At 40.9% G+C, this 288,358-nt stretch overlaps 15 protein-coding genes across 23 annotated transcripts; 8 read left to right on the top strand and 7 right to left on the bottom strand.

Moving 5' to 3' along the window:
- The first annotated feature begins 7,247 nt into the window (after nt 1-7,247).
- LOC139445827 (serine protease HTRA1-like) lies at nt 7,248-9,419 on the top strand. Its single transcript, XM_071227055.1, has 3 exons — nt 7,248-7,491; nt 8,657-8,819; nt 9,332-9,419. The coding sequence occupies exons 1-3, from the start codon at nt 7,289-7,291 to the stop codon at nt 9,341-9,343; spliced, it is 378 nt and encodes a 125-aa protein (XP_071083156.1). The 5' UTR covers nt 7,248-7,288; the 3' UTR covers nt 9,344-9,419.
- A 17,661-nt stretch (nt 9,420-27,080) lies between these two features.
- LOC139445097 (uncharacterized) lies at nt 27,081-37,403 on the bottom strand. Its single transcript, XM_071226186.1, has 5 exons — nt 37,254-37,403; nt 33,156-33,282; nt 30,662-30,810; nt 29,649-29,778; nt 27,081-28,122 (listed from the first exon to the last, which is right to left on the bottom strand). Exons 1-5 carry the CDS (start codon nt 37,297-37,299, stop codon nt 27,891-27,893), a joined length of 684 nt encoding a protein of 227 aa, XP_071082287.1. The 5' UTR covers nt 37,300-37,403; the 3' UTR covers nt 27,081-27,890.
- A 1,434-nt stretch (nt 37,404-38,837) lies between these two features.
- On the bottom strand, nt 38,838-48,106 carry LOC139445129 (uncharacterized). The gene is made up of 5 exons (XM_071226227.1): nt 47,948-48,106; nt 44,346-44,472; nt 42,047-42,195; nt 41,030-41,162; nt 38,838-39,964 (listed from the first exon to the last, which is right to left on the bottom strand). The coding sequence occupies exons 1-5, from the start codon at nt 47,991-47,993 to the stop codon at nt 39,733-39,735; spliced, it is 687 nt and encodes a 228-aa protein (XP_071082328.1). The 5' UTR covers nt 47,994-48,106; the 3' UTR covers nt 38,838-39,732.
- A 1,413-nt stretch (nt 48,107-49,519) lies between these two features.
- On the bottom strand, nt 49,520-58,788 carry LOC139445049 (uncharacterized). Its single transcript, XM_071226115.1, has 5 exons — nt 58,630-58,788; nt 55,029-55,155; nt 52,734-52,882; nt 51,717-51,849; nt 49,520-50,646 (listed from the first exon to the last, which is right to left on the bottom strand). The coding sequence occupies exons 1-5, from the start codon at nt 58,673-58,675 to the stop codon at nt 50,415-50,417; spliced, it is 687 nt and encodes a 228-aa protein (XP_071082216.1). The 5' UTR covers nt 58,676-58,788; the 3' UTR covers nt 49,520-50,414.
- A 1,406-nt stretch (nt 58,789-60,194) lies between these two features.
- On the bottom strand, nt 60,195-69,887 carry LOC139445016 (uncharacterized). Its single transcript, XM_071226074.1, has 5 exons — nt 69,727-69,887; nt 65,656-65,782; nt 63,339-63,487; nt 62,387-62,519; nt 60,195-61,320 (listed from the first exon to the last, which is right to left on the bottom strand). Exons 1-5 carry the CDS (start codon nt 69,770-69,772, stop codon nt 61,089-61,091), a joined length of 687 nt encoding a protein of 228 aa, XP_071082175.1. The 5' UTR covers nt 69,773-69,887; the 3' UTR covers nt 60,195-61,088.
- An 8,488-nt stretch (nt 69,888-78,375) lies between these two features.
- Nucleotides 78,376-96,836, bottom strand: LOC139445568 (toll-like receptor 3). Its single transcript, XM_071226726.1, has 2 exons — nt 96,817-96,836; nt 78,376-81,257 (listed from the first exon to the last, which is right to left on the bottom strand). The coding sequence occupies exon 2, from the start codon at nt 81,247-81,249 to the stop codon at nt 79,093-79,095; it is 2,157 nt and encodes a 718-aa protein (XP_071082827.1). The 5' UTR covers nt 81,250-81,257; nt 96,817-96,836; the 3' UTR covers nt 78,376-79,092.
- A 3,197-nt stretch (nt 96,837-100,033) lies between these two features.
- Nucleotides 100,034-174,700, bottom strand: LOC139446839 (DCC-interacting protein 13-alpha-like). 4 transcript variants are annotated; one of them, XR_011651935.1, is made up of 24 exons: nt 174,549-174,700; nt 170,494-170,592; nt 168,907-168,966; nt 167,812-167,883; nt 166,444-166,531; nt 164,815-164,856; nt 163,896-164,008; nt 142,058-142,236; nt 140,802-140,966; nt 137,897-137,981; nt 137,411-137,434; nt 132,513-132,622; nt 131,129-131,171; nt 130,176-130,247; nt 129,591-129,664; nt 128,368-128,505; nt 124,081-124,202; nt 122,616-122,724; nt 122,200-122,286; nt 121,138-121,228; nt 119,775-119,825; nt 118,891-118,950; nt 106,903-109,549; nt 100,034-106,842 (listed from the first exon to the last, which is right to left on the bottom strand). XR_011651935.1 is itself a non-coding variant. In XM_071228182.1 (24 exons), exons 1-23 carry the CDS (start codon nt 174,600-174,602, stop codon nt 117,480-117,482), a joined length of 1,953 nt encoding a protein of 650 aa, XP_071084283.1. In that variant the 5' UTR covers nt 174,603-174,700; the 3' UTR covers nt 109,473-109,549; nt 117,454-117,479. The 4 variants fall into 4 exon arrangements, 3 of the variants coding, with proteins under 3 accessions (XP_071084281.1, XP_071084282.1, XP_071084283.1); XM_071228182.1 differs by lacking the exon at nt 100,034-106,842 and adding an exon at nt 117,454-117,494 and having other exon boundaries at nt 109,473-109,549; XM_071228180.1 differs by having other exon boundaries at nt 100,034-109,549.
- LOC139445781 (angiopoietin-related protein 2-like) lies at nt 145,752-151,023 on the top strand. Its single transcript, XM_071226996.1, has 4 exons — nt 145,752-145,986; nt 147,589-147,671; nt 149,289-149,454; nt 150,582-151,023. Exons 1-4 carry the CDS (start codon nt 145,845-145,847, stop codon nt 150,959-150,961), a joined length of 771 nt encoding a protein of 256 aa, XP_071083097.1. The 5' UTR covers nt 145,752-145,844; the 3' UTR covers nt 150,962-151,023.
- On the top strand, nt 153,039-161,475 carry LOC139445306 (angiopoietin-related protein 1-like). The gene is made up of 4 exons (XM_071226430.1): nt 153,039-153,294; nt 157,663-157,748; nt 158,551-158,716; nt 160,891-161,475. The coding sequence occupies exons 1-4, from the start codon at nt 153,159-153,161 to the stop codon at nt 161,265-161,267; spliced, it is 765 nt and encodes a 254-aa protein (XP_071082531.1). The 5' UTR covers nt 153,039-153,158; the 3' UTR covers nt 161,268-161,475.
- A 7,872-nt stretch (nt 174,701-182,572) lies between the features above and the next one.
- Nucleotides 182,573-190,806, top strand: LOC139445168 (26S proteasome non-ATPase regulatory subunit 6-like). Its single transcript, XM_071226288.1, has 8 exons — nt 182,573-182,729; nt 183,276-183,481; nt 184,148-184,293; nt 185,499-185,718; nt 187,966-188,074; nt 188,902-189,070; nt 189,790-189,895; nt 190,596-190,806. Exons 1-8 carry the CDS (start codon nt 182,585-182,587, stop codon nt 190,662-190,664), a joined length of 1,170 nt encoding a protein of 389 aa, XP_071082389.1. The 5' UTR covers nt 182,573-182,584; the 3' UTR covers nt 190,665-190,806.
- A 3,312-nt stretch (nt 190,807-194,118) lies between these two features.
- Nucleotides 194,119-211,678, bottom strand: LOC139445535 (E3 ubiquitin-protein ligase mib1-like). 2 transcript variants are annotated; one of them, XM_071226676.1, is made up of 12 exons: nt 211,458-211,678; nt 208,486-208,575; nt 207,448-207,669; nt 206,346-206,474; nt 204,421-204,510; nt 203,595-203,702; nt 202,267-202,386; nt 201,807-201,896; nt 198,949-199,014; nt 197,779-197,892; nt 196,666-196,764; nt 194,119-195,462 (listed from the first exon to the last, which is right to left on the bottom strand). In XM_071226676.1, the coding sequence occupies exons 1-12, from the start codon at nt 211,509-211,511 to the stop codon at nt 195,325-195,327; spliced, it is 1,320 nt and encodes a 439-aa protein (XP_071082777.1). In that variant the 5' UTR covers nt 211,512-211,678; the 3' UTR covers nt 194,119-195,324. The 2 variants fall into 2 exon arrangements, with proteins under 2 accessions (XP_071082777.1, XP_071082778.1); XM_071226677.1 differs by lacking the exons at nt 194,119-195,462; nt 196,666-196,764; nt 197,779-197,892; nt 198,949-199,014 and adding an exon at nt 200,649-200,918.
- Nucleotides 211,679-218,492: 6,814 nt separating this feature from the next.
- LOC139445123 (uncharacterized) lies at nt 218,493-224,021 on the top strand. The gene is made up of 5 exons (XM_071226223.1): nt 218,493-218,591; nt 218,968-219,036; nt 220,217-220,349; nt 221,080-221,225; nt 221,860-224,021. Exons 1-5 carry the CDS (start codon nt 218,519-218,521, stop codon nt 222,144-222,146), a joined length of 708 nt encoding a protein of 235 aa, XP_071082324.1. The 5' UTR covers nt 218,493-218,518; the 3' UTR covers nt 222,147-224,021.
- Nucleotides 224,022-231,156: 7,135 nt separating this feature from the next.
- LOC139445147 (uncharacterized) lies at nt 231,157-236,702 on the top strand. Its single transcript, XM_071226249.1, has 5 exons — nt 231,157-231,249; nt 231,633-231,701; nt 232,981-233,110; nt 234,060-234,202; nt 234,905-236,702. Exons 1-5 carry the CDS (start codon nt 231,180-231,182, stop codon nt 235,180-235,182), a joined length of 690 nt encoding a protein of 229 aa, XP_071082350.1. The 5' UTR covers nt 231,157-231,179; the 3' UTR covers nt 235,183-236,702.
- A 20,096-nt stretch (nt 236,703-256,798) lies between these two features.
- On the top strand, nt 256,799-269,420 carry LOC139445767 (uncharacterized). The gene is made up of 10 exons (XM_071226978.1): nt 256,799-256,878; nt 260,428-260,530; nt 261,223-261,348; nt 262,969-263,099; nt 264,571-264,655; nt 265,380-265,420; nt 265,659-265,811; nt 266,466-266,616; nt 267,506-267,557; nt 268,244-269,420. Exons 1-10 carry the CDS (start codon nt 256,854-256,856, stop codon nt 268,718-268,720), a joined length of 1,344 nt encoding a protein of 447 aa, XP_071083079.1. The 5' UTR covers nt 256,799-256,853; the 3' UTR covers nt 268,721-269,420.
- A 2,423-nt stretch (nt 269,421-271,843) lies between these two features.
- Nucleotides 271,844-288,003, top strand: LOC139445975 (uncharacterized). 5 transcript variants are annotated; one of them, XM_071227227.1, is made up of 6 exons: nt 271,844-271,890; nt 282,855-282,932; nt 283,456-283,515; nt 284,114-284,252; nt 284,998-285,097; nt 285,502-288,003. In XM_071227227.1, exons 3-6 carry the CDS (start codon nt 283,467-283,469, stop codon nt 286,846-286,848), a joined length of 1,635 nt encoding a protein of 544 aa, XP_071083328.1. In that variant the 5' UTR covers nt 271,844-271,890; nt 282,855-282,932; nt 283,456-283,466; the 3' UTR covers nt 286,849-288,003. The 5 variants fall into 5 exon arrangements, with proteins under 5 accessions (XP_071083328.1, XP_071083323.1, XP_071083324.1 ...); XM_071227222.1 differs by lacking the exon at nt 271,844-271,890 and adding an exon at nt 274,882-274,981; XM_071227223.1 differs by lacking the exon at nt 271,844-271,890 and adding an exon at nt 277,464-277,780.
- The last annotated feature ends 355 nt before the right edge of the window (nt 288,004-288,358 follow it).

Genomic DNA, 288,358 nt, shown 5'->3' with positions numbered 1-288,358 from the left:
GTGTAATACCTAATATTGAATGAGAACCACATTTTTGTCTTGAATGTCCATTTTATCAGGACTTAAGAGAAAGTCTTATTCTAGAATTTTATTATAAATTCCCATCGAACAATAAGCTTATTTTATTATTCACATCACGGAAAATCACGGTCATAAATAATTTAGCTAAATTGATCTTTTTAGCTTTGAAGAAACGTAGTAAATATTTTGCATAATATGGATGTCTATCATTTAATATTTGCATAAACAGAAACTGTAATCATATTATATGGCGCTTCATCACTTATTATGTCAAGTTTCATGTTTTATGGGCCGGTGGCCCCTCTACCGTAATAAACACACTCTTTATTTCCATACTCAAATGGTTGACTGCTTTTCGGATAGATAGGTAGTAAGTGAAAGAGTGTGTAGGGTTTAACGCCGATTTTAACAGTATTCCAGTTATATCACGGCGCGTCAGCTTAATGTGGGAGGAAAGCCCGAAGTGATGCAGGTCTCAGACCTTTACCACTTCAGTGAAACCCACGAGCACAGGTATGGTGCTAACAAACCTAGAAACATAATCGGGGCGAACCAGGATTCGAACCCACAACCATAGGTTTCTGGCTTGCCTAAGGGGCACACCTCTGCACAGCGAATAGACGACTGGGCCATCCGTGCCCTGGGATAGATAGGTAATATATATGGTGCCATAAGTGACAGGCGTCACTGAGCACCTAGATATTTGATGAATACCCCACTCAGACACAACATACTTCGAGTCGACCAGTCCTTGATTTTTCACATTGAAGCCTAGCGCCACGTAGGGCAACAAATAACGCGGCCAAGGGATTGATCCACCGACCCTCCGGTCTCCGGGAAGACACTCTCCACTAGACCACGGAGGCGGTTCCCGTTCTACAGACAGGTTACGAATCTTTAAAGTCGCCGCCCATCATCTACTTCTAAGACCAGATGGAAAATATCAGCAACAATTATACAGTCATAATACATGATTTGAAATGTATATCGGTTATAAAATCAATACTACCTTTTCTAATGGCAAATGTTAATGTCTTCGTCAATTTGGTTGCTTGCAATTATGCGCGGTATAATGACCTGGCGTCACTGTAGGTTGACGTTGGCTTCGAGACCAATGTACAAATGGATGCTCGTCAAATGAAGCTGCGGAACATTATCATAAAAAATGGATTATATTTGTTCATGAAGGATTCACCATGTTTAGAAAAGTGCGTTTTAATTTTCGTTTCTTCTCATGTTTACAGTCAGTTGATCATGACTTTAACGTCAGACACTCGTTCATGTAGGCATAACGACCATGCAATGATTCTTGCTATACAAATGCTGAGAGATCAGCTGTTTCACTACATAAAGGCTTACAGAAACCACGGCAAATGTGTCACGCATACAATTGAATCCTGACAAAAGTAATCGATCACGTCTGTGAAATGGCCAAATGATAACGCCTACAGAGAATATAATTAAGTTGCAGGTTTGTGATGATTTCGAGCTAGCCCCTTCTGCATTCACTTGATAGCAACAGGATGGAGCCCTGTACACCTTCAGTATGACTATTACATGACAACATTTTCGTGCATTTAGGGTTTGAATAGTCATATATATTTTATAATAAAACATATAACTGAAATTTATTGTTTTTCCTCGTGCAGTAATGGAGTTCAAATAAATAGAAGCGTAAAAAATCACCTGCTGATTACCCTCGCTAAACACGATCCCTGGTTTCTGTAAACTCGGTCAAGGTAACATAACCAATACGGGGTTCTTATTGGCTGAATTGCAGGTTTGATTGACGTTGTCCATCAGTCTGTTTCGTGAGGGAATATGTGGATTTGTCTCTAAGTTGGCATAGTCACGTTTGAGCCAAAGTGTCAGGAATGAAACACGTAGACGTGATGTAGCCGATTTCACCATATTTTTCTTTTCCATCAGCAATTTCCATATGCTGACTTGCATGTTGCATGAAATCACTGAAGACTCAATAAACACCGAATAGAATGTGACGAAAACAACATCAGCTGTTGCAAATATATTCATTTAAAATGATAATGGCCACCGAATAATGGCTTTATCAATGTGGTGATTTATTAACTGACAACAAAGCCACATTTTGCAAAGTGCCAATACCACACTGTCAGCATATATAGATATATAGAATTAACAGTGACAGCCACTAAATTGCAGGGCTAAATTATACATCCGTCTTAATCAGCGGCCAAAGGAGGCGCAAACAACAGCTGGTGTAGAACAATACTATACGTGTCAACGTCAGCAGCTTAAGACATAGTCCTACAAAGGAAGGAACCATGGTGGTATTTATGGAATGATGTATAGTTTAGTTATATACTTGAATAATTAATGCACGAATTGAGTTATTGTAACCCAAGACCTGATAGGTGTGGCTGGCGGTGTTATCGATATTAATCGATACTTGGTTTGAAAGGATTTTGTTTTTATGAAGCTACAACACAATATTCTCCTGGTAAGCATTATGGAGCCATATCCCTTTATCGAGTGATTGTGTGCACCCATATGTCATCTTTATCACAGCCTGACAGCATGATGTGGGAAAGCCTGGGGTGAAGCAGGTCTTTGATATTTACCACTTTCTTGAAACTGACAAACATCGCAACATAATCAAGGCAAATCGCTACTTATTCATTCATTTCTCAGAAAGACCCCCCACGATGGTACATGATAAACGCTGTATAATTATTTTCAATTTTCAATGTGTACATAATGGCAGCATTTAACAAGACTGTGTAATTTAAATTCAAATGTTTACTGTGTGAAGGGCCACAGACCCAAATACGCGAAGAGCTTGAAATACAGTACAGGTTCATTTTACAAATCGATTCAAATGATTCATTTCAGTACCTTTCTGGTCTTGAAACAAAACATACCATAGGTTAAATCTTGATGATTTGAGGTTGCCTTAAGGCGAATGAATTGTTGGACTGACGGACGAATAACATATTTACTGGTATGCTTTGCTTTCGAATACGTTTTAGGGATGGACATAGAAAGATGAAATGATACAGATCTTCACTATTGTTTAGATTACAATATGTACATAATCCTTCAGATTTGGGATTTTGTGTTGTCTTTCGGTATCGATAATCCTTGTACATCCAACTCGAGCACGAGCATAATCGGTAGCAAATTTACACAAGGATGGAATATTTTAAATATGTTTCTGCTTCTAGGCTTAAGTGGTTTACATTCATATATAGTGCTAGGACATAATATATTAGTGCATTCTTTGCTGTACATATATTTTAATCTGGCTTGGAAAAGGTTAAGAAAACTAACTATACATCCAATGTCTCAACTCAAACAAAGCCACGACCGTCACTAAACAGAATAGGTTCTGTCGACCTACTGTATCAATATTAAATAGCATTTCGATGCCTTACGCTGGAGTCTATTAGATGGCAAATGAAGTAGTTTTAGCCAGTGCAAAATGTATTTCACCGAATTGTTTATAAACCATGGGTACTTTCCACATTCCCCTAATGCGATTACATTGGGAATGTTTTGCTTCACCAAGATAACATTTACATGCTCGATATTAGACCTTTTCTACGACCGACAATCATTGATGTCCCCATATTTCGCATCAATACAGAAGGATGGGTTTAATGTTTGAATCAAATATTTTGAAATATGTTCGTAGTGAGATTTTTCCATTTATCCAAACCAATTTAAAAACATTTACTCGTCACTTTTACCCATTTAACGCCAAATGTGACATTAAATATAAAGATGGAGTCATTGGTCCAAGGTACTCATATTCTGATACAGCTTGTACAATTTCATTACACTAATACCATTTCTCACATTGTTTAACAATTCCACCTTAACGAAAAACAATCATTTTAGTTTTCGACATGTTAACATTTATTGTTTGTTTGTTGTTTAACGCCACACTCAGTAATATGACGGCGGCCTGTAAATTATGGAATCCAGACAATCCAGTGATTTATATCATGAGCATCGATCCACGCAAATGGGATGCGATGACATGCATTAACCAAGTCAGCGAGACTGACCACTTGATCCTGTTAGTCGACTCTTACGACAGGCATAGTCGCCTTTTTCAGCATGGGTTGCTGAAGACGTATTCCACCCCGGATCTTCACGGGTCTTTAAGCATTTAACTTCCAAGCTAAACAATAATTACATTTGCTAACAACAGCATCTGTTGATGTACGGGGTATATCAAAATAATCTTCGTTCTCCCCAGCAATACCATCTCTGTAGTAATCAGACGCATTCCCAATTCCAGCATTTAATCCTCCTCCTAATATGATGCAAGGGTTGTTTCTACAGATTAAAAATGATATATCGTAAAGGATTGGTACCATTTTGTTCTGATTGTCATAAAATGTCAAAGACTGCGGAGGTACATGATGAACATATTCATATAGAATAATGAATTAAGCATAAAAAATATACCTAAAGTTCATGTATAGGGTGACTGCTAAGTGTTTATACTTATACTGTCGTCCTCGTGGGCGAGACCGCCTCCGTGGTCTTGTGGTAGAGCGTCCGCCCGAAGAACGAAGGTCCGGGCTTCGATCCCCGTCCGCGTCATACCAAAAGACGTTAAAAGATGGTACTTGTTTATACCCTGTCTGGCGCCCGGCATTAAGGGGCTAAAACAAGGACTGGTCGGCTCGGAGTAAGTATACTGTGTCTGAGTGGGGTATTCATGTTAAACTGCGGCATGGTATCTCAGTGAGCTAGCACTATAAATCAACATCAGTCCGGACTAGTACAAGCAGCCACACAAACACACACACGTGCATGCACGTCGCTATATAAGTGCAATAATCTTGGACGCGACGTTAAACCCAATTTCACCTCACCTCATCTCGTGGGCGAGGTCCTTCTCGGTCTCCTGACCTTTGCCCTAACCCAAATGACCTCTCCAGACCCCGAGGAAACCACTTTCTACAATAACTTTCCAACATTCCATAAACGTCTCGCCGGCAGATTCAAGAATATGACGTTGTTGTTTTTTTCTTGAGAAGGTGTCCATTTTATTCGTTTCTATTTCAATTTGTCTCATCTTAATGTCTACTGTGTCAGACGGTACTCTAAATCATCAACCTTCACATGGACAGCATCTAGGTCTAATTGTTATACACTCCTAAAAAAAGAAACGCACAGGTAGATTTTTAGTAAATTTATTGTTCCTAATAAAGTCGATATATTAATTTAATGTCATAGATACAAATATGAGATTTTGGAGCTCGATAGTTACATGTTGTCGTTGTACAAAGGCATTGAAAACTGTTCATTGTCATGTCACATAAGACCACAAGGTTGCGATGAACTCAGTATCTCGTGTGACCGCTCCGGGCAGCAATCACGGCTCTGCATCTCCTCGGCACTGACTGGATAAGTGTACGAATTCTGCGCCGTTCTGCTTGTAACGCGTTGGACAGTTGTGGGAGTAGTGTCTACGGCGTGTTCTGACGTTGACGTGCACGTCGATCGAGTTCATCCCAGGGGTGTTCGATTGGGTTGTGATCTGGAGACCTCGACGGCTAGGGCAAGACGTTGATGTTGGCATTATTAAAGGTAGTCTACCGTGACACGAGCTGTGTGCGGTGGAGCGTTGTCCTTTTGAAACAACTCCCTCTGGCGGTCAATGATTGGAAGAAGGTGAAGTTGAAGAATTTGATTCACGCAGCGATTTGCTGTCAACTTTCCCTGAACCATAACCAAGTCAGATCTCATGGTGGAGGATGTTGCTTCCCACACCATGACACTACCGCCACCGGAATTGTCGAATTCATGTACATAATATTGGGCAAAACACTCATTACGATGAAGAAGAAATCGTGATTCATCGCTAAACCACACACGTCTCCAGTGTCTCAAATTCCAAGACTGTAAGGTATGCACCAACGCAAGGGTCGCTGTCGGTGGATCTGTTGCAAAACAGGGACGATAACTGGTCTTCTGGGTCGGATTCCAGCCTCGCGAAGATGGTTCCTGACAGTCTGGTCCGATATCCTCCTCAAACCAAGGATGCGTTCTGAATTCTCCGTAGCTGTGGCATTGCGATGACGTAGGTGGAATGTAGCGATCCTGTGCAGGGGAGGTAACTCTTGGTCGGCCGGTTCTCGGACGGTCTGCAGTGGAATGGAACTATGTGTATCGGTCACAAAGGCGGCAAATGGCGTTGTGGTTGACGTTGAAGTGGCAGAAGACTGCGATTCCCCTCTTTGGATACGATGTTCCGATCGGCAGCGCTGAGTTTCGGCATTTTCGAACTTGAAACATGTTGACAAGCGAATGACAAATTATTGACTTATGTTTGCCTTTTTATAGCCACTACCACGAGTTACGAATGCCATAACTTCCACGTGCATTTTGCTTTAGTGTTTTCCTCCATGACATGTTTCAACAAGTGAGAAAAAAATGCCGTTTACGACATTGCAAAGCGACCATAGTTGCGTTTTGACGCACCGTCTGTCGAATATCATTACCATTTACAGTCATATACCATACATTAGGGTGTCCAGGTTAGTGTGCGTGTGTTGCGATGTTAGAATGTTGATCAATATTGTAACGTTGATTAATACCAGGGTATGAAATGTATGTGCATCATTAATGGCTTTTTATAAAAAAAATCATTTCTGCTATGACATGTGATATTATTTACAATTTGAAATGTTTAATTTGAAATAATTTAAAATGCTTAATTTGAAATTGTATGTGTGGCGGGTGCTACCAATAGAGCAAGATACGCGTACCCTCTTCGCGAACTCATGGTGTCTTTATTGATTTTCAGTGATCCAGTCAAAGAATTCACAGGGTTTTTCGCTCAATAGAATCTGTTTCGAGGGATACTCGAGACGATGATTTTCTGGCATTGAGGTTATGTATTTACATGTTTATTTTTAAGCGAAAACGAATGTTGTTTTCTTATCTACTTGCACCGAAATGTTGCAAAAGTGTAAACATAGCTAACATGTTATGACATCGCATTTAAAGTCCCTCATATTATGTGAATGTCAATCAAAGACCAGCGTAACGACAGCATATTAAAGTTCCCCGTAATTGTCGAATGTGACATAATAATATAATTGTTTATCAAAACGTCTTATCTCAACATGTCAATACGTCACCAAATGCTCATTGACATTTTTATATATAGATACATATTTCCTACAGACCATTCCTTAATTCTTATCTCTGACCTGAACGCGCCACCTGACCTACCTGCCTGCAAATCAGGCATTGTAGGTAGCGTATGCCAGTCACGATGAACATAGTCTACGTCGCTGTGGTGCTAGCGTCGTTGATGCAGTTGTCATCAGCGTTAGAGTGTGTCAGCTGTGAGAACGCCACCTGCATACCCCCACCCCCGACATGTGAGATTGGTCAGCGGCCGTGCTCCTGTTGTTTGGAATGCAGAGTTGGACTTGGAGGTGAATGTGGACCATTCTCAGTCGAGTAGGTCAAGTCGTATTTCTATATTCTTATTCAAACGAGTATTTTATAAGTGTTTGAGATAACACATTAAACCATAATTTTGTCATCTTCTAAGTATAATCTAATAACTCATTATTGGTCATCAGCCATTTAACCAATATTAGGGAACCATGAACTTTACATTTGCCAGAAACAGATGATCGTGGATTCCAATCCATGATTGGCGCTGATATGTTGGCTGGTTTGTCTGTACCACAGCCGTTCTCGTGGGTTTTACCAAACCGGTAAATGTCTAAGACCTGCATCACTTTGGGCTTTCTTCCCACATTAAACTGACACGCGACTCAAATGATGTTCAAATATGCAAAAGCGACAAAAACCATTTCTATAGTCATAAGACATTTCTGCTAAAAGCAAAGTGACGTTGAAACCAAAGTTTTATCTCTATTGTGGAAATATATACAGAATAAAATACATGCATTTTTATTAAGGTCGTGTAAAGTTTATGATAATCACTTCTTATCTATGCCAATAACAGTACTGACCAACGTATAAATCTGTGGAAATGTATGAGTAAACGTAAGCACCAAAAATAAAAAAAGTCGTTAATGGGAAACGAGATATAAAAATGGTGTCAACCATTTGGAAACGTTAAAGGTGTGTCAGGCGACCTCTATCCTTTAGCAGATAATGTATATTGCATAATAATCTAGTTAAAGATAGAGCCTGATAAAGAAGTACAAATGGGAATATATGTTGACTTACTACACGTGATAAATCAACCGAACAGACGTCAAACTTATGCCGACATCAAAACGTTGCACAAACTTGTCCTTCAACACCAATCAAAACTTTTGTGGGGCACGTGTGGCCCAGTCGTCTAAAGCGCCGAAATTCGCTGGGCAGAGTTGCGTCCCCTGGTGACGCCAGAAACCTATGTTTGTGGGTTCGGATCACGAGTCGCCCCGATTATGTTTCTAGGTTTGTTAGTACCATACCTATGCTCGTGGGTTTCACCGAAGTGGTAAACGTCAGAAACATGCATCACTTCGGGCTTTCCTCCTACATCAAGCTGACAGCTGTGATATACCTGGAATAAGGTATATCAGGATTGTTCATTTTCGTTTCAGGGCAACACAGGCCTTGTACAATCTCGTTTTTCTTTGTGATTATGTCCTTCTTGTAGATGTAATGCCAATTTAGTGTGTCTGACTAACAACGGCGCCTACAACGGTCGTCCCCCCTACTGGACCGGTCTCGTGGGGAAATGCATACTACCCTCGGGCCTCCTTCCATCTACTGCAACACCGTCACAAATCATACCAACGTTGCCAAAGTTATTGACAAAGGTAAGTAATTCAACTGACGTCTTGTTTCACACTTGCTTTGATATAAGGACGAAGTCACCCATTTCGCGAACACCTGGTGTTCCGTGATAAATAATCAACGTCAAAGATATCATAGATGATCAAAGAACTTACTTTTCCATCTTGGCATACTGGATCATTGTCCAGGGAATAATAGCAATACATCAGATATTTGAAATAGCGACTGGTTGTCATCAGTTATAATACTATGAAAGATAATCAAATAATAAATATGAATCTATACTCTTAAAGATTGTTTTGAATGTTTTTAAGGCTGAAGAATACTGAACAAAAAACTAAGGATTCACGAATATTTTGCGGGATATTTGTTGAGTGAAGACGGAGCACACACGTTCATATACAATATCCCCAAAACTATTCATGATCGCTGTTTATTTTGTCCAGTATAACAGAAACGTGACTTAACAATTCACTCCCTTTAGAGGATACCCAAATGTGGACATAGATGTGATTATGTCATCATCTTCTTTCAGAATGCCGGCTAGTGGGAAAGAAAACAATCCTTCTATTTTTAAACATGTTTGTATATGGTGAAAGATTAAAGAGAATGCTCTAATACCAGCGTGACTTCAGGTTTTCCTACCTTATTTATCAAAATGACATACTGGTCTAAGCGGCTTTAAACCCAACTCACAACACATCACAAGATGTAACCAAATGCTTCAACCACAAATACTAAGTTAGAGGATCATGTGAACTTATTTGAAGTGTCAGGGGACCACAAGAACTTATTTGTAGTGTCAGGGGACCACAAGAACTTATTTGTAGTGTCGGGGGACCACAAGAACCTATTTGTAGTGTCAGGGGACCACAAGAACTTATTTGAAGTGTCAGGGGACCACAAGAACTTATTTGTAGTGTCAGGGGACCACAAGAACTTATTTGTAGTGTCAGGGGACCTCAAGAACTTATTTGTAGTGTCAGGGGACCACAAGAACATATTTCTACAGTCAGAGGATCATGTGAACTTATTTCTAGAGTCAGAGGATAATGTGAACTTATTTGTAGTGTCAGGGGACCACAAGAACTTATTTATAGTGTCAGGGGACCACAAGAACTTATTTCTACAGTCAGAGGATCATGTGAACTTATTTCTAGAGTCAGAGGATAATGTGAACTTATTTGTAGTGTCAGGGGACCACAAGAACTTATGTCTAGAGTCAGAGGATCATGTGAACTTATTTCTAGAGTCAGAGGATAATGTGAACTTATTTCTAGAGTCAGAGGACCATGTAATCTGAAATCTGCTGTCAGGCCGTAGGTACACTATATATGAAGAACGTTACGTGGATATATATGTTTAACATATGCGCGACATCTTCCAAATGTATATGGGGGCGGTCGGGTAGCCTAGCGTTTGCTCGTCACGCCGAAGACTCGGGTTCGATTCCCGACATGGGTACAATGTGCGAAGCCCATTTCTGGTGTCCCCCGCCGTGATATTGCTGGAATATTGCTAAAAGCGGCGTAAAACCATACTCACTCACTCACCCAAATGTATATGACAATTTTATGTGCCACCACATGCGCGTCGATAGGGAAGAAGCGGTCATAAAATCTGGGACACACACTATGCACTTCATGGCTTGCTGTCGTTCAATGTTTGAAGACGATTAAATGCGTATAGATTGAGTGAGTGAGTATGGTTTTTCGCCGCGTTTTTTAGCTGCTGCCATGGTACCAAAACGTGGCAAGTGTTTATCAGGCACAATCTGAGTACATGTGCATGGTAACCTTATGTAGATTGGTAGTCAAAACACAAGAATAATACGATAAAGGTTTCATATTCTTTATTCGCAGTAGTCACATCCCAGAATGCTTCCCCTGCAACAAAAGATGAATGAAAACAGGTTCGATAATTTTCGAAAACAGGTTCGATAATGTGATAAGAATAAGGACAGAAGTGATTCATGTTGTTTTCCCCCGCAGTCATGTCCCGGTGATATTCCAGACGGCCCATACTATGGATTGGACCGGACACACCAGTGATTCCGGTTCATTTCCATCATCACCAGCATGTAGATGAGCCATTTTCCTAGACCCTACATCCTACAGTGTTATCTCTAGCAGGACCGCCAGCGTGGTCTAGTGGTAGAGCGTCCGCCGGGAGAGCGGAAGGTTCGGGGTTCGATCCCCGGCCGCGTCATACCAAAAGACGTTAAAAGATGGTTCTTGTTGTTACCCTGTCTGGCACTCGTTTTAAGGGACTAAAACAAGGACTGGTCGGCCCAGAGTCAGTATACTGTGTCTGAGTGGGGTATTCATGTTAAACTGCGGCATGGTATCTCAGTGAGCTAGCACTATAAATCGGCATCAGTCCGGATTAGAGTGAGTGAGTTAAAATTTTACGTCACATCGGCAATATTTCAGCCATATAGTGACATTCCGGATTAGAGCAAGCAGCCACACACACAGATACACACGTGCATGTAGGTCGCTATGTAAGTGCAATAAACGCGACGTTAAACCCCATTTCACCTCACCACCTTATCTCTAGCAATGATTAAGGTATCCTTAGGGCCCTTAGATGTCTTTGGCAGACAATTGTTAGACACCAGGCAATCCAGTGATTGACAACATGAGCATCGATCCACGCAATTAGGATACGATTACATGAATCAACCAAGTCAGCGGGCTGACCCTCCGATCCCGTTAGTCGCCTCTTACGACAAGCATAGTCACCTTTTACGGCAAGCATGGGTTGCTGTTCAGCCTGTTCTACCCCGGATCTTCACGGGTCTGTAACGAGTACCGCCAATGAGTACCACCAGTACACTTATATGAAGATACTTACAAACATCTATCCTGTCATCAGGGAGTTGTAGTGATGTCGATCTGCGCGCACAACCCCGTGAAATTGAGCCACAACGGAGGGTTCTGGTACGCTTCTATTTTACCCGGACTTTTCTTCGTGCACCAGAGAGCCTTCTCACAGCTGAAAGGTAAAAACGGGACAAATGAAAATCAGATTTATGGACGTTGTTCCGGTGATTTTCACAGCGTATACACCTTCTGTTTTATAGCACGCTTCATTAGACAGATTACATAGTGTTCGACCTTGTGTGCCACCTTACACCACTGTGGGGAGTGCGATGTTTTTTAGGCCTATCTCAGCAACATTACACCGATATCCAGCCTTGAAGGAGTGAGTGAGTGAGTGAGCGTCCTTTTGATAGGCGTCAAACGCTGTAATATCTATACAATGTATATATGCTGCGTATACCATCATAGGATCGATCGAACATGTTCATTCGTTTATTTTGGTTTTTACTATTCGTGTATTCGTTTATAGATTCGTTGTGAAATATAATAATTCAATGCATCTATGTAAAAGTAAAGGATCACTGGATGGATACACACGCTTAGAGAAACGTTGCTGTAGTGGGGTGAATTATATATCGAGTGAAAATCCGAGGTGCAATCTGTATTTTTATATCAGTTTTTCAATTCATACCTCAATGAACCGATGAATTAAATTCGACAACGAAAACATGTGTTAACTTTAATAGTTTAATCAAAAACAGTTATATAAATCAAACGAGACAAAAATGTCGAGGTTGATAAGCATGCTAGGCATAGGAATACATACTGTGGCGTGACTCGAATCGGGTGATTGTTTAATTTATGCACATAACTTGACACGCCCACACAATCAGTAGCCAATCAAGGGAGAGAAGGATCAAAACAAAGTTCATAGGCACAAAGAACTGCAACAGTCGCAAACCGGAACACATGTGTCCGGGAGAAGGCGGCTGTTTCAAATGATATATTCCATTACAGCCAGATTCAAACATTAGTTCCCTGAGACACAGATTGAAAAAAGGGGTTAGAAATCTAACCCGAACACATGAAATTTATGGAAAAAACAACGACAGGCGAGCGAGCTTTCATTCCTATTCGGCCTTCAGCCTCAAAGGGTAGATTTGACCTTGAACATGCATGAATTTCGCTAAAAGGTCCTGTGCATGACGATACAGTTTAGCAGAAAGGGAATTCCCTCGACGGTAATATTGTAATTCCCGACATTCTGTAGTAATAAAGTATTCCTTTCGTTGGGCTTTGCTTATTTTTTTACATTCATTGTGAAATGAATGCAATAACAACTCATTTAATTCGAATGCAGGAATTACAATGAACATAACGAAAATTTAATTATTGGGCAGTGTTTGGAACAATGTCATTTGGAAGCCATCGTCCTAGCGATGATTGGTAAAAACCAAATAGTAGTCATCGTCCTGTCTGACCATGAGTACTTTACGGAATTTCATTTATATATACTACTTAAAAGAAGTTAAGGACCACCCGAGTCTTTCATATTACTACTATTAATAGTTCATCTGTCATGGTATGAACAATAGAAACGTGAAAGAATCAGGAGGCCCTTAACTTCTTTTGAGTAGTATGTATAAACTCTACAAACCTTTGTGTGAAACTTCCACAGGGATCGCCGACCTTCAAGGAACACTCGGAACAACAGCCACATGGTCGGAAGGAGAACTCATCACACACTAGTGATGGACAAGTCTGGTCACACTCTACACACGTAAGGGCATTTGTAGACACTGCCAGACTGAGCAGGATCAGAACAACTTCCAACTTCATAATGGAAGAGAGATGATGCTGCTTGTGGTGGTTCCCCTGCATGTGATACTTGTCTGGTAGTCCCATGAAGACGAGTCAGCTTTATACATCTGTCCAAAGCTGGAGGGCAAAGTTCGTTGCATTTTTAACTCACAAATGTAGAGGATTTTGTCATGTTGTCACTTAAGGTTCGCGTTTACTTGATGTTTCATACTTAAACTGAATGACGTGAGACATTTGTCCTGATGGAGCGGGTAGCTTATGTTATACTGTGATTTGATAGACATGCACGAAGAGCGTGGGTGACGGTAACCAAAAACACAAATATACTGAACAAGAAAAGTTCCTAGATTTAATGCAAAGTTATGTTTTTTACCAAATCTGAAACAATTTCGGTTTGTAAAAGATAAAAGACTCCTGTAAGTGTTCAAATGGTTTAATTTGCCATACTGACTTCAGAAAATGCGTGATTTCATAAAAAAAACATGAACATGCCAAAATGTCAATTTACAAATCATTAGCGTGTGTGTCCACCTCTGGTTGCGATGCAAGCAAAGCAAGGAACACATCTCCGTCTCATGGAATGGACCAGGCGTCGCACAAAGTCCTGTGGGATATCTGTCCATATCTGCTGGAGCATGTTTCAAACTTCCTGGAGTGTCTGTGGATCACGTGGTTGACGTCGAAGGCGCCGATCCATCTCATCCCACATGTGCTCGATTGGTGAGAGATCAGGGGAGCGATCCGGCCAGGGGATGACATTCACGTTGTTTTGTTGAAGAGAGTCTTGAACAAGTCGAGCAATATGAGGCCGGGCGTTGTCATGTTGCAAGGTAATGCCTGGGCCATGACGACGCAAAAACGGTAGAACAACAGGGCCGATGATCTTGTCGCGGTAGCGCTGTCCATTGAGATTTCCCTCTACCACTATCACTGTCAGTGAATAGAACTTGTCTCCACTGCATGGCCATCCAGTGTAGACGCCGTCTGCACCACTGAAGATGTGCTTGACGGTGGTTTCCTGTCAAAATGGGACGTCTGGCGGGTCTTCTGGCGACAATCCCGGTTTATGAAGATATTCGTCGAAGGCCAGGGATGCTTCTTGCAGTCACTGTTGCTGGCTGGAATCGATTTCGTAGGTGTGTTGTTCGAATCCAGTTGTCTTGTCGATTATTGGTTACGCGTGGCATGTCACTCCGAGGATGGTCTGTGACTGCATTCGTCTGTTGCCAGCGTTGCCATAAACACCAAATGGTGTTTATGTGGACGTTAAATTCTCTTGCAACATCACGTTGACTTGATCCTGCTTCAAGCATACCAATGGCTCGCAAAAATCTCATGGCTCGCGTGGCATTTCGTTATGCTGAATAATTGCTTGATTTTGTTGTTTTTCTGAGTGGTTGTCAGCACGATGCTAAACAATGCAGATGGAATCCCGTTAACGCACATGTTTTTATACCCATTCTTGGGTAGTGAAATGCATGGGGCTTGCATAAAAGTCAAGTTTTGCATGGAATGCATGCTTTTCTGTAGCAGTTGCGTTTTTGTGACTTGATTCCATACATGTACTACAATATTGAAAACCAAACTTTACTTGTTTAAAAAATACACTAAAATATTGGTGTCACAGGAACCTTTGTTGTTGAGTATATGTATTCAGGCATTCGGGTATTTTTGTGATGCATTCGGGGAAATTTGCACTTTTGAAATGCATGTTCATGAAATTACAATTAGAGCGAGCAACATATGATTTAGCTGAACTCCAGATAGATTAATTTGGGGAAGACAATTTCAGTCTGCTATTACAACACGGTGATTATATACAGTTCACACACGGAACGTTCACGGGATTTGCCATATCGCCAGTCTGTATTGTTTCCAAAGGATGACAAAAGTGCTGAAAAGTATGCAGAGGCTACCAACCAGATGGCGGTGGGCTGAATCCTTAAGATCTTTATTAAAGATCATAGACTGAGACTTTGCAGATATATTTCTGTTTCACTATTGATTGAACAAAATGCAAACCCAAATTTGTTGACATTTTGTTTGGGTTTCCGGAATGTTTCCCGTCCGAATTCAAAGTGAGAAGATATCCGGAAAATTTACGGAAAACGAAAACCTGACTTTTCATATATGTACCAGTAATGGACGTCGGCGACTTTGGTCATGTAATGCTTTTGTGCCTTCTGTTATCAAGAACGCAAAGAAATAGCCACGTTGTTGTGTGGTTGGCTTGATTAATTCTGGGATATTTTCAACGTTAAGTTAAAAGGTCTTTATAAAGTTTTATTCTCAAGACCTACAAAGAATTGAACCTTAGGGTGAAAGTAAATGTAGTTTAACGTTAGATCACATCGCATTATGTTCACGTTCACAGAATAAAGCGAGCAAAATTGCTCCGTTTTATTGTCTCCATGATACGTTTTAACATTATTTCCTGAAATTAGAAAGACAAAAGAAGAGGTCGTGTTTATGGTATTTAAACAACTTGTTTTCAGAAATCAAATAGCCAAGTTACGAAACATTATGCGAATGATAAGAATAATCAGTTGCCCTATGTCATGAGGTCAAAGGTCAGTGGGACTCAAACCAAGTTTGGTATATAACTTATATTGGTATGTAATGCAAATAATATTTTTGGTGAGGTGAGGTAAGGTAAAATGGGGTTCAACGCACCAGATTAAGGCACCTACGTGCATTCACGTGTCTTTGAGCGCGCGTGAGTGTTTGCGTGTGTGGCTGCTTGTACTAGTCCGGACTAATGCCGATTTTATAGTGCTAGCCACGTCGCGTCCAAGTTATTGCACTTATATAGCGACGTGCATGTACGTGTGTGTGTGGCTGCTTGTACTAGTCCGGACTAATGCCGATTTTATAGTGCTAGCCACGTCGCGTCCAAGATTATTGCACTTATATAGCGACGTGCATGCACGTGTGTGTGTGGCTGCTTGTACTAGTCCGGACTAATGCCGATTTTATAGTGCTAGCCACGTCGCGTCCAAGATTATTGCACTTATATAGCGACGTGCATGTACGTGTGTGTGTGGCTGCTTGTACTAGTCCGGACTAATGCCGATTTTATAGTGCTAGCCACGTCGCGTCCAAGATTATTGCACTTATATAGCGACGTGCATGTACGTGTGTGTGTGGCTGCTTGTACTAGTCCGGACTAATGCCGATTTTATAGTGCTAGCCACGTCGCGTCCAAGATTATTGCACTTATATAGCGACGTGCATGTACGTGTGTGTGTGGCTGCTTGTACTAGTCCGGACTAATGCCGACTTTATAGTGCTAGCCAACTGAGATACCATGCCGCAGTTTAACATGAATATCCCACTCGGACACAGTATACTGACTCCGTCAACAACTTTATTATGGAAGACATGTACTTTATGCCAGAGTGGGTACTTGACACACTGATCTCGAGCCTCGCGTGAAAGATAGACATCCGTCTCCAGCCGGAAGTGTGTCAACAATGGCACTTTTAATGTCCTATAATGTATGCGTTTTATGATAATGAATTAATCTTGATTAAAAAATACAAAATTTAAGTGACATTTACCATATATTTTGTCTTTCTCTATTAGACATTTTACCTCATATATTTGACACATGTCGACCCATTTCTTTGTGATGCATAGGTAAATGGGTGTATAGTCACAAGCACTATTTTACAGCAGTTTACCTGATTATTAATACCGGAAACTTGATACATACAGAGTGCGGTCTTTCATGTTTGAAATCATTAACCTTTGTCTGTTTGGTTTTGTACGCTGCTGACAGCAATATTCAAGCTGTTGCACGGCTTAATTCATTAGTGAGTGAGTGAGGTTTCGCGCCGCTTTTAGCAATATTCCAGCTATAACACGGCAGAAATAGGCTTCACACATTTCACCCATGTGGGGAATGGAACCCGGGCCTTTGGCTTGACGAGCGAACGCTTTATCCACTAGGCTACCCCACCGCCCCCTAATTCATTACAATGATTGACTTAACATTTCATTTACACGTATCTCACGGTTGTCTAGTCTCTGACATGAAAATATACTGAAAAAGACATTTGTTTAATTTTAGTTATAAAACACAATGAAAAGGAGCCCAGAGATTTTCTTCATACTGCAGTAATCTAGACTTGCGAAATATTATAGACTTGCATGGGCTGTATTGGATATATTTGTTTCAGGGTCTGTATGACAGGCTGTTAGTCGGTTTGATGATGGAGGAAAGCCGGAAGTGATGCAGGACTTATCAGAAAGACAAATGTGGGATTCGTGCCAATACGATTTCTGACACAGTCAAAGGACGAAACAGCAAATTTCGATGCCGTAGACGGCTGGACCTACCATGAACCAGCTACTCATATGACTTGTATACCAGACTGCACTTCGAATGCGTTCTTGCGTCATGACAGGTACATAACGGCGACAATGTTCAACTATATTACGGTATCTTACTTCCCCAACTAGGGGGCGGCGGGGTAGCCCAGTGGTTTAGGCGTTCGCTCGTTACGCCGAAGACCCCGGTTGGATTCCTCACATGGGTAAAATGTGTGAAGCCAATGATGGGTGTCCCCCGCCGTGATATTGCTAACAGCGCCGTTGATAAAAGTGGCACTCGGCAAGCCTCGGACTTTTTCCACTTTTATCAACTCGTGTTGATATATTTGATATCAAAAGACACTCGGGTGAGATTCTCTAATTGTCCTTGACTGAAAAGGCGTTAGTGTGACGTTGATCTTCGCTCATGATTACAAGAAGAGTCTTTACATATGTGAAATGTGTGTTTAGTTGTGTTGGTGTGTAATATTTCTCTGTACAATTAATGAAAAATAGTTTTCACACCAGTTATAACAAGTCATCGATAGAGCAGTACAATTGACGAAATCCTTCCTAGAGAACGTGAATCGAGAGGACACCAAGGCAATGTGATGACTATGAATCAAGTAGCCATACACGCGGTGACACTGGTGGTGAGTGGCGGCCCCTTGCAGAACACCATCTCCAATCATTTCCAATCCTTGGGGGACAGGGTTTTTTTTATTTAAGACGGGGTATATTTTGGGTCTCTGCTACGAGGCGTACAGTTTTTTTCTCTAAAAGGACTCGCGCAATGTTTATCCTTTTCGCGAATGCCTGGCGTCATTAATGATGTTCAGTGATCCATCCATGTAAAGTTCGTCGCTGTTTTCCTTTTTACGCCCAGTGGTATCTGTGTCGGCAGATAATTAAGACGCACTATTATCTGGCGTTGACGTTTCATATGAAAAACACATTCCCGTCGGATATCACAGCCAAACAATAGGTTGTTTTTTTTCAAATCGGAATGTCTTTTTGAGAGTACTTTCGGGAACAAGTTATCTTTTCATTTATTAAACACTCACTCACTCACTCACTCACTCACTCACTCACCCACCCACCCACGCACACACTCACTCACTCACCCATCCACCAACCCACCCACCCACTCACTCACTCAGCATAATGTTCCTGTGTTTGACAGCTCTCACGACTTTATCAGTACATGCCTGTGTTAGTGAATGCTGTTGAGTGACGCAGGGCTTATCCAGCAGTATCACCGCCGCCTGTGAACAATACTCAAGTCTGGACCAGTAACAGAAACGCCACAGAGGAGCCTGTTAACCCGACACACATTGAAGTCTGCCCTTCCGAAAAGCATGTCGTACCGGTGACTTATTTGATTAGGAATACCAACAATATTACGAAAAGAAACAAACAAGAAAAACGTGAAGCGTATACATAAAATACATTTCACATGTATGTATTACTACATGTATATCATGCGGCTGCGTGAAATAGTCCCCGTTGTCAGGTGGCTTGTTCCCTTCACGTGATAAGTGTCTGTTTCTGAAAAAAAAATACATTATCCTGATATTGTACCCTTGATAGGACCAAACACAAACTAGAAATCAGGAGTTCAAGAAACCAAATAATAAAAATATATTTGTCCCTCCTCTTCAGCCTTCACTATGAAGTTGAATAAAACTGAAACTACATCACCTACTTAAACACGCTTCGACGTTTTACATTTGGTTCGAAATTCTCTGTTCTGTTGAGATCAAGTCCAGTCATTTCAGGCAAAGCAAAATGACTGAAAACGACATCTAAACCTAGGTACATCGTAAGCATCGCGAAGTTTTGACATTTTTCAAATTCACCATTCATGATATTTATTTCGTATGTGCTATACAATCTAAATTATCGGATCTTAACTCGGAGGATTCAAATAGCACATTAGTGATCACGATTATCTATGATCATGATTTTACAAATCATACATATTTAAGCTACAAAATTCAGAGTTCCGAGAACATTCAAAGAATGGCTAGCATATGAATACAATGAATATCAACCTATACGTTGTAGAGATACCAGAGTGCTTGAAATGTGGCGATTCACTAGCTCGGACTGTGACGTCATTTCACTGTGTTGAATGCTGTGACATCACTATAGCGATGCGCGATGTACAGCTAAAACTTGACCTTCAAGATGGTCCTCTAAACGTAACGTGAACGGTTCAGTGTCTCACATATGCGAGCAAAGTTTATTGATGTAAAAGTCAATGTTTGAGTTCTAGTATATACTAGCCTTTTTATCGTAGGCTATTATCGTTGTTTCTTTGTTCCATCTCAAATCAATGAAATCTTCCCATAATTCTTCACACATCTTTACTAACACCAGGTGAGGTGAAATGGGGTTTAACGTCGCGTCCAAGATTATTGCACTTATATAGCGACGTGCATGCACGTGTGTGTGTGTGTGTGTGTGTGTGTGTGTGTGTGTGTGTGTGTGTGTGTGTGTGTGTGTGTGTGTGTTTGTGTGTGTGGCTGCTTGTACTAGACCGGACTGATGCTGATTTATAGTGCTAGCTCACTGAGATACCATGCCGCAGTTTAACATGAATACCCCACTCACACACAGTATACTGACTCCGAGCCGGCCAGTCCTTGTCATAGCCCATTGATGCCCATCGCCAGACAGGGTAGCAACAAGTACCATCTTTAAACGTCTTTTGGTATGACGCGGCCGGGGATCGAACTCCGGACCTTCCGCTCTCCGGGCGGACGCTCTACCACTAGACCACGGAGGCGGTCTTTGCTAACACCAAAGAGTGCGCCTCTAACTTTTGTCATAACTCCGGAAACGGAACATATTTCTACATTGAAAACCTGCTACACGCTTACAGCTTCTTGTGTCTAAGGCGCTGCAGTTCGCTGTGGAGAATCGTGTCCCTGACATGTGCCCAAGGTTCTGAGTTCGTATTGCTTTTTTCATTTGCCACCACCATACCCAAGATCGTGGGTTTCAGCAGAGTGGTTACTGTTACGTACAGAACCTTCATCACTTCGGGCTTTTCTTCCACATCAAACTATACACGCCGTCATGTAACTGACATACTGCTAAATGAGGCGAAAAACCCAACTCATTCACTCATCAATGACCACTTACGTTGATCTACACAGACCAGGGGAGTTTTAGCTTGTACAGACGTCGACCTTGGCGCACACGCCCTTGAAAAAGAGATGCCATGGCGGGTCTTTATAAGCTGCTAACTTGTTCCCATTTTTCTTCAAGCACCACAGGCCAAACTGGCAACTGGAAAATATACCTTGCCATTTACAGATGGGCTTCAGTGTATTGTTTGTGCATGATAGATATAAACTGACGGCCAAAAGAAACTTTGCCATTTTAAAAATGAAATTGCAAAACTTTATAACACGAGTTCAAACAATGCAAAGCACATCGCCCAACCACAACAATGCTCTATGCAGGAAGTGATACGTAGAATATGCGAAAACATATAAAACACGTGCCGCTTGTGCAGCCGAAATTACATGTGCAATAAAGGTATGATTCAGACGGCATGTTGTCAGACACTCACAGCCACTCTGAAAAAACACTACACAAATGCCACGACTGACATCCGAACAACGCGAGCGGGCCCTGGGTATGATACAGAGGGGAGCCACCTATGCCCACATTGCTAGAACTTTTGGTAGCTCCCGTGTTGTTGTAACTAACTTGATGCAGACATCGGACAGGCCACGAACAGGCAAACCCTGGGTAACTACGCTCAATGAAGACCGGTACTTGCGTAGTTTAGAAATCGATTCCTGCAGCTGACACTGGCGTCATCAGCGACGAATGCCTTCGGGAATAAGGTTAGTCAACACACAATGGCCAGGCGACTCAAAACTCAAGGAATTAGGGTTTACACACCTCACAGGGGACAGTTATAGTACTGGGGTGTGGGGAGGAACTACAGCAGCTGCCACGTGGTGTCCTTTATCAGCATTACAAATCCATGCCCCATACTGTCCGAATCGTTCAGAACTTCCTTGCAGTCTTCAATACCAACGTCACTCTCCCCAGACATGTCCCATAGAACACCTCTGGGATGTTATAGGTCGTCCTATTCGACAGTGACCACTTCCTCAAGCCAAAAACGACAAGAACTGATCCAGGCTCTCTGCAAAGAATGGCGACGTATCCCACATGATGTCTTTTTGTGGTGCGCCAGACCGTTTTTGCGTATAGCAGGGGGTGGTCATACACGCTATTAATTTGACGTGTCATTGAACTTTAGCGATTTTAGATGCGTGTGCCATTTGTCCACTACGTTGAACGCCTGTTTTTGCTACCCAACCTCAATTCGGGCAACTATCATGCCAATATCGGATGCTGTATGACTGCCATTTGTAACCGTTGATGTCACTGAGATTTTGATTTTTTTTCAATACATTGTACTTCATGCATCTATCTTTTGTGTTTTTTTAAACCAAAGTGAGTTAAAACTAGGGTAAACATTATTTTGGCCGTCTGTTTATGTACCTGAACATGCTGACTGACAAATTGGGGAAGGGTTTTTTGGGGGGAAAGCTAGATCTGGTAAAGTGTGTGTGGAGACACAGTTCTGGGCGTAGTATTGTGTCCCTTGGTCGTGTCAGGATATCTTGGTCCCGGGTCCGAATCCAAGAGTCGCACCGATGGAAAATATGTGTTTGTCAGTACCCTAACCATCAATGTGTTTCCCCGAAGTTGTAATATCTGAGGACCGCCTCCGTGGTTTAGTGGTAGAGCGTCCGACCGAAGAGCGGAAGGTCCGGGGTCATACCAAAAGACCCTAAAAGATGGTACTTGTTGTTACCCTGTCTGGCGCTCGGCATTAAGGGGCTAAAACAAGGACTGGTCGGCTCGGAGTCAGTATACTGTTTCTGAGTGGGGTATTCATGTTAAACTGCGGCATGGTATATCAGTGAGCTAGCACTAAAATCGGCATCAGTCCGGACTAGTACAAGCAGCCAAACAAACACACACACGTACATGCACGTCGCTATGTAAGTGCAATAACCTTGGACGCGACGTTAAACACCATTTCACCTCACCTGTAATAACTTAGTTGTGCGTCAGTTCAGGATTTGCTTCACGCCTTAATATAACTACTGTTAAGAGAGGTGTTGAACCAATCCCCGGGTAGGCCTGCTATTTGTGCACGAAATATGTCGGTGTACAGCTAATCTTCTTTTCGATGAAATAATCATACTTTCCATGGCTAAATAGGGGTTATGATTAATCAATTTAAGTCTTTCAGACAGTGTACATTCTACAAAAACATAACTACCTTTGTGTAAAGCTTCCGCATGGTTGTCCAATCTCCAGGGGGCACAGTGGGCAACACCCACAGGGCTTGTACACGTATTCCGATGGTTTGCATGGTGGATAGGCTGCCGGGCAAGCAACATGTTCACAACTTAGACATGACAGAGCATAGGAATACCCGACGAGACACAGGAGCACCAAGGCAGCCAACATCATCCTGCAAACCGTCTGACACTTGACTACAACTATCAGCTGTAATCGTCGCAGTATTAATACAGCCACACGGGCACCTGCTTCGTTTTATATGGGTGTCGCGGATGTCTGAAACTCATGTGACATGTTTAACGCTTACAAATGCACATTTCTAAACGAAAAAAGGTCTCGAGGCATATTTACGGTTAGAGCATGTTGTCACTTTCTCGTAAACTGGGCGGCAAAAGAAAGTATAGGTCGAGTTCCATGTTCGATAAAAAAAATAGCAAGAAGAGGTTTTGTTGTGAATTATAATATAATCTAGGGAGGGGTAACAAATGATTGATCAACCACACTTTGAATGAAATTGTGCAATCACAGGTAATGTAAGCTAAAGGTAAACAATGGTGGGGTAAGAAAGTTCATTTTCAAAAGTAGTCTGAAATGTCACCAAAAAATTGTCAGACACACTACAAGTTCACTGTCGACACAGTTGCCTTCAATAACATGTATGACCTCCAGCTGCCTTAATGCATGCTGTAATACGGCGCCTCATCGATGACGTCAGTCTTCTGATGACGTGGACTGGAATCCGTTGCCACTCATCTCTCAGGGCCTGCTGTAATTCTTGTCTGTTGACGGGAGGCTGATGGCGTGCTCTAATCTGCCTGTCAAGATGGTCCCACAGATGTTCAATAGGAATCATATCGGGTGAGTGGGCAGGCCAGGGCAAAACGTCAACGTCCTGCTGGTTTAGAAAGTTCTGAGTCAGTCTTGCAGTATGGGGCCTGGCATTGTCGTGTTGAAACAATGTCCCCTGCTGTTGGTTGTGTAAGAACGGAAGCACAACTGGCTGCAACACTTGGTCTCTGAACTGCACAGCGTTCAGATTTCCCTGTATAATCACCAAATCAGTCTTCTGGTCTCCACAAATACCGCCCCACACCATGACACCTCCCCCGCCGAATGGATGGACCTCTCGAATATACGTTCCCCTCTGCGTCGATAAACTCGTTCTCTGACGTCATTTCGAAACAAGTGAAACCGAATTTCATCAGTAAACATCACTCGACGCCAATTTCTCACTTGCCAGCGTCGAACCTGCCTCGCCCATCGCAGTCCCAGGCGTCGACGTTGAGCAGTCAGTACCATTCCTCGGAAAGGACGATACGCTCGGATTCCAACAACACGAAGTCGTCGTAGTACTGTACGTTGGCTAATGGGATGTCCCAACGCTGTTGCTGCCGTCGCCGTTACGAATCTGTTTCGCAGGTGAATGAGCCGTATCTGACCATATTCCAGTGGTGTTGTCACTCGGGGTCGTCAGGTTCTAGCCCCTGTCCTGTGTCCTCCCTGTCTGTCTGTACCGTTGAATCAGTCTGGCTACTGTCAATGGTGTACAACCAAGCCTTCTGGCAATTTGGACCTGCGTTGCCCCCATTTCGGCCATACCGATGGCTCTCTCTGTCTCTCTCTGGGCAGTCATATTCCCAATACCCACATTCCACTAGTTAGGAAAGGAAAAAATTACAAATTGCCAACCTATACTTTCTTTTGCCGCTTAGTTTATTAAAATGCATAACATTTTAATAATGCGCCCATTCGTCAGTCGTCAGTCGTCAGTCGATGAGTCTGTCTGTCTTTTTGTTTGTTTGTTTGTTTGTTTGTTTGTTTGTTTGTTTGTTTGCAGATTAAAATAAAAAATGCAGCAAAGAGGGTTTGGGTGATCCTGGCACAGTCAGGATGGTTAGGCGCATCATCAGCTCAGGGCCCTTACCCCCTCTAAACGCAGCCCAGACAGCAAATGGGACTTCTCCAAGGAAGCGCTGCCTAGTCAAACCCACCCAGAACTTTACGGAGAATGTGAAGAATCCCCTACACTGCAGCCTTCTGCATTACCCAGATTGTCAGAAGGGCTGTATTCCTGGTAGCAGTCCTTGTTTTATCATATTAATGCTAACCGACAGGCCAGGAGAGCGAACCAACAACCTTCCGGTTTGCATTTTTCAGAGTGAAAAAATCGGTTACAAATATTATTGAAAAAAATAATATTCGTCCGGTTTTTCAAGAGAAAACAAATGCTTAGGGTCCTATGAAAATGTGTTGTGAAAAAGAAATTGTTTTCAGCGAAAGTGACAAGCGTCTTGAAGCATTATACAATGGCCGGTCCAAATTCCTGATAAAGGTCCTACATGACTTTTGCATACTTGCATCTTTAGTTTCGACCACCCGTGAAGATCCCGGGTAGAACAGGTCTTCAGCAACCCATTCTTGTGGTAAGAGGAGACTAACGGGATCGGATGATCAGCTCGCTGACTTGCTTGATGCATGACATCGTAACCCAATTGCATGGATTGATACTCATGATGTCACTGGATTGTCTGGTCCAGACTCGATTATTTACAGACCGCCGTCATAAAGCTGGAATATTGCCGAGTGCGGCGTTAAACAACAAAACTAAACTAAAAATGTAGTTGCGAGTCTGCGACATTCAATCACCAGATGCCCCCCATTAGCGGGGGATGTTGTTTTAAGTCTCTCTCTCTCTCTCTCTCTCTCTCTCTCTCTCTCTCTCTCTCTCTCTCTCTCTCTCTCTCTCTTTCTCTCTCTCTCTCTCTCTCTCTCTCTCTCTCTCTCTCTCTCACACACACACACACACACACACACCCACACACACACCACCCCACACCCCGGCTACGGCACTGGTCACAGTTAGCGCTATTCCACTTACATCACGACGACATATAAGTGTTTGAATCTGGATCAGGCAAACCAGAGGTTGCTACCATAGTAAACGATTCACTTGATGCCACCACTATACACAATCAACAGCCGACGGGTCGCGATGGGTATATTGTGTATCCTGTGAGGGAGCCTATGTTATCAGACTGTGGCACAGCCAGTAGGCGAGAGGTACAGAGGCAAGCACATAGGCTACATCACACCATATACCTCGAGGGACAGATAAACAGCCAATTTATCTTAACCGCATGATGTTTATTCATCTAAAATGTTTTCATGAGTTTCTATTTTCAACAGTATTCACCGACAGCTAGCAGATGACGTAAACACCCTCAGAGTTGTCGCCCTTGCATTACAATCGGATATGGTCGGTCAAGTTCGCTAAACACCACTTGATGTATGTTCAGTTTCGAGATAATGGAGACATAACGGGGTGTATGAGATATGTACCTTATCACTCAGCCGGGTACATGGGAAAATATAGCGAATTGAACAGTCAGTCAGAAACGAGTATTATGACCACTCGATCCTAGAAACGTAGCGAATGATTTGGCAATGGAAATAACTGGAATCTCCACAGGGTCAAATTGATTAAAATATCTGTGTGTCCATTGGTAGTCCCCTGGTGAACATAAGGGTTTTAACTGGTCTTCAGCAGTCTAGGATTGTCCGACAAACAGGATCCGGTTATCAGGCTCGCTAACTTGGATGAAGCATGCTATCTTATCCCAATTTCGTAGATCGATTTCCACGATTTCAATAAGTGAATTGTCTGGTCCCGGCTCGATTATTATCAGACTACCACCATATATATGGTTTTACGCCGCTTTTAGAAATATTCCAGTAACATCACGGCGGGGGACACATTAAGGCTTCTCACATTATTCCCATATTGGGAATAGAACCCGGGTCTTCGGCGTGACAAACGAACGCTCTAACCTCAAGGCTACCCGACCCCAAACAAACAAACAAACAAATCTCAGGTAGTCTAGAAAACAAAACAGCTACAGTTTCAGAATATTTATTAAAAACTTACATGTAAGCAAAGATGATATTAAACAATAATTAAATACAAGTGATTAATTAACAGCTAATGGACAAAGACAATCATTGGAGGCACACGAACACTAAAGAACAAAATGATCACAGATCCATGAGGGAGGAATGATTTGAACTGATAATGTACCATTGAGTCATTTGGATGTAGATTTGGTTCTCTCTTTTTATATGACTTTAACATGGACACTATATAACACTGTTTAATAATAACAGTCTCCAAAAGGATGGGTGATCTTTTATTGCACGGCTTAGTATCTAATTCAACGGCGAATAAGATTTGATAATGATCGATGGTCAAAATATAATTCACAGGAACGTCCACGTGTATAAAATGACTAAAGTTGTAATGTTTCAGTTAATCCAAATCCTTTTTAAGATAGCTTATCTACAAGCAAGCTTAAGGCAAATTCAGTGCTACTGATGATACATATGGAAGGGTTTCTGTTTACTCCTGACGAAGAGCAGTAAACTTCATGAGCCCGTCATCACGAGGTATGCCGCCATACAGTGTAGTGTAATACTATACAGTTTACAATACATTCCAAGACAGGTGTAAAGGTTGGCCTCGATTGCAAACCGTGCATAGTATATTACTGAGATTGTATCCGAGTCGGTACAAATGCAGAGAAACGTCATGCATGAAAAACGTCCATGCTTTCAATCTAAAAAGGTAAAGCCATCTAACACGAACAGATACGATCGGAAAGAATGTCGGGTTGAATTCAGTGGAATAGCTATTGGACCATTTCTGTAAAAGCTTGTCTATGAAATGCTGCAACGTTTGTTTTGACAAAACCATTTAATATGCAAACTGCAATAGAACTTTAACAAGATTAAGACTTAAAGGATCTTGGTGACAACAAAGGCAGCGGTGATGGACATGATGCTACCCACCAACCCCGCACTACTGGAGACATAATTCTGGTAATCATCTATAGCTTGCCGTTTCGCAACCTGGGACATGGAACAGTATGGGTATTTTATAGCAGTGATGCCTTTATCGTAGAAGCTTGCGATGTCATTGCAGTCACCCTCTAGTTTGGAGAAGCACGAGTTGTAGGCCTCGAAGAACCTGTTTGGATGAGATACAATACATGAGCGTAACTTCAAGATCTAAACAATATTTATACATATTGGTTCCATAGTCTAGTTAGATGCACAGGCATCCAGTACATACAAATTTGTATGTCACAGCCATGAGGCAAGGTGGAGTGGTGATACAAATCAAGTAATATGTAAGTGATTTGGAAGCATTTCATCTGTAAACGTGGTACTTTTATAACGGTCATTGCGACCATCAAGTTCTGTGTCCGTCCTCTCGTTCGACAGGCCTATAACAACGGGATTCAACCACCCGGTAATGAAGGAGCGAATAATGTACCCTTGTTATGTTACGTCACAAGTGCCAGAACTGATTTATTTCCCGAGCGAGTAATTTGAGTTGGGTTTAACAGTATTCCAGTGAGTTATATCACGACGTGTTAGCTTAATGTGGGAGGAAAGCCCGAATTGATGCAGGTCTCAAACGTTTACCGCTTTGGTAAAACCCACGAGCTCGGGTATGGTGCTGACGAACTTAGAAATATAATCGGACAAACCGGTATTCGAACCGAGATCAAAGGTTTCTGGCGTGCCCAAGGGACGCAACTCTGCAACTTTAGATGACTACGCTACACATCCTCCTACTGATCAATAGGTTACAAGTATATGAATGTAACAATATCTTTTCCCCCACAGTTCATAATTAGAGACCGCCTCCGTGGTCTATTGGTAGAGCGTCCGCCCGGGGAGCGGAAGGTCCGGGCTTCGATCCCCGGCCGCGTCATACCAAAAGACGTTAAAAGATGGTTCTTCTTGTTACCCTGTCTGGCGCTCGGCAGACACACACACACATACACACACACACACACACACACACAAACACACACACACACACACACACACACACACAAACACACACACACACACACACACACACACACACACACACACACACACACACACACACACACACACACACACACACACACACACACACAAACACACACACACAAACACACACACACAAACACACACACACAAACACACACACACACAAACACACACACACATGCATGCACATCGCTATAATCTTGGGGGGCGGTCGGGTAGCCTAGTGGTTAAAGCGTTCGCTCGTCACGCCAAAGACCCGGGTTCGATTCCCGACATGGGTACAATGTGTGAAGCCCATTTCTGGTGTCCCCCGCCGTGATATTGCTGGAATATTGCGTAAAGCGGCGTAAAACCAAACTCATTCACTCACTCACGCACTATAATCTTGGATGCGACGCTAAACCCAATTTCACCTCACCTCACCTCATAATTAGCAGTGTTAAATATGCGACTGCTTTATCGAATTCTTGAAGCTGACAATGTCGAATTTACATCGACAAAACTACGCTGTGGCGTCAGTATTGTTGCGACGTCATCAGTGCCGCTTGCGTTATCTCGACCATAATCATCACTGTACAAGCATCACGTCATCAATACCACAGAGCGCTTGAAATCAGTATAACCTTAAATAGCACTCTCACCCTGAAATAAAAGAGTAACACTTACGTGCACATCGTGTCGAGTGACATGTTGAGGCTGCTGGGGTTACCAGCGTTAGTGAGGTCGGCTTCTGCACTTTCCACACAGCTGGTGAATGGATCAGTCGAGAGTTTGGGAAGGCAATCCGGTTTTTGAACTGTAAAAAAAGTGGGGGTTGTTTAATGTGATGTTGTTAACTGGATGAAGAACACTTTTTATGGGTTTGTTTTCTTTTAAACGTCACAATCAGCTCTTTTCCAGCTACACTCGCGGCGGCAAGCAAATCATTAACTGCGGACATGGCACATTCTGGTGTTAATCCGTATGGAACATCTATTGATGACTAAGTGATGATTTCCTGTATGTATTAGCATCCGCATACATTTTGTATGGAAACACACTTCATGATAGGTTTCACTTCTCAAATCAATGTTCACTAACCTATCATCTACCGTACATTTCTCCGTACACATACACGCGTATCATTAAGCGAGAACATACTTGTCCTATCAGTTGTTCAATTTTAAGATTATATTTGGTAATCGTTTCAAACTATCTTGTTCCAAGTTCAAACGACATCGGGAATAGCATTAAAGATGGTGTAGGCTGGGCGTCATGACAAAAGTAGGATTTTGACTGATGTGGAACAGGGATTCTGATATCGGGGAATATAAGAAGGTAAAATATAGTGCCAATTTAAATAAGATATTTTGAACGTAGATTCGGACATAAATTCGGATAAAACTCCTCTGTTTGACATTGACTTGGTTTAAATTCAATTTACCGCACATTAAATAACACTTATCAAAGATTTACTGTGAAAATAATGTGTTTTGAATATTTAGAAAAAAGAGGAAGAAATTGAAGCGTTGGCTTCAAATAAATATCTAAGGCCTTTTAGTACCATCATTATTTGACGGGTTAGAGAAATCTGAACAAATGGGGTTTCTTCGCAAGTGATGCAGTCATCAACACAATCAGGGTCTAACGTAGACTTAATTTTGCAGCATTCTAAAGGGTACCAAACCAGGGGGACTCACATGCATCTGAGCCGTTGCACATGGTCCCGAGACCATTCATTATCTCTTCCTTGTCAATCAACAGCTTGACCAGCATTTTCTGCTTATCGTCATCCTCACATTCGTTGACTTTCTCCGCCAAACAACCAGACACAGTTTGAAGGCCGGTTCTGAAACAGAAACATGATATCTATCACATAGACAGGTAACATTACATCCTGGTCCCTGAAACAGAAACACGTTATCTATCACATATGCAATTAACATTGCATCCCGGTCCCTGAAACAGAAACATGATATCTATCACATTTGCAGTTAACATTGCATCCTGGTCCCTGAAACAGAAACATGATATCTATCACATATGCAGTTAACATTGCATCCTGGTCCCTGAAACAGAAACATGATATCTATCACATATGCAGTTAACATTGCATCCGGGTCCCTGAAACAGAAACATCTACCTATCACATATGCAATTAACATTGCATCCTGGTCCCTGAAACAGAAACATGATATCTATCACATATGCAGTTTACATTGCATCCTGGTCCCTGAAACAGAAACATGATATCTATCACATATGCAATTAACATTGCATCCTGGTCCCTGAAACAGAAACATGATATCTATCACATATGCAGTTAACATTGCATCCTGGTCCCTGAAACAGAAACATGATATCTATCACATATGCAGTTAACATTGCATCCTGGTCCCTGAAACAGAAACATGATATCTATCACATATGCAGTTAACATTGCATCCTGGTCCCTGAAACAGAAACATCTACCTATCACATATGCAGTTAACATTGCATCCTGGTCCCTGAAACAGAAACATGATATCTATCACATATGCAATTAACATTGCATCCTGGTCCCTGAAACAGAAACATGATATCTATCACATATGCAGTTAACATTGCATCCTGGTCCCTGAAACAGAAACATCTACCTATCATATATGCAGTTAACATTGCATTCTGGTCCCTGAAACAGAAACATGATATCTATCACATATGCAGTTAACATTGCATCCTGGTCCCTGAAACAGAAATATGATATCTATCACATATGCAGTTAACATTGCATCCTGGTCCCTGAAACAGAAACATGATATCTATCACATATGCAGTTAACATTGCATCCTGGTCCCTGAAACAGAAACATCTACCTATCACATATGCAATTAACATTGCATCCTGGTCCCTGAAACAGAAACATGATATCTATCACATCTGCAGTTAACATTGCATCTTGGTCCCTGAAACAGAAACATCTACCTATCACATATGCAATTAACATTGCATTCTGGTCCCTGAAACAGAAACATGATATCTATCACATATGCAATTAACATTGCATCCTGGTCCCTGAAACAGAAACATGATATCTATCACATATGCAGTTAACATTGCATCCTGGTCCCTGAAACAGAAACACGGGTTCCTAAACGTTATCTACCACACATGCGGTGTCGCTGAAAGAGAAGCCGCTGTTGGGCCAAGTGTACATGATGTCGCACCATGTATACTACAGACGACAAGGTGAGGTGAAATGGGGTTTAACTGTTGCGTTCAAAGATAATGTACTTAAATTGCGATGTCCATGTACGTGTTTGTATGTATGTGTGTCTTTGTGTGTGTCTTTGTGTATGTATGTGTGTGTGTGTGTTTGTGTGTATGGGTGTGTCTGTTTCGGTGTATGTATGTGTCTGTATGTGTGTCTGTCTTTGTGTATATGGGTGTGTCTGTGTCTCTCCGTGGGTATGTATGTGTGTCAGTGTGTATTGATGTGCATCTATATGTGTGTCTGTATGTGAATGTGCTTGTGTCTTTGTGTGTGTCTGTTTGTGTATGTGTGTGTCAGTGTGCGTTTGTGTCTCTGAGTGTCTACGTGTGCATGTATGTGTGTCTGTGTGTATCTGTGTGCGTCTGTGTGTGTATGTGTGTCTGTGTGTATCTGTGACTGTGTCTGTGCGTCTCTCTGTGTGTCTGCGTCTGTGTGTGTCAGTGTCTGTGTGCGTCTGTGTGTATGTGTTTCTGTGTGTATCTGTGTGCGTCTGTCTCTGTGTCTGCGTCTGTGTGTGTCAGTGTCTGTGTGTATGTGTTTCTGTGTGTATCTGTGTGCGTCTGTCTCTGTGTGCGTCTGTGTGTGTCTGTGTCCGTGTGTGTCGGAATTGCTGCTGATGCTAGTTAAGGAATAATGCCGATTTTATAGTGAGCCCACTGAGATATCAAGCCGCAGAGTGCTAGTGTCTGATACGAGATATGGCCATATTACAGGGGAGGGGGTGTTAGTGCCTGATACAAGACATGGCCATATTACATGGGGACGGGGTGCCAGCGTCCGATGCAAGATATGGCCATATTACATGGGGATGGGGTGCTAGTGCCTGATACAAGATATGGCCATATTACATGGGGACGGGGTGCTAGTGTCTGATGCAAGATATGGCCATATTACACGGCGAGGGGTGTTAGTTATTGCATAAGCTTCTTCATGAGACTTACCTGCAAAATGCAATAACTGTCGACAGATTCCTTGGTAGTAGTTGGGCCTGGAAGAGATCCGACTGAAGGACACAATTCTTAACCTTTGAAGGGGTCGTGGAGTCGCATACTGCGTCAACTGCCACCCCTGAAATACCAGAAACACATGTAACATGGTACTGGATATCGGGGTTCGTGTGCATACAAACATATTTTGTAAAACATTCTTTACATTTGACTACAACATTTTTTTGTAATTGTTTATTGTTTGTTTGTTATATGACGGCGGTCTGTAAATAATCGAGTCTGGACCAGACAATCCATTGACACGCCATTGGGATACGATGACATGCATCAACCAAGTCAGCGAGCCTGACTACCCGATCCTGTTAGTCGCCTCTAACGACAAGCATAGTCGCCTTTTACGGCAAGTATGGGTTGTTGAAGACCTATTCTATCCCGGATCTTCACGGGTATTTTTTTTTATTAGTAATGCAATAGTATTTGTATTTGTCCACATGTCAAAATACACAGTAAACATAATGCAATACCACTTATTGGCCTGACCTTATTATGTTAAAGTATTTCCAGTTGAGTACATGTATTGATTGGTTTTACCGTAATATACATAATGTGAGTGAGTGAGTGTGGTTTTCGTAGCTTTTAGCAATATTTCCGCAATATCGCGGCGGGGGACGCCATTTATGGGCTTCGTGCATTGTGCCCATGTGGAGAATCGAACCCGGGTCTTCGGGGTGACGAGCGAAAGGTTTAACCACTAGGCTACCCAGCCGCCTCTTATTTGTATCATACATTATCAGGTGAATGCAGAGACCATATACTATTATATGATCTCTGGTGAATGCATGTATTTGCTCTCATCACATATCAAACGTGGCCATACTATAGTTCATGCATTTGCAGTTGAGAGTATGTATTGGCTTAGCCATACTAATAAGTATACATTTCCACATAGACATTGCATCAGACAACATACAGTGTTACAAACACACACGACCTAGGTGTGTACATGAGAGTGGATATAAAAGCAACTCCTACACTGACATATATGATTTTCATTCATGCGTATTAATTTCATTTTGAACAGGACACCTTAAACTAGTTTTCGTGTATCATTTCTTTAGAATGTTATAACCATTTTTAAACGCTATGATCAATGTTAATTGGGTATGTATTTGCACATATATAATCCTGAAACTTCAATAAGAGTTCCATTTTTAGACAGATGATAAACAGTGGGAAACCTTTTTTGTAGCAGGTGTAGTTTTATGTACATGTATTTAGCACAACGCCAGGTTACGTGACTGCGGGATAACCCTCTACCCACACCTTGTAGGAGACCCACACAGCTGACAACGTTATAACCCTCTACCCACACCTTGTAGGAGGCCCACACAGTTAACAAGGTTATAACCCTCAACCCACACCTTGTAGGAGACCTGCGCAGTTAACAACGTTGTAACCCTCTATCGACACTTTGTGGGAGACCCACAAAGCTAACAACGTTATAACTCTCTACCCACACCTTGTAAGAGACCCACACAGTTAACAAGGTTGTAACCTTCCTCCCACACCTTGTAGGAGACCCACACAGCAAACAAAATTGTAACCCTCTACCCACACCTTGTAGAAGGCCCACACAGCTGACAACGTTATAACTCTCTACCCACACCTTGTAGGAGACCCACACAGCAAACAACGTTGTATCCCTCTAACAACACCTTGTAGGAGACCCACACAGCTGACAACGTTGTATCCCTCTACCCACATCTTGTAGGAGACCCACACAGTCAACAACGTTATAACCCTCTACCAACGCCTTGTAGAAGGCCCACACAGCCCACAACGTTATAACTCTCTACCCACACCTTGTAGGAAACCTACACAGCAAACAAACATTGTAACCCTCTACCAACACCTTGTAGGAGACCCACACAGTTAACAACGTTGTAACCCTCTACCCACACCTTGTAGGAGACCCACAAAGTTAACAGCGTTGTAACCCTCTAGCCACACCTTTTAGGGGGCCCACATAGCTGACAACGTTATAACCCTCTACCCACACATTGTAGGAGGCCCACACAGTTAACAACGTTGTATCCCTCTAACAACACATTGTAGGAAACCCACACAGCTGAAAAGTTGTATCCCTCTACCCACATCTTGTAGGAGACCCACACAGCTGACAACGTTGTAACCCTCTACCCACACCTTGTAGGAGACCCACACAGCTGACAAGGTTGTAACCCTCTACCCACACCTTGTAGGTGGCCCACACAGCTGACAAGGTTGTAACCCTCTACCCACACCTTGTTGGAGGCCCACACAGCTGACAACGTTGTATCCCCCTACCCACATCTTGTAGGAGACCCACACAGCTGACAACGTTGTATCCCTCTACCCACACCTTGTAGGAGACCCACACAGCTGACAACGTTGTAACCCTCTACCCACATCTTGTAGGAGACCCACACAGCTGACAACGTTGTAACCCTCTACCCACATCTTATAGTACACCCACACAGTCAACAACGTTGTAACCCTCTACCCACACCTTGTAGGAGACCCACACAGCTGACAACGTTATAACCCTCTACCCACACCTTGTAGGAGGCGCCCACAGTTAACAACGTTGTATCCCTCTACCCACACCTTGTAGGAGACCCACACAGCTGACAACGTTGTAACCCTCTACCCACATCTTATAGGAGACCCACAAAGTCAACAACGTTGTAACCCTCTAGCCACACCTTGTAGGAGGCCCACACAGCTGACAACGTTATAACCCTCTACCCACACATTGTAAGAGGCGCCCACAATTAACAACGTTGTATCCCTCTAACCACACCTTGTAGGAGACCCACACAGCTGACAACGTTGTATCCCCCTACCCACATCTTGTAGGAGACCCACACAGATAACAGCGATGTAACCCTCTACCCACTCCTTGTAGGAGACCCACACAGATAACAGCGAAGTAACCCTCTATCCACTCCTTGTTGGAGGCCCACACAGCTGACAACGTTGTAACCCTCTACCCACACCTTGTAGGAGACCCATCCAACTAAAAACGTTGTAACCCTCTACCCACACGGTGTTGGAGGCCAATAAATCTGATTAAGTGTTTAAGCTAATAGATTTGATTTAAAAATTATCTGGTTTTCCAGCTGTAGCTGCAAAAATATCTAGACTCCATACGTTATCACACACCCCATCCACACCCACATCTACACCCACACCCACACCCCCAGAATATCAAATGGTCCCTAATACGATTAAATGTGCAAATATATTCAATCCATGTGTTATGAGTTTGACGTTATTCAAAATAAATTATATATTATAAGTGATATTCCTTCCCAGATATTGCTATTGCAATGACCTATTATTACGGGTCATTGTGCGTTAATTAGCATTCTCAGCTCCCTTGGAAACATACAACGCAAGCTGTCAGCTGGGATGTTAGGATTCGCATTGTCATCCTTTATCGGTTGCAATAAACTGCTGACGAATGTAAAACCGTATTAGGATGTGAATACGATTTGAAAAAGCTATGCACCTAAACAACGAGCCCGGTAAAGCCATTCACATGTGACAGAATACTCTCGTCTTAAGTCAAGCTAACCGGCATTCACTTCGTGCATCCTAGTGAGACCTGAAGATGTTGTCATGGTCAACATCTATATCAAAAACACATGCTCTAGGGCGTCCTTGAAATATTTAAAATCATGACTCACCTGATCCGGTAGAGCCCGGACAACGATACTTCGACATGTCATGTTAAAACAAATACTTGATACTAATGCAGTTCTACACATGAGTCCTACCCACACTTGATGCATGGTGACAACATGACAGTTATTGCATATTAGATCTCGTTATCTCTATGTTTCATGTGAGCTTTAATGTAAACATGTACAATTTTACCCATATATACATGTGCAAATAGCGTGTACAAAACAGTACGCACACTTTTTAGAAATATCTTATCTATGTTAAAATAATCTAACAAGCATATTCTACCATTATGCCTTGATAACTGAAATTATACAGGCCTATAGAAGTACTTCTATATGTTCATTGTAAAGAAATGCTTACCACATAAAACCGTGATGAACACAGCTGCAAGCATATCCCCCTTCATGTTGGTTGTTTAAATTGTAGCTTCGGGCCTCCAAGGAGAGTGAAACGCGTGAGTGCAAAATAACGCTCCCAACTGAACTCTGAACTTGGTTCTAGTTAGCCGGAACGAGGCTCAAAACAGGGTGGGCGGCCGTCCAATCAAATCAATCGTGGCTGAACGATGAATTCACATGAAATCATCGGGATGCTGAATGTTGTCTATGCTCACGTGGTTGTCGGTGTGGGGGATGTACCCGCGACACGCAGGGGTACGATGACACGTAATAAACAAGTCGCCGACCCAGACCACCCGATCCGGTCAGTTGCCTCTCAGGATCAGCACAGGTTGTTAATTGGACTCACAAGATGACACAAATAGACTCTTTTAAAGGACGACATCCATGATTGGTGGATTTGGTTATACCACACAGTCAACAATATTCTAGTTAAACAAGGGAGATATGGATATGAAACTTCTTTAGTTATGACTGCGACGTCTCTGTGTAGATACTAACACCGTTATCAAGCAAGTGATGTGTGTTAACGTTGTTAGTATGTTCACGTCGCATTAATTGTAATATTTGTTTGTTTGTTGGTTGGTTGTTTAACGCCGCACTTGGCGTTATTACAGCTATATGTCGGCGGTCAATAAATAATCGAGCCTGGACCAGAATTCCAGCATGAGTTGCTGAAGACCGGATCTTCAAGGGTTTCATTGTAATCCATAGAACTATATCCCCTGTACAACATACCAACTTCTAAACATCACTTAAAGAAATAGTCCAGTTAAATCAAGGTTATCTGAAAATAATAGAATCTTGGTATGACGAACAAACATGAGATGTCATGAGAATGTCGTTGGGGTATTATGACACACTGCAAGCATGGAGGTGGAGTGTATTTGTTTACATAGTAAATTAGCCCCACCCCTACACCCACCCCGCCCCCTCTTCATATCAAGGGTGAATATCATATGTAACGGTTATTAAACTACATACGCAAAGATGCTACTGCCGGGTTCATGGGAAAATATAGCGAATTGAACAGCCAGTCAGAAACGAGTATTATGACCACTCGATCCTAGAAACGTAGCGAATGATTTGGCAATGGAAATAACTGGAATCTCAACAGGGTCAAATTGATTAAAATATCTGTGTGTCTATTGGTAGTCCCCTAGTGAACATAAGGGTTTTAACTGGTCTTCAGCAGTCTAGGGTTGTCACAAGAGCCGATAAACAGGATCCGATTATCAGGCTCGCTAACTTGGATGATGCATACTATCTTATCCCAATTTCGTAGATCGATGTCCACGATTTCAATAAGTGAATTGTCTGGTCCCGGCTCGATTATTAACAGACTACCACCATAAATATGGTTTTACGCCGCTTTTAGAAATATTCCAGTAACATCACGGCGAGGGACACATTAAGGCTTCTCACATTATTCCCATGTTGGGAATAGAACCCGGGTCTTCGGCGTGACGAACGAACGCTCTAACCTCAAAGCTACCCGACCCCAAACAAACAAACAAATCTCAGGTAGTCTAGAAAACAAAACAGCTACAGTTTCAGAATATTTATTAAAAACTTACATGTAAGCAAAGATAATAGTAAACAATAATTAACACAAGTGATTAATTAACAACTAATGGACAAAGAAAAACATTGGAGGCACACGAACACTAAAGAACAAAATGATCACAGATCCATGAGGGAGGAATGATTTGAACTGATGATATACCATTGAGTCATTTGGATGCAGATTTAGTTCTCTCTTTTATATGACTTTAACATGGACACTTTATAACACTGTTTAATAATAACAGTCTCCAAAAGGATGGGGGACCTTTTATTGCACGGCTTAGTATCTAATTCAACGGCGAATAAGATTTGATAATGATCGATGGTCAAAATATAAATCACAGGAACGTCCAGGTGTATAAAATGACTAAAGTTGTAATGTTTCAGTAAATGCAAATCTTTTTTTAAAATAGCTTATCTACAAGCAAGCTTAAGGCAAATTCAGTGCTACTGATGATACATATGGAAGGGTTTCTGTTTACTCCTGACGAAGAGCAGTAAACTTCATGAGCCCGTCATCACGAGGTATGCCGCCATACAGTGTAGTGTAATACTATACAGTTTACAATACATTCCAAGACAGGTGTAAAGGTTGGCCTCGATTGCAAACCGTGCATAGTATATTACTGAGATTGTATCCGAGTCGGTACAAATGCAGAGAAACGTCATGCATTAAAAACGTCCAAGCTTTCAGTCTAAAAAGGTAAAGCCATCTAACACGAACAGATACGATCGGAAAGAAAATGTCGGGTTGAATTCAGTGGAATAGCTATTGGACCATTTCTGTAAAAGCTTGTCTATGAAATACTGCAACGTTTGTTTTGACAAAACCATTTAATATGCTAACTGCAATTGAACTTTAACAAGAGTAAGACTTAAAGGATCTTGGCGACAACAAAGGCAGCGGTGATGGACATGATGCTACCCACCAACCCCGCACTACTGGAGACATAATTCTGGTAATCATCTATAGCTTGCCGTTTCGCAAACTGAGACATGGAACAGTATGGGTATTCTATAGCAGTGATGCCTTTATCGTAGAAGCTTGCGATGTCATTGCAGTCACCATCTAGTTTGGAGAAGCACGAGTTGTAGGCCTTGAAGAACCTGTTTGGATGAGATACAATACATGAGCGTAACTTCAAGATCTAAACAATATTTATACATATTGGTTCCATAGTCTAGTTAGAAGGACAGGCATCCAGTACATACAAATTTGTATGTCACAGCCATGAGGCAAGGTGGAGTGGTGATACAAATCAAGCAATATGTAAGTGATTTGGAAGCATTTCATCTGTAAACGTGGTACTTTTATAACGGTCATTGCGACCATCAAGTTCTGTGTCCGTCCTCTCGTTCGACAGGCCTATAACAACGGGATTCAACCACCCGGTAATGAAGGAGCGAATAATGTACCCTTGTTATGTTACGTCACAAGTGCCAGAACTGATTTATTTCCCGAGCGAGTAATTTGAGTTGGGTTTAACATTATTCCAGTCAGTTATATCACGACGTGTTAGCTTAATGTGGGAGGAAAGCCCGAATTGATGCAGGTCTCAAGCGTTTACCGCTTTGGTAAAACCCACGAGCTCGGGTATGGTGCTGACGAACCTAGACATATAATCGGACTAACTGGGATTCGGACCACGTTCAAAGATTTCTGGCGTGCCCAAGGGACGCAACTCTGCAACTTTAGATGACTAGGCTACACATCCTCCTACTGATCAATAGGTTACAAGTATATGAATGTAACAATCCCTTTTTCCCCCCAGTTCATTATTAGAGACCGCCTCCGTGGTCTAGTGGTAGAACGTCTGACCGGAGAGCGGAAGGTCCGGGGTTCGATCCGTCCATAATTAGAGACCGCCTCCGTGGTCGCTATAATCTTGGATGCGACGTTAAACCCAATTTCACCTCACCTCACCTCACCTCATAATTAGCAGTGTTAAATATGCGACCTCCGTATCAAATTCTTGAAGCTGACAATGTCGAATTTACATCCACAAAACTACGCTGTGGCGTCAGTATTGTTGCGACGTCATCAATGCCGCTTGCGGTACCTCGACCATAATCATCATGGTACAAGCATCACGTCATCAATGCCACAGAGCGCTTGAAATCAGTATAACCTTAAATAGCACTCTCACCCTGAAATAAAAGAGTAACACTTACGTGCACATCGTGTCGAGTGACATGTTGAGGCTGCTGGGGTGACCAGCGTTAATGAGGTCGGCTTCTGCACTTCCCACACAGCTGATGAATGGATCAGTCGAGAGTTTGGGAAGGCAATCCGGTTTTTGAGCAACTGTAAAAATAAGTGGGGGTTGTTTCAGGTGATGTTGTTAACTGAATGAAGAGCACTTTTTATTGGGTTTTTTTCCTTTAAACGTCACAATCAGCTCTTTTCCAGCTACACTCGCGGCGGCAAGCAAATCATTAACTGCGGACGTGGCATATTCTGGTGTTAATCCGTATGGAACATCTATTGATGACTAAGTGGTGATTTCCTGTATGTATTAGCATCCGCATACATTTTGTATGGAAACACACTTCATGATAGGTTTCACTTCTCAAATCAATGTTCACTAACCTATCATCTACCGTACCTTTCTCCGTACACGTACACGCGTATCATTAAGTGAGAACATACTTGTCCTATCAGTTGTTCAATTTTAAGATTATATTTGGTAATCGTTTCAAACTATCTTGTTCCAAGTTCAAACGACATCGGGAATAGCATTAAAGATGGTGTAGGCTGGGCGTCATGACAAAAGTAGGATTTTGACTGATGTGGAACAGGGATTCTGATATCGGGGAATATAAGAAAGTAAAATATAGTGCCAATTTAAATAAGATATTTTGAAGGTAGATTCGGACATAAATTCGGATAAAACTCCTCTGTTTGACATTGACTTGGTTTAAATTCAATTTACCGCACATTCAATAACACTTATCAAAGATTTACTTTGAAAATAATGTGTTTTGAATATTTAGAAAAAAGAGAAATGCCTTGAAGCGTTGGCTTCAAATAAATATCTAAGGCCTTTTAGTACCATCATTATTTGACGGGTTAGAGAAATCTGAACAAATGGGGTTTCTTCGCAAGTGATGCAGTCATCAACACAATCAGGGTCTAACGTAGACTTAATTTTGCAGCATTCTAAAGGGTACCAAACCAGGGGGACTCACATGCATCTGAGCCGTTGCACATGGTCCCGAGGCCATTCATTATCTCTTCCTTGTCAATCAACAGCTTGACCAGCATTTTCTGCTTATCGTCATCCTCGCATTCGTTGACTTTCTCCGCCAAACAACCAGACAAAGTTTGAAGGCCGGTACTGAAACAGAAACATGATATCTATCACATATGCAATTAACATTGCATCCTGGTTCCTGAAACAGAAACATGATATCTATCACATATGCAATTAACATTGCATCCTAGTCCCTGAAACAGAAACATGATATCTATCACATATACAGTTAACATTGCATCCTGGTTCCTGAAACAGAAACATGATATCTATCACATATGCAATTAACATTACATCCTAGTCCCTGAAACAGAAACATGATATCTATCACATATGCAATTAAAATTGCATCATGGTCCCTGAAACAGAAACATGATATCTATTACATATGCAATCAACATTGCATCCTGGTCCTTGAAACAGAAACATAATATCTATTACATATGCAATTAACATTGCATCCTGGTCCCTGAAACAGAAACATGATATTTATTACATATGCAATTAACATTGCATCCTGGTTCCTGAAACAGAAACATGATATTTATTACATATACAATTAACATTGCATCCTGGTCCCTGAAACAGAAACATGATATCTATTACATATGCATCAACATTGCATTCTGGTGCCTGAAACAGAAAGATGATATCTATTACATATGCAATTAACATTGCATCCTGGTCCCTGAAACAGAAACATGATATCTATTACATATGCATCAACATTGCATCCTGGTTCCTGAAACAGAAACATGATATCTATTACATATGCAATTAACATTGCATCCTGGTTCCTGAAACAGAAACATGATATCTATCACATATGCATCAACATTGCATCCTGGTTCCTGAAACAGAAAGATGATATCTATTACATATGCAATTAACATTGCACCTTGGTTCCTGAAACAGAAATATGATATCTATTACATATGCAATTAACATTGCATCCTGGTCCCTGAAACAGAAACATGATATCTATCACATATGCAGTTAACATTGCATCCTGGTTCCTGAAACAGAAACATGATATCTATCACATATGCATCAACATTGCATCCTGGTCCCTGAAACAGAAACATGATATCTATCACATATGCAGTTAACATTGCATCCTGGTCCCTGAAACAGAAACATGATATCTATTACATATGCAATCAACATTGCATCCTGGTCCCTGAAACAGAAACACGGGTTCCTTAACGTTATCTACCACACATGCGGTGTCGCTGAAAGAGAAGGAGCTGTTGGGCCAAGTGTACATGATGTCGCACCATGTATACTACAGCCAGATACGACAAGGTGAGGTGAAATGGGTTTAACTGTTGCGCTCAAAGATACTGTACTTAAATTGCGATGTCCATGTACGTGTTTGTATGTATGTGTGTCTTTGTATGTGTCTTTGTGTATGTATGTATGTGTGTGTGTGCTTGTGTGAATGGGTGTGTCTGCTTCGGTGTATGTATGTGTCTGTATGTGTGTCTGTCTTTGTGTATATGGGTGTGTCTGTGTCTCTCCGTTGGTATGTATGTATGTATGTCTGTGTGTCTTTGTGTGTGTCAATGTGTATTGATGTGCATCTGTATGTGAATGTGTTTGTGTCTTTGTGTGTGTCTGTATGTGTATGTGTGTGTCAGTGTGTGTTTGTGTCTCTGTGTGACTGTGTGTGCATGTATGTGTGAATGTGTGTATCTGTGTGCGTCTGTGTGTGTATGTGTGTCTGTGTGTATCTGTGACTGTGTCTGTGCGTCTCTCTGTGTGTCTGCGTCTCTGTGTGTCAGTGTCTGTGTGTATGTGTTTCTGTGTGTATCTGTGTGCGTCTGTCTCTGTGTCTGCGTCAGTGTGTGTCTGTGTCCGTGTGTGTCGGAATTGCTGCTGATGCTAGTTTAAGAATAATGCCGAGATATCACGCCGCAGAGTACCATTAATACCCCACTCAGACACAGTATACTTACACCGAGCCGACCAGTCCTTGTTTTATCCCACCAATTCTGATCACCAGGCAGGGTAACATGAAGCACCATCTTTTAACGTATGACCATATTAAATGGGGAGAGGATGCTAGTGTCTGATACAAGATATGGCCAAATTACACGGGAAGGGGGTGCTAGCGTCCGATGCAAGTTATGGCCATATTACATGGGGATCGGATGCTAGTGCCTGATGCAAGATATAGCCATATTACACGGCGAGGGGTGTAGTTATTGCATAAGTTTCTTCATGAGACTTACCTGCAAAATGTCATAACTGTCGACAGATTCCTTGGTAGTAGTTCGGCCTGGAAGAGATCCGACTGAAGGACACAATTCTTTACCTTTGAAGGGGTCGTGGAGTCGCATACCGCGTCAACTGCCACCCCTGAAATACCAGAAACACATGTAACATGGTACTGGATATCGGGGTTCGTGTGTATGCAAACATATTTTGTAAAACATTCTTTACATTTGACTACAACATTTTTTTGTAATTGTTAATTGTTTGTTTGTTATATGACGGCGATCTGTAAATAATCGAGTCTGGACCAGACCATCCATTGACTGATGTCATGAGCATCTAGCCACGCCATTGGGATACGATGACATGCATCAACCAAGTCAGCGAGCCTGACCACCCGATCCCGTTAGTCTCCTCTAACGACAAGCATAGTCGCCTTTTACGGTAAGCATGGGTTGTTGAAGACCTATTCTACCCCGGATCTTCACGGGTATTTTTTTTATTAGTAATGCAATAGTATTTGTATTTGTCTACATGTCAAAATACACAGTAAACATAATGCAATACCACTTATTGGCTTGACCTTATTATGTTAAAGTATTTCCAGTTGAGTACATGTATTGATTGGTTTTACCGTAATATACATAATGTGAGTGAGTGAGTGTGGTTTTCGTAGCTTTTAGCAATATTTCCGCAATATCGCGGCGGGGGACGCCATTTATGGGCTTCGTGCATTGTGCCCATGTTCGGAATCGAACCCGGGTCTTCGGGGTGACGAGCGAAAGGTTTAACCACTAGGCTACCCAGCCGCCTCTTATTTGTATCATACAGTATCAGGTGAATGCAGAGACCATATACTATTATATGATCTCTGTTGAATGCATGTATTTGCTCTCATCACACATCAAACGTGGCCATACTATAGTTCATGCATTTACAGTTGAGAGTATGTATTGGCTTAGCCATACTAATAAGTATACATTTCCACATAGACATTGCATCAGACAACATACAGTGTTACAAACACACACGACCTAGGTGTGTACATGAGAGTGGATATAAAAGCAACTCCTACACTGACAAAAATGATTTTCATTCATGCGTATTAATTTCATTTTGAACAGGACACCTTAAACTAGTTTTCGTGTATCATTTCTTTAGAATGTTATAACCATTTTTAAACGCTATGATCAATGTTAATTGGGTATGTATTTGCACATATATAATCCTGAAACTTCAATAAGAGTTCCATTTTTAGACAGATGATAAACAGTGGGAAACCTTTTTTGTAGCAGCTGTAGTTTTATGTACATGTATTTAGCACAACGCCAGGTTACGTGACTGCGGGATAACCCTCTACCCACACCTTGTAGGAGACCCACACAGCTGACAACGTTATAACCCTCTACCCACACCTTGTAGGAGGCCCACACAGTTAACAAGGTTATAACCCTCAACCCACACCTTGTAGGAGACCCGCGCAGTTAACAACGTTGTAACCCTCTACCCACACCTTGTGGGAGGCCCACACAGCAAACAACATTGTAACCCTCTACCCACACCTTGTAGAAGGCCCACACAGCCCACAACGTTATAACCCTCTACCCACACCTTGTAGTCGACCCACACAGTTAACAAGGTTATAACCCTCTACCCACACCTTGTAGAAGGCCCACACAGCCGAAAACGTTATAACCCTCTACCCACACCTTGTAGTGGACCCACACAGTTAACAACGTTGTAACCCTCTACCCACACCTTGAAGGAGACCCACACAGCTGACAACATTGTAACCCTCTACCAACACCTTGTAGAAGGCCCACACAGCCGACAACGTTATAACCCTCTACCCACACCTTGTAGTGGACCCACACAGCAAACAACGTTGTATCCCTCTAACAACACCTTGTAGGAGACCCACACAGCTGACAACGTTGTATCCCCCTTCCCACATCTTGTAGGAGACCCACACAGGTAACAACGTTGTAACCCTCTTCCCACACCTTGTAGAAGGCCCACACAGCCCACAACGTTATAACTCTCTACCCACACACTGTAGGAGACCCACACTGCAAACAACGTTGTATCCCTCTAACAACACCTTGTAGGAGACCCACACAGCTGACAACGTTGTATCCCCCTACCCACATCTTGTAGGAGACCCATACAGTCAACAACGTTGTAATCTTCTACCAATTCCTTGTAGGAGACCCACATAGCTGACAACGTTGTATCCCTCTACCCACACTTTGTAGGAGACCCACACAGCTGACAACATTGTATCCCTCTACCCACACTTTGTAGGAGACCCACACAGTTAACAACGGTGTATCCCTCTACCCAAATCTTGTAGGAGACCCACACAGTCAACAGCGTTGTAACCCTCTATCCACACCTTGTTGGAGCCCCCTACAGTCAACAACGTTGTATCCCTCTACCCACACCTTGTAGGAGACCCACACAAATAACAGCGTTGTAACCCTCTACCCACTCCATGTTGGAGACCCACACAGATAACAGCGAAGTAACCCTCTACCCACTCCTTGTAGGAGACCCATCCAGCTAAAAGCGTTGTAACCCTCTACCCACACGGTGTTGGGAGGCCAATAAATCTGATTAAATGTTAAAGCTAATAGATTTGATTTTCCTGGTTTATCTGGTTTTCCAGCTGTAGCTGCAAAAATATCTAGACTCCATACGTTATCACACACCCCATCCACACCCACATCTACACCCACACCCACACCCACAGAATATCAAATGGTCCCTAATACGATTAAATATGCAAATATATTCAATCCATGTATTATGAGTTTGACGTAATTCAAAATAAATTATATATTATAAGCGATATTCCTTCCCAGATATTGCTATTGCAATGACCTATTAATACGGGTCATCGTGCGTTAATTAGCATTCTCAGCTCCCTTGGAAACATACAACGCAAGCTGTCAGCTGGAATGTTAGGATTCGCAATTCCATCCTTTATCGGTTGCAATAAACTGCTGACGAATGTAAAACCGTATTAGGATGTGAATACGATTTGAAAAAGCTATGCACCTAAACAACGAGCCCGGCAAAGCCATTCACATGTGACAGAATACTATCGTCTTAAGTCAAGCTAACTGGCATTCACTTCGTGCATCCTAGTGAGACCTGAAGATGTTGTCATGGTCAACATCTATATCAAAAACACATGCTCTATGGCGTCCTTGAAATATTTAAAATCATGACTCACCTGATCTGGTAGAGACCGGACATCGATACTTCGACATGTCATGTTAAAACAAATACTTGATACTAATGCAGTTCTACACATGAGTCCTACCCACACTTGATGCATGGTGACAACATGACAGTTATTGCATATTAGATCTCGTTATCTTTATGTTTCATGTGAGCTTTAATGTAAGCATGTACAATTTTACCCATATATGCATGTGCAAATAGCGTGTCAGGCCTACATTTCGTAAGTACAAAATAGTACGCACACTTTTTAGAAATATCTTATCTATGTTAAAATAATCTAACAAGCATATTCTACCATTATGCCTTGATAACTGAAATTATACAGGCCTATAGAAGTACTTCTGTATGTTCATTGTAAAGAAATGCTTACCACATAAAACCGCAATGAACACAGCTGCAAGCATATCCCCCTTCATGTTGGTTGTTTAAATTGTAGCTTCGGGCCTCCAAGGAGAGTGAAACGCGTGAGTGCAAAATAACGCTCCCAACTGAACTCTGAACTTGGTTCTAGTTAGCCAGAACGAGGCTCCAAACAGGGTGGGCGGCCGTCCAATCAAATCAATCGTGGCTGGACGATGAATTCACATGAAATCATCGGGATGCTGAATGTTGTCTATGCTCACGTGGTTGTCGGTGTGGCGACACGCAGGGGTACGATGACACGTAATAAACAAGTCGCCGACCCAGACCACCCGATCCGGTCAGTTGCCTCTCAGGATCAGAACAGGTTGTTAATTGGACTCACAAGATGACACAAATAGACTCTTTTAAAGGACGACATCCATGATTGGTGGATTTGGTTATACCACACAGTCAACAATATTCTAGTTAAACAAGGGAGATATGGATATGAAACTTCTTTAGTTATGACTGCGACGTCTCTGTGTAGATACTAACACCGTTATCAAGCAAGTGATGTGTGTTAACGTTGTTAGTATGTTCACGTCGCATTAATTGTAATATTTGTTTGTTTGTTGGTTGGTTGTTTAACGCCGCACTTGGCGTTATTACAGCTATATGTCGGCGGTCAATAAATAATCGAGCCTGGACCAGAATTCCAGCATGAGTTGCTGAAGACCGGATCTTCAAGGGTTTCATTGTAATCCATAGAACTATATCCCCTGTACAACATACCAACTTCTAAACATCACTTAAAGAAATAGTCCAGTTAAATCAAGGTTATCTGAAAATAATAGAATCTTGGTATGACGAACAAACATGAGATGTCATGAGAATGTCGTTGGGGTATTATGACACACTGCAAGCATGGAGGTGGAGTGTATTTGTTTACATAGTAAATTAGCCCCACCCCTACACCCACCCCGCCCCCTCTTCATATCAAGGGTGAATATCATATGTAACGGTTATTAAACTACATACGCAAAGATGCTACTGCCGGGTTCATGGGAAAATATAGCGAATTGAACAGCCAGTCAGAAACGAGTATTATGACCACTCGATCCTAGAAACGTAGCGAATGATTTGGCAATGGAAATAACTGGAATCTCAACAGGGTCAAATTGATTAAAATATCTGTGTGTCCATTGGTAGTCCCCTAGTGAACATAAGGGTTTTAACTGGTCTTCAGCAGTCTAGGGTTGTCACAAGAGCCGATAAACAGGATCCGATTATCAGGCTCGCTAACTTGGATGATGCATACTATCTTATCCCAATTTCGTAGATCGATGTCCACGATTTCAATAAGTGAATTGTCTGGTCCCGGCTCGATTATTAACAGACTACCACCATAAATATGGTTTTACGCCGCTTTTAGAAATATTCCAGTAACATCACGGCGAGGGACACATTAAGGCTTCTCACATTATTCCCATGTTGGGAATAGAACCCGGGTCTTCGGCGTGACGAACGAACGCTCTAACCTCAAAGCTACCCGACCCCAAACAAACAAACAAATCTCAGGTAGTCTAGAAAACAAAACAGCTACAGTTTCAGAATATTTATTAAAAACTTACATGTAAGCAAAGATAATAGTAAACAATAATTAACACAAGTGATTAATTAACAACTAATGGACAAAGAAAAACATTGGAGGCACACGAACACTAAAGAACAAAATGATCACAGATCCATGAGGGAGGAATGATTTGAACTGATGATATACCATTGAGTCATTTGGATGCAGATTTAGTTCTCTCTTTTATATGACTTTAACATGGACACTTTATAACACTGTTTAATAATAACAGTCTCCAAAAGGATGGGGGACCTTTTATTGCACGGCTTAGTATCTAATTCAACGGCGAATAAGATTTGATAATGATCGATGGTCAAAATATAAATCACAGGAACGTCCAGGTGTATAAAATGACTAAAGTTGTAATGTTTCAGTAAATGCAAATCTTTTTTTAAAATAGCTTATCTACAAGCAAGCTTAAGGCAAATTCAGTGCTACTGATGATACATATGGAAGGGTTTCTGTTTACTCCTGACGAAGAGCAGTAAACTTCATGAGCCCGTCATCACGAGGTATGCCGCCATACAGTGTAGTGTAATACTATACAGTTTACAATACATTCCAAGACAGGTGTAAAGGTTGGCCTCGATTGCAAACCGTGCATAGTATATTACTGAGATTGTATCCGAGTCGGTACAAATGCAGAGAAACGTCATGCATGAAAAACGTCCAAGCTTTCAATCTAAAAAGGTAAAGCCATCTAACACGAACAGAGACGATCGGAAAGAAAATGTCGGGTTGAATTCAGTGGAATAGCTATTGGACCATTTCTGTAAAAGCTTGTCTATGAAATACTGCAACGTTTGTTTTGACAAAACCATTTAATATGCAAACTGCAATTGAACTTTAACAAGAGTAAGACTTAAAGGATCTTGGCGACAACAAAGGCAGCGGTGATGGACATGATGCTACCCACCAACCCCGCACTACTGGAGACATAATTCTGGTAATCATCTATAGCTTGCCGTTTCGCAAACTGAGACATGGAACAGTATGGGTATTCTATAGCAGTGATGCCTTTATCGTAGAAGCTTGCGATGTCATTGCAGTCACCATCTAGTTTGGAGAAGCACGAGTTGTAGGCCTTGAAGAACCTGTTTGGATGAGATACAATACATGAGCGTAACTTCAAGATCTAAACAATATTTATACATATTGGTTCCATAGTCTAGTTAGAAGGACAGGCATCCAGTACATACAAATTTGTATGTCACAGCCATGAGGCAAGGTGGAGTGGTGATACAAATCAAGCAATATGTAAGTGATTTGGAAGCATTTCATCTGTAAACGTGGTACTTTTATAACGGTCATTGCGACCATCAAGTTCTGTGTCCGTCCTCTCGTTCGACAGGCCTATAACAACGGGATTCAACCACCCGGTAATGAAGGAGCGAATAATGTACCCTTGTTATGTTACGTCACAAGTGCCAGAACTGATTTATTTCCCGAGCGAGTAATTTGAGTTGGGTTTAACATTATTCCAGTCAGTTATATCACGACGTGTTAGCTTAATGTGGGAGGAAAGCCCGAATTGATGCAGGTCTCAAGCGTTTACCGCTTTGGTAAAACCCACGAGCTCGGGTATGGTGCTGACGAACCTAGACATATAATCGGACTAACTGGGATTCGGACCACGTTCAAAGATTTCTGGCGTGCCCAAGGGACGCAACTCTGCAACTTTAGATGACTAGGCTACACATCCTCCTACTGATCAATAGGTTACAAGTATATGAATGTAACAATCCCTTTTTCCCCCCAGTTCATTATTAGAGACCGCCTCCGTGGTCTAGTGGTAGAACGTCTGACCGGAGAGCGGAAGGTCCGGGGTTCGATCCGTCCATAATTAGAGACCGCCTCCGTGGTCGCTATAATCTTGGATGCGACGTTAAACCCAATTTCACCTCACCTCACCTCACCTCACCTCATAATTAGCAGTGTTAAATATGCGACCTCCGTATCAAATTCTTGAAGCTGACAATGTCGAATTTACATCCACAAAACTACGCTGTGGCGTCAGTATTGTTGCGACGTCATCAATGCCGCTTGCGGTACCTCGACCATAATCATCATGGTACAAGCATCACGTCATCAATGCCACAGAGCGCTTGAAATCAGTATAACCTTAAATAGCACTCTCACCCTGAAATAAAAGAGTAACACTTACGTGCACATCGTGTCGAGTGACATGTTGAGGCTGCTGGGGTGACCAGCGTTAATGAGGTCGGCTTCTGCACTTCCCACACAGCTGATGAATGGATCAGTCGAGAGTTTGGGAAGGCAATCCGGTTTTTGAGCAACTGTAAAAATAAGTGGGGGTTGTTTCAGGTGATGTTGTTAACTGAATGAAGAGCACTTTTTATTGGGTTTTTTTCCTTTAAACGTCACAATCAGCTCTTTTCCAGCTACACTCGCGGCGGCAAGCAAATCATTAACTGCGGACGTGGCATATTCTGGTGTTAATCCGTATGGAACATCTATTGATGACTAAGTGGTGATTTCCTGTATGTATTAGCATCCGCATACATTTTGTATGGAAACACACTTCATGATAGGTTTCACTTCTCAAATCAATGTTCACTAACCTATCATCTACCGTACCTTTCTCCGTACACGTACACGCGTATCATTAAGTGAGAACATACTTGTCCTATCAGTTGTTCAATTTTAAGATTATATTTGGTAATCGTTTCAAACTATCTTGTTCCAAGTTCAAACGACATCGGGAATAGCATTAAAGATGGTGTAGGCTGGGCGTCATGACAAAAGTAGGATTTTGACTGATGTGGAACAGGGATTCTGATATCGGGGAATATAAGAAAGTAAAATATAGTGCCAATTTAAATAAGATATTTTGAAGGTAGATTCGGACATAAATTCGGATAAAACTCCTCTGTTTGACATTGACTTGGTTTAAATTCAATTTACCGCACATTCAATAACACTTATCAAAGATTTACTTTGAAAATAATGTGTTTTGAATATTTAGAAAAAAGAAAAATGCCTTGAAGCGTTGGCTTCAAATAAATATCTAAGGCCTTTTAGTACCATCATTATTTGACGGGTTAGAGAAATCTGAACAAATGGGGTTTCTTCGCAAGTGATGCAGTCATCAACACAATCAGGGTCTAACGTAGACTTAATTTTGCAGCATTCTAAAGGGTACCAAACCAGGGGGACTCACATGCATCTGAGCCGTTGCACATGGTCCCGAGGCCATTCATTATCTCTTCCTTGTCAATCAACAGCTTGACCAGCATTTTCTGCTTATCGTCATCCTCGCATTCGTTGACTTTCTCCGCCAAACAACCAGACAAAGTTTGAAGGCCGGTACTGAAACAGAAACATGATATCTATCACATATGCAATTAACATTGCATCCTGGTTCCTGAAACAGAAACATGATATCTATCACATATGCAGTTAACATTGCATCCTAGTCCCTGAAACAGAAACATGATATCTATCACATATACAGTTAACATTGCATCCTGGTTCCTGAAACAGAAACATGATATCTATCACATATGCAATTAACATTACATCCTAGTCCCTGAAACAGAAACATGATATCTATCACATATGCAATTAAAATTGCATCCTGGTCCCTGAAACAGAAACATGATATCTATTACATATGCAATCAACATTGCATCCTGGTCCTTGAAACAGAAACATAATATCTATTACATATGCAATTAACATTGCATCCTGGTCCCTGAAACAGAAACATGATATTTATTACATATGCAATTAACATTGCATCATGGTTCCTGAAACAGAAACATGATATTTATTACATATACAATTAACATTGCATCCTGGTCCCTGAAACAGAAACATGATATCTATTACATATGCATCAACATTGCATTCTGGTGCCTGAAACAGAAAGATGATATCTATTACATATGCAATTAACATTGCATCCTGGTCCCTGAAACAGAAACATGATATCTATTACATATGCATCAACATTGCATCCTGGTTCCTGAAACAGAAACATGATATCTATTACATATGCAATTAACATTGCATCCTGGTTCCTGAAACAGAAACATGATATCTATCACATATGCATCAACATTGCATCCTGGTTCCTGAAACAGAAAGATGATATCTATTACATATGCAATTAACATTGCACCTTGGTTCCTGAAACAGAAATATGATATCTATTACATATGCAATTAACATTGCATCCTGGTCCCTGAAACAGAAACATGATATCTATCACATATGCAGTTAACATTGCATCCTGGTTCCTGAAACAGAAACATGATATCTATCACATATGCATCAACATTGCATCCTGGTCCCTGAAACAGAAACATGATATCTATCACATATGCAGTTAACATTGCATCCTGGTCCCTGAAACAGAAACATGATATCTATTACATATGCAATCAACATTGCATCCTGGTCCCTGAAACAGAAACACGGGTTCCTTAACGTTATCTACCACACATGCGGTGTCGCTGAAAGAGAAGGAGCTGTTGGGCCAAGTGTACATGATGTCGCACCATGTATACTACAGCCAGATACGACAAGGTGAGGTGAAATGGGTTTAACTGTTGCGCTCAAAGATACTGTACTTAAATTGCGATGTCCATGTACGTGTTTGTATGTATGTGTGTCTTTGTATGTGTCTTTGTGTATGTATGTATGTGTGTGTGTGCTTGTGTGAATGGGTGTGTCTGCTTCGGTGTATGTATGTGTCTGTATGTGTGTCTGTCTTTGTGTATATGGGTGTGTCTGTGTCTCTCCGTTGGTATGTATGTATGTCTGTGTGTCTTTGTGTGTGTCAATGTGTATTGATGTGCATCTGTATGTGAATGTGTTTGTGTCTTTGTGTGTGTCTGTATGTGTATGTGTGTGTCAGTGTGTGTTTGTGTCTCTGTGTGACTGTGTGTGCATGTATGTGTGTCTGTGTGTATCTGTGTGCGTCTGTGTGTGTATGTGTGTCTGTGTGTATCTGTGACTGTGTCTGTGCGTCTCTCTGTGTGTCTGCGTCTCTGTGTGTCAGTGTCTGTGTGTATGTGTTTCTGTGTGTATCTGTGTGCGTCTGTCTCTGTGTCTGCGTCAGTGTGTGTCTGTGTCCGTGTGTGTCGGAATTGCTGCTGATGCTAGTTTAAGAATAATGCCGAGATATCACGCCGCAGAGTACCATTAATACCCCACTCAGACACAGTATACTTACACCGAGCCGACCAGTCCTTGTTTTATCCCACCAATTCTGATCACCAGGCAGGGTAACATGAAGCACCATCTTTTAACGTATGACCATATTAAATGGGGAGAGGATGCTAGTGTCTGATACAAGATATGGCCAAATTACACGGGAAGGGGGTGCTAGCGTCCGATGCAAGTTATGGCCATATTACATGGGGATCGGATGCTAGTGCCTGATGCAAGATATAGCCATATTACACGGCGAGGGGTGTAGTTATTGCATAAGTTTCTTCATGAGACTTACCTGCAAAATGTCATAACTGTCGACAGATTCCTTGGTAGTAGTTCGGCCTGGAAGAGATCCGACTGAAGGACACAATTCTTTACCTTTGAAGGGGTCGTGGAGTCGCATACCGCGTCAACTGCCACCCCTGAAATACCAGAAACACATGTAACATGGTACTGGATATCGGGGTTCGTGTGTATGCAAACATATTTTGTAAAACATTCTTTACATTTGACTACAACATTTTTTTGTAATTGTTAATTGTTTGTTTGTTATATGACGGCGATCTGTAAATAATCGAGTCTGGACCAGACCATCCATTGACTGATGTCATGAGCATCTAGCCACGCCATTGGGATACGATGACATGCATCAACCAAGTCAGCGAGCCTGACCACCCGATCCCGTTAGTCTCCTCTAACGACAAGCATAGTCGCCTTTTACGGTAAGCATGGGTTGTTGAAGACCTATTCTACCCCGGATCTTCACGGGTATTTTTTTTATTAGTAATGCAATAGTATTTGTATTTGTCTACATGTCAAAATACACAGTAAACATAATGCAATACCACTTATTGGCTTGACCTTATTATGTTAAAGTATTTCCAGTTGAGTACATGTATTGATTGGTTTTACCGTAATATACATAATGTGAGTGAGTGAGTGTGGTTTTCGTAGCTTTTAGCAATATTTCCGCAATATCGCGGCGGGGGACGCCATTTATGGGCTTCGTGCATTGTGCCCATGTTCGGAATCGAACCCGGGTCTTCGGGGTGACGAGCGAAAGGTTTAACCACTAGGCTACCCAGCCGCCTCTTATTTGTATCATACAGTATCAGGTGAATGCAGAGACCATATACTATTATATGATCTCTGTTGAATGCATGTATTTGCTCTCATCACACATCAAACGTGGCCATACTATAGTTCATGCATTTACAGTTGAGAGTATGTATTGGCTTAGCCATACTAATAAGTATACATTTCCACATAGACATTGCATCAGACAACATACAGTGTTACAAACACACACGACCTAGGTGTGTACATGAGAGTGGATATAAAAGCAACTCCTACACTGACAAAAATGATTTTCATTCATGCGTATTAATTTCATTTTGAACAGGACACCTTAAACTAGTTTTCGTGTATCATTTCTTTAGAATGTTATAACCATTTTTAAACGCTATGATCAATGTTAATTGGGTATGTATTTGCACATATATAATCCTGAAACTTCAATAAGAGTTCCATTTTTAGACAGATGATAAACAGTGGGAAACCTTTTTTGTAGCAGCTGTAGTTTTATGTACATGTATTTAGCACAACGCCAGGTTACGTGACTGCGGAATAACCCTCTACCCACACCTTGTAGGAGACCCACACAGCTGACAACGTTATAACCCTCTACCCACACCTTGTAGGAGGCCCACACAGTTAACAAGGTTATAACCCTCAACCCACACCTTGTAGGAGACCCGCGCAGTTAACAACGTTGTAACCCTCTACCCACACCTTGTGGGAGGCCCACACAGCAAAAACATTGTAACCCTCTACCCACACCTTGTAGAAGGCCCACACAGCCCACAACGTTATAACCCTCTACCCACACCTTGTAGTCGACCCACACAGTTAACAAGGTTATAACCCTCTACCCACACCTTGTAGAAGGCCCACACAGCCGAAAACGTTATAACCCTCTACCCACACCTTGTAGTGGACCCACACAGTTAACAACGTTGTAACCCTCTACCCACACCTTGAAGGAGACCCACACAGCTGACAACATTGTAACCCTCTACCAACACCTTGTAGAAGGCCCACACAGCCGACAACGTTATAACCCTCTACCCACACCTTGTAGTGGACCCACACAGCAAACAACGTTGTATCCCTCTAACAACACCTTGTAGGAGACCCACACAGCTGACAACGTTGTATCCCCCTTCCCACATCTTGTAGGAGACCCACACAGGTAACAACGTTGTAACCCTCTTCCCACACCTTGTAGAAGGCCCACACAGCCCACAACGTTATAACTCTCTACCCACACACTGTAGGAGACCCACACTGCAAACAACGTTGTATCCCTCTAACAACACCTTGTAGGAGACCCACACAGCTGACAACGTTGTATCCCCCTACCCACATCTTGTAGGAGACCCATACAGTCAACAACGTTGTAATCTTCTACCAATTCCTTGTAGGAGACCCACATAGCTGACAACGTTGTATCCCTCTACCCACACTTTGTAGGAGACCCACACAGCTGACAACATTGTATCCCTCTACCCACACTTTGTAGGAGACCCACAAAGTTAACAACGGTGTATCCCTCTACCCAAATCTTGTAGGAGACCCACACAGTCAACAGCGTTGTAACCCTCTATCCACACCTTGTTGGAGCCCCCTACAGTCAACAACGTTGTATCCCTCTACCCACACCTTGTAGGAGACCCACACAAATAACAGCGTTGTAACCCTCTACCCACTCCATGTTGGAGACCCACACAGATAACAGCGAAGTAACCCTCTACCCACTCCTTGTAGGAGACCCATCCAGCTAAAAGCGTTGTAACCCTCTACCCACACGGTGTTGGGAGGCCAATAAATCTGATTAAATGTTAAAGCTAATAGATTTGATTTTCCTGGTTTATCTGGTTTTCCAGCTGTAGCTGCAAAAATATCTAGACTCCATACGTTATCACACACCCCATCCACACCCACATCTACACCCACACCCACACCCACAGAATATCAAATGGTCCCTAATACGATTAAATATGCAAATATATTCAATCCATGTATTATGAGTTTGACGTAATTCAAAATAAATTATATATTATAAGCGATATTCCTTCCCAGATATTGCTATTGCAATGACCTATTATTACGGGTCATCGTGCGTTAATTAGCATTCTCAGCTCCCTTGGAAACATACAACGCAAGCTGTCAGCTGGAATGTTAGGATTCGCAATTCCATCCTTTATCGGTTGCAATAAACTGCTGACGAATGTAAAACCGTATTAGGATGTGAATACGATTTGAAAAAGCTATGCACCTAAACAACGAGCCCGGCAAAGCCATTCACATGTGACAGAATACTGTCGTCTTAAGTCAAGCTAACTGGCATTCACTTCGTGCATCCTAGTGAGACCTGAAGATGTTGTCATGGTCAACATCTATATCAAAAACACATGCTCTATGGCGTCCTTGAAATATTTAAAATCATGACTCACCTGATCCGGTAGAGACCGGACATCGATACTTCGACATGTCATGTTAAAACAAATACTTGATACTAATGCAGTTCTACACATGAGTCCTACCCACACTTGATGCATGGTGACAACATGACAGTTATTGCATATTAGATCTCGTTATCTTTATGTTTCATGTGAGCTTTAATGTAAGCATGTACAATTTTACCCATATATGCATGTGCAAATAGCGTGTCAGGCCTACATTTCGTAAGTACAAAATAGTACGCACACTTTTTAGAAATATCTTATCTAAGTTAAAATAATCTAACAAGCATATTCTACCATTATGCCTTGATAACTGAAATTATACAGGCCTATAGAAGTACTTCTGTATGTTCATTGTAAAGAAATGCTTACCACATAAAACCGCAATGAACACAGCTGCAAGCATATCCCCCTTCATGTTGGTTGTTTAAATTGTAGCTTCGGGCCTCCAAGGAGAGTGAAACGCGTGAGTGCAAAATAACGCTCCCAACTGAACTCTGAACTTGGTTCTAGTTAGCCAGAACGAGGCTCAAAACAGGGTGGGCGGCCGTCCAATCAAATCAATCGTGGCTGGACGATGAATTCACATGAAATCATCGGGATGCTGAGTGTTGTCTATGCTCACGTGGTTGTCGGTGTGGGGGATGTACCCGCGACACGCAGGGGTACGATGACAGGTAATAAACAAGTCGCCGACCCAGACCACCCGATCCGGTCAGTTGCCTCTCAGGATCAGCACAGGTTGTTAATTGGACTCACAAGATGACACAAATAGACTTTTTTAAAGGACGACATCCATGATTGGTGGATTTGGTTATACCACACAGTCAACAATATTCTAGTTAAACAAGGGAGATATGGATATGAAACTTCTTTAGTTATGACTGCGACGTCTCTGTGTAGATACTAACACCGTTATCAAGCAAGTGATGTGTGTTAACGGTGTTAGTATGTTCACGTCGCATTAATTGTGATATTTGTTTGTCTGTTCGTTGGTTGTTTAACGCCGCACTTGGCGTTATTACAGCTATGTGTCGGCGGTCAATAAATAATCGAGCCTGGACCAGAATTCCAGCATGAGTTGCTGAAGACCGGATCTTCAAGGGTTTCATTGTAATCCATAGAACTATCTCCCCTGTACAACATACCAACTTCTAAACATCACTTAAAGAAATAGTCCAGTTAAATCAAGGTTATCTGAAAATAATAGAATCTTGGTATGACGAACAAACATGAGATGTCATGAGAATGTCGTTGGGGTATTATGACACACTGCAAGCAAAAAAAAAACCACACACCCACCCCTACACCCACCCCGCCCCCTCTTCATATCAAGGGTGAATATCATATGTAACGGTTATTAAACTACATACGCAAAGATGCTACTGCCGGGTACATGGGAAAATATAGCGAATTGAACAGCCAGTCAGAAACGAGTATTATGACCACTCGATCCTAGAAACGTAGCGAATGATTTGGCAATGGAAATAACTGAAATCTCTACAGGGTCAAATTGATTAAAATATCTGTGTGTCCATTGGTAGTCCCCTAGTGAACATAAGGGTTTTAACTGGTCTTCAGCAGTCTAGGATTGTCACAAGAGCCGATAAACAGGATCCGATTATCAGGCTCGCTAACTTGGATGATGCATACTATCTTATCCCAATTTCGTAGATCGATGTCCACGATTTCAATAAGTGAATTGTCTGGTCCCGGCTCGATTATTAACAGACTACCACCATAAATATGGTTTTACGCCGCTTTTAGAAATATTCCAGTAACATCACGGCGAGGGACACATTAAGGCTTCTCACATTATTCCCATGTTGGGAATAGAACCCGGGTCTTCGGCGTGACGAACGAACGCTCTAACCTCAAAGCTACCCGACCCCAAACAAACAAACAAATCTCAGGTAGTCTAGAAAACAAAACAGCTACAGTTTCAGAATATTTATTAAAAACTTACATGTAAGCAAAGATAATATTAAACAATAATTAACACAAGTGATTAATTAACAACTAATGGACAAAGAAAAACATTGGAGGCACACGAACACTAAAGAACAAAATGATCACAGATCCATGAGGGAGGAATGATTTGAACTGATGATATACCATTGAGTCATTTGGATGCAGATTTAGTTCTCTCTTTTATATGACTTTAACATGGACACTATATAACACTGTTTAATAATAACAGTCTCCAAAAGGATGGGTGATCTTTTATTGCACGGCTTAGTATCTAATTCAACGGCGAATAAGATTTGATAATGATCGATGGTCAAAATATAAATCACAGGAACGTCCACGTGTATAAAATGACTAAAGTTGTAATGTTTCAGTTAATGCAAATCTTTTTTTTAAAATAGCTTATCTACAAGCAAGCTTAAGGCAAATTCAGTGCTACTGATGATACATATGGAAGGGTTTCTGTTTACTCCTGACGAAGAGCAGTAAACTTCATGAGCCCGTCATCACGAGGTATGCCGCCATACAGTGTAGTGTAATACTATACAGTTTACAATACATTCCAAGACAGGTGTAAAGGTTGGCCTCGATTGCAAACCGTGCATAGTATATTACTGAGATTGTATCCGAGTCGGTACAAATGCAGAGAAACGTCATGCATGAAAAACGTCCAAGCTTTTAATCTAAAAAGGTAAAGCCATCTAACACGAACAGATACGATCGGAAAGAAAATGTCGGGTTGAATTCAGTGGAATAGCTATTGGACCATTTCTGTAAAAGCTTGTCTATGAAATGCTGCAACGTTTGTTTTGACAAAACCATTTAATATGCAAACTGCAATAGAACTTTAACAAGAGTAAGACTTAAAGGATCTTGGCGACAACAAAGGCAGCGGTGATGGACATGATGCTACCCACCAACCCCGCACTACTGGAGACATAATTCTGGTAATCATCTATAGCTTGCCGTTTCGCAACCTGAGACATGGAACAGTATGGGTATTCTACAGCAGTGATGCCTTTATCGTAGAAGCTTGCGATGTCATTGCAGTCACCATCTAGTTTGGAGAAGCATGAGTTGTAGGCCTCGAAGAACCTGTTTGGATGAGATACAATACATGAGTGTAACTTCAAGATCTAAACAATATTTATACATATTGGTTCCATAGTCTAGTTAGAAGGACAGGCATCCGGTACATACAAATTTGTATGTCACAGCCATGAGGCAAGATGGAGTGGTGATACAAATCAAGCAATATGTAAGTGATTTGGAAGCATTTCATCTGTAAACGTGGTACTTTTATAACGGTCATTGCGACCATCAAGTACTGTGTCCGTCCTCTCGTTCGACAGGCCTATAACAACGGGATTCAACCACCCGGTAATGAAGGAGCGAATAATGTACCCTTGTTATGTTACGTCACAAGTGCCAGAACTGATTTATTTCCCGAGCGAGTAATTTGAGTTGGGTTTAACAGTATTCCAGTCAGTTATATCACGACGTGTTAGCTTAATGTGGGAGGAAAGCCCGAATTGCTGCAGGTCTCAAGCGTTTACCGCTTTGGTAAAACCCACGAGCTCGGGTATGGTGCTGACGAACCTAGAAATATAATCGGACTAACTGGGATTCGGACCACGCTTCACGCCTTAATATGACAACTACTGTTCAGAGAGGTGTTGAGCCCATGCTATTATTCCACGAAATTTGTCGGTGTACAGCTGATCTTCTTTTCGATTAATAATCATACTTTCCATTGCTAAATCGGGGTTATGATTAATCAATTTAAGTGTTTCACACATTGTTTTACATTGTACAAAAACATAACACACACACACACACACAAATGCATGCATGCACGTCGCTATATAAGTGCAATAATCTTGGATGCGACGCTAAACCCAATTTCACCTCACCTCACCTCATAATTAGCAGTGTTAAATATGCGACTGCTTTATCGAATTCTTGAAGCTGACAATGTCGAATTTACATCGACAAAACTACGCTGTGGCGTCAGTATTGTTGCGACGTCATCAATGCCGCTTGCGGTATCTCGACCATAATCATCATGGTACAAGCATCACGTCATCAATATCACAGAGCGTTGGAAATCAGTATAACCTTAAATAGCACTCTCACCCTGAAATAAAAGAGTAACACTTACGTGCACATCGTGTCGAGTGACATGTTGAGGCTGCTGGTGTCACCAGCGTTAGTGAGGTCGGCTTCTGCACTTCCCACACAGCTGATGAATGGATCAGTCGAGAGTTTGGGAAGGCAATCCGGTTTTTGAGCAACTGTAAAAAAAAGTGGGGATTGTTTAAGGTGATGTTGTTAACTGAATGAAGAACACTTTTTATATCATTAACTGCGGACATGGCATATTCTGGTGTTAATCCGTATGGAACATCTATTGATGACTAAGTGGTGATTTCCTGTATGTATTAGCATCCGCATACATTTTGTATGGAAACACACTTCATGATAGGTTTCACTTCTCAAATCAATGTTCACTAACCTATCATCTACCGTACCTTTCTCCGTACACGTACACGCGTATCATTAAGTGAGAACATACTTGTCCTATCAGTTGTTCAATTTTAAGATTATATTTGGTAATCGTTTCAAACTATCTTGTTCCAAGTTCAAACGACATCGGGAATAGCATTAAAGATGGTGTAGGCTGGGCGTCATGACAAAAGTAGGATTTTGACTGATGTGGAACAGGGATTCTGATATCGGGGAATATAAGAAAGTAAAATATAGTGCCAATTTAAATAAGATATTTTGAACGTAGATTCGGACATAAATTCGGATAAAACTCCTCTGTTTGACATTGACTTGTTTAAATTCAATTTACCGCACATTCAATAACACTTATCAAAGATTTACTTTGAAAATAATGTGTTTTGAATATTTAGAAAAAAGAGAAATGCCTTGAAGCGTTGGCTTCAAATAAATATCTAAGGCCTTTTAGTACCATCATTATTTGACGGGTTAGAGAAATCTGAACAAATGGGGTTTCTTCGCAAGTGATGCAGTCATCACAACAATCAGGGTCTAACGTAGACTTAATTTTGCAGCATTCTAAAGGGTACCAAACCAGGGGGACTCACATGCATCTGAGCCGTTGCACATGGTCCCGAGGCCATTCATTATCTCTTCCTTGTCAATCAACAGCTTGACCAGCATTTTCTGCTTATCGTCATCCTCGCATTCGTTGACTTTCTCCGCCAAACAACCAGACAAAGTTCGAAGGCCGGTACTGAAACAGAAACATGATATCTATCACATATGCAGTTAACATTGCATCCTGGTTCCTGAAACAGAAACATGACATCTATCACATGTGCAATTAACATTACATCCTGGTCCCTGAAACAGAAACATGATATCTATCACATATGCAGTTAACATTGCATCCTGGTCCCTGAAACAGAAACATGATATCTATTACATATGCAATCAACATTGCATCCTGGTCCCTGAAACAGAAACATGATATTTATTACATATGCAATTAACATTGCATCCTGGTTCCTGAAACAGAAACATGATATTTATTACATATACAATTAACATTGCATCCTGGTCCCTGAAACAGAAACATGATATCTATTACATATGCATCAACATTGCATCCTGGTCCCTGAAACAGAAACATGATATCTATTACATATGCAATTAACATTGCACCCTGGTCCCTGAAACAGAAACATGATATCTATTACATATGCATCAACATTGCATCCTGGTTCCTGAAACAGAAACATGATATCTATTACATATGCAATTAACATTGCATCCTGGTCCCTGAAACAGAAACATGATATCTATCACATATGCATCAACATTGCATCCTGGTCCCTGAAACAGAAACATGATATCTATTACATATGCAATTAACATTGCACCTTGGTTCCTGAAACAGAAATATGATATCTATTACATATGCAATTAACATTGCATCCTGGTCCCTGAAACAGAAACATGATATCTATCACATATGCAGTTAACATTGCATCCTGGTTCCTGAAACAGAAACATGATATCTATCACATATGCATCAACATTGCATCCTGGTCCCTGAAACAGAAACACGGGTTCCTTAACGTTATCTACCACACATGCGGTGTCGCTGAAAGAGAAGGAGCTGTTGGGCCAAGTGTACATGATGTCGCACCATGTATACTACAGCCAGATACGACAAGGTGAGGTGAAATGGGTTAAACTGTTGCGCTCAAAGATACTGTACTTAAATTGCGATGTCCATGTACGTGTTTGTATGTATGTGTGTCTTTGTATGTGTCTTTGTGTATGTATGTATGTGTGTGTGCTTGTGTGTATGGGTGTGTCTGCTTCGGTGTATGTATGTGTCTGTATGTGTGTCTGTCTTTGTGTATATGGGTGTGTCTGTGTCTCTCCGTGGGTATGTATGTATGTCTGTGTGTCTTTGTGTGTGTCAATGTGTATTGATGTGCATCTGTATGTGAATGTGTTTGTGTCTTTGTGTGTGTCTGTATGTGTGTGTCAGTGTGTGTTTGTGTCTCTGTGTGACTGTGTGTGCATGTATGTGTGAATGTGTGTATCTGTGTGCGTCTGTGTGTGTATGTGTGTCTGTGTGTATCTGTGACTGTGTCTGTGCGTCTCTCTGTGTGTCTGCGTCTCTTTGTGTCTGTGTCTGTGTGCGTCTGTGTGTGTATGTGTGTGTATGTGTGTCTGTGTGTATCTGTGACAGTGTCTGTGCGTCTCTGTGTGTGTCAGTGTCTGTGTGCGTCTGTGTGTATATGTGTCTGTGTGTATCTATGTGCGTCTGTCTCTGTGTCTGCGTCTCTGTGTGTCAGTGTCTGTGTGTATGTGTTTCTGTGTGTATCTGTGTGCGTCTGTCTCTGTGTGCGTCTGTGTGTGTCAGTGTCTGTGTGTATGTGTTTCTGTGTGTATCTATGTGCGTCTGTCTCTGTGTCTGCGTCTCTGTGTGTCAGTGTCTGTGTGTATGTGTTTCTGTATGTATCTGTGTGCGTCTGTCTCTGTGTCTGTGTCTGTGTGTGTCTGTGTCCGTGTGTGTCGGAATTGCTGCTGATGCTAGTTTAAGAATAATGCCGAGATATCACGCCGCAGAGTACCATTAATACCCCACTCAGACACAGTATACTTACACCGAGCCGACCAGTCCTTGTTTTATCCCACCAATTCTGATCACCAGGCAGGGTAACATGAAGCACCATCTTTTAACGTATGACCATATTAAATGGGGAGAGGATGCTAGTGTCTGATACAAGATATGGCCAAATTACACGGGAAGGGGGTGCTAGCGTCCGATGCAAGTTATGGCCATATTACATGGGGATCGGATGCTAGTGCCTGATGCAAGATATAGCCATATTACACGGCGAGGGGTGTTAGTTACTGCATAAGCTTCTTCATGAGACTTACCTGCAAAATGCAATAACTGTCGACAGATTCCTTGGTAGTGGTTGGGCCTGGAAGAGATCCGACTCAAGGACACAATTCTTTACCTTTGAAGGGGTCGTGGAGTCGCACACTGCGTCAACTGCCACCCCTGAAATACCAGAAACACATGTAACATTGTACTGGATATCGGGGTTCGTGTGTATACAAACATATTTTGTAAAACATTCTTTACATTTGACTACAACATTTTTTTGTAATTGTTAATTGTTTGTTTGTTATATGACGGCGATCTGTAAATAATCGAGTCTGGACCAGACCATCCATTGACTGATGTCATGAGCATCTAGCCACGCCATTGGGATACGATGACATGCATCAACCAAGTCAGCGAGCCTGACCACCCGATCCCGTTAGTCTCCTCTTACGACAAGCACAGTCGCCTTTTACGGCAAGCATGGGTTGTTGAATACCTATGCTACCCCGTAATCTTCACGGGTATTTTTTTTAGTTAGTAATGCAATAGTATTTGTATTTGTTTACATGTCAAATTCACACAATAAACATAATGCAATACCACTTATTGGCCTGGCCTTATTATGCTTACGTATTTCCAGTTGAGTACATGTATTGATTTGTTTTACCGTATCATACATAATGTGAGTGAGTGAGTGTGGTTTTACGTAGCTTTTAGCAATATTTCCGCAATATCGCGGCGGGGGACACCATTTATGGGCTTCGTGCATTGTGCACATGTGGGGAATCGAACCCGGGTCTTCGGGGTAACGGGCGAAAGGTTTAACCACTAGGCTACCCAACCACCCCTTATTTGTATTAGGGGGCACGGGTGGCACAGTCGTCTAAGGCGCCGCGATTTGCTGTGCAGAGTTGCGTCCCTTGGGCACGCCAGAAACCTATGATTGTGGGTTCGAGTCCCGGTTCGCCCCGATTATGTTTCTAGGTTTGTCAGCACCATACCCGTGCTCGTGGGTTTCACCGAAGTGGTCAACGTCTGAGACCTGCATCACTTCGAGCTTTCCTCCCTCATTAAGCTGACACGCCGTGATATAACTGTAATGCTGCTAAAAGCGGCGTTAAACCCAACTCACTCACTCACACACTTATTTGTATTATACATTATCAGATGAATGCAGAGACCATATACCATTATATGATCTCTGGTGAATGCATGCATTCGATCTCATCTCACATCAAACGTGGCCATATCATAGTTCATGCATTTGCAGTTGAGAGTATGCATTGGCTTAGCCATACTAATAATTATACATTTCCACATAGACAGTGCATCAGACAACATACAGTGTTACAAACACACACGACCTAGGTGTGTACATGAGAGTGGATATAAAAGCAACTCCTACACTGACATATATGATTTTTCATTCATGAGTGTTAATTTCATTTTGAACAGGACACCTTAAACTAGTTTTCGTGTATCATTTCTTTAGAATGTTATAACCATTTTTAAACGCTATGATCAATGTTAATTGGGTATGTATTTGCACATATATAATCCTGAAACTTCAATAAGAGTTCCATTTTTAGACAGATGATAAACAGTGGGAAACCTTTTTTGTAGCAGCTGTAGTTTTATGTACATGTATTTAGCACAACGCCAGGTTATGTGACTGCGGGATGTGTGCCTCAAACCTGTATCACGCACTGGTGATAGTAATCTTTTTTCTGAAGACGCAGGACTCAGTTGACGATGAAATGTTCAAACATAACTTGATCAATTCAGCAAAAGCTGTTGGCGTGTGGGTTACGCTAACTCGCTTTCGTGTCGACGGAGCTAACACACAAGACCACGCATATGTTTTGTCCTAAGAGCCATAAAATTCTAATTCCTGCCTTGTGTGATAACGACTCTCCGCAGAGCCTCAGGGACATAACCTCCAAGGTGCTGAATTTGTATTCTTTATAAAGCGGCCCTCTTTAATGATTCAATGTAGGACAATTGACGAGCCTGAGCAAGCTCCATGAGTTGGCGAGGGAGTTGCCAGTCAGAGTTTGTCCTAGAACCGGGTAGCATTCATGACAAACAGCAGAAGGATTGCCCAACAAACAATCTGGGTCTGAAGTATGTGTTAAAGATATCATTCACGTAAAGAAATCACTGTTGAGAATAACGGACAGAGAGTTGGCTATATCCAGTTGTGTGGTGTAGCCCTGTGCTTGGAGCTGAGGCCGACTAGTGACTAAGTCCACATTCCTGACGCATCTGAACAATCATGAATGTAGCCCACGCATATGAAGACGCTGTATCTCATTACACGACAACGTTGTAACCTCTGCCCATACCTCGTGTGGGACCCACATAGCAAACTGCGTTGTAACCCTTAGCCACACCTTGTAGGAGGTCCACACAGCTGGCAAGGTTGTAACCCTCTACCCACACCTTGTAGGAGGCCCACACAGTTAGCAAGGTTGTAACCCTCTACCCACACCTTGTAGGAGGCCCACACAGTTGACAACGTTGTAACCCTCTACCCACACCTTGTAGGAGGCCCACACAGTTAGCAAGGTTGTAACCCTCTACCCACACCTTGTAGGAGACCCACACAGTTGACAACGTTGTAACCCTCTACCCACACCTTGTAGGAGGCCCACACAGCTGACAACGTTGTAACCCTCTACCCACACCTTGAAGGAGGCCCACACAGTTAGCAAGGTTGTAACCCTCTACCCACACCTTGTAGGAGACCCACACAGTTGACAACGTTGTAACCCTCTACCCACACCTTGTAGGAGGCCCACACAGCTAACTACGTTGTAACCCTCTACCCACACCTTGTAGGAGACCCACACAGCTGACAAGGTTGTAACCCTCTACCCACACCTTGTGGGAGGCCCACACAGCTGACAACGTTGTAACCCTCTACCCACACGGTGTTGGGGGCCAATAAAGCTGATTAAATGTTTAGGCTAATAGACCTGATTAAAAAAAATATCTGGTTTTCCAGCTGTAGCTGCAAAAATATCTAGACTCCATAGGGAATCACATCCCCCACCCACACCCACACCCACACCCACACCCACACCCATACCCACACCCACACCTACACCCCCAGAATATCAAATGGTCGGTCCCTAATACGATTAAATGTGCAAATATATTCAATCCATGTATTATGAGTTTGACGTAATTCAAAATAAATTATATATTATAAGCGATATTCCTTCCCAGATACTGCTAATGCAATGACCTATTATTACGGGTCATCGTGCGTTAATTAGCATTCTCAACTCCCTTGGAAACATAAAATGCAAGCTGTCAGCTGGAATGTTAGGATTTGCAATGCCATCCTTTATCGGTTGCAATAAACTGCTGACGAATATAAAACCGTATTAGGATGTGAATACGATTTGAAAAAGCTATGCACCTAAACAACGAGCCCGGCAAAGCCATTCACATGTGACAGAATACTCTCGTCTTAAGTCAAGCTAACCGGCATTCACTTCGTGCATCCAAGTGAGACGTGAAAATGTTGTCATGGTCACCATCTAAAAACACATGCTCTAGGGCGTCCTTGAAATATTTAAAATCATGACTCACCTGGCCACGCCGGTAAAGCCTGGATGAATATCGATACTTCGACATGTCATGTTAAAACAAATACTCAATGGTATTAATGCAGTTCTACACATGTGCCCTACCCATACTTGATGCGTGGTGACAACATGACAGTTATTGCATATTAGATCTCGTTATCTATATGTTTCATGTGAGCTTTTTTGCAAACATATACAATTTTTACCCATATATGCATGTGCAAATAGCGTGTCAGGCCTACATTTCGTAAGTACAAAACAGTACGCACACTTTTAGAATTATCTTATCTATGTTAAAATAATCTAACAAGCATATTCTACCATTATGCCTTGATAACTGAAATTATAAAGGCCTATAGAAGTACTTCTATTGGCGAGACCAGATGGTAGATGCCCTACCTAATCAGTGATGCGTGCAGGTTCAGTAACACTGCTTCGATGATTGACTTTAAGACCTTGGAACATGATGTAAGGGTGTCGATACACTTATTAATAATATGTTCATTGTAAAGAAATGCTTACCACATAAAACCGCAATGAACACAGCTGCAAGCATATCCCCCTTCATGTTGGTTGTTTAAATTGTAGCTTCGGGCCTCCAAGGAGAGTGAAACGCGTGAGTGCAAAATAACGCTCCCAACTGAACTCTGAACTTGTTTCTAGTTAGCCAGAACGAGGCTCCAAACAGGGTGGGCGGCCGTCCAATCAAATCAATCGTGGCTGAACGATGAATTCACATAAAATCATTGGGATGCTGAGTGCTGTCTGTGCTCACCTGATTGTCGGGTGTGGGGGGTGTACTCGCGACACGCTGGGGTACGATGACACGTAATAAACAAGTCGCCGACCCAGACCACCCGATCCTGTCAGTCGCCTTTCAGGATCAGCACAGGTTGTTAATTTGCCTTACAGAAAAATAAGATGACACAAAATCTTTTAAAGGACGATATCCATGATTGGTGGATTTGGTTATACCACACAGTCAGCAATATTCTAGTTAAACAAGAGAGATATGGATATACAACTTCTTTAGTTATGACTGCGACGTCTCTGTGTAGATACTAACACCGTTATCAAACAAGTGATGTGTGTTAACGGTGTTATTGTCTTCACGTCGCATTACTTGTAATATTTGTTTGTTGGTTGGTTGGTTGTTGAACGCCGCACTTGGCGTTATTACAGCTTTATGTCGGCGGTCAATAAATAATCGAGCCTGGACCAGAATTCCACTGATTGACATCATGAGCATCGATCCACACAACTGTGATACGATGACATGCATTTACCAAGTCAGCGAGACTGACTACCCGATCCCGTTAGTCACCTTTTACGAAAACCGCAGTCGCCGGTTACGGCAAGCATGAGTTGCTGAAGACCAATTCTTCCCCGGACCTTCAAGGGTTTCATTGTAAGAAAGATGTTGTAATCCATAGAACTATCTCCCCTGTACAACATACCAACTTCTAAACATCACTTAAAGAAATAGTCCAGTTAAATCAAGGTTATCTGAAAATAATAGAATCTTGGTAGGACGAACAAACATGAGATGTCATGAGAATGTCGTTGGGGTATTATGACACACTGCAAGCATGGAGGTGGAGTGTATTTTGTTACATAGTAAATTTGCGTTCCGTTCAGTAATCATGTAATTGTGCCGATAAAATTGTGCGGACGCTCTACCACTAGACCACGGAAGCTGTCTTCTCGGGCAATACAAATAAGGTACAATAGCTTTGGTTACATTATGCGTCAACAGCAAGGTCTCCTCCTAAGATAAACATTGAACAGAAACTGGGTCAATGTAGTGTGCTAGACTTGGAGCAGTCCCCTTTCGAATCTAAAGATCATATAAAAACCCTTCGGTATATATTCAACTCGTCTCTGTGTTCCGAATGCGTTACAAATCTTAGGAGACAGGGTCCCTACTTTATATTGGTTTAATCAATTTTTGACATCACCTTAATGGGTTCGTTTGTTTTTTGATTATATACGGTAATGTTGGACTCGCCCAGTATATCTTGTCCCTCATGTTTGTCCCACTAAATGGGTTTCGGATGCGTACAGTGTGTGAGTCTGGGCAAGTCGTATTGTCCCCAAATGACGTTGTTCGTTGTGCACACTATCTGCCACTGGCATGAGTACACTAGATTCTACTGTTAACAGGTCATTGTGACATAAACTCCCGGACAAAAGAAAGTATGCGCCCATGTTTAATGGTGGTTAAGAAAGAAACAGACACATATATATTCCATGGTGATGTATTTGATATTGGTATCGTGGTTGTGTTTTGGACTTAAAGTTTGCAGTGGTTCGGTGACTGTTTTCAGCCGTGTAAGGTTTCCATAACGTTTGTAATGTGTATACTTTCTTTTGCCTGGTAGTTTAGATAGAAAGACTTATACTCGTCAGAGATTCTAGGGAGTTCTGAATGGGCTTTGACAAATCACACACGATTAACCGCTTCTGGAACCTGGAGATAACACAGGGCTAATATATGTTAGATTAGGTTGATTTAACCAAGGGCGTTTAGCATGTAAATATTAAGGTTTGATATGATTGAGTGAAAACCAACTGTCCCTTTTTCTGTGTGAAAGTGATTCATGAACATATGCTCATAGTACAGTCCGAATCGTACCATCGATTTTGTTTTTAGCACATATTTCTTATTACAAACAGAGTATTAGACAAGACACAATACAATCTCCACGGCTTTCGTGTACGCTTAGTCCACAGTCACCTCCGTGTGTGTGCCCAACTCGACGAGCGTCTACAGCGGTGAGCAAGGCTGTCGTGTGATAAAGTGGTTCGAGGTCAAGATTATAATAGTTTGAAGTACCGTATGGACGCCATTGATCTACCTGAGATACGCATTTAAATGGAAATCTAGTTTTTATTTCTTAATGGTTGTGATAAACGCATAGACACTTGACTTTCACGACCGTACATAGTTGTTGCTTATTTGCAACCAAAGAACAAATGATGTATGTATGTATGTATGTATGTATGTATGTATGTATGTATGTATGTATGTATGTATGTATGTATGTATGTATGTATGTATGTATGTATGTATGTATGTATGTATGTATGTATGCGTGTGTGCGTGCGTGCGTGCGTGCGTGCGTGCGTGCGTGCGTGAGTGTGTGTGTGTGTGTGGAGTGTATATGAGAACATATTATATGTCGGATTGAATTTCCCTAATATTCCAAATCATAAATATGAATATATTCCCTCATTACATATAAAACTTCCTAGTCTACTTTAGTCATACAAGTATTATCATCAACAGAGGCCTATTGTTATTAAATACATCCTGTGTATAACCCATAACGTCCACAGAGACAATAATATGACATGCCTGACAAAATGTTTGAGGTGACTAATCAGCAAGACACTCATTTTCCCGATAAAGAGCAGGAAGCATGGTTTCGCTGAAACACGTTAATTATGTCGTAGTCAATTGCTAGTATGACTCACAAGCGCGTTATATCGCACCGTCAACAGACATAAGAAGACTATCACATTTCAAGCTATTTATACCGTGCGTCTCTGTACAAAGATCCCGTACAGGGATCCACCGGGCGCGTACCGCCTCCGTACATGGCTAAGGTCATAACTACATATCACGTGGGTGGGTAACTGCTCTGTGTATCACGTGACACTCTACACTATCTACACAAAGATATTGAGCAACCGGGGCACCGAGTACCCTTGCACAATTAAAGGGGGCATGGATGGCCCAGAGGTTCAAGGCATTGCTACTGGCTGTACAGAATGGTCACCCCTATTTGTCAGACACCCCATTTGTCAGACACCCCGTTTGTCAGACACCCCATTTGTCAGACACCCCGTTTGTCAGACGCCCCATTTGTCAGACACCCCATTTGTCAGAAACTCCATCTGTCAGACGCCCCATTCGTCAGACACCCCATTTGTCAGACGCCCCATTTGTCAGACACCCCATTTGTCAGACACCCCATTTGTCAGACACCCCATCTGTCAGACACCCCATCTGTCAGACGCCCCATTTGTCAGACACCCCATTTGTCAGACAACCCATTTGTCAGACAACCCATCTGTCAGACGCCCCATTTGTCAGACACCCCATTTGTCAGACACCCCATTTGTCAGAAAACCCCGGTTGTAAGACAGTGGAGTAGAAAATAAACGGTAATAGACTAATCCAAATAGACTTAGTCCTCTGCATTAATGTGATCAAGTGAATATAGGCGTTTGAGGCATGGGTAAAATATTTAATATGTTGTTTTTTTTATCCTCTACACGTATAGTTCAAAATAATGAACCATTTGATCATGAAAACAACTTTAATGTGTATTTTCTCACATCAGCTCCTTGCGGGAATACCGAGTTTTGTCCATTTACATGTGTTTACTTAAATGTGCATGTATTGTTAGAGATATCTGAATTTGTCACAAACATAGCAGGTTTGCAGAGAGTTAAGTTTGTTATATTACATCGCAGAGAGGTACGCCCCAGGTAAACTTTCAACATCACCTCGACAGCAAAAACGAGATTGGCTGAATCTGCCAAAAGTGGCAGTTTTGACACATCCGCTTTCTTCACATTGAGTAAATAAATTAAATTTGTTTTGGAATAATTATTGTAACTTATGTTTATATTAAGTTTTATAAAAAATCCAAAGCAGCAAAGTTTGCACGATATGAATTAACATAAGAAGTGGAGAACAAAAGAAATCAACATCAAATTCATTTCCACATAAATTTTAATTAGTTAGGATAAATCTCGGAGCTAGTTCTGTTCTGGGCCCCGTTCCTCAAAGCGATCTTAGCACTATGATCGTAAGCCTATATTAAAGTATGGGACTTACGATCACCTTAGCGCTAGGATCGCTTTGAGGAACAGGGCCCAGGTTATTTATAATGTGCTAAGATAGAGCTTGATGATATACTCAATACCAAAGCAGGGATCGATTTAGCTGCATTTAACATGCACCAGTGCAACCTTTTATTGAAAAATGCAAGCTAACATGCACCAAAGTGAATGTTCCAAAAATGCATATTTGTGTTAGACTAACGCTTACTTGGCCACACAACATCAATCTTTGAACAAACTCAGTATCTCTTTGTTTTATATACCAAATTATATTACTTATCCCTGTGTTATGTCGGTTTTGAGATGTATGCTACAGTCATCGGAGATCTGTGATTTTACTTATTTCCATGTGGCACCTTTAGAATCAAGAAAGAGAATAAAGCACGTTTCAGTAAAAATATTTATGTAAACATTGTGAAAACACAAATGGTAACACTGCTGTCACTACAATGACTTCCTGAAGCACGTTATTGTTTTTAAGGAACAAGGGCTATCAAGTTGACATAATCATAGTGATATACATGATGCTATTGACATCGATATATCAACAGTGGTAAAGTAAATGTTTGTTTATAATTAAAAATTTCAAAATTTTCAAATAATTATTACTTTGTTGTAATACTTTTTTATGATGAAGTGGGTGAGGTGAAATGTGGTTTAACGTCGCGTCCAAGATTATTGCACTTATATAGCGACGTGTGTGTGGCTGTTTGGACTAGTCCGGACTAATGCCGATTTTATAGTGCTAGCCCACTGAAATACAATGCTGCAGTTTAACATGAATACCCCACTCAGACACAGTATACTGACTCCGAGCCGACCAGTCCTTGTTTTGTCTTGCACGCCAAGGCAGGATAACAACAGGTTCTATCTTTTAACGTATTTTAGTACGATGCAGGCGGGGATCGAACCCACGACCCTCAGCTCTCCGGGCGGACACTCTACCTCTAGACCACGGAGGAGGTCTTTATATTGAAATAAAAGAAGGAAAATACTAATGAAGCTTCAGCCAATTTTATAAACTCAACTCTGTACAATATTTACAAACTTCCGTCCCATCACACACATGGCATGTGCTGGTTGTTCATTGTAATGTGGGGGCGGTCGGGTGGCCTAGTGGTTAAAGCGTTCGCTCGTCACGCCGAAGACCCGGGTTCGATTCCCGACATGGGAACAATGTGTGAAACCCATTTCTGGTGTCCCCCGCCATGATATTGCTGGAATATTGCTAAAAGCGGCGTAAAACCATACTAACTCACTCACGCACTCATTGTAATGTAATACAAACAATAATTACAGATATTCAGCAATGTCAAACTAATATTTACCCTGTTACGGCAGCACTAGCTTGATAATTCTGTTTAATGTCCTATATATAATGTTAGTTTGTATTCTCCTGTAGGAGTATCACCCTACACCTCCTACCATGTCCAACCGTCCAACAGGCGATGTCAGAAAGCCACGTGTAATATTCATGAACATTATCTTAACGAGAAACACGTAATTTCCGCAAGGTAGGTGAGTTGGTAGACTGTTATACCTGGTAACCTTTCTGTTGTATTCTGCTGACTAAACACTCCTCTTCATAGCGTTAAAATGACCCACTGACAAACCAACACATACCATAGAAATGAGCCTGAATTGTAAGCATGTTAGACGTTTTCCACTTCCACGTTTCCAGAATATACAGACCGCCTCCGTGGTCTAGTGGTAGAGCGTCCGCCCGGAGAGCGGAAGGTCCGGGGTTCGATCCCCGACCACGTCATACCAAAAGACGTTATAAGATGGTACTTGTTGTTACCCTGTCTAACGCTCGGCATTAAAGGGCTATAACAAGGACTGGTCGGCTCGGAGTCAGTAAACTGTGTCTGGGTGGGGTTTTCATGTTAAACTGCGGCATGGTGGGCTAGCACTATAAATCGGCATCAGTCCAGACTAGTACAAGCAGCCACACAAACACACGTACATGCACGTCGCTTTATAAGTGCAATAATCTTGGAGGCGACGTTAAACCCCATTTCACCTCACCTCACCTCCAGAATATACGAGCACGTATGTGGTTCTGGTATACCAACGACCATATAAAATCAGGCTTAATCCTGGAGGAGCTTTCTCTTACAGGTTTCACCATCAACAACGATCTGTAAGAAAGTATATAAATCAGAGTATGTCATCAATACAGGGCACCGATGGTCTATGTATAAATGAAAGGTCTATGTTTGAATGATGAACAGAACTATCTGCGAAATTCTAGAGAACTAAACCCAGTCGCTATGTCAAAAACACATTGCGAGCAACACTAACATCGCCACAATCGGCTAGTTCTATGAATTTCTATGTTACGAATAGATAATTAGTGTGACAATTTGCTGCCATCTTGAAATTCGGCAGCCATCTTGGTATCTTGGGTCTATTTCTCTATACTGTTAGGATTGTTGATGAAAGCTTCCTGTTTGTATTATCACTTGCACAATTCATCAATTTGTCACTTGTATCTGTACCAATATAACAGCTCTTAGTTCCTATGTATGCAAATGAGCATTAATTAAGGACCACCCAGTTTTTCCGGATATGTTTTACATTATAAAGAGGCTGGTGTGATTCATGCTTGTAAAGGATTCAAAGAAGTAGCAAACTGAAATGCATCACTCTCACTGATGACGTTCGCGAGGCGCCTCACGCAGCTGGTCAGACGTATGATGTTCATCATTAAAATCCGAGCCATTCCTGGTGCTGTGCCTTCGTCAATTCGTTCAAGTTCTGAACTGGAGCGAGGGTCTCTAGCTCAGATCAGGCTTTGTCATTATATTCCGAAATTGGATTTTGTATCTGGTGGTGCTCAAGCAATGCTCATAGTTTATAAGAAATTTAGGATATACAATGCATAAGATTACAGTGACTGAGTTGGGTTTAACGCCCCTTTAAACAATATTCCAGTGATATCGCGGCGTGTCAGCTTAATGTGGGAGGAAAGCCCGAAGTGATGCAGGTCTCAGACGTTTACCACTTCGGTGAAACCCACGAGCACGGGTAAGGTGCTGACAAACCTAGAAACATAATCGGGCGAACCGGGATTCGAACCCACAATCATAGGTTTCTGGCGTGCCCAAGGGACGCAACTCTGCACAGCGATTCGCGGCGCCTTAAACTACTGGGCCACCCGTGCCCCCACACATGAAGGAGAAGCAAATCCTTGGGATACGATTTTGTTACATATTGTTATATATTTAGGATATTCGCAAAGGACGTGATCTGATGCGGGTCGCCTTTGGGCCCCTTGACATGTAAAGGCCACGGTAGGAAATATGCCCTTTTTGGCCAACTAGATAAAATCTAAACTTTGTCCATTTCAACAGCCGCATATTTTGGACCTTTGACAACATTGAATGCATAAGTTAGCGTTAATGTGTCAAATGGCTGATTTTAGCGGTTTTCAATAAGTGTTTCCAAATATTTGAACACGAACAAGTCTTTCACCAACAACAATAATATACACAGGAACATTACAAAATTATGGTAAAAAAACATTTTGGTTCCGTACTTGGAACAATATTCCAGTGATATCGCGGCGTGTCAGCTTAATGTGGGAGGAAAGCCCGAAGTGATGCAGATCTCAGACGTTTACCACTTCGGTGAAACCCACGAGCACGGGTATGGTGCTGACAAACCTAGAAACATAATCGGGGCGAACCGGGATTCGAACCCACAATCATAGGTTTCTGGCATGCCCAAGGGACGCAACTCTGCACAGCGAAACGCGGCGCCTTAGAAGACTGGGCCACCCGTGCCCCCGCATAAGATTACAACATATGTACATAAAACAAACGAATTAAAAATATGTATGATCTAACAGATGCACTGTCGAGATTCTGGTTACAGTATGGTTTCGACCGAATAGAGGCGTTACCTGCTTTAAGCTCCTCATCCTCTGTCTGCAAATATACTGAAAGCTCCGGCAGTATTGCAGCCATATCGCGATGAGAAGGAGGTAATCATTTTTAAACACCTGTCAACAAAGAATTGTTTGATAGGCATTACTTCGAAGTTGGCCGATGACAAAGTAGACACCATTTATGGATAACAACTTCTTAAATTGCTCTAAACGCCTTTACAGTAATTAAAGAAGTTGTTATCCATAAATTGTTCTACTCTGTCAACAAAAGAACAGCTAAACGGTAAGTAACATATCACATCTGAGTACCAAAAAAAAACAAATCATATTTGAATCACATTACTGTTTAATAGTATTAATAGAATAGGTTATAAACAAGTTATAGACCAGACGCAACCAAGCCTAGACCACCTTTCTGGGGATCATTGAACCCGTGAAGATCAGGGGTAGCATAGGTCTTCAGCAACACATACTTGCAGTAAAATGCGACTATGCTTGTCGTAGGAGGCGACTAACGGGATCGGATGGTCAGGCTCGCTGACTTGGTTGATGATGCATGTCATCGTATGCCAACTGCGTGGATCGATGCTCATGATGTCAATCACTGGATTGTCTGGTCCAGGCTCGATTATTTACAGACCGCCGTCATATAACTGGAAGACTATAAACAACAACAAACAAACAAATTAATACTGGGGATCATGGGTCATACAGTGACTCCTCTTCCTGTGTGAATTCCCCAGCAGCATATATGCCATTAGCTCAGTTACCAGTGGTTGTATGCAATGCTTGCCAAAAGTAATAATGAAACAACAATCAATACATTAAGAAACTATAGTTGATATTATGTACGTTGATTGACAGAGCAGGGTATAAATCAGAGTGCATAGACTAAAGTACAAGAAATCATGACAATAGCTTTCATTCGTTGGTGTTTCAGGCAGTTCAGTGTAGGTTCTGTATGTCTACAGCCTGATGTGGCCAGTTTCACAGATATGCCAGGTTTACACCGATTGAGCATGTATTTGCGCCGATTTTCATGCAAAAAGCGGAGACACTATTAATGGCCACGTGTGTAGATTCGAACCAGGTATTTAGCATACCAAGTGAAGGCTTTAACCACTAAGCCACCCCACTCCAGTTCACACCGAATTTGTTCTTGTCCTAGCCTTGTGTGTAGGCCTATGCAGCAACAGACGCAGTCGATTGAAGAATGCTTTCCTGGCATAGTCTTCCTCGCCCCACAGTAAGTAAGTTGTCGTCTGCAGCATTGCCCTCATAGCTTTGGTCACGTGACGAGTGTTGATTTCTTCTAGCATCACCACCACCAGGGGGCGGTTGCCATTCTCAAGTATATATCTTTGAATAAGTGCCAGTTCAAACTGGCACCAACCACTTTCGGCAAAACTATTTGATAGAATAATCACCAAACAGCGACTATTGTCAATGCAATCCACAATATTATCAACAATGAGTTTGCCTACCTCGAAATCACGGTCATGGATGCATAGTTTCAGTTGACCTTGACCTTCAAGAATAGGCATGAGTGTCTTAATAACCCACGGTCTGTCGTTCTGACCATAAGCGATGAATGCGTCATATTCATAGTGACCAGTGTCTACTTCGTGGCGGTTGTTGTATCTCATCATGTATATAAGATATCGCAAATGCCATCGAAGGTGATATAGAACTGAGCCGACCACAACAAACACCACCAACAACGTTGAACATGTCAACGTGATTATTTTCGAGTTAAGGTCGAGCATGCATATGTTTTTGGACAGTATAATGTGCGCGAGGTCAACACCATGAACGGAAGAAGGAGACATACATTTATAGTACTGGTGAAAATCGGTAACATTGAATACCTGAGGCTCTTTCTTCATCCAGTGGATAAACCACTTCAGTTCACACGTACACTGAAACGCGTTATCTGACAAATCCACCTTCTTGGCTCTTCTTCTGAATCCTGGAGGAAAAGACAGTTCAGAAACAAGAGATATCACATTCTGTCTCATATAGACTGTATGCAGATAAACCAGACTGTTCAGCGTCCCATCTGGCCAGGAACCGATCCTGTTGTTGTAGAGTACAAGTTCTTGAAGATTACGAAGGTATTTGGTAACTGCCCGTGGGATTTGAGTCAGTCGACAGCCCCCCATAATCAAGATCGTCAAATTTCCTAACGGTTTAAATAACTCATCAAACTGTGCTTCGCTTGTTTTATCGAAAATGTTGTCAGCCATGTTTAACAGTTCCATCGATGTACAACCTTCGAAAATGTTGAGATGACCCCTGTGCATTTCTGTGTATAATGCATTTTTTCGGAAAAATACCTTCTTAAGACTGGTGTTATTAAACGGAGCCTTTTCGATTTTCCGCAGAGCAAATGTTTCCGACAACGTGATTCTTACAATTGAGTGCAGACCGGCAAACATGTTCGTTTTCAAAGTCTGAAACAAATTTCCATTGAGATAAAATCTCCTCAGTTGGCTTAAACAGCTATAGTGTTCTGGAATTATAGTTCTCATAAAATTGAATTGCAGATTGAGTATTACAAGTTCAGGAAAGAAAGATAGGCTATTGTTCTTACAGAAATTGGGAACATCATACAAGTAATTATTGTCCAGTTTTAATCGTTTCATATTACTTGAAAAGTTCGCCCACATTGATAAATTGGTGAGTTTATTCCAGGCAAGATTAAGAAACTTCAAACCAGGAACAGTTTCAATCACTTTTGTATTGAATAATGTAAGATGATTGAAGGCAAGTGAAATATTGACTGCAGATAGGTTCTCGAATGATTCAAACATATTTTCTGGGATGGCCTCGATGCTCATGTGGCTCATGTTCAGATTCTGAAAGCTGATGCTTCTGATAGATCTAAATGAACTCCTCAGCTGTTGGAGATTGATGCTGTTATAGCTTAAATCTAAATGTTGCAGAAAGCGTAAAGTATTGAATGCGTCCCTGGATATGTTCTTAATACCATTATTGCGCAGTCTCAGAAACACTACCCGTAGCCTGGATATGTTTCGAAATGTTGCACTGTTTACAACTGTTAGATTGTTGTCTATGAAGAATATGTAAGTTGGCACGGTTGTTTTCAGCTTTGTTTCTTTTGGAAAGTAAGTTAGGCTTTGGTTGATACAGTCCATATATTGTGTTGGGGTGTCTCTGGTTGGGTACAGGCACTTGCAATGCTCCGCACAAGGAACGAGATTTGATTGAAGAGAAGCCAAGTGCAGCTTCACAGCACACACGATCACGAGCACACAGGTGAATGTATTCATTGTCATAGATTGACCTGAAAGTAACAGAAAACATAGATATAAAACGACCCGTGAAGATCCGGAGTAGAATAGGTCTTCAGTAACCCATGCTTGCCGTAAAAGGCGACTATGCTTGTCGTAAGAGGCGACTAACGGGATCGGGAGGTCAGGCTCGCTGACTTGGTTGATGCATGTCATCGTATCCCATTTGTGTGGATGATGTCATGTAAATCACTGGATTGTCTTGTCCAGACTCCATTATTTACAGACCGCCGTCATATAGCTGGACTATTGCGGCGTTAAACAACAAACAAACAAACAAGCAAAGATATAAACATGCTAATAAAACTGTTCGTGCCAAACTCATTCACCCCACTTCAGTCAAGGGAGAACTAGCGTATAATTGGTCAACCTAGGCGGATGAAAAGAGGTGGGGGTGGACTGGGGGATATGGGACATTTTGGACACCTCCCTTTTATAAATGCTGGATCCGCCCTTCGTCAATATGCCAATTTAATCCCTTTACTCTAGTTTGAGTGAGTGAGTGAGTAAGTGAGTGAGTTCAGCGCCGCTTTTAAAAGTATTTCAGTTCTATCAGACGTGTCAGCTTAGTGATGGATGAACGGCCAAGGTGCTGCGAATCTCAAACGTTTACTACGTTTGACGGAGCAGGACATTTGCGGTGACAGGCCAAGAATTGTAATCAGCACGAAGACTGAATCCTGGGATCAGATGTTTGATAAGAGACGCGACTCGTGGTGCCGTATATCACTAGGTCATCTGTGCTGGCGTCAAACAGAAATAAATAATGAACTACGGTGAATTCTCGGATTGCTTGTCACGAGTTCATGAATGGTGCCAATCTTTAGAATTTGACCATTGGCATGTAGAGAAGTTCAATGGATTCGGGGTATCAAGATCATGGCGAGGTGAAATCGAGTTTAACGTCGCGTGCAATATTGTTGTACTTATGATATTGCGAGGGGCGTGGTATGTGCGTGCGTGAGTGCAAAGTACGTGCGTGCGTGCATGGTGTGTGTGTGTGTGCGTGTTGCTGCTTGACCCTCTCGCGTGTAAACATGGATACCCCACTCAGACACTGACTCCGAGCCGTCCATGTTTTATAATGATGAGCGCCAGGTAAGGAAACAAGAAGTACCATCTTTTTACGTATTTGTATGACGCGTATCACCGACCTTCCGCTCTCCGGGCAGACGCTCTATCCACTAGACCACGCAGACGACATCACGATCATGATAAAAACGGCTTTATTATAAAATCCGGATTCGTGTTCCGTAAGTTGACTGTGTAAAGCCGATAGAAACTACAGAAAGGACAAATGCTTCCGTATAGCCGATTTCGATTGTTTGTCTTGTTATTAGCGTTAACAACAACATATATTAGATAACAGTAGATAAACTGTGCTACCTCTTAGCTTTTACCTGGTGTTGTTAATGTCAATTTGCTTATCATAACATATGCAAGTAACTCTCTTGCCTCTAGCTTCGTCGCTAAAGGGCAGAAAATAATGCAGATGCGACGATAAATTTGAACTCAATAACTCACTCTAGCTTGATAACGGTCCCTATATGTAATAAACAAGAAGTCGCTGTATGCAATGAACAGGAAATCGTTATATGTAATAAACAAGAAGCCGCTATATGCAATAAACAAGAAGCCGCAATATGCAATGAACAAGAAGTCACTATATGCAATAAACAAGAAGCCGCTATACGCAATAAACAAGAAGTCGCTATATTCAACAAACAAAAAGCCGCTATATGCAATAAACAAGAAGCCGCAATACGCAATAAACAAGAAGCTGCTATATGCAATAAACAAGAAGTCACTATATGCAATAAACAAGAAGTCACTATATTCAACAAACAAGAAGTCGCTATATTCAACAAACAAGAAGCCGCTATATGCAATAAACAAGAAGCCGCAATACGCAATAAACAAGAAGCCGCAATACGCAATAAACAAGAAGCCGCTATATGCAAAAACAAGAAGTCACTATATGCAATAAACAAGAAGCCGCTATATGCAATAAACAAGGAGTCACTATATGCAATAAACAAGAAGCCGCAATACGCAATAAACAAGAAGCCGCTATATGCAATAAACAAAAAGTCACTATATGCAATAAACAAGAAGCCGCTATACTCAAAAAACAAGAAGCCGCAATACGCAATACACAAGAAGCCGCTATATGCAATAAATAAGAAGCCGCAATACGCAATAAACAAGAAGCCGCTATATGCAAAAAACAAGAAGTCACTTTATGCAATAAACAAGAAGCCGCAATACGCAATAAACAAGAAGCCGCTATATGCAAAAAACAAGAAGTCACTATATGCAATAAACAAGAAGCCGCTATATGGAAAAAAAAGAAGTCACCATATGCAATAAACAAGAAGCCGCAATACGCAATAAACAAGAAGCCGCTATATGCAAAAAAACAAGAAGCCGCAATACGCAATAAACAAGAAGCCGCTATGTGAAAAAAACAAGAAGTCACTATATGCAATAAACAAGAAGCCGCTATATGCAATACACAAGAAGCCGCTATGTGCAATAAACAAGAAGCTGCTATATGCAATAAACAAGAAGCTGCAATACGCAATAAACAAGAAGCCGCTATATGCAAAAAACAAGAAGTCACTTTATGCAATAAACAAGAAGCCGCTATATGCAATAAACAAGAAGCCGCAATACGCAATAAACAAGAAGCCGCTATATGCAAAAAACAAGAAGTCACTTTATGCAATAAACAAGAAGCCGCTATATGCAATAAACAAGAAGCCGCAATACGCAATAAACAAGAAGCCGCTATATGCAAAAACAAGAAGTCACTATATGCAATAAACAAGAAGTCACTATATGCAATAAACAAGAAGCCGCTATACGCAATAAATAAGACGTCGTTATATGCAATACACAAGAAGCCGCTATGTGCAATAAACAAGAAGCCGCAATACGCAATAAACAAAAAGCTGCTATATGCAAAAAACAAGAAGACACTATATGCAATAAACAAGAAGCCTCTATATGCAATAAACAAGATGCCACTATGTGCAATAAACAAGAAGCCGCAATACGCAATAAACAAGAAGCCGCTATATGCAAAAAACAAGAAGCCGCAATACGCAATACACAAGAAGCCGCTATATGCAAAAAACAAGAAGCCGCAATACGCAAAAAACAAGAAGCCGCTATATGCAAAAACAAGAAGTCACTTTATGCAATAAACAAGAAGCCGCTATATGCAATAAACAAGAAGCCGCAATACGCAATAAACAAGAAGCTGCTATATGCAATAAACAAGAAGTCACTATATGCAATAAACAAGAAGCCGCTATATGCAATAAACAAGAAGCCGCAATACGCAATAAACAAGAAGCTGCTATATGCAATAAACAAGAAGTCACTATATGCAATAAACAAGAAGCCGCTATACGCAATAAACAAGAAGCCGCAATACGCAATAAACAAGAAGTCACTATATGCAATAAACAAGAAGCTGCTATATGCAATAAACAAGAAGCCGCAATACGCAATAAACAAGAAGCTGCTATGTGCAATAAACAAGAAGACACTATATGCAATAAACAAGAAGCCGCTATATGCAATAAACAAGAAGTCACTATATGCAATAAACAGGAAGCCGCTATACGCAATAAATAAGACGTCGCTATATGCAATAAACAAGAAGCCGCTATATGCAATAAACAAGAAGCCGCAATACGCAATAAACAAGAAGCCGCTATATGCAAAAAACAAGAAGTCACTTTATGCAATAAACAAGAAGCTGCTATATGCAATAAACAAGAAGCCGCAATACGCAATAAACAAGAAGCCGCTATATGCAAAAACAAGAAGTCACTATATGCAATAAACAAGAAGTCACTATATGCAATAAACAAGAAGCCGCTATACGCAATAAATAAGACGTCGTTATATGCAATACACAAGAAGCCGCTATGTGCAATAAACAAGAAGCCGCAATACGCAATAAACAAAAAGCTGCTATATGCAAAAAACAAGAAGACACTATATGCAATAAACAAGAAGCCTCTATATGCAATAAACAAGATGCCACTATGTGCAATAAACAAGAAGCCGCAATACGCAATAAACAAGAAGCCGCTATATGCAAAAAACAAGAAGCCGCAATACGCAATACACAAGAAGCCGCTATATGCAAAAAACAAGAAGCCGCAATACGCAAAAAACAAGAAGCCGCTATATGCAAAAACAAGAAGTCACTTTATGCAATAAACAAGAAGCCGCTATATGCAATAAACAAGAAGCCGCAATACGCAATAAACAAGAAGCCGCTATGTGAAAAAAACAAGAAGTCACTATATGCAATAAACAAGAAGCCGCTATATGCAATACACAAGAAGCCGCTATGTGCAATAAACAAGAAGCTGCTATATGCAATAAACAAGAAGCTGCAATACGCAATAAACAAGAAGCCGCTATATGCAAAAAACAAGAAGTCACTTTATGCAATAAACAAGAAGCCGCTATATGCAATAAACAAGAAGCCGCAATACGCAATAAACAAGAAGCCGCTATATGCAAAAAACAAGAAGTCACTTTATGCAATAAACAAGAAGCCGCTATATGCAATAAACAAGAAGCCGCAATACGCAATAAACAAGAAGCCGCTATATGCAAAAACAAGAAGTCACTATATGCAATAAACAAGAAGTCACTATATGCAATAAACAAGAAGCCGCTATACGCAATAAATAAGACGTCGTTATATGCAATACACAAGAAGCCGCTATGTGCAATAAACAAGAAGCCGCAATACGCAATAAACAAAAAGCTGCTATATGCAAAAAACAAGAAGACACTATATGCAATAAACAAGAAGCCTCTATATGCAATAAACAAGATGCCACTATGTGCAATAAACAAGAAGCCGCAATACGCAATAAACAAGAAGCCGCTATATGCAAAAAACAAGAAGCCGCAATACGCAATACACAAGAAGCCGCTATATGCAAAAAACAAGAAGCCGCAATACGCAAAAAACAAGAAGCCGCTATATGCAAAAACAAGAAGTCACTTTATGCAATAAACAAGAAGCCGCTATATGCAATAAACAAGAAGCCGCAATACGCAATAAACAAGAAGCTGCTATATGCAATAAACAAGAAGTCACTATATGCAATAAACAAGAAGCCGCTATATGCAATAAACAAGAAGCCGCAATACGCAATAAACAAGAAGCTGCTATATGCAATAAACAAGAAGTCACTATATGCAATAAACAAGAAGCCGCTATACGCAATAAACAAGAAGCCGCAATACGCAATAAACAAGAAGTCACTATATGCAATAAACAAGAAGCTGCTATATGCAATAAACAAGAAGCCGCAATACGCAATAAACAAGAAGCTGCTATGTGCAATAAACAAGAAGACACTATATGCAATAAACAAGAAGCCGCTATATGCAATAAACAAGAAGTCACTATATGCAATAAACAGGAAGCCGCTATACGCAATAAATAAGACGTCGCTATATGCAATAAACAAGAAGCCGCTATATGCAATAAACAAGAAGCCGCAATACGCAATAAACAAGAAGCCGCTATATGCAAAAAACAAGAAGTCACTTTATGCAATAAACAAGAAGCTGCTATATGCAATAAACAAGAAGCCGCAATACGCAATAAACAAGAAGCCGCTATATGCAAAAACAAGAAGTCACTATATGCAATAAACAAGAAGTCACTATATGCAATAAACAAGAAGCCGCTATACGCAATAAATAAGACGTCGTTATATGCAATACACAAGAAGCCGCTATGTGCAATAAACAAGAAGCCGCAATACGCAATAAACAAAAAGCTGCTATATGCAAAAAACAAGAAGACACTATATGCAATAAACAAGAAGCCTCTATATGCAATAAACAAGATGCCACTATGTGCAATAAACAAGAAGCCGCAATACGCAATAAACAAGAAGCCGCTATATGCAAAAAACAAGAAGCCGCAATACGCAATACACAAGAAGCCGCTATATGCAAAAAACAAGAAGCCGCAATACGCAAAAAACAAGAAGCCGCTATATGCAAAAACAAGAAGTCACTTTATGCAATAAACAAGAAGCCGCTATATGCAATAAACAAGAAGCCGCAATACGCAATAAACAAGAAGCTGCTATATGCAATAAACAAGAAGCTGCAATACGCAATAAACAAGAAGCCGCTATATGCAAAAAACAAGAAGTCACTTTATGCAATAAACAAGAAGCCGCTATATGCAATACACAAGAAGCCGCTATGTGCAATAAACAAGAAGCTGCTATATGCAATAAACAAGAAGCTGCAATACGCAATAAACAAGAAGCCGCTATATGCAAAAAACAAGAAGTCACTTTATGCAATAAACAAGAAGCCGCTATATGCAATAAACAAGAAGCCGCAATACGCAATAAACAAGAAGCCGCTATATGCAAAAAACAAGAAGTCACTTTATGCAATAAACAAGAAGCCGCTATATGCAATAAACAAGAAGCCGCAATACGCAATAAACAAGAAGCTGCTATATGCAATAAACAAGAAGTCACTATATGCAATAAACAAGAAGCCGCTATACGCAATAAACAAGAAGCCGCAATACGCAATAAACAAGAAGTCACTATATGCAATAAACAAGAAGCTGCTATATGCAATAAACAAGAAGCCGCAATACGCAATAAACAAGAAGCTGCTATGTGCAATAAACAAGAAGACACTATATGCAATAAACAAGAAGCCGCTATATGCAATAAACAAGAAGTCACTATATGCAATAAACAGGAAGCCGCTATACGCAATAAATAAGACGTCGCTATATGCAATAAACAAGAAGCCGCTATATGCAATAAACAAGAAGCCGCAATACGCAATAAACAAGAAGCCGCTATATGCAAAAAACAAGAAGTCACTTTATGCAATAAACAAGAAGCTGCTATATGCAATAAACAAGAAGTCACTATATGCAATAAACAAGAAGCCGCTATATGCAATAAACAAGAAGCCGCAATACGCAATAAACAAGAAGCTGCTATATGCAATAAACAAGAAGTCACTATATGCAATAAACAAGAAGCCGCTAAACGCAATAAACAAGAAGCCGCAATACGCAATAAACAAGAAGTCACTATATGCAATAAACAAGAAGCTGCTATATGCAATAAACAAGAAGCCGCAATACGCAATAAACAAGAAGCTGCTATGTGCAATAAACAAGAAGACACTATATGCAATAAACAAGAAGCCGCTATATGCAATAAACAAGAAGTCACTATATGCAATAAACAGGAAGCCGCTATACGCAATAAATAAGACGTCGCTATATGCAATAAACAAGAAGCCGCTATATGCAATAAACAAGAAGCCGCAATACGCAATAAACAAGAAGCCGCTATATGCAAAAAACAAGAAGTCACTTTATGCAATAAACAAGAAGCTGCTATATGCAATAAACAAGAAGCCGCAATACGCAATAAACAAGAAGCCGCTATATGCAAAAACAAGAAGTCACTATATGCAATAAACAAGAAGTCACTATATGCAATAAACAAGAAGCCGCTATACGCAATAAATAAGACGTCGTTATATGCAATACACAAGAAGCCGCTATGTGCAATAAACAAGAAGCCGCAATACGCAATAAACAAAAAGCTGCTATATGCAAAAAACAAGAAGACACTATATGCAATAAACAAGAAGCCTCTATATGCAATAAACAAGATGCCACTATGTGCAATAAACAAGAAGCCGCAATACGCAATAAACAAGAAGCCGCTATATGCAAAAAACAAGAAGCCGCAATACGCAATACACAAGAAGCCGCTATATGCAAAAAACAAGAAGCCGCAATACGCAAAAAACAAGAAGCCGCTATATGCAAAAACAAGAAGTCACTTTATGCAATAAACAAGAAGCCGCTATATGCAATAAACAAGAAGCCGCAATACGCAATAAACAAGAAGCCGCTATGTGAAAAAAACAAGAAGTCACTATATGCAATAAACAAGAAGCCGCTATATGCAATACACAAGAAGCCGCTATGTGCAATAAACAAGAAGCTGCTATATGCAATAAACAAGAAGCTGCAATACGCAATAAACAAGAAGCCGCTATATGCAAAAAACAAGAAGTCACTTTATGCAATAAACAAGAAGCCGCTATATGCAATAAACAAGAAGCCGCAATACGCAATAAACAAGAAGCCGCTATATGCAAAAAACAAGAAGTCACTTTATGCAATAAACAAGAAGCCGCTATATGCAATAAACAAGAAGCCGCAATACGCAATAAACAAGAAGCCGCTATATGCAAAAACAAGAAGTCACTATATGCAATAAACAAGAAGTCACTATATGCAATAAACAAGAAGCCGCTATACGCAATAAATAAGACGTCGTTATATGCAATACACAAGAAGCCGCTATGTGCAATAAACAAGAAGCCGCAATACGCAATAAACAAAAAGCTGCTATATGCAAAAAACAAGAAGACACTATATGCAATAAACAAGAAGCCTCTATATGCAATAAACAAGATGCCACTATGTGCAATAAACAAGAAGCCGCAATACGCAATAAACAAGAAGCCGCTATATGCAAAAAACAAGAAGCCGCAATACGCAATACACAAGAAGCCGCTATATGCAAAAAACAAGAAGCCGCAATACGCAAAAAACAAGAAGCCGCTATATGCAAAAACAAGAAGTCACTTTATGCAATAAACAAGAAGCCGCTATATGCAATAAACAAGAAGCCGCAATACGCAATAAACAAGAAGCCGCTATGTGAAAAAAACAAGAAGTCACTATATGCAATAAACAAGAAGCCGCTATATGCAATACACAAGAAGCCGCTATGTGCAATAAACAAGAAGCTGCTATATGCAATAAACAAGAAGCTGCAATACGCAATAAACAAGAAGCCGCTATATGCAAAAAACAAGAAGTCACTTTATGCAATAAACAAGAAGCCGCTATATGCAATAAACAAGAAGCCGCAATACGCAATAAACAAGAAGCCGCTATATGCAAAAAACAAGAAGTCACTTTATGCAATAAACAAGAAGCCGCTATATGCAATAAACAAGAAGCCGCAATACGCAATAAACAAGAAGCTGCTATATGCAATAAACAAGAAGTCACTATATGCAATAAACAAGAAGCCGCTATACGCAATAAACAAGAAGCCGCAATACGCAATAAACAAGAAGTCACTATATGCAATAAACAAGAAGCTGCTATATGCAATAAACAAGAAGCCGCAATACGCAATAAACAAGAAGCTGCTATGTGCAATAAACAAGAAGACACTATATGCAATAAACAAGAAGCCGCTATATGCAATAAACAAGAAGTCACTATATGCAATAAACAAGAAGCCGCTATACGCAATAAATAAGACGTCGCTATATGCAATAAACAAGAAGCCGCTATATGCAATAAACAAGAAGCCGCAATACGCAATAAACAAGAAGCCGCTATATGCAAAAAACAAGAAGTCACTTTATGCAATAAACAAGAAGCCGCTATATGCAATAAACAAGAAGCCGCAATACGCAATAAACAAGAAGCCGCTATATGCAAAAACAAGAAGTCACTATATGCAATAAACAAGAAGTCACTATATGCAATAAACAAGAAGCCGCTATACGCAATAAATAAGACGTCGTTATATGCAATACACAAGAAGCCGCTATGTGCAATAAACAAGAAGCCGCAATACGCAATAAACAAAAAGCTGCTATATGCAAAAAACAAGAAGACACTATATGCAATAAACAAGAAGCCTCTATATGCAATAAACAAGATGCCACTATGTGCAATAAACAAGAAGCCGCAATACGCAATAAACAAGAAGCCGCTATATGCAAAAAACAAGAAGCCGCAATACGCAATACACAAGAAGCCGCTATATGCAAAAAACAAGAAGCCGCAATACGCAAAAAACAAGAAGCCGCTATATGCAAAAACAAGAAGTCACTTTATGCAATAAACAAGAAGCCGCTATATGCAATAAACAAGAAGCCGCAATACGCAATAAACAAGAAGCTGCTATATGCAATAAACAAGAAGTCACTATATGCAATAAACAAGAAGCCGCTATATGCAATAAACAAGAAGCCGCAATACGCAATAAACAAGAAGCTGCTATATGCAATAAACAAGAAGTCACTATATGCAATAAACAAGAAGCCGCTATATGCAATAAACAAGAAGCCGCAATACGCAATAAACAAGAAGTCACTATATGCAATAAACAAGAAGCTGCTATATGCAATAAACAAGAAGCCGCAATACGCAATAAACAAGAAGCTGCTATGTGCAATAAACAAGAAGACACTATATGCAATAAACAAGAAGCCGCTATATGCAATAAACAAGAAGTCACTATATGCAATAAACAAGAAGCCGCTATACGCAATAAATAAGACGTCGCTATATGCAATAAACAAGAAGCCGCTATATGCAATAAACAAGAAGCTGCAATACGCAATAAACAAGAAGCCGCTATATGCAAAAACAAGAAGTCACTATATGCAATAAACAAGAAGTCACTATATGCAATAAACAAGAAGCCGCTATATGCAATAAATAAGACGTCGTTATATGCAATACACAAGAAGCCGCTATGTGCAATAAACAAAAAGCTGCTATATGCAATAAATAAGACGTCGCTATATGCAATAAACAAGAAGCCGCTATATGCAATAAACAAGAAGCCGCAATACGCAATACACAAGAAGCCGCTATACGCAATAAACAAGAAGTCACTATATGCAATAAACAAGAAGCCGCTATACGCAATAAATAAGACGTCGCTATATGCAATAAACAAGAAGCCGCTATATGCAATAAACAAGAAGCCGCAATACGCAATACACAAGAAGCCGCTATACGCAATAAACAAGAAGCCGCTATATGCAATAAACAAGAAGCCGCTATATGCAATAAACAAGAAGCCGCTATATGCAATAAACAAGAAGTCACTATATGCAATAAACAAGAAGCCGCAATACGCAATACACAAGAAGCCGCTATGTGCAATAAACAAGAAGCCGCTATATGCAATAAACAAGAAGCCGCAATACGCAATAAACAAGAAGCTGCTATATGCAAAAAACAAGAAGCCGCTATATGCAATACACAAGAAGCCTCTATATGCAATAAACAAGAAGCCGCTATGTGCAATAAACAAGAAGCCGCTATACGCAAAAAACAAGAAGCCGCAATACGCAATAAACAAGAAGCCGCTATATGCAAAAACAAGAAGTCACTTTATGCAATAAACAAGAAGCCGCTATATGCAATAAACAAGAAGCCGCAATACGCAATAAACAAGAAGCCGCTATATGCAAAAACAAGAAGTCACTATATGCAATAAACAAGAAGCCGCTATATGCAATAAACAAGAAGTCACTATATGCAATAAACAAAAAGCCGCTATACGCAATAAATAAGACGTCGTTATATGCAATAAACAAGAAGTCACTATATGCAATAAACAAGAAGCTGCAATACGCAATAAACAAGAAGCTGCTATATGCAAAAAACAAGAAGACACTATATGCAACACACAAGAAACCTCTATATGCAATAAACAAGAAGCCGCTATGTGCAATAAACAAGAAGCCGCTATACGCAATAAACAAGAAGCTGCAATACGCAATAAACAAGAAGCCGCTATATGCAAAAACAAGAAGTCACTTTATGCAATAAACAAGAAGCCGCTATATGCAATAAACAAGAAGCCGCAATACGCAATAAACAAGAAGCTGCTATATGCAATAAACAAGAAGTCACTATATGCAATAAACAAGAAGCCGCTATATGCAATAAACAAGAAGCCGCAATACGCAATAAACAAAAAGCCGCTATATGCAAAAAACAAGAAGTCACTTTATGCAATAAACAAGAAGCCGCAATACGCAATAAACAAGAAGCTGCTATATGCAAAAACAAGAAGTCACTATATGCAATAAACAAGAAGCCGCTATATGCAATAAACAGGAAGTCACTATATGCAATAAACAAGAAGCCGCTATACGCAATAAATAAGACGTCGTTATATGCAATAAACAAGAAGCCGCTATATGCAATAAACAAGAAGCCGTAATATGCAATACACAAGAAGCCGCTATATGCAAAAAACAAGAAGTCACTATACGCAATAAACAAGAAGCCGCTATATGCAATAAACAAGAAGCCGCTATACGCAATAAACAAGAAGCCGCTATGTGCAAAAAAAAGAGAAGTCACTATATGCAATACTCAAGAAGCCGCTATATGCAATAAACAAGAAGCCGCTATATGCAATAAACAAGAAGCCGCAATGCGCAATAAACAAGAAGTCGCTATATGCAATAAACAAGAAGTTGTTAACCATGACGTTGTACGTCGTTTTCTTATCGGAGCAGATATACCGGTTCATATGAGTCGATTGTGAGATTCCGACTATATCATGAGCATGTGTTTATGAATCACTATCACACAGTGATCTTACCAGGAGTTCGCGAAAAGGTGAGCGTATCCCTCATCACATGTGGCACCCGTCACAAACACATGCAGAGGAAAGTCAATAATGAACACGTGAACATATCAGTGTTAAGTCAAAATAGGGAATTCCATCGAGCATCAATTTTGTCACTGATGCGTCAAATTTGGAAATGTCTACCACAAAACCTTTTGAAAGGTATCAATATTTTAACCTTGATCGAGTCGCATGATGGTTTTTTTTAAATACCAGTATTCATAGAAAGAGCATACTCGATTGTACCCCTGTTGTGAAATGTAGACACCAAAGGCTTGAACTGCTTGAATATTGCTCACAGGGAACGTAAACTATAGGAAACTTTAAGTCATCCCTATTTTCATACAGTCTTGTAGAGAGTCTTTTGTCACTCTGAATCTTCATGAAGGGATCTAAGTGAGTGAGTGTGTATGGTTTTACGCCGTTTTAGCAATATTCAAGCAATATCACGGCGGGGGACACCAGAAATGGGTTTCACACATTGTACCCATGTCGGGAGTCGAACCCGGGTCTTCGGCGTGACGAGCGAACGCTTTAACCACTAGGCTACCCGACCGCCCCGAAGGGATCTAAGTATGAAACAGACGAGGCGTTCTCGCTGGTCGCCTTTCGACCTGAAGGTATTGTTTAGGTATTTAAGACTTGATAATTTGACCCTCATTGAAACAAAAATTGGAAACAGAAATAGAACCCGTAAAGAAACAGATCAACAGAGAACACAATTGGTGCCCATGCATCTTCCCGAGGCAAGGGAGTTAACTGACTTTAAAAGTCCAGTTTCTACTTTTATAGTCAGTTAACTCCCTTGCCTCGGAAAGATGGTGCCCATGGGGAAACTTCTTACTTGCCTGGATGTCTTATCCTCAGTTTGCACATTGAGGCATAAATTCATTACCGCGTTCCATCGCAATTATCTTCTGGTTCTCACTAAAGTACCGCGCTCCTTCGCAATAATCTTCCAATTTTCTCGCTAAATTACCGCGTTCCTTCGCAATAATCTTCCGATTCCCTCATCATAGTACCGTGTTTCATTGCAATAATCTTCCCATTTCCTTGTTAAAGTAACGCGGTCCTTCGCAATAATCTTCCCCTCCCTCGATATAGTACCACGTTCCTTCACAGTAATCTCCCCGTCCCTCGCTATAGTACCACGTTCCTTCGCAATAATTATCTGATTTCCTTGCTATATTACCGCGCATCATCACAATAATCGTCCGGTCCGCATTCCTTCGCAATTATCTTCCCGACCCTCGCTATATTACCGCATTCCATCGCAATAATCTTCTCGTTCCCTCACTATAGTACCGTGTTCCTTCGCAATAATCTTCTGATTCCCTGGCTATTGCACCGCGTTTCTTCGCGATAATCATCCCGTCCCCTGCTATAGTACGGCTTCTTTCTCAGTAATCTTCCAATTTCCTGGCTTCTGTACCACGTTCCATCGCAATGATCTCCCGGTTCGCTCGCTAGAGTACCGCGTTCCTTCGCAGTAATCTTCAGATTCCCTCGTTATAGTACCGCATTCCTTCGCAATAATCCTCCTGTCCCTATTTTCAGTAGCGCGTTCCTTCGCAATAATCTTCCTGTTCCTATTTTCAGTAGCGCGTTCCTTCGCAGTAATCCTCCGGTCCCTAGTTATAGTAACGCGTTCCTTCGCAATAATGTTCCCGTCTCTCGCTATGGTATCGCATTCCTTCAAAATTATCTGGCAACGATGGCAAGGTGAGCTAACAATGTTATGAAACAAACTATAAAATTCCCGTGGATGGTACATTTATGAATTGTGACATTGTGTTTGTTTAACTATCGACACATTTTATATGACAATGTTGCTTGGTATCCTATAGATAGTAGTTCATACACAGACGTTTGCTTGACTATCGTTACATTTCATATGATAATGCTGCTTGATATCCTATAGATAGTAGTAGATACACAGACGTTTGTTTGACATCGACACAGTTTATATGACAATGCTGCTTGATATTCTACAGATAGTAGTGCATACACAGACGTTTGTTTGACATCGACACAGTTCATATGACAATGCTGCTTGATATTCTATAGATAGTAATAGATACACAGACGTTTGTTGACTATCGACACAGTTCATATGACAATGCTGCTTGATATTCTATAGATAGTAATAGATACACAGACGTTTGTTGACTATCGACACAGTTCATATGACAATGCTGCTTGATATTCTATAGATAGTAATAGATACACAGACGCTTGTTGACTATCGACACATTTTATATGACAATGCTGCTTGATATCCTATAGATAGTAGTAGATACACAGACGTTTGTTGACTATTGACACATTTCAATACGACAATGCTGCTTGATATTCTATAGATAGTAGTAGATACACAGACGTTTGTTGACTATCGACACATTTCATATGACAATGCTGCTTGATATCCTATAGATAGTAGTAGATACACAGACGTTTGTTGACTATCGACACAGTTCATATGACAATGCTGCTTGATATTCTATAGATAGTAGTAGATACACAGACGTTTGTTTCACTATCGACACAGTTTATATGACAATGCTGCTTGATATTCTATAGATAGTAATAGATACACAGACGTTTGTTGACTATCGACACAGTTCATATGACAATGCTGCTTGATATTATATAGATAGTAGTAGATACACAGACGTTTGTTTCACTATCGACACATTTCATATGACAATGCTGCTTGATATTCTATAGATAGTAGTAGATACACAGACGTTTGTTTCACTATCGACACATTTCATATGACAATGCTGCTTGATATTCTATAGATAGTAGTAGATACACAGACGTTTGTTGACTATCGACACAGTTTATATGACAATGCTGCTTGATATTTTATAGATAGTAGTAGATACACAGACGTTTGTTTCACAATCGACACATTTCAATACGACAATATACAGAGAAAACGTTTGTTAGTCACCTAAATAGAACGCTCTCGTTACCATTAGATATATTATTATGCATATCTATATAATGGCAACAAAAAACTTACAGTATACTGCAGAGCGCCGAGTGAATCGCCAAGTGGTTATCACTTTCCTTCTAATGCGGAAATATAACAATAGCGAGTGTGGGGTGTGTGGGGGTTGGGGGTTGGGGGTTGGGGGGGGGGGGGGGAGATGTGTGTGTGTGTGTGTGTGTGTGTGTGGGGGGGGGGGGGGTTAGTATGTGATCTTGCATCTGTGAAGTAATTGGATCAGGGCAAGGGGCGTCGGCACATACAGCCAGCCTTATTTCTCCATGAATGCTATCATCACAGATAGGAGAGGAGATAAAAGTTTACAGAGTAATAATGGAAAGTAACCAGACAGTAATGTCTACAAAACGACACGGATACCCTCATAGCATAACGGGACCAGGGGGACCAAATACAAGTCAGTGAGAATATACAAAAGAAATAACAGTAGTCTCTACAGAAATAACGTCCTCACTGCATACATTACTCACTGATTCATAATTGACAGTCATGAAGGGCAAAGGTTGAAGTTAAGAACAATACACACAAAATTGTATTGTATTGTATTGTATTGTATTGTATTGCACTTTTTTAATCGGCTTTATTCACAAAGGCTTGTTGGTCAGCACCCCATATTGCAATATTGTATTGTACTGATTGTAATGGGTTGCATAGTTATTGGTGTGGTGCATGCCACATATTTACTGAACATTATGAAGCATGAACTACATAATGAAGCATGAAGAAATGGCTACGCAATGAGTAACAAATAAATTTTCAATAATTTTCAGCAAGTTTTCAGCGTGTTTAAGTCAGATATCAAGTATGTGTGCACATTTAGAGACAGTTTTGCATCAGTTTACATGCGTAAAATGTCGCCATCATATGGGTGAAAACGATATTTCCATATGTGTTCATCACCTCTGGTTAAAAGCGGCGTTAAACCCAACTCACTCACTCACTCATCACCTCTGTACACTGCTCATGTTTCTCTCATCACTTCTGTACACAGCTCATGTTAATCTCATCACTTCTGTACACAGCTCATGTTACTCTCATCACTTCTGTACACAGCTCATGTTACTCTCATCACTTCTGTACACAGCTCATGTTACTCTCATCACTTCTGTACACAGCTCATGTTACTCTCATCACTTCTGTACACAGCTCATGTTACTCTCATCACTTCTGTACACAGCTCATGTTACTCTCATCACTTCTGTACACAGCTCATGTAACTCTCATCACTTCTGTACACAGCTCATGTTACTCTCATCACTTCTGTACACAGCTCATGTTACTCCGATCACTTCTGTACACAGCTCATGTTACTCTCATCACTTCTGTACACAGCTCATGTTACTCTCATCACTTCTGTACACAGCTCATGTTACTCCGATCACTTCTGTACACAGCTCATGTTACTCTCATCACTTCTGTACACAGCTCATGTTACTCTCATCACTTCTGTACACAGCTCATGTTACTCTCATCACTTCTGTACACAGCTCATGTTACTCTCATCACTTCTGTACACAGCTCATGTAACTCTCATCACTTCTGTACACAGCTCATGTTACTCTCATCACTTCTGTACACAGCTCATGTTACTCTCATCACTTCTGTACACAGCTCATGTTACTCTCATCACTTCTGTACACAGCTCATGTTACTCTCATCACTTCTGTACACAGCTCATGTTACTCTCATCACTTCTGTACACAGCTCATGTTACTCTCATCACTTCTGTACACAGCTCATGTTACTCTCATCACTTCTGTACACAGCTCATGTTACTCTCATCACTTCTGTACACAGCTCATGTTACTCTCATCACTTCTGTACACAGCTCATGTTACTCTCATTACTTCTGTACACAGCTCATGTTACTCTCATCACTTCTGTACACAGCTCATGTTACTCTCATCAATTCTGTACACAGCTCATGTTACTCCTATTACTTCTGTACACAGCTCATGTTACTCTCATCACTTCTGTACACAGCTCATGTTACTCTCATCAATTCTGTACACAGCTCATGTTACTCTCATCACTTCTGTACACAGCTCATGTTACTCCGATCACTTCTGTACACAGCTCATGTTACTCCTATTACTTCTGTACACAGCTCATGTTACTCTCATCACTTCTGTACACAGCTCATGTTACTCTCATCAATTCTGTACACAGCTCATGTTACTCCTATTACTTCTGTACACAGCTCATGTTACTCTCATCACTTCTGTACACAGCTCATGTTACTCTCGTCAATTCTGTACACAGCTCATGTTACTCCTATTACTTCTGTACACAGCTCATGTTACTCTCATCCTTTCTGTACACAGCTCTATTCTATGGAGGCTGCCATTTACAGCTTAACTGACTTGATGATTTGTATAATATACTAGAAATAAATAAGTATTTACGAGAATATTCAACTGGAGTCAGGCCAGCTTTACGGAAATTACTTGCCCAACTTAAAAGCCACTAATATTTAGCTTGTGGGCAGGCCACTATTTCGAACACTGCTGTCATCACCTCTGCACACAGTTCATCGCACCTCTCATTACTATCAAATACAGGTCAGCAAATTTGTAATGTCTCTCTCATTAACTTTGTACTTGGCTCTGCCTGCATTGCAACTTGATCTCTCGTACATACTCTTTAAAACGATATTACGATCAGTGTGTACTGTGTATGTTGAAAACATCTTGTTATTGAAACTATTAACTCGAGCAAATGCCTGGATGTTGGATACTTATTAACAGTCCCATGGCCATTCATATACTGCTTGTAGGAGCCTACTTAAGTCATTGAGGAGTGTGAGTGAGTGAGTTGGGTTTTGCGCCGCTTTTAACAGTTTTCCAGTTATATCACGGCGTGTGATCTTAATGTGGGAGGAAAGCCCGAAGTGATGCATGTCTCAGACGTTTACCACTTCGGTGAAACCCACGAGCACGGGTATGGTGCTGACAAACCTAGAAACATAATCAGGGCGAACTGGGATTTGTACCCACAATCATAGCAAATCGCAGTGCCCTAGATGACAGGGCCACCCGTGCCCACTAATTCATTGGGGCAGGGCCATCCTCAGTGTATTGGTTGATAGTGTGCCATCATATCCGAACGACATGGATCGCTGCTCATAGTATCAATCACTGGATGGTCTGGTAAGATTCAATAGTTTATAGGTTGCACACAACAAAAGGTAAGTAAGTATATTTTCAATTTTATTTTCAGAAAAGCAGACCAGATGCCATACAATGGGGAAAAAAAGACTTTTAGCTTGAGAATTTACATATTTGAATTTACACAATATACAGATCACAAAAAGTACACACATTTCATTCTAAAATGCAATCTGAGAACCTTGAAATACCAATAAATTATGTATCCTTGACAAAAATGTACATCAGAAAAATCATCATTAAAATAATAAGTAAAGCTCACTACTTGTTAGACAAGAACAGAAAGAGCAATATAAGTATTACAACACCAAGAAATAACACCCAAGGAAGATTCGTTACCACAGTGTAATTTCCTTGTGATTGGTATGCCTAATGCTTTTGAAATTCAACATGAATTTGAAAACCTGATGGGATTCCAGGTCCAAATGTGTCCTCATGACTGAGGTGAGTGAGTGAGTATGGTTTTACGCCGCTTTTAGCAATATCACGGCGGGGGACACCAGAAATGGGCTTCACACATTGTACCCATGTCGGGAATCGAAACCGGGTCTTCGGCGTGACGAGCGAACGCTTTAACCACTAGGCTACCAACACCACACCCAAGCTGTGTGACATGGCTGATTGTGTGTCATTGGTCACCATGGCGTGGATGCTCATGCTTCCCGAGGTTTTGCCTGGTCCATATGTTATTAACAGACTGTTGCGACATTGATTTAATACTGCTGACTGAAGTGTGTAACAACATCAACCCCTTCACCCACTTACATTGACAGCTACAGAAGTAAATGCATGTTAGTGAAGTGAGTTGGGTTTAATGACACTCTGAACAGTATTTCAGTTATGTAACGGTGTGTCGGCTTGATGTGGGAGGAGAGCCTGATGTGATGAAGGTCTGAGAAATTAGCCACTTTGATGACAACCAGGAACACAAGTACAGTCAAGTCCTGTTAATCCGACATTGTTGGTTGCATATCATTATGTCAGGTTAACGAGTATGTCGGATAAACAAATAAGGTAGTATCAATGCTCGTGATCGAAAATTATTTTTGTTAAGCAAGTTTATCTCTGGAGCCGTTGAGATATGCAGCTACTCGATGAGTCGTCTAGCATCAAAACACGGGGCTGTGTACTCGCGGGCAGATGACCATGGAGTACGCTGATCACTGTGTCGGATTAACGAGACTGATTAATGAGTGATTTCGGTAATTCGTTGCAAATTAGGGGTGTCAGAGTCAGAGTGCGAGACTGTCGAGATTAACGGGTCTTAATAGCACTGATTTAATCGGTTCCCATCATTAGTGTCGGATACAGCCGATAGTCGGATTAACGAGTGTCGGATTAACGAGACTTGACTGTGTGGTGCTGACAAACCTGGAAACTAAATCAGTGTGAACCGTGATTCAACCCACGATCAAAGGTTTCAGGTGTGTCAAAGGGACCCATGCATCTTAATTAATCTTTGTTCAGCGGCACTCATCATGGGACAGAGAAGACACTATCAGGATTACATAAGCAAAACAAAAGCACTGCAAATGCAAATGTACTTCATGAATATGTTGCTAGTTTCTTATCATTGTCATGGCATATGTATCAGATAATGTGACAAAGCTGGATCTGTACTTCATGCAATGAATACAGAAACTTTTGAGACATTCAAGTCTTGAAATCTTTTACAATTCAATCCCAAAATTATTTGGTTCAACTAAAGTAGTCACCATGTAGATGAGCATTGTTTCCATGGAAACATAACAAACACACCTTGTAACAATGGTCATTGATCACCCAAAACTGGCTTCCACAGGAGATATGCATGGGTGAGATCAAGCACCTAGGAAATGCTGAAATGTAACTGCATCACAATGCTTTGCAGGCCATTGTGACGTCATCGGTTACCAACTGAAAAACTTGGCGGAATTATTTTTGATGATAAAAAAAATGTTACCCTCATTTCTTTTGATATCAACACAAGTCGATAAAATATATGGCCTCACACTGCACTTTTGTTTTCAGTAGATCCAATGAATTTATATTTTATTAAAAAAAATCACAAATCAACACTCGAAACCAAGAACATCACATACTTGGTCCCTAACTTATTATGCCATTTTAGCTTGCAATAAGTGCCATTACCGGGAAGCAAAATACAGAAATATATGTTACAGATTAATATTTTATGTTTTCAATGTTTTGGTTTTTTTGTAATGAGTGAAAATGTGTTTTTTGTGCATTCACTACTATATACTGCCGATTCTAGGCATCACAACTTGAGATAAAGATCACAAAAAAATGTGCTTTCACAATTCCTTTAAAACAGGAAAGAAGATATTTTACCAATCATGTAACCATGGTTACAATGCAATTTCAATTTGTAGTAAATGGTAATAATCTTATTCAAAATAGTGCATGTTGAACTTTATGATAATGGTGCATCTGTTATCCCAGTGTCACAGAACGCCTTCTGTTGGCAGCCCTCTGTACCCTGTACCAATGATACAGTTTATAGTCAAGACATAGCAAATCATGCACAACAGCAGTATATTAGACACATACACGCCAGGTCATATGCTCTAACAAAAATACAAGCTGTCCCAGACGCCCGGTAAGTCGTTTCTTGAAATTGATTATCCCTATCACATTAATTCAAAGCATGTAACAATTACTCCCTATCACTTTCGGTATCTCCACGTGTCTTTAGAAAACGGTACGTCAAGGTTACACGACTTCAGAACAGAATAGACACCCGGCCTCAAATACATGCCTGGACAACAGCAGGTGACCAGGCATCTAATAGAAATACAGTATTCCCTATTCCACGATATTTTAAATCATGTCTTTTCAAGCTTTGGGACCAGTTCAAAAGTTACATTTCAGATAAAAATCGTAATTTCTTTTGTTTAGGGGTTGTGGGGTAACGGCCCAACAAGTTTTCCAACTGATAAAATCCACTTATCTGATGTCTCAATATTTTATATAGTAACTAAACTAAGCATAAACTGGGATCCCATTTCATCAAACCTTCTTCTACCACATCGTTATCACTGTCGGGTGAGTTGAGAGTAAAAAGGGTACAACTTACATTTCCTTTGAAATGACAAACAAATGTAAAATATTCAAAATACTACCATGATACGTGTGCTAAATTTGCAAAAGAATATTCCATGGTATAGCAGTCCTGCTGCAGAAGCTAACCCCATCCATCAGTTAGTGCAAGTCCATCTTGATTCCAAGTATAACATGTGGGAGTTAATGTTTTGGTTTATGCCCCTGAAAGAAATAGTTGGATGGAAAGACGGATGGACACTTGAGTGGATGCAAACCGAGTCAGAAAACAATTTTAAACCTCATACTCCAGTCTTTTTTTAATGCCTTGATCAAAACATTTTTTGTGAAACATCATGGTCGGTAGGTGGAAAATCAAAATGACTGCTATGTGTATAGCGTTAGTTACATCTGCCTCATCATCAAGACAACTGAAACCTATTGCACTTATACATATTGTGTGCCAAATGCCTTATTAAGTTATTTTATGAGATTTTCTCTATCTCCACTTGTCATTACCTTAAAAAAAATATTTTCTCAATAAAGTCTGTCATAAGTAAGGATAAGACTTATGGATTAACAACTTCTTTATTACAATTAAGAGCGCCGTTTCGGTGTAGGTTTTAACACCGTTATCTAGCCTGTCATGTTTCACTCATGACTGATTCCTGGCAAGACGTGGACATGAGCAGATAAAAAGACACCCACTCAATAAGGTCAAGAGCTGACAACTCCATATCAAAACTTAGTAACAAACTCATGTACAGTGAAGCCCTGATAATCGGGACGGTACCGTTCTGAGAGAAACTGCCAGATAAGCAAATCAGGCGAATAGAGTTATCTTCCTTTAATAATACATGTCTCCTAACAGCTATGCACGGGTATCCAGAGTACCAGGTATATATTGACACAGCTCCACAGTCTACTCATGTGTTTCTCATCGTGAAGAACCCAACCCTCTATATTCATAATGACTACCAGACATCACATTCTAATTCACTTGAAAAGATACATGCTATTTAAGTCAATTGTCACTATTTCTTCTATATGAAGTAATGCTGCTGCATTTTAAAGCAACACATTTCACCCAAATGCAAATCTATCAGTCCCTATTCTCCATGACATACATACTATAGATAGAATAGGTGTATTATCTGAAATATTCAGATCACCTTGGTATAGGGAGCATTTTCAGATTTGTTGAAGTACACCTGATAGCCACTTTTTATATTAATTTTGCTTCTTCTTTTTTTAAACTTTATAAAAGTACCACACTGTTCACAGGTTGAACACACTAGATGAGGTAACGGTCTATAATAAAGCTGATATATAGATATTATTACCTGAGGGTGTTTCCATATCATAAATATCATTAGGAATTAAAATTGGATTATGTAAGCATTTGCCAAGTATAATACATATTTTGTAATCCTAATAGTTGATATTTATGATAAACACAATGGCAATAACATCTGTGTAATACAATGTAATTCTTAAAATAATGGATGTTTAAGTTTCCTCAATGAAGTAGCTATTTAAACTAGGTATGAATAGTGTCTGCGTGATATAGTGCCAAATGATCACATAATCACCCACACATCGGAAAACACCTAAACTTATTGGCATCATTCGTCAGTAGTTTACTGAGCATGCAGATGTTATCACACTCTCCTACCCAGAGTTCCATGCGACCAGCATAGTCCCTCTGCCACAGACCAGCACCATGTGACGATTCGTCACATCTGTTTATCGCTTAGATAACACTATCTATCATATCATAGTCTTATATACCTTCCATATCATAATCTCTCTACTTCATGCACTTCAACTGACATCTCACCAATGGAAGTAAACGCAAAACTGATCAAGGCAGAAATAAACAACTAAACAAGTCCATCATAAACAGAAAAATCTGCAGTTAAAAATTGCCATGTAGTAACTACTTCGTTAATAAATAACAACTATTGCAAACACACACCAACACTACAAAACAAGAATATACAAAGCTGCTGCTCACTTTCGTACACTACAGCAGTCAACAGAAGGTAGGTATATATTTCTATATCACATTCTACATATATACATACACACAGCATATGAATACATACACTACAAGTCGGTTCAGTTGTGCAGTACTTTCTCAACAGGTTCATTTACTAAATATTTTACAATTTTTGAAATTCAACATGTACACATATATAAAAAATCAATCAGTCTAGAGTAAAGATTCATAGAAAACATCCCATCCTTTTTAACATTGTCATAAACCACTTACACAAACAAGTGTCATAAATTCATAAATGCATATAACATCTCTGTAAGTTTACAGAATATAACTGACATATTTCTCATATACTAATCATATCATGCATCTGGTGTTGAGAATATCTTCTGGCGGATGCAGAGGAGGGGTGCAGAGGTGCGCATCTCCTTTTTTCAGACACCTTAACTGCGCATTTCGTGATTTGGGCAGAACATGCACACCGGTTTTTCAAAATCCTGGATCCGCCTCTGTTCATCAACATGTTATCTAATTTGAAATACATTTTGACTAGTGCTTCCGTCCATTCTCAATTTAATAATGATATATTGCATCAAAATTTCAAAACTTGTATCTACACATCAACTGTACAAAGGTTCCAGCTGTCGAACCTAAGACTTAAAATATTCACTGTAAATAATTCTAAAATATTTGATTGTTGTTTCTCAAACTACTCACTCTGGGCATGCTATGATTATGACAAATGTAATACTGTACGAGTTTTCAAATTCCCAGTGACAACACTTAAGTGACCTTGTGAAACACCAACAAAAGTACAATGTTTAATTTGTTCCATGTCTTGCATAAATCTTGGTTGATTGCTATAGATCTGGTTCATGAGAACCAAAACGTGGTGTCAAAAACATACATCATGCGAAAATATCAAGGGGAGACAACTCCCAATAAACGGTAAATTGGCCTCACTTTCGCAACCTTGTCAATATTTTGAGCATTAGAAATGGTTTTCTTAAAATGGTATGTACATATTCATACAATAGTTACTTCTCTGCGTGAAATTTAATCAATTCTTTTCTAAAAAATGCACTTTTTTATTTTGTTTCAAAGGCAGAAATACAATTTAGAAACTCTAACAACGTCTATCACAGTCATTATTAATACAACTATCATTTAACTTACATATAAGATATTAGTACTACCGTATTCGACGTAATAAGCTCCCAGGAGGCTCTCAAAAATAGAAATAGGGGGCTCTTATTAGAATAATATTTTGGTGAAAAAAACAGAGTTGAAAGATAAATTTCGTGGTTTATGCTGACAACCTGAAATGTTTATATACCACATATATATTTTTCCAGAATTTAATTGCCCATAATTAAGGATGCATATAACACACGAGTGTGTATCATACGCGAATAAATAAGTCTTTTGTAAATTGATCGATCGGAAGGGTGCTAATTGGGATTGTTCACTAGCCAATATATTAAGAAATATCGCCATGAGCGATTATTTGAGCGGGGTGCTTATTACCTCAAATACGGTATGTGGTTCATTAATAAAAAACAGAAACAAATACAGTAATTGTGGTAACTCTTCCACAAGTTAAGTGATCAACCATTGTATCTTCTTCAAGTTTCGGTCATTCTTTGAACTCATATTCGAATGTATCTGTATTTGTCATTAACGTTCTGAGTCAGTAAAGTTCTCCAGGGCCCATGTTGGCCCTTTTGGGATCAGGTGCCTAGACCTCAGTGCTTTGTCGACCACATGGCTAGACCTCTGTGCTTTAGGGATCAGGTGGCTATGCCCTGTGCTTTGGGGACCACATGGCTAGACCTCTGTCCTTTGGGGACCACATGGCTAGACATCTGTGCTTTTGGGACCACATGGCTTGACCTCTGTGCTTTAGGGATCAGGTGGCTATGCCCTGTGCTTTGGGGACCACATGGCTAGACTTCTGTGTTTTTGGGATCAGGTGGCTATGCCCTGTGCTTTGGGGACCACATGGCTAGACCTCTGTCCTTTGGGGACCACATGGCTAGACATCTGTGCTTTTGGGATCAGGTGGCTAGCCTCTGTCCTTTGGGGACCAGATGGCTAGGCCTCTGTCCTTTGGTGACCACATGGCTAGACCTCTGTGCTTTGGGGACCACATGGCTAGACCTCTGTGCTTTTGGGATCAGATGGCTAGACCTCGGTGCTTTGAGGACCACATGGCTAGACCTCTGTGCTTTGGGGACCACATGGCTAGACCTCCGTGCTTTGGGGATCAGGTGGCTAGACCTCTGTGATTTGGGGACCACATGGCTAGACCTCTGTCCTTTGGGGACCACATGGCTAGACCTCTGTGCTTTTGGGATCAGGTGGCTAGACCTCGGTGCTTTGAGGACCACATGGCTAGACCTCTGTGCTTTGGGGACCACATGGCTAGACCTCCGTGCTTTGGGGATCAGGTGGCTAGACCTCTGTGCTTTGGGGACCACATGGCTAGACCTCGGTGCTTTGAGGACCACATGGCTAGACCTCTGTGCTTTAGGGATCTGGTGGCTAGACCTCTGTGCTTTGGGGACCACATGGCTAGACCTCTGTGCTCTTGGGACCACATGGCTAGACCTCTGTGCTTAAGGGATCAGGTGGCTAGACCTCTGTGCTTTAGGGACCACATGGCTAGACCTCTGTGCTTTGGGGACCACATGGCTAGACCTCTGCGCTTTGGGGACCACATGGCTAGACCTCTGTGCTTTGGGGACCACATGGCTAGACCTCTGTGATTTGGGGACCACATGGCTAGACCTCTGTGCTTTGGGGACCACATGGCTAGATTCTGTGCTTTAGGGATCAGGTGGCTATGCCCTGTGCCTTGGGTGACTGACTCACACCAAAAAGGCGAGAGAAGTTGATCTTGCTATTAACCTATAGTCTGTCTGCCCTAGACTTGACTGTCAGGCCACCATAATATAGCTGAAACAAACTAACCTATCATAAGGTAGAGAATGTTTGTTTACATTCATCATATGATCCAAATTTTATCCAAGGTTTAATTGTATTGTTTCCTGCATAGAAAATTTAATGGTTGATGCTTAAGTTGTCAAACTATTCTTGTCAGATGTCATCGTTTCTCGACTGGATCGCTGATGCAAAACCCACTAAAATCTGATAACGAAAGTATCATAGTGTTATCAACAGAACCACATATCAGTGATGGCGGTGTAAAGTTAGTCTTCAACACAAAGCTTCTAATACATGATAGGGAAACAATTTGTAAGTGTGGTAGGCAACAATACACACCAGGAATAATAAAACAGCTTCAGAAAGAAGTACACAGCTTCATTAGCCATATGGGTCAGTAGTTTCCTAGCCCTCTTGAACATGATCTTGCCATTTGTTTTGTTACTTTCTTCACTGAAAACTGATAATATGAGTTTTCTGTTCTTTATTGTGACAAACACTGACTTAATACAGTATGCATTTTAAAATGAAAACAAGCCAGGTAATAATCCAGCTCACTAAATATACCTCACTAAATGAAGATCTGAAAATAGAACGCCGTGATATAACTGGAATAATGTTAAAAGCAGTGTTAAACCCAACTCACTCACTCACTCTGAAAATAGAAGGATGTATCTGATGAGCCTGCCCATCAGACAATCAGCAATAACTTCTGAATTTTCAGTATGGGTGAGCAAAGCCCTCAGATCAGCATATCAGATTTCTGTATCTCAAAAAAAATTCAAACAAGCACTGCCAAATGTAAATAATAAAGGATATACTACACAACCTGCTGTTTCTCAATCCCATGGCATCCACATGTGTTCTCAGTGGGCTTTCTTATGATACAACTGAAATTATCAAACTGAGGCAATAGTGAGTGAGTGAGTGAGTTAATGCTTTACGAAACTGAGGCAATATAGCAATGAAGCTGATTCAGAAAAGACATCTGACTGACTCCAGAACCCATGCATCCTTTATTTAGATTGGGCAGTCAAAGTTCACACTTGGTCCACCTGATGCGACCTTCTACGGCGTGGTTCTCAGATCTTCAGACAGAGAGGTATCATATCGGATTAAAGATCTGATTTTAATTAAATTCTGGGCTAGGAGGCTACCATTAGGTTCTAACCCCTTAAAACAGCCGGAAGTTAATAAGGATCTAAACATAATGTACTTAGAGAAAATGGAAAAGATTTGTAACTTGATGTGTTGCCTTATCATTTGAATATAGTGTCGATTCATTACATTGTCAGCATCCAATGCTGTCTCTATCACAGAATGATATCTTGTTCAAATAGATCAAATTACAACATGGCTGCATACGTTAGCCAATCAAGGTTGCCGTGGTTGTTCATGCTTCTGACTCGGCTCCCTCAACCTCAGCTTCTCCTTCACCAGAGGGCTGGGTGATTGGTGGGTTTGGGTCAGATGACATCTGGCCGACCTGTGATTGGTCAGGATTGGACAGAATAAGGAATTTCCCATCTGGACTGAGTGGCAGTTGGCTTGAGTCATGGTCGTCCATTCGTTGTATGTTCTCAAGTAGCAGGCGCTGAAAGATGGAAGATGTCGTTATACTATTGAAACTTTCAATTAACAATCAAAACACATCCAAGACTATGCCACAACATAAACATAATTCCATAAATTCCTACATAAACTTAAACAATAATTTATCAAATATCATGATATAATAATATTTATCATAATATTCAACTTCCGCAAATCCTGACATGTAACATGAACTAAAATCAATAGAAGCTGTATATAGAAGCATAACACTTGATGATAAAACTTTTTTATCAAATTGGCTCAGTTATACCACACGTTTCATCAACAGAATATTTGGTTCATGTGGTCCAGAGCCATAAAAATGGACTATTATTATCGTTTGACACAGTGGATCAACATTAAAAGCATAAAATAACAATAGAGTCTTTAAGCTTTTAAAGATCTCATTATTTCAGTACGGGTGATTTCTGTTGGTTATTTTCAGTGTGAAATCTTAATGTCATGCATACATTGTGTAAGGAAATAATCCAGAGCTTTCACTACGGGGTATTATATTGAGTACTCGACATGCTTATCATTCCATTTCATGCTATGAATAATTAATTATTCAAAGATGAACAGTTAATTATTCAAAGAATAATTTCCTTATTAATTAATTCTTTAAAAACTAGTGGTTATAATTCAAAATATGCACTCAACTTAGAAGGACGAATGATGTCCATCTTTCTGATGAAACTATTTGTAAACTTTTTATTGCCAAAAGCAATACCACTTGTTTATTGCATTATGCTGAATATTTATAAAATTTTCATATTATAAAGTAATACAAGAATCGCAGGTAGATGTGGATAATATATGGTATATGCCAAACCAGGGGGAAGTAGCTATCTATATTAATAAATATGATATGTATATTGTCATAAATAGACACCAACACCAGTTAGGGTAGCGTCAGTACCCCACAGGTTTGTATTCACTGTGTTCCTCCATCACTCAGGACTACGTACAGTTGGCTGCGTTGTAGTCGCTACCGTATTCGACGTAATAAGCGCCCCGCTGTAATAAGCGCCAACAGAGATATTTGCTTATATATTGGCCAGTGAACAATCCTAATTAGCACCCCTTTCGATTGATCAATGTACACAAGACTTATATAATCGTGTATAATACGCACTCGTGTGTTATATGCATACTTAATTATAGGCAATTAACTGCATAAACATTTCAGGCTGTCAGCATAAACCACGAAATTTATCTTTTAACTCTCTAATTTTGAGAGCGCCCTGGGCCCTTATTACGTCGAATACGGTATTTGTAACAACGCAAGCCTCAACCTGGTACCAGCGAGTGTTGAGACCAATGAGCGCTTGGATCACATCTCACAAACGGCAATATTTCTCATGCAACATCAGGGTTAGAAATTGGCACTAGTCCTGTAGTCCTTGCCAAACTTCCCAATAGTTAAGGTATCATAAGGACTAGTAGAAATTTGCCCTTTTTAAGGATTTTGCTATATGTTATCATTTTAAGGACTAGTGGACGAAAATTGTTCTAACCCTGCTTGAACATGTGCCACAGTCTTGTGGACATCTACTCTACACACTGCATATCAGACAACAGTATGGTTCACACAAATTCCATGCGCAGTCGGGTTCATTTTACTTGTGTGAGGTCTACACAGCCTCATTTCTTTACTTAACTGAAAACAAACCCACTAGTACAGCACATATCAGCCCTATGTCCTTGCAGGTGATGGAGGAACACATTGTCAACACACCCATCACGCACTGATGACGCAGATAGGGACCAGGGGCGGATTCTGGATTTTGAAAAAGGGGGTGTACATCAAGTTATGAAGTGACTTGGCCAAGGCGCAGTTAAGATGTAAGGTCTCTGAACCAACCCCCCACCCCTACATCCTCATCCTCTTTGCATTCCCACTCCTCTCCCCCTGCATCCTCTCCTCCCCCTGCATCCTCTCCTCCCCCTACATCTACCCCACCCATCCCGCAATCCTCCATAGCTATCCCCAGTGGCTTCATTCAATTTCAGCTTCTGAATGAATTTAACTCTATCCATCAGACTTATTTACATTTGGTCAGGTTTCTCCAGTCTTACTTCACCAACACCAAACGATGAAAGTACAACTTGCTTAGAATGAAGAGACAATGAATACATGACCCTTTTTTTATGGATAGCAACAGAAGTTTCATATGTCCGAAACATATGGCTACCATATGGCAAAGGAAGCAACGATATTTGAAAGAAATTCTTGAAAAGGGAAACCACCAGTTAATGAGTTTATGGAATGTTCAATCAATAATCTTTCTTTGCAAGTAGGTATTTATAAACTCATAGACTGATTCTCTGGTTAACAATCATTGTACCCTCAAAGCCAGTGAATCATTGTAACTTTTAGAGACAAGACAAAATAGTTAATGCACAAGTTATAACTTTCTTGTGGTAAATACAAGAAAAAACCTGCAGTCTTAAAAAAATCATGAGATGGATCTGTTTCTAACATCCAGTAATATGATAGGTTTGTCTTTGTGGTTCGTGGAACAGCAGAATGCACAATCTTCTGTATGATGTCAATGAAGTGACTGTTCAAAACAAAATCTAAATTAGAGTGAGTGAAGTAGTTTGGTTTATCATTGCTTTGAACAGTATTTCCATTTTATCATGGTGTGTCAACATCATGGTGGACTACAGCTTTCAGACCAGATCTACCTGTCTTCCTGTAGAACAAAAGCTCTACATCATGGTGGACTACAGCTTTCAGACCAGATCTACCTGTCTACTTGTAGAACTAAAGCTCTACATCATGGTGGACTACAGCTTTCAGACCAGATCTACCTGTCTACCAGTAGAACAAAAACTCTACATCATGGTGGACTACAGCTTTCAGACCAGATCTACCTGTCTACCAGTAGAACAAAAACTCTACATCATGGTGGACTACAGCTTTCAGACCAGATCTACCTGTCTACCAGTAGAACAAAAACTCTACATCATGGTGGACTACAGCTTTCAGACCAGATCTACCTGTCTACCAGTAGAACAAAAACTCTACATCATGGTGGACTACAGCTTTCAGACCAGATCTACCTGTCTACCAGTAGAACAAAAACTCTACATCATGGTGGACTACAGCTTTCAGACCAGATCTACCTGTCTACCTGTAGAACAAAAACTCTGCATCATGGTGGACTACAGCTTTCAGACCAGATCTACCTGTCTACCAGTAGAACTAAAGCTCTACATCATGGTGGACTACAACTTTCAGACCAGATCTACCTGTCTACCAGTAGAACAAAAACTCTACATCATGGTGGACTACAACTTTCAGACCAGATCTACCTGTCTACCAGTAGAACAAAAACTCTACATCATGGTGGACTACAGCTTTCAGACCAGATCTACCTGTCTACCTGTAGAACAAAAGCTCTACATCATGGTTCTACAGCTTTCACGCCAGATCTACCTGTCTTCCTGTAGAACAAAAGCTCTACATCATGGTGGACTACAGCTTTCAGACCAGATCTACCTGTCTACCAGTAGAACAAAAACTCTACAACATGGTGGACTACAGCTTTCAGACCAGATCTACCTGTCTACCAGTAGAACAAAAACTCTACATCATGGTGGACTACAGCTTTCAGACCAGATCTACCTGTCTACCAGTAGAACAAAAACTCTACATCATGGTGGACTACAGCTTTCAGACCAGATCTACCTGTCTACCAGTAGAACAAAAACTCTACATCATGGTGGACTACAGCTTTCAGACCAGATCTACCTGTCTACCTGTAGAACAAAAACTCTGCATCATGGTGGACTACAGCTTTCAGACCAGATCTACCTGTCTACCAGTAGAACTAAAGCTCTACATCATGGTGGACTACAACTTTCAGACCAGATCTACCTGTCTACCAGTAGAACAAAAACTCTACATCATGGTGGACTACAGCTTTCAGACCAGATCTACCTGTCTACCAGTAGAACAAAAACTCTACATCATGGTGGACTACAGCTTTCAGACCAGATCTACCTGTCTACCTGTAGAACAAAAGCTCTACATCATGGTTCTACAGCTTTCACGCCAGATCTACCTGTCTTCCTGTAGAACAAAAGCTCTACATCATGGTGGACTACAGCTTTCAGACCAGATCTACCTGTCTACCAGTAGAACAAAAACTCTACAACATGGTGGACTACAGCTTTCAGACCAGATCTACCTGTCTACCAGTAGAACAAAAACTCTACATCATGGTGGACTACAGCTTTCAGACCAGATCTACCTGTCTACCAGTAGAACTAAAGCTCTACATCATGGTGGACTACAGCTTTCAGACCAGATCTACCTGTCTACCTGTAAAACAAAAACTCTACATCATGGTGGACTACAGCTTTCACACCAGATATACCTGTCTACCTGCCGAACAAAAACTCTACATCATGGTGGACTACAGCTTTCAGACCAGATCTACCTGTCTACCTGTAGAACAAAAGCTCTACATCATGGTTCTACAGCTTTCACGCCAGATCTACCTGTCTTCCTGTAGAACAAAAACTCTACATCAAGGTGGGCTACAGCTTTCAGACCAGATCTATAGAGGTTATCACCCGAGTGTGTTTGGGGATGGTAAATATCCTCTATTAGGAATAAAAATTGTATTTAGCGAGCCTTGGCGAGTTAAATACATAGTGTTTATTCCTAATACAGTCTGTCCGCTAGAGTAACTGCCCTTTGTAAAAGGGAAGCTACTCTAACCCTAGTCTATGAGACGTCATGGCCACGGTCAGACGTTGTTGACAGTCGGTCTGTCCTGTCATAACGTTAAGAAGTGTGGTCAGATGTACACACAGCGAGAAAACGAAACAAGGTAACAATTCAAACATATTTCGGCCAAATCCAACTATTTTAATTTGTGGAGAAGGTTTCAAGCCACAGAAGTGTACACAGATATGGCTACTGCTTGGCTAGTCCTTGTGCCCTCGCAAAATTGTTTCGAAATTTATATCTCCAAAGTTGCCAAAAGTTATAAAATGCCTTAGCTATATCACAGTTAGACACTGATTTTCAGTATAATGGACTGTTCTTTTAATGATAATGATAGCAATTATTCCTGTAGTTTATCCAGATTCCTCATGGTTAATTCTGACTCGATCGCCGAATGACGAGGGCGACGCCATGTTTATCTATAAACAGTGAAAGTAGTCCCTACTTGACCTTTGATATTTGTATCTCTATCCGCATATGACCCCAACGGATATCGTTTTTATCCATTGGCTTTATCCTGACGAGAAACCTACCCATTATATGATACACCTGTTTACCAGTAGAACAAAACAGTCTGCCACTAAAACTGCTACTGTAACAAATCTCAAACCTAGTTTGATTAATCAAGTCTCATAAGTTAGCCTGATGATAATTCATAAATATTCAGATAAGAGGGCAGGAAGGAAAACAATCAATGTATTATTTCAACTGTTACAAACACGGTGACCAAAGGTCAAGATGCAGTTGATGTCAAAGTTCACAAACTGATCAAAGGACATTTGTACTGTACAGAGACCTGGGACACACTCGTGACTTTAAATTACAGTGTTAGAAATTTAAGAACGTCATGGAGGACTTGAGGATGTTATCTATCTTATTTCAACATAGGGACCCCTAAACCTAGGGCTACGGAAACGGTCATATGCGCCGGACATGTCCAATTGGGAATCTCAAATGTCCAATTTAAAATATTGCTTACCGGACATATAAATTTTTCTGTCCTGACATTTTAAAAAACAAACAACGCTACCTTCGGGGTCCAAATAATTGATGAGCATTATCTTATCCCTTTATCGACTTCGGGTGAATAAACAAGCATAACAAACTTGGTCAATAAAGTATGAAATTTGATATAATCACTAGACATGACGATTTTACCATTTAAAATGTATTTCCTGGTTACATATGCAGAGATTAGATTACCGTGTGTATTTTCTCGTAAACTAAGCCAGAAATAGCAATCAGCTGTGCACACGTTTCCTCCCAATCTACCGGTGATTCAGTTAAAACATACCCAGTGATACCACTTTAAAGAATTTTGATGCAATGGTGGGAAGAAATTGTAGCTGAAATTATTATTTTATCAGGAAGAATATATTCCAATATCGTGTTTTTTAGTCGCAGCTTCCACCATATATACTTAAAATTATAAGAACCATAAGCGTAGCACTTTGGTACAGATGGTATGCAGGATATTTTTTGACTTATGGAACGATTTTGACCAGTCACTGTAGGGACTACATGTATTTGGAATGCGAAAACGATATGTTGACAATTTATAGTCAAACTGCCTCAAATATGACTTTTAGCGAGTCATGGTACTGCATTTATGATATGTGTATCCATTCTCTTGCAACTAAAGTTTGTTTCAAGGCGTCAATAGCGGTGATCTGACCGCGGTTGCTGTAAATAATGGTGAGTTGTGCGATCTACTGATCACTTCGCATACGATTTTGCCGAAATTATTGTAAACATTATTATAATTATTGAATGAAATATTTAATAATATTAACCAAACATATTGCAAACTCTAGTCCAGATAAACAGTGAACAATTTTTTTCATTACCAGATATTATAATGATAGGATTAAATTGCGTCCTTCAGTTCGGATTTGTTGACTTGTATTTCCGGTGTTACGTGATCGCGGTGATCAGCTGATAATGTTTTCTGAGATGGGGGAAAACATTGTGTCATTGGAAAACTTAAGTTTACTAAAAATGTTAGTAAATTTAGGGAGCCATGCTTTACCGAAGCACTCAATAACGAGGGAACACTGTACGTAACAACTTTTAGTGTGAGTCTTACGAAGATATGCTATTTGAAGGGGGTGTGGCCTAAATGCAAATGTCAGATTGGGATTTTAAATTTTTCCGAACCCCTGCCTAAACCTATATCATTTAACAGTCATGTCTTGACATAGATAATGCATTATTCCACACATTGCTTTGAAAAAGGCCTGAGTATTTCAGCCTGTGTATTTCAATCTGAAAAGATTACTTGAAGGAATGTGATTTGTTGTAGTTATCTGTAAGAAGATGACAGATATACAACCAAGTAGTAATACATGCAATGTAACATATCTTCTAAATAGAGGTATCACAAGAAGGGAGAAGTGTGCAGGTGGACAAATAAAACCTTTGATATAACATGGTGCTGGAAATATATGCCCCCCATAGGCAAAACCTGAAGTTGGCAGAATGTGTCCCCCATTGGCAAATAGGTTCGTTTGTTGTTTAACACAACACTCAGCAATATTCCAGCTATATGATGGCAGTCTGTAAATAATTGAGTCGGGACCAGACCATCCTGTGATTGACATCCTGAGCATCAATGTACACAACTGGTAAATGATGACATGCATGAACCAAGTCAGCATTAGTGACCACCTGATCCTGTTAGTCGTCTCTTACAACAATTTTGATCCGGATCTTCACAGGGGAGTCCTATGGAGGGACAGTGACATACACAGCACCTGCAGCACCTGCTACATCAGCTACAGCCAGTACATGTTTCATTACAAACACCATCAGCTAATTCCTACCCATGGACTCCAGTCAATAATGATTCAGTAATAACACCTCGTATACACTGAAAAAAATAACAGTTAGGGATCATGAATATTTGGGATAATAATTTTATAAAATTGTGTGCTCAGTCTTCACTTCAAAAAAATATAAAAATCCATGATCCCTAACTTCCTTGTTCTGTATACTAATGAAAAACAGAACTTTAAAAAATCAGAAATAACATGAACAAAAGTTAAGGAGACGAGACTATTATACAGAAAAGGAACAACACCAGTTAATGATGTGAGGGAGACGTATGTTAGCAACAGGTATATGCAGGATATTTCATGTATAAAGATGTGCAAGCAAAGTACCACTGTTCCAGTGCGAATCCAAGGTCTCACTCACTATCACTCTGGAAATAGGAAGTGAAAGTCAATGATATTCAATCTGTGACCCCTAATATATGAAATAGTGTGACCCACCTCAAAGATCAGGGAGTGTCAATTACAAGTTGAGGTATCATCAGATGATACCATTAGACACAAGAAGGGGTGTATAGCGTATATATAGTCCCATACCAGTAGTAAGCTGAGTGGAAGGTATAAGATATACAGTACAACCACTGTAAAATTGGTACCGGTAGTTAATTTAAGATATAGCCTTAACAGGGATGGGATTATCAAGATTATTTATACGTTTGAAGTAATATGTAATTTGTTTTCTAAATCCCATCCCTGATGTGAAAAGAAGAAGAGTATCACCTCAGTCTCATCAAGCTAGAAATAGATAAAAGTACCAGAGTTGGAAACTGAAAATATACATAAAAACAAAGAAAGAACAAAGTTTTCAAAAAGAGAGTTATCTTTAACAAAGAAACACTAAGAACTACTAGACAGCTTCACCATCAAGTTGTACACAGCTCATAGCTTGAAAGAAAACTGATTGCATGGCTAGTCTAGAGAATATTCTTCTACATGTTAATCATTAATGCAGAAATAATAACGAAACACACTTGGCCGCTTTGTCTTGAAGCAGTGGCAGAGAAATAATTCTGTCTTGAACAAATACTAGAGATGCCAATACTGATTGAAGCTTTAGAGTAATCAGTAGAGTAAAAAGAGCATAATTTCATGTAAAAAAGAGTAATGTTAACAGTACAATGATGCAGGGATTTTGCTTCAACATTTTTGTAATGCCTAGACGTAAGTGAAACATGTGATCACAGCTCATCACATTCATAAAAATCACCATGTGACTCTCAGGAACTTTTTTTTAGAACAATGTGGTGTTTTGAGTTCTGAAGAAATATCTGTGTACGAGCAATTATTTCCCTGTCTACCCTTCCAAAGGTCGATCAATCAATGATGCGAGTGTGTTTTAACATAACAACCAATCAGAGACCCTGTATCAGTGAGTAATGGATATTTTAACACTACCGGTATGTAATAAGAAGGCATGGCTCTCATTGGTCAGCACAGTCTCGCTGTAGAATGCTTCATGTCACCGGAGCATTAACAATTTGCTCTCCGAGATATTTTACGAGTGTAAATAATTTGTGAAAAAAAGTACAAAAATTGCTATATGGGTAGAGGACAAGTGTAACAAGTCATTCTAGGCCTAGACTCATAACTATTATACCAAAATCGTAATGGCTCTGAAATTCCCAGGCACCCCATTCCAGAATAGTGAATAGTCGGCGCCGCTGTGAATCTCTGCAAGACACTTCCGGCTATGAGTGTAACGTATTATTGTAAATACAGCTAGACACACGTGAGTTGGAAACACACAAGTGTGATGATGTCACTCACCTTCTCCTTATTCTTGTCTGTTTCTTTGCTAATGGAGGGCTTCTTTCCACTCCTCTTCTCCTGAAAGTCAACACAGAAAGCATCAGTTCAAATTCCTGGATCTCATCAACTTGAACTCTACATTAAAATAATCAGTCCCCAAAGTAATAGGTCTTTGGAGTTTGGATTGTTTCAACTGCCTCACCCTGTCCACAATTGTAGTTTTTGACTCAATGAATGTGTGAGTGAGTGAGTGAATGTTGTTTAATCCGGAAGTCAGCCGTATTCCAGCTGCACCACAGCTGCCTGTAAACGTAATCTGGACCAGACAAACCAGGAACTGATGACATGGACAATAATCACATTATGACATGATACTGAATAGTTAAATCACAAAGCCTGACCACATCGTTCTCATGAGTCAGCTCAGAAACAAGCATATGTGTCAGTCTGTTTGTCTGTAGTCTGCTTGTCTGTCTGCATGTCTGTTGTCTGCTTGTCTGTCTGTCTGCATGTCTGTTGTCTGCTTGTCTGTCTGCTTGTCTGTCTGTTTGCATGTCTGTTGTCTTTAGTCTGCCTGTCTGACAGCATGTCTGTTGTTTGCTTGTCTGTTGTCTGCTTGTCTGTCTGCATATCTGCTTATCTTTAGTCTGCCTGTCTGACAGCATGTCTGTTGTCTGCTTATCTGTAGTCTGCCTGTATGCCTGTCTGACAGCATGTCTGTTGTTTGCTTGTCTGTCTGTCTGTCTGCATGTCTCTGTATGTGCAATTCTGTGAGCTTATGTTTTTGTGTGTCTACATGTCTGCCTGTATGTCTGTGTTTATGTGCCTGTCGGTGTCTGACTGTCTGTGTTTATGTGTGTGTGTCTGGTAGACAAGGGACAGAAAGGAGTTCAGCTACTCACCATGATAGCTTGGAATGCAATCTTAGTTGCTGTACTGATTGCCTGGCATATCTGAAACAGAAGTAACCACAGTAAGCATGTGTACTGAGTGAGTTGGGTTTAACGCCGCTTTTAACAATATTCCAGTTATATCGCGGCGTGTCAGCTTAATGTGGGAGGAAAGCCCGAAGTGATGCAGGTCTCAGACGTTTACCACTTCGGTGAAACCCACGAGCACGGGTATGGTGCTGACAAACCTAGAAACATAATCGGGGCGAACCGGGATTCAAACCCACAATCATAGGTTTCTGGCGTGCCCAAGGGACGCAACTCTGCACAGCGAATCGCGGCGCCTTAGAAGACTGGGCCACCCGTGCCTAAGCATGTGTATGTGAAGGGCACAGTTTCTTTATAGTAGACAGATTGATTCATGCAACCAATAGTAACCATTCTCAGTAGTTTCACCAGAATTTAGTCACATCATGAGTGAGTATGGTTTTGTTTTTTATGCGGCTTTTAGCACTATTCCAGCAATATCACAACGGGGGACACGAGAAATGGGCTTCACACATTGTAATTATGTGGGGAATCGAACCCCGGTCTTCGGCATGACGAGCAAATGCTTTAACCACTAGGCTACCCCACTGCCTCTAGTCACATCATGATGCAACCTCATAAGAAGAATGAAATTATTATTTTATTATTAAAATCATATCATCTGAATTATGTTTTAATTTGTAATCTTATTCAGTTCACAGGGTCATCACCATGAAACCTATATCTCTACTTACAGTAATGTCTTTGCGTTGGGGGTAAAAAACATCAAAACTCATTATGGCATGTATAATGCGCACCCCCTTCTACACAGCAGTGTTTTGGGGTTTTTTTTAAAGTGTGCACTACACTCAAGAAAATACGGTATAATCAGAGTATGACATGGCCTGGAGGTACCTGTCCGAACAGAAAGCTTATAAAGGGTTAAATCCTTTACTTTTATCTACATATTAATGGAGAAATCATGAGAATCTATTAATTCTACTTCTGAAATCAACAGATTGGAGTGATTTCTCAACTTAAACCATGTTATAATTGATACATAATTTCTCTATAATTCTACATCATGGCCTATAATTGTGTCAGTTTTACTTGTACAAAATGCATGTTTCAGAATGGCCAGTGAATTCCTGGCTCAGAATCAACTCCAAAAACAACAGTGTGATGTCATCATGATGGCATAAACCTATTAACTGAATTTTACTTTTATAACCATATATGGAAGCAATCATATTTCCTTAAGTAGAAGGGGGAACTTTACAGTTTTCTATCTATCTATGTCTTATCCTACATTAAATTTTAGAACTGCTCCCTAGTGAACACGTCATACCTCTTCCGCAGAGTTGCTGCTCTCGAACACGTGACAGGCGAACGTCACACCTCCGCCTTCAGATCGATTCCGTGTTATAAACCCAAACAACCTGCACAGAAGACCGAAATCAATCAGTTGGAGCTCACAACATTATATCACAACCAAAGTAAATACATGAGTGTTTTATGCACAGTCAGCAATATTAGCTGTATTACAGGCAGCCTACACAATGTCTCCACCAATCCTCACAAGTGGGTTTGTTTGTTTGTTGTTTAACAGTTCCTCACCCAGCAATATTCCAGCTCTATGACAGCCGTCTTAAAATAATCAAGTCTGGACCAGACAATCCAAGGATTAGTATGATAGGCATCGATAATTGCAATTGGGATACAATAACATGCATCAAGCAAGTCAGCGAGCCTGACCACCCGATCCCATTAGTCGCCTCTTACGACAAGGATAGGTTTTTTAAAGATCAATCCCAACCCAGATTTTCACAGGTGCTTATCACAAGTAAGATCCTGGGTTAGAATTGATACCAGCATGCTGTCGCTTGTGTGAGGCAACTAAACGGATCCGGCGGTCTGGCTTACTGACTTGATTGGCTGCATGTCATCATAGCCAGACAAAATCGAATGTGGCTCAAAATTGCAATCACTGGATTGTCTGGTCCAGACTAATTATCTAAAGACCATCGCAATATACCTGGAAATATTGCCAAGTGCTGCCTTAAGCAACAAACAAAACAAACTTGACTCCCATTGAAACAGCTTTTCAAGTAAATGAGGGAGGAAAGTCAAATGTGATGAAGGTGATGCTGATCTCAAATGTTTACCACTTTGGTGAAACCCCAAATCCAAACAAAAATTTGTGTGGCCTTATCTGAACCATATGACAAGCATGACTTTATAAAGAACAACAGGGGGCATACAGATTCTTAACTTATGCTTAAAAAATACCATTGAAGTGTGTGACGTGTGTGTATACACACTGCTGATAGGAGACAGACAGGGCAGACCTGCACAAAGCAACCTTAAAGCTATGACTCTTGAACATTGAGTTATAGTAGCAGTTGAGTACCTTGGATTATCTTGATGGACAGACCAGAATGATATGTCTGGCAGAGAAAACTCTACCCGAATTGTGTTGTTGGAGGGATCGATTAATCTGAAACAAAGTATCATGAAGAGTGAAGAGTCAGTGCATGCAAACTATATATTACTGGGGTAACTATCAGAGGTATCCCCAAATATCATAATTATATCAATTTCTATAGTTAAAATCAGAAACTTGTTTGCAATTCTGAGAATTCTGTATACACTTCATCAATATACATGTACCACCATAAACTGAGGACATGGTTTAGAAAAATAACTCAAAACAAATGCTATGGTGACAAAACTGTACTAAGAAAGAAGAAGTTTTGAACAAGGATCATCCTTGCAAACAGCTGAAGCAGGGATCTCATTCATGGGATGACAAGATGGTCCACCGACCTCATGCACTCGTTGGTGACAAGCAGCCTGGATTCCGTCATCTTGAAGACGTTGTGTATTGCCCGGGCGGCCAGTATCTGTCGCATGGTACCGTGAACCAGCTGTTCCCCTGGCAACAAGACATGGAGATGATTCACACAACAAGCATGTGTGTCTCAGACAGCAATTATGTTCCTCATATCAAGAGGTTATTCGGTCTACAGATATCTTTGTTAAAAATTCTGGTCAGTAGGTGGGAAAACATATATCCAACATTTCATACTATCATTTTAAGTTATCTGATAATGTTGCCACGTGAGCAGCACCAGCTCATCACATTAGTCATGCGGTTTAACCAATTCTATATGGGTAACACAAGCCCCTCCCATTCAATTATCAGTCAATCCGAAAACTGTGGTGTGGTCCACTAGTGGGTGAGGTCTAAACATAAAAGTTATCCAATCAAATGCCATGGGCTCATTTGCAGGTTATTACGACTGAATAACCTACTCTAAACTCAGAATTAAGCATTATCTGCTTCTCATGAAAGTATTCTGTAAGTCCTTTGCCATTCAATCAGTCAGATACTGTAAAACAGGAATTTAATGCAACATGAAAATAATGCGAGCTCTTGATTTTAGACATAAATGCGCATTTTAAAAATGCGAGTGCCCATACCCTTGCCTAAAAATTTATGCGCTGGATTTATGCTCTCTGTTATTGTAATTAAGGTAACCTACGTAAACAAAAGCCTTACCTGAAAACGCTTCATTTGTTGTAAATGACGTTTTGAGCAGGAACTGTGAGTAGACAAGAGATAAATAAAATAACTGTGCACATTAAATCCCCTGTCCATGTTTTTTCAGTGTGAGATTCCTTCCTTATTTTAATATTATTTAAGCTAATTGCGCGTATGTTTGATGGCCAAGCGTGAGAATGGTTTCCTTGCAGCTATCATTGTGTTAGTGTTGTTTTAGTTGACAGTCTGTTGGTACTAGTATATACATGTCATGAAACCCATTCATGCGCATTGGCTCGTGTCTGCTCTTGACAAGCTTGTAAAGGACACTGATGGGATAATTCGTGGCTGGCGCCAATCTGGGCTGCTTGACAGGATGTGAACTGACCACTACTCAACTTCACTTTGTGTAGGTAACTTTGTTATTTTGTCTAGTAATTTATTTATCTATTACCTTTGTGACTGATTGTTGTCAGTGGATGCTATCAACTTGTAATGATCTGATATCATTGTTTTTGATGTAATACTAGTAAATAATACTGAAGTGATTTATTTCGTTTGTTGATTGTTTCCTTATTTTGATGGTACAAAATTAATGCACATAAAATTAATACGACCTTCCGTCACTTGCATTTTTCACATTAATATTCTGCTCGCATTAATTTCCTGTTTTACAGTAATCCATAATTCCTTATGACTTGTTATTCTCCAAGCATCATTCTGAGCCGTCTCCCGGAGTGATATTACCTCTGTCCGACTTCACTTCCATTGATCCCAGGAATCGGACAGTGAATGCTTGAGAGAAAGCTGCATTGTCCACAGGAGAGTCTAACACATCCACTGACGACTGGTCAAATGGGTTGATTCTCCTGGAAAAGAAATATTTAAACTAGTAATCCCACAGCCCCAAATGCTAAACTGGTTCAACAGCAGCTACACAGGTATTTTCAAGACAATTCCCCAAGTATAAAGTATATGTTGACTTATTTAGCAACTAGCACAACAACAACCCTGAGCCTCTCGCAGTTGCCCAGATCTCCATTGGAGTGAGTGAGTGAGTGAGTGAGTGAGTGAGTGAGTGAGTGAGTGAGTGAGTGAGTGAGTGTTTTAAGGCAAACCAGAAGACTGGAAAGGAAGATTCCAGTGCCCAGGTCATTAGAAACTCTGGGAATAGAACCCATCTAGAATCATGGTTTCAACCCAGTGGCACCAATCTGTACAGTGAACTATGGTGCCAGTCTGTACAGTGAATTGTGGTGCCAATCTGTACAGTGAATTGTGGTGCCAATCTGTTCAGTGAATTGTGGTGCCAATCTGTACAGTGAATTGTGGCGCCAATCTGTACAATGAATTGTGGCGCCAATCTGTACAGTGAATTGTGGTGCCAATCCGTTCAGTGAATTGTGGTGCCAATCTGTACAGTGAATTGTGGTGCCAATCTGTACAGTGAATTGTGGCGCCAATCTGTACAGTGAATTGTGGTGCCAATCTGTTCAGTGAATTGTGGTGCCAATCTGTTCAGTGAATTGTGGTGCAAGTCTGTACATTGAACTGTGGTGCCAATCTGTTCAGTGAATTGTGGTGCCAATCTGTTCAGTGAATTGTGGTGCCAATCTGTTCAGTGAATTGTGGTGCCAATCTGTACAGTGAACTGTGGTGCCTGTCTGTACAGTGAATTGTGGCGCCAATCTGTACAGTGAATTGTGGTGCCAATCTGTACAGTGAATTGTGGTGCCAATCTGTACAGTGAATTGTGGCGCCAATCTGTACAGTGAATTGTGGTGCCAATCTGTTCCGTGAATTGTGGTGCCAATCTGTAAAGTGAACTGTGGTGTCAGTCTGTACAGTGAATTGTGGTGCCAGTCTGTAAAGTGAACTGTGGTGTCAGTCTGTACAGTGAATTGTGGTGCCAATCTGTTCAGTGAATTGTGGTGTCAGGCTGTACAGTGAATTGTGGTGCCAATCTGTTCAGTGAATTGTGGTGCCAATCTGTACAGTGAATTGTGGTGCCAATCTGTACAGTGAATTGTGGTGCCAGTCTGTACAGTGAATTGTGGTGCCAGTCTGTACAGTGAATTGTGGTGCCAATCTGTAAAGTGAACTGTGGTGTCAGTCTGTACAGTGAATTGTGGTGCCAATCTGTACAGTGAATTGTGGTGCCAGTCTGTACAGTGAATTGTGGTGCCAATCTGTACAGTGAATTGTGGTGCCAATCTGTACAGTGAATTGTGGTGCCAATCTGTACAGTGAATTGTGGTGCCAATCTGTACAGTGAATTGTGGTGCCAATCTGTACAGTGAACTGTGGTGCCAGTCTGTACAGTGAATTGTGGTGTCTAAGACCATCTGGAGAGATGCCAACCTCCAAGGGAAACAATTAAGAATATCTGGGATGGGGTCTAAAATTAGTACTGTTTTCAAAACTACTTAGGAACCTGATTAGCATGATGAACTGTATGACTTTGATGAAACCGAACCATACATCACACCGCATGTTATCACCTATACTCCTCCAAATCTGTGAACCTTCAAGCAAAAACAAGTGGAGGTGCGAAAACTTGCAGTGATTCCAAAAATGACTCGGCCGATGGAATCCATCAAGCTGAATATTGGTGTTCTGCTCTAGGTTCCAGGGATATCCGCGGCTCTACCTTTACTGTAATACCACTAATACAAGTCAGAACTGGCCACTAATCAAACAGGAAATACTGTGATGTCATCATTTGTGACTGGCCAGGAATGAAGGGAACCTATGGGTGAAAAATCAGATTTTGACTTTTCATTATATTTAAAAACTACAGTATCTTTGGAACACAAAAATACAGAGATACATGACGTCAAACATTTGGACTCATTTTCCAACTAATAACTGTTTATGCAATAATTGCAGTTTTTAGACATAATGTCTGATGAATTGAAAGTAGATATGCCTGCTGAAAGGTCTTGAAGTAATGTTTTTATTACATTATGAACTAATTAGAGAAAAATAAGGTGTTTCTGTACAGTGTACACATGGCTATATTCACTGAAGAAAGTTGACGCCAAACGCCTTTATGACGTCATACCACAATTGTATCCTATCACCCAAAAGTTCCCTTTTCTCCTGGAGGGTCTCATATAATGTTCATTTACAGACCTACTTCTTTACTGTTTCTAGCTGAGCCTCAAACTTAACCTGTCATGATTCAACAGATACATGTGTGTACATGAGGCAATCTCATTAAAATCAGATCTTAGTTCTCACTATCGCTAAACAAAGATCTGAGGACATCCCATTATGGGTCACGTCAGAACGACCTTTCATCTGACCAATCAAAGCATCACTTACCAGATCATGAAAGTGGCAGTCGAAATGTGTTTTCTAATCATGCAACCTCAAAAACGTTAACACCGGGTATTCCGAACAACAGTTACCGACTGTATGACTGATTCCATCAAAATTATCGTCTATATCTCACTTCCGCGGGAAAACATTTCAACAGAGGAGGTGTTGCACAGTACGTGGGAAGCACTGCCATACAATCGCAACTATATATTAGACATTCCGAAATGTTCGTCTGTTCAGTTTTCAAAATTTTAATCGAGAACAGCATCAACATATTTTTCAAGCATAGTCTGAAATGGAAGTCGCCAGGTTGAAACAAAGCTGCTTTCTCATTGGCTGGTATCGACTTCTTGTTATTCGTTTCAGTGGTCGGTCAAAGTTCGTGAAAGGTCGTTCTGATGTGACCCGTAATGGGATGTCCTCAGATCTTTGTTTAGCAGAAGCGAGAACTTAGATCTGATTTGAATGAGATTGGAACATGAGAGCACATTACACTGGCTGATATAGACAAATCTCTTCGCCGACTGTAAGTTTACATAATGTATTTTGTCACTGATGTTAGACACATCTTCGACAAATATCAAATTTTACTAACATGAAATTAACGATCCCTTGGTTTCATTTGATATAATCTGAATGTTTTATTTGATATAACATTGTATCAAAAATATTTAATATCCAAAACTTGACACATCATTGAGATTCTGGGTTAATACCGTCTTTGTTTTCTAACCTTGTACCATGCTTATAAACAGTTGAAAAGTGTGTATCTAAATCACATTTAAAATAATTGTGTGGGATGCCTAAACACCACATAAAGACATCCTATTTGTACCATACAAAGCACACTGAGTTTTACAGCTCTGCGGCAGTTACACACACTGAAAATACAAAATCTAGAAGACAAGACCGCTACACACACACTTCACTGGACAGTACAAGACAGCCTGTCCTCTGACAGCCTGTAGTCTGACAGGGGAAGCATGAAGTGCACCTCCATCTCTGGTACTCTCAGATGATCAGGGAAGATACATCATGTCTTGTAGTATCTCGTACATATGAACATTGTGTGACACCGTAACAAAATAATAGTCTTCTCTAATATAATCCTCCTTTGAAAGTAAGATAACGGCCATGACATAACATTTCAATTGCTGCAGACTATTAAGTGATTAATAGATTTTCAGGAATATAACAAATGTTATAATGGTATTTGAGATAACACTTTCTTAGTAAAGTACAGATTGTCATATTTTTTGGTGGTTGAGTCCCATGCAGGATTCGAACCCACACTGCCAGAGTGAGCCAACACACAAAGTCAGCGATCTAGTGATTGTGTGCTGGCGTTTAGGCGCCTCATGCGCAGTAAAGCATGGCTCCCAAAATTTGCCTCCATTTCTAATAAACTCAAGTTTTCCAATGACACAGTGTTTTCCCCATCTCAAAAAACATTATCAGCTGATCATCGACATCACATAACACCGGGACTACACATGCAATAAACATAATTGCAAAATTGCATTTTAAAAATTTTAGAATTAAAATTTTAGAAATGGTGCTCATAAAACCTTATCCTCAAAAACAAAAAGACACTTGTTAAATCTAAGACAAATACAAACATGAGTTCGTGACACAGATATTGTCAGATCAACATTGTTGCCATACAAACCATACCAGGGTGTGAGAAGTAAAGTCATTAACAATACTAACTTTGGCGGACCGGTTTGGGGCGATGTAACTTGGCGATTCTCATCAGAAGGTGACACCAAGTCAAACTGTATGGGGGTGTCGATTACAAAATTGTCCGTCGGGGTGGCAGCGGGTGTTGATGATTGGGAATGATTGGCACTGATTGGCAGAAATGAAATAAAAGACTAAAATCAGCGCTACAATTACAACACACAACAAAAGAATTCATGCAGTTAGTCTTCTGGTAGCTATAATAATAAATATTCCATAAAATAATTTCAAAAATCACAGCAATGAAACCATTGCCTTTGTTTCATTTGCGAAAACGTCTTCAAATATTTCTGATGACAGATTTATGAGAATAAATGCTTTATTTTAAAAATATTAATGCTGAAAGATATTTGAACAGGATTAATGTAAAGCATCTATGTAAAATGATGTTAAGTGATTGATTCTATATCAAGCAAAACTTGGTATGAAGGTATAAGAATTTACAATTCAACATCCAAATAACATTTTCCTGAAAACATTACTGACCTTACAAGGACACAAACTTCACACCACACATGCAGAGGGAAATCTAGCAATATTTCCCAATAACATTCAGGATTTCCACAATAACAGATCTATTTATCCCCAACACTGACAAGACTTACAATAGAATCACAATAGTCAAACCAGCTCAATCACATGACAGTTTTGTATCGCTTTGTGGCATGTACAATAGTGGTGTAACGATACGGCGATACAGAACTGTATCCTGATACAAGGTCCATGATACAATACATACATTTATAACCCCTGCACAACCCCTGAACAACCAGCTTACGCCGATTCTGTAGTATTTCCTGGTTGGCTATAAAACGCATCACATTCACAATGACCTCTAGCCTATATGTTTCTGCCCTACCATACCCCTCTTTGATTTCTGAAATTAAGAAACAAATGATATGGGGTTGGGATTCACCTGCAAAAAGAAAGAATACCAACATAGGAAATACAAGTACTGTATGGGGATACGAATCGTATCGCACCCAGCGTGCTGTGACCTGCCGTGTTGTTACACCTCTGATGTACAAGACAACGCGGATGGACTACTTGTGGATCTTGATCAAGTCAAATAAAACATCAAAATGTGTGCATAACTGCAGCTGTGTGAGATGTAAAAAGAAAGAAATTTTGAACAAAGAAGGCAACATGATTTAAATGATCTTCAGAAGAACAATGGTAATTATTATTCCTACCGAACAGGACTTGATTTCTCTTGAGCTGAAGCCGAATCTGTAGACTGGGCCTTGGTCAGCACGGCTTGTTGCTCCTGAGATAGACGAAACGAAAAAAAAGAATTGTGAGATGAACGGTATGTATGCTGCAATGTTATTGGTTGAGAAACTTTGCTGAATGGGATTAGAGGTGAGGTGAGGTGAGGTGAAATTGGGTTTAACGTCACGTCCAAGATTATTCCACTTATATAGCGACGTGCATGCAAGTGCCGATTTATAGTGCTAGCTCACTGAGATACCATGCTGCAGTTTAACATGAATACCCCACTCACACACAGTATACTGACTCCGAGCCGACCAGTCCTTGTTTTAGCCCTTTAAAGCTGAGCGCCAGACAGGGTAACAACAAGTACCATCTTTTAACGTCTTTTGGTATCACGGGGCCGGGGATCGAACCCCGGACCTTCCGCTCTCCGGGCAGACGCTCTACCACTAGACCGAGGAGGCGGTAAGCTCATGTGTGAGTCTGGCCATAAAGATCCTATGTTACAATATCTATTAGTGCTGAAGAATTAATCACTGCCATCAAAATGTTAAATGGCTTACCTTTTTTTTAGAAGCAGCTTTGCCTCGGACATATCCGCTGTCTTTTACAATGTTGTTAATTGTTGCAATCCACTGAAGGAAAGGATGAACATGGTTTTCATATAATCACATTTCATGATTTGGAAGATATTGTTGTTGGAGCATTTAGGGAATACAAAGATGCAAAAAATTGGAGATAATTCAGTTTGTTTGTTTGTTGTTTAACGCTGCACTCAGCAATATTACAGCTATATGATGGAGGTCTGTAAATAATCGAGTCTGGATCAGACAATCCAGGGATTGATATCATGAGCATCGATCCACGCAATTGGGATACGATGACATGCATCAACGAAGTCAGTGAGCCTGACAACCCGATCCCGTTGGTCGCCTCTTACGACAAGCATAGTCGACTTTTACGGCAATTGAGTGAGTGAGTTTGGTTTAACGCCGCTTTTAGCAATATTCCAGCAATATCATGGCGGGGGACACCAGAAATGGGCTTCATACTTTTACGGCAAGCATGGGTTGCTGAAGACCTATTCTACCCCGGAAATTCACGGGTCTATCCAGTCTTAAAGGGTGTCCCAGGGTCCTTGAGTTCTTCTCTCATGGTGTTTGAATTTAAGGACCTCTTAAATCTTAATAAGGGATATGACAAGGAATTCTTTCATGCTTAATTTCAAACACTGTAATTATGCATTGAAATTGTCCAGATTTGTTGCAATACCCTGGGTGCTTTCAGTACTATAGAGATCGAAGTTAAAGAACACTGATTCTGTCATATTTCTGTTGTTAATCTGTCATGGCACGACAGATTAACTGTAATAATATGAAAGAATTAGGTCTTCTTTAACTTCTTTTGAATAGTATCTAATCAAGCTTATAATTCAAAAGGGTTTGTAAGATATGGAAAGAGATATAAAAGACACTTCCTTTTAAATTTCAGTACACATCTTCATCTGTCTACTCACCTCATCCCTTTCCCTAAAGTTTTCTGCTTGAAGAACAACAGCTCTGAGAAAAAAGGACAGGTATTAAAATGCAAGTCACCACATTGCTGGCAACACAGGTGTTCCAGGTAATCTAAGACTTGATCCGCTGAAAATGTTTTAAATCTCTCTACAAAGTGCAAATTTTTATTCCTCTGTTCATAAGACTGCCTAACAGCAAACTATGGCGGACAAGAAATAAATTTGAATTATAAATTGTTTGATAGGCATTACTTAGAAATTGACGGATGACAAGCCTTCTTTAATACTGTGAAAAGCAAGACTTGACAACGGTATAAGGATCTATACCGAAACGTCGATTTTCACAGTATTAAAGAAGTTGTTATCCATAAAATTGTGTCTACCTTGAAATTTGAATTAATTCTCCATTAACTAAATACATCCTCTTAAAGATGATACAACTCATGATCCATCAGAATCAAGGTTAACAAGGTTATAATATGTTTAATATACAGCCATATTTTTATATAATATTTTTACACCACTGTTAGAAAAATTCCAGCAATTCTATGAAGGTGATGTACCATGGGCTAGCCCAGTGAGATACTATGCCGCAGTTTTAACATCAATACCCCACATTACACTGACTGAGCCAACCAGTCCTTAGATTATCCTGTTAATGTAGAATGACAGGAAGGGCAACAACAAGTACCACTTTATTACGTTTCTTGGTATAACACAGCTGGGTTGGTTTGTTGTTTAACGCCGCAATCAGCAATATTCAAGCTATATGACAGCGGTCTGTAAATAATCGAGTCTGGACCAGACAATCCAGTGATTAATATCATGAGCATCGATCCACGCAATTGGGATCGATGACATGCTTCAACCAAGTCAGCGAGCCTGACCACCCGATCCCGTTAGTCGCCTTTTACGACAAGCATAGTCACCTTTTACGACAAGCATGGGTTGCTGAAAACCTATTCTACCCCTGAATCTTCACGGGTCCAACACAGCTGGGGATCAAACCCCTGACCTTTGGCTCCCCCAGCAATTTTAACATCCAAACTCCACATTATACGGACTCTGACCCGACCAGTCTTTAGTCTGTCCCCATACTTCAGAATGACAGGAAGGGCAACAAGTACCACTTCATTATGATTCTTGGTATGACACAACTGGGGAACAAAACCCCTGACCTTTCACTCCCAGGGCAGATTCTTTATCCACCAGACCACAGAGGCAGTCATTTCATGTAAATACCATGACCACGATGTGAACCAAACATTCAACACATCAGAGAGGTTTTATTCTGTTATGAGCTTGATGGCCTGTGTTTTAAACACCAAATTCTAGTCCTGAAAATGCATCACTTGAACTTGCAATCGTCACTAATATCACTCACTTCTTGCTGCCTTGACTGACAACTTGAAACACAAATCTGCGATCGTCCGAATTCGCCGGCTCAGCCATCACACCGTCCTCATTGAGATCAATAACAAGACTACCAGCAAACTGAAATACAAACCCCTTGATAAGTCGGACAGGACCAGAAACAGTTTCATTTGAGAATAGTGGAAATAAAATCAATCGTGACAGGAGTGACACATCTTTCCGAGGCAAGGGTGTGAACTGACCATAACAGTCCAGTTTCCACCCTTGCCTAACTAGGCTGGAATTCAAGAGTTACATTTTGGCTTGACTAACAAGTCTATGCATAGTCCAACCAACATCTAGACTTCCAGTTCATAAACAACATGGATTTCAGCTGCAGATTTGGGTATTTTTATTACAGAAAATAGCCGTGATTTACATGAAGCCACTACATCCCCGATAAGGATAAAGAAGTTGACATCCATAAGTCAACCCTGTCACGGTTGAAACAAGAGCTTCTCAATGGCACATGAGTCAACCCTGTCACGGTTGAAACAAGAGCTTCTCAATGGCACATGAGTCAACCCTGTCATGGTTGAAACAAGAGTTTTTCAATGAAATCAATGTTATCCTGGATCATATTTCTCAACTTCAGCTTCTAGCATTTAAGCCTGGGCATTAGCACTTACAATGTGACATTATGCATGTCCTAAAGTTCATTAATAATCACATAAACAATCTAGCAAATGAATAATCTAAAAAGACAATAATAATGATCCCATTAATATTGCATGAAATGTATCAGCACTTGATTTTCATTCTCAGCTTCCTGGGGAGAATACAACCCAAGCTGCCTGTGAGGAGCTAGAATGTTAAGAGTCACCTTAAAATCTCATCCAACCAGGTTCCCATTTACTGCTTGGTGAACAGAGGCACATTTCGAACAAAGTCGTTTGCCCAAGGAGACACCACATGTGTTACATATGCTTCAGTGTTGGGCAGAACAAAAGCCCTAGAAACGCTCAGGAGCCAAGCTGCCAAACACTGTCACCCATCCAAGGACACTCAGACGATAAAAGTTGCTTAACTTCACCTGATTTCTGACATGTGCTGTAAACAGAACCACCATGTGTGCATCAAATCCAGACTGATGCAGACCATAGATGTTAACTACTTCAGTGAAGCACACAAGCACAGGTTCAGTGCTGACAGACCAAGGGTCATAATCAAAAGGGATTCCAGCTTACAAACAATGATGTCACCCGGCACAGAAAGATGTGGCATTGTCATCCACCATGATGGAGGCATAGAGGGAATCTTAGTGAAAAAGGAGCCACTGGTAGCCAAATCATGAAGTCAAGGTGGGCGCACGGCAGGCCCAGTCGTCTAAGGCGCCGCAATTCGCTGTGCAGAGTTGCGCCCCTTCGGCATGGCAGAAACCTATGATTGTTGCTTCGAATCCCAGTTCACCCCGATTATGTTTCTAGGTTTGTCTGCAGTATACCCGTGCTCGTGGGTTTCACCGAACTGGTAAACGTCTGACACCTGCATCGATTCAGGCTTTCCTCCCACATATAACTGGATTTTGTTAAAAGCAGCATTAAACCAAACTCACTCACTCTCGCTGTTGCATCCCCTATGCGTGCAGGAAACCCATAACCTGAGTCCTGTGTATTCTGGGTTGTTTTTAGGTGTGTCTGTACCATACCTGTGCTCGTTGGTTTTACCAACTTGAAAACCAGATCAAAGACCTGCATCACTTCCAGCTTTCCTCACACATCAAGCTAACATGGTGTGACATAACTGAAATATTGCTAAAAGCTAGGGCTGGCAAAACAAATCGATAATCAGAATTATTGTCGATGGGAAGAAATATCAACGATTATCGATATGAAAATTGTGTCATCGATAACATCTTACATAAATCATTGTGATGGAATAACGTTTAGATTTACGAAAACAGACTTCTTATTGTCAATAACGTCAATTGCTGAAGATGGAAAGAAACTGTTTTTGTCATATCTTAAATGTCCACAAAGTAGTCCCTGCATAAATGTGCTACCACTCACCAGAGGAGTGAAATATGTTGATTTCTTTTGGAATTTGCTTTGCCTATTTGCTCCAAGTTACTTCTCAAATATTTATCGAATATTGATCGATATTTAGTTAACGATTATCTATCTCTATGATCTGTATTATTGCCAGCACAACTAAAAGCAGCATTAAGTTCACTCACTCACTCACTCACTTCTCTATTTTCAGTGTGAAAATATGCTACTAACAGTCTTAGAAATTTTGTTTCCTCAGAGTTTGAAGCTAGTCTTGATTGTTTACCATGTTTACATTTTCTGTCAGTTTTCTTCAGTCCGAATTTGTAGCAAAACTGAAGCATTGAGAACTGGTTCAGAATTACTGACCTTAAATGCTACTAGCAAATGAGGACTACCATCAACAGAAATTTCATTGTCCTCAGCACAATTTAGTAGTCTCGAGCTAGCAGGCTAGTGTGAATTTCTTAGCCTTGAATAATATGGTTCCCTTTCTAACCTAATAAAAGATCTCAAATGCTTAATTGTAAACTGTTTGATATGGGAGAGTCCTGATTTTACAAAACAAACTTTTTTAGCCCTACTTATTACAGTGAAACGTGATAAATCTGGATCCTGTTTTAAATGTAACACAAACCCTGGTATGATTACCCTCTGGAATATACATATCTACAGAGAGATTTAATTCAATATCCATGACGCATAAAAGTGGTAATCTATGGTAGATGACATCACTGAGACAGTTGGGATCACAGAGTGTCACTGCACATAATCGTCCTGTATCTAGCAGGTGCTTGATGTATTCAACCCAGTATATATTTAAGAACTTTCCTACTTCAAACAGAAAGGATTCAGTTTTGATTTCCTTTATAACAATTACTTTAAAAATGAAAGCAGGATGTTCTCAATTGTTAACACTGACATGACATGCAAAAATACTAGTCTCACAGGCGGCCCAGCCATCAAAGGTGCCCTAATTCGTCCCTTTGGAATGCTCAAAACCTGAGATCGTTGGTTCAAACCCCGGTTCTCTCAGATTATGTTTCTACGTTTGTCAGCACTATTCACCAAAGTGGTAATCGTCTGGGAATAGCATCACTTCAGGCTTTCCTCCAACATTAAGCTGACACGCCGTCATATGACTGGAATACTGTTCAAAGCGGCATTAAACCCAACTCACTCACTTACTCACTCACTCACCGCATACCTAGAATTCTATGTAACTCTTTGATAAAGAGAACACTGTACATTGACAAATTACCATGGTTACACTATATGTGCATGCTAAGTAAACAGAAACAAAAATAAAGCCCTGTCTTTTCAATGTATGTCAACACAACAATTTCAAGCATTTCACATCACATATATTACAAATCTTTTAATCCTTCTTACTCTTTGTAATAACACTTAGAAACCAAGTTGAAATATTTCCTCTGCATAGTAGGGAACAAAGGCACTCATGGTATTTACTGGGAAACAAACTTTGAAAAAAATCAAACCTGCAACAGATCATGCAGATATTTCATGCTACTTTTAATACACTTGGATCTTTCAATGTCAACTGAATGGATAGTTCTATGACTAAGTATTCCCATGCCCCCCAAATCGCCCCCAAAATGGACAGCTCTCCATCTCCCTAATTTGATCTCTCTATGTCAACAGAATAGAATGTTTCAAAATTTGATCTCCCATGTCATCAAAATGGATGGCTCTTCACATTGATATCCCCATGTCAGAAGAATGGACTGCTCTACATCTTGATCTCCCTATTTCAACTAAATGGACTGCTCTGCATTTACCAGTACACTGAATTGGTGATAATACAGTGCACCTTGCAATTAATGTCCCTATCAACTGAGCGGACTGTGCTGCAGGTTACACTAGCATCATGAACTATTTACCAAGCAAAGAAAAGCAATTTTCACAGCTTGTTTACCAGTTTACCAGTTGCCATGGTTTTATTGTGTGCACTGTGTGGGAAATGGGGGTGAACACTTGCAGGAAGACTTCACACAATACTGCTGACAACTCACAAGTCACTGATGACTGATGACACATCAACATCTTTACATGAACATAAATATCCTCAGAGTTCAAATGGTCAAAATAGTTAATCAATTACACATTTTCAATTGTTGAAATAATTTTTCAATGTGCATGCATCTATCAAATTATCAATAATACAATGAAACGCCACTGAAATAAAGAATAATTACGCATTCTGACATAAATATTAACTATGATTAATGATCATAGGAAATCATATTGAAATGAACACTATTTGGTCTGTGGTAACTCTGGGAAAATCATTAAGAGTTGAACTGCCAATAATATACAAAGGGTAATGATATCTTTAGAAGTCATATAAGTTGATTATGAAATCAACTACATGTATATCGTAATAATATAATCTGAAAAAGGAAACTTCAGTAACAGAAGGGAGATAACTCTACCAAGCCATTCTAACTCAACCAAGCCATTCTGTCTCCCCCTCATTGTGTGACTGAGTCATCGATGGGGAATTAGAAGTTGGAAGAGGATGAAGACATGACATGTTTATGGATAACAACTTCCTTATTGTTGCAACGATGTTCAGGGCTATACTTCCTGCCCGCTTCATCCGGTGAATCAAAAATAACAAAGACGTCATCCATAAAGGTTCATGTCTTCTTTGTGTAACCATTCTAAACATATGATTGGATTTCAGTAAACATTTCAGTTACTTGAGAAATATAAAATTTTGAAATGACATAAAAATTCTCACAAAAAATATTTTATATACAGAGAAGTTATATGTTTTTTCAAATTGCAGTTCAGCTATTAATGTCTAGCAAGCACAGGGAGGGTTGAAATGAAATCCTTGACTAGAGCATGTACTTACATCGACAGAGCCTACGCTACTGACCTAGAGAGGTCAACAGAGCAAGAGAAGGTCAAGGTTATATCAGAAACTGCAACCTCAGGCAAGCAAATTTCAAGGACAAATAGAATCTGCATCCTCTCACAAGGAATAAAATATATGACAAACTTTCAATCACAAAGTGACAACCTTTTTAAAGATGTGTTAATAAGACACATTAGATCTTCTTATAATGAATTATCAAGGATAAAGGGTAAGAAACTCAAAGGAACTTAGAAAAGTTGGTCACAGAGATTAGTGTAAGCACCTACTCTAGAATACCAGTGTTGTCACTGAAAGTCATGCTATGTTACAACTATAGGAATTCACATGGTGTTTGTCAGTTTGAGAAGTTAGACAGTGAAATCAACAAAAGCAACAACACCAGGGTCAGTGATTAGTGTTACTTAGATGCTAGAGTTGATCACTGCCAACACTGTGAGATGTACAGCACTCTGGGACACCTACCTCTTCCTTCGCCTGACTCATCAGATTGCCGCCTTGTGTGAAGAAATACACGCGATCCCATTTAGTGGTGATGAGGGCTTGTTTGCTGTAATAGACAACATCAGGTGAGGGGCTTAATAATGTCAGGGATAGAAACTAACAGTTTTTGTCCACTAGTCCTTATAATGACAACATATAGCAAAACCCTTAAAATGGGACAAGTTCTACTCGTCCTTAGGATACCTTTACTATTGGGCAGTTTGGTAAGGACTACAGGACTTGTGCCAATTTCTGACGCTGTAATGTGTTCACGATTGTTGCACCTATATAGGGAAGTGCAGGGGTATGTGTCTGTGGCTGCTTGTACTAGTCAGGACTAATGCTGGTTTTATGGTGCTAGCCCCCTGAGATACCATGCCACAGTTTTAACATGGATACTCAGACACAATACACTGACACCAAGACGACCAGTCCTTAGTTTCATCCCCTTAATGCACCGTAACAATGAGTGAGTGAGTTTGGTTTAAGGTCGCTTTTGACACTATTCCAGTTATATCGTGGCATGTCAGCTTAATGTGGGAGGAAAGCTCAATGTAATGCATTGACCAATTTGGTGAAACCCACGAGCACAGGTATGTCGCTGACAAACCTAGAAACATAATCAGGGTGAACTGGGATTCGAATCAACAATCATAAGTTTCTGGCATGCCCAAGGGAAGCAACTCTGCACAGTGAATCACAGCGCCTTAGACGACTGGGCCACCTGTGCCCCCCCTCGTAACAGGCAAGGTAACAACAGGTATGCTGTTAATAGTGCAGGAAATGAGGCTGTATAGAAGTTTATTGTAACAGTTGTATAGGTATTTGTTCTCAGGGTTTGTCAGGGTTCACTCCTATTGGTCAGAAATGTCAGACAAGTAATCGTTCACCCTGTTGTCAGTGTTTGTTTGTTTGTTTGTTTATTGTTTAACGCTGCACTCAGCAATATTCCCATTAGTCGCCTCTTACGACAAGCATAGTCGCCTATTATAGCAAGCATGGGTTGCTGAAGGCCTATTCTAACCCGAGATCTTCACTGGGGGAGACGAGCATGGGTTGCTGAAGACCTATTGTAACCCGGGATCTTCAATGGGGGAGACAAGCATGGGTTACTGAAGACCTATTCTAACCCGGGATCTTCACTGGGGGAGACAAGCATGGGTTACTGAAGACCTATTCTAATCCAGGATCTTCACTGGGGAAGACAAGCATGGGTTGCTGAAGACCTATTCTCACCCGGGATCTTCACTGCGGGAGACAAGCATGGGTTGCTGAAGACCTATACTAACCTGGCTCTTCTCAGGTCCTATTATCAGTGAAACTGACTAAGACAGCACCTACTGTAGCAATGGATCATTGCTAATCAGGTTTATAGCTTCATTCATACTTATCACCTAACTAACCTACAATGCTTGCAAACAGGAAAAGGGTACCACAGTGAAACATTGCTGTTTTAGATACTTGAATCAATTTCTTGATCACCTTGATTAACATCACGTGACCAGGAACTGAGGCTCCAATTATTATAAACTGTTTCAATTTCAGCAGAAATAGGAAGGAAGTTATGTTTCATCTTTGAAGATTTAATAAGGAAAACTCAGAGCCTATGACTGTCAAATATCACCTGAGTTTTCTCAGGGTCAGGTGTTCTTTGACCACGCCACGATCATTCAGGCCTTTAAGTTTAAATTTTCACCAAGTAGCAATATGGCTACAAGTATTTTTTTTCCAGGTAGCCAGTGTTAAAAATCAAGAAGACAAGCCAATATTGTGGGTAACCAAAAGCATTTGAAATTATCTTTTATCAAATAACTATTTTAGCATGTACAAGTTATAGCACTCATCATGGAATTGTATATAAGTGGAAACTGTACTTGATTTTTGTTATTTGTGACTCAAACAATGATACAATTTATGTTACTTTACTATATAGGTATATCCTTGCTTATCCATTGAGCATTGTCAACTTAAATAAAGTACTAATTACATTAATATTTATTTATTTTGGTTCATTGTCAACTTTAGGAGGAATTATTTGCATGTACAATTATTAGCAGATGTGTTTTCCAAGATCCACTGTTATTTATTTTTGTGTCTATAGATGTGTAGCAATAGAATTTAGTCACCACAAGATATTTTTCAAGGTAGTCATTTGGCTACCTCTGAATTTTAGACAGTAGACAAACTCAAATTTAATCGCAAATTTGAGGTGTGTCAATCTGAGGTAATAGCTAAAATGTGCAGTCATTCTTAGCTCTAAGGTGATTAACTTTGTGTAAGTTTCTACAGTTACTAGTGTCAGTCCCCAGGAGGATAAAGATGAAATAAATCCTAACAGTGTAGTTATAGGCTTAACATCATAATGGATAGCATCTCTGCCACTGGCATGTCTGTCTATTGGGAAGATATCACTGCATCTGCAACATTCCTTGAAATTTCCCCAAAGAAATAACAAATAAATTTGGAAAATAGTCAATCATGGTTTTCAGGTATTTGTTTTGTGAACCAATCATTGTTGATCAAAGTTTGCTTGCTTGTTGTTTAACGCCGCACTCAGCAATATTCAAGCTACATGACGGCAGTCTGGAAATAATCGAGTCTGGACCAAACAATCCAGTGATTGACATCATGAGCTTTGATCTACACAATTTGGAAATGATGACATGCATCAACCAAGTCAGCGAGCCTGACCACACAATCACGTTAGTCGCCTCTTACTACAAGCATAGTCGCCGTTTACAGCAAGCATAGTCGCCTCTTACGACAAGCATTATATAGTCACCATTTATGGCAAGCATGGGTTGCTGAAGAATGAAGACCTATTCTACCCTGGATCTTCATGGGCATGTTGATCAAGTGATCAAAAAGGAGACCACTGTGTACATACATTCGTTGAAAGAGATATCCTGCCTTCTGAGTGAGTGCTGTGTTGGGCGGTATAAATGGCATATCTATCGGTGGTTCTGCATTGTAGAGGTGGGCGCTCTGTTTCTCTATTGTGTCAATCAGCTCAACCGTCTTCTGAGTTTCGGCTGACAATTCCTGATGAACACTGAAATGATGTGAACACACCCACGTAGTGAGAAGTCAACAAAAGTAGGTCAGTGAATTTGGTGTAACAGCATTTTGAACAGTATTTCAGCTATTAAGCTAGACAATGCACACATGTTCATGACCTTCAAAATTTTTCAACACACTATGATCAAAACAAATGATAATATTATTTATTACAATAAATCTCCAAAGGAAGTAAGTAAGCATATGGCGTAGTTGAACCAATCAACTCAACTCGAAAGGTTGCACGGGAATCACGCATGCACGAATACGGTGTTAGCTGGCCTCCATTTGTCCATTGGTATATCCATTCTTTTACCTATCAGTGCTAATTACCCCCTGCCTCATGATTGCCATTGCCCATTGCCAATTACCAATCAGTGATATTTAAGCCAGGCCTGGCTTCCAGTTGCAACTATCATCACTAAATACTGTAAAGTGTTGGCTTCCATTGTCTATTGCTAATAACCTACCTGCGCCAATTATCTGTTAGCTTCCCTTGTTAAGTTACCTTTTGTTATCTTATTGCTTGTGTTGTTCTTACAGGTACATAGATATGTTCTCTGCCTCATAGCATTTATTCAAAATACGCATCAGTCGGAAAGCGCACGTTAATTCTCCAAAGTAAGTAAGTAAGTAAGTAAGTAAGCATTTATTCACCTGATGAAGGAGTAGGTACATACTCCAAAATGTTGTGTTCCTCATAATAAAAACGTTGACATCCATAAATTTTCTTCCTTATGTGTATCACTTCTAAATGCCTTTTAAAAAAAACTAGTCGAATTAAGTTCAGAGATGGAACTTGCATGACAGAGTGAGTGAGTGAGTATGGTTTTACGCCACTTTTAGCAATATTTCAGCAATATCACGGTGGGGGACACCAGAAATGGGCTTCACACTTTGTACCCATGTCGGGAATCGAACCCAGGTTTTCGGCGTGACGAGCGAACGCTTTAACCACCAGGCTACCCGACCGCCCCTGCATGACATAGAACCCTTTGAAGCAGAATATTTTGAGGACTTAGTTATGCCTTATGCTGTACAGTCATATTCACTTCAACTTGCTGCAAAGGACAACAAATACGGTACCTCTGAACACTTGCTGCTATGTTTGTGAGGAAGTTTTCGATCTCTGGTTTGCAGACTGCCTCCTGACCCATCTGAAAGAAGGACCTCTGAGCATGGAGGTACCCCATGATGGGCTCGAGGAGGAAACATCGCCGCTTGTACTGCACTGCGTTCAGGCTCGAGTAGTAGTGAAGTGAGGTCTGGAACAGAGAGGTCAAATCTTCAAAAAGTGTTGCTAGGTTTTATTGCCTTCTTGTTTACTTGTTTGTTGTTTTAGCATCGCACTCAGCAATAATCCAGCTATAAATTTCAGAGGTCTGTAAAAAATCAAGTCTGGACCATGTGATCCAGTGACTGACATCATGAGCATCAATTTACGTGATTCGGATACGGTGACATGCATCAATCAAGTCAGCAGGCCTGACCACCCGATAAATCTAGATACTGTGCTGTGTCCTGTGAGTTGGTTGGGTAAATGATGTTTTGAACAGTATGGCAGTCATGTCATGATGTCAGGTTAGAGTGAAAAGTGATGCTGGTCCTAGACGTTAACCACAACACACACAAGCGTGGCCATGGTGCTCAGACCAAGGAGCATATCCTGTAAGTTTCAAACCCACCGTAAGCAGAGTCTGGCAAAGCCAAGGGAAGCAACTCTGCATGAAAATCAATTTCGAAGACTGGACTTGTATCAGCATGGTCAATGTGAAATAGAGATATTGTCTCCATAGAATCAACTTTCGATGCATTGACCTGGGTCATTGCATGGCATCATGCGCCATGCTTTATTTTATTTTGTTTGAGACAGTCACAGTGAGATGAGTAACAGTTTGAAAGATGTAAACAAACTTTTAGAAGAAACCTTATCTTTATCTCGCGCATGAATAATGATATGTCTACATACGAAACACATAAATAATCATGAAAATATGTTTTAAAACATTTCTAACTGTAAAATATTACACAAAACACGCTTGTTTTAGTGGGGCTCACTGATCAAAGGGAGACAACCTCTGTCACAGGGACAGGCGGGAAACGTGGACCCAGTTTCTGTGTAGGAGGTATGAGCACTTTTGTCAGGCTACAGGAGTAAACATACTGTACGCTAAGCATTAGGTCGGTAACTCGCATAGAGAAGTATGATTCATGATTATATAAAAATTACACACTCATAACTTTGTGGGTTTCAATTTTAACAATATCTGCATGTCTCCACTGATCTTGTTCATCTCAAAATACTATAACAACAATGTTACTATTACTTTGAAAAGATTAATTATGGAAAATATCAGGGATGTGCGGTTTTATCGGTATACCGGTATATTGCAATACAAATTCATCACGATACGTATCGCGATACGTTTTTGGCGTATCGGTTTTTCCCTCATTATTTAAACACCATCTGATAAAAATACGTATTCAGTCCGGACTTGTGCAAGCAGCCACACCAACACACACACGTACATGACCTATCATGAAGACTAGGATTTGATGTTACTTTACTTTGTTTAACTTGTTTTTGCTGGCTGTTCACTATCCAGAATACTAAAGAAAAACACATTTCATTGTGATCACAGTACTGGTAGTGGTAAAACATTTGAAATTTGACCAGTTGTATCTTTTAACATTTTTTACACAATGTTTGATGAAAGACAATGACTGACATGGAATTTGTCATGATGTATAATTCTTATCAAATTTATGTTAATGTTAATGTTAATGTTTCATTGTTTTTCAAACTGTTTCAGAGAGTAACATTATTCAAATGTGATTGATAAAGGTTGGAGACTGTGACTGACATGTATATGCCATGATGTATAGTCTTACCTTATTAAATCAAAACAAAGACAAAACAAATGCTTCATACTCTTTATTTGATTGTAGATAAAAATAATAGTACAATTTTTTTAAAATTGGTTCATAATTTTGACCAAATTGTTAACATTGCAGCTTTCATATTAATATTTGTCAAAGGGATATGAAAAAAAGCTTTTCTCTTGGTAGAAATTATTTCCCAATATATTGCAATAATATTGATAAATGTTTTTGAAATATTGCAATATATCGCAATACACTTTTTGGTCCAATTCCCAACCCTAGAAAATATTAATTACTTTACCACTGTAGATATTAATCATGAAAAATATTAATAACTTTACCACTGTAGATATACAAAACATTTTATATGCCATTCCGTCCAGCCATTGTGTCACTGCCAAAATTGTTTGTTCAATTCTAGACATACAAAACATCTTGCAGACATATGATGTGCCAACAAAAGGTTTTGTGCCTGTCCATTCAGTGAATAAAAATTAATAACAATTAAAGGTATGGGAAGCCACTGTTTTGAAAACATATTACTAGTTTTATTTTTATGATATATTCATTTTCTATTTTTATATTACATATATATTTAAACTCAAATGTGTCATGTTCTCATTCCTGATTCTGAAGGTACCACATGCAAATTACAATTTGTTTTACTTTCTGGGTTACATGTGTGATTTTGTTCGTTTGTTGTTTAAAACCGCACTCAGCAATATTCCAGCTATATGACAGCGGTCTGTAAACAATCGAGTCTGGACCAGCCCATCTAGTGATTGACATCATGAGCATCGATCCACGCAATTGGGATACGATGACATACATCAACCAAGTCAGCGAGCCTGATCCCGTTAGTCGCCTCTTACAAAAAGCATAGTCGCCTTTTACAGCAAGCATGGGTTGCTGAAGACCTATGTGTAAGCTTTCTGACCGTATCGATGCTTGCATCAACAAGGTGTGCTACAGAATTTCTCCGTGCTGTGTTATCTCCTGGATCAACGTTATCTTGTACATATGAGTATGCTTGTGGTAGAGAGTCCGCACGGAGAGCGGAAGGTCCGGAGTTCGATCCCGGACCGTGTCATACAAAAAGACGTTAAAAGATTGTACTTGTTGTTACCCTGTCGGGCGCTCGGCATTAAGGGGCTAAAACAAGGACTGGTCGGCTCGGAGTCAGTATACTGTGTCTGAGTGGGGTATTCATGTTAAACTGTGGCATGGTATCTCAGTGAGCTAGCACTATAAATCGGCATCAGTCCGGACTAGTACAAGCAGCCACACACACACATACACATGCATGCACGTCGCTATATCAGTGCAATAATCTTGGACGCGACGTTAAACCCAATTTCACCTTACCTCACCTCACATATGAGTATGAAGTGTAAGTGTAGTTCCTTGCCCTAGTTAGCTCAATATTACATCCATATATTACATTGGTCTGTACATAACTTGATCAGGACAAACTTATGGTTAACAGCATGAGCACGATAGCATGATAGGCCGTACACTAGTTCTATTCTAACTCACAGTGACAGATAGTCATGATCCCTCCACCCTCACAGCCACCCCCACCCATCTCTCCCCCCCCCCCCCCCCCAACCCATCCCCCACGCATCCCTCCCAAGTGAGCTGACACCTCATCCATCACCCCCCATCCCACATCACCCAAGTGAGCTGACTACCCAGATCCCCACTATACATGACTATCAAGGTTAAAATCAAACAATACATCAGGCTTATCCACACAAGGGTATTCCCAATCCCACTGCCAAAGGTCTTATAAGATACAGCTATCTAAAGTTCAAGTACACAATTTAGCGAGTACTAACACATCAGGGGGTATCAATTTCCTTTTGTCCATCTCAGATCCTGACTGGACAATGAACGACAATATTGTGAAATATGTCAGCTGCCTTACAGGGAAGTATAAAGCCTCTAGTTCTATAATTGATAACACTCCACTTGTAAGTATCCCTGTGTTATGATGCATGCTATGTTGACTGTTTCACTGTTCCTGGCGTTCGGGATGTTGGGAAGCCTTGTCAGCTCATCCCCGAGCCGATACAGCAGCCCCAAGCATCACCAGGAAGCACTCAACAAACATGACAAATTACTCTACGGAGGTAAGATTTGTTTGTTGTGTAACGCATGCTCAGCAATATTCACCAGTGATTGATGTTATGAGCACCGATCCATGCCTTCGGTGTATGATGACACTCAGTCAACCAAGTGACAGAGTATGACCACTCTTATAGGGTTGCGACAGGTACTCGAGTACCCGATAACGGGTCGGGTAGCTTAGTCCAATTTTCAGGACTCGAGTACCCGTTCAGGGGAGATAACTCTAATCTCCTTTCGTAACTCGTAAGCCACTTCAAAATGGACGACAAAGCGGACAAACGTTCAAATGTTTTAGGTAAGCCATGCAGGCATTTAATAAAAAAAACATAATACCTTAGAATAGATCAATAGATGTTTGATGACCTTTAATTTGCAAAAGCATTACAAACAAGTGGGACAACATTGAACTACGGGTACTCGAGTCCGGTTCGGGTATTGTCTGCTGGGTACTCGTGTTCAGTTTTCATACCCGGTCGCAACCCTACACTCTTACGATCATATGGAATGGAGGTAAGAGATTATTAAGATGAGTACATCAACTGAGATCTACCAAAGGTAGGGTTCAGTGTACTGAATTTTATCAAACCGTGCCTGCGGGCTTCTTTCTTTTATCATTGATGGCCCAGCTGTCTAAGATTGTGCAGAGTTGCGTCCCTTGGGCACGTCAGAAACCTATGATTGTGGGTTCGAATCCCGGTTCACACCGATTATGTTTCTAGGTTTGTCAGCACCATACCCGTACTCATGGGTTTCACCAAAGTAGTAAACGTCCGAGACCTGCGTCACTTCAGGCTTTCCTCCCACATTAAGCTGACACGCCGCGATATAACTGTAATACTTTTAAAAGCTGTGTTAACCCCAACTCACTCACTCACTCTTTCTTTTATTAAGGATTCACAAGACCTTTTTTTTTCTTTTTGGGTCTGTCCATATCTATTTTTAATTTGTTTCTTTTTTTATTCATATCAGAAGAAAATTAACTTGGAGACATTTAAGTGTTGCTGTTGGTTGATTCTATTTTCTTTCAATAAGTCCATGAACAGGTGATATCATTCCACTGTCATGATGCTATCCCATCACTATTTACAAGGAATCATGAGCTTGTGAGATGGGTTCATCATAAGTATTTCAGTATCATGACATGTTAGCATGAATGTAAGATGAAAGACACACATCGTAGATGTTCACACAAGTTTGTTTGTTGTCTAATGCCACACTCAGCATTATTCCAGCTATAAGACGGTGGTCATATATAATCGAGTCTGGACCAGACCATCCAGAGATATAATGAGCATCGATCCAAGCGATTGGGATTAGAGAGTAAAACCCACAAACATAGGCATCGTGCTGACAGATCATATCTAGGACAAATCAGGGATTCAACCCACAACCGGCGAATCCTGACACATGCAAGGGAAGCAACTTTGCACAATGAGCGGCTGCAATTCAGACCACTGGGCCATCCATGCCCCACACAATTATTATCTTGTACCAATATATATATATAAAATGAAATTATGTGCTACGTCTTTACAACAACAAAAATAGCCCCATGATCCCTAACTTTTTTTGTCCGGTATACCAACACATGCTGTTGCTTTCAGACTGTCATGAGGTACGGAAGGTGGGAGGCTACAATGTATCTGGAGTGTACACACTGCACATCAACAAGACCTCCTCCTTCCAGGTATGACTGCAACTGTGTACACAATATATTTTGTGAAGGATCAAACATATTCTGTTACAATTTTCTGTTCGTAAGTTTCCTCAGCACATCAAGATTCCAGCTTATTCATTCATTCATTAAAATTAGCTTCTTTTGCATTTAACATTTATTTAAAAAGCAAAATAATACAGACATTATACATTTTTACCATGAATATTTTGCATTTCTCAGATTGATGTGAAAAGGAGTTTCAGAATTTGGTACCTTAGAAAATATTTTTCTCACTGCAGTAAAAATATTATATTTTCATAAAATGAAAAATATTTTTACATTATTGCATTTTTTACTGAAGGACTAGCCATTTCATAAGGGATGGGGGACAGGAATTTATAGAAAAACACTTCCAAGATAATGCTTTAAAACAAAACATCTTAATCAACTAACAATATAAATCAAGTTTTCCCCCTTGCAGAGTCAGTGAATATGGTTTTACGCCGCTTTTAGCAATATTCCAGCAATATCACAGCGGGGGACACCAGAAACGGGCTTCACACATTGTACCCATGTTGAGATTCGAACCTGGGTCTTTAGCATGGCGAATGAACGCTTTTACCACAAGGCTACCCAACTGCTCCCACTATTGCCAAACTAGGCTGGAAATTCCAGGGTTGATCAAAGTACCACCAGTGACCTTCTATGTCTCTCCTGTTCACTAATCAGATTCCACCACTCCTATCACTTGCATTTCCTTCAAACAAATGGCAGCGCCCGATCAAGACAATCTGGTCGAAGATCAAGATCAATATTGTAATAAAACGTGTCTCATCAAAGTGCATCAAATGAGGTGAGCACCTTGATTAAAAACATAAAAAGATTTGGAAAATATCTGTCGACACCCAGTTGATGGTACACATTCTTTGCAAATCCTACAATCAACCAAAATATGCATGTTTTAATCCTTCTTTCTTCATTGTTAAACGCCACATGCAGCAATATTACAGCTATCTTGGCTGCAGTCTGTAAATAATCAAGTTTAGACCGGACAATCCAGTGATTGACATCATGAGCATCGATCCTTTGGGAGTCGATGACATGCACCAACCAAGTCAGTGAGCCTGACCACCTGATCCCGTTACGACCTGATCCTGAAGTCTCTGACAACAAGCATAGTCACCTTTTACTGCAAGCATGGGTTGCTGGAGACCTATTTGAACCAGGATCTTCAAGGGTCCGTTTTAATCCATGTTGTTTAAGAACCGATTGTCAATTTTGTTACACGATTTTGATTGGAAAATGTATAGACTTGTTATTCCAGCCAACTCCATAGTTGTCCAGTTCGATAAGGGTGGAAACTCGACTTTAGAATCAGTTAACTCCCTTCCCTCAGGATGATGGAAAAAGATAATTACGCTCGAGACTTTTGAAAAATAAAAAAATTGTCGGCCACATAAAATAAATTGTTGCAATTGAGGCTCAAAGTAGTAATTAAAAAAAATATATGTTTTTGCATCTGCAGCTAAAAAAATATCAAGCCTCCATACAAAATCCCAGGCTGCACGCTAGAATATCAAATGATCAGTCCTGCTTGTTGAACAAATGCCTTTGCTCATTCCACCAGCATAATCTGTACATATGCAGGTACATTGTGAGCACACGGCAGACAACTCCTTCACGGTCATACAGAGACGAGTGTCCGGGGCAGTCACATTCATCCGGCAGTGGTCAGAGTACGTCGCCGGATTCGGCAGTGTTCAGGACAGCTACTGGGCAGGGCTGAGTCAGATCTTATACCTCACAAGCACAGGTAATGGTGTACTGGAGACTATTATCTGGGATTTATCTAGGATTCTAAACTAAGTGCACAGAAAAAATGGGGGAAAAAAAGATTATTTTGTTCAAAATTAGTATTTTATATTGTTCTATTGGTTATAATTCAGAGGTATTTTAACAATGCAGTGCATTCAATGAAAAAATATAAATCTAAGTATTAAAGCCTCTTCCTCCAATCTCATTAAAATCAGACCTTAGTTCTCGATCGCTAAACAAAGATCTGAAGACATCCCATTAGGGAATGACCTTTCATCCGACTAATCAGTGCGTTGCTTACCTTGGAATGTGATTTCTAATCATGCATCCTCAAAAACTTTAACCTGGGGTATTCCGAATGATGTTATGGGTTTAACAACTGAATCCATACATCTAGACCACTATAGCCATTCCAGTATGTTCTTTTGTTCAGGTTTCAAATTTGTAATCGAGAATTTAGCAAAATATGTTTCGAAGCGTAGTTGCCAAATTGAAAATAGTGCCGTAAAGCATGAGAAAGCTGCCCTCTGATTGGTCATTCCATTGCTTGGTCAAAGTTCGCGCAAGGTCGGTTTGATGAGACCCGTAATGGGATGTCCTCAGATCTTTTTTTAGCGGTAGGGAGAACTAAGATCTGATTTTAATGAGATTGCCTCTTCCTATTTATCAGCTCTGGTTCATGCAAGTCACCACTATAAAGTTAGTTGTACAATATTGGCACTAGAAAATAGTTCATTACACTTTGAAAATATTTACGGACATTTGCTGCGGCCTCCGGGCCGAATATCTACCTCTGATTAATTCTAGATAGTAGTTCACTGGCATAATGCAGGCATTTCTGATGTAAAACTATGCATCCAAGAAGGGCTTTAGAACTACATATGCCTGCAGTGGGTGGGTGAGAATGGACTTTTGAAGCTTTTTGCAATGTTCCAGCATTATCATAGCAAGGACACCAGAAAAGGGTTTTACACACTTTCCCACTTGGGGAATTTAACAACCAAACAGTTTTGTTTGTTGTTTATTACCCACTCTTAGCAATAATCCACAAATATCCCGGTGGGGTACACCAGAATGGGTTTCACACATTGTACAGCTGAGTTTAGCAACTTTTATTTTCTTCAGGAAATAATGTTTTAACGATCAACATGCAGACGTGGGATGGGGAAGCTCAGAATGTCCGTTACTCATTTTTCCGTCTGCAAGACCCGAACACCTTCACACTCAACATTGGTGGGTTCTCTGGCTCTGTCCCTGACGATCTTTTCTACAACAACAACATGCCCTTTGCCACATATGACCGCCCTGACACAAACAGCTGTGCCAGCCAACAGAGTGCTGGGTGGTGGTACAACTACTGCAGCTACGCTCTCCCCAACGGAGTCTACTACACCGGAGGCAGCTACACGCCAACCGGCGGATTCTACAATGGTATCTACTGGAAGGACTGGCGAGGATATGGATACTCTTTGAAATTCCTCTCAATGTCTCTGTCTCAAATGTGATGCTACAAAGATGATTATTAATGTATTTATACATAATATGATGTGTTTTTCTTACATCAACCTGTAACAAAATAACAACAAATTAATATTATTAATGTGGCTGTTGTCAGTCCTGCCATGTGAGGTCAGGCTTTGTCTTGTTGGAAAATGACATTCGTTTGTTGCATAATGAGAGTGAGTGAGTATGGTTTTAGGCTGCTTTTAGCAATATTCCAGCAATATCACGGCGGGGGACACCAGAAATGGGCTTCACACATTGTACCCATGTCGGGAATCGAACCCAGATCTTCGGCGTGACGAGCGAACGCTTTAACCACTAGGCTACCCGACCGCCCCTTGTTGCATAATGGGAGGAACATATGGCCGAAGAATCTCATCCATGTAACGTTGTACTGTTAAATTCCCCATAACTTGCATCAAATCTGTTCTACCAGTGTACAAGGTGGCTGCCCACATCATCACACTAGCACCACCCATTCTGTCCACTTCCTGTATGCAGTTTTGTGCATAACAATCACTAGACGCCTGAAAACATGTTGCCTATCATCCACATGGCGAAGCATAAAACATCCCTAAACCAAACTTATCTCCATTGCTGTTGTGCCCATACTCGGGTATTTATCTCGTATGGATGTCAACGACACTTGTCAGCTATGTACGATTTTACTACTATTCGTTTTTTTGAGGGGGAGAATATATCTGGCCAATGAATCAGAATAATAAAAACGTGACTGTGGTCAAAATTAGGAACTGGACCCTCCTGTAAAATGTATATTAATATAAATAAAACTCAAAAATGCTATGCAATAATTATACTGCGAGGATGTAGTTTTAATTTTTTTGTAAATATTAGAAAAGAAGCCTTTTCTATATTACAAGAAAATCACACGTGATCATATTAAAAAAATGCCAACATCACATGAAATACGATGAAAGTTGTAATCATCCACCTTGTCTACTAATCTTTTATCATAAAAAGCATTTGAACTAAGTTTTTTTTTCCCCACTTGATCTAACCTCAAGTTTAAACTCTAAGCATGGAGGGCACCTTTATGGTATTATGAAAACAACCATATCAATTTCCTACATCTTGAATTATATCCCATAAATATTGAATTAACATCACTTAAAGGCACCAAGACCACTTTTTTCGTGATTTTCAGACCATGATCAATCAATACCTCGATGAAGCAGGCTCAAGGAACAAAGTCAGATTTTAATTGAGGCTATACCATTAATGTGATTTCCTGATGCAAAAATCGCTCGGTGCTGGTGAAGATCCGGTTTAGAATAAGTCTTCAACAACCCATGCTTGCCATAGAAGGCGACTATGCTTGTCATAAGGGGCGACTAACAGGATCGGGTGGTCAGTCTCACATACTTGGTTGATGCATGTCATTGTATCCCAAATAAGTAGATCAATGCTCATGATGTCAATCACTTGATTGTCTGGTCCAGACTTGATTATTTACAAACCGCAGCTATGTTGCTGGAATATTGCTGAGAGCGGTGTTAAACAAACAAACATAAAATCTCTCGAAATAAAAGTTTGACAAAATCAAACAAAATAAAAGTAAGCGTATTTGAATTAATTAATTTTTTCACATCTGTAAAAGTTTGGACATAATCTTCAAACAAAAAGAGATTCTACAACACATGATCATGTAGTATCTCCACAAGAAATATACTGTATATATATATATATATATATATATCTATATACACACACACACACACACACACACACACACATATACACACACACACACACACACACACACACACACACACACACACACACACACACACACATATACAAGCAGCAACCCATCTGCTGAACAAGGCATGAACCTAGCCAGCTAAATATCTCACAATGTGCAGTTTACATTGTGGCCTTCAAAATCCCAGCTTGGGTCATGTTATTATCACCCTATTGCAAGACAACCAAACCATGCATATTAACAACCTTTTTATAACTTCAAGTAATCTGGGAAGCTAAGATTGGGAGGTATTGTGCAACAACCACGAGTAGAATCACATGATAGTTATTCAGTCTATTTATAGCCTCCATGATCACATGACCATGCACAGGTGTTGACAAGTAAGCTGTTTCTGATGAGGAAGTAAATCCCTACACTCTTGAACCAAGGTCTACCCTAGTGTGTATCAGTTGTGTCTATCACTCTACTGTGTCAGCATGGCCACTGTCTACCTTCCACTTGGTCTGCTCCTTGCCCTGTGTGGAGGCTTGAGTGCCGTCTCTACTTACAAGGACACCCGGTTGAAGTTTGTCAGCCATGAGGCCCTAAACAAGCATGACAAAACAGAGTACAATGGTGAGACGGGTGCCTTAATTGACTTCACACAGGTTTATTTATTTCAACTGTACTCTATGTGATCAGGGGACTTTGACATTTGCTCTATTCAATTCACTGACAATAACCATTGCAGTGGTTAGAGCTTAGGGAGCTGTCTTTTATTTTGGGGTTGAGTGTAGGGCAGCGTTAGAAATTGGCACTAATCCTGTAGTCCTTGCCAAACTGCCCAAGGTATGATAAGGACTAGTAGAAATTTGCCATTTTTAAGGGTTTTGCAATATGTTATCATTATAAGGACCAGTGGACTAAATATGTTAGTTTCTACCCCTGTTGGGGAATGGGAGTATTAGTCTGGGAGCACCAAATTTGATATCTGACCAGCAAGTGCCCAGACATGGTACACTGTCGCAGGATTTGGCGCTTCCGGTATCCCACAAATAAAACGGGTACTGTTTATTCACCGTAGTTAATGTTCAATTAATGCAAGTTAAGTTAAAATGTCATAAATGTTGAAATGTGCATATTGATATCGATGCATAGTCCAGGTGAAGTAGTTCCGACAGAACTGAAAACAATATTACAATGTCATAAAAATCTTTTCTGAGCAGTCAGATCAGGTACAGAACACAACTGAAATTTTTTACAAACATTTATGAAATGTAATTATCCAGATTCAAACATTACCTTGATTATTTTACACAACTTAGATAACTTTCTTTATGTTTTTTGAGCTAGTAAACGTAAATTCATTTTAAACATGTAAAATATGATAATATTTTTTTATGACTTGTTGTCTCTCTTTTCAAATGAAGGACATATAGCCAAGTAGTGAAATTCATCTCTTTATGTCCTGTAATTGGCAGAGTGGCTATTTTCTTCCAGATAATTCTTTTCCTCCATTTGCCTGTTTCAACTGGTACCCAGTAAATCGTTATTGGACATCCTGGTTCTAAACTTAAGAAAAATTCTCAATACATTTCTATCTGTATTAATTAAATAGTTTTCAAAATTTAATTTCATTCATTACAATTATTTACATTGATCCTTTTGGAGATTTATCTCTTGCAGCCATCAAGGATTGCAACTGGATATCACTTAGTTTATCCTCAACTATATTTTTAAGATAGCCTTGACTTTGAAACGTTTGTGATATGGTCTTGGGACAGAAGTTTTGATATTCTAAACGCTTTATGTGTAAACACATCTGCATGGTGCGTAGATTCACTACCAATATGCAGTAAATTGTTACTATCATGATCTGTTTAAATTAATTGCATTTTTGTTTTATGCATGTTATGTATTTGCACTATTTCTGAATACCTTGTTTACCCTGGTATACCATAAAGCGTATTTCATAAATGATCAAATGTGCATATTGATAGCAATGTTGAGTGCAGGTGAAGTAGTTCCAACTGAACTGATTCCCTCTGACACCCCCACTCCTCAACCCCCGCCCCATTATAAATGACCGGTCCCTAAGGCAATAGACAACAGAATCGAGAAACACAAAGAAAAGTTATATCATGGCTATAGCAACATGGACATTAATGAATCAAATCATTAAATGTACTCTAGTTCTAAGTTTAAATTCAAAACATTAGCTCAGTGATATTTCATCTTGGTTCACAACCATGGCATTGCCAACCAGGATGTTTATCAGGTCAATATGACATTTATTCAATAGGGTCATCTCTCATTTGTCAGACAGCCTAAAACAACAACTTTTAAGGTGTGATATATTCCCCTAAATCCGAATAGACTAGTCTTGTCACCAACAACTGTCTGACAACAAGTACAAAAGAAAACAAAATTATACAAATCAGTGTTTATGCTTGATTTATTATTGCTTTATACTTTGGAGTCTATTGCTAAGTTAAAGGAGTGTTACGTTATATACATGAAGTATAATACGTAACATATACATAATATATAATGACCATCAATCGTTATGAACATAGTAATATTTACTTGAATGTAACCTGCTGCATCCAGGAATTGCATTGGGGTCTTTACTCGCTGACGCAGTTGTTACTTCAGGTGAAGGAGGCTCCGCTCTCTTTCAGTGCTGGTTCCCTTGATTCTTGGAAGCACTGCACCAAAGTTAACCTGGATAAGCTCTGTCTGCTTCTTCAATATTCTTCATGACTTTAATCAAATGATAGATGTTGGGGTGTCGGTTGGCATCCGGAATCTGGCATCATCGACGACCCAGTTGACTACCATGTAGTCGTTGAACTGCACATCTCGAGGCATGTCAGTGTTGGAGTTCATGGCTTCCAGCAACAAGTCTTGGACCATGGCTGGTGGGAGAAGGGCCAAACCAGCTGCTCTTCAGACCCACTTCTTCACTTTGGGGTCATGGTGGTCGATACGGAATCTGATCTTCGTTTTGGATGGCTAACTCCTCATTGTAGAGTGACTGCATATGGGTTTCTTCTCTTGCCCGTTTTCTCAAGCTGTTCTAGAGGATGACTGTGGTCTGAAGTTGTCCTGAAGTAGTGAGTGAGTGAGTATGGTTTTACGCCGCTTTTAGCAATATTCCAGCAATATCACGGCGGGGGACACCAGAAATGGGCTTCACACATTGTACCCATGTCGGAAATCGAACCCGGATCTTCGGTGTGACGAGCGAACGCTTTAACCACTAGGCTACCTGACCGCCCTGTGCTGAAGTAAACACCAACAGTGCTGCACTTGCCAGGTCAAGTCTTCCGCACCCATCGCCAGTCTGTACAGGTCAAGTCTTCCGCACCTATCACCAGTGTGTACAGGTCTGCCTCACAGCAATCTTGTTGTACAAGTACCCTTCCAACAGCACCTGTTGTGATCCTCGGATGGATGTGACGTACGCAAATTGGCATACTGCAGCTCCAGCCATGGTCTGGTGTCCATTCTTCTGATCATGTGTCTTGTATTATATCGCTACTCGGTGAACATATCAGTGAAAACAAACTGTGGAAAATTAAAATATGATGTACATACACTTCAAAGGGGTTACGTTTTCTTTTTAATTGGCCTACTCACTTGCGAAAACAAAATGGTTATGTTAACGAAGCCTATTAAACTCACTTGTGAAAACAAGCAGTAAGCACCATCTCGCAAACTTCAGTTAAAAGAAACATATTTACAGTTTAACCAAGCTGTTAAAACTTCAAAGAGATTGTCAGTGTCTGGGTCATATTATATGAGTAAAAGGGGGTGTGGTAGTAAAACAATATTCCACTGTCTGACAACTGGGTGTCTGACAAATGGGAGGACCCCATTCAATAAGTTGACAATATTACACAAGTATCACTCAATCCTGCCTGCCCAGCTGCCAAGATTCACACTAGTCTGCTAGCCCAAGACAACTAAATTTAACAACCAATCTTTTAGTACTAGGACAATACACCGATGCATCAGTGGATCACGATTTTTTTACTTCTCGATACAAGTATCCATCACAATCGCACACAAAGTAAAAAGTATCGATTCTTACATTAAATGTATTCTTTAATAAATGTTACACCAAACACCAATTACTGGTGAAAATGAGTAGTGAAAACGTAAATATTTTCATCCATTGCCCCATACTTGACACTGCCAACTGTAAATCATTTGTGTGCCAGGTATTTGTCCATCCTGTCTATAAAAAACATGGCTCACGCACCACAGAAAAGTGTACATGCAAGATCGTGAGCAAGTATCATGATACGTATCACATTGCAGAGTTGGTGTATCGTCCAAGCCCTACAATCTTTATTCAAGATTATTGTTGATTGACTACTAAATTGTGCTAAGGACAAGAAAAAATTCAGTAGTGGGAGTCTTCATTGGCAAGCAGCATTCAAGGGGCTATAATTCTGAACTTGTTCTGACTAAATGCTTCATGATCTCTTCAAATTGAACAGCATAAAACTGACAGAAAATGTAAACATACTTCACAGTAGTAGACATGTTTGTCTTGTTCAAGCAGGAGTAAGGCAACACTTTCTTTATACTTGCTTTAAGGATCTACCGACTGAAACTTTTTGTAGAAATAGAAAAAATAATCTGTATTTGTTCTGCTGATAGCATATAACCACTGACTAGATACTACTGTCCTTCAGCTGATCGAATTCCTTTGTCACTTGAGACAACCAAATAGATATGCTTTCCATTAGACTGGTCACCCAGTGCCTCTAATAGTTGGGGGCGGTCGGGTAGCCTAGTGGTTAAAGCGTTCGCTCGTCATGCCGAAGACCCGGGTTCGATTCCCGACATGGGTACAATGTGTGAAGCCCATTTCTGGTGTCCCCCGCCGTGATATTGCTGGAATATTGCTAAAAGCGGCGTAAACACCAAACTCACTCACTCACTCACTCTAATAGTTGAGTCATTCCCTAACAAGATACTGCTTTCCTTCAGACTGTCATCACCTGCGCCACACTGGAGGGTACAATGTGTCTGGAGTCTATACTCTTCACCTCAACAGTTCCTGGCCATATCAGGTACAATCAACTTGCTTCACAGAGACATCAACCACAGTGTCTCGTGACTTGCTTCACAGAGACATCAACCACAGTGTCTCGTGACTTGCTTCACAGAGACATCAACCACAGTGTCTCGTGACTTGCTTCACAGAGACATCAACCACAGTGTCTCGTGACTTGCTTCACAGAGACATCAACCACAGTGTCTCGTGACTTGCTTCACAGAGACATCAACCACAGTGTCTCGTGACTTGCTTCACAGAGACATCAACCACAGTGTCCCGTGAATTGTTTCACTTCCTTTCTGCATTGAAATAACACATCCTAAATATATGCATCATTAAATTGACTTCAGTAACATAAAGATAATGATGTTAGTTTTCTGAATCCTTTTACGCTCAGATGGACCGAAGGTCAAATAATTATACTTATGCACAGAGCTAGTGTCTATCTTCTGTCAGTGTCATCTGTGAACATGACCCTGGTCAGATTGAGATCGCTCGGCCATTGCGTCTCTCTGCCCAGCTACATCTATGGGGAACAACCCACAAGATGCTTCCCTCTAAATATTAAGGTTGTCCTATTTACGACGCCATCAAGTTGTGACAGCATGATGGAATCTCCAGAAATGATGTCATGATAGAACAATATAAACCACACTTCGCTCTTCATTGTTCTTCATGATTTATCGCATAGGTATCTTGTAATACTGGGTATGTCATGATCAACACCATGAGTGTGTGTAAAGCTGCATTCTTATTTAGTATGGTGCATATTTTTAAAGATGCCATATAATGTCAGAATGAGCTTCCTTTGTCAGGTGCACTGCGAACATACTGCCGACAATTCCTACACAGTCATACAGAAACGGGCTGATGGCAGCGTCCACTTCCAGCGAAAGTTCAACGAGTATTATTATGGTTTTGGATATCCTCAAAGTGACTACTGGATGGGACTAATCACTATGTACCATCTTACAAATGCAGGTAAGCAAGTTCTCTGTCAACTCAGAGATTTATTTGGGTGGAAATTGAGATTAATATTGGTAGCCAGGATTTTCCCTTAATGAAATGACTCCTAACTTGACCATAAATCTCTCTAACAGGCAAATATTGCTCCTCCCTACACACTAGCCAGCACCTATAATACTTCTTGTCTCATGACACGGCTTCTACTGTCTAAGTGTTTGTTTGTTTGTTTGTTTGTTTGTTGTTTAATGCTGCATTCAGCAATATTCAAGCTATATGACGGTGGTTTGTAAATAAGCAAGTCTGGGCCAAACAATCCAGGGACTGACATCATGAGCTACAATCCACACAGTTGGGATAAGGTGACATGCATCAATCAAGTCAGCAAGCCTGACCACCGATCCCAGTAATTGCCTCTTATGACAAGCATAGTCACCTTTTTACGGCAAGCATGGGTTGCTGAAGGCCTATTCTACCCCAGATCTTCACAGGTGTATAATACACTTGTCTCATGTTTCATTGTTAAGATTATCTACATCAACGATTTGATACAACATATGGCGGGAACTATAAGTCAAGAAAATTAACAAACTTTCCCACCTGAAACATGATTTCCAAACCTTTTCATTGTGAAGCAGCTGAAATCAAACCTCAGCAGCCAGAGCTGTGTGGTGGAGAAGGACGATAACACTATTGATGTACAACTATTTATGTACAAAAGAAAGTTGTTTGTCAATCCCATATGTCTGTTACTTTGATGCACTGACATCACATTGAATGTAACCATTTTTATGTAACATTTTTTCATGACATACATTTTGGCAACTTCTACGAATGATATGTGTCATTTCCAGCCTAAATTACCGACATAATAAGTGTCCAGGTTGCTCTCAAAATTAGAAATAGTGGGCTCTTATTAGAATATAATTTGGGTGAGTTGAAAGATCGTAAATTTTTCGGTTTATACTGACAGCCTGAAATGATACAAAAGAAAAGTCTGTGTGTATTATACATGACAGATATATTTTCCAGAATTTAATTGCCCATAATGAAGGGTGCATATACTGACACATTGGAACATGAATTGGGAAATACTTAGTTTCTAAATTGGGAATAATTAAAGACCTGGGCCCACATATCAGCCTCTGAGCAGGTCTAGATAAACCCCTGGACTTACTCCCCCTTACTCCATAGTGACTGGACCGCCTCCGTGGTCCTGTGGTAGAGCGTCCGCCCAGAGAGCGGAAGGTCCAGGGTTCGATCCCGGACCGCGTCATACAAAAAGACGTTAAAAGATTGTACTTGTTGTTACCCTGTCTGGCGCTCGGCATTAAGTGGCTAAAACAAGGACTGGTCGGCTCGGAGTCAGTATACTGTGTCTGAGTGGGGTATTCATGTTAAACTGCGGCATGGTATCTCAGTGAGCTAGCACTATAAATCGGCATCAGTCCGGACTAGTACAAGCAGCCACACACACACATACACGTGCATGCACGTCGCTATATAAGTGCAATAATCTTGGACGCGACGTTAAACCCAATTTCACCTCACCTCACCTCCATAGTGACTGACTACTTTCCTGATTGTAAATGATAAGTAACTCATGCTGCAGTCGAATTCACCTATGTCTCCGTCTGTCTATGATTTTAGAGTGTCAATTAAATGTTCTTTGATCTTATCTGGTTTGGATTATTGTCATCGCATTGATAATTCCAAGATATGGTGGAAATTAGTTGAGGGTCACACGAGGTATAAGTAGCAGGTTATGTATTAATGTGCCACTGCAATCATGAGAATAGAAAAACTATGCATCGATTCAATGATAAAATGGTGCAAATTTAGGGTTTGTAAAAAACAGATAACTGCATTTGTGCCTGTCATATACCATTGATCTAACCACTCACTGTAAGATAAACTGTACGATACTTGTCGCAAGGACGATTAACGGGATCGGGTGGTCAGACTTGCTGACTTGGTTGATACATGTCATCATATCTCAACTGCATTGATCGATGGTCATCATGTCAATGACTGGATTGTCTGGTCCAGACTTGTTTATTTACAGACCGCCGTCATATGGCTGGAATATTGCTGAATGCGGGGTAAAACAACAAACAAACAAAACCTGACAGCCACTGATGTTGCAATCCTTATTTCACTTAACAGGCAACTCCTAATTGTTCTCTCCGCAGGCAACAATGTCCTCACTATCAACATGCAGACATGGGACGGGCAAGCACGAAATGCCCGCTACTCCATGTTCAAACTACTTGACCCCACCAACTTCGTATTGCACATTGGGGGATTCAGCGGCCAGGTTCCCGACGACCTCAGCTTCAACAACGGCATGCCGTTTGCAACCAGTGACCGCCCCGATCGGAACTTATGCGCTGTGTACCAGAAGGTAGGCTGGTGGTACAACTACTGTACATATGCGCTCCCGACCGGGAACTACTACTATGGCCGCTACCAACCAACAGGGGTCTACTATGATGGTATCTACTGGAAGGACTGGACAGGTTATGACTATTCCTTGAAGTACTTCTCAATGTCTCTATCTCGACAGTGATTCTTAAGCTTCAGCTTACACATGTGAGCAGCATTCAATTATTTTAGCTTGCCGGAAGCTCATGTCATGTGTGGACATTTTTACAAAGATGTGTAATTTCATACAAATCACTTGTTATTTGTAATGCTACTGTTTTCAATGTTTATTCTTGTATGAAGCCATCTGTCAGCTTTTGAAGCTTTTGTATTTAAATAAAGTCATCCTCTCGACAGAAGTTACTTTTTCATTCATCAATCCATAAATTCAGATCTGTTATTCTAATACGATAAATATCTGCTTGAACATCTGGTCACACTTCCATAGGAGGTCGCTTCAGGTGAACTTTGCCGCTTCTAAATTCTTGGTTTTGTTTGTTTGTTTGTTGTTTAACGCAGCACTCAGCAATATTCCAGCTATATGACGGCAGTTTGTAAATAATCGAGTCTGTACCAGACAATCAAGTGATTGACATCATGAGCATCAATCCACAGAATTGGGATACGATGACATAGCGAGTCTGACCACCCGATCCCGTTAGTCGCCTCTCAGGACAACTATAGTCATTTTTTACGGCAAGCATGGGATGCTGAAGACCTATTCTACCCCGGATCTTCATGGGTCTCTAAATTCTTGGTACGAGTAAACAAAGCACTGCGACTATCAATAGTATGATATCTGATTTCTGTATCTTGAAAAGAAACTCAATGCAACCAGTTCCAAACGTGAATTCATACATAATGATGGAAACGAATAAGGGAACAACGAAAAATATAGAGAAATAGGCTTTACTGTCAGTACATTTGAAATATTGCGCACACAAATTAAACACATGTCAGAATCAAATGTTGAGATGTGTTTGTGTGCATTGTTTCCTACGTGTATTTGGTAGACACGACTGGGAACCCATGATAGCTTATCATTTTACTGTGTCTAATACGAAGTGTTCTCAAGTTTATTCATTTCCTAACGGTGAATATCTGATACACTCTGTGGTATGAGACTGCCATGCCATCTACACCCAAACTGGAGTTCCGTGTACATGATGTAAGGATTATTTGTGTTCTGTTCGGGGGTTTTTTTGTTGAGACTTAAATTTCCAAATTGTGGTGGTGAAGAAGGAAGTCAAATTATTTTAGAAATCTGACGTCTAATTTGCTCAATAACCTAAATACTCAAGTCTTTGAAAGACATTTAGAAGTGATACACATAAGAAGAGAATTTATGGATGTCAACTTCTTCATTATGAGGAACACAACGTTTCGGAGTATATTCTTACTCCTTCATCAGTTGATCATCTTTCATTCACCTGATGAAGGAGTAAGTATATACTTCAAAACATTTACACCCATAAATTCTCTTCCTTAACCAAGATACTGTTTAGGAAAGACACAGTATGTAGGAAATAGCTTAGGGCACCGCACACAAGCGGACCGACCGTCTTCGCCACCATATAACGAGTGAGTGAGTGTATGGTTTTACACAGCTGTCTGCAATATTCCAGCAGTATCAGCAAGAGACACAGAAAAGTGCTTCACTTATTGTACTTAATGTGAGGAATCAAACCTTGGCCTTGGGCATAGAGAGCAAACGGTTTTACCACTTTACCCCACCACCCCATATTATCAAGAACTGTGGGTTTGTTTTTCTCCAACATTTACTTGACATCTTTCAGCTACCTACAAAAAAGTCACTTTCCGAGAATTTCATAATTATAACTTCCCTCTGGCCCCTGCCCAAAAGGTTGTTTGATTGCCCAGTACAAACTGTTTGTTTCATCTTATTGTCACACAGGCAAACCTGCCAGCATTATTAAGAATTAACATTTCAATTAACAAAATGAATATTTAGAATAAGGTATTTGTATCATTCAGGTGTCTTATTTGAAGGTATACTGGCATGATTTTACTGCTAGTTTGTTTTTGCCAGCTGTAATGATGACGGTGGTCTGTCAAAAAATGCGTCTATACTAAACAATCCAGTCATTATATCATAAGCAATGATGCACTTTGTCGGGGTACGATGACGTGCAATCAACCAGGTCACCGAACCTAACCGCTCAATCATCGCGTTGCCTCTTACGAGAGCATAGGTTGATGGCAGACCTGTATTCTTACCCAGAATCCCCTTGGGTCAAAGGTACAGGTAGTGGTCTTGAAACATTAAAGTGAAATCCAGTTGAAATCCATCAGTTCTGTGTTTATTGATATCCTAGGGATCGATATTAACATAAGTCTGCAAGTCAGGACAAGAAAAATTCAGGAGGAACAAGTAATATTTTATGGAATACCACGTAAGGCGGCGGGTACTTCCTGAACAGATCATTTCTGAGGATTAGTAAAAATATATATTAATTTTCTTAACCACACATGCTGATAAAGTGAGTGAGTTAGGTTTAACGCTGCTTTGAACAGCATAATCCCAGTTATATCACGGCGTGTCAGCTCAATGTTGGAATGAAGCCCAAAGTGATGCAGGTCTCAGATGTTTACCACAAATCTAGAAACATAATTAGGGAGAACCAATGATCATAGGTTTTCTGGCGTGCCCAAGGGATGCAACTCGGTACAGGCAATTGTGACGCCTAAGACAACTTGGCCACCTGTGCCCCTAAAGGATAATAAAAGATAAAGAGGTTATAGACGAGCCTACCTGATGGAACTTTTTCCTCATTGCATAGAGGTCTTCATTTGTCTCCACTCGGGCTTTCTCATTGTCTTTCTTGCTGGGCAGTTTCATGTATTTTATCAAAGCCTGCTCATGTTCTGAAATAAACAGCAGGTGTCAATACTTTACTGAAAGGTCCAGTTAAAGATTCATTGAGTGAGTGAGTATGATTTTACGCCACTTTTAGCAATATTCCAGCAATATCAAGCCGGAGGACACTAAAGATGGGCTTCGCACATTGTACCCATGTGGGGAATTGAAGTTCAGAACCCGGGTCTTTGGCAAAGAAAATCATCCTCATTCAATACAAATATGCTTGTTAGCAACTATAATAAGACAAAACTCCCCAAATCAATATTCAACTTTCTAGCAATGGTCCAGACACGTTTACTTACAGACAACCATCTACTACAAATGGTCAGTGCCTAAGAAAACCCTTTGCAGAGCTCTCTTTTCTATCACTGCCACCAGTCACAGCTCCGTACTGTGCTTGGTGACTGACTGTTATGTTTAGTGAATGTTTTTTCTCCCAACTAATTGTTTGATCTGTTTGTCATTTTTCCATTTTATTTCGCTAGGAGGGAGCTTGGTTAAAAAACTGAACACAAAACACAACATAGAAGCTGTTAAAGCTGAAGTCAATAGTGAAAACGGACAAATATCTGACCATTATAAACACACTGGTTCTCCAAGTCTGAACAAACTCTTTGTACCCACTTCTTCATGTTTCTAGTAATCCTAGTTGAGACAAGAAGTACCCTGGTAAATTGCTATGTCATTGAAATTATGAATCTTGGGGGATGTTTTCACTTTAAAGGTGCAGACAGGGTACAATTGATTTGCTGTAGTGGTCACAATTGGGGGTATGGTAATGTAAGGGAGATAACTCTCATTCCACACTTACCATGAGAGGCGATCTGGAACATTTCAAACATTGTGCTGATTTCTGAAACACAAATCACAAAATTAGAATAAAGCACACACACTATCATAATGATATAAGACAAGGGTTTACAAAAACAGTCCAGAAATAGTGTCTTCCACGTAGGGCAGATTTCATTTGCTGGAACAGGAAATAGTCACTGGGGGCTAAGTCTGGGCTGTAGGGTGGGTGATTTCACTGTTCGAACCCAGACTTAGCCCCCAGTGACTATTTCCTGTTCCAGCAAATGAAATCTGTCCTACGTGGAAGACACTTCCAGGATGACGAGGACATAAAGGCTGCCACAGAGGCATGGTCAGAGGGCCAATCTGCGGATTTCTATAAAAGTGGTATTAAAAGCTTGAAGGACAAATGGAATAAGTGTATTGAGGTTGATGGAGATTATATTGAAAACTAAAAGTGCAAAAGATATTCTGCGACTTGGGGTTATATTGAAGTTGCAAAACTTATTGAACGCCCCTCGTATATGTTAAAGGGCTTCATAATCTTGCTGCCATGTTCATTATCATGATCTGCAGTATGAAAATTTAGAGAAATTTTGTTCACGTTGTTAACTCAAAAGTCCCCGGGCCTTAGAAACTATAGAGTTATCTCTGTTTTGAGCTCAGCAGAAATGTAAAAGAGGTGAGGTGAAATGAGGTTTAACTCCGCGTCCAAGATTATTGCACTTATATAGCGATGTGCATGCACGTGTGTGTGTGTGTGTGTGTGGCTGCTTGTACTAGTCCGGACTGATGCCGATTTATAGTGCTAGCTCACTGAGATACCATGCCACAGTTTAACATGAATACCCCACTCAGACACAGTATACTGACTCTGAGCTAACCAGTCCTTGTTTTAGCCCTATAACGCCGAGCGCCAGACAGGGTAACAACAAGTACCATTTTTTAACGTCTTTTGGTATGACGCGGCCGGGAATCTAACCCCGGACCTTCCGCTCTCCGGGCGGACGATCTACCACTAGACCACGGAGGCGGTCAGCTGCAAAAGACCCAAGTGGATTCATACATTCAACCAGAAATGTCGACTTCAACGATGCATCCTGTAATAATGAACAAGGTATCACAGTGTTCGCAACATCATGTTCCAAACTTGATGGTAACATCAGTTAAATATAGTTTCAGGTTCTTGGGTGCCTCCAATGAAATGGCACCAAGGATGGAGCAATTTTGTGTCAGACTGAAATATTCTTGAACAAAGATGCCAGTATCTCCTTCACTTGCCTTTTGTGGTGATGGAGTGATTGATCAAATAATCAATAAATCGATCAATCTGGGCATTCAAAATTATCATTAAGTTGCCTAAATGCATACTCAAGAAAGCAAGGCTGTACAGTTTGTTGTGAGACGTCATGTTTGGGGGTAAAATCTGTGGGATAACATTTTTGTCACTGTATGTATATCTTTCATTAGACACAAATAAGAAATAATGAATTATGACTTTTTTTCAGGGTAAATGTTCATGAAATCATATCTCATCTCACCAGCCAAAAGTGCTCTGGTGACACTTCATCATTTCAGATGCATTATGTCTTATCTTTTCACAAGAGAAAAGTAATCAATTATCGACAGGAATATGAGAGCTACCTACCATCCATGTCAGCCTGGAGGAACTTGCTGAGTGGGTACATCATGGTCTCCGAGAACTGAGACGCTAACACCTGCTGCACGGAACTGATCTGAACACAAATACACACTGGCTGCTTCACTGGTGAAAACAAGGAATTAATGTTGTCATGGAATATTAACTCTTGATTCTTTCACGGCATCATTGACATTTGTGAGAGTGTGATCGTTGTTTAAAGTTTGTTTGTTGTTTAAGGCCAGGCTCAGCAATATTCCAGCTTTATGATGGCAGTCTGCAAATAATCGAGTCTGGACCAGACAATCCAGTGATTGACATCATGAGCATCGATCCACGCAATTGGGATACAATGACATGCATCAACCAAGTCAGCGAGGCTGACCATTCGACCTGGTTAGTCGCCTCTTACAACAAGCATAGTCATCTTTTACGGCAAGAATGGGTTGCTGAAGACCTATTCTACCCCAGATCTTCACGGGTCAATGAAATATATGGACCAGACAATCCAGTGCTTGATATCAGGAGCATCGATCCACGCAATTGGGATCCATGTGACCTTGAGTTGCACCAGTGTGTGAACAGAAACAGTGTTTCAGGTGCCAACTGTCACATTGGTCAGGGATCGAAATCCCTTGTATTTTACACTGTAGATATCGCTGCAATGAAATTACATCATAATGCTTTGGTTACCAGGCGTCACAATCAAAGGACATCACTAATGGCTCTGCTACTGAAGCTGTTAGCAGTACTCTTTACACTGAAGACACTGCTAATTACTGTCTACAAATTGAAAAAGTTGGAAGAGTGATGTTGGATGATAAATAAAATCTCACCCGAATGTCTTTTGATATCAAATCTATCAACACTCGTTGAAAAAAGTGGCAAAAATCCTCGGCAAGCCTCGGACTACTGTTTTCACTAAAGAAAAGTGTTGTCTGGTTTTAAGCCTGTCACCAGTGCCCCTAAATCATGCCATACAGGTCTCTCACACATTGTGTCGGCACACCACTATCTCATTGTGTTTTCATGTCGGCATTGTGTTTGGCCTGTGAGAAGTGCCGAATGCACTCCGACTTTTTAGATGCATGTCGAGTAGATCGATGTCCATGATGTCAGTCACTGAACTGTCAGGTCTAAATTTGATTATTTACAGACTGCTGTCATATAAATGGAATATTGCTGAGTATGACATTATCAGAAAAAACAAACAAACAAAAAATAACCAAGTCATCGAGCATGACCGCCCTAACTGTTTAGTCGTTGCTTGGGACGTGTTTAACCTGGAATCCTAAAGCTTTTCAGAACTTATTGTGATTTTTTTTCCTCACTGTTACAGTATATTCTTGAGCATTGTCAGGTATTCTCATAACTCACATCATCAAGGTAGCTTGAAAACTGATTGAGAGTTGTCGTTAGAATACTGTTTTCACTTTCCAGGGGGAATTTCTGAAACAAACAACTGAAATATATACATCATGATACATAAACATGCAATACACAAATTTGTGTGAGTGACTTATTTGGGATCAACAACACATTGAGCAGTATTTCAGTTATATCAGAGTGTCAGCTTGCAAATTTAGCACTCCTGGGAAACCCACAAGCACACGTATCATAGGAATGGCGCTGACAAACATGGAAACATAATCTGGGTGAATCTCAGATATGAACCCACGATCAAAGGTTCCTGGCACGCCAAAGGGAGGCCACTCTGCATAACTAACATTGCTGCACATAATAGATGACTGGGACACTTCTGTGGGCCTCTATTTTTTGGGAAAGAGCACACATGGCATATTCCTTAGATATTTTTTGGTAAATTGACAAGGATGAATTTGGTATGTTTTTTTCAAAAATCACTAAGCCCTTATAAGAGAACATTTGAACTATTCAGGTGACCCTTTTCTATTTTTTGGTTTGCAAATTCATCTGAAAAGTCACATTAAAAAAAAAGAGTAAACATAGTTTAACTTATTTTTAGTTTTATGGCTGCTCTAAAAACTAGCTTTGATGGATAAGAAAAAGAAAAACATTCAATCATAAAAATTAACCAAATAAAATATTAGCTTAATGTTTGATTATATTGAGAAAATGCATTATAATAGTTTCTGACCACTCCACACGTTACACATATATAAAGAGACCAAAGCCTTGTTGGGCCACACATTTTTTTAAATTGAATTACAGATTAGTGGGTCCTTCATTAGGAAATATTTTTTAGGTGCAATATGCTTTCAGTTTATCGGGCGGAAAAAAAGAAGAGAAAAGTCTGAATTTATTTTTTCCCATTGCAACTAAATGTACCCGGCAAATCTGTAAAGCAAGTGAAAAAAGTGTGGCCTTACTCCAGCACTTTACAGAATTTCTATTATTTTTTTACTAATATAATTCTATATTTATTTGAGAGACCCAATCTAATTTGTTAACTAAAAATCTGTAAACCAAGTGTGGCCTCAGTATTTGACTTACCTGCACTTCATACGTTCGGAGCTGCTGAGCGAGGGCTTGAGTTGCTGCACACAGCTCATTCTGCAGAGAGAAGACTGGGTGAGTGAGTGAGTGGGATATATGACAGCGTGTCAAATTGATGTGGAAGGAGGTGATGCATGTTTTAGATGTTTAACACTTGAAAAAATCCACAAGCACAGGTATGGTGCTGTCAAACCTAGAAACATGATCAGGCAAATCCAATGATCATAAGATCCTGGCACACCAGGGGGAGGCAACTCTGCATAGCAATTGTGGCATCATAAACGACTGGGCCAGCTATTGCCCCTGGGATCATGGATACGTCAAAAACATCTAAGAGCTATCGCTGACTTGATTGATGCATGTCATCGTATCCCAATTGCATGGATCAATACTCATGTTATCAATCACTGGATTGTCTGGTCCAGACTCGATTATTTACAGGCCGCTGTTATATAGCTGGAATATTGCATTAACCACAAACACACAAAACAAAACAAAATCTAAGAGCTGTCACTGGCAGAACAAAACATGAATGTATCTAAATTGTCTCAATACACAAATAGGGTATATTATCACAAATACAATTACACATTGGAATTATAATCTTCATTAAAGCCAACTTTAATTAAAATATTTAACATCTTGTCAACAACATTGTTTTTTGTGGAAAGTCCTTGTATTAAAGTAGGATATCCAATCCATGCTACAATGATTTAACATACATAAATTGTATTGTGTACCATAAAATATTGTCTGTAATGCTCTCGAGAGTGTCATCAGACAATAAATCAATATTGACATTTCTTATCAACAGGCCCCTAGGTCTACAAGAAGTAGAAAGTATTTCTTTCAGTTGGCTAATGATTACCACATGATAAGAGTCCACATGTTGAGTGTAAAATGTGCCATAATACATATAAACAAATAATGCTAGAACACGTTCAGGCTAGTTTAGTAGTTGCCTCAAGGTTATTGGCTTATCAGTGTAAGCGGTGAGGTGAGGTGTAACGTCACATTCAAGATTATTGCACTTATATAGCAACATGCACGCATGTATATGTGACTACTTCTACTAGCCTGTTGTGATGCAGGTTTCACAAAACCATGAGACCTGTGAAGACCCGGGGTAGAATAGGTCTTCACCAACCCATGCTTGCCCTAAAAGCCGACTATGCTTGTCGTAAAAGGTGACTAACGGGATCGGGGGGTCAAGCTCGCTGGCTTGGTTGATGCATGTCATCATATCCCAGTTGCGTGAATTGATGCCCATGATGTCAATCCAGAATTGATTATTTACAGACCGGCATCATATAGCTGGAATATGGCTGAGGGTGGCGCTAAACAACAAACAAACAGAAGCCCATGAGCACGGGTATGGCGCTCACAACCCAAGAAATTGGGGCAAATCAAGCATTCGATCCCACAATGATAGGTTCCTGGCATGCCTAAGGGACGTAACTCTGCACAGCAAAATAACAGTACCTCAGATGATTGAGCTACCCATGTACCTCCAAGTTCCATCCCCTATCAGAAGTGAAAATAAATCAGGAACAACTGGCTAACATATAATGTGAAGAAGCTCACCTGGGCAGACATAACTCTCTGACAACAGCTGTGCAAATTGCTGGTGTACTTCTTCAGAATCATCGCATCTTTCTCAAACACTGACAGGAGACTCCGTGTCTGCAACACAACAAAAACATAAACACGGGTGGCTAAATCATCAAATCAGTGTTCCCACTGGCTATTGAAACTGCCAGTCCCAACTGCTAACTATAAAATTTACCAGTCCCACCCAATATTTGTCAGTCCCAAACTTTGAACAAACAAAAATGGTATGAAAATTACCTGGTTTAAATTCTTTCAACATCAATTTCAAACCAGTGTACTTTCATGGCTGATAAATTCAGTGACGTCATTTCTGAAGTAACCTATTCAGATCTACAAGTCATTTAAACAAAGTTCAATCACAATTTTCTCTTTTCATCTGAATATTTCACTTTGATTGAAGTCACTAAAAAAAAATATTAAACCTCGAAGCAAGGCAAAATATTATTTCCTTGCACTACAAATAGACAACAGGAAACAGACAAGCTGACTTTGTTCGAAAAATATACTTGTTTAACTATTGATAATGTTTTGTACAACAACAAAGATTTATGAGGTACCTTTTTTGCCAGTCCAGAGGGACCGACAGTCACAAGAATTACCGGTCAAAGCCTACGGGTAAAAGACTGGTAATTACCAGTAAACGGAAACACTGTTAAAATGTACCAGTATTTTTCACAATGAACCATCTACAGAGTGGAGACAAGTTTACTACATTGTAGTCTGTGTTATGAGGCAGTAGAGCTTGTTGCATGTCTTTGTGTCAGTGGCAGAAAATGATTGAAGCCCTAGTAAAATATCATGGGCTGTCAGAGGGAGCGAGTGGGCAGAAATCAGTTACCGTCCCCAGTTGTTGACAAACATGACAGGCTTGATTGCTTGAAGCTTGTTGCAAGACTTTCGACAGTGACTTCATGTTGACATTCATGACTGCACTAACATATCCCAGGGTCTGCCATTTGACTCATTGTATTGCCTGTTTTGACGGTGAACCTAAAACTGTGTATTTCAATCGATTTTGTTGATTAGTCATTGATCTTGTGTGGTTATTTACTGTTTTCACAATATAGTATTACATACCTATTTCTGGGTTAACCTTTGTGTCTTAATTTGAAAGTCACCTCACCACACTAGGGAAAATCATGGACTAGTTGCTTTCTCCAAAAATCGTGTTATTTTACTTAAACCTCCAGTGCAAAATGTGTCCAGTTGGAAATGACCAATGCAGTATTCCCTGCACATAGGAGATAAATCATTTTTCTTCCAGATTTGTAATATCAATACTTCTTTCAATTTTCCACTGAACCTTGAGTGTACATTGTATTTTATGACTATAAACTAAATATGTGTAAGGTTTTTAAATGTAGTGGAATGTGTTGTCAGTCTGATTCTATATATATCATCTTCCCGAGCCAAGGGAGTTCACTGACTGTAAAAGTCCAGTTTCCGCCACTGCCGAACTAGGCTCAGTTTATGGAGTTATATTTGGCTGGACTAATAAATCTATGCATAGTCCAATCAAAATCATGTGACAGAACCGACATCCGGTTCGTAAACAACACAGATTTCAACATGCAGATTTCAGTCAACTGCAGGATTCTCAAAGGATGTGTACCATCAAATGGGCATCAACAGATATTTTCCAAATCTTTTCTTGCTTTTAATCAAGGTGCTCAAATGATTTGACGCACTTTGCGAAGTAAGACCCATTTTATTACAATATGGATCTTTATCATTGATCAGATTGTCTGGACTGGGCGCCTCCATTTTGTTGGAAGCATTTGCAAGTAATATGCTAGCTGGAATCTGATTGGTCAATAGGAGGAGCATAGCAGGGACATAACTTGTAATAGCCACTGGTGGCGCTATGATCAAACCCAGAAATTCCAGCCTAATTCTGCAGGGTGGAACCTTGACTTTTATAGTCAGTTAACACCCTTACCCCGGGAAGATGTATACATATATATGTCTAACATTTGTCAATGTAGTGGAATGTCTTGTCAGCTTTATTATTATTTACAGTATATGTGTTTAAGATTGTCATTGTAATGGAATGCGTGAATTCAATACAAGTAACAGCTGTTGTCAACATGTTCTCTCACTACTCATTCAAGATGTTACTTCCAGAACAAAACAATCAATAGATATCAATGCACCACTGTTAGTTTCACCCATAGCCAACAGCCCATGAGGATTCTGAGTTCTGGAAACATTTAGAGGACCAGGTGGTCAGGCTTGCGACTTGATTTACAACGTGTCATCTTACCCTGATGGCGTAGAATGATGCTCAAGCAATCAATTACTGGATTTCCTGGTCCAGAATAGTTTATTTTCAGGCTGTTGTCATATGGTTGGAATACTGCTGAGTGACAACAAAAAATCTCGAGCTACTTTTTGGTCAATAAAGTCAGATCCAATTAAAATGGTTTGGTTGCCGTTCTATTCATAATTCCACTTCATAATGCAACAAGTCCTCTATTGTTGGTATAGTCTGTCTCTCAGTTCCTGAATTTTCCCTAACGCCCAGCCCTTACTGTGATGCAGTGGCTCTAAATAATGCAAGTCTAGATTTTCCACAGGCTGAATCCCCCATCTCACTGAGGCTCTTTTAAATTTTAAAGAAGTTGGTTGTTTCTATCAAAATGATATATTTTCAGAGACTAAGCGGTAGTCTAGTGTTGGTACTACCATGATTACATATATCATAATGTGACAATTCATATCTTTATAGCTCTTAACTATTCAGTCCAAGAATTCCCACAAGAGCCCAACGTCAAATGCATTTTATGTCTAATATAGCATATTTATACATTTTTCAAGAGTAAATGTCCCTTTTTTTAAACGCTATAAGTATGTGGAACATCTTGTACAAGTTATTATGTCTGTAGACTCTAGTGTATTCTCTCACTTATAATTCATGACAGTTTCCTGTTGGAAAATCAATAGTTAAATAGTTATAAGGAAAAAGTGTTTGAAGGAAGTCATGTAACATACTTATCCAGCAATCAAGGTAATAGAAAACTGTATTGACAGGGAGAGGGCTCAGAGCGAAACTGTCACCATTGCTGGTAAAAGAAACAAATGTTGGATTGACTTCATCAGCACAAGACCAACCTTTAGACTCTTTCACAAGTCAAATGACTCAAACACAAAAGTAGAGCCTATGTTCATGTTACGTTAAATCCACATTTGTTTTAACTGCAACAAAAACATGCACTTTAAAACTTGAAAAAGTTTCATGACCCCAGATTAACTCCAAAGTTTACATTCCCGTTCAGACAAATCTTGTATATAATCAAAAATATCTAAAAACGTAAGACCAACATTGTATCTGTGGTTACAGTCACACAGAATATTCAGACCAAATCATCATGAATTAATGCATTGTTGAAAATGCACTTTCAAAGCTGGTCAGGAAGTGAGGAATGCAACTCCACGCTGTCATTTGAATCAATCAATAAAATTTACATAAATGTTACTTCAATTGTATCATCATGATCATAGACAGAGGTTACATGTACTGTAATAAATAATCTTTATGGCATGCCTGCAGTATGTCATCGATGAATGGGACCAACGAATTATTGAGGTACTTTGAAGATGATACCCTGTGACTCATCTAACACATGCATAGTTGTGACTGTATGTAATTACATGTTCAATGAGCCATGCATACACAATCTTTATCCCCACATATGCTGACTTTACACAAGAGAGACAGCTGATATATATAATGGCCTATATCGTACCGGTGACTCAGATTAGCTCCAGAGAAGTCCAATGTTTATGTCAAGAAATGAGCACCTGTTTATACGGATTGAAAGCAAATACAGATCCGAAAGAAATATACCTCAGTTAATTTTGCCCGAAAAGATAATTATATCCGCTACGGGCGTTATGCACACATATGTACAAAGGCCTCCTTCCATTTAGGGGTAAATCTGACAGGTCTGGATATTGACAACCGCACCGACGAGTTGGGGTGACTCCCACTCAGTAGCATGTCGATTTCAATCAATTAAACTAAATACCTGAGGGCTGTCTTCCAGTGCCTCTTCGAGGTGTAACTTCTCTATGTCCGGCATTTTGAAACAGACACAGTTAGACGACCACTGTTACCGCACTATTATTTGAGAGCAATATATCTCGCAGTTGTTTACTGTCTTCGGTAGTTTTCATGACATTCTACCGCCGACTGCTCGCATACTATTTGTCAAACAACTAATCGACGGTTAATCCTATGGGCAACCCCAGTTGTGTGTGTTTCGTGTCGACATCCTGTTTGTTTAAATTGATGATTTCCAAACGACAAAATAAAGCTTATTTCTGTGCTGTTTATTGTGTAAGTTGTTTAGGTCTATAAAGAGGCATTACTTACATAGTTATGACGATGTAATGATTAAATTATTCGAATTCGAGCCATATAGATCTTTCCCATGTTGTTTGTTTTAGTGAAAGGAATGGTATGTGAGAAAGGGTTCTGTGTGAAATACAAATAAGAACTGCCCTATATGTTTATTCTGTCAAATTCCCGTGGAACTACTGATTAGCAGTTATCGGTTTCGTAATAGTTTTACAATAGTTTATTGCAGAACGTTCTTATAAATATCTTTCCAACAAACAGTTTATGAAATTGATCAGTATAATTTGTTTGATCACGCCCCAGCACAAGTGGATACAGAGAGTCTATTAATAGTAGGTTGAGAGACAGTTACTGTATGTATACCGTATTTCCTCTAATAGACGCGGAATCTCCAATAGATATCAATTCTCCAATCTATAGACGCCAGGTCGCTAATACACCGAGGACAATCGGACAAAGAATGTCACCCATCTAATGCTAAGCTGTTAAATTTTCGTGATTGAAATGATCTCCTGCTCACAAATTCCTCCCAACATCATAACACCCCGGCCATCACACGGCACGACCTCCTGAAAGCAACATGCCGACGTTCGATCCCCCCTTGGGCAGTAAACACGTCGGTCTTCGATCAGCTCTAACCGACGGCTCTCATCAGTGGAGAAGACCCTCTGCCAGTCCGGGCCCATCTCAATCTCTGGTGAAGATGTTGCGCTGTCAAAAACTATTCCGTGTCTGTGAGCCCTAATTGCTAGATTCCGGAGTCTTCTGGACACTGTCTGTCGATTACCCATAAGACAAGGCATTTGTCGCTGATTACGTCGCTGTCAAGGATCGATTCCGGAGATGCCAAGTACGCAAGTACCGGTCTTCATTGGGTGTAGTTACCCTGGGTTTGCCTGTTCTTGGCCTGTCTGATGTCTGCCCTGTCTCGTTGCATCACATTAGTTACAGCAACCAGGGGGCAATCAAAAGTTCTAACAATGTGGGCATGGGTGGCTCCCATCTGCATCATATATCAAGGGCCCGCCCTCGTTGTTCCCGTGTGAGTCGCTGAATTTCAGTGGTGTTTCTTTTTTATCAGTGTCAGTGTTTCACATGGCGTCTGTATCATTAATATAATGCACGTGAAGTTTCGGCTGCCCAAGCGTCACGTGCTTTTCACGCTGTCGTACATTCTTAACAGAAAAACGTGCCTTGGATGTGTTTCACTTTCCGAAAGAGCATTGTTGTGTTTGGACGATTTGTTTTGCATTGAAGTAGTTTGAACCTGTTGTTTTTAATTATTGCTATTTCATATATTAAGAATATCTATACCAACTTTCACACAAGGTAGGTTTAATGTACAAAGATAACAATAATTTGACGCTACCAATGAGATTAACAGGAGAGACGCCAGTTACGTACAATGAAGGTGTAGGGATTGAGCTGGGTGTGATAACCATGAGGTGACGATGGTGACACTAACAATAACGCAATCAAGATGTCCATTTGTGGTTGAAGGTGTGATTAAAGCAATCTCATTAAAATCAGATCTCTTCGTTCTCGCTACCGCTAAACAAAGATCTGAGCACATCCCATTACGGCACACGTCAGAACGACCTTTAATCCAACCAATCATAGCGTCGCTTACCAGATCATGAAAGTGACAGTCGGAGTGTGTTTTCTGATTATGCAACCTCGAAATATTTAACAGAGGGAATTCCGAACGACAGTTACGGGTTTTATGAGTATATCCATACGATCTAGGCAATCTAGAAGCCATTCCAGAATGTTCTTTTGATCAGTTTTAAATTTTTTAATCGAGAATTCGTCAAAATATGTTTCGAAGCGTTATCGAAAGTTTGAAACTAGTGTCGTAAAGCCCAAGAAAGCTGGCTTTTGATTGGCTAATGTGGTTTTCTTGTCAGTCAATTCATTGGTCGGTCAAAGTTCGCGAAAGGTCGTTCTGACGTGATCCGTAATGGGATGTCCTAGCGATGGCGAAAACTGAGATCTGATTTTAATGTGATTGTGATTAAAGCACAGTGTTGTAAACGTTAGGTATACGCCTTGGTTAATGGCTGACTTCTTTCTTTGGATTTCAATAGATTCCTCTTCTCGATCCCCGACCGCGTCATACCAAAAGATGTTAAAAGATGGTACTTGTTGTCTGGCGCTCGGCATTAAGGAGCTAAAACAAGGACTGGTCGGCTCGGAGTCAGTATACTGTGTCTGAGTGGCGAATTCATGTTAAACAGCGGCATGGTATCTCAGTGTGCTAGCACTATAAATCGGTATCAGTCCGGACTAGTACAAGCAGCCACAGCCACACACACACACACACACACACACACACACACACACACACACACACACACACACATGCATGTCGCTATATAAGTGCTCACCTCACCTCACCTAGGGTTTTGGGCGGACGGTGTGGGACATTATTGTTAAGGTGTAGGATGTTTTTAAGTGTCTTGTCTGAGGTGAATGTGCTAACTTTGTTGGCGGGGTGGAAGCAAGGGTGAGGGTGAAACTGTAGGGATATAGGCTAGTGGACACTCTTGCCAGGGGAAGATGACCTCTCGTTGAACTATCAGAATGGAATAACTTTCCAATTCATGGTGGATTTAATGGCGCAGTTTTGTATCGATTCCGTAGATGCACCAACCGAATATGGTTGTCTTGTTGACGTGACGGCACACTTGGACGAGCGGCCTGTGGAAGGTCATTAGTACTGGAAACGTCGTTTTGTGTCATTCCTGTTTGCAGCATACCCACGGCGCGTATACGTTGATTTTCAGCAAGCCGTTGCATTGCTTTAGCGTAATTTACGGTTTTTTTATAAGAATTTTTTTTTTCTGATAGGCAAACAATCCAAAAACACGTGTGTGAGTATCATTCTCCCAACAAGTACTCAAACCTCTAAATTGTGCGCAGTGCATGAACATGCTCGTGCAAATCGTTAATCATGACGTTAAAGTCGAGGGGGTGTCTTCATGAAAATGTGTTGAAAGTTTGATAATCCATTATTGCACACATGATTATTCAAAATAATACCTACCGCCAATGTAGTACTTTTCTAGTCATATTATCTTCTGCCGTGATGCGGTCATCTTCACGAGGCAAGGGAATTAACTGACTTTAACTGCCGAACTAGGCTGGAATTCCTGGGCTCGATCGTAGCGCCACCAGTGGCTATTACGAGTTATGTCCTTTCTATGCCTCTCCTATTGACAAATCAGATTCAACCTCTCGTATCACTTGCATTTGCTTCAAACAAAACGATTGCGCCCAGTCAAGAAGTCAGCGTGAGCACCTTGATTAAAAACATGACAAGATTTAGAAAATATCTGTTGACAACGAGTTAGCGGCGCACAAGTTTTGCAAATCCTGCAGTCGACCGAAATCTGCATGACACTTTACGAACCGGATTTTGATTTCGGTGCGCGATTTTGATTGGACCATGCATAGACTCGTTAGTCCAGCCAAAATCTAACTCCATAATAACAGCCTAGTTCGGCAAGGGTGGAAACTGGACTTTTGTAGTCAGTTAATTCACTTGCCTCGGGAAGATGTGATGCGGTCGTCAAATCGGCTATTTCGGAGGTGGCTATTTGATACCTCTGACTGACCAATCAGATTTGAGTATTTCCCAAATTCGTGATCTCACGCAGACGCGGGAGTCAATGACACGCCGGGTTTCCAAGAGACGCCAGGATTCCAACAGGTGCAGGATATCTAATAGGCACCCGGTCTCCAAAATGCCACTGGTTACAATCTCATTAAAATCAAATCTTAGTACTCGCTACCGCTAAACAGCGAGAACTAGGATCTGATTTTAATGAGAATGCCCCTGGTTCTTAATTAGATGTGGGATTAAACCCAAACCTCCGAGGCATAAATAATTACATAATAACGAGCGAGTTGTATGGATGACAAATTCTTTGCTATCCGTTGCTATGATACCTGAACCAGCTTCTGTGCCAAAGGACAACATAACGATGTTGCTGTGAAGGATTAGAAGCCGGTAACCCGCACTCATGCATGTAGTCGCCATTAAACGATGGTCGCTATGATGTCTGAAACAAAACACACATTTAGATCCGTTAGAAGAAAAATGAGTGAGTGAGTTGGGTTTAACGCCGCTTTTAACAGTATTCCAGCCGAATACGTATATGAATTAGCTTCCCGGACAAGGTTAGAGCCCTGTTGGTCATCAAGATATTGTTTGTATGTTGTCAAAAACGGAGGATATTGTCTTTGTCGAAAAATGAATATATCATATAGTTTGTATTAACATATAGTTTGTATTGAGTTACAAATCGGTGAATATTGTCCATGTTGAATAAATGTATGCCTTGTTTACTATTTTGTTAAATATCGGAGATTATTTTCTGTTTATGTTGAAGAAATAAATTATACACATGTTGAATGGTAAAATTAGGTTTGCTCTCCATATTCACTTCAACATGCCAATCGAATAATTCATGTGGTGCCGTGTTGACGTGATACCGCTCTAATCCTGATTCCACTGTACACTTCCACACAGTGTGGCGTTGTCTCCGGGTACCGGTTGTGTAGCCACGACTGATTCATTACACAATGTAAACACATGCTTATATAAACTCCTAACTGTATTCTAAATACAAGGGGCGGTCGGGTAGCCTAGTGGTTAAAGCGTTCGCTCGTCACGCCGAAGACCCAGGTTCGATTCCCGACATGGGTACAATGTGTGAAGCCCATTTCTGGTGTCCCCCGCCGTGATATTGCTGGAATATTGCTAAAAGCGGCGTAAAACCATACTCACTCACTCACTCTAAATACAAGGAACAGTTCTAACAAACTTGACTGCTTAGCCCGAAGTGATGCAGGTCTCAAATGTTTACCACTTCGGTGAAACCAACAAGCACGGGTATGGTGCTGACAAACCTAGAAACATAACTGGGGCGAACCGGGATTCGAACCCATAACCAAGGTTTCTTGCGTGCTCAACGGACACAACTCTGCACAGCGCCTTCGACGACTGGGCCACCCAAATCTCCTTAAAATCAGATCTAGGTTCTCCCTGCCGCTAAACAAAGATCTGAGTACGTCCCATTACGGGTCATGTCAGAACGACCTTCCGCGAACTTTGACCGACCACTGAAGTTAGTGAGAAGAAGTCAACATCAGCCAATAACAAAGCAGCTTTCTCAAGCTTTAAGGCACTCGTTTCAACCTGGCGACTTCCATTTCAGACTAAACGCTTGCAATATATGTTGACACAGTTCTCGATGAAATTTTGAAAACTGAACAAACGATCATTCCGGAATGTCTAATATATAGTTGCGATTGCATGACAGTGCTTCCCACGTACTGTACATGTGCAACGCCTCCTCCGTTCAAATGTTTATCCTACGGAAGCGAGAGATAAACAATAATTCTGACATAATCAGTCGTACGAGCCGTAATTGTCGTTCGGAATACACCGTGTTAACGTTTTCGAGGTTGCGTGATTAGAAAACACATTCCGACTGTCATTTTCATGATCTGGTAAGCGACGCTTTGATTGGTCGGATGAAAGGTCGTTCTGACATGACCCGTAATGGGATGTCCTCAGAACTTTGTTTAGCGATAGCGAGAACTAAGGTCTGATTTTAATTAGATTGGGGCCACCTGTGCCCCCAGGGCAAGAGTAAGTGAGTTAGCTATTTTCCAACGATATCACCATGGGGGACACTAGAAATGGGCTTCACACATTTTATCCATGTGGGGACTTCAACCCGGACCTTCATCTTGACGAGCGAACGCTCTAACAAAAAGGCTATACCCCAACCCCCCTAAGAAAGACAAAGGATCGCTTGAAAGACAAATCTATATGCAATTAATGATGCATCGCGATCGCTCGATGTTTATTTGATTTTATTACTCTCACTTACTGGGATATGTGCGTTTGTTATTTAGTGAATGTTTCTCAAACAATCACGATGCAATTACTTATATGATTTAAGTTGTTACTTTACTACTTCGGTGAAACCCACGAGCACGGGTATGGTGCTGACAAACCTAGAAACATAATCGGGGCGAACCGGGATTCGAACCCACAATCATAGGTGTCTGGCGTGCCCAAGGGACGCAACTCTGCACAGCGAATCGCGGCGCCTTAGACAACTGGGCCACCCGTGCCCCCATATATAGCTGGAATATTGCTGAGTGCGGCGTTAAACAACAAACAGACAAATCATATAACATCAGTCACTTCACATGGTTTGTTATCTCCAGATTCGATTGTTTACAGACCGTGGGCATATAGCTGGAATATTGCTGACTGCGGCGTAAAACAACAAACAAACATTTGTATATTTACGGACGTGATAGAGAACCTGCTGCTTCCCCAAATGTCACCACCCAGCAAATGAACATCAAACATCACCATCTGTAAATCCTTTTGTAAAAAATATCCAAATGCTTTGTTATTGTGACCTGAATGTTTTCATTCAAAACCAGGGTTCATTCAAACCGAGATCCATGAGTGAGTGAGTGAGTGAGTGAGTGAGTGAGTGAGTGAAATACTATAGAAACAAACTTAAGGACCCAATCATCTCAACATATTCAGTAACATTTTCCCTCTATCAACTGAGTATGAAATCAAACATAAACACTTCATTCTCTGCATCACAATGATATTCGGGTAACTAAATGTTCTTTCTTAGTATGTGAGTTAGCGCCGCTTTGAACAGCAACTTAGAAGGATCATTCAGTCACAAACTAGAGGTCAATATAGAATTAGTGAGTGAGTTGGGATTAACGCCGCTTTTAACAGTATTCCAGTTATATCACGGCGTGTCGTGATGCAGGTCTCAGACGTTAGCCACTTCGGTGAAGACCGCGACCACGAGTATGGTGATGACAAACCTATTAAAAACACCATCGGGGCCAACCTGGATTCGAAACCACAATCATAGGTTTCTGGTGTGCCCATGGAACGCAACTCTGCACAGCAAATTGCGGCGCCTTAGACGACTGGGCCATCCGTACTGTACTTGCGAAAAAAAACCCGCAAAACTAGAAGGCTATGATTATAAATGATGTCATGTGCTAATTGACAAAGGAACCGTACATCAGAACCATACTCGGTGATAAGTGATAAATTCTCAGATTGCAGAGAAAAATCAACAAACCCGTAATTGTTATGATACTTGTTATCAAACTTCCTATATGGTAAATGCAGTATACATTTCGCCAAGCCGAATGCCTTTTCTATTTCAAATTTGGTATTGATAAAAATAATAGATTATAATTAGTTATATAGAAAGATATTCATACGCATAGAAAAGTCCACAACATTTTCTTGTTTCCCGTTTCATTTAACAACGCCTGTCAATCTAACAGACTGCGACACACTCCCTATTCGTTTGACATTATTAAATTCGACGAAGGTCAAAATATATCAAACTTGAGTGCAGCCTTTTAGAATGCGCCTATTCACTACAGATTACCGTCACTTGTTGAAGGGAAAATAGTACACATATTTTCCGTGTCGCAACGGTGAAAATAGACTCATTTCATTTGTTAATAATAGCATCGGTTTCCGATTCGGAACGGATAAAATGTAATAACGCAATCTCCAGTCAAAATAACGAAACCGATTGACCAGTACATGGATAATAATGGAGATGTATTTTAATGTAAAATGTATTCAGCTCGTATCCATTTCGTGACGTCACTTCCTTCATCAAAATGCCGGCCGAAAATTTAGAAGAGCAGGGTTTACCTAAAAACCCAAATTTAGAGCTAGCACAGTTAAAGTTTTTGTTGGGATCGGATAAACATAAACATGATAAGAGTATACAGAACAAATTGCTCGAAGCTATCAAGACAGATAGTGAGTTGATCATATTTTGCACCTTCAATTTTGATGTGTCATGTTCATGGTGCGCACATTATGAAGACTGAGAGAGATTGTACCATAAAATCGTGGGAGCTTTATTGTCCTCTATATATATTTTGAAATGGACATCACGTCTTTATAATGATTCTTCTGCGAGTGTCTGATAAGAGACTGGTTCAGCAAAGTATTTTTTTATCCTAAGCAATATAAAACGTTGTAGTTTGTAAGAACGCCCTCCGATTGAAAACAAGTTACGAATTTATGAAACTTGAAAAAAAATATCGCTTTTATTATTATAAGCCTGGGTCAACCCAATAAGTTTGATTAGTTATACAATTATTGTCATTAAATTATCATGATGATAGTAAACTTCTGAAAGGTAATTTGACTTGTAGTTTCATTTGTAAAGGCATGTTATATTTTATGTTTTACAAAGAACTGTATCATCTGCTTAATTTATTCTGGCAATCTATTTTTGAAGCCTGTTTACATAGTCAACATATTTACCAGCTATTTGCATTAATAGTATCTGTTGTTCAGATATGGCCCCATACTATGAAGAGGTTTGTAAGGAGTTGGGATGGAGCCTAGACAGCAAGCTCCTTCAACAAATGAAGGCAGCCAATACCGACAAACTGAAGAAGCTTGATGAGGCTATTGAAGATGCAGAAAAGAATCTGGGCGAGACAGAGATCCGTGACTTTATGTTGGAGAAGGCTGAATACTTAAGCAAAATTGGAGATAAGGTAGTCAATAGTTAACAGATGTTTTTTAAGAAAGATTTGTGTTAACATTTATTGAACTATTATTACCAGTTTTTGTATTACCAAGGTTATTTTAAGGTTCCTGTGACAACAATAATAGAAACCAGTATTCATGATCACAGTTAATCTGTTTATGCCATAGCTATTAATAATACTATTTTACTGCGAACCATTCTTCAACCAGGACTTGCACAGTCTTGTAAAGGCAGTGAATTTTGAAGCCATTGTTGACACTGCAGCTGGTCAGTACATATGTTATTGTTACAACTATGATTATTTGTCCCCAACGTTTGTGCTGTCGACGATTTTATGTCTAACTTGTATAACAGGTTGATGGAGGCAAATTTTAAACATGTTCAAAGTATATCATGCAAGAAGTTTTCGCATTTTGTTTGGCATGTTTAGTGATGTGTTGTAAGATAATTCTAGCCCAAGTAGATATATCAGCCCATGTTATTGCAAAACATTGTAAATTACTTTTTAGAGAGCAATACACAGTGATACAGATGTTATCATTATGCAATGTTATATGGGTAGGCGTATCCTCATGATCATGTGTCATATTATCAGGTGCAAATTTACCCTTACTCTACAACCAAGCAGTATGTTGTACCTGTGTCGTTACAGCTAGTTTGTACTGTGTTACAGGATGAATGTCTATCCCAATTCCGCAAGACGTATGAGAAGACAGTGACACTAGGCTACAGACTGGATATTGTATTTCATCTCATTAGACTAGGGTTGTTCTACATGGACCACGATATCATCACAAAGAATCTGGAAAAAGCACAAAGGTGATCCTTGATTTTGTTTTCACATTAGATTTTGTGATAAACCTGAATGTGTTCCATCTGAATTTATGAGACCATTTACGTGGTCTAGTGGATAGATTGACACCAAGAGTGGAAGGTTGTCAGTTCGATCCCAAGCCTTGTCATATCCAAAAATAATAAAGATTGTACTTGTTGTTACCCTGCCTAGGGCTTGGCATTAAGGGGATACTAGGACTGGTCTTAAAATCAGATCTAAGTTCTCACTGCCGCTAAACAAAGGTCTGAGGACATCCCATTACGGGTCACATCAGACCGACCTTGTCCAAACTTTGACTGACGAATGAAATGACCAATCAGAAGGCAGCTTTCTCGTGCTTTACGGCACTAATTTTAAATTGGCGACTATGCTTCAAAACATATTTTGACAAATTCTCGATTAAAAATTTGAAACCTGAAGAAAAGAACATTCTGGAATTACTAATAGATGGTTTAGATTGTATGGATTCAGTCGTTAAACCCGTAACTATCGTTCGGAATACTCCGTGTTAGTTTTTGAGGATGCATGATTAGAAATCACATTCTGACTATCACTTTTATGATCTGGTAAGCGAAGCTCTGATTGGTCGGATGAAAGGGCGTTCTGACGTGACCCCTACTGGGATGTCCTCAGATATATGTATATCACTAATTTAGAACAACATTCCAAAATATTAATATCCCACATGAGATTATGAGGCAGAATTAGGTTCTTAGCAGGCATGATTTTCAAACAAAAAGACCAATTATGAAATGGAGGATTGTGTGGTAACAGAACATTCACACACATGTACATGATGTACCATGAGCACATTAATGATATTCCATTAAAGTTTGATATTTTACAGGATGTCTGGTCCAGACTAGATTATTAGCTCGCTGCCCTGATATTAACATATTTATTGCCTTTGGTACAATCATAAGTAATCAGTATGTTTTGTAGTTGTGTCAGCATGCATGGTGAGGTTCTTTGTCAAGTGATTAGAATATTCTTTTACAATGTTTATAGTTCACCATATTGTATGATACCATAGGCAATGTCATTCTTACTACAGTCGCTTCTTTCTCTGAAAGATTTATTTTCCTTCTTATGTCAGATATTGAGTTAAAGCATCTCACTCTTTAATGTTGAATATGACAACTTCAACATTGTTCAAAGTATTGTGCATAAACTTTGTCTGTTGTCTCAGTTTGATAGATGAAGGGGGTGACTGGGATCGCCGCAATCGGCTCAAGGTGTATCGTGGTATCTACAACATGTCAATCAGGGACTTCAAGAATGCAGCCAACTTGTTCCTGGATACAATAGCAACCTTCACGTCCTATGAGTTGATGGACTACCACATGTTTGTAACCTACACAGTCTTCTGCAGCATGATTGCTTTGGAGAGACCCGACCTCAGGGAGAAGGTACAAGATACTACCAATCTCATTAAAGTCAGATCTAAGTTCTCGCTGTCGCTAAACAAAGATCTGAGGACATCCCATTACGGGTCATGTCAGAACGACCTTTCGCGAACTTTGACTGACCGCTGAAATGACAAACAAGAAGTCGACATCAGCCAGTTAGAAAGCAGCTTTCTCGAGCTGTACGGCACTCATTTCAACATGGCGACTTCTATTTCAGACTACGCTTGAAAAATATACTGACACAGTTCTCGATTAAATTTTGAAAACTGAACAAACGAACATTCCGGAATGTCTAATATATGCCTGAGATTGTATTGCAGTGCTTCCCACGTACTGTGCAACGCGTCCTCCGTTCAAATGTTTATCCCACAGAAGGGAGAGACAGACGATAATTTTGATGGAATCAGTCGTACCGGCCGTAACTGTCTTTCGGAATACCCCATTTTAACGTTTTCGAGGTTTCCATGATTAGCAAACACATTCCGACTGTCACTTTCATGATCTGGTAAGCGACGCTTTGAATGGTCGGATGAAAGGTCGTTCTGACATGACCCGTAATGGGATGTCCTCATATCTTTGTTTGGCGATAGGGAGAACTAAGATCTGATTTTAATGAGATTGAGATACTATTATTATGACAACTCCTTGCCTTCATAACCGGCATTCAGTAGTTGTATACTTCGTGATATTAATTTGATCCTGAATGCTTAAGGATGAACAGGGGCGGTAGTCTGAGGCACCGCTATTAGCTGTCAAGTTGCATCCAATGGGCGCTCCAAAAACCTGTGATCGTGGGTTCGTACCAAATTATGTTTACAGGTTTGTCAGCACCATACACATGCTCGTGGCGTTCACTGAAGTGGTAAACGTCCAAGACTTGCATCACTTCTGCTTTCTCCCACATCAAGCTGACACATCGTCATGTGACTAAAATACTTTTCAAAGTGGCGTTACACCCAACTCACACATTAAGAAAGAAAATTTGGTTACCCTAATATCATTGTGATGCAGAGAATGAAGTATTTATGTTTGATTCATAGTTAATTGATGGAGGGAAAATGTTATTGAATATGATGAGATGATTGGACTTTTGATGTTTAAACTTAAGTGCGGAATGGGGGTCCTTAAGTTTGTTTATAGTATTTAAATAAGGGAGCAACTGAAATCTTTAACTTTGAACATTAGGGTTATGACAAGTATCCCTTGATTTCATGCTTGGTTTCGAACTCGGTTTAATGAATAATTTCACTGTCAGAAAATATTTTTGTCAGGGTATTATCATGATTGAAGGGGAATTGTTTTTGATAGGACATTCCCTTCACCACTCTCCTACCCAGAGTTCCATGCGGCCGGCAGCCAGCCAGCATAGTACCTCTGCCACAGGCCAGCGCCATGTGATGATTCGTCACATCTTTCACAGTCCATTCAAGATATAGCATGTGCTTTTCATCCGTTTCATTTTTGACAAGCTTACACATTGTGATAAACAAATGTCAAAGAATGGTTACGGTTCATTTAGAAAGTATCCTAAAACGTGAAAATCTACTTGCTTTTGCGTAGTTATCGTTTGTTTTCATTGGTTGTATGGCTCCACGTGCTGTCATTGGAGCCCTACGGAGAGCTAGCGATAACGTCACTTTTATGTATAAATATATATTGTCATTCAACTCACTGTTGCAATTGTGGTAGTATATTTATATAATTATGTAAAACAATATGTAAAGCATATACCAATTACTTGCATCAGTCCGTCCTATACGGATTTCTGAATAAGCGCGTTTGTTTACAAACGAGAAAAGTCCAGTCACGTGATATGCAAATTAGCCTGTGGCAGTGATGTTATGCTGAGTCACCACTGCGACGGAGTGTGTCCCTTCACGATTCTGGATAGAATTGAAAGTAGCCTATGCTTGCCATAAGAAGCAACTAAAACAGATTTGGTGGCCAGGCTTAGCAACTTGGTTAATTGGCAATCATTGTAACTGTACTGGATGAGAGGTCGTTTGTGATATGAGCCACTGGTTTGTGTGGACAAGACTTGATCATTTACAGGCCACCTTCTTATCACTGAATAATAACACAATACTCACTCACTCACTGATTGGGACAACTCAGTTATGATTAATGGATACCTGATATTGATAACATTTAAACTGATGTACTAAGCTACTTCAGCACTACTTGATAACAACACATTAAAGTTTGCATGTTTTCGTGGAAATTAAACTGAAGCTACTTCTTCTGCAGGTGGTTAAAGGATCTGAGATATTAGAAGTTCTCCACAGTCTGCCTGACATCAGATCGTACCTCTTCTCCCTCTACGACTGCCATTATGGAGATTTTTTCAGGGCTTTGGGTAAGGTTCAGCTCATATTATGCATGATGGTTTACTCACAACTTACGTCTTGTTAATTGTGAGTTATAGCATGTATAGTGAGTGAATAATCTTTGTACCCGCATCAGCAATGTGTCGTCTATCCATAGCTGTTCTTGTTCATTGTGTTGAATGATATCTTGCCTGTTTCAATATTCTGGTGCCAGTTTGTAAACCCACTTAAAAATCCTGCCTTACAAACAATGGGGAATGTCTGTATGAATACAAAGGGACATTATTGTGTATTATGTTAATCCTGATTATCCAATTATTTTGCTGGAAAACAGTCCCATTGTGATTAATGGTGTCACTATACATGGCTGATCTAGGTACATGTATTGTTAAAAGCAGAACTTTCATGTCACAGTACATGCAGTAGGCTGTCTTTATTCAGCAGTTTGTATCTAGATGAAGATACTTTGTGGCAATACAGTGTATCAATATGTAGGACCACTTGCCCTTTATCTTGATGCACAGCAGCACTCTAGAGCTATTAACTATGTCACCTGGTTATAAGGGCTTATATTGTCACACACTGAAACTTGCCAAGTGAGATATTCTGTATTATTTTCAGGATAATCATATTGTATGGTAAAGATTACTACTCAGAAGTATACCCAATGATATTTCCAGCCTAGTCGGCAAGGGAGGAAACTGGACTTTCATAGTCAGGTAACTCCCTTGCCTCAGGAAGATGTGTCACACTCACTCGCTCACTCACCCTCTCACTCACTCACCCACTCACACTCTCTCAATCACCTTCTCTCAAAACATCAGGCCATAATAACAATGTATTTGGGTATTTTCAGCTGCTGTTGAAGAAATCATGAAGAGTGACCGGTACCTGTGTCCCCACTTCCGCTTCTACGTGAGAGAGATGAGGATCATGGCCTATGCTCAGCTCCTTGAGTCATACCGCAGTCTCACTCTAGACTACATGGCTGATGCTTTCGGGGTCACAGTAGACTTCATGGACAGGTACACATGTTTGGATATATAGTCTTGTCATTGTGGTCATGAAGTGTATATCGGTCTGCAATTTCAGTTCTGAAGCCCAAATCTAATAAAGGAAGCACACGTTTTTTAGGGATTACCAAAGCAAGTGATAAAGCATGTGACCATGTTCTTACAGGTGTTTAGAATCTACACTGAAACATCGTCTCAACTGCAGTAAAGAAGTTGCTTGTCCATAAGAACTTGGGCTTGTTCAACACACCAAAAAACTTCTAAATTCCCCTCGAAGAAGTCATGTAAATGTTGGTTTGGTCTGGTTTGCCTAGCTGATAATAGTCCATACAGAGATAGAGGATCATTCACTATAATGATAACATATAGCAAAACCCTTAAAAATGGCACGTTTCTACTAGTCCTTATGATACCTTAACTATTGGGCAGTTTGGCAAGGACTACAGGACTAGTGCCAATTTCTAACGCTGGTATATTGTCAAGACATGAACATGATGAATGTTCTATGTAGAGAGTAAAGTAATCTCACATTTTGAAAACACAATCTATCAGCCCTGATCTTGCCTACCTGTTGATACTCCTTTTGGAATAGGATTCCTGTTTGAAATAAGTCTTCATTGTATTTCTTGAATAAAAATTCCTCTTAATTTGTAGGGGAGTAGTTAATCTTTTAGTTGCATGAAGTGATGTCTGTGTCAGCTAGTCTGTAATTGTGTTGATTGTGTTGACAGGGAGTTGGCACGCTTCATAGCAGCCGGACGTCTTCACTGTAAGATCGACAAAGTAGGAGGGATTGTTGAGACCAACAGGCCAGACAGTAAAAACTGGCAGTACCAGGTGAGAAATTCCTCTTACTTCATACATAACAATTTGTGACTTCTCTTCATCACAAGACTGTACCTCATGCAATGTATGTGGCTTATACATTAGTGTAAACTTACATCAAATTAAAATGGTTTGAGGTTTTCTTGTGACATGTCAGCAAGTTGTGCTGTTGCTTGTCAAAACAAGGTTACTTCTTGTTTATCAGCTTGTGATGGCAGTGCATAGTTGCTTCCCTTGGGCTCTGCCAGGAACCTTTGATTGTAGGTGCAAATCCAGGTTCGCCATGCTTATGTTTTTGATTTGTAAGCACTACCTGTGCTTGTGGGTTTCATCAAAGTGGTAACCGTCTTTGACCTGCATCACTTCAGGCTTTCCTCCCACATCAAGCTGTCATGCTGTGATATAACTGGAATACTGTTAAAAGTAAACTGTAAACAAAACAACTCAATCACTCGCTTCCTTTTCTGATTGAAAAGGCTGCAATTACAACCCTTGGTCAATCAGTTTATCAGTGTGTATTTAAATTCACGAATATCTTATACATTTGTTAATTTCTAACACGCCAAGAGGTTTTGTCTACTGGACAGCCTATTGCCTTTACTGTCAAACACTGGTTTTCCAGACCAAAAATCGATTATGTACAGGCTTTGATATGTCAGTAATATTGCTGGCGATGTTGGATGAATTTCATTCACTTACACATTCATTTCAGGCAACCATCAAGCAAGGCGACATCCTGTTGAACAGAGTCCAGAAGCTGAGTCGAGTGATCAATATCTAGTGCTTGGATCCAAGTTACTTGTACATAAGTCAACATCATCACACCGTCATATTTATAATCATGAATACACTCCATGCTTACTTCATGTCAGTATGTCGAAATGTATGCATTCTTTGTTTCAAGGTGTATTAAAGGCATCTCACAGTCCATTCTGTAAAGGTTTTATTTCTTTTATTTTTAAGAAACAAGGAGCGTTTAAATTGTTTGATAAGGCATTACTTAGAAGTTGACGGAAGACAAGATAGACACAATTTTTATGGATAACAACTTCTTTAATACTGTGAAAAGCAACGTTTCGGTATAGATCCTTTTGTTGTCACACCTACCTATGTTATCCGACTTATGTATACTATTGTTGTTACTGTTAATCCTCTACTGTTAATCCCCCACCTACTATATATATTCTGCACTATGTCCCCCATTCAGTCTTGCTTGACAACGGTATAAGGATCTATACCGAAACGTCGCTTTTCACAGTATTAAAGAAGGAGCGTTTGTTTGCAGATAGTCGTTGTTTTGTGGGGGCAGAATCGATCCTCAGTTCTCATTGTTGAAATATCCCAAGGAAGATGAACATACATATGACCTGGATGATTGCAGGATAGGATGAATTGTTATTCATGCTATCAACCTAGATTGGAGGCCTAGATTGTTCTGATATACCTGAACTATCCCATAGCAGCCGGACACTGTTCAGAACACTGTTGTTTTTATGTTTGTTTAACACTGCACTTAGCAATATTCCAGCCATATGATGGCAGTCTCAATAATGGTGTCTGGACCAGACAATGCAGACATTGTTTTGAGCAACGAACTACGCCGTATGAAGATACTATGAACCAAGTCACAGAGCCTGACTACCCATACATTTGGACTTATTCTAACCCAGAATCCTGACAGGGTTCAAAGCATTGTGTAGCTCCCAAACATCCCAGACAACAGATGGGGTCAAGTGGATAGGTGTGATCTCATCCTACAATACTTTTCTCCCACATTAAACTTCACACTGTTATATACACGTGACCTTTCTTGCTCTGTGGGCTTGTTGTTCATTCTTGTGCACCTGTAATATGAGGGCTGGTCAAAAAGTTCTAAGCCTGACTAACTTTCAACTATGGGCCATAACCAAAGTGACTTAGTCAATGAAGTACATTGTTTGAGTAGTTCATTGCAAGTGTATTTGGTCTGTTGAAGCCGTTTGTATATTAGTGACAGCCAGTTGAAGGTGATGGGTCCAAATGGACACAGAAATGGAAAAGAACGGTACCGAGCAGCCATCAATTTTTTTACTTCAGAGAAAAGTACTCCTGAAGAAGTTCATGACCACATGTCACAAGTGTATGAGGATAAGTGACCTAGCTATTCCACTGCTAAACGTTGGGCAGCTACGTTTAATTGGGAGAACAAGCCTTGATGATGACCCTAGGTCTGGACGTCCCTCAGCTTCCATCAATGAAGATTCAATCAAGGAGATAGAAAAACTTATACTGTCATAGGTATTACCAATGAACTTGAGGAAGACACAGGTCTAAGCCATGGATCCATTGAAACTATTTTTGATGAACATTTACAGATGAAGAAGATATCTGCTCATTGGGTGCCAAAGATTCTAAATTCTAATCTTAAGGTGTAAAGAACTGACATTGCCCGAGAAAAATTAGATATAATTGAGGAGGATTTCGTCAAATTCAAAAAGATAAGTAAAGGGTGATGAAACATGGGTCTACCAGTATGATCCCAAGTCAAAACATCAATCCATCGAATGCACCATTCCACTTCTCCGTCACCAAAGAAATTCAAGTCTCTAAGATCTGTGAAGAAAGTAATGGCCACTGTATTCAGGGATGCAAAGGGTGTGATCCTTGTTGATTACTTAGAAAGCCAAAAGATTATTACCGGTGCCTACTATGCTGATTTGCGTCATCGCCTGAGAGATTCTACCAAAGAAAAATGGTTAGGAATGCTGACTGCTGAAGTTCTATTTCAATGCCTCTCTTCACACACCTCTCCACTTGCAAAGGCTGCTGTGCCACAATGAGTTTTCTAAGAGGTTCCTCACCCTGTATACTCGCCAGACCTGACATCTAGTGATTTCCACATGTTTCCTAAACTGAAAGAACACCTTCGTGGACAGATCTGTGGCGACAACGATTACCTCAAAGCTGCCGTGAATGTTGTTTTGTTTTTCAGGGTGGCTTCAGAAAACTTCTTCCTGACAGGAATTGAAAAGCTTCACTATCGATATGAGAAGTGTATTTAAAAGTAGGGAGATTATGTTGAAAATTAAAATTAAAACATTTTCACAATTGTTGGGCTAGAAACATTTTGACCATTCATTTTGACTCGTATTCAAAAGAAGTTAAGGACCGCCCAATTCTTTCACATTACTATAGTTAACATGTCATGGCCTGACAGATTAACTCTCGTTATATGAAGTTTTTCCTGGAAGAATCTAATCCCAGTATACCCTGCTCCCGAGAGCTGAGTAAATAGGGCCACCTCCGTGGTCTCGTGGATAGAGCGTCTGTCCGGACAGAGGAAGGTAGGTGGTTCGATCCCCAGTTGCGTCATATCAAAAGACATTAAAAGACTCCGCCTCGGAGCCCTTATATAGTGTCTGAGTTGGGTTCTATGTTACAACCCTGGAATGCTGTATAGTGGGCTAATAAAGTCGATATAAGCCAGGACCAGTATAATCACGCGCACCCACCCACATGTGCATACACTCTTGCACTCGACCTTAAAACCCATTTTACCTCATCTCACCTGACGCGAGGAACACGTGGGCAGGCAGTTTGGTTGACGTCTGTCACCTGATCCATGTGTTCCTGTGTTTGAACCTCACTGGTTTGCCAAGTTAAGGCTAAAGGGGCGGTCGGGTAGCCTAGTGGTTAAAGCGTTGGCTCATCACGCCGAAGATCTGGGTTCGATTCCCGACATGGGTACAATGTGTGAAGCCCATTTCTGGTGTCCCCCGCCGTGATATTGCTGGAATATTGCTAAAAGCGGCGTAAAATCAAACTCACTCACTAGTTAAGGCTAAAATATTTATTTTTTACGGGCTGTCCATGATGTTTCCTTGTGTACCATGGTCCAGTAACATAATGTCACCTTAGCTACGAAGTCTATGTTAAAATATGGGAGTTACGACTATCTTGGCGCCTTTGTGGAACAGGGCTCAGATTTCCTGCAAATCACACCAGATCAAGAAGCAAACAATATACACCCCCTGCTCCTCCCTATCCACAAACTCGATGTGTGCTGGGTACATGTCAATATGTTGCTGGGTACAAAACGACGGTACCCTTGTCAAGACCGACCATTCACCCACCCACCCACCCACCCACCCACACCCACTGCTGCAAAATCATACCAGATACGGTAAGGGATGAGAACGGGAACAAAATACCGATAGAACCACTTTTGAGGAAAATATTTATTTCCTTACACAATTATTTACATTAACATACACCGGTATAAATAATTTACAATTTAATATGTATAATAAATATAATATATACAATGAGTATACAGGACCCATTGTCGTCACTTGGCGGCGTGTCATCGGAACTTTCTCGAGATGGACGCATGTACATCTTTCCATGTAATAGCGGCACGCATTGTGGGAACTGTGGAATGAATGTCTTTGCTGTTTGCTGCAGCCAATGGTGATCCAACTCCCCAGTTACATAATATAGACCCGTGATGATCCTGGTGAGAATTGGTCTTGTCGTAGGGGGCGACAAGCGGAATCGGGTGCATGTCATCGCATCCCCATTGCGTAGATCGATGATCATGATGTCAATCACTGGATTGTCTGGCCCAGGCTATTGTTTACAGTCATATAGATGAACTATTGCTGAGTACAGCGTTAAGCAACAAACAAACAACATAATGAAGTATCACAGGATTGTCATTGACGAAAAAAAACAGTATATCAGAGGCTTGTCCTCTGCCTCAAACACCACAACCACTCATGGGTTGGCATCGAGGAGTAGGCTGGCTGGATTGTTTACACGATATTTATATCGCTTGTCAGTTCTCTTCAAATCTTAAAAGCGCAGCCAAACAACGAGCACTCATTGTCCTAATTATTATCACCTTCTACGCTCTGCACTCAATTCCACCCTCATTTAACATCCTGGACGGTGGGGTAGGCAAGCAGTAAAGGCCAAGACTCGATTCCTCACATTTGTACGATGTGTGATCGCCATTTCTGGCCTCCAACACCCATCACCGCCATATTGCTGGAATATTGCAAAATGCCGCGTCAAACCCAACTTAATCACCACTTAATACCACTTATCTTACCTTCCATGTAAAATACCAGAAAGAAATTGTACCCGCCATATTTAAGCTCCCTTCAGCGAAACGGCGTCGCATGATGTATATTAACATTGATTTTAGATGCTTAAACATAAACATTTTAGCTGGAGTTCGACTGCAAATTTTGCTACAAACAAAGGCTTCGAATCCTTTGTTTTCAAGTAGTGGTGTACACGGCTACACAGAGGGTACGTCAGACCGTATACTCCCACGCAGTATATTGTAAACATGAGAGTTAGTGCTGCAACAGGGGCTCACACTTCAATATCACAAACGCCCCTGGACGTGGAGCATGGGGATTGCACTTGAGGCCGTCGTGTTGCGGGTCTTCGGGTCATAATATGCTGCAGGAGCTGGACTTCTTGGCCCCCTTCTTCCACTTGTCCTGGACGATGTCATGGCGGTCCCCGAGCAGCTCCATCACCTCCGTGTGCTCTTTGTCGGACGCCATGTCAAACGCCGTCTTGCCAATCTGCAGGGTTATCAAAGAGTGGAGTAAACATGGTTTGTTTGTTTGTTTGTTGTTTAACGCCACCCAATATTTCAGCTATATGAAGGCGGTCAGTAAATTATCCGAGTCTAGACCAGACAATACAATGATTGTCATCATGAGCACCTATCTATGTAATTGGGACCAATGACACGCATTAACCAAGTCAGCGAATCCTGTTCTCCCGATCCCCGTTAGTCGTCTCTTACAAGCACGGGTTGCTGGAGACCAATTTTAACATGTTCTCAACTGTCCGTGTATAGTTTGACAATGCACTTGTCTATATTTACCATTGAAGGGTTGTACCCGCATTCTAGCTTTTTAAAGTTTAAGAGCTCAAACTCGTCCAGTTTACACTCAGACGTCTTTACATGAAATGCTTAAAACATGGCTCTTTGTTTTAACTTCTTTAGCCTGCGGTTGCCCTGAAGGTCTGCAATACTCCCCATACCCCATGATATTGTCTTGACTGTGCAGCGGTACATACTAATTCTCGAATCCCTGATTGGCCATGATTATGATGATTGGTATGCTGACACCATGCCGTGATCGTGGGTTTCGCCAAAGTGGCATGCACCCACCAGCTGCACTACTCCATGTTTCCTCCCACACGTCGTGATTAAACTAAAATAGCGGCGGTGAACGCAACTCACTCACACACTCACCCACGAAGCACAGAAGCCGCAGTTTTATATGACTGGAATATTGCTGAGTGCGGCGTTAAACAACAAATGATGCGCAACCATTCATATTCCCAGTGGAAGAATATAGTAGTAAGAGTGAGTGAGTGAGTGAGTTGGGTTTAACGCCGCTTTTAACAGTATTCCAGTTATATCACGGCGTGTCAGCTTAATGTGGGAGGAAAGCCCGAAGTGATGCAGGTCTCAGACGTTTACCACTTCGGTGAAACCCACGAGCACGGGTATGGTGCTGACAAACCTAGAAACATAATCGGGGCGAACCGGGATTCGAACCCACAATCATAGGTTTCTGGCGTGCCCAAAGGACGCAACTCTGCACAGCGAATCGCGGCGCCTTAGACGATTGGGCCACCCGTGCCCCCTATAGTAGTAAGAACATAGTTTGTGTTATAGTAACTATTCCACAAGCCCGTTCCGTTGAATAGGCGATATAAATGCAGCGAGGAATGCCTGTGGTTTGACATCTGCCTATAAAAAGACCTACCAGTGTCTTCTTAGTCTTGTCCGCACCATGTTCCAGCAGGAATTTCACAGAGTCGACCCTATTCTTGTCCGCGGCCAGATGGAGAGGTGTTGTCCCAAGCTGTAACATATGAAGCTAAGCTTTATCATAGAATGTTGGCATACCAGTGTTTACCATAGAATCATATCATACTAATTAACTATGTGTAGTGTCGTTTTAGCAAAGAATCATGTCGAACATATATTAAATACTGCTACTAATAGCGTAAAAACAATCATGGGGTTTTCTTGACGTAATCTGATTCAATCACATATTCAACTTATTCGTGTCTTCAATAACACATGAATTACAGACCATACCCATTTTCCAAAAACATTTATAACTTGTAAATATGTGCGAGCAACATTTCCAATCTCATAACAATTTGGTAACAAGACTGATTGAGTTTCTTAGTGTATCATGCATCGGTTGATAAAAAAACATGAAAGATCAAAGAGTATGGTAGGATATGTCCCAATAAAACGTCGTGGTGCAACATATTGTATCTGTATTGTAGTTTGTAAACCACGAATGTATTGAATGGTAATACAGAAACACGTGTATTGATCCTATAACAGAACCGAGAGCAACCAAACCAATCAAATATCCACTCCGAACCAAGTGAGTGAGTGATTGAGTTGGGTTTAATGCCGCTTTAATCAGTATTCCAGTTATATCGCGGCCTGTCAGCTTAATGTGGGAGGAAAGCCCGAAATGATGCAGGTCTCAGACGTTGACCACTTCGGTGAAACCCACGAGCACGGGTATGGTGCTGACAAACCTAGAAACATAACTGGGGCGAACCGGGATTCGAACCCACAATCATAGGTTTCTGGCGTGCCCAAGGGACGCAACTCGCCGAACCAAGCCGTAACGCCTAGAAATAAGAAGGAGCGACCACAGAGATGACACTACCACACGCCGAAGGACACTTCAACTCTTCAGCTGAAGATGTCTGTCATATTTTCCAACATTCCGGAATCAGATTTGTTTTTCTCGGACTAGTAAAATTCAACATGAATTCATTCTATGGACCCGAGAACGACGTTTCTCTACTTATGTATTTTTCAGATATTTGCGTTCTCCATGCCTCACCCCCTTAACAACAACGTTGACATCGGCGCCTGCTTCCGTCAACGTCTCCAACAACTTCTGCCTCTCTTCAGGATCGTCCTTCAACACAGCCTGGTGAATCGGGTACAGTCCGTCCTGCAATGTACATTGGGAATGATCTTTTCATCATCCTTTATGGTATGGGGCCTGTGTCGTAATGCTCTTCTATTTTGTGTATAGAAATAAAATGTCAAATCTGATAGAAATTCGCGCTGGGGCATGATGAAACAAATATTGTTGCAATAAATCACAAAACAGAAACAAACAAAACCCCCTTGTCCCCCTTGTAAGAGAGAGTGGATATGACGATATATGTTTTATAAAACGACATTAACATTGTACGAATAATGATTACAAGTTATGGCATTTCAGTTGGCAGAATATACCCGATCAACAGTACAATTAATCATTTAAAAGATCACTATCGACTTGATGTTTCTGTGACCTTCAACATATTGTAACTGAATATTTGTAGCCAACCAATGTTGGCCCTTTCCCACATTTTATCCGCCATTTTAGAAAGGTAAGTTTAACTTAAGTGACCTTCCTTAAGTGAACATCATGTGATGCCGAAAGAAACCATCCAAATTACTTTCTTTTGTTTGCATGTTTTCTTGTTGTTTAACGCCGCAATATTAAAATTATATAACGCGGCCTGTAAATAATCGAAACTGGTCCAGACAATCCAGTGAATGATATCGTGAAAAATGCTACGCCGTCGGGGTACTATGACACGGTGTCAACCAAGTCACCTAGCCTGACCGCCCGATCCATTTGGTCGCCTCTTACGACCAGCAGAAGTTGCTGGTAACCAATTCTACCCGGAAATCAAACGGCCTCTTGAGCCTTCAACAAAGTTTTTGTCCCAACATCTATTACATTTCTATTACGTCTCCAGTTTTTCGATCCCCCGTTGTGTGGCCAGTCTGCACCATAGAGTTACTGCTGCATGTTTACATCAAACCGTTGTTGGCCCCACGTTACATCGACAAACAAACGTCATGGTTGTGCCACCAGTGGAAGTCCAACGCCAATCTTTCGCCATCGACGGTACAACGTCACTATGCCATGTGTGTACACAGTTCCTATTGGTAACGTCTCTATTAAATAAATTGAGTCGCCTTTTAGCGCCGATGCGATTGTTGGACATACCTCATTCGCAGTGTTCACGTTGCCATCAGTTTCACGTGTGTCTTCCACTGCTTCCACGACCACATGCTGAAATATTTAATAGTAAAATGTTAAGAAAAATCTCTAAAACCATGGTCACATATTTATTTTTTTCTCACCATTTAAAACAATTAGTTTGATACGCGTGGGCGGCTGCGATTGCCTGTATTTGTTTAACTCGACACTATTCCAGCTATATGACAACGGGCTGAACACCTTATCCATATAGCCACCTCCTACGACAAGCATAGGTTACTGGGAACCTGTTCTTACTGGGAATCTCCACGGTCCACCGGTGTCACTACAAACGTCGGCAAGTGAAATTCATGTGTGATTTGCCATTTATCGTGTAGATGACTTACATGGTCTAAGTATATTCTGAAGTGGCAAGACGGAGGCTAACTAAAATGCTCAAGACGTTTAGTATCATCGTGCTCAGACAATCGATTACATCGGAAATATTACCCTTAATGATATTCAATTTTATTGACCTTGAAAGATATAGAGGTTATCACGCGAGTGTGTTTGGGGATGGTACATATCCTGTATTAGGAGTAAACATTGTATTTAGCGAGCCTTGGCGACCCCAACGGATCGTTTTTATCCGTTGGCTTTATCCTGCCGAGAAACTTACCCATTATATGATAAAAACTGATACCCGTTACACAGCTGAAATATGATGGCAGTATATCACCCTAAAAATGGGCTACAGATGAATTACTTTTGGTTTCAGTATATCAGGGCGGGACACGGAAACTGTTTCAAGCATACTCGGGGTGAGTGAGAGATATGGGTTGACAACCGCTTTGAGTGAGCTTTGAACAGTATTTCAGGATATATCATTGTGTCAGCTTCCTGTGGAAACCGGGCTTGATGTCGGTCGTAGATGTGTACAGCTGTTGTGAAACCAAGAGCACGAGTATTATACTGTTGTTAGTTTGTTTGTTGTTTAACGCCGCACTCCGCAATATTCCAGCTTTATGACGGCGGTTTGTGAAAAATCGGGTCTGTACCAGACAATCCAGTATTTGACATCATGAGCATCGGTCCGCGCAATTGGGATACGATGACATGCATCAATCAAAGTCAGCGAGCCTGACCACCCGATTCCGTTAGTCACCTTTTACGGCAAGCATGGGTTGCTGAAAAGCTATTCTACCCCGGATCTTCATGGGTCATACCAAGGATCATAGTCGGGATTCGAGCCCTCGACCAGCGGTTCAGCTTAAGGGAAGCAATTATGTACAACAAACTGCGACGCTGCAGACCACTCGGCCACACATCGGTCACACACGTCCACTCATGAATGAAGCTCCAAAGAGGTATTCAAATCGGAGTAAAACATGGCGGTATCATATAAAAGCATTACATTCAGAGCTAGTGGCCCTTTTGAATAAGTTAAGAAAACAAACAGAATCTTAGGGTAAGGTTACCAAAACAATCACAGTTGTTTATTGGATTATTATCAACAAATAAGCGTTAGTATAACAGATAATGCAAAAAACGATAAGTGCACTACTTATAACAACACTGTGCATCACACTGTAAGACATGCTTTTAATAACATAACAGATAAAATATAATCATGCATAAATGATATGTGCATCACTTCTATATAAACAAAATAAAGTGCATCACACTGTAAATAAAGGCATGTTTTCAACTAAAACAAAACAAAAACATAATATACATGTATTAAGTAAGTGTTAATGACTCTGTTAAAGAGAAATATTCAAACGGTGGCCACCCTTTCAAGTAGAACCCGATGTATTACATCACACGGAGAGAGAGGAGGTTAGACGTCGCAGGCGGTTATTCACTTGCACCATACTCACTTCCGGTTCCGGTGATGGAATTGTTTCCGGTTTTGGAACCGGAGAGGTCGCCGGTCCTGGCTCCGGAGATGGCTCCGAAATACTCTCCGGAGATGGCTCGGGGTTTTGTTCACCTTCCTATATTACGCATGCAGTATAATATGTATTTTACTGGAGTTGACCGCACATTCCGTGTTAGTGAATACCTTATGTCACAGGAAGTATATCACACACAGTTCACATTCATTACAAAGGATATCCAACAATTTCTAACTGAAGATAATTTTAACTGACATATTTTGGGGACTTGGAATTTTAAACTTGGTTTATGGACCTGTCGATCTCCGAAAATAACAAATGTCGTAATTCGTCCCCCCGAGACCGTTAAAACATTTTTCTGAGGCATATTATAGTTTATTAGTTGGACAACAAAAAACGACCGACATAATTTTCAACAAAATAAAACTTTTAAGGAACAAAATAGGTTTGGGGCCCCCTCATTCACAATCGGGTATCGCCCAGGAACGTGCGAGCCATGTGATTAATAACGACATGTATCTGTGGGACCAATCCTCTGCCAGGGACAATCTTGTGGTTCTAAAACTACCGGAGTTGACAATGGACACACGGTAGCACAAGGTAGACACACTGATTGGTGTTCTCGACTCTTGCAAATATGTGTGGGTGTGGGTGTGCCAACACTGAGCTTAACGTCCTGTCAATTTAACACTGGTTTATTCTTTATTCATGAACTGTATGTTAGGTTTGATGTTGCAATGCGAAAAGAATTGATTGGTCACCTACATTGAGCTTTGGACAAACAGTTTGTAAACCATCCAATGAAAAGTAAAAAGCCAAAACAACTTTTCATTTATTTATCGGGTTTTTTTTCATTTAGCTCCAACAACATTAGTTTTAGGAAAGCAGTATTTTTAAAATATTGACTTTGTTTCGACTATCGGTTTGGGGGCAAATCTATAACCCAATTAACTAAAAATAACATAAGGTCTTGCATGTTTTACGTACCCTGGGGTGTTCGGACTGGGACTTGGTCAGCACAGCAACTACATCGCTGTATTGTTTCTCCTTGGCCAGCTTGAGTGCATCCTTGCCGTCCTGTAATAATAACAACAACAACAATAATAATAATCGTAAGAAATCTCTGCTAAATCCGACCATATCATAAGCATTTCTTTATGAACCTCTATCAAATGGTGATGATACCAGGTGTTTACGGAAAGGTGAGCCCCAGGACACACCAGTGACAACACAATAACAGATACTTTCGTACTAAATAGATTTATCATAACACAATACCCGGAGGTGCGCTTGTTAGTAACTGCTTGCACTAAAAATACCAACACAAAATTCTTTCGTTAACCCCACCCCCAACACTATTACGAATTTTGCAGTGTTCAATACAGTTACACATACATAACCAATTCCTATCAGAGCATATAAATAATGCAGCTCGGGCAAAGCCTACCAGATCTTTAAAGGTGATATCGGCACCACATTCGAGGAGGAGGTTGACCACTGGCATCATCTGGCCACTCTTACGGAGATCTTCGCTCTTGATGGCCAGGTTAAGAGCGCTGTCCCCTTCCTGAAAGAAGTCTCCGATTATCTCGGGATTACATCGCATGGTAAATATGATACTGGGAGTCACTACTCTTCACGTGGTAAATATAATACTGGGAGTAGCTACTCTTCACGTGGTAAATATAATACTGGGAGTAGCTACTCTTCACGTGGTAAATATAATACTGGGAGTAGCTACTCTTCACGTGGTAAATATAATACTGGGAGTACCTACTCTTCACATGGTAAATATAATACTGTGAGACCCTACTCTTCACATGGTTAATATAATACTGGGAGACCCTACTCTTCATATGGTAAATATAACCCTTGGGGATCCTACTTTTCATGTGGTAAATATAATACTTTGGGACCCTACTCTACACACCGTAAATATAATACTTGGAGACCCTACTCTTCATATGGTAAATATAATACTCGGGGTCTGTACGATTTACATAAAAAAAGACTTTAAACCACAAACAGGTCTGAGCAACGTCTCAGTTCGACCGCTGAGATTGAGAGAGGAGCATTCAAATCTTGGCTTTAACCCAAGACCACCGGCTCCTGACATGACAAAGGGACACAACTAAGGAATACAAACAAAATATAGCAGTCTTAGTAGTCTCTTAGGCCAATTGGGACAACCACGTCTCCTCCAACAGGACATTTGTCGGAAACAGTTTGCTCTTAGTTGAGTACTTATTCAAAGGATCGAGCGACCCGTGGAGATCCGGGATAGAAAAGGTCTTCAGCAAACCATACTTGCCGTCAAAGGCGACTATGCTTGTCGTAAAAGGCGACTAACGGGATCGGGTGGTCAGACCCGTTGACTCGGTTGATGCATGTCATCGTATCCCAATTGCGTGGATCGATGTTCATGATGTTATTCACTGGATTGTCTGGTCTAGACTCGATTTTTTACAAACCGCCGTCAAATAGCTGGCCTATTTCTGAGTTCGTCGTGAAACAAACAAAGGATCGAGCAAAATATGTTAGGTTTTTATGATAAAACTGTTATACAATATACCATAAAACGTCAACATCAGAGAATAACAAGTCTCGATTGTCCGCAGTAAAGTGCGACGGCGACCTAAACAAACTAGACAATCAAGTGATGGACCAGAAAATCCAGTGAAAAGAGCATTTACTCATTTTGTGTTTGCCTTGCCGTACGATTATTATCAAGACCTGCAGCTTAGCAGGAACACAGGTAGTTTTAATGATACTTACATCATCCCTGAGATCAACATCCGCCCCAGCGGATATAAGCATGTCCAGCACGCGCATGACAGGAAGTGTACATCGAGTGAGTGCATAGTGGATAGCGCCGGCGCCAAACTGAAGACATGCATTTCGGATAGGATTATAGCAATAGTTAGAAGCCATACATTAGAATGTTTAAGTTAATACTGCTATAAACAGTCACATATTGCGTGTGATTATTTTCACCTTTCGTTTCATGGCTCATGAACGAAGCATTCTTATTTAACATCAACAACAAAGCTAGACTCTGACTGAAACAAATTTCTTTTGACTCGTAATATATTTTCTTGAGTCACCTTGCCCTTCTGATTGTAAGCCTAGAAAAAATAAGTCTGCGCCAGCGCGCTGTATACTTGTGCAGTAATGTAATAAAAGAGGGAAACGCCACAATCATTGGATTTATGAACTGTCCATTTACGTTCATATTGAATACTGCAACGTCTTTGACAAAGGGGGGCACGGGTGGCCCAGTTGTCTAAGGCGCCGTGATTCGCTGTGCAGAGTTGCGTCCCTTGGGGACGCCAGAAACCTATGATTGTGGGTTCGAATCCCGGTTCGCCGCGATTATGTTTCTAGGTTCGTCAGCACCATACCCGTGCACGTTTCACCCAAGAGGTAAACGTCTGAGACCTGCATCACTTCGGGCTTTCCACCCACATTAAGCTGACACGCCGTGATATAACTGGAATACTTTTTAAAGCGGCGTTAAACCCAACTCACTCACTCACTAACTTGTGTATAGGCCTCGCCTGAGCCTACTCCTTGTGATGGATGCTGTGTCTTGGAAGCGTACCTTGTTGATGTAGTTGGGGTCTGCACCTTTCTTGATAAACTCTTTCATGGTATCTTCATCACTCTCCAACACCGCCTTGTTCAAGATGGGCTGAAACACGGAGGCCAGTGAGTGACTGCATGTTGTTTTACGCCATAGGCAACTACATTCAAGCTATGTCGTGAAGACACATAAATAACAAACCCTCGGTCATGTAACCGGTAGTTGATAGCGTGGACAACGACCCACGACGTCGGTGAAGGATGACGAGGCCTAAACCGAGAGTCCACCTCATTCTTCTCTTTAGAAGTCACTTACGACTATCCTTTCATGTGAACCTTTTCGATGAAAAATGTTTCCATACGCAAATTCCTGTTTTCAATTATTCATAATTGAAACTAAAACAATATGTTCCCTTCGTTTAAAAAAAACGGCAAGGAAATCAGGCTGATTACACGCCGCGCTCGGCAAAATTCCAGTCCGTAAATATTCGTGTCGGACCAGACAATCCAGAAATTGATATCATGAGCAAGAATCAATAAAATCGGGGACGTTGACACACAATCAACCAGCTTGAAGTTAACGAGCCTGACCATCCCATCCATTACGCCGCGTTGTACGTTTGTTTGTTTGTTTGTTTGTGTGTTTGTTTGCACTCAGAAATATTCCAGCAATATGACGGCTTTCTGTAAATATTCGAGTCTGGACCAGATAATCCAGTGATTGACATCATGAGCATCGATCCACGCAATTGGGATCCACGCATCAACCAAGTCAGCGAGCGTGACTACCCAATCCCGTTAGTCGCCTCTTACGACAAGCATAGTCGCCTTTTACGGCAAGCATGGGTTGCTGAAGACCTATTCAACCCGGATCTTCACGGGTCCGCGTCTTACGAACATCAGAGGTTACTTAGAACACATTCTGATCGGCATTGGTACGGCGACTGATTAAACGTGTCCAGTTGCAATATGGTCAGTCAGGGCTCTCATTGGTTATGGACACTGTCTGGGAAACAATCCCGGAGGAGCATTAATCAATTCAAGATTATAAATACACCAGTTGACTCGTCTAACAACCCGGAGTTGATTGCCTGGTTCACGCAATCTGGTGATATAAGGGACCTGGCGTCAGCAACGGGAAACTAATTACACTGCACTGACTGGACGGATTGAAGAGGGGAGGTGAAATGGGGTTTAACGTCGTGTTCAAACGAAGAACTCTATCCATAGAATTATCTCCCTTGTTCAACATGCCAACTTCTAAATGCCACTTCTAAAGTTACATAAACAGCGACGTGCGTGCACGTGTGTGTGTGTGGCTGCTTCTACTAGTCTGGGCATATGTTTTATAGAACTAGCCCGCTGAGATACCATGCCGCGGTTTTAACATGAATACCCCACTCAGACACAGTATACTGACTCCCAGCCGACCAGTCCTTGGTTTATGACCTTCGTGACGAGCTCTGGGCAGCGAAAAAACAAGTGCCGTCTTTTAACGTATTTTCGTATGACGCGGCCAGGGATCAAACCGACCGTCCGCTCTGGGAACAGACGCTCTACCACTAGACCACGACGGCGATCTAGGGATGAAAGAGAGCTAAGCGATAGGTAGATTTCTTCATAAATTAACACGGCTCTAAATCTAGACATCGGCACCCTAATTTTAGTTCTTCAGAGTGAGTGAATGTGGTTTTACGTCGCTTTTAGCAATATTCCAGCAATATCACGGCGGGGGACACCAGAAATGGGCTTCACACATTGTACCTATGCCGGGAATCGAACTCGGGTCTTCAGCTTGACGAGCGAACGCTTAAACCACTAAGCTACCCGACCGCCCCTAGTTCTTCAGAACAATGGTAAACTTAGTATGTGTCATGCTGGTGTTTATAAAAGGGTTATTCATCATTCATCGAGGATGCTCATGGTAAAAGAATGAAAACTCACGGCATATTTCTCCCCATATCGTTCACGGTAGGAATTCTGCACCTCGTTGCTACTTTTGGAACCGTCCAGCGTTGAGGCCACGAGGTCATGACCTTTAGCTAAAGCACAGTCGTAGGAGGAGCGAAGGCGCTGAAAAATATCGTCAGTGACCATGATCTGCTTGGCAATCAATGGCGTCCATCATTTTAAAGGCATCAATCTACATCAAACATGTGATGAATTGTAACCATGGATACCTATTTTGTACGTGAAATGATATTTACAATAAATATTACATTTTGGCTGCGTTGACCCTCAGTGGCGTTTTAATAGTGTGCATACACGTAGCGGCCTTGTTGACTATGAATGTCGTAGAAATGAGAGACGATAGCTAGAGAAACCCTGGATACAAAGGGATGTTAACTTCCCTAGATATATCTAAATGAACCACGGGGAGATTTCGATGGCTCCACGTAAAGCAGGTGAGGTGAAATTTGGTTTAACGTCGCGTCCAAGATAATTGCGCTTATATAGCGACGTGCGTGCACGTGTGTGTGTGGCTGCTTGTACTAGTCCGGACTGATGCCGATTTATAGTGCTAGCATACCGAGATATCATGCCGCAGTTTAACATGGATACCCCACTCAGACACAGTTTACTGACTCCGAGCCGACCAGTCCTTGTTTTAGCCCTTTAATGCCGAACGCCAGACAGGGTAACAACAAGTACCATCTTTTAACGTCTTTTGGTATGACGCGGCCGGAGATAGAAACCCGGACCTTCCGCTCTCCGGGCGGACGCTCTACCACTAGACCACGGAGGTGGTCACGTACAGCAAGAGCGAGTTTGGTTTAACGCCGCTTTGAACAGTATTTCAGTTCTATTACAGCTTGATTTTGGAGGAAAGCTAGAAGTGATGGTGGTTCTAGTTGATTACCATTGTAAAACCCATGAGCACGTGTATGATGCTGACAATCCTAGGAACATAATCAGAACGAATATTGGATTCGAAACCATGATCATAGGTTTCTTGAACGTGTAAGGGACGCAACTCGGTACACGGTACACTGTATAGTCCGTGCGGAGCGCCACCTAACGTCTCCAGGCCGACAGTTCCTCTCACCTTATTGCGGATTTCAGCATCCGCCTTGCAGTCGATTAGTTTGACTATGACGTCATAATTCTGAGGAAATTCTCCGTTTTCTACCGCTAGGTGGAGTGCTGTGTCTTTATTCGTCTCAGTCTGAGCATTCACGTCAACGCCATTGTTGACGAGGACTTCTATCACATCGATGACGTCATTGCGGTCACTCAATATAGCAACGTGCAGGGGAGACAACCCTTCCTAGTATCAACAAAAGTCATGCAATAAGAAAATGAATAAGACACTTGTCCATGATGCATTTGTCAATCCTGTTTGGTATAACTGAATACCGACACTTTTTCTTGTGTACGACAAAAATATTTTGCTGGGACAGTCATAAAACGATGACTTTGATGACGTAATACATGTTTTCTTATATTACGTTAATGAGTTGGGTTTAACGCGGCTTTTAACAGTATTCCAGATATATCACGGCGTCTCAGCCTAATGTTGGAGGAAAGTGATGCAAGTCTTAGACGTTAACTAGTTTGGTGACACACACGAGCACCGGTATGGTGCAGACAAACCTAGAAACATAATCGGGGCGAACCGGGATTCGAACCCACAATCATGGGTTTCTGGCATGTCCAAGGGACGCAACTCTGCACAGCGAATCGACCACCCGCGCCCCCTGTCATGACGAGTAATATTACTTTTACGTCTATTCTTTTAGCAAGCACTTCATGGCATTTAACGCCGATTCGAAAGTATTTCAGCTTGATGTGGCAGGAAACCCAAATTCCAATCCCAGACGTGCCAATCCCAGACGTTTACCACTTTGACGAAGCCCACGAGCACGTGCATGGTGCTGACAAACACGGAAACATGAACAGGGTGAGTTTTGGATTCGAACCCACGATCATAGGTTGCTGGCACACCTCAGCGAACTGTTTTAACTCACTCACTCTTTGCAAGCAAATATATTTATATGTTGTTGTTTTTTCGTCTTTCCCTCTAATGATGAATTACTAACGACATGAACCAGCATCACTGCAGATGAAGGAGACCACTACTTACGTAGAAGAGGTCGTCTAGTTTAGGATTGCTGTTAAAGAAGTTCCGGATGTCGTCTATGGATCCCAGCGCACATGCGCGATAAAGTGGTTCCTGTGAAATAAATGATGACATCTTCTCTGAAATATGTACATGTATATATGTATTATGTTAAAGTGAAACGTTTAGGGTTTTTTAATTTTCGTTTTCATTTCAGTCTCTCTCCGACCATTCGAATACAATGTAACGTTAAATGGAAGTATGCTAAGTGGCCTGGTGGCCTTTTCCAGTCCAGGTCTAGACATTGTAATTAATTGTGTTTAATTGAGGCATTGTCTTGTGTAATAAGGATAATTAGTAACTGATTATAAATACATTAAAAAAATTCATCAGCAAATTGCGAAAGTGGGCTTTTCACAATTTCAGACCTTCTAAAGAAAACTAGCAGAGACCTACCAAGCGTACACACTTGAAATAGAAATAGCCAAACAGTCAATCACGCACACCGCAACAAATGGTAACACGCTGCGTAATTTACTGTGTTCAATTTCATTGCAATTGTTACCATTAAGATGCAAACTTTATGGGGATTGTGTCGTAGTAATTTGTGTGAGTAATAAATACTACGTGTGTGGCTATATCTATTGAATGTGTGTGTATATTCCATAATTTGGTAGCTCTCTGTTGGTTCTCTTTGATAGACCTGGATTTGAACGAAATGTGCTGGGGCTGTCAATAAATCCGTGTCTAGATCTCCTTTAAGTCTACGTGATACACAGACATACACCCTGCTGGCCTAGGAGACCCACAAGGCATCGCCTACAATATGCAGGTAGACGACGAAGCATGTGTCAAGCGTGAAATAGGGTAGCCATATAGGCTCACTGACACTTCCGTACACCACGGGGCGTTACGTCTACTGCTATGCTTACCTATATTGACACACTGTGAAAACGCATGGTGGAATTTAGGAAATACTTTGCAGCGAACTGACAGAAAACATAGTAATTGGTATGAGTTAGTGCGGGCTGAAGGCATGCAGCATTGCAATAATGTTGTCTGAGTTTGAATCCTCATTCACGTTGTCATACCCGGACAACTTCCAGTTACTTGTTACTTGTCAAGAGACAAAATGTTTCAGTATATTGTTTGTTTGTTTGTTGTTTAACGCAGCACTCAGCAATAGTCCAGCTATATGACGGCGGTCTGTAAACAATCGAGTCTAGACCAGGCAATCCAGTGATTGACATCATGAGTATCGATCCACGCAATTGGGATACGATAACATACATCAACTAAGTTAGCGAGCCTGACCACCCGATCCCGTTAGTCGCCTCTTACGACAAGCATAGTCACCTTTGACGGCAAGCATGGGTTGCTGAAGACCTGTTCTACCCCGTATCTTCACGGGTCGTTTCAGAAAATAAGTAAGTTATGGTTTGGTATTATATATTATGTGGCTTCCATTGGAAGGTGGTAGAACATAAAGGAATGAAAAGTTTATGGATAACATCTTTTTTGCTTCGCCTGCATGCTAGTTTAATGCTACTTTGAATAGTATGTCAGGTGTATCACAGCGTGTCAGCTTGATGTGGGAGGATATTCACCTGAATAAGGGTCAAGTAGCTCTGGAATGTGGTTAGAAACAATAAAGAGGTCATTTCAAGTCTAATTATTTGATAGTAGATATGCTTAATATATCCATGACAGATCCTATCAGTTATTTGATAAAATAATTGTAAATATCGGCAATTCAAAGATTCAAGGATCTTAGTAGTTGACTTTTTGTGTAGGGTTCGAACCTTGAGTGACTGAGTGAGTATGGTTTTACGCCGCTTTTAGCAATATTCCAGCAATATCACGGCGGGGGACACCAGAAATGGGCTTCACACATTGTACCCATGTCGGGAATCGAACCCGGGTCTTCGGCGTGACGAGCGAACGCTTTAACCACTAGACCACCCGACCGCACCTGGGTTCGCACAGCCAAGTCGTTTAAACAACTACCAAATTATGGCATAACAAAGGGTAATCAACTTATTTACTATTTAAATTACCTTTTTAATATTATCGCACTTATCTTCAGAAAAGAACAAATATTGTTTCGTTGTATCCGGGAAACAGGCCTACTGTTTACAACGACTAACACCTTCTGTTCACGCCATGTTGCCTGCTTTCATTCAGGTGTGTTAACGTTCACTGACTCGGGCCTATTGTGCTGGGCTGTTAACATGTAGCGAATACACTGGCAGAGTCGTTAGATCCCGTTATACGGGCAGGACACAGGAAGAGAGACACATACACACACTGACATAGATAGGGATCTGTGCCAGTTGTATACTTGGCAATATTTCGGCTATATAATCGACACTCCAGTGATCGAGACAGAGATCGAGAGACACAGGGAGAGAGACAGAGACAGTGGGGGTGGTGGGGAGGGAGGGTGTCAAGTAGGTGACATATATCCGGACAGTGAGTAGAGTAAGTGATACGTGTCATCCTTGGTATGGGTGTACCTACCACTATTTTACATTGCTTCCTGAACCGTAATTTACTGACTGTATACTACAATATGTTTTAAAAACTCTCACAAATAGGAGATATAGGCTTACATAGTTCATTACATTATGTATCCAACCCATAAATCTAATCCTATCATGTTTAAGAACTTGAAACAATGGCGGTAACGTCCCTACACAAATAACGCTTGTTTACACACTCTATCGCTGTATCAGTAAAACAAGCACCTTGCGCGTCCATATATAGCATAGTCTCCGACACAACAAGACACCTGTAAGTATCTAATCCGCAATAAAATGAGACATTATCAAGTTAATACTTCAAGTATACATTAGACATGTGACATGTAGACAGTAACACAAACTAATATAAATGACTGACAAACAAATCAGATCTCCTGTCCCATTCTCGCATAAACCGCAACGTGATATACAACAACTGTATACAACCAGTGTTGAACGAATCGCCGTACTTACAACTTGGCTGTTCGAGTCGTCATTCTCAAACTGTACCCGTTTCGGATCTGTCATATCAACGACCTGCTTGGATTATGTGATTCCACATTGCACGTGAACAGTCCGAGATCCTTCAAAGTGTCATCATAAAGTACATGTATTTAAAAACAGTTCCATGCTGGTACCTTCGCGTGGGCTACCAAATTAAACCCAGCTGGCACATGTGCGTGTTGGTTTGCCAGTGCTTGATTGCCTGTTTGATTTGTGGTGGTTACAATGCCTTATCAAGTATTGAAGAGGCCCTGTATAGGTGAACCTTAGCGCTGCTCTGCGAATCCAGCCACAGGTATAACTCAGCTGGGGTTTTTTACTATCCTTATAATGTAGTAAACACTGCCTGTTATCAGACACATTGTCAATGATAAATCACTAACATGTTACCTGCTTATTAAAAATATAATATAGCTGTAAGCCCATGTTCTGTTTGTTTAAGGGCTGGTTTGTATTTAACGCATCGATTATACTGTGGGAAAAACTTGCTGCTACAGGTTTCTACTGATAATTATTGATTCCTTATTGCCTGTAATTGATCAAGCATGTGCTGAATAATCTATACAGATTGCATTAGATTTAAAAAAAATCTCTTTAGTTTGGAAATCATCGTGTTATGTTATTTATTTTGACCATAGTGGATAATTTAACATGTCCCTTTAAACGATTAACATGGAATGGGACCTCTTGTACATATCTGCGCAACCTTAACATGGCCTTTCTAATCCGCTACCGTCTTAACGGATGAACGGGGGCGAGAGCCGGGCACGCAAATGTACTGGTTGCTACGATCAACAATGTCAGCGGCAGCTTGAAATACAATCGGTGTGACGGACGGGAGCCCACTGAATAGGATTACGCGTTATTCCAGTCTTACCTAGTGAAAGCAAACCCATGTCTTGTTTATTAAGATACACTAGACACGGACCACTGGCAGTCTTTGCTTTTATACTGTCGAGGCTTAGCTCTTCACGACTCACAATATAAGATACCATAAGTGTTCATCACTATTTCCTCCTGTAGCTGCTTCTACTGGGACGACTTTTGTTTTGTCAACGCCGCAGTCAACACTATTCCAGATTTATGACGGCGTTCTGTGAATAATCGAGTCTGGCCAAGACCATCCAATGATTGACTGCATGAGAATCGACCTACACAATTGGGATACGATGACATGCATCAACTAAATCAGTGAGCCTGCCCCCCCTCCTCCTCCTACTACTACTACTGCTGTTGCTGCTACTCCCATTACAACCGTTATTATTACTACATGTAGCATTTACTACTACTACTACTACTACTACTACTTCTGCTGCTGCTGCTGCTGCTACCACTACTACTGCTGCTGCTGCTGCTACTCCCATTACAACTGCTATTGACCCGTGAAGATTCGGGGTCGTTTGAAAAAAAGTTAATTACAAACAAAAAAACATGTCAAAGCTAGGTAAGCATGGCCAAATCATACATTATCAGGCTCGAGAATAGGCCTATAAAGTCATAACTACATGGAGAAAGGAACCGTGAAGATCCGGGAATGAATAGGTCTTCAACAACCCATGCTTGCCGTAAAAGGTGACTATGCTTGTCGTAAAAGTCGACTAACGGGATCGGGTGGTCAGGCTAGCTGACTTGGTTGATGCCTGTCATCAATCCCAATTGCGTCGATTGATGCTCATGATATTAATCACTGGATTGTCTGGTCCAGACTCGATTATTTAAAAACCGCCGTCAGATAGCTGGAATATTGCTGAGTTCGGCGTTAAACAACCAACCAACAAACCAACAACTGTTATTATTACTACATGCAGCATTTACTACTGCTGCTGCTACTACTACTACTACTACTACTGCTGCTGCTACTGCTACTACTACTACTGCTACTGCTACTGCTACTGCTGCTGCTGCTACTACTACTACTACTGCTGCTACTGCTGCTACAACTACTACTGCTGTTGCTGCTACTCCCATTACAACTGTTATTATTACTACATGCAGCATTTACTACTGCGGCTACTACTACTGCTGTTGTTACTACTACTACCCTCCCTACTGCGGCTACTACTACTGCTGCTGTTACTACTACTACCCTCCCTACTGCGGCTACTACTACTGCTGCTGTTACTACTACTACCCACCCTACTGCGGCTACTACTGCTGCTGTTACTACTACTACCCACCCTACTGCGGCTACTACTACTGCTGCTGTTACTACTACTACCCTCCCTACTGCGGCTACTACTACTGCTGCTGTTACTACTACTACCCACCCTACTGCGGCTACTACTGCTGCTGTTACTACTACTACCCACCCTACTGCGGCTACTACTACTGCTGCTGTTACTACTACTACCCTCCCTACTGCGGCTACTACTACTGCTGCTGTTACTACTACTACCCACCCTACTGCGGCTACTACTACTGCTGCTGTTACTACTACTACCCTCCCTACTGCGGCTACTACTACTGCTGCTGTTACTACTACTACCCACCCTACTGCGGCTACTACTACTAAGTCCCCACTGGACTTTGTAGTATAGAATGACGTTGATTTGATTATTATCCACGACGAAATTGAAGTAGTTGCTATCGCGTCGTTTTTCATGTTCGAAGCTTTATGGCAATATTCCAGAAATATGAAGTCGAACCCGGCTCGTCGGCATGAGAAGCGAATGCTTTGACCACTAGGCTAACCTAACGCCCTGTAACTGTGGTTGATGTGTTGCGATCAGTGTGTGGCTGCCGTTCTGGCACAACCAGTAGTGGGAATACAACTTCGTCTAGCATACATTTGTCTTTTACGCTGCACTCGGGGTTTATATAATTGTATCTAACAGTGATTGATATGAAAAGCAACGCCACATGCAGCCGGGTTCGATATCTCGCAGTCAATCGCTTAACCGAGTCTGACCAACTGATTCACTAGGTCGCCTAGTACGACAAGCATAGCTTGGCTGGGACCAATTCTAACCCAGAATCCACGGGGAGGCCATTCAAAAGAGTTAAACAAGGTCCCTCCGATTATATTTAGTTTGTTTGTTGTTTAACGCCGCACGGCAAAGATGTTTTTAGTAATCCGCTTGGAATACTAGTATTCATCATAATCTTTTATGATGTATTCTCTCTTGGTGTAAAAAGTGTCTGGTGTTTAATGCCGCACTCAGCAATATTACAGCTATATGACGGCGGTCTGTAAATAATCGAGTCTGGACCACACGATCAAGTGATTGACATCATGAGTATCGATCCACGCAATTTGGATACGATTACATGTATCAACCAAGTCAGCGAGCCTGACCACCCGATCCCGTTAGTCGCCTTCTACAGCAAGCATAGGTCCGGTCGCTATCCCGAATCTTCACGGGTCAGTCTTATATTTATATGATATTTGATGGATCATGCAGTCACCAACTAGAGGTCAATAAAGAATAGAAGGATCACGCAGTCACAAACAAGAGGTCAATAAAGAACAAAGGATCACGCTGTCACCAACTAGAGGTCAATAAATAACAAAGGATCTTGCAGTCACCAACAAGAGGTCAATAAAGAACAAAGGATCATGCAGTCACCAACTAGAGGTCAATACAGAACAAAGGATCACGCTGTCACCAACTAGAGGTCAATAAAGAACAAAGGATCTTGCAGTCACCAACAAGAGGTCAATAAAGAACAAAGGATCATGCAGTCACAAACTAGAGGTCAATACAGAACAAAGGATCACGCAGTCACCAACTAGATGTCAATAAATAACAAAGGATCATGCAGTCACCAACTAGAGGTCAATAAAGCATAGAAGGATCACGCAGTCACCAACTAGAGGTCAATAAAGAATAGAAGGACCATGCAGTCACAAACTAGAGGTCAATAGAGAACAAAGGATCACGCAGTCACCAACTAGAGGTCAATACAGAACAAAGGATCATGCAGTCACAAACTAGAGGTCAATAAAGAATAGAAGGACCATGCAGTCACAAACTAGAGGTCAATACAGAACAAAGGATCATGCAGTCACAAACTAGATGTCAATAAATAACAAAGGATCATGCAGTTACCAACTAGAGGTCAATACAGAACAAAGGATCACGCAGTCACCAACTAGATGTCAATAAAGAACAAAGGATCATGCAGTCACCAACTAGAGGTCAATACAGAACAAAGGATCACGCAGTCACAAACTAGATGTCAATAAATAACAAAGGATCATGCAGTCACCAACTAGAGGTCAATACAGAACAAAGGATCATGCAGTCACAAACTAGATGTCAATAAAGAACAAAGGATCATGCAGTCACAAACTAGAGGTCAATAAATAACAAAGGATCATGCAGTCACAAACTAGATGTCAATAAATAACAAAGGATCATGCAGTCACCAACTAGAGGTCAATACAGAACAAAGGATCACGCAGTCACAAACTAGATGTCAATAAAGAACAAAGGATCATGCAGTCACCAACTAGAGGTCAATAAATAACAAAGGATCATGCAGTCACCAACTAGAGGTCAATAAAGAATAGAAGGATCACGCAGTCACAAACAAGAGGTCAATAAAGAACAAAGGATCTTGCAGTCACAAACTAGAGGTCAATAAAGAATAGAAGGACCATGCAGTCACAAACTAGAGGTCAATAGAGAACAAAGGATCACGCAGTCACAAACTAGATGTCAATAAAGAACAAAGGATCATGCAGTCACCAACTAGAGGTCAATAAAGAATAGAAGGACCATGCAGTCACAAACTAGAGGTCAATAGAGAACAAAGGATCACGCAGTCACCAACTAGAGGTCAATACAGAACAAAGGATCATGCAGTCACCAACTAGAGGTCAATACAGAACAAAGGATCATGCAGTCACCAACTAGAGGTCAATACAGGACAAAGGATCACGCAGTCACAAACTAGATGTCAATAAATAACAAAGGATCATGCAGTCACCAACTAGAGGTCAATAAAGAATAGAAGGATCACGCAGTCAGAAAATAGACGTCAATAAAGAACAAAGGATCATGCAGTCACAAAGTAGAGGTCAATAAAGAAAAGAATGATCTCGCAGTCACAAACTAGAGATCAATAAAGAACAGAAGAATCTTGGTTAGCATGGACTCCCGTTATCTGGCGTGTCATCAACCAAGTTACCCACCCTGAATCTCTACGTATGCATTAAGCGGCCTCCCACGATCAGCAAAGGAATGAGATCCATAAGGCTGGATAGAGTTATTCCCCTTATACCACTCACCCATCGCCAACAAAACATGGGAAGACAGACGAAACTTGGCTTCCATGCACAAACGTGTGTGTGCTTGCGTGCGTGCGTGCGTGCGTGCGTGCGTGCATGTATCTGTGTGTGCCCGTACGGATTAATGCCGGGTTTATAATGTATGTTACACCACCGATATACCATGCCGCACTTTAACATTGATAACTCGCCAGGAATGGGAACATAGCGCCAGGAATGGGAACAAGTATAAGTTTTAACTTTTGGTATGACGTGGCTGCAGATCGAACCACCGACCTTCCGTTCTCTGGGCAGACACTCTATCGTAGAGGTATTTCTTCACATTATTCCCGAAAGTTTTCGTTACCTCATTACTGGTATATCATTGCAAGATAAACTCAATATACAACAAATGCTGGGTTTTTTAATGTTTTATCTAACTTTGAAATAAACACTCAACACACGTTTTGGCCTTGATCACAACAATGAAATAAACACTAAATACAAAGTCACCAAGCCATCAACAGAATCGCAGAATCTTGATCTTTGAATTGATGTTGAAATGTTACAAATCGGGTCTAATTAAAAAATAGGGCAATTCCGGTAAAGTAGTCAGTCAATTTCAATGTCAATGTCAATGTCCTTGTGGAAGTGGAGGAGTGCCAGAGAGCTCATTTTCGCATTGGTCATTGTTGACCTGAGTTATGTCTTGATCAGCCTCATTGTGCTGAACGAACGTTCTGTGCGGCAGTTTACGAATCGGATGTCGATTTCGTTACGTGATTTTGATTTGACTATGCATAGACTCGTTAGCCCAGCCAAACATAACTGCATAATTTCAGCCTAGTTCGGCAAGGTGAAAATTGGACGTATACTCAGGTAACTCCCTTGCCTCGGGAAGATGTATCTGTATAGCCTGTCTGAAGACTAGCCCCAACAGATTGTTTGTTCATGATAAATTTTCAAAGTATATTGAATGAAACGTATGTATCATTGACTATTTTGATTAAAGTATTTACTTTAACTACATGGAGTTGTTTGTTAAGTCACAATGAAAGTCATATTTCAACAGGGACATTATGAAAGGTTTTATTTACAATTCTTACAAAATCGCATCAGTTCCATCCTGTTCTGAGTCAGCGATGTCACTTAAGGCGGGCGGCTTGTAGCACAGAGAACTTGTAAAACCCTTATGTGAATTGAGTTTAACTCCGATTTTATAAGTATCAAGTTTACATTTATCAGGAAGTGTCTTCTTAATGTGGACGGAGAATCCTAGACTAACATCTAGTCTCTAGAATGAACATATTTTACAGAATTTATTTTATTAAGTTATAGTTTTAAAATATAATAAAAAGGAGCCAAGAGACTTTCTTCCTTTTCAAATACTGCAGTAATCTAGACTAGCCAAACATTATAGACTTACATGGGCTGTATTGTATATATTTTTTCAGGGTCTGTATGACAGAATGGGAGAACCAGAAAGGATTAATTAAGGACTTAGACCAAGGCCGTAGTTAACTCTTTTTTGACACGGGGGGACAAATAAGATTATGGAAGCCTCGGTGGCTGAGTGGGTTAGATCGCTGACTTTGTGTACTGGCGATTAGCTGCCTCACTCTGGCAGTGTGGGTTCCAATCCCGGATGGGACTCAACCACCAATGTACTAGAATCTGTACTTTTCTGAGAAAGTGTTATCCCAAATGTAACATTTCATAGTTATAGTTCAGTTGAAAATCATTTGAACCTTTTGTCGCATATTTCACGGGGAACTATTACCCGAGGCACCGCCTCAGTTACACGATAATCGACAAGCGGATGTGTATGGACTATCTACGCAGTCCATCGACTGTCCCTGTTGTATCCCTGCTGCTTGTACACTATGTAGCAGGTAGGTCGCTGTTTCACCGATATCTGTTCCTGGTGTATCGTAAACATCCAGATTTTACTGAGCTACTACAGACTCAAAAGTATGAAATGACCCGCCTGGGACAGCGAGTATTTGACCTATTTTTCAAACCGTGTTCTGTGTCAGGAGGAGGAGGTGACTATATATAGAACTAAAATAACAAGGATTATGTCAAACCATGTGCCAGTGGTGTAATTATATTCTTAATGCCTTTCTTTTCATGTTGATCATGACTACATATAGCCATGTTTAGGAAACGGTGCAAGAGTAATATTGAACCCTGTGCTATATTATCCCATATACATAGATGTATGTACTTTTGTGAAACACTGAAATGTACCTCAGCGTTTTTTTATAGAGAGCCATGGTGGCGCGGCGTGTGACAGCCCCTATATAAACAACGGGAGGCCAGTTCATATACCAGAGGGTACGTATACTGTACCGTAGTGTGTCAGTGTTAAGTCCACAATACCACTTGTATCACACACAGCCTATAATACCTATATTATCACAGCTCGGCAGGGACGGTCGCTGCATCCTAACAGCTTTATCAACAAAATTCTGATGGAAGACCGCATGATTATTTAGGCTGTGGGTATTAACCATTACCTAAATGTTAAGGAATCACAGTTTGTCATTTTTTGCTGTTATTAACTATTGTCTACCTAACTTCTCAACCTAATAATAATAATAATAATAATAATAATAATAATAATAATAATAATCTGTACGACCACTGCATCGAGTTTATGTACACAGTGTGTTGAAAACTTCAACAACCCAGAGTTCTTCGCTTGGATGAAGTCGGCTGGCCTGAAAAGTGAAACAGAAGGCTTTCTGTTTGCTGCTCAGGACCAGTCACTTCCCACTCGAAACCGTCAATGTGTGATTTTTCATCAAAATGTAAATATGAAATATAGAATATGCAATGACTGTAATGAGACTGTCCAACACATTGTCATTGGATGCCCTGCTTTGGCACAAACACAGTATCTAAGCGACGTGATGGCGTGGTTCGATCATATTTTTCAGTCTTCGCCATGCTTGTAGCCAACGTCTATAACAAATCTATTGTTTTTAGTATAGCCGACTGTTTACCGAATTTGACTTCACATGCCTAGAAACGTAAATAATAATAATAATAATAATAATAATAATAATAATTGCCTTTATATAGCGCAGCATTCACTTTGCATAAGTGCTCTTATAACCTGTTCAGAACGATTACAAACGTAGCTTAGGCAGATACGAAACGGTTTTGGTTAAAAGTCCGACTTCGTTACAGCTGTGATGGGCTATTCACCGGGCTAATTACGTTTCTAGCAAACCTAGAAAGATACAAAACTGTTCGTTGAATTCTATTTCGAAATTTCCCAATTTCCTTATGTAAATTTTGTTTGGATATTTAACGCCGTACTGAGTAATATGATGGCGACACGCAATCGTTCAAGTCACAGAACCTGCAACCTCGACTCTTTAAGTCGCAACTTACGACTAGCATAGGTTACTCTGGACCGCTTCAAACAAGTAATCCCCATAAGAACCCAGATTAGCCTGTAAGACGAAACATCTACTGCTACCAGTACCCGTCAGTGACTGTCTTTCAGAGACGTATGCCAAGTACTGCTGCAAGGCGGATAAATACAGCTCAGGCTGGACCTCAACCTCCCGGTTCGACTGTGCCGCGGAAGGAGGATGTTGCGGGGACGTCGACAAGCAGTACTGCTGTGATCGAGACAAGTGAGTGCCCAGTCTGTTACTTCCAAACAATACCTTACTGCAGGGAGATCAACAACCCCTCCCTTGGAGGCCCCTTTGAGTATACTTGTTTATTTTTGTATCTCGAAAAATGCTTTTACAAGCAGTTCCGATTGTGAACAGAGGCTGCGTCATTATAATGTGACAACTTTAAAGACTCTTTCGTTTCTGAGCGCCATGGCATCTATACCTATAACGGAGTCACATTGAGGGAATATTCGTGTTCCGTATGGGTTTTCAAGGAAGTAATGAAATGAAGCCGAATCGTTTTAGAAAACTGGAATTCTTTTATGTAATGGACACTTTACTTCTGAGTCCCTGTTACAGATAAGACCTGACACCTAGGGTAGTGCCTGGCCCAAGTAAGAATAGATAGGCAGAAAACACAGGCAAGGTTGTTACATGTGCCATCGTGTTTTTAGTAATAAACAGAGTACATGTAGACAGATCGAAATTTACCTTTATGAATATATTGCAAAGTTTTGAATGCATTTGAAATCTATTAATAAATACCTTTTTCTGACTTATTTTCTGTTTTTTGTTAGTTTCCCAACGTCTGTACAATGTGTGAAGCCCATTCTCGTCCACCTCGCCGTAACTGGGCGGAAATATTGCCAGAAGCGTCGTAAAATCATACTTACCAACTCATTACAGATATATTATTACGAAAGTATATTCTTGTAATATGCTTCTTGTCCTCTTTGTTTTTCAGATTTGCTCTTCAGCTGGGTTTAGGCTTGGCAGCAGGTGCCTTGGTGTTACTGGCTTTTATCGCTGTCCTCGTGTACTGCTGTGTGAAGTGTGTCCTCAGTAGCACAGGACAGGAGATCTACTGCTACAAGTGTTGCAGATGCAGAGGTTAGAGTTACCCCCCTTTATTACTCACACACTCTCTCTCTCTCTTCCATAAGCCACGTATAATTAATACCATGAGTGAGTGTTGTTTTACGCCGCTTTTAGCAATATTCCAGCAATATCACTGCGGGTAACACCAGAAATGGGCTTCACACACTGTACCCATGTCGGGAATCACAGTATCATGCAACTGCTCATTTAATTGGGATCGGCTCCTGTTGTTGAATTATGTATGCACTGAACTCACAGATGCACAAAGACACAGACACACGTTCAACTCACGGGATTCCGGGTTAGAGTAGGTCACAAGCAACCACTGTTTGTTGTACAAGGCGACTTAATGGATCGGGTGGTTGAGGCCCGGTGACTTGCTTGATTGGGCCTCAGCTTACCCTGACGGCGTGGATCGTGTCACAATATCAATATTTACAGGACGCTGAAATATTGTTGAGTGCGGCGTTACACATCAAACAAACAAAACAAACACTGGCTCAAGTTAAACCACGGACCTACAAATGTGGGTCCATGGTTAAACACAGGGTTATGATGATATTAATGACATTTTGATGTGAATAACGGATTCTATGCTAAATGCATTACAATCTTAAAATGTGATACGAGTGTCGTTTGGTTCCAGTTAGAGACAAAGGGTCAAACGAATATTGGATCAATCTCAACAGAAGCAGGGCGCTGGCCGGGGCCACTTCACAAGATGCGTACATGGTCCGACCACGATCCAGTATACCCTCCAGCCATGAACTGGACGCCGAGCCAGGGCCTATCACACCAATGGCCCCAACAGCGCCCCCTACATATGTTCCAGATGTTGCCCTAGATGCTTCACCGCCGGCCTACTCGGACGTTATAAGAAATCCGCACATATTTCCTCGGACCGATGCTGCCGACGCCACAACGTCTGTATGAATGGTCAGATATTCTTTTACAGACAAACACGACGTAATTGCGGTCAAGTGCCTCCCGCACATTGCTTCCGCTTGTCATGCCGAAGACCCAGGTTCGATTCCCCACATGGGTACTATGTGTGAAGCCCATTTCTGGTGTCCCCCGCCGTGATATTGCTGGAATATTGCTACAAGCGGCGTAAAACAACACTCACTCACTGACTCACATATATCCCACATGGTGTGTTTCCTCCGAAACTGAGATGCAGGAATCTTGTTAATGATACTATATGTGACACCAAAATCATTTATGGCTCACAAATGTATTCAATAACACAAGCATGTCCCGTTATAAAACGAAATTAACGTATCGTGTGGTTTGGAAGTACGCTTTCCTGTATCCGGAGTGTCGACCTGATTTCAACTTTGTGTGAAAGTCATCACATCCCAAGTTCGAATAGACTCATTAGTTTACATCGTGAAACCTTTTTTTCAGAAAGAAATGCATTTCTCACTTTTCTCACTGATGTACTTGATGTTATAAAATATGTTGATTTCGAATTTCAAGAAGAAACAGGTATGTTAGTTTTATCTTTTCGGGCCTGTTTGTGGGAAAATATCAGAAAAATTCGTCCCATATCTCTAGGAGGTGAGGTAAGGTTTAGCGTCGCGTGCAAGATTATTGCACTTGGTGCATGCACGTGTGTGTGTGTGTGTGTGTGTGTGTATGTGTGTGTGTGTGTGTGTGTGTGTGGCTGGCTGCTTGGACTAGTCCGGACTTATGCCGATTGTATTTATAGAGTTAGCTAAACCATGCGGCAGTTTAACTTGAATTGACCTATCAAACGTCGAGATGAAGAAAAAGAAGATGGGACTTGCCACCGCCAGTTTTAAAGGACTCGATGACGTCCTCTCCATCAAACAAATTTTTGAGTCAGTTTTCAATGTTTAATTTCTGGCAAGCTTTATCCTAACCAATGGGACTGGTCCCCATGCTGTTGATATCGCCAATCCAACATTGCTACTGGTTTGTAACTCGCATTCTCATTGGTCAGTTAGATTGAGTAGCTTAGCAAATCAACTTGGTGAATGAAAATCAAGGGCAGGTAATTTGAGATCGCGAGAACCACACGGAATGGAGCCAGGGTCGAGTGTAGGTTTACCGAAAGGCGAGCCCTGGAGATATAGAAGATGTATTTCCCATATGCCCTACCATAGCTTGAATCATACCGAGGTTTTTATCGATTTGTTTTGTGAGCACGAGATGCATGGTTTTTTTATCCATCGCGAGAGGCAAAGTTATTCAAAGTTATCTACATTCGATAATACTAATATTGCTATTGCCACGTATGTAGGCCCCAGGCCAGTACTATGTGCTAGTGCTCATTAACAATGCCATCCATACCATTCCTTTATACACCGTATGTAATTTCTAAATGGCAAATAATGTAACACATAACGTATTTGTTTATCATCTGTTATATATGAATGTTTACCCCTTTGCCCAACTTTTTTTTGTACGATTGTGAAGGAGATTAATTCCTAAAGTACTGTCGGAAATGTTAGAAAACTGCTTTTCTGGCTTCATTTAAAAAATACGAGTCATAGGACTATAAAAAGAGCATATATCAAAATAACGCGAATTGCCCTAATCTAGCCTTTCCTAACTGACACTGTGATTACCCTTAAAATGTACTTTTACAGGTAAAATGATGATAAACTTAGAAAATATTCGTGTGTTGTCATGCATGTATGAAATGGCCTATAACCTGAGGTAATTACCTTACACCTGTCCCCGGGTGATGACCTCACACCTTCCCGTGCATTCTCCCAGGTGCAAATGTCACCGAGTTGGGGGTGGTCTCAAAATATTGCTCTTATTGTACTTAATTGACATGCGTGGATGAGGGAGCAATTTAGGATATGTACTGCATTATATTTGCTTGGAAACACGATGGAGTAGTTAAGAGCTATGAAACTGGATGAGTATTCTACAGATGGTTTCTTGAGATAGCATTCATCTCCGCTGATGGCGTATATGAATCTGTACTTTTGAATGTTGTATTATGTCTTGCCACGAACCCTGTACATTTAGCCAAGATAGACACAACAGGGTTGAGCTCACAATGTCCGACTGCCGTACGTAAGACAACGTAACCGTGTTGTGCCGCCATCACATATGTCTTGTACTTTACTGGATTCTTATTCAGCCGAATTTTCTCCATGGGTTGAACTTTCGTTTCATATGGTCTGAAGTCGACCAATGTCATATATTCCTGTATGGTCTCCTTTAGACTACTCATGGTTTGGGCGACATTACCTGATTCCCGGACGTTATATTAACTGGCGTTAACCATGACAATCACACTGATGTTGTTTAAAATGGGCAACAGCTGAAGTTCCAACCAGTCTATGAACACATCACCTCCTATAATTTCCTTATGAAAATCACCAGTAATAAGCCCCATATCATGTGTTGCAGCGTGCAAAACAATGACACGATTACCTTTACCTGTTGATACGTCTAGTGGTTAAAGCGTTCGCTCGTCACCCGAAGACCCGGGTTCGATTCCCCACATGGGTAGATTGTGTGAAACCCACTTGTCGGAGAAAATAGATGTCTTTGAATATTAATTGATCTTCAAGTTTATTCATTTACACAAACTCTGTTGAGCTATATTCCCCTTTAGGAGAATGCTTATCGAATACATATGAAGTGTGTATGTTGGTTTTGTATAAACCTCTACATTTCACATGATCTGAATACAATTTCGATATAATATTGATTGTCACATACTAATGTATTACATAATTTTAGTGATTTATCAAAGATACAAACCTCTCTTTAAGCGAGAACAAATACTGTTCACTGTAGTCGGCCTCTTGCTGGCTTCATCATGATGATCTTCAGGGTGTTATCAAGTCCATTGGATGAGATAGCTTCTATAGGGCCGAGTGAACTTTCATTATACCAGTCTCTGGATTGTCTGGTCCAGACGCGATGATTTAGAGACCATCGTCATGTAGCTGGTATATTGCTGATTGCGGCGTAAAATATCGAACATAACAACATAACATGGTGTCCACTGTGTGTGTGACTGGATTCAACCTGGGTTAACCAGTGTAAAGCAATGGTATATTAGGGCAATAACCGAAATAAAAAGTATTAAATGCAATCTTAGATTTAATGGTGGTTGCCAGGAGAGGGAGAAACACAACAACACACACATGAGAAGGTAACAAGTGTTTCATTTCTACGCCAAGCTGTCATTGTTTCTTATCTAATGAATGTATAAAAAGACAAGAAACTTCTAAATAACACGAAGAACATCAAATGACATGCTTTACAGTAGAACACGGATAGAGCGAACAAACGGATACAACGAACTGTTACAATATCCCCGACTTATCTCCTATATGTTATCATATCAAATTTACGTACATAACGAACTCTACAGCGAACTAACGGATATAGCCTACTGACATCTGATCACCCACAAGGCCCATCTACCACTAATAAGTGACGTGTATAGCGTACTGATATCTTATCACCCACAAGGCCCATCTACCACTAATAAGTGACGTATATAGCGTACTGATATCTGATCACCCACAAGGCCCATCTACCACTAATAAGTGACGTGTATAGCGTACTGATATCTGATCACCCAAAAGGCCCATCTACCTCTAATAAGTGACGTGTATAGCGTACTGATATCTGATCACCCACAAGGCCCATCTACCACTAATAAGTGACGTGTATAGCCTACTGACATCTGATCACCCATAAGGCTCATCTACCACTAATAAGTGACGTGTATAGCGTACTGATATCTGATCACCCATAAGGCCCATCTACCACTAATAAGTGACGTGTATAGCGTACTGATATCTGATCACCCACAAGGCTCATCTACCACTAATAAGTGACGTGTATAGCCTACTGACATCTGATCACCCATAAGGCCCATCTACCACTAATAAGTGACGTGTATAGCGTACTGATATCTGATCACCCACAAGGCTCATCTACCACTAATAAGTGACGTGTATAGCGTACTGATATCTGATCACCCACAAGGCCCATCTACCACTAATAAGTGACGTGTATAGCGTACTGATATCTGATCACCCACAAGGCTCATCTACCACTAATAAGTGACGTATATAGCGTACTGATATCTGATCACCCACAAGGCCCATCTACCACTAATAAGTGACGTGTAAAGCGAACTGAGAAATCTCACTCAGTGTCAAGTGTCACTATCCTTTCCAAAGATTTATTACATCTAATCATAATCTACCGATAGAAACTGGCCGCTGGGAGGACCTACCACGATGTGACAGAACTTGCAATCTTTGTAAATCTTTTTCTATTGCTGATGAATTTCATTACATATTTTACTGTAAAACTCTCTGTGAAGCAAAAAAAAATGTACTTACCATCTCTCATAACAAAATATCCATGTATACCAGACTTTGTTAAATTATTTACAACCAAAGGCGTAAAGAAATTATTAATCTGTCAAAATACCTCTCGAAGGTATTATCTCTTACAAGAACAGTAGAATTTTAACTCCGGCCATCTTGTATAATATCTTGTATTTATTTATTCTGTATTTCATCATTGTGTATTTTCATTTGTCTTTGGATACTGTATATGCTCTTGTACCACCAAACGTGGTTTTTGAGAATAAATGAACTTGAACTTGACAATTGGCTGTACGCAATCAGTGGCGAATCAACACAATTGCGGCGAATCAACAAAATCACTGGTGGCGATTCAACCTTGTTAAACTTGCATTATGATAATCTTACCTGTCCATGTAATTTGGACCAATCTTGTATTTCTTCTAAAGTATTAATATCAACAAACGAAAGGTAAATCTCCCTTACGCATTTCAGAATACGCATATACTATCAATACCTAGTTAATTATATTTTTTTAATCAATCAATGAAACTAATTTTCTTTAACGAGGACGTCACTTGGAGGCTGTTAACCAGAGTACCCCACCCAACGTGTTCAGTGGGTATGGGCAAGTATGACGTACATTCTACCATGACATCGAAGAATGCTTGATTGTCCCTTTTCCTTCTTAAACCTCTTGTGAAAACAATTTCACACCAAAAACGTGCTTAAAAAATGGCTGCCGATCACCCATTAAAACTTGATACCGCATTTCCTCTTTTAGACGCTGGGTCTTTTTTTAATTTTTTTTGTGTTTTATTTTAACGTCCTTAGGCCGTAACTCTGACTGCTTTGACGATGAGATGACAACGCTTAACGAAGACATATCTTTGCGGCGTTAAACAACACACAAACAAACAAACAAAATGCATAGAAACGGTAACGTTTATGAAACTCTTATGGGAGTAACAGGTAAATTCTCATTGAAACAAACGATAATGAAAGTCTAACGAAACATTATCAAAGTGTGTTTAAAAAAACTTTATTCATGACAATATCTTGATTACAAGCCTTTTTGTGATTGATATGTCCTGCCATCTCCGTCAACCACCGTTAGGATTTGTCAGGAGGGGATTTGAATGTCCATCAGAAAGCACTCCTCCTTTCCAAAAGCCACCAAAACTCACAAAGAAATGTTTCTGTTTGTGTTTGTTTAGTCAATATTTGTTACTACCTGTGACCCCTTTTCGTAATGTTCTAAGATAGCGGATCTTAGTAACCATATGTCATTATGCGGTGCAAGAAAGCATAGTATTCAAAGTGATCTTGCCGTCACGGTAGAATGGAGATAAACTTACACATGTACTGTGTTTTGTAGTCTGTCTTACAGACCCTGATACATTTAAATCAACTACAGCCCATGCAAGTCTATAATGTTTGGCAAGTCTAGATTACTGCAGTATCTGAAAATGAAGAGAATCACTGGGCTCCCTTTTTATTAGATTTTTATTTTCTGTATGATATGTTCATTTCAGAGACTATATGTTAGTCTATGTGTTTTGAAATTTGATGTAGTCCCACCGTAGAGTAGATACCTTTGTTTATACATTTGAAACCTCGCGCTAAAGTGATTGGTTCCAAATTAAAATAAGAGGTACCTACTCTACAGAGGGGCTACATCAACTTCTTTCGAAGTATGTTTATCTCCTAATTAGTTGAAATGAGCTTACATTGGTCAACCAAGGTTAACTAGGGTTATACCTTAGTCAACGCAGGTTCGGGGGCACGGGTAGCCCAGTCGTCTAAGGCGCCGCGATTTGCTGTGCAGGAGTTGCAACCCTTGGACACGCCAGAAACCTATGATTGTGGGTTCGAATCCCGGTTCGCCCCGATTATGTTTCTAGGTTTGTCAGCACGATGCCCGTGCTCGTGGGTTCCACCGAAGTGGTAAACGACTGAGACCTGCATCACTTCGGGCTTTCCTCCCACACGCTGACACGCCGTGATATAACTGGAATACAGTGTGCATTTATAATGCGCCAGATTCCATTCACCAAGTGGATGCTTATAGCGCTACACTATTATTACCCCAGTCAATGGATCTGTGAGCACTCGATTTTCATTCTCAGCTCCCTGGGGAGTATACAACGTGATGGTTTATTGTTAAGGTGAATAGGCGTTGGCGTTTTACACTGTTTAGTTAAAATGAAATAAAAAGTATACATGTGGTATACATCGGCCCAAGCTCGATTATTTACAGACCGCCATCATATAGCCGGAATATTTCTATAGTGCGGCGTGTCAATTCTTCTTGGTGACAGTTATAAATACAATAGTTTCCCAATGAACTAATCATTTACGTACACGAACTAAATATATTTTTGGAAGTAATCCCTAACACCATTTACTCCCAATTTAACCTAGTGCGTTAACCCTAGCCGGCGAAGAAATGGGTTACACCAATTTATAGCTTATCAAAGTAATGTAACACTTGGTAAAACATTTTGTACTGGGAATATACAACGGTTTGCACGGCTGGTCATTAGTGCTGTCATATTTGTAGTTGTGTTTGTTGATAGTTGTATTACGCGTGAAGCTGCTAGTCATTTGTTCCCCATCGCTTGATCCAGAGAAGAAACCCAGGACTGATGATAGTATTATTCCAGTCTTGGTGCAAGATACCAAATGTGATGTTGCACAGCCTGTGGTACTTGGTGAAACATTTAAACTTTTGATCGATTGGTTTGTTGTTTTACGCCGCACTCAGAAATATTCCAGCTATATGACGGCGGTCTGTAAATAATCGAGTCTGGACCAGACAATCCAGTGATTTATAATTTATTATCATGAGCATCGATCCAAACAAATGGATGTAGTTCCTGTGGCAGATAGCTGTGAGCACGTTCAGTATTTGGTGATGTCTCTTCTCAGTATCTGACAGAAAAAAAAAAATAATTGAAAGATACCTTTCAATGACAAAAAATATGCTTATTCCAATTTTAAAATTCAGATCATAAAACCATAATTTACCAATTGAAACCGGCCGTTGGAATAGTTTAAAGAAAGAGGATCGTGCATGTAAACTGTGAAACTCTCCTTCAGTTGCAGACGAATTTCATTATCTGTTAAGATGCCAGGCTCTGTCAAAACATAGGGGCGGTCGGGTAGCCTAGTGGTTAAAGCGTTCGCCCTCACGCCGAAGACCCGGGTTCGATTCCCGACATGGGTACAATGTGTGAAGCCCATTTCTGGTGTCCCCCGCCGTGATATTGCTGGAATACTGCTAAAAGCGGCGTAAAACCATACTCACTCACTCACTCACTGTCAAAACATAGATGTGTATACTTACCAACTGCTTACCAGAATAAATGGTCTAATTTGTAAACATTTAAGAGGTTATTGTCCAGTCAAAACACTAGAGATCTTAAGAACCTATCGAGATTTATTGATGAAATATTTAAAGCAGTCAGAAAACAGAAAAGATATAACATATCCATGCATGACATACTGTCATCTTGACACATATTAATACTTTATGTTTACATGCTTGCACTTTTGTACTCTTTGGAGAGAATAAACAGTTCTGTTCTGTTCTGTTCAAATCAGTTGGGGACCGCCTCCGTGGTCTAGAGGAAGAGCGTCCGCCCGGAGAGCGCGTAAGGTCCGGGGTTCGATCCCCGGCCACGTCATACCACTTCGATGGATCGGCCGCTGGGATTTTATTGAAAACAAATAAATTGTTCCCGGGAATTCCTTTAAAATAATTACGATGAATATTGCAGAAATGGTACGATATATATTGCAGTGATAACGTGGAATTTTATAGTTTAAAAACTAAAGTAAATTATAATTTATTTAAAAAAAACAAAAAAACAATGAAACAGTTTCTTAGTTTATGTATGATGCTCTGTTTGCTTGCAATATGTATACACATGTAGTGCCATCACTGACCCGGGGTAGAATAGGTCTTAGCAACCCAGGCTTGCCGTAAAAAAACCGACTATGCTTTTCGGAAGAGGCGACTAACGGGATCAGATGGTCAGGCTCGCTGACTTGAGGTATGTCATCAATCCCAATTGCGTGGATCAAAGTTCATGATGTCAATCACTGCATTGTCCGGTCCAGACTTGATGATTTACAGACCGCTGTCATATAGCGGGAATGTTGCTGAGTTCGGCGTTAAGCAACAAACAAACCATTGCTAATTGAGGTCCATAGAATACCTAGAAAGCACATAAAGAATGGAGGGAATCAGCTGCTTTAGTCGTCAAACATAATGTCAGTTGTACATAAGTTTTAAAACTTATGTCGTCTATAGACCATCATAACGATTTATCCATATCTCGTTCTTATATTTGTGTGGACAAGATATCCCTTTTGACTCAAAGCGCATCGAGCGTTAATTCATTATTCTGGTAATTAAAACAAGAACATGAGTGTACAATACAAAAAAAACAAGATTCAATTAGTAATAGGATAAATCGACAATGACGCGCTTTGTTAAGTGTTCTCAGCTGTTGCCCCCAGACTAACCCAGAAAGGAAATGACCCATCCCTTGACCTATGTGTCTTATATTTCACGGGAAGCTATTACCCGAGGCACCGCTTCAGTAAACATAATAGTCCAACTTTCAAACGGAAGTGTATGGAATATCTACTCAGTTCACCGTTCACTTTTCCCGTTGTATCTCTGCTGGTTGTACACTTTGTAGCAGGTAAGCCATTGTTTCACCGTTAGTGGTTACTGTTCTCGTGAACATAATGTTGCTATAGAGCTACTTCAGTTTAAAAGGTTTATAATGTCATACCTGGGACAGCGGGTATTTGACCTATTTTTCAAACCGATTCAGTAGAATGTGTATAGATGTAGCGTTTAGACCTGCCCCATGTGTCATATCGTGTGTCAATGGTGTGTAATTATGTTTTCAATGTCAATATATACGATTGTTATACTATGCCTGATTATTATTGTATACCTGCTGAGTAATTATACAGTCACTGTGTTATGAACACGGTGTTTGAATAATATTGTTCCCTATGATATATTATCCTATCAACTTTTGTGGGACACTCCAATGTAACTCAGCGTTATTTATAGAGAGCCATGGTGGCGCGGCGTGTGACAGCCCCTATATAAACAACGGGAGGCCAGTTCATATACCAGCAGGTACGTATACTGTACCGTAGTGTGTCAGTGTTAGGTCGACAATACCACTTGTATTACACACAGCCTAGTACCTATTATCACACCCACCAAGGTAAAATAGCTTCGTCACTACATACTATATGAAAACAACAAAAATCTAGGGAAGACACGGCCGAAAGTTTGAACTTCATAATTTACCTGTTAAGAAACACAGTCTCCGTCACTTATCATATGATATGCTACTGGGTACAGGTCATTATATTAACTTCATGGTGGGGCAATATATTATTATTTTATTATTTTTTTATTATTTTTTATTATTTACGGATAAAAAATAAAAAATGCAGCAAAGAGGGTTTGGATGACCCTGGCACAGTCAGGCTTGTTAGGCTCGTCATCAGCTCAGGGCTCTTACCCCCTCTACACGCCGCCCAGACAGCGAATTATTTACAGACCGCAGTCATGTAGCTGTAATATTGCTGAGTGCGGCGTTAAACAATAAACCAACCGACCAGCCAACCAACCAACCATTACAACCCCAGTCAATGGAGTAATTTACATTTAGATACATTCTCAACTCCCTAGGCAGTGTACAACAAAAGCTACCTCTGAGGCCCCTGCAGGTTTTCATTCACATCACTGTATTATGTAACCAGGCACACATTCGCCACACAGTTTATACACTTTGATTCAGTGTGGGTCAGTACTGAAGCCCCAGATGACTTCACGGTTCTCAGTATTATTATTATATCTGTTTACAGTCAAGTAGGATGAGAACAAACTTCATGTATGTCAGGAGTTCGGAGTTCACAAGACCAATAATGTAAATTACCAGTCGAGAAATAGGAAGCGATTTCGATAAAACCGTCTGTTCACTAAATTCGACTTCGTTATAGCAGTAGTTTGATATTGTCGGGTCTGGACCAGACAAACCAGTGATCGATAGTATGAGGTTACGAAAACACACACATGCTTAAGTTTGTTTGTTTATGTTTAACGCCGCACTCAGCAATATTCCAGCTATATGAAACGGGCAAATAAATAATCGAGTCTGGTCCAGACATTCCAATGACATCATGAGCATCGATCTACGCAATTGTGATACGATGACATGCATCAACCAAGTCAGTTTGCCTGACCACCATTCCGTTACAATCGTTCAAGTCACCGAACCTGAAAACTCGCAACTTACGATAGGTTACTCTGGACCGGTTCAAACACGTAAACCCCATTATGATTTGCCTGCATATTAAGACGAAACACCCACTGCTACCAGTACCCGTCAGTGACTGTGTTTCAGAGGAGTATGCCAAGTACTGCTGCAAGGCGAATAAATACAGCACTTGGACCTCAACCTCCCGGTTCGACTGTGCCGCGGAAGGAGGATGCTGCGGGGACGCCGACAAGCAGTACTGCTGTGATCGAGACAAGTGAGTGCCCAGTCTGTTCTTATACAATAACTTACTGCAGAAAGACAACCCCCCCCCCCCCCCCACACACACACACACACCTCCCCCATTGCTTCATGAGATCATCAACAGGTGAATTTTCCTTATCAGCCAACCAGCGTCGAGGCTTCTAAATTCCCGGTTCGAGTAAGCCAAGCATTCAAACGTGCATGTCTGATTTCTGTATTCCGAAAAAGACGAGCAGTTCCGAATGGGACAATGACGAGCAGTTCCGAATGGGACAAATAGAGGCCGCGCCATTATATTGTTGATAATTTATTCATTCGATGACATATACTCCTTAAAGCGTAACACCGAAAGAATATATGTGTTCTATGAGGGTTTCAGATTGTCAATGAAGACGTTGGTAGATCCTGGAGCAGAAAATGATATAATTTTAATCAATGTTAGTAAACACTCGGACTGTGGGGACTGAAATTTATGCATGAATATTGTCTTAGGTCTCAGTCAAGCTGCATCGCGGCGTCTGCAAATATTCAAACCTTGAAAAGGCAAGCAAGAGGTTGACAGAGTGAGTGTGGAGCTTTTAACAGTATTCCAGTTATATCCGGGCGTGTTAGCTTAATGAGGGAGGAAAGCCCGAAGTGATGCAGGTCTCAGACGTTTACCACTTCGGTGAAACCCACGAGCACGGGTATGGTGCTGACAAACCTAGAAACATAATTGCAGCGAACTGGGATTCGAACCCACAATCATAGGTTTCTGGCGTGCCCATTACTGCCCAAGGGACGAAACTCTGCACAGCAAATCGCGGCGCCTCAGACGACTGGTTAACCCGTGCCCCCAGGTAGACAGAATATTGCCAGGGGCGGCGTCAAGTCATACTTACCCACTCATAACATAAGAAAATGAACGTGTGTGATGAACGTAAGACGGGGATATTAATGCTTCTTGTTCTCTTATATTTCAGAGTTGCTCTTCAGCTGGGCTTAGGCATAACAGCGGGTGTCCTTGTGATTTTGGCTATCATCGCTGTCAGTGTGTTCTGCTGTGTGAAGTCGTTCTACACTGAGCTTGGCAAGGAGATCTACTGCCATTCCTGCAGATGCAAAAGTTAGAGTTACCTCCCTTTATTAACTTCACGCGCAACGCACACTCCATGGCAGTCAGTCAACGTCCGCTGACGTTCTTCAAATCTATAAGGCTACTACTGATTGAAGCGATAGGATTTTATTATTTTGTCGATGATCCACCTAAACTTGCATTTTTGGATCATTTAGTTCATTTGTGGGTAGGGGGCGGTCGGGTAGTCTAGTGGTTAAAGCGCTCGCTCGTCACGCCGAAGACCTTTGATTCCCGACGTGGGTACAATGTGTGAAGCCCATTTCTGGTGTCCCCCGCCGTGATATTGCTGGAATATTGCTAAAAGCGGCGTAAATCCATACTCACTCACTCACTCACATTGGTGGGTAGACTCAGTTTATTTCGTTACCTACATAATATTTATAGGGTTGAGGTGAACCGAGTGATGAAAATCGAATACTACAGCAGTGATCGGTTCCTGTTACAGTAAACTACGGTTATAACGAACTCAAAGGGACTACTACTTTTAGTTCGTTATAACCGTAGTTCGTTATAAGTACATATACAGCATGACTACAGCAAGCAGTCGGGACCAAAAAGTAAGTTCGTTATATCCGTTAGTTCGTTATAAGCGTGATCGTTATAACCATAGTTTACTGTATAAAGTTAGGCGTGTATGCCACACAGTATATCTTCTTTTCGAAATCGTAAAGCTGTGTCGTTTGGTTGCAGCTCGAAACAAGCAGTCAAGCCAATCATGGAACGACTTCACCTACCCTTTGGACAATACCGGGAGTGCGTCCAGGATCGGCAGAACCAGTGCCAGTATTTCCTCCACCCGTGAACACGACACCAGGCCTATATCTACAATATATTTGACCCCAACAGCACCCCCTAAATATGTTCCAGAGGTGGAGCCAGATGCCCCACCACCGTCGTACTCAGAGGTTATAAGAAATCCGCACGTATTCCCGAGGACGGAAAAAGGCGACGCCACGTCGTGTGTATGAGCGTTTAGAGCCCTTTCGTATATTTTTTAGAGACTCACTATGCCTGGGTTGTCTTACCATGCATGGTTGGTTTCTCCATGGCTCAGTGTAATCCTTGTCGTCATGGGCCCGCATAATCTGTTTGAGAGAGACGATCAATGGGCATAATTAATTGGGAGAGCGAATGATAGTATACCTGGGTTTTCTAATTTACCTGTTTGTTTTTTTAAAAATAAAATTGACGATGCAGGTTGATACCACATGAGCACAGGGGGCCAGGGTGGTCATAGATGTCGTCATAGTCCGTGTGCTCTCTGTGATAGTTCCTCTTCCATCCGTATCAGCGCTTGCAGACACCACCCAAGACTTCGGTCGGCCAAACAGTGCTGAAAATAACAAATGGGGATCTTTAACTTTTCCATGAACTTTCATTTAATTAAATAAAAACCGATTTCTAAGAAGTGTCAAGAAAATTGCTAATGGGTTTATTTTCATGAGGATTTAAAATTCTTGGGGCGGGGAGGGAATTTTTGCGAAATCAACGTGTATTTTTCCTGTCACTGCTTCAAAACATATACTTTTTGCTCTAAAGGCCAAACAATTTAATAATTTTTCACAACATTGTTTAGGACATGCAGCATGATCAGCGATCGTTGTATGTTAAACCTGAGACAAAATTATTCTTTATTGCCTTAGCATTGCTAGGATCAAACTGACTTGTTGATTTGTTTTGTAATCACGAGATACATAGAGGTTATCACGCGAGTGTGTTTGGGGATGGTAAATATCCTGTAATAGGAATCAACATTGTATTTAGCGAGCCTTGGCTTGAATAAAAAAACAAGCAATATTATGAGCAACAATCTTAATTACACTTGTGTGTCACGTCTGTTTAGATACTACCTAAAATTATAACAAGTCATCGTTTAGTCCAAAGGTTCTTTACCTCAGTAATGAGGGGTTACATGCGTGTGTACATACGCCAGTCATGTGCTCTGGTGACTGGTACATGTACCTGCCAAAATATAGATTACTTAAAAGTTGGAATTACATTGGAAATAGGTCTAATATGTTGAAGCGGAATATGATTGGATAACGTTCTACAGATATCGTCATCATCCTCAATAACGTTACTTGAACCATATGGAAAACCAAATAAACCTAAGACATATCGTATTTTTTCACATTGATGTTCGTGTTATGTTATCCCCTTTAATGAAAAAAATGTTTTGTATGAGTGAGTGAATGTGAAGGATAGTAATCCGTTACGCGTTGTGAACAAGTTTGCAGCTATTCAAGTGAAGGCAGTTATAGGAATATGTGGTTTGGTACATATAAAGAGGGTTAAGAACAGGAAGCAATAACACTTTTGCAAAGAAAACCGTTGTCACGTCGTCTCAAAGATTTGTTAAATCATTCGTTTCACATGACAAGATTCGCAAAAATGATTACTGTTTTTTCGGATTAATCTATATTCCCTTTAAGGAAAATGTTTAACGAATGCATATGAAGTCTTTTTATTTATATGAACCTCTACATTCCACCTGATTTGAATAAATTTTCGATATAATATTGATTGACTCATAGTTATGTTTTTCGTATTTTCAGTGATTATCAATGATAAAAACCTCCCTTCAAGTGAGCCCATGCTTTGTTCACTGTGGTTCATCTTCAGGGTGTTATCAAGTCTACTGGAAGAGATAGGGCTTCTGCTGGGACGGAGGAATGTTCATAACGTCAGTCTCTGGATTGTCTGGTCCAGATGCGATTATTTACAGACCTCCGCCATATAGCTGGAATGTTGCTGAGTGCGGCATAAGACAACAAACAAACCAACCAACCAACAACCATGACACCGATCCTGTATTTACTCTGCCTATGACCTAAACATAGTTACCTCGAAAATTCCGGGGTAGAACAGGTCCTCAGCAACCCATGCTTGCCGTAAAAGGTGACTATGCTTGTCATGGGGAACAATCGATATCAGCGTTTGCAGACTGAACCCAATACTTCGATCAGGCCTTACAATGCTGAATATAACCATTAGTGATTATGCTCCCTTGAGTCAGAACAATGTTCAAAACAGGGATAAACCTCACTCATCCAACGGAGACATATTCTTAATCTCCGACGTATGAGTGCCTGAACACCTACAATTCTTGACACATGTCATCATGTATATTCTCAGGCTCCAACCCAAAGGCTCATATATACAATGCATATCACCCTGTGGCGCCCTGATGTATGTCGGATTTAAAAATACCTCGACATATCGTATGTGTACATGTGCCTTAGTATTGCTAGGCTCAACCCGATTTGTTGATAAATTGTCAATTGACTTGTCTATGCATGTGTTTGTGACGTGTACCACTGAAGGGACAGGGCGCACTCATCTATACGTGAACACCTCTAATCATCACAATTGGATAGTGAATCATAAACACGTCTCCAAGATCTTGTCAGAATCGTTACACCATTTTGTCCGACAACAGCGACCAGACGGATATGTCAGAAATACTCAATATATACAGTCTTTTTTCTGATTATGGTGAAGAGGTATTGCTGTAGGACCTGTAACTCGGACACACGGTACCCGGATCGACTTGCTGGTGGTATAACTTTCATTCCGTTGCTCTCAACTTTTGACAGATGTCAACGATGGATACGTTTGTGTCGTAGCCCCGAATCTCAGCTGAACATTTCTTCGTGTATACAAAGTGAGTGAGTGAGTGAGTGAGTGAGTGAGTGAGTGAGTGAGTGAGTGAGTGAGTGAGTGAGTGAGTGAGTGAGTGAGTGAGTGAGTGAGTGAGTGAGTGAGTGAGTGAGTGAGTGAGTGAGTGAGTGAGTGAGTGAGTGAGTGAGTGAGTGAGTGAGTGAGTGAGTGAGTGAGTGAGTGAGTGAGTGAGTGAGTGAGTGAGTGAGTGAGTGAGTGAGTGAGTGAGTGAGTGAGTGAGTGAGTGAGTGAGTGAGTGAGTGAGTGAGTGAGTGAGTGAGTGAGTGAGTGAGTGAGTGAGTGAGTGAGTGAGTGAGTGAGTGAGTGAGTGAGTGAGTGAGTGAGTGAGTGAGTGAGTGAGCGAGCGAGCGAGCGAGCGAGCGAGCGAGCGAGCGAGCGAGCGAGCGAGCGAGCGAGCGAGCGAGCGAGTGAGTATGGTTTAAACTGCTTTTAGCCAGCACTATCACGACGTGGGACACCAGAAATGGGCTTCACATACTGTACCTATGTGGGGAATCGGACCCGGGTCTTTGGCGTGACGAGCGAACGCTTTAACCACTAGGCTATCCCACAGCCCCCGTACACACAAAGATGTGGAAACTGAAACATATCATCCTTAAACGCTAAACATTTACCTGTTAACACCGACATGTCTTTCACTGATTTAGTGATGACTGTTTCGTTGCCAGGTATGTTCAGATAGCTGATGACGGTATTATAGTAATTGATTTCAGATAGTGTTAACAATGTAAAAAATTATGTGTTTTCGTTTTGCCAAAATATAGAGAAAAAAAGATTGTAAATATGACACAGGTTTTCCTTATGATCAGTTTCAGAAATATTTCAGTTTGTTGTCCCTGACCATGCGTATTCTGAACCTTTTCATTTTTTTGACGTTTTGACGTTGTCGGACCTTTTGTCGGACCTAACTTCTTTGGGACGTGGTTAACTCTCCGCTGGCGATCCGTTAATTATTAAACCATCAATGTCCCATGATATTAAGATTGTCATTGGCACGCATATTGGCCTAGGGCCTGTATCATGTAAGACATACGGATCGTTTTATATACCTCGACGTTAGAACAAAGGTGCGATTGAAGGGCATTTCGAAATCATAGAATTTCTGTGAAACGATAGAACAGATTTGTAGAACAATATACATGAGTGTCCATCTAACACTTGTGCATGTCTTGCTGTAGGTGGGGCACAGGTGGCCCAGTCGTCTAAGGCGCCGCGATTCGCTGTGCAGAGGTGCGTCCCTTGGGTACGCCAGAAACCTATGATTGCGGGTTCGAATCCCGGTTCGCCCCGATTATGTTTCTAGGTTTGTCAGCACCATACCCGTGCTCGTGGGTTTCACCGAAGTGGTAAACGTCTGAGACCTGCATCACTTCGGGCTTTCCTCCCACATTAAGCTGACACGCCGCGATATAACTGGAATACTGTTAAAAGCGGCGTTAAACCCAACTCACTCACTCACTCACTTGCTGTAGGTGAACGTATACGTCGTGACTGAGAGATAAGTCTGCATATGACAATCTGACTAAAAGACAACCAATGGTATGAGGAACAACGTTTTTATTTCCACTGCAAAGTACTAAACGGTCATCATTTAGTCCAAAGGCTTGCCTCTGCAATGAGGCGTAACAGAGGTATATACATACATACATCAGTCATGTGATCTGGTGACTGGTACCTGCCAAAATATAGGTTACTTAAAAGTTGGAATTACATTGGGAATAGGTCTAATATGCTGACAATTTGGTTGCTTGCAATTATGCGCGGTATAATGACCTGGCGTCACTGTAGGTTGACGTTGGCTTCGAGACCAATGTACAAATGGATGCTCGTCAAATGAAGCTGCGGAACATTATCATAACATGGATTATATTTGTTCATGTAGGATTCACCATGTTTAGAAAAGTGCGTTTTAATGTTCGTTTCTTATGATTTGATAACATTCTACAGATATTGTCAACCTCATTATTAACGTTGCCCGTACCACGGTTTGATATACCGCACACGTGGAAAACCGAATAAACATATGGTATTTGTTTTCATGTGTGTGTCCATGGTATGTTATGAATTATTCCCCTTTCATCAAAACATGGACAAGTTTGCAGCTATTCAAGTGAAGTCGGTTATAGGAATATGTGGTTTGTACATATCAAGAGGGGTAAGAACAGGAAGCAGTGCTACTTTGGCCACACAGACTGTTGTCACGGCGTTTCAAGATATTTGTTGCGTGTCATTATTTTCACATGACAAGATTCTCAAAAAGTCCGTGAATTTGTTTTTTGAATAGTGATAATTTTGTTGGATTAAGTTATATTTCCTAATTTCGAGAATGTTTGACAAATATATATGATGTTTTGACATGTTATTTGTATAAACTTCTACATTCCACGTAATCTGAATAAAAGTTAGATATAATATTTCATTGTCTCATAGTAATGTTTTACATAATTTCAGTGATTTATCAAGGATACAACCCCCCCCCCCACCCCCCCCCCCCCCCACCCCCACCCCCCACCCGGTGATTTGTCAACGGTGCAAATCTCCCTTCAAGTGAGCACAAGTATTGTTCTCTGTACTTGGGTTGTTGTTTAACGCCGCACTTAGCAACATTCCAGCCATATGACGGCCGTCTGTAAATAATCGAGTCTGGACCAGACTATCCAGTGATTGACATCATGAGCATCGATCCACGCAATTGGAATACGATGACATGCATAACCACGTCAGCGAGCCTGACGACCCGATCCCGTTAGTTGCCTTTTACGACAAGCATAGTCCGCTTTTACGGCAAGCATGGGTTGCTGGAGACCTATTCTGCACCGGAATCTTCACCGGTCTGTAGACGGCCATGTGCTGGATACATCACGATGTCCTCTGGTGATTTGTCAACTGTGCAAACCTCCCTTCAAGTGAGCACAAGTATTGTTCACTGTGGACGGCCACGTGCTGGACACATCTCGCTGTCCCACGGCGTTATCAAAGCAACTAGGTTAGACATAGCTTCCGTAGAGCCGAGTGAGTCAATTGTGTAAATGCTACTTTAAACATTACTTCCGTTATATAATGGCGAGTCAGGCTCATGTAGGAGGAGAGTCCAAAGTGATGGTTGTTGTTGTTTTGTTGTTTTACGCCGCACTCAACAATATTTCAGCTATATGACGGCGGTCTGTAAATAATCGAATCAGGACCAGACAATCCAGTGATTTACATCTTGAGCATGGATCCACGCAATTGGGATCAATGACATGCACAAACAACCAAGTCAGGAGCCTGACCACCCGATCCCATTAGTCGCCTCTTCAATAAGCATATTCTCCTTTTACAGCATGGGTTGCTGAAGACCTATTCTATCCCCAAAACAGAACAGAGAAACTAGCAGTATAATAAAGCATTTTATAAATTAATAAATAAAAGGTCATTTTTACAAAACCATGTGTAGCAAAACCCAGTCAACTTGACATGTTTGTACTCACATCTACTGGGGGAATGTACCTTCCAATTACTAAGATGATGTGGTAGATGACTGATATAAGTAGCACAACCTTTGATGTAAACTGACAAAAAAAAAGAAACGTTAGCAAACTGAAAGTGGATTTAAACCCCGAATAGTGTTAAAAAATTGTTGAGAATCAATCGCCCGAACACAACCATAACAGTTTGCTGAGTAATGCACGTGCTACATTACCCAGATCAGTGGAACTTGAGTTTGAAGTGAAACTTTGCTGCACTTGCCAGCCAGCCTATAAAGATCTGGATATAGAAGGAACGATGTACTGTTCATTCACACCCAAACCGTTGGACAGTGACAAATAACATGCTGCGATTAATGGTACTGAAAGAACAGGCCATTGGTATGATACATCAAGAAGCAACGGATAACCACGTTGGATTGAGTGAGCATAGTTTTACGCCGTTTTTCAGCAATATTCCAGCAATATCACGACAGGGGACACCAGAAATCAGCTTCACACATTGTTCCCATGTCAGGAATCGAACCCAGATTTTAGGTGTGACGAGCACACGCTTTAACCACCAGGCTACCCGACCGCCCTGACCACGTTGGAAGGAGTTTTGGCTGTAGCCTTACAACAATCACCAGGCTGATGGTCTGTAATAGGCACACTGGATGGACGGGAGACGGTTGATACCTAATCGTCAACGTCGTTCATGAGACGACTGATATGTGTGCCAAAACAATACCCCTGCACGTCATGGAGCTTTTGTCCTCAAAGCATTTTTTTTAAATATTGAAAGTCCAAATGCACAGTAAAAGGCATTTCTCAAATCACAAAGATGACCCCAGATTGGTCAGAATTAGTACACACTCACTTACATCATCACACACTAGAAACAGTTGACACCAGACCTATTAGACTCCCTTTTTGGGGAAAAACGCATCCATTAGGAAAGAATGTTCCAGACAGGTGCAAGAATTGTTTGAAGCCAATATCATTCAGCCAAGTTCTTAAGAATGGCACTCGCCAAATGTCATGATCAAAAACGTGTTAGCTCTTACCGCTTTGTTGTAGATTATAGACGCCTGAATGCAGTTAACAAACCTATATTTTTCTCTGTACCACCTCTGCCAATATTTTTAGTGTGCTTGATCATGCTGATTGTGCTAGTGTTTTTTGGCATCCAGATGCAAAACAGAAGTTTTCCTGAATTACACCCGATGGTGTTTTTGGATGGAATCGTCTCAATTTGGCCTACAGAATGCTCTTATGGCATGTCTGCAAACCTTTTCAGAGGCTATAAAGAAATAAGTTGCTCTTACATACTATATAATATAGATGCAGATGACATAATATTTTCTAAAAGGTTTTCGAACATTTGAGTCACCTTGAGGTAGTATTCCGAAAGATTAAAGAAGCAGGACTCACACTAAAACCAAGCAAATGTAAATTTGCGACGAAACAAGTCACCTACTTAGTGCATATCTTCAGCAAAAATGGCATAACCTACGATCCTTCCAAAACAGATTCAGTCAAACAGATCCCTCCCTTAAAACACGTCCATGACGTGCGTCATTTCTTAACTCAGTCGTCGAATTATCACAATTTGTAGCAAACCTTTCTGGCATCACCTCCACTCTATACAACCTTCTGAAAAAAGACGTGTCTTTCGAATAGTCCAACAATTGCCAACAGGCATTCGAAAAGCTAAAGCAAGCCCTTACAACAGCCCCCATCCTTGCATATCCCGACCAAAACAAACCCTTCATCCTCACAATTGACGCATCTCAAAATGCAAACGGATACAGTTTAGGATTCTCATGGCGTAACATGTTCTGTTTTTAGGAAAAAAACAAATGTTGACTGGTAACGTTTCATTTGCTCTACAGTTTCCAAGTAAGGGTAAATGATGCTTAATGGTCATTTCCCATCACTGTCAACAACTGTTATGGCATCTTGAAATGAAAGATTTGAAATGATTATTGATTAATAAGGGTTACAAGGTTACTGTTCCTGCATGTCTTTCTCTCAAATATTTTGGCTTTGCTCACGAAATATTCTGTATTGATGAGGATGTCCATATTGTGATTGAGACTTTTCATTGAGGCTTAGTTATTATTTTTTTCAACCAGATGGAGACTGAGTTTTTTATTTACACAAAATTATGAGCTGTGGTTTTTTTTTAAAAAAAACGTCAAGAGTTGCTGGCGTCAAGAGTTCTCACTCGTGTAAAACTAGGTATCGATCGTTGAGCCAAAGGCTACATCACACTTATCCTCAGATCTACAGCCTTTGTCTTTTTGTCTGCCATCAAGTTTGATGTCACCTTGTGCTCATACCAATCAGTGAACTGTTGTTGGTTCAATGATTTTATTGCCTTTGAACTTCCTTAATGTCAGTCAACAGAATAAACCTATAAACTGTGTGTTGTTTTTAGGAAAACATTGTTTAATGTTTTTACGGAAGTGATCTAATAAGCGATGCTATTTGATGTTTGATTGGATTAAGGTAAGGTTCGGTTATGGTAAGTATATACTAGTATACGTGGGATGGGGTGGTCGCATTTATGTTGAGTCCCACTTTTGTCTTAGGGTCAAATTTATATATTTTCCAGTATGATATTTACTTTATCAAATCGTGTGGTTATAAAGGTCAAATGATATGTGCAAATTAATGCCTGTAAGTCCTGCCTGCTTGCTACTTCATGTAATGAATATCACACAGATTTTAATAATCTTCTGGAATACATTTTTAATTCTAAAAATACAATGAGATTAATATCTGTAAATTAGTAAAGAACACACATATGATGAACCTTTTTTCTTCAGGAATCCCAGCTGATTTGTATAGCGATTCCGAACCAGACTGGGTACCAGGTAAAAATATGGGACATGGTGATGTCAAGACTTTATCTACGTCTGCACTATGGTGCAACAGATTACAGAAAAGAAAAAAAGAAAAAGTCACTGATGCTGCCATGAGCTTGTTGTACCTGGGCGACAAATGGGGATGAAGATGTACATTCTAACCGTGTGCAACACGTACAGAATTATCTGGTGCAGAACTTGAATTTGCGAATAACAAAAATTTGAAATTGCGGGAAACAAAAGGAATGTTAAAAATAGTGTACACAAAATGAAAGCTAACCGTCCAGACGATTTTGAAAGTGATGATGATAAGGTTAAGTATATTTTAACTTTAAAGGATGTATTTAGCCTTCTCTCTCCAGAAATGAGAGAACAAGAATTCATCTCTGTGCAAGTTTCAGAAGCTCATTATAACACTCACGAGACTGCAACGTAATCTCCCAATCGTGGATCTAAGCTACAGAGTTGGTGTGTCAAAGGCCACAATATCAAAAGCATTCTTGACACATTGAATGAGATGTTTGAAGAACTTCAAACATTAGCTCGGTGGCCTGAATGAGAAGAACTATACACAACTATGCCAATGGCTTTTAGAAAATACTTTTGTTGACGGGTCAGTGTTATCACTGACTGTTTTGGTATTGGTGTAGATTGATACGCATGAATACAAATCGACTTCCACATGCTTGTTATAAAATGCTGAACATACAAGATGATAATGAAAGTGTTAATTGGGCATCTCATGTGAGAATGCATTTGTTTAAATCTGGTTTTTGGTACGCGAGGATATCACAGGACTGTAGATATATACATTGTTTTATGGAATTATTTACGAGAAGATATATAGGCCACCTCTACAACTACGGCAATACCAGGATTGCGTAGGATATCAGCCCAGACAATGAGGAAATGTTTACTCATTGAAGGTATTTGAGGTGTCATCTTCTACATCCATGGTGTCAAGGTCACAGAGTATGGCCACAACTCTATTGGAGACAAGTTTGGTTCAGTAACGTTTTATGCTTTGCCGTGGGAATGGAAGACGCCGTCTACACTGGCGTCGCGTTATGCACGAAACTCCATACAAGAAGTGGACAGATTCGGTGGTGGTAGTGTGATGATGTGGGTAGAATTTCCTACACTGGTAGAACTGACTTGGTTCTGGGTACTTTAACGGCACGCTACACGGGTAGTTGACACAAGCAGTAGGTGAACATTCCCCAGGCCACAATTCGGGATCTGATTGATTCCATGGGACGACGTTGCCAGTCAGTTTTGGACTCAAATGGTGGTTATACAATATATTGAAAGCAGATCACCTTAATTCACCTAAAAAATCTATTCCATGTGTACCATATGGAATCTGGGTCAATGTTGAACAATCGATAACCATCTGCTGATTATTTATGTGATATATAAAATATACATCAAAATTCTTTTGCGTTTCTCTATTTGCAGAGTAGATATACAAAGGGAAAAGGTTACCGTGCTTCAAATAAAGTTCAGTAAAATAATTATTCTAAAATAAAGTGAGTGAGTATGGTTTTACGTCGCCTTTAACAATATGTCAGCAATATCACGGCGGATGACACCGAAAAAACGGGCTTCACACATTGTTCCCATCTGGGGAATCGAATCCGGGTCTTTGGCGTAATGAGCAAACGCTTCAACCACTAGGCTACCCCTCCGCCCCTATTCTGAAAATAAATAATGCATCTTTCAATACATATTCATGAAGATATCTCCTCGACTTTAATGTGGATGTTTGCATGTCTGTTGGGAGCATGGTTCTGACATACGTGTCTTTTTAATGTGAACAACACACGGTTTACTGCCCAGGTTTCATCTGGACGGCTCTGATTGTCGTGCGGGGCGGTCGGGTAGCCTAGTGGTTAAAGCGTTCGCTCGTCACGCCGAAGACCCGGGTTCGATTCCCGACATGGGTACAATGTGTGAAGCCCATTTCTGGTGTCCCCCGCCGTGATATTGCTGGAATATTGCTAAAAGCGGCGTAAAATCAAACTCACTCACTCACTCACTCTGTTTGTCGTGCAAGGGTCTACAGGCGTCTAGGAGAACGTTTTCTTACCGTCGTCAGTGTGGGGGTGGAAACGTAATGGTATGGGATGGCATCTCAACTCACGGGATAACACACCTCATCACTGTTAATGGCCATTTAAATGGCGCACGCTGTTGTGACGATATCGTTCGAAATCATGTTCTACCCTTTATGCAAATGCAGGACGTCACGTCACATTGCAGCAGGATAATGCCCGCGCACATGTTGCACGTGTTGATGCAACATAATATTGCTGTGTCGCCAAGGCCAGTTGTTTCTCCAGACCTCTTCCCAATACAACATGTATGGGATGAGATAGGTTGACGCCTGCGACAGGATCAGAACCAGACGGTTACGCTAGCTCAGATGGGCCAATATTTCGTTGACACTTGGATCCATATCCCACAGGCTGTCTTCAATGCGCCACCGCTGTCTCGCCTGCATCTACACACCCGAAACTGTCAAGTGACGTACACCACTCCTCTTTCAGGGCGTGTCGCTCTGTCTACTGCATGGGTTTTGCCAATGAATTAGTCATGATAAAACATTGATAAGACGAATAACGAAATATTATGTTGTTATTATCTTTATATGAAGCTTTAAAGGAAGCACAGTTAGTTTTTTCATGCAAACATATATTTACGGAAGTATACATTTATTATTTTAAAGTATTTTCTGGTTGTCGAGAGTCATGTGTTTTAATGAAGAAAATGTTTTAAAAAAACGTATTGGTGACAGCACGAGAGAGTGGTTCATGAAGGGATCTGTCAGTATGGTGCAAATGGGGCCACCATACCACATGTTATAACATGTTTTATTCACACCTTCCAAGTCTCGAAATGTTTCTGACAGTGACGTCATCGGCTTCACTATAATCAGAAGGCTGAAATTCGAGCTTACAATATTCCAGGTTACATTAGTCTCGAACTGAGAGACGTTTTCCACGATTATTAAATTGGATGGGGGTGTTTGTTTTTCAAATATACGAGTCCATCTAATACTCCACAACACTTATACTTCATGATGTTAAGTAAAAAAACACAATGGTTATAGCACGGTTATAGCCAGCCATAAGGCGTTAGTCAGCCAACATAACACGCCGCTGTCCGCGGGTCAAGTCTTGATAAAGTTAAACGATTCTACACTTAACCCAAAGGCGAATCACTGTCCGACGGTGTATGTATTGTCAAGTCTGCAATGACGCGTAACTCAACCTCAATGCAATACTTCAATGGCCAACCGGACCTTCTCTGGCTTGTATTTCAGACAGCTGACCCACACGACAGCTGGCCATGGTATTTGTTTGTTGGTTGCTTAACTGTGATAATATAGTTCTGTAAATAATCGTGCATCGAGCATCGAGCCACAAAACTGGGATACGATGAGGTCAAATAATAGTCAAGTCAAGCTGGAATATTGCAGATTGCGGCGTTAAACAACATACTTAGGAAGACAAATGAGATGCCCTCGTCCTCTCGCCAACTTACGCCAGCTTAAATTAGCATTATTTCAGGAGGGACACTGCTTCCCTGATGACTCTATCATAATCAGGCACCAACAATCTGTCTGAGCTGTCATGGTCAAGCTTGACTTCATTCCCAAGGTGGTCACTGACGACGTTGTTGGTGTTGGAAGTAATCAGTCGACTGTGAACTAGCCTTGTTCTGCAAGGTTATCATCACCATGTCGTGTATACAGAGACATTTTGTATCAGTGTTTCAGGGGCTGCTGTATGTACAGACTGGTTACACTGATTATCCCAGTTGTAATGATGTTTCCCCATATAACGGATTTGAAAGTACAGTTTGAATGTATACAGAATCCGTCAAAATTCACCATACCCGAGAGAGAGAGAGAGAGAGAGAGAGGGGGGGGGAGAGAAAGAGAGAGAGAGAGAGAGAGAGAGAGAGAGAGAGATGGGTTTAGCACAGCTTTGAACAGTGTCAGCTATAGCCCTCGCATCTTGAAATAAGGGGCGGTCGGGTAGCCTAGTGGGTAAGGCGTTCGCTCGTCACGCCAAAGACCCGGGTTCCATTCCCGACATGGGTACAATGTGTGAAGCCCATTTCTGGTGTCCCCGCCGTGATATTGCTGGAATATTGCTAAAAGCGGCGTAAAACCATACTCACTCACTCACTCTTGAAATAAAATCACGAAATATCGCGATTGTTAATAAACGAAGATAGCTGATTGTATGGTAATACTTATGAAGTGAAAACAAGCCATTCCGCAGATAAGAACTATTACTAACAGTAATGACAATATTTTTAAAGTGTGCTTTTAAACTAATTTTGCTAGAAATAAACATCTCCATTTTCTTTTGATCACGTGGTTACAGCACGAACTGAAATAATAAAAACTCCAGATGTACCCGAACGTAAAGAGCTATTGACAAAGTTCACTGCTAAAGATAAACGCTCGCAGTCATCTGACTGCTGATTCATACCTTGATTGTAAACACGTGATCAAAACTCAGTGATGATGTTTATCGCCAGGCAAATGGATATTTCTTGAAAAGCTATCTTCATTAATTAATCATCGTGACATTTCGTGATTCTATTTAAAGTGGCGAGGACTATAGACATAGGAGAAAAGCCCGAAGGGTGGCAGGTATAAGACATTTATCACTATGGTGACGCCCAAATATAAGGGTGTGGTGCTGACAAACCCAAAAACATAATGAGGACGAACCGGGATTCGAACCCAAGATAATAAGTTCTGGCATGCCAAAGGCACGCAACTCTACAAAACGAATTGCGGCGAAGACTGGGCTACCTCAATCTCATTAAAATCAGATCAAAGTTCTCGCTGCCGCTAAACAATGATCTGAGGACATCCCATTTCGGGTCATGTCACCTTTGACCGACCACTAAAAATGGCTAACAAGAAGTCGACATCAGCCAATTAGAAAGCTTTACGGCACCCGTTTCAACCTGGCGACTTCCATTTCAGACTATGCTTGAAAAATATGTTGACACAGTTCTCGATTAAAATTTTGAAAACTGAACAAACGAACATTCCGGAATGTCTAAATATGGTTGAGATTGTTTGGCGGCGCTTCACACGTACTGTGCCACGCCTCTTCCGTTCAAAACGGGCCGTAACTGTCGTTCGGAATTCCCCGTGTTAACGTTTATTAGAAAACACATTCCGACTGTCACTTTCATGATCTCGTAAGCGACGCTTTGATTGGTCAGATGAAAGGTCGTTCTGGCGTGGCCGTAATGGGATGTCCTCAGATCTTTGTTTAAACGATAGCGAGAACTAAGATCTGATTTCAATGAGATAGAGGCTACCTGGGCCCATCCACCCAAGGCGTTCTTATGAAGGCTTTATTGTATTAGCCAAGTGAAATATAAGTTTTAATCGAATTTTCATCAATAATAAAGTTTTAATTGAATTTTCATCCGGAAAACAAGATCACCACATTAGCGTTTTGGAATTGTGAGAAAATATTGTGCCATAAACTTAACGATAGGATGTGACACATATTCGGAGCAGTCAGGCCTATTTCTATTCAAGGATTGATTTTCATTCTCATTAAGAAAACATGTGAAATACACTGACGTTTTCGAAATTCTTTATTTTAACACAACATATTGTGCCATAAACAAAACAATAGGATGCGAAAGACAGGCCTTTTCCAGTTAAGGATTGTTTATCATTTTCAGCAGGAAAACATGTCAAGCACCGAACGGTTTGGCAATTTCTTCAATGCGAGTGACAGAATGGACAAAACGGTATCCATAAATACAATTAATTGAATTCTCATGAAGAAAACATATTATACACTTTAACGTTTTGAAATTTATTTAATACGAGAGACAACCTTTTCTGCGACAATACACAGTTCTGTGACCTGTACCATATTAGGTACCATGTACCCTGTACTGTCGTAAGAATGTGCAGCCTGTGATTTGTGTGCCATGTACCCTGTACTGTCGTAAGAATGTGCAGCCTGGGATTTGTGTGCCACAACATCATTCGTCACTTTTCCCACACTCGATTATTTAAAAAGCCGCGTGTTGTAGATGTGAAAGTGCCATCTCTGGCGTAAAACAATACTCTTCGTTTCAGTATTAACTGTGTAGAAACTGTCTTTATGGGTTTTTATGTTTCGACAACGAACATAAATTCAATAAAACACACCTCCGCACCACCGGGACCACCCTTACTGTCGCAGCACGATGAACTACATGTGTACTAGAAAGACCCCAAGACAGGAGAAATTTGTGTGTTCTAAATATATTACACGACATTGGCTGAAGGACGTATCAGAATAGCATCCTAATCTAAGAGGCCGGTTGTGACTGTAAATACAGTGAATACATGACAAGTAAAACGATAATCGAAATTTGTACAAACAAAACTACATTGAACTTGCAAGGGATGTGCTAACTTACTGTCACGAGTATACGCTCTTGAGAAGCACTATCGCACAAAACGTCCACCTCTTTAGAATGTTACAAGATTCACAAAGGAATCACACAAAGAGACATCGTGCATCCATATATACTGCATTTGTAAGGTCCGTTATCTGGTCAGTTTATCTGCTTGGAGGTCCGGTCTGCTTGATGTGAAGGATTCTGAAAAGGGTGGTCCGGAAACTGGTGCTGAGGCAGAAATAGGCAACAAAGTCTGTAGACAGGCTCAAACTCGACAATAGTGTCGATAGACTCTGCACCAATTCAAAAACGTAGTAATTAGGCGTATTCGGTCCGTATACGTCCGGGAAAAGGTTGAACACGATGGAGTTAGTTGAAAGTGGGAGGGCCAGGAATAGGAACACAAAACTGGAGGTGATGATCGTGATTGTTGTCTGCCTTTCTCGTTTTGCTGCTTTGTCTGTGTCTGTTGTAGTTGCCATCTGTTGTCTTTTCTTTGAATGGTGTTTCAGAGCACAGACCACGAGTACATTGAGGATAAGTCCTCCGATTAGGAGGGTGTAGACGAAAAGGACTTTACTAGCAGTGCTCATGCCTCGGAGTATGGCCTGATTCTGTAGAAACAGTTGTGATGGAACCACGGAGAATATGGTAGCATTTGTTGTTGGGTCTGTAGTGGCAGTGACCGTATAACGGAGTGGACTGAAGATATGGTACAGAGCTGTGGTCAAAACTGCAATCATGATGATGGATTTGGGGCGTCTCATTAACACAAATTCTTTAGCTTTCAGAGGATAGACTACCACGATTAGTCTCTCAATAGACACCAGAAACACCAGACAGTTGATAATTCTTTGTAAGACAGGTCCGAAATAAATTCCACTGCAGATTCTGAAGATTCTGTAAAATAATGATGTGTCATCAGAAGTAACCATAATGTAGATTATTCCAACAGAGTAACACACAGCGCTCAGGATGTCGAGAAGGCTGATAGCGATGAGGTAGCAGTTTATCGAGCAACGGTTATGTGACATGAACACCGATATGTTGAAACTGTTTAAGATCAAGGCCAACATATATAGAACGGTATTTATTATCCTGATAACAGGATTAATAGCATTATATGTCTCGGGAGAAAGTAGCCAGTGGACCGATGGGTCATCCTCCACAGTTGTCACGTCCACATGATCTGATGAACAATTGAAGGTACTATTGCATGCACCATCGGAGGATGCTGTGTCTGTTGGCACTGACGTTGTGCTGTCAACGTGTCTGTTGATGTTTAACTCCTTCAGCGTTTTACCAGTTCTTGTTACATTGTTATCACCAGGTAGGCTTGTGGTTGTAACATTGTTATCACCAGGTAGTCTTGTGGTTGTAACATTGTTATCACCAGGTAGGCTTATGGTTGTAACATTGTTATCACCAGGTAGGCTTGTGGTTGTAACATTGTTATCACCAGGTAGGCTTGTGGTTGGAACATTTATGACACTACCATTTACAGCTAGGTTATTTCTGTGAAAGGAACAAAGCAACAAAATCACGGATGAGAGTACTCCCGACATGTTGCCGTTTAATTGCAGAGCTCCTTCCGCAGTCTTTTAAACGTTAACGAGGCTTGAGAAATCATTAAATCCAGGGCCCGCGTTTTTCGCAAAAACATCATATAATATAGATGAATTGTTAGCCAGGGAATGTTTTGACAACGCCGTCAGCAGGAAACAACATGGTACCATGAGATTTTAGAATCTTTCATTCTGATTGGCCCACCACCGGTACCTGCGGTACGTTATACCATGATTTTGTTGATGACCGCACCATCTCGAAACAACATATCTTTATTGAAGCACTGTCTTCTACAAGCCCGCAAAACATCACACGTCAGCTTTTCAACATAATGCGCGATATAATCACATACTTTAACCTTTACATGAGTTTTCACACCTCCTACAGAACATGTAAGACTTGTCGTCAAGTGCCCCACGACGGTATGTGTCTGTAGGTGGGGGTAGAGCTTGCGTGCGTCACTACAACAACCATGTGTAGTGAGTGAGTGAGTTGGGTTTAACGTTTTTTTAACAGTATTCCAGTTATATCGCGGCGTGTCAGCTAAATGAGAGAGGAAAGCCCTGAAGTGATGCAGGTCTCAGACGTTTACCACTTCGTTGAAACCCACGAGCACGGGTATGGTGCTGACAAACCTAGAAACATAATCGGGGCGAACCGGTATTCGTACCCACAATCATAGGTTTCTAGCGTGCCCAAGGAACGCAACTCTGCACAGCGAATCGCGGCGCCTTAAACGACTGGGCCACCCGTGGCCCCCAACCATGTGTAAACAGTGTACACGGGCGGGTTACGATTACAGCTAAATCAGGCCATCAGTAAACATATATCTACTAATATTCTCTACCGATGTTGGCGTCTGTGGACCTGTGAACATATTTACGCGTGTGCACACCAGGTGTTACCTTATACAACATACATGTACTCCTTAAACGCATCATCATATTAAAGTCAATTCTTATATATAAATACGTCAGCAATGCTACCTTCACCGACTGCTTATTTTATCATGAAAAGCTTAAAACAAAATATTGTAGACTACAGTACAAACTCAGTGAGATCGTTCCGCGCAATAACACCCCGCCCATTCTATTACCAGCCAATCAGGAAACAGTTCTCTGTTAGTGGGCTTGGCTAAACAGTTATTTGGTCAAATGTCACGGAATCACTTACAATATATGTAAATTCAATTCCATTCAATTTAAGTTCAGTTCCATATGTCCGGACCCGTTATTTTGGACATCCTGCTTTCCGGAGGATTATTATTTTTGACGTCTAAAATGTCAAGTCCAATCCTCCGAATATAATCATGACGTCGTTCATTCCGTGGCGATTTCATCGGGAGCTGTACATCCCGGATTAACGGGTTTGGGGTCAGCGTTGACCTTTTATGTTTAACGAACTTCAGCGGGTATCTTCTTGTCGTGATATCGCCGTGCTGCTTCGGCGATCCTGACCTTGAGCTATGGACATTGGCCTTGACATTTGACCGAGCGTGACATCTTATATCACAGGTGAGTTTATGTGACGCTGTAGAGTTACGGCATTTACATCAATGATATTTACCGGCCTCAAAAAGAAACTGTCGATATCAAAAATCGAAATAAATATCAGATGGAAATATGGAATGATGAGTGATGTAAACACAGACAAGTGTGACTCAAACAGATTCAACATACCATCTTGTGTGACGTCTCGGACAACGACACGAGCGCAGGGAAACCATTGTTGTATTTGGAGCATGCACCAGCTGAGGCAGCTCATCCGGGCCATCAGTGGTTTGTGACGTCACGGACAACGACACGAGCACATGGAAACCATTGTTGTATTTGGAGCATGCACCAGCTGAGGCAGCTCATCCGGGCCATCAGTTTGTGACGTCACGGACAACGACACGAGCACATGGAAACCATTGTTGTATTTGGAGCACGCACCAGCTGAGGCAGCTCATCCGGGCCATCAGTTTGTGACGTCACGGACAACGACACGAGCACATGGAAACCATTGTTGTATTTGGAGCACGCACCAGCTGAGGCAGCTCATCCGGGCCATCAGTTTGTGACGTCACGGACAACGACACGAGCACAGGGAAACCATTGTTGTATTTGGAGCACGCACCAGCTGAGGCAGCTCATCCGGGCCATCAGTTTGTGACGTCACGGACAACGACACGAGCACATGGAAACCATTGTTGTATTTGGAGCACGCACCAGCTGAGGCAGCTCATCCGGGCCATCAGTTTGTGACGTCACGGACAACGACACGAGCACATGGAAACCATTGTTGTATTTGGAGCACGCACCAGCTGAGGCAGCTCATCCGGGCCATCAGTTTGTGACGTCACGGACAACGACACGAGCACAGGGAAACCATTGTTGTATTTGGAGCACGCACCAGCTGAGGCAGCTCATCCGGGCCATCAGTTTGTGACGTCACGGACAACGACACGAGCACAGGGAAACCATTGTTGTATTTGGAGCACGCACCAGCTGAGGCAGCTCATCCGGGCCATCAGTTTGTGACGTCACGGACAACGACACGAGCACATGGAAACCATTGTTGTATTTGGGGCACGCACCAGCTGAGGCAGCTCATCCGGGCCACCAGTTTCTTTCCCTTTTAAAAGCCCACTCTTTGGACATTCCGTCGTTCACACCACGACAAACACGTCATCAGGCCATTGGAATGTCAAGGTAGCTGGTTAACTGTTTCTACTGCACAGAAACGCCATTTCACCGCCGATGTGAAAAATCAGAATCAGCAGTGACGTCAAGACCGTCCCCATCCCGGACGTCTACGTGTGACGATGTCCGCACATGACCGGTGGATGCGTGTCGCCATCTCCGTAAAAGGCCCCAGACCGCCGTGACCACTGCCCAGACCACAGCAGAATCCACTCAGTCAGTCCTGAACCACCTACGTCAGCGAGAGATTCGACCACGACGTCCCGCCATAAGACTACTTCTGACACATTGACAGGCACGTCCGGGCACCTTTTGCCTATTGCTGTGCCTAATGATCTTTTCAATAAATCTCTCATGCAGTTTATCCTATCTTGTCATCTTTTGTCGGTTACCTCGACATTTACCTGTGCACTGGACCCGTGAAGATCCGGGATAGAATAGGTTTTCAGCAAACCATGCTTGCCGTAAAAGGCGAATATGCTTGTCGTAAGAGACGACTCACGGGATCGGGTGGTCAGGCTCGCTGACTTGGTTGATGCATGTCATCGATACCAATTGCGTGGCTCGATGCTCGTGATGTCAATCACAGGATTGTCTGGTCCAGACTCGATCATTTACAGACCGGCCTCATACAGCTGGAATATTGCTGAATGCGGCGTTAAAAAACAAACAAACAAACAAACAAACCTGTGCACGTAGTCTTTATGTTGCTGGTATATTAGATGAGGAATTGTATGTACCTATGTTTTGTCATTGAAATCTCCTTACCCTGACAGAACACTTAAACGTAGTTTGACCACAAGGGGGCTGTGGGGGTAGCCTAGTGGTAAAAGCGTTCGCTCGTCACGCCGAAGACCCGGGTTCGATTCGTACATGGGTACAATAGGTGAAGCCTGTTTCTGGTGTCTTCCGCCGTTATATTGCTGGAATATTGCTAAAAGCGGCGTAAAACCAAACTCACTCACTCATTCCAGCTGACACTTTTTCTCATTTTTTTTAACCCACCCTCAAAGACTTCTGCTCTACGCAGGAGAAGCGCGTTTGTGTACAAACAGACATGTTGGGTCATCACTGTGACGAAGTTCGACTGAAAGCAGTTGTGTCATTGCGACAGACAGAAAGCAGTTCCTTTTTTTAATGTAATTGCAGTGAAAGTTGAAAGAATCTATCATAGTTATAGCATTTATCTCTAAATGCATGCATAAAAAAGTGTTTTACAGTAAACGCATCAGTAAGTCTTCTTTTGTAATATACCCTTTTTTATCAGCAATATATCCATTACGTAACAGCGCACACAATCAATTACGTCAATCATCTGTGAGGAAAGGCGCTTATTAAGCTTACGTAAACACCTTCCTTTGCCATTATATGTAACATAACATGTAAGTTTCAAACAAGTGACGGAGCTATCGCAAAAGTACGCGTTCACACGTAGGACAGTCCCGTATCTGGTGGCAATAGCATCACGTGACCTGCACACATCATATTCATTTCCTGGCGATGGGTTGTCAATTTCATCGTGACGTCTGGACATCAATCATGTCGTGTCATGCCTCCGGTGCGTTTGAACCTAAATATTAGATAATGAACAATATCATGTTGACATCAACTTTAACAGAACGCAGTTGTTTTTTCGTCATGAAATAACCAACAGCAATTAATTTACTCATGCAGTGCAAAATAAATGGGATTTGATAAGCGATGGTTTATTAACTTTTTCTTTAAATACTAGTATACATAATTTTTTTTCAAACTGAATGTTTTAAAATTAACACCTTTAAGAAATAATGTGCCGTGTGTAAATGAATTGAGGCACGAGAAACATGAATCACTGCGTTAGAACAACGGGGGAGAAGTGAGTTTCCGGGGATGGACTTCCTGTTTGAAGTCACCAGTGGGAACTCGCGCACCACAGTCACACTCCGCCACACACCATATTGGAAAGATGTACCCACGTATCTTTATATGCCGTAAGTACTTCACCATTCAATTTTGACTTAAAAAATAGTGAATTTGTAAGTGTTGTAGCACCTCCATCTTAAAAGTTGAGTTTTTTAAGTTTTAAACCTCACCGTCTCTTAAACAGTAAGGATAAGAATTTATGGATGAACAACTTCTTTATTACAATTAAGTGCGGCGTTTCGGTGTAGGTTCTAACACCGTTATCAAGCAAGTGATCCATAAATTCTTATCCTTACTGAGTACTCCAACGTCTATCAAAGAAGTCTCTTAAACAAATAGTTAAGAATCATATGTATGTCGTTTGTCTTGCTGTTATTGTAATCTGGAAAGTTGTATTGTGTCAACAGTTGTATATCGTCGATAGTGTAGATACTAATAATAAGTGTCTAGTTGATTAATAATTTTAATAATTGAATTATTAATTATGGTCACACAGACACCGTACATCTGTTTGCAACAGCACCCATGTTGGTATGGATGCTTCGGTGGCGAATCTTCAGTATTAAATTGCGTGTATAATTTGAAGTGTATTTATACATCTCTAGATCTGATATTGAAAAAAGATAATTGTTTAAACGAACTTTACTCCAGCACATTTTTACTTTTTAGGTAGGCATACAACTTATGATATAAATGTTAGTTTCTTAAATATATATTCATTCACATATTTCCTGTGCAAGGAACTTATCAAACTAACAAATTAAACTATTGATTTCCTTAAAACAAATTCTTAAGGATTTAAAAAGAATATTTTAATACTTTTCTTTCAATGTTTGGGAAAATTAAGATTTTGTCAAATACAATCGCATATTGAAAGCGTTATCTAGGTTAAATCAGATATTCATTTGGGGGTAACATTTTATATACAATTTTGGATGCGTGGTGTTCAATGTTTTTATCATATAACTTTTCAAGCACGTTATGCCACTGGGCATATGGGAATATGTACCGTTAAACGCATGCGCAGTCCCGTGTTGAATCATAGCCCCCGTGGCAGTGACCATGTGTATTGCGATAACGACGTCGTTTCCATGACCCGTCCAGTTAGGGGAATGGGTTATGATCGATCGTTAAAACACATACTTATTGAGGTTTTATCGTTTTTGTTTCGATAGCAGTATTCATTACGTTTATACATCACTTCAAATAACATAATATTCTTAAAGCATTCAAGGGCAAATTGTTCTCATTAATCGTTTGGATCTCTATCAGCTAACTTTAATAACCTTGAACTTTCAAAATTGTTCACTGTACTAAGAAAGCTACATACCTGTAGTATTGTTTGTTTGTTTTTGAAAGCCGCACTCGACAATGTGCTAATAAAAAAAGTTCCATAATCATACGAGTCCATTGCACGATTCCTTCTGTATGATGAATCATTTTCAAATAGTGATGATGCCAGGTGTTCTCGAAAAGGTGAGCGTATCCTGTCTCACCGGTGACAGTCGTCACAAACACATGCAAAGGCAAATCAATTGTTTGCCTTAAAACATATGGTGCAAGTCAAAAGAGGGAAATGCCCTTCATATATTGCGTGATATGACGGAGGCCTGTGAGAAGTACACTGTGATGAGTGTACGATAGAAAACTTACAGACATGTAAACAAAATCAGATACCCTTTGCATTACTTTGCAATAGTCAAAATTATCAACAAGGTCTGTCTCTAAGGTTTGAATAGTAGTCTCTCTTTGACCCTTAACGTCAATGGTTAGAAGCGTCAAGTTTTCATTTTGACATGACATGTGCGATATGGATACCAGATAGTGTAAACTTTTCGGCATAATACATTCGTGATAGTGTCTTTAGTTGCCGAATACCCTGTCATATGAGGTGTCCAGAAAAAAAATATTGGATATTTTGCTAACCTAATATGGCACCGTATACGGCAACTAAAGACACCTCAACTAATGCAATAGCAATAAACCAAAAGTCTCTCAATCGATCAAGACACATGTAAAACTACTATTCAACACGTATGTGTGTTGAGGGGCACGGGTGTGTGAGGGGCACGGGTGGCCGAGTCGTCTTAGGCGCCGCGATTCGCTGGGCAGAGTTGCGTCCCTTAATCACGCCAGAAACGCTCGCCCCGATTATGTTTCTAGGTTTGTCAGCACCATACCCGTGCTCGTGGGTTTCACCGAAGTGGTAAACGTCTGAGACCTGCATCACTTCGGGCTTTCCTCCCACATTAAGCTGACACGCCGTGATATGACTGGAATACTGTTAAAAGCGGCGTTAAACCAAACTCACTATGCCAGAGATATTAATGTGACCCTGTTAATTATGAAGTCCTAAATATGAATATATTTTAACCTTTTATTACGTAAATGAGGGGCGTCAATAAATTGTTCATTCTAAGCATCCAAAGCTAGTGAGAGAGTGAGTGAATGTCGTTAAATGCCGCAGTCATCAACACTCCAGCTATATCCCCATGACAAACAAGCCAGTGACTGAGAGCATGAACAACGGTCAATGACACACAATCGACCAAGTCATCGATCCTGATCGACCAATCCTCTATTTTGCTCTCTTAGTGAGTGCTTGAGTGAGTACGGTTTAACGCCGCACGTATCAATATGCGACCAATATCACGACGGGGGACACCAGAAATAGGCTTCACACATTGTTCCCATGTGGGACTCGAACCGCGGGTCTTCGGCGTAACGAGCGAGCGCTTTAACAACTAGGCTACTCCGCCGCTCCGTAGGCTCTCCTAATAAGCATAGAATTCTTCACCGGAAACACCAGGGCGCTGTACCAACATGGACGTGTACAACCACGAAGGCCCATTTCAGCAACCCTTGCTTGCCGTAAAAGGCGACTATGCTTGTCGTAAGAGGCGACTAACGGGATCGGGTGGTAAGGCTCGCTGACTTGGTTGATGCATGTCATTGTATCCCAATTGTGTGAATCGATGCTCATGATATCAATCACTGGATTGTCCGGTACAGACTCGATTATTTAGAGACCGCCGTCATATAGCTGGAATATTGCGGAGTGCGGCGTAAAACAACAAACCAGCCAATCTCAGGTTTTGTGGGAACCAGATAGTACCCTGTGAACAGACTAACAGTGATCACCATATTTCCCCTTAAACACCAATGAACCATTCATTATATACGCCTAATGAGCTAACCATTTAAATAATACCTACATATATAATCATATATTTGATTAAAATTGACAAATTTTGAATTTAGCATATGCCCTCGAAAGTACTTAATACGATTACAATAAAATGTTTGATTTAAAGTTGAACACATTCATTTACCGATAGTTCAATCAAGATTATGTGCGCACAACGAATTTCCCAATGGTAGCAACACTTAGTCTCTTTCAAATTCGTAATATATTCCTATGCGCGGAGCAGGACGGTGAAATTGAATGAACAACCAATGCTAAATTAAAAATGCAGTCCTAATTCATTTCACCTCATTTGTCATATAACAAGCTTATAATAAATACCATAGTTCACATATTATAATCAATGACATTTATATTAGTGATATAATAAAACTCATTGCCCATGCATTTATTCTAAGCCTTGTACCAACAGTGATGACCTGCCTGAGACCTGTCACTGCTATGAGTATCGAGGTCCCTGGGGGTCCGGCCTCTATGGTACCCTCCCCCGGAGTAACACAACACCCCAGAAACAGGTAAGCAATCAAAATGTAATACCACCATATTACCTGGGAATTTGTGAAATGCGCCTACAGTAAACTACGGTTATAACGAACACGCTTATAACGAACTAACGGATATAACGAACTAACTTTTTAGTCCCGACTATTTGCTGCTGTTATACTGTATATATGCTTATAACGAATTACAGTTATAACGAACTAAAATAAGTAGTCCCTTTGAGTTCGTTATAACCGTAGTTTACTGTATATCAAAGTGCATAGGTGAGTATGGTTTTCAAGACGCTTTTAGCAATATTCCTGCAATATCACGGCTGGGGACGCAAGAAATGGGCTTCAAACATTTTATAGCTAAAACGTTTCCATATTTGTGAAAGTGGGTTGGTCACATTCATTGTGTGTTGATTGCAGTAAAAGTTTCAAAACCAATATTGTTGTTTTATTTGATAACAAATTCTATCAATTTTAGCTATAATAACCGTAACGCTATCATCAAATAGTATTATCAATAGTGATTATCAAATGTGATTAATACTAAATAGTGAAACTTTGGGTCCTATTTGTTCGAAATTCGGATGATGATGATGATGATGATGGAAACGTGGGGACATTTTTGTGAAATAGACGAGGCTCCGTAGTACAACGTTAAAACTTCCAAATTATACACGGGATAATTGTTTGTAACCTGCATGACCTTTGCTCCTCAGACGCCAGACTTTCATCTACCCCTCCTCGTCAACGGCAGTGGCCCCTCCGGCAAGTGACGGAAGCTCTGCTATACAAGGGGTCACCATGACACTGCAAGATTTTGACTTAGAAAACACAGCAATTAGGTAATAATAACACATCTAAACAAGTGCGAAATTAGTCCAATGAATAAAAGATAATTTATTACATCTAAACTGCCAGTGAAAAGACAGTATACACCCGTGGTTGATGGTGGCTAAAATTAAACAAACAAGAAATGTTTTTTCGATGGTGATTTATTTGATACGGGAATCATTGTCGTGTTTTTTACCTAAAATTTGCTGTGTTTCGTCCACAGTTTCAGCCCGGTAACGTTTTGATAACCTTTGTAATTTTTGGGTCAAATGCAATGTTCAGTTGTATGCTTTCTCTAGAAAGGCAGTTTATGTTATTAGCAGGATGACCGGTAGTTTTCATCGCGCTAGTTCTTAATGAATGAATAGAGAAGGAATATTGGACAATATGTCTGTAAGACGCGGGCCCCTTAAATTAAATTGTTAATTGGGGTTAAATTGTTTACAGCTATACTATCCTAATGCCGTTTAACATCATACTTTGGGTCGATTTTGATAAGCATCGTCAAATTTAGTGTCATCTTTATGTATATCAGCTGGAATACGTGGAATCCTTAACTTCAACTATGTACACATCAAAACCGTGAGGGCGGTCGGGTAGACTAGTGGTTAAAGCGTTCGTTCGTCACGCCGAAGACCCGGGTTCGATTCCCGACATGGGTACAATGTGTGAAGCCCATTTCTGGTGTCCCCCGCCGTGATATTGCTGGAATATTGCTAAAAGCGGCGTAAAACCTCACTCACTCACTCAAAACCGTGATAACATAATGATGACAACGAGAAACAAAACAATAGAATCTCAAGGTGTCAAAAACTTCCATGGACCACATTGCCAAGAAAATACTAGACAACGGTGGCCCTGATGAAATATTTGACAACCCGTTAATGTGTTTTTCATGGCTAGCTTTAAAAGTTGAAGAAATATTGAAAGACCAGTTCCTGCAGAATTGGTAACGTTCCATTACTGATAGTTCTAAAGGTGTGTACTATAAAATGTTTTAAGAAAATATAACCTTTGAAAAATATCTTTATCTGGCTCAAAACGTTTAAACCCAATCTTACCATTTAGTAGCACAAACCATAACTTACCAATTGAAACTGGACGCCGGTCTGATATCCCAAGAGTTGAACGTTTGTATAATTTATGTGGTCGAGGATGGTGACGAGTTTCATTACCTGTTTAGATGTGAACCACGCTTCTCCAGTGGCGGTCTATGTACATACCTAAAGATTTCTCTGAATGGCCTAACATGTATAAAATGAAAAAAAATGTTTATCCAGCATTAGATTAAATGATTTGAAAATCTTGTTCAAATTCATCAATACCATCTTTAGAAATGTTAAACCTGTCAGAGAACGTGTATAAGATTCTTGTTACTTTATTTCTATCATTTTTCATTGAAACCTTTGATCCCCATATGTATTTGCACAATTCTCCTGTCATCTTGATATTGATATTTTTATTATATTATGAATTAATATTATAATTTTTCTCATGTACCACCGTTGGTGCGTCTTTCTGAGAAATATACTAAACTGAACTGACTCTGAGGCACAATGAATGAACCATATTGTTTGGGTTCCGGATAATGTGAACGTGACTATAGGCTGTTTCTACTTTATGTATTCCAGCTTCATACTCTGCCTTAAGGGTGGAGGGCACAGCTGTGAGCTGGATCTCGATGAGGGACAGAACGACCCAAAAATGAAAGACATTGTTGAGGAGTGCGGGAATAGTTTCACTTTAAACTATGACAACGCAGGTACCAAAATTGGGTTTTGTTTACATGTTCGTTTTTTTGTTGTTGTTGTTTTTGTTAGACTATTTATTTATTTATTTATTTATTTATTTATTTATTTATTTATTTATTTATTTATTTATTTATTTTATCTTCTTCTTTTATATATCTATTTTTGTGGGAGGGGACTGCTAGTGATTGATATAACAAGCCAGAGACTACGAGAAAGTGATGTCATGATGTTCAACATGCCTGGGGGCACCGTCTTACAACGCTTAGTCACTTTTGACGGGTTTACAGATCCGCAAAATTAAACTTTGAAAGAAGGAAACGAATTAATATAAACAGCACTGAGGTTAACGTCGCGTGTGCACGTGTGTGGTTGTTTGTACTAGCCCGGATTTATAGTGTACCATGCCTCAGTTCAACAAGGATACCCCATTCAGACACAGTATACTGACTCGAAGCCGACCAGTCCTTGTGGTATGCATGTATTTCCCCTGATGCCAAGCGTTAGGCAGGGTAAAATCAAATATCATCGTTTCACGTCCTTTTGTGCGATGCAACCAGGAAACCTCCGCTCTCCGGTAGCCTTTCAATCCACTAGACCATGTCGCAGCGGTAGATAATGCAGATAATGCAAACAAAACTATTCTTTTCATTCGGAAGGAGTTAAAAACTGACCTGACGGTCGGAAGAAACTTTACCATTGTTTTAAATCACTGTAGTTAAAAACCACAAAAGATAGATGCACGAAGTAAGATGCATTGAAAAGATCAAAATCTCAACGATATCAACATTACATTAGTCATACGATATTGGCATGACAGTTGCCCGAATTGAGATGGGGTACCAAATACAAGCTTTCAGCGTAATAGACAAGTGGCACACACATCTGAAATCGTTCAAGTTCAAAGATACGTCACATTAATAGAGTGTAAGACCACCCCCTGCTACAAGACACGTTAAACCGTTCTACTTGTGGATGTGTGTGTGTGTGTGTGTGGGGGGGGGGGGGGGGGGGGGGGGGAGCACGGGTGGTCCAGTCGTCTAAGGCGCCGCGATTCGCTGTGCAGAGTTGCGTCCCTTGGGCACGCCAGAAACCTATGATTGTTGGTTCGAATCCCGGTTCGCTCCGATTATGTTTCTAGGTATGTCAGCACCATACCCGTGCTCGTTGGTTTCACTGAAGTGGTGAACGTCGGAGACCTGCATCACTTCGGGCTTTCCTCCCACATTAAGCTGACACGCCGTGATATAACTGTAATACTGTTAAAAGCGGCGTTAAACCCAACTCACTCACTCACTCACTCACTCACTCACTCACTCACGTTGTATAGGCAGGGTTAATTATGCTTTTCGGTTCCAAAAAAAATACAAACGTTTACACAGACTTTGTTTGTAATAGATGCGATTTTGGGAGTTCAATCGCGATCCAGTCTCATTCTTTGTTCAGCCCGTCATGATTGTACTAATACTTGGATGTTGGTTTCAGAGTTTAAGTGTGAGTGTAATCGAGACTCGGTATCGTGCGAGAAGTCGCCGCCCAGGCGTAGGAAACAAAGGCCCACATGCAACAGGTCAGAGTGAACGCATTGGTTCAGTGTAATATCTACAACATCAACGCCAGTTTATAAACAGTATCGACTTTCTCCCGAAATAGTATATTCCGTTGTGCGTAAAAGATGATCATAGTGGTGAACATTATATGTATGGATAACTTAAAATATGTTTGGACACCAGGTGTTGGCGTAAAGAATAAGCAGGCCTACTCTACCGGTACCGCCCGCCGACCGAAATATGATTGATTGTTGCCTAACGCCGCACAGCGGTACTTCGACCATACACGCTCTTACTCCACAAAATGATTTAACACGTAACACGTGATAATTATTTAATGATCGCAAACGTGAATTCTCTTGATGAATTGCGTTGACCTTGATATTTTTGACAGAAATCTTAATGTTGAGGACAGTTTTATCTTGTAGTATCATATCCCCCCTTGAGCGGTACTTACCGTTGATGGAATAGAATAATGTTTGTTTGTTTGTTTGTTTCCTTTTTTGCTTTTTAACGCCACACTCAGCAATATCGGCAAATATCGAGTCTGGGCCAGACAGTTCAGTGATTGACACCACGAACATTGATCCACGCAAATGGGATATGATGACATGCATCAACCAAGTCAGCAAGCCTGACCACCCGATCCCGTTAGTCGCCTCTTACGACAAACTTTTTACGGCAAACATGGGTTGCTGAAAAACGTGGTCCCTTGAATTTATAATTGAACCATTTGTGTTTCAGTTTCATCATCGGGTTATGTCAATTCTTGAAGATCGACATATGTGAGTATATAATGCTGTGATTCTTCTTATACTTTTGTAAACTTAGAATTTTGTCGTCTAATTCTAATTAGCAGCAAAGCTAAAAATACTTTTGCATATAAGGTGATCATTGATCTAAGATATTGGACCGAAACAGCTAAGACAATAAAAATAGGTATGTATCCTGTCAGATTGTTTATGTTATCTTTATTTGAGAGAAAAGTGATTTTGTTACAGTATTATTTGCATCCTTTTCAAGGTGACAGTGATTCTTTGACGACTACGACGGCCACACGTGCAACCTCTCCATCTTCAACAACACAAACCACCAGCACCCCATCCGAGTTACATACACCTGCCTCCTCTCCCAGAACGGACACCCGAGCCATTGAGATGACCACATCCTCTGACCGTGAGTTTGTTTGTTTGTTTGTTGTTCAACGCCGCACTCAGCAATAGTCCAGCTATATGACGGCGGTCTGTAAATGATCGAGTCTGGACCAGACAATATAGTCATTGACATCATGAATATCGATCCATGCAATTGGGATCGATGACATGCATCAACCAAGTCAGCGAGCCGGTCAACCCGATCACGCTAGTCGCTTTTTACGACAAGCATAGTCGCCTTTTACAAGAATGGGTTGCCGAAGACCTATTCTACCCCGGATCTTCACGGGCCTCTGACGGTGAGTGAGGGGTTTACTCTACAGAAGTGATTCCGTTGTATCACGGCCTGTCATAGATGAATGTGACGCAGGGTGTGGGGGTGTACCGGGCTCGTGAACGTTGGTATAGTGACAAACCTCATTACCCGTCGAATCTCTGATACAAACTCAGGGCCAGAGAATCCCGGAAACTGGGACACGTAAAACATTGAATTTGTGTTTTACTAACCACTAGGGGTAGCTAACCAAATGTAAGTGTATATGTGTCCATAGATATTTACTGGAACCAATCTTACAGTTTTTGTCACATAAATTAAATAGATTTAATTTAATTGCTTATCTAATTTTTATGTACCTCGGTCTGACACCTGTGGACTAATTCTTTTTCACCTTGACAGGGACTACATTCAGTGAACACACCACCGTTAGTGCACTGGAGGATGGGACAAATGGTCAACTGTTGGGTGGGATAATTGGGGGCGTGGCAGGGGGCGTGGTCCTTACCATTTCCTTTATTATCCTCTGGAGTCTCTGCAGGCGTCGAATGAAGTAAGTAGTCTAGAATAAGCGTATGTTGTTCAACGCCGCCGTAGGCGATATGGTAACTATGTAACGGTGGCCTTTTATTAAAGACCGCATCTGTGGTGTGGTGGATAAAAGCGACTGCCCGGAAGTCAAGGGTTTCGATTCGATCAAGGGCTTCGTCATACGAAGAGGCGTTACTTGTTGTTACCCTGCTTGGTGGTGCTCATGTTTGTTTGTTTTTTGTTTAACGTCGCACTCAGCAATATTCCAGCTATATGACGGCGGACTGTAAATAATCGGGTCTGGGCCAGACAATCAAGTGATTGATATCATGAGCATCGATCCACTCAATTGGGATACGAGGGCATGCATCAACCAAGTCAGCGAGCCTGACCACCCGATCCCGTTAGTCGCCTCTTACGACAAGCAAAGTCACTTTTTACGGCAAGCATTGGTTGATGAAGACCCCGGAACTTCAGGGGTACAGCACGAAATGATGACTGGTCAGTACGTGTATGCATGTCGCTATATGAGAGCAATATTCTTAGACGCGGCGTTAAATCCATTTCACCCCACCTTTAACTAATCGACCAGGAACACCATGATCTACGCATTCGGAGTACAATGACACCAAATCCGAACAGAGCCTGGTTGTCCAATCCATCTTTGTCGAGATTTACAACTAGCATAGGGAGCAATCCTACTCGGGAATCCCAACGTGGATGTACATGGTACCGACACGTTTGCAGTTCGTGACGACCTCACGTCTTCTTATCCTCTTTAGAATTCTTAACCTTTCCTCTGAATGTCTTTTTCATCGGAGGAGACACTGATTACGATATATGACAAAGTAGGTAATGAACTGTCTTGTCTGTCTTGAAATAACAGTAAATAATATGTTTCGTTCCTTCAGAGCGTCTTCAAATGGAAACGTTACGTCTTCAGATGTCAAGGTCAAAGAAGATGTAAGTATATTGTATACATAATCATGTTCACGGGATTCTAGACAATGAATAACCAACTGGTAGTACTGGCACGTTTCAGTGCTGCTTGTCGCTTTGGCGATACCTAAAACTACCAGTTTTTACTTTTGAGTCAACAGATTGCCAGTAGTATATAAACAATTGACCTATGACTCTTGCATGTACTTAGAGCGGAGTTTCAATTGAGTTTCAGTCAAGACTTGAAAACATCCCTTTAAGTGTAACAAGCACCTATTTGGATAACAGCTTCTCTATTTACACTTATGCGACGTTTCGATGAGACTTGTTCATCAAGCCTTTTGTGGAAATCAATGTGTAATTTGCATTTCTTCTCAACATCTACAGTCTTTGTTTGCCGTTCAGACCTCACATGTCTGATAAAGATGCTAGTATCTGCAACGAAGCGCCGCAACAGTTAAGATGAAAGCAACTGTCAATCTACAATTGCTTGTCTTAACAATTGTCATTCTACACATGTTGTTGTAACAATTGTCAATCTACAATTTATTGTTGTGACAACTGTCAATCTACAATTGCTTGTCGTAACAATTGTCATTCTACAATTGCTTGCTGTAACAATTGTCATTCTACAATTGCTTGACGCTCTACTTCTAGACCACGGAGGTGGTCGTCTAGCAAAGAATAGCATGAGCTTTTGTATATTACAGGACCGACGTGCCCTCTGTGACAAACACAGTGACGCAGCCAGTTCAGAATATCACACGTATGAGCTTCCGGATGTCATCGGCACACTTCCACCCTACGCAACGTCCTCTGACCTGACTGAACCGGAAGTGACGTCAAATGATGTTGATGAATATGACCGGCTGGGGGACCACGTTAAGCCCAAGAACGGGGCGACACATATGTATGACTACCTAGACAAAACAAAGCTGAAATTAAGACAGCAAGTGATAAACAATGATTATAATCATGCAGTTGTAGCAGGGGACATAACTGTGGGAGATGTTTCGCATCAGGACAACAGCCAGGAATCGTCTGACACAACAGGCGCTGAAGACCCACCGTATTACACAATAGAACAAGAGGACTCGGGAAAGGGACAAAATCATAAATATTTTGTTTTAGAGAAAACGGAAGAGACGCCGGATACACCGCCATACTCAAAGCTCTCCTTTGACTAACACTTTGAGTTGAATCTCATTGTTAATGGGACCCGTGAAGATCTGGGTTAGAATAGGTCTTCAGCAACCGACGTTTGCCGTAAAAAGAGACTATGCTTGTCGTAAGAGGCGACAAACGGGATCGGGTGGACAGGCTTGCTGACTTGGTTGATGCATGTCATGGTATCCCAATTGCGTGGATCAATGCTCATGATGTCAATCACTTGCGTGGATCAATGCTCATGATGTCAATCACCTAAGTGTCTGGTCCAGACCACCGTCATGTAGCTGGAATATTGCTGAGTGCCGCGACAAACAACAAACACCGCCACCACCCCTGTTAATGGTATACGGGACAGGCCCTACACCTATTATGTATGTCCTCCGGTGGAGAATATAACCGTCAGAAAAATTATGAAAGTGTCAATATAACCGAGGTATCGAGCCCTGTGAACAATCGTACATGTACCGCTGCTACTGCTGCAAAGGTCAACATTGACCCTACTGAAACTAGTCGTTGGCATAATATACCCAAAGAAAATAGACGTTGTAATTTATGTACAGTATTGCAGATGAATTCCATCATTTATTTAGATGTGCAGATGTTTATATATATAGAATATCAAACTTTGTCAAATTTGCTTAAACTATGTAAAACTATATCACCAGTCAGTAAAGAAACTGGTACTCTTTACAGTACATTTACAAAATGTCCTTCATGAAACAGTGTAACCACATTAACGGTATCATCTTTATCAATTATTTATATTGATTATTGTATGCTCATGTACCACCTTTGGGTAATAAACTGATTGTTTGATTGTTTCAATAACGACCACAATTTACTTGCAATTGGTTGCCAGAATCCTCAGCGGGCTGCTGATTGAGGTATCCCTATTTTCCAACCATATCACGCCAGGGGAACCAACGGATGGCGTCACACCTTGTAACCATTTAGGGAATCGAACCACTTGGCAAACGCCACCGCTGCCTGTGACCCATCAAACGAAACTGGTAAACAAGAAAATAGATCAAAACGTAACAAACATATAAGCGAAAAAAACCTTTTCATAATCATAAGACTGTACGGTATACGATTCCTGCTTTATCATAAGTCGATGTCTCAAGTCTATCTTACTAAACGTTGCCCTGTTCGTCCCGATTATGTTTCTAGGTTTGTCAGCACCATACCCGTTCTCGTGGGTTTCACCGAGTGGTAAACGTCTGAGACCTGCATCACTTCGGGCTTTCCTCCCACATTAAGCTGACACGCCGTGATATAACTGGAATAGTGTTAAAAGCGGCGTTAAACCCAACTCACTCACTACTAAACGTTGCTCTGACATCACACACATGTACACTGAGGACATCGCTAGAGTCATCCTTTGACCGTCCTGCTGGGGCTTAATGGACACTCGTTTCTCCATCTGTTCCATGATTATCTTTCAGTATTTCAGCTGAACTTTTATCCATTTCGTGTAAAAATGGTAAACACGGTTGCTGTACTCTTAACTTTTCGTATTCACGTTAAATCCCAATTTGCTTCACCAAATGAATGACCGTTCATATGTAGTTGTTTTTGTTTGGTCTTTGTCAATTATTTGTTTATGTGCGCGTACATGTAATAAACACGTGATACCTTTCTGTTTTCTACGAGTCTTCACTGCGCTGTGGTATAAGGAGTTTGCAGAGTTGCGTCCCTTAGGTGTACTGGCCACCTATGAATCAAAGATTCACGCTGATTGTTTCTAGGTTTCAAGGTCATCTCACTTGAGAGGTTAAGTGTGTTTGTTGTTTTACGCCGCACGCAGCAGTACTCAAGCTACATGACGGCTAACGTAGAGTGGCGTACGAATTGGCTATGCTACACACTTTCTATGTGTATCATATATGCGAGTAAAGCATATTGATGTTTTGTTTGTTGTTTAACGCCGCACTCAGCCATATTCCAGCTCTATGACGGCGGCCTGTAAATAATCGAGTCTGGACCAGACAGTCCAGTGATTGACATCATGAGCATCGATCAACGCAATTGGTATACGATGACATGCGTCAACCAAATCAGCGAGCCTGACCACCCGATCCCGTTAATCGCATCTTACGACAATCGTAGTTGCCTTTTTCGGCAAACACGGACCTATTCCTACCCGGATCTTCACGGGTGCATAAATATGTAAAACAATACTGTTAAAGAACATGAACCGCCATTTATTTCAAGGATTTTATGGGTGTTTCTTATATTCCAATCAACAACCCATGCCGCTGCACTCAATTGCTTTCCTAACCCCCCAAAAGAGTTAAGGGTATTTTTGTCATGATAGAAAGGAGATAAACGCGTTGTTTTCATTTTAGATCAACGTTACCTGCGCATCCGGTTCCAAATTCAAAGTAGCGCGGTTAAGTCTACCCGCGGGTAGCCAGCCTCGCTCTAAATTGAGAACGGTGTATTTATCGCTGTACCATCTACAACACATTGATGAACATATTGTCAATGAGTGTGGTTTTATGCCGCTCTTACAATATCCCAGCAATATCACGGTGGTGGACACCAGAAATGGTCCCAACTGTCACAGCTCGGCTTCACAACGGCGACTGCTGAACGTATAAGGTGAATACAACTGATGGATTCTCAGAATAGTGTAGGAGAAAGTTTGAAACATATAAAACATCAAATCTGACAAGCGAAATATCCTCTATATATTTTGTGTGATGCATAGAGATTATCACGAGAGTGTGTTTGGGAATGGAAAATATCCTGTATTAGGAATAAACATTGAATTTAGCAAGCCCTGGCGAGCTTAATACATAGTGTTTGTTCCAAATACACTTGTGAAACTTGTAAAATGCCTTAGCTACGTCACAGTTGTAATTAGACGTTGATTTTCAGTATATTTAACTATTCTTTTGACAATGATAGCAATTATCCCAGTAGTTTCTCCAGATTCCCAATGGTTAATTCTGACACGATCGCCGAAGGACAAGGGCGATGCCATGTTTGTTTGTAAACAGTGTAAGTAGTCCCTACTTGACCTTTGATACTTGCATCTCCATCCGCATATGACCCCAACGGATATCGTTTTTATCCGTTAGCGTTATCCTGCCGAGAAACCAAGCCAATAGAGGTTAAAGCATAGTACACGTGTGTTGTTGTTACTGACGTGGTTGCAAATCGACATAATGCAGATAGCGAGGTAGGCTTTCACATCTTCGTCACAACGTTTGAATAGTCTTCCACGTGTTACAGTGCATAACTTCTAACTATTTATATCAAAATTACTCCTTAATGATATTTGGTGATAGACTCAGATATAATACCAGCTGTGTTGGTTTATGTAAGTGTTCATGTCACTGAGTTTAACCGGATGTGTTAGCGGAAGTGGTAAGGCCTGATGGGAAATTGACCCAATATCTCTCTCTCTTCTGTTTGTGGTGCTGTGTTATCTTGTTCAAGTATCAATGCGGTGGTGTGTTGTTATTGCCTAATTTGGTTTCCTAATTAAAGGTACTCATCAATCCTTATTTCAAGCGTTGGTTAATCCTGAAACGAGGCTTGTATCGATCGATGGCTTCTTTTAACATGGACACGGTCTCTGAAATAAGGCATACAAATGTCTCAGCATCATGGTACACATTTGCCCATAGATATCAGATATGAGGTCCCACCGCATCTGTTTCCATATATTGATTTATTTTAAAGGATGTTGCTGCACGGATGGCCGTGTCGTCGGACCCTTAAGTTCTCCATCATCCTGAGAGCTTGGGTTCAAGAATGGCTTATATGTGACCCTTGGTTGTTCGTACCATTCTTAGCACTCACATCAAACTGCCACGTCGTGATGTAACTGAAATAGTCTTCAAGACATGCATTGCACACATTGTACGCATGCGGGAAGTCAAGCACGGATTTGCCGCGTTACCAACTCGACTACTGATATCTAGACTAGCTAAACCCTCTATACTGTCAGCACCCACGGCGAAAGATCGACCCACTGCACCCGGTGTTCCCATCCATATCATCTATACAGTCACCACTCGTATCATCTATACAGTCACCACTCGTATCATCTATACAGTCACCACTCATATCATCTATACAGTCACCACTCGTATCATCTATACAGTCACCACTCGTATCATCCATACAGTCACCACTCGTATCATCTATACAGTCACCACTCGTATCATCTATACAGTCACCACTCGTATCATCTATACAGTCACCACTCATATCATCTATACAGTCACCACTCATATCATCTATACAGTCACCACTCGTATCATCTATACAGCCACCAGACATATCATCTATACAGTCACCATCCGTATCATCTATACAGTCACCACTCGTATCATCTTTACAGTCACCACTCATATCATCTATACAGTCACCACTCGTATCATCTATACAGTCAGCAGGCATAACATATTATGTATCTTTGGCTGCATTCGTTTTGTTTTACCTTTAGGTTCACCGTGTGTATTCACATCCTTGTCTCTGATACATGAAAAGAAGGCAACCTGAAGGTGACACATTCACATATACGTACAACGATGTGAATATACAATGATTACGTTATATTTTCGAAGGCGATCATGTCCTGCTCAGACTAACGCTCAGACGCTGCAGATATATAGAAATTAACGGCATTTAAATTGAAAAGGAGTCCCAGTGAAATGGGAGTTTCAACCTGAATCTGTGGAAAATCTAGACTTGCTTCAGATGGAACAATACTGCATTAAAGCGCCGTACAAGGGACGGTAATATGATTCAGGGACTGTGAGACAGGTTAATGCACAACCCTACATACCGTATCCTTACTTAACACTTGACACGATATGTAACACACGAAATGTAGATTACCAAACAAGCATTTTCAGATAATAAAATATGCTTATCAACCACGCCAATTTAATAGATAAGTTTATCAGAATATAAAACGCCACATCGAGTAGCTTGGAACGACTGACAGCCCACTCCAAATAACTAAATATAACTCTAATTGCATTATTGTAAGTGGCCTCTGACTTCCCTAGCCATTATCCAACCGTCAGCGACATCTGGACAAGTTGAGGCGTTGTGTGGTTCCTCCTTGCACAGCAACTGCCACACGACGCCATCTCTGTCTGTGGTCTCCTCTATCAGCAGGGACACATTCCCACCACGAGCACCCCTCGACCAGAGCCCGCCTGGGGGACGGGATAAGAGTTCTGAGGGTGAGATAAGCTGGAACAGGAACACGGGTTGAGTGGGTCTCGTTGCGACTACTTGTCGTCTCTTTGTTGTCGATGTTATCACGTTCACACCCACTTGGCGCTTTTGTTGTTATTATGGGATGTATTCGAGGCCCATTGTTTCTGATCAGATCTCGACTGTCGTGAAGTGTTTCATAAGTTGTTTATGTTCTTGTTGAACGGTATATAAATCAACAGTCGCATAGACATTTTTTATTCCTTAAGAGGATATGCTAGAGGTAAGCTGTTTTACGTCTTTACTTAGTGTAGTATCAGTTATGGTTTTTGTATACCTATATTTGTATATGTAAGGACGATTTATATTAGAATTATTCCAGTCATCAGCAGTACGTACTTGAAAAAATCTGACAGTATGGCAGTCGGGTATCCTGTGTGATACCGAAATTGTTTTCAAAATTGGTTATCGGAATAATTTGCCCTCTATCCCTTAGTGACCTAGTGAGGTGAAATGGGATTAAACATTATTAATAATGCGTTCAATATTATTGCACTTATGGCGATGTGCATGCACGTGTGTGTGTCTGTATGTATGGGGGTTTGCTTGCACTAATCTGGACTAATGCCGGTTTTGGAGTGCTGGACAACTGGGATACCGTGGCGCTGTTTAAAATGGATGCCCCGCTCAGACGCAGTTTACTGAATCCAAGCCGACCAGTCCTTGTTTTATCATCCCCTTATCGCCAGCATGGTGACAACAAGTCTTTCAACGTATGTTGGTAGGATAGCCGGGTACCAAACCACCGACCTAGCACTCTCCGGGCAGACGCCTTATCCACCAGACCACGTAGGCGGTCCAATTCATCCTGATGTTACAATCGCCAATCCCTAATAGAGAATAACACAGGGAGTTTGGCTCTAGTCAAAGTCAACATCCGTTACTTCCGATTGTTCTTCCTGTCCCCTTTAGTTGTCTAAGTATACTGAGGACCAGAGGCTCGAGGTCTGCACTGTGGTCATATGTCTTGCAGTGCATGGGCTGTCATCAACTACTGACCATCATGCCAACAGGGAGACCTTGTCTGTTCGCGGGTGAGTCGACCTCAGTTCGTACTGTCAGTTACGAAGTTAACGATAGCATAGGTTGTAACATGGTTTGTGTATCGCCTTGGGGATTCCGGTTTAGGCTAGGTCCTAAGGAACCTTTGCTTGAATATAATGAGAGGCGACTAACTGGATCGGGTGGTCATGCTCCCTGAGTTAGTTGATGCGTGTCATCGTATCCCAATAGCGTTCATCGATGCTCATGATGTCAGTAACTGGATTGTCGGGTCCAGACCCCAATATGTACAGACGCCGTCATATAGCTGGAATATCGCTGCGTGTTGCGTTAAACAACAAACTACTAAGATCAGCATACCTCTGCCATCGACCACGGTAATATTGTGTGTTGTTTAACGCCACATTATTCCAGCTACATGACGGCGGACTGTGAATAGTCCAGTCTTGACCAGACAATCCAGCTACATGACGGCGGACTGTGAATAGTCCAGTCTTGACCAGACAATCCAGCTACATGACGGCGGACTGTGAATAGTCCAGTCTTGACCAGATAATCCAGCTACATGACGGCGGACTGTGAATAGTCCAGTCTTGACCAGACAATCCAGCTACATGACGGCGGACTGTGAATAGTCAAGTCTTGACCAGACAATCCAGCTACATGACGGCGGACTGTGAATAGTCCAGCCTTGACCAGACAATCTAGCTACATGACGGCGGACTGTGAATAGTCCAGCCTTGACCAGACAATCCAGCTACATGACGGCGGACTGTGAATAGTCCAGCCTTGACCAGACAATCTAGCTACATGACGGCGGACTGTGAATAGTCCAGCCATGACCAGACAATCCAGCTACATGACGGCAGACTGTGAATAGTCCAGTCTTGACCAGACAATCCAGCTACATGACGTCGGACTGTGAATAGTCCAGTCTTGACCAGACAATCCAGCTACATGACGGCGGACTGTGAATAGTCCAGTCTTGACCAGACAATCCAGCTACATGACGGTGGACTGTGAGTAGTCCAGTCTTGGCTGTGAACAACGATCCACGCCACGACAATCATGGCTTCTTCAAGGTCGCCTCTGACACGGATCTTCACGGGTCAGATCGAGGTGTAATTCCTGTACAAAGCATTTGTCCCCTGTAGCTCTTCATGGATTTGCTGATCTGATCATGAGGGGTGGTTGTTTATTCAGAAGAGAGAGCTGGTGTTTTATTTGCAGGATTAGATTTAATTGAAAAAAAACGGAGGAGACACAACAAACAAGTCAACTGTGTGGCTGTGGTGTACATACTGCAGGACACAGAAGGCAGACATCTAGGGTACTTGAGTATGTCCTGTTTGTTACCTCAGGAAGACTCCCCTGAAGATCCGGGTTAGAATTAGTCTTCAGCAAGCCTTGCTTGTCGTAATGGATCGACCAGTCGATATTCGGGTGGTGTGGTGTGTGTGTGCGTGCGCGCGTTGTGCGTGTACATGTGTGTGTGTGTGCGTGTGCGCGCCGGGATTTCTGTATGGAGATTGGATATATGTTCAGAAACCGCTGCAAAACGCTAAAAGCATCCTTCGTCAAAGTATCCGTTATGGTGTTTTTTCAGTCTGAAGCACTATTTGTTTTCAATCCTCTTCTAGGACCATTTATTAAAAATAAAATCCCATAACAATATTAATGATACTGAACACGCCTCACACTGAGTTCTCAGCGCGTGTAAGGGAAATATCGCCTAGAACTTCACCTCTGCTGCAAAATGAGTGAGTGAGTGAGTGAGTGAGTATGGGTTTACGCCGCTTTTAGCAATCTTCCAGCAATATCACGGCGGGGGACACCAGAAATGGGCTTCACACATTGTACCCATGTCGGGAATCGAACCCGGGTCTTCGGCGTGACGAGCGAACGCTTTAACCACTAGGCTACCCGACCGCCGCTCCAAAATGAACTTCAAGGCGGTAGTGTAGGTAAACTGTTCAGCAACCATTATGTACTTAATTAGAATTACCGTGTTTCCGTCTACGTAACTATGCAACTATCAGATCAAAATGTTTTCACTTTCAATGTACAAGAACTATCACTTTTATGAACTTTCTTCTTCCTTTGTCTAAATGATGCATACAATATTTGGAAATACACCCACTTAACTCATAAATAGGTCATGCTACTTAGAAATGTAATACTCTGACTTGATAGCCTGAGGAAGACTGAGGTTACAAGTGTAATGGATGATGTGAATGATAAATAACTTAGAACTATCACGTATATTATTTTTTTTAAATTATTTGTGTGTGTGTGTGTGTGTGTGTGTGTGTGTGTGTGTGTGTGTGTGTGTGTGTGTGTGTGTGTGTGTGTGTGTGTGTGTGTGTGATCCTTGCTTATCTGTTGAAATATGTTATTACAGATAAAAGTAAAGTGACTCATCTAAGATTGTTAAGGTTATTTATTTATAATGATTATGACATCATCCTTGAAGCTTCGTGACTTGGTACACAATACAAGTGCACATTTAATCATGTGACCGGAATTCTATTCACGAGTGATAAGCATCGAAAAGGACACATCTGCTGCGCTTCTCCAAGCCGTTCCCAGAAGAGCGCACGTATGTAGCGTCCAACCACGCCCTGCGTCCCTTGACAGACGTTCACCCAAAGCGGTCGAACAGTTCAATTATGACACTGAGATATCCTGTTTGTTTGGTTATGACATCGTCGGTATGATGAGTGTGGGTACAGATCGGGACAGATCAGCGCCATGCACGGCAACAAGTGGACAGAATTAGTATAACACTGGTCGCTTTCCAAGTCGCGTGCCATTGTGCCCATCATTCACAGGTATGACTCATAATGCTATTGACACTTTGTCCTGAAATTGTATATAATGATTTAGATGGTTTTGGAACGAAATGTTATGTGACGGATAGATGGTTTATTTTGAGTAATACTATGATTAAATTATGTCCATTTGTTATCTAATAGAGGTACTGATAAATGATAAATGAGGTTAGGCGTTGAAAACAATGTCAGTAGGCAAAGCGCGCTGAAGCTGTTTGTTGTCATGGTTTTCATATATGGCCCGTACTCTCTCTTGTCTGGGGTCTGATACTGAGTGTGTCAATCTTTACAGGTTGAGGCGGGCAGTGAACATGGGCAGAGGTTAAGGTGTAGATCGAGGTTGGTGAGATGGTGCGTTGTACTGACAGATTAGTAGAGGCTGGTGTAGAGGCTTGAGTGAGTGAGTGAGTGAGTTTGGTTTTATGCCGCTTTTAGCAGTATTCCAGCAATATCACGGCGGGGGACACCAGAAATGGGCTTCACATATTGTACCCATGTCGGGAATCGAACCCGGGTCTTCGGCGTGACGAGCGAACGCTTTAACCACTAGGCTACCCGACCGCCCCGTAGAGGCATGAGGCTGAGGCGTGGGATGAATTAAATTTGAGGTGTAGAATGAGATTGAGGGGTTAGAAGGAGGTGTATGGTTGGGCGTAGGGTGGTATTAGGATGACGTTAGGTGGAGGCTTCTCTGTAAAGTGAAGCTAATGGGTCGGAGAAGGCTGGTGTGCAGAGACAGGCCGAGGTGTAAGATAAGACTTAATGTGGAATGAGTTTGGTGATTAGCTATAAGTTGAAGTTGACATATAAAATGAGTAAGGATAAGAATTTATGGATGAACAACTTCTTTATTACAAGTTGTAATAAAGAAGTTGTTCATCCATAAATTCTTATCCTTACTTAGTACTCCAACTTCTAAATGCCTATCAAAGAAGATATAAAATGAGGTTGAGGTGAAGGATGTGATTGATGTGTGCGATCAAGTTAATGTGTAAGATCAAGATTGTATGTAAAATTATTATTATTATGTACATATTAAAATATAAAATGCAGCAAAGAGGGCTTTGGGAGACCCTGGCACAGTCCGTCTGGTTAGGCTCATCATCAGCTTAGGGCCCTTGCCCCCTCTACACGCTGCCCAGACAGCGAATGGTACTTCTCCCAGGAAGCGCTGCCTTTTCGAACCCACCCAGAACTCTTAGTAGAATGTGAAGACTCCCAACACTGCAGCATTACCCATTGTCATCAACCAGGGTACTCTCCCAATGCCAGTCAACAAATTAGGAGGTACCAAACCTAAGGCACCGAGAATAACTTGGTATTTTGGCTGCAAGCGTGACATTTCGAAGGTCAGGTCCGCAGTTTTGCCATGTTTGTCCTGAATATTGTCAGTCACATTTGTGTCAAATGGGACAGAAAATTCATTGCTACGGTTTGACTAACTGGTTGTCGATCAGTTCACAGCCTTCAAGTGCACAAGATGACAATATATTTACCCCCTCGTGTTGGTATTTGTTGCTATCATCCAAATTTGGAGGGACATTGGGGTAGCCTTGTGGTTAAAGCGTTTGCTCGTCACGCCGAAGGCCATGGTTCGATTCCCCACATAGTAACAATGTGTGAAGCCCATTTCTGGTGTTCCCTGTCGTGATATTGCTGGAATATTGCTCAAAGCGGCGAAAATGAATACTCACTCACTCACTCCAAATTTGGAACCGGAACGTGTATCGATATGATATTATGTTATCAGCGATAAGGACATACTTTTGTGTGCCTGTCCTATACCTGAATGTAGCTGTCTATCAACTCTGGCAAACTAAATCTATTTCAAGCGTCTTGACTTGTAGGTTGTCAGTGCCCTTCCTTTTCATGGACACTCTTTCAGTTTCTTTTTTCCTTATGAACCGGGGCGGTCGGGTAGCCTAGTGGTTAAGGCGTTTGCTCGTCACGCGGAAGACCCAGGTTCGATTCCCGACATGGGTACAATGTGTGAAGCCCATTTCTGGTGTCCCTCGCCGTGATATTGCTGGAATATTGCTAAAAACGGCGTAAAACCATACTCACTCAATCCTTATGAACCACCGTACTGAGGGACTGTTACTTGTACTGTCCATGTATGGATCTTGAGTGAGTGAGTGAGTACGGTTTAACGCCGCTTTTAACAGTATTCCAGTTATATCGCAGCGTATCAGCTTAATGTAGGAAGAAAGCATGAAGTGATGTAGTTCTCAGACGTTTACCACTTCGGTGAAACCCACGAGCACGGTGCTGACAAACCTAGAAACATAATCGGGGCGAACCGGGATTCGAACCCACAATCATAGGTTTCTGGTGTGCCCAAGGGTCGCAACTCTGCACAGCGAATCGCGGCCGTGCCCCCCATGTATGGAACTTGAAAGTAGTATCAGGTCGTGATTGCTTTATCGCGTCTAATTATGTTCTAAGCAACAAACGGTGCTTCTTGATCTCGAGCCTAGTGGTTAAAGCATTGTCTCGTCACGCCGAAGGCCCGGGTTTGATTCCCCAAATAATGTACAATGTGGTAAGCCCATTTACGATGTCCACCGCTGTGATATTGATGGAATATTGCTAAAGCGGCGTAAAATCCAACTCACTCACTTACTTTTTTAACCGTGGACAAGACTGTGTGTCGCTCTAGGAACTTGTTTCTGTACTTCGTGTACTGAACTCCAAATCGGTGGCCCGTACCTGATGTCCCCAGCCGTGATAATGCGGGAATATTGCTGAAAGCTGCGTAAAATTTAAACAACACTCACTTAGTCACTCATTCACCCATCTGGCGTCCACAAGAAGACTTAACTCAGTGATGACTGAACAATTAGCTATTTGTGGATGCTTAATGCGAGAAGTGAAGGCTGAGGCGGTATGAATCCGATAAGTAGGGATTATGTTCATTGAAAAAGTTATATCGCAGTATCCAACTGGGACAATAGCTTCTGGTTCTGAACCATATTCGAAAAAGCGCATCGTACAATTTTCGCAGTCATTTGTCACATCACATACATTTTTAGTAACATGAGGTTTCTACTACCCAAATATTTGCCTGTCGGTGTTGAACTGACAGATGTGATAGCGTCGATGGGTTTTTTTCTTTATTGTTTGAGTACAAGGCTGTACAGCATCTCGTGTAAGTGTTGGGTTCAATGTGCTGCACCGTTAGCGTCCCTGCTCATTTCTCCGTGTGCGCTAACAGTACATTTCGGCATTAATGTCATATCATATGCATCACCGTCAAGCGAATAGGGCGCAGGATCATTCCGCTGTCTGGGCGCCATGAGGGAAGTGAGTGAGTGGGTATGGTTTTACGCCGCTTTTACCAATATTCCGGACTATATATCACGGAGGGGGATACCAGAAATACCAGCAATGCACCCATGAATGCCTCTGGTATTCGGCGTGACGAGTTTATTAATACAACGATGATGGTATTATTATTCAAACAAACTATTTATGATATCAAATATTGATATCAACAGTTTGTATAATAAAATATGAATAATATATTACTAAACTTCCAAAACTACTACTCATAATTCTACTGTTAATGATATTGCTATTGACTTCCAAAGATAATGATTATGAATTCGAGGATGATGTAGATGGTCATGACGAGAAGTATTTAGATAAAACTAAAGTAATTCATTTTTCCCTTAAGTTTTAAATTTCATAATTGACACATATATGGATTTTTATTATTCATATAATTAATGCGATTCTTAAACTCATGTTTTTAATATAGTTGGACTCTTACAATGGACCCTGTTTTAGCAGATCTCTTTATTATTATAGAAAGGGCTTTATCGCTTTATTTACCGTTAAAGAAAGAAATCGCATTACAGACTGACATTAATATTGAATGGCTCTCTAGTAAAACCCGTCCGTGGTTCATGTTTGACTCTGGTAGATTGTATTTAACTCACGGAAATGACATGGATCTCCACATGATGTTATTACTCATATCCTACACCACGCGTCTCATCGGACAATAGACTCGTGATATAAATATACAGTGAAACATCTTTAAATTGCTCTCCACTGTTTCGCAGACCCAAATATGGAATACGATTTGATGTTTTTGGGGAGGTTTTTGCCGGTAATGAAAAACCAAAGTGCAGACCTTCATTAACACATTTCCCAAAAACATTTCTTAGGTTTGTTTAACTTTACATTTATTTCGATAAGCCCTCATAAGGTTTTGGAAAAAATAAAGGAAAGTATCCTCGTCATCAGTGAGTGAGTGAGTGAGTGAGTGAGTGATTGAGTTTTTCGTCGCAGTTAATCCAGCAATATCTCGTTGGACAGCAAGAATAAGAAAAGACTGACAAATTAATCATTCCTGATACGACTCATGACTTGTGGGGGGAAGCACGGATGTGACCTACATATTGATACTCATAACAAACGCAGCAGCCCAATTTTACATCCGCGTCATCATTCGCATTAAACATTCTTCACATTATGTAAACATAACATAAAATCAACAAGGCAATATGTGCCATGACAGCCTGTTTATTTCTATTCTCACCGAAAATCCCCCGTGTGCTGAGTCTGCTGACCGTGCGTGCAGAGGTGGCAGTTCACAGTGACGCATTCGCTCGGGTTACATTTCACAATTCTTTCCATTGCGTGATTCTGTCCTTGTAACTAGCTGCCAGCCTTCACCCTCTCTTAACGAGCATCCTCCGCATAGAAACTTCCCCGCGATAAGCTCCCTGCGTCCGCTGTATCTCACGTCCTGGTATTCAACAGGCGTCAGTGGAGGCCCAATAAGGAAATAAGCTCAACAGTCTAACCTCATTGACTGAGGACCGTAATAAATGAACTGACTTGACGACGAGGCAGCCCCGTGTCTGAGGTGTGACATCATGATCATGAACCTTTGGTCTTTGTTAGCTCGCCGAATGAAATCGAGACAGGAATTCGGTTATTTTTGTCGGCGCGTACAGTTCTCTTTTGTCTCGAAACTTTTGCATAATCATCATCCTTTATTGTTGAAGATGATGGAGGCTGTTTTCATTTATCATTAATAAGATGTTTACCTGGTTGTCTGTAGGTGCCGACGGGAGGATAATCAGAGGTCCTCGAACGAGGAATAATCACCGATCATCGCCTGACCGGACCCACGTTGAAGGTAAGTGGTCATTTACCATCAGGTATGCTACCTGCGCAATAGCGCAACATCATTTTTCGGTCAAAACGTTGAAAAAATTGTTTATCTACATGTACATTTGCCAGTCTCTCATATATATGACAGGGTATTCATAAGAGTGTATGTAACATAATTGCGGATATTGTATTCGGGTTATATTTGGAAGAAAGGTATCACCATAGATCACACACGCATGCACACACACACACACACACACACACACACACACACACACACACACACACACACAGATATATGTATTATACCCACTAATCGGATAATACAGTATATTCGAGTTTTCAGAACTATTTACTTAATGAATTCTACACGGCTTTTTTATATTTAACTTAATGCAAAAACTTGACATAGTAAATATGTTATAATCATTCTGTCAGTGGTCTATCACCTGCTTATCTTTCCCTGTCCTTTGTTACGGTATGAGTTCTAGTACGTGGCAATATATGAAATCTTATTAATGAGATACCCCTAATGCCCGCTGTTTCAGGCAAGAAAGACATGACAACACCAACTATCCCGCTTCTTCCGTTTAACCCACCAAACTATGGTAAGTACAGTGAGAAATAGGTTAAGTATATTTCTACTGCGCCATTTGACTTCACCCTGTGAAACACCGATGTATTAAAATAACACGACACTCCATAGTCGTTAGAAACCATCGAACAGACAGTCAAACTGCGTGTTCATTACTATAAATTATTCATAAATTATGAATGGCGAGTGAGTGATTGAGTTGTGTTAAAGGCCACATTTAGCGTAAGAGGCGACTAACGGGATCGGATGGTCAGGCTCGCTGACTTGGTTGATGCATGTCATCAATCCCTATTGTGTGGATCGATGTTCATGATATTAATCACTGGATTGTCTGGTCCACACTCGATTATTTACAGACCGCGGTCATATAGCTGGAATATTGCTGAGTGCGGTGTTAAACAACAAACCAACCAATCAACCACTTTTAGCAATATCACGACGGAGGACATAGGATGGGGCTTCACACATTGTACCATGAGGAGAATCAAACCCAGTCCTTCGGTGAGACGAGAGAACGCGTTAAACCCTAGTCTACCCTATGTTCCCCTCAATTATTATTGTGTAGGCTAACGATATTATGATTGACCAATACCTGTGCACTTTTTTCACAGACCTGCAGCCAAGACAGTCAATGACGGTACCCCGCGTTACCATGACGACAGCTATCACTGTGGGCTGCATCATCACTTCCTGCATCTTAATAGCAGTGCTTGTGGCCGCCATACTCAAACAAAAACGATCCAGAATGCAGTAAGTAATACGGAATAGTATGGAACCTTAAATCTATCATTTCAGTGGTTGATAGTATGACCACCGACGCAGGCCACGTCAACGACGACACACAATAAGCCAGGCACATATTGTTTCCACCCGATCCTCGTTTTAGTCACTTTGTTCTGGGCGCCTATCATTGTTGTTATTATTATTATTATCTTTATTATTATAAAACGATGTTTTAATATCAAATAATCGTTTTAACATTTGGTATAAACATGACATATGAAGAACATTGTGACAATATTAGTGAGTGACTGACTATGGTTTTACGCCGCTTTTAGCAATCTTCCAGCAATATCACGGCGGGGGACACCAGAAATGGGCTTCACACATTGTACCCAGGTCGGGAATCGAACCCGGGTCTTTGGCGTGACGAGCGAACGCTTTAACCACTAGGCTACCCGACCGCCCCTGTGACCATATTAAGAACACTGATATTTATAGTCTAATATTCCTGATATTGACATGGACTCCCAAGGATCATCATCATGACATTAAGGGTGGTATAGATAATTAAAGTGAGATATATTTTAGTTTAAACTGAATAAGTTCTTTTTTCCATAATCTCTATTTAAGTAAATCTATCAATACCTAACATGTATGTCCTAGCCCATTGAAAGATTTGTTTCAGAAAAGATTACTATTTACTTATATCAAATATACACAGGTTGTGATATATGAATACTATTATTAATTATTTTTGCGAATCCCTTGCTAGGAGGAAGGGTAAAGTTTCCCCTACCAAGGGAGACAACCCCGCTGGTAACACGGAGAAGCCATTGGTCGACGCCGACATCTACTCTGAGATCGAACCTAGAGTGAGTTGTGGTGTAACTACAAAATGTTATCTCCACTCAAGTTAATCGATACAAATGTTCTCTTCATTAAAACTCAGAGAAGCAAATATAGTATCCATGAACACTACTAATGCTTCAGAGTAAATGCGTGGCTGAGGCAAAATGTCAATATTCCTTGTGGCTGTATTCAAAATGTTTACTTTGTATATACATTGTGTAGACCTGTGACTATTATATATACACCCATGTCAGGACGGATTCTATAGCCAATACTAATTATTTTTATCATAATCTTGAAGGGGTTTTCTTTCACGTAAAACAGAGCATGTTCCCAAAAAGGAAACATGCCTGATTTGTGCAATGATTGATAAAGAAATATGTTTCAGTACTGTAAGATAACTTAACAAAACAATTATTTATCACAGGGTTCGTCTTGCTGTTTCTGCTTTTGGAAGACGTCGACGTATTCCATGTCGCCGAACGACACCGCTGACAACATATATGCTGAAGTTCAGGACGTGAAACCCTACCCAACCCCAGGCCCTGCAAAGGAAGTCATATACGAAACACTTGATGGCAAGGAATGGTCAAGATCAAGACAAAATTCGGACACTTCCAAGGAGGAATCTAAAGCTGCGCCCTTCATCTATGATCATTTGAGTTTCCAGGAACTAGAGAGACTGAACAGGGAAAATGGGGATTTGGATACTGAAAAGAAAAAATTGAAGAAAGTTGATGCTGATCAACCGTCCTGTGGGTATGACCGTTTGGACAGAAGTCCTCAGAACTTGTCAGCTTCAGATGGTCTGGACAATCCGGACGGTAACAACAACAGCTTGGTCCGACGTCTGAGTCAGCGACAGATTCTAAAGAAGCTCTTCGCAGTCGACATGGAAGGCTTACAACGCAGTAGACTTTCACCTACGAACAGTCAGGCTTCTTCCAACAAAGAATCAGCTTCTGAACCTACAGGTTTCGTACCAGCAGTTGGGCACGAGTACTTTGTCCTGGAAGATGTCTGCGAACTCCGCAACGACCGACGTCCAAAGCCTCCTGTCCCTATCCGGACGTGCTCCCTCAGGTCCTCTCTACACGGGGACAGGTGCGTCAGCATACCGCGAGGGCGTGGCCATGGGGGCGTGGACAGTGGAAGAAGGGTCAGGTCCTTTCCAGAACGCCAGGGCTGCTTTCGTTCAAATGAAACCCCTGATACAATCAGTGTCGTTTCTTCAGAAGCTGTGTATAATATTTCAAGTGGACATGCTCTGAGATTCAGCTCCCACTCCCGCCCTATAGAAGCTGATGTTAGTTTGAGGAGTCCACGAAATGATTATTTTGAGCTAGATCCTACATTTACTAATTGTTCTTCGTCTTCCCGGAGCTTTGCTTCTCAAAGTGACAGCCAGTCCGATGACCGGGATAACGTCTCGACAGCATCTCGCCATCTCCCCAGAAATGACTATTTTGTGCTGGAGTCTGAAACGGAACAAACAGTTTCAAGAGGAACGACATTTCGTATTGTGGAAGGAGATGCATCCGTTGGGGACGTTGTTCGTCGTCCCTGTAGCCAAACAGGACACGGTGCTGTGCAAGGGCAGAGGGACAGCTATGGCGTAACCGTTGTCAGGTTACTTGATTCCGGAAATGACGACACGTCTCGTGACAGTGAGGAGAGCTTATACGACAGGCTTCGATTTAAATCTGTATCCCACAAAACCAAAAAGGAGTATCGACCAAGATTATTATCAACTCCAAACAACATTGAGTTTTGATTGAAGTACTCCAGGCTCCTGATACTGGGATGATTTTAGTGATCTTCTAACACCTCAAGATCAGCGAGTTACAACTAACTTTTACCGTGGTCACCAGGCCCCGTCTCTTCGTAACACGAGCCACAGGCTATGCCATAAGTTGTGCCCTGCTTTAGAATAACTAGAGTTGAATCCCCGAGTCAAGTAGCTTTGTATTATACGCATACATGTTCAGATATCACTATTAAAAAATGATGTCAATGCCACCATATATGCCAATCCTAATATATTTGTAAATAAATGCAAGACAATAGCGTTAAATTTACCCCTTGACCTACATGTTTACCTTTGACCTTTTAGTCCTCGAGAGATCTGAAATATAATGTATATGTATATGATAACCATATAAGGTCAAAACAAATATGAAATCTGTCATGAAACCCTAAGGTGACACTACCCACTGAACGCCGACGATAGTTGAAGTGACATATGATCGTTAGTGATTAATTAAAAGAGTGAGTTAGTGAGTGAGTGAGTTAAAGTTTAAGTCACATCGGCAATATTTCAGCCATATCGTGACCATCAATAGTTAAACATAATACATATTCAATTAAAAGAGAATTTTCATCGCAGTTTCGCCCAATGGAATCTGATTCCAGACTGGTTATTCTCTGGCGTTGAGTGAGTGAGTGAGTGAGTGAGTGAGTGAGTTTGGTTTAACGCCGCTTTTAGCAGTATTCCAGTTATATCACGGCGTGTCAGTTTCAGGTTGGAGGAAAGCCCGAAGTGATGCAGGTCTCAGACGTTTACCACTTCGGTGAAACTTCCTGATTATCTACCATTGTTGTTCATTCATCCATTTGTTTGTTTGTTTGTTTGTTGTTTAACGCCACACTCAGCAATAGTCCAGTTATATGACGGCGGTCTGTAAATAATCGAATCTGGACGAGACAATCGAGTGATGGATATCATTAGCATCGATCCACGCAATTCGGATCGATGACATGCATCAAACCAAGTCAGCGAGCCTGACCACCCGATCCCGTTAGCTGCCTCTTACGCATAGTCGCCTTTTACGGCAAGCATGGGTTGCTGAAGACCTATTCTACCCTGGATCCGTTCATTCATCCATTTTACAGAGCCATTCCTATTGTTCTTCTTTGTCACAATAAATTATTTTTCACAAAAGATCATAATGCTTTTTCATTGTATCCTTGTGCAATCAGTTAATCGAGCATGTCTGTGTACCTCTACATGAATACCTGTACACGAATATCTGTGTACATAAATAGCTGTGTACTCGAAGAGCTGTGTACATCCATAACTGCGTCCATTTATAGCTGTGTGCATGAACAGTCGCGTACATGAAGAGATGTGTACATGAATAGTTGTCTATATGAATAGTTGTGTACATGAAGAGATGTGTACATGAATAGTCGTGTACATGAAGAGATGTGTACATGAATAGTTGTCTAAATGAATAGTTGTGTACATGAAGAGATGTGTATATGAAGAGTTGTCTATATGTATA

Source organism: Haliotis cracherodii, unplaced genomic scaffold, assembly GCF_022045235.1.
Source record: "Haliotis cracherodii isolate W230 unplaced genomic scaffold, xgHalCrac1.p SCAF_6, whole genome shotgun sequence".
In the NCBI taxonomy this organism is placed as follows: domain Eukaryota; kingdom Metazoa; phylum Mollusca; class Gastropoda; order Lepetellida; family Haliotidae; genus Haliotis; species Haliotis cracherodii.
Note: the sequence above shows the minus strand (reverse complement) of the source record. Positions and strands in the feature narration are given on the sequence as shown.

Bases quoted from the DNA above. Each gene is read 5' to 3' on its own strand.
- LOC139445827 (XM_071227055.1), top strand. From the start codon at position 7,289: ATGCCAGTCACGATGAACATAGTCTACGTCGCTGTGGTGCTAGCGTCG. The intron at 7,492-8,656 runs GTAGGTCAAGTC...TCCTTCTTGTAG, and splicing joins TGTGGACCATTCTCAGTCGA to ATGTAATGCCAATTTAGTGT.
- LOC139445097 (XM_071226186.1), bottom strand. From the start codon at position 37,299: ATGAAGGGGGATATGCTTGCAGCTGTGTTCATCACGGTTTTATGTG. The intron at 33,283-37,253 runs GTAAGCATTTCT...CTGGTATTTCAG, and splicing joins GTTCATCACGGTTTTATGTG to GGGTGGCAGTTGACGCAGTA. The intron at 29,779-30,661 runs GTGAGTCCCCCT...CTTTTTTTACAG, and splicing joins GTGCAACGGCTCAGATGCAT to TTCAAAAACCGGATTGCCTT.
- LOC139445129 (XM_071226227.1), bottom strand. From the start codon at position 47,993: ATGAAGGGGGATATGCTTGCAGCTGTGTTCATTGCGGTTTTATGTG. The intron at 42,196-44,345 runs GTAAGTCTCATG...TTTCTGTTTCAG, and splicing joins ACAGTTATGACATTTTGCAG to TACCGGCCTTCAAACTTTGT. The intron at 39,965-41,029 runs GTAAGTGTTACT...TCATCCAAACAG, and splicing joins TCACTCGACACGATGTGCAC to GTTCTTCAAGGCCTACAACT.
- LOC139445049 (XM_071226115.1), bottom strand. From the start codon at position 58,675: ATGAAGGGGGATATGCTTGCAGCTGTGTTCATTGCGGTTTTATGTG. The intron at 55,156-58,629 runs GTAAGCATTTCT...CTGGTATTTCAG, and splicing joins GTTCATTGCGGTTTTATGTG to GGGTGGCAGTTGACGCGGTA. The intron at 50,647-51,716 runs GTAAGTGTTACT...TCATCCAAACAG, and splicing joins TCACTCGACACGATGTGCAC to GTTCTTCAAGGCCTACAACT.
- LOC139445016 (XM_071226074.1), bottom strand. From the start codon at position 69,772: ATGAAGGGGGATATGCTTGCAGCTGTGTTCATTGCGGTTTTATGTG. The intron at 63,488-65,655 runs GTAAGTCTCATG...TTTCTGTTTCAG, and splicing joins ACAGTTATTGCATTTTGCAG to TACCGGCCTTCGAACTTTGT. The intron at 61,321-62,386 runs GTAAGTGTTACT...TCATCCAAACAG, and splicing joins TCACTCGACACGATGTGCAC to GTTCTTCGAGGCCTACAACT.
- LOC139445568 (XM_071226726.1), bottom strand. From the start codon at position 81,249: ATGACAATGAATACATTCACCTGTGTGCTCGTGATCGTGTGTGCTGTG.
- LOC139445781 (XM_071226996.1), top strand. From the start codon at position 145,845: ATGATGCATGCTATGTTGACTGTTTCACTGTTCCTGGCGTTCGGGATG. The intron at 147,672-149,288 runs GTATGACTGCAA...GTACATATGCAG, and splicing joins ACAAGACCTCCTCCTTCCAG to GTACATTGTGAGCACACGGC. The intron at 149,455-150,581 runs GTAATGGTGTAC...TATTTTCTTCAG, and splicing joins CTTATACCTCACAAGCACAG to GAAATAATGTTTTAACGATC.
- LOC139445306 (XM_071226430.1), top strand. From the start codon at position 153,159: ATGGCCACTGTCTACCTTCCACTTGGTCTGCTCCTTGCCCTGTGTGGA. The intron at 153,295-157,662 runs ATGGTGAGACGG...ACTGCTTTCCTT, and splicing joins GCATGACAAAACAGAGTACA to CAGACTGTCATCACCTGCGC. The intron at 157,749-158,550 runs GTACAATCAACT...TTCCTTTGTCAG, and splicing joins ACAGTTCCTGGCCATATCAG to GTGCACTGCGAACATACTGC.
- LOC139446839 (XM_071228180.1), bottom strand. From the start codon at position 174,602: ATGCCGGACATAGAGAAGTTACACCTCGAAGAGGCACTGGAAGACAGC. The intron at 137,982-140,801 runs GTATGTACACAG...TGTCTATTACAG, and splicing joins GGATATCTCTTTCAACGAAT to CAAACAAGCCCTCATCACCA. The intron at 118,951-119,774 runs GTGAGTAGCTGA...GTTGACTTTCAG, and splicing joins TTGCATTCCAAGCTATCATG to GAGAAGAGGAGTGGAAAGAA.
- LOC139445168 (XM_071226288.1), top strand. From the start codon at position 182,585: ATGCCGGCCGAAAATTTAGAAGAGCAGGGTTTACCTAAAAACCCAAAT. The intron at 185,719-187,965 runs GTACAAGATACT...CTTCTTCTGCAG, and splicing joins GACCCGACCTCAGGGAGAAG to GTGGTTAAAGGATCTGAGAT. The intron at 189,896-190,595 runs GTGAGAAATTCC...CATTCATTTCAG, and splicing joins GTAAAAACTGGCAGTACCAG to GCAACCATCAAGCAAGGCGA.
- LOC139445535 (XM_071226676.1), bottom strand. From the start codon at position 211,511: ATGACAGATCCGAAACGGGTACAGTTTGAGAATGACGACTCGAACAGC. The intron at 204,511-206,345 runs GTGAGTTTTCAT...TCCGTGTTTCAG, and splicing joins GATATGGGGAGAAATATGCC to CCCATCTTGAACAAGGCGGT. The intron at 199,015-201,806 runs GTACGTAAAACA...TAAATATTTCAG, and splicing joins CCCAGTCCGAACACCCCAGG to CATGTGGTCGTGGAAGCAGT.
- LOC139445123 (XM_071226223.1), top strand. From the start codon at position 218,519: ATGTGTATGGACTATCTACGCAGTCCATCGACTGTCCCTGTTGTATCC. The intron at 220,350-221,079 runs GTGAGTGCCCAG...TTTGTTTTTCAG, and splicing joins TACTGCTGTGATCGAGACAA to ATTTGCTCTTCAGCTGGGTT. The intron at 221,226-221,859 runs GTTAGAGTTACC...GTTTGGTTCCAG, and splicing joins CAAGTGTTGCAGATGCAGAG to TTAGAGACAAAGGGTCAAAC.
- LOC139445147 (XM_071226249.1), top strand. From the start codon at position 231,180: ATGGAATATCTACTCAGTTCACCGTTCACTTTTCCCGTTGTATCTCTG. The intron at 231,702-232,980 runs GTACGTATACTG...ACTGTGTTTCAG, and splicing joins GCCAGTTCATATACCAGCAG to AGGAGTATGCCAAGTACTGC. The intron at 233,111-234,059 runs GTGAGTGCCCAG...CTTATATTTCAG, and splicing joins TACTGCTGTGATCGAGACAA to AGTTGCTCTTCAGCTGGGCT.
- LOC139445767 (XM_071226978.1), top strand. From the start codon at position 256,854: ATGTACCCACGTATCTTTATATGCC. The intron at 256,879-260,427 runs GTAAGTACTTCA...TTGTACCAACAG, and splicing joins CCCACGTATCTTTATATGCC to TGATGACCTGCCTGAGACCT. The intron at 267,558-268,243 runs GTAAGTATATTG...TGTATATTACAG, and splicing joins ATGTCAAGGTCAAAGAAGAT to GACCGACGTGCCCTCTGTGA.
- LOC139445975 (XM_071227222.1), top strand. From the start codon at position 274,924: ATGGGCTGTCATCAACTACTGACCATCATGCCAACAGGGAGACCTTGT. The intron at 274,982-282,854 runs GTGAGTCGACCT...GGTTGTCTGTAG, and splicing joins GAGACCTTGTCTGTTCGCGG to GTGCCGACGGGAGGATAATC. The intron at 285,098-285,501 runs GTGAGTTGTGGT...TATTTATCACAG, and splicing joins ACTCTGAGATCGAACCTAGA to GGTTCGTCTTGCTGTTTCTG.